The 226004-nt window shown below is 43.7% G+C and overlaps 3 protein-coding genes across 3 annotated transcripts; 1 reads left to right on the forward strand and 2 right to left on the reverse strand.

Annotated features, from left to right (window-relative positions):
- Positions 1-7338: 7338 nt before the first annotated feature.
- Positions 7339-53408, reverse strand: IFT43 (intraflagellar transport 43; the record flags this gene model as incomplete). Its single annotated transcript, XM_082000326.1, has 10 exons — positions 7339-7449; positions 8270-8332; positions 8683-8758; positions 9781-9853; positions 22414-22460; positions 22960-22992; positions 36660-36727; positions 46681-46710; positions 52720-52809; positions 53355-53408. The coding sequence occupies 10 exons, from the start codon at positions 53406-53408 to the stop codon at positions 7339-7341; spliced, it is 645 nt and encodes a 214-aa protein (XP_081856452.1).
- A 6313-nt stretch (positions 53409-59721) lies between these two features.
- TGFB3 (transforming growth factor beta 3) lies at positions 59722-73135 on the forward strand (the record flags this gene model as incomplete). The annotated part of the gene is made up of 7 exons (XM_082000875.1): positions 59722-60436; positions 65933-66096; positions 67653-67782; positions 69327-69434; positions 70247-70418; positions 70988-71141; positions 72977-73135. The coding sequence occupies 7 exons, from the start codon at positions 59722-59724 to the stop codon at positions 73133-73135; spliced, it is 1602 nt and encodes a 533-aa protein (XP_081857001.1).
- A 13133-nt stretch (positions 73136-86268) lies between these two features.
- Positions 86269-225279, reverse strand: TTLL5 (tubulin tyrosine ligase like 5; the record flags this gene model as incomplete). The annotated part of the gene is made up of 33 exons (XM_081999989.1): positions 225049-225279; positions 222351-222460; positions 220416-220498; positions 219496-219602; positions 218807-218937; positions 218166-218248; positions 216298-216367; positions 215916-216000; positions 199805-199906; positions 199586-199677; positions 197380-197487; positions 188057-188138; positions 186447-186508; positions 183474-183565; positions 180901-180942; positions 177713-177826; positions 177244-177335; positions 176569-176631; positions 175596-175634; positions 174476-174621; positions 173183-173468; positions 168600-168720; positions 166833-166979; positions 164476-164576; positions 161430-161563; positions 160695-160808; positions 159884-160294; positions 158094-158284; positions 140584-140738; positions 111107-111284; positions 103006-103226; positions 95840-95925; positions 86269-86309 (listed from the first exon to the last, which is right to left on the reverse strand). The coding sequence occupies exons 1-33, from the start codon at positions 225123-225125 to the stop codon at positions 86269-86271; spliced, it is 3966 nt and encodes a 1321-aa protein (XP_081856115.1). The 5' UTR covers positions 225126-225279.
- Between the last annotated feature and the right edge of the window lie 725 nt (positions 225280-226004).

Raw genomic sequence — 226004 nt, forward strand, 5'->3', positions numbered from 1 at the left:
CAGGATTTCAGAGCTACACTCTCGCTTGAGCATCAAGAAGTTCTGCCCTACACCCTTCCTGGGCCTGCAGCCTCTCTCTCAGGGGTGAAACAGCCCTACAAATCTGAGCCAGTTGCCATATTCTGTAGCAGAGGGTACATACGCATTCAGTCAACACTGCAACTTGTGCATCTGAAATGAACCGTTTGGGAACCAAAGAATATGCATTTTTAGTGCTAAGGTTGAATACTCCTGCTGCTTACGGCCAAGCTCCTGCTGCTGCACTTCAGAGCATTTTGCTTTGTTACGGACCCCTGATTAACACTTTCTAAGCATTTCAGCCCACACTCCAGTCACTTCACAGATTGCAATGAATGCAGATTTGAGTTTATGGGTTCATAAAAATGTGAATTAGCACAACAATTTTCCCCCAGCCTATTTGCACAGCCCTTCCCCGAGTGACCTGTCCCTTCAGACAACACAAATATTTCAGCTCAAGCGAACTGCCCGGCGAGGCAATTTTAGGAGACTAGAACGAGATCTGTGGCTCCAGGAAGCAATGCCTATGGGAGCACAAAGCAGGAGCATCACTGTAAAGCCCAGCACTTGCATCTTTTGGCAACGCTATAAAGTGCTGAGAGGCAAACCCCTCTAGCCCCTGTAGGAACTGCGGCGATCCCAGCAGCCCTGGCAGTACCACTCATACAGGCTCTGAGCCTGGCGTTGCTGTTGCCACCCACGCAAAGCAGAGAAGGGTGAGCAGACCTCTCCTGCCTGTCTTGCACTGGTGCCTCTCCCCTGCAGCACAGCCGCAGCCGCACAGCCCTGCAGCAATAGGCTGGGTCAGGCACAGAGACCCCAAGAGAAGCACCTCCCAGCGCCCCAGAGCGGAGCTGCTCCGCACACATGTGCCTTAATCTCTTCCAGCCTCTCCTCTGACATCCCATATCTTCGGGCTGTGGAAAACACTGTCACCCAGCAATCTGCCCCTTTTCCTGCTCTCTGCCTATCACTGGTGTGATCAGTCCTATCTCTGCATGGAGGAGGGACTGGCTGACCAAATTTCTTTAATTAAAAGAAAAAGGATCAGGTTTATTCCAGATAAGCAGGCAGAATTAAAATAGACGGAAAGAATAGACAAGGGGCAGCTGTCAGCGCTCCAGTCGATCCAGCATGATTATTAATAACGATAAGCAGGAGAAGAGGGCTAATAAAAGGGTAATGAAGTGGTCCTGAAAGTGACAGGAGATGGAGCCTGATAAGAGGGCCCGTGGCCTGGAGCTGCTCTGGCCCCAGTGAGGTCTGTGCAGAGCAGCCTGCTGAGGCAGACTGAGGTAGCGGGGCACTAGGAGGAAAGGTCTCATCTCCCCAGGGACCATGGCAGAGAGATTAATAGGCTCAGGAGCTCTGGAGATCCATGTGATGCAGAATCCATGACTGAATCAATCAGGATGCTTCCCAGGCTGTGGCCGCAAGAAGTGCAAGTCATACCCCCAGATAAAGCACGGCCCTGGGAGGACAGGTCTCACCAAGGCAGCCCATCGTGGATCCCTCGTGGTGCCCCACAGCTGGGACCCTGCCTTGGCTCTCATTCAGCACTACACAGTCCCAGCACAGCCCGGGACTGGGATGCCAGATTTTGAAAGGGAGAGCAAGCGGGAGAAGCTGCTGAGGTGTGGGGGCAGTTGCTGGGAGAGCACAGAAGCAGCATGGGGCATCTCTGCCCTGGCTGGGGATCATGCACTGCTCTGGTCTCTCCTGGCTCTGTCAGCTCTCCAGGCCGGAGAAGTGTCCCGTATCGCAGGCAGTTGTCCAAAAAGGTGGAAGTATATGGCTGAAGAAAGAGCAGCCAGTGGAGTATTGGCTCTGTTGAACTTTCCAAAGGGAAGTTCAGATGCACAGCATGAAGCACAGGCAAAGATCGCTGCAGCCTGCAAACAACACAGCGCACCCACCTGTACTGGCTGGATACAGCTCCTGGCTGTGGTGCACGTCGGTCAAGGGCAAATAAGGTGTGGAAAGTTATTTCCCAGGAGGCATTAAATAAACAATGAAATCTCACCTAACAGCAAATACAACTTCTGTCCTCTCTGTTGAGGAGAGGATCAGATCATCTGTAGAGATGCAGTGGGAAAGGAGGAAGAGGGAGACTGAGGAGTCAGAGCCTCACAGCAGGTGGCAGAACAAGTCAGGTGGCTGCAGAAGGGACGACTTGGTCAGGGAATGCCATGGGAGGAATTAAGGCTGTTTGGGACAAACTGAATTAGTTTCCATTCTAACTGGTCTCTTTTCTACCCAAACATTCCCTTATCCCCCCCAACTCTAGAGCATGTCTCCTTCTTCAGAGGGAGAAAGACTCTGGCCACGGGCTGCGACATCCAGCCAGGCCAGCAGGCAGGCAGGTGGGCGGCTGGGCGTGCGCTCAGCCGGAGCGGCCACGCTGTCCCCACACTCAGCCACGGGCAGGCAGCGAGCAAGGCCCGAGAGAGGAGCAGGGAATACGGGCTCTGGCTCGCGCTGCCTGGCGCTGCGCTCCCGCCACTCCGGGTCACCGCGGCAGATGCTGGGAGCATATGCCATGAATTAATTCCACTTTCCCTGAGACGCTCCGGCGAGAGGAACGGCAGTGCCTTTCCAACTTATTAACATAGGAGCTCCCCCCCACCTCCCATCACTTTGTCACACTTAATAAAACAGCCAGGCAGAGTCCCTTTAAGAGGCTCCCGGCTGGCAGGCAGGCAGACTCTTTAATGGAAAGTTGTTGGGTCTGGGGTTTTTTTCCCGCTTTTATTTTCTACATTTTTATTTTCTACATACAGTGCTGTGTATGCCATCTCTGCCCCAGTATCCCACCGCCACCACCACCAAACTGTACTCTAGTAAAACATCTCCACCAAGAAAGTCTGTAATCCACGCAGAAAGCTTGTAAATATTGTATCTATTATTATAAGCAAAACTACAGATTCCTAAAACTGGTAGCATCTAGAATTAATTTTTCCTTTGTGCACTTCTTTTACTTCATTTGTGATGAGGTTTACTATTTGCCTGGAGAAGCCTATTGAGCCCTGAGCCTGCAAGAGGCTACCTGCGGGTAGATATTTACACTCATCCAGAATCCCAGCAAGTCCCTGGGTCGACACCCCAGATGAGCTCACTGACAACACACACTTTGACGGGTTTGCAGGTCTCCCTCAGCAATGTATGAACGGAGCAGAACAAAGAGCAAGCAGGACACAAGACTGTCTACATCGAATTGCCATCAAATTGAAGATGGGAAACACTCACCAGGTATAGGAAAGCCATGTTTCTATCAGGCACTTGAGGTTCCTCGTTTCTAACCCTATGCTGGCACAGATTTGCTATGTGGCCCCAGGCACACCACCGCACCTTGCTTTACCCCAGGTCTGTGGAGATCGACAAGGGATTATTGCTCCATTCCTTGGCTAGGCACAGCCCGGAGGGCTGATCTGAGCTCCCAGGAGCCGCATGCAGTGTTCTGAGAACTGCTCTCACTTGTCACCTCACCTCAGGATCAGCCAGAGCTACACCTTTGCAGGCTACAGGAAAAAATTTACATCTGCCATTTCTTCCTTTCCATGGGACTTTTCAGAAATGTAGGTTCCTGAGGCAGCTTTGTCACAGCCAATACACACTGGTGCATCACCATGAGCTGGCTCGGGCATGCAAAAGCACCTCATAATTTCTTTTTAGTAAGGAGAGTAACAGGAGCAGGTTCTCCTCCAACAGCACCAGGACCTGAGAGAGAAGCAACAGGTCTCACTCACCTTCCCAGCACTGCAACCAAAACACAACTGTGGTAGGAAGATGGGTGTGAACAGCTTGCTGGAGGAAGGCCAGGAGCCAAACACTCATCTCCCCTCCTCCAGCTGGGGAAGGAATTGAAAAGACATGGAAACAAGTCTCAGTCTATTAAGTTTATTGAAGGAAATTAAAGAGATAGCTTGATCACAGTGCACATAAATACTGAAGCAAGAAGAAAATATCTGGCAGCATGGCTTATCTGGGAGGGTGAAAGCATCAGCAGGATCAGGGAACAGAAGATGAAACTTAAAAAACTGAGCCTAGAAATAAAGCAGATTTTGAATCATAAGAGCAATTATCTGTTAGAAAAACTAATAAGGGAGGACTTTCAAATGTACCATCTGCCTTTCTAAAAGACAGACAAAGATCAGCCACATCTTCCCAGCCTCTGCCATGGCCTGCATTATAGCAGGTCAGACTAAATGATCACAGGCACCTCTTCCTGCCTTGATGAGGCATGATTTTTTTCAGGCCTTACTCTCAAACTCTGCCTGGGCATTTGCTGGGCTCCCAAGGTCCCAGAGTGGACACAGGTCGGGCTCATACACACTTGTGTCTGACCCCCGAGCATCCCTGCCCAGGGTCCCAAGCCAGAGGAAGGTAGCCAACAGCACCCAGCCCCAAGCACACTCTTCTGGGAGATGTTATGCAGCTTTAGAGCAGCTCCTCCAACCATAACACGACCACAACTCATCAGCAAAGGCCTGATTCAACTCCCACTTATGCTTTTCTTGTGCTCTGCTCTCTCCTGGCTCTCCCCTGGCCTCACTCCCCTCCAAATTTTATGCGTACTCTGTTCCAAATCATTCAACCTCCTTGCTCCTCCTCTTGCCCCTACCCTCCCTCTCCCACAAACCCCGCTCTTGCTCCTGGCCCCCTCCTCCACATACATTGCCTCAAACAGCACCCACAAGCCCTCACCCATTCCTACCTCTCACTGTCTCCAGGAGGATCTCCAGGGCCCAGTGTCCCTCCTGCTCTTGTTTCAAGGGGTGCTTCCATCTTCCTCTTGACTCCTGAAGGGCCCCCGTGGCCTCTGAGGGGCTGAGCACCACTGCACAGCCCAGCTCCACTTCTCATTCCTCCCTGCTGGGAGAGCAGCCAGACAGGAGTGCTCTTCCCACCCAGGATGATTGGAGCAGCTCTTGGAGGCACAAGATGGCTCTGTGAGCCTTCCTGGAGACAGCCCAGGATTGCTGGTGCATGGCACAGCTGCTAGAGGAGCAATAGGCATGGCATGGCTCCTGCACAGAGCACTCAGTAGCTACAGTCCTCATTATTGCTTAGTTATCCACTTAATGCTCCATGTGGCCAGCAACGACAACTCCCCAAGTCCCTGAAGAAAATGCCGCACATAATATGCCACATACCACACACCATACCTCAGAGGCTGGGCAACCAGAAACATTGAATTCATAGTTCACCCACTCTTGTGCGTGAGGCCTGGGCATTTTCAGCTTTTGTGGTGATTGAAAACTGGTTGATTTGCACTGGGTGACTACACGGTTTTACACAGTGACCCAAAAACGCAAGGCCTCCTATGCTTTGCAACACTGACTGAAGGGAGAAAGGTGGGCTCATCTCTCAGCCTCCCTTCCTCTCTCTGCTCATGTTGTTTTCCTGCCCTTCTCAACAAACCAGAGGCAAGCACAGCATTGTAGTAGGAAGACAGTTACTTCACTCGTAGGGACATGGTACAGAGACCCAAGTTTCAGTGGGAGTACTGGTAGTCTGGTTTGGGCTGCTCCTGCAACCACCAAAGTTTGTCCTCTCATTCTCAGGACACAAGTTATGCTCACTTCATGCTTCAAAGAGGCTAAAGTCTCACTGGAAGCAGATACCACTGAATAAGGTGATACCAGGCAAGCAGCCTATAGGAGCAGTGTGGATTAGAACCTCAGATCAAGTAGATGGAAGAGAACCCACACTAGATGGTCCTACAGTTTGCAACTGAGAGAAAAGTGATTTTGCTTTCCCTGTGATCTTTGAGGGATGAAATGAGCAAATCCATGTCCCATCCCCTCCTCCCTTTACCATCCTCTTCCTCTCAGACTGGCTTGTTGGGTTTGTCTGTTTTACTAAACTGCTTTAGTTTGCTGAATTTTTTTTTTTTCCCCCTGGAATGTAGGAAGCACTCTAAATTCTCTTTGGCCAAGAAACATAGGTGTCACAGAAAAACAGATGCTAGCTCAGCTGGGAATTTTCTGTTCATACCAAAACAGGTTCCTCTGCTTAGAGACTTCAGGATTATCCTGCATAGACTGGCATCCCAAGCTTCTGTCTCACCTAGTTTTCTAGTTATAGGGCAGATTTCTTGGTTGTAAAAAGCTTAGTGTCTCCTTCAGACAGATGAGGCTCCCCTCATTTTGGTGGCCCCTGATTGGGACCCGATTGCTTCCCTCTTGTTGGAAGAATTGTTTGGCCTATCAACTCTGATCTGAAATTTTGCAGAGTACTGAATTCACAGTGAGTTATTTGTCCTGTCCTGCTGTGAGTACAAGAGTGGGAATGCAGTGCTCTACCAGACCAACCAACCAAGCTACGAAAAGCAGCACAGCAAGCCTCTCCCAGCACCTGCACTGCCCCCCAGAACTATCGAGCAACATTCTCCAGCGGGACAAGGCTTTGAAGGACATTGGCTTAGAAGTAATGTTACTGTTTCCTGCAAATAATGACCATGGTTCTACAGGGACAGGGCATTAACAGCTAAATGGATTTTTCCTTAGATGATAATAAGAGTGGGTTACTTGGTTCCAAGGAGACATCCACCAGGGAGTCACCTTGCTTCAGAGCAGCAGGCTCCATTCTTTCACATGCATGGAATAAACAGTATTTTCTTTGCAAACACCTCTTGCCTGAAGCTATCTCCACACTCAGGCTGTGATCTCATCTGATTGCAAAAGCTAAGCAGGGTTAGGCCTGGTCAGAACTTACCTAGGACACCTCAAGGGAAAAAAAGAGATGCTGTAAGAAGCGGTATTGGCAGTTTAATAGGTGATGTTGCTTCCAGTGAGTCAGTACAAAGGTAATGTTCCAGGAGAGAGGTTAAACTAGCACAGGAGATGGCTGGAGGCTGCTGGGTGAAATGTAAAACTGGTATCCTGACAACTTGTGGCATCTGTTGTAAGGAAGATGGTAATCTTGATGTCCTAGGCAAACAAATCCTATCAGCCTATGCTTCTCTGATAGCCATCAGTGAAAACCACACTCCATTGTAAGATGGTCCACCTGAGAGAGGCCACATTTCGGTAGAGGAAAAGTCGACTATTGAAGTTATCTGTAAAGTGCTAGTGAGGTGGAAGTGACTGTTCATAAGTAAGTATTTTATTGTGTTTAGAATTCTTAATCTCTTTTGAGAACAAAGATTTTTATTACAAAATACCCAAAACTTCTCCCAAGCCAGTTTTGCTATAAAGCAAGGTCCTATTTATTTTCATATCTGAAATAAATTCTCAAATACAAACAAGTGAATAGAAAACTAAAGTGCTAAACTATTTACAGGGGATGCATGTATGAGATGTCTGGTGTGCCAGCGCTCTATGGCAGATTGAGGTGATCCTCTCTCTCAGACTGTCCCAGGTCCCACTCAGTCACTAGTTCTGAGGACACCTCTGTGAAGAGCTGGTCCCAATCCCAGCTGACATCATCCTACCAAGAAGAAAAAGACAAACATGCTGAAATGTCACTGGTGACACACAAAGGTCTCTGAACGATGACAAATATTCAAGATGAACAGTAAAGAGAGGAACTAAATGGCAACTGCCCCCACCAGGGAAGTCCCAGATTCAGTTGGCTAGAACAGGAATCCTAACCAGAATGAAATGTGAATCCCTGCTACAGTTTAAAGATTTTGACAGAATTAGTCTTGTTCCAAAACTCCATAAAGGACAGATTTTCTGATACTTCTTCATCTTAGATACTCCCAGGCAGGGCATAAAGAGGAGCCATAAAACCCTTCTGCACTTCTGCAGAAGCATCTGCAATTCCAAGCTCCAGAAATCCTTTGTTGCAAATCCTGAACTCCTGCCCCCCCCCCCCCCCCCACGGTTGTATTGAGGTTGTTCTGTCCCGCTTTAACACATCCCTCTTGCTTTCTGCCTTTGTCCCTCTGTACCACCCTGCAGAACTACCTGGAGCTCATGCTGGCTACCAAAATAAAATACACAGAGCACTGTTTCTGCAGGGATCTGTGACAGTGAGAGGCCCTTCACATCTTCCTTACTAGCTCTTTCATACTGAAGGGAGACAATCGTAATGATGCCATCATCTCACACAGAGAAAGCCCTATATATCTTTAAAATAACGTGTTGGGGAAATCAGACCTCCATCCTCTTGGATGAACTCCTTTTCACAGACTCCTCCTCATCTCTGTCCCCCACCCCACGGACAAAAGCTTACTTTCCAAGTATAGTCTGAGACACATAAGAAGCTTTTGCATTATTGGCATTCCCACAAAAGACAGACTCACCTCTCGTAGTTCATGCTCTGGAGCCAAAACTTTGGTGAGAAGCTTCAGGTCAACCTCTCCATCCTATGAACACACACAGTCACAGTCATACAGAGTGAGAACGCAGACACCATCATTTCACCAGGTAGGTCTTGCTAGAGACAGGTATAGCATATGCCTCATAAGGGACACATATTTTGTCAAGGACAATAGCTGGAGCCTCATCTGAGCTGCAGATACCATACCCACACTATTCACAGACACAAACAAGCACGAAAGCCACATTGCAGAGAGGAACAGACTTGAAAGCAGACTGGAAGTTGTTTGGATGATAGGGCTGTGTATTTTCTGCAGCTGAGTATCACTGTGGAGGTTGATGGGAGCCTGGAATGAGAGGGTGTCACAGAGGTCACCCCATAGCAACATCCACTTACCAGAGTCTGAAAGGCAGCATACTTCATAAGATCTTTGTCCAGGTCATGGTAGGTCAGCACTCGGTTCACCTGCACACTGCAACCAGAAAGGGTCAAAGAACAAGCCTGGGTAGGTGTGGAAGCACATCTGAGGAGAAGGGTGGCATGAACAGGAATCTGGTGACACCCATCTCAAGTGGGTGTGAGATGGGTAGACCCAGACAAAAGCAAATCTCATTCAGAAAACGAACAGTCATTGACAAATTTAATTTCTATTTGTGTTTGTCCATGAAAATTACTTGTCACTTCTATTGCAGGGACACTATGGATACAGAAGGAACAGATGGGATTACAAAAAAAAAGAGAAAACAAAGACATGAACTCTGGTGAGAGACAAAGTAATTTTACATTTTCTGCTATAAAGTGTCATTTATTTTTGTTAACACCTGTTTAATTACAATACCTACTCCATACTTGTGAGAGAAGCATCTAGGAGTAAGATATCCCCACCCCTCAAAATAAGGGTCAATAGAAATCCCAGTCTGTGATCTTGGCAATAAGCCCAACAGGGGAGAGAAGACTTTACTGATACATTTAAGATAAAACCCCCAAAAACTTTCATTTTCTAAAAATTGCTGATCTCCCTTGAGCTAACCCCAAGACTATTCTGATAACACCTTCAAACAACAGGACTGTACTTGGCAAATCAACTAGGCACTTGAGTAAGAAGGATATCCTGTGGAGGGCAAAGCAGCCTACGACCGTGCATAATCAAAGTATGTGTGCATGTGTACTGTAGGCATTTGAGGTTATATGGGCAACCTTAAATCAAGCAATTGCTAACTTTTGAGAGTTTGATTCTGCAACATCAAACACGCTACTCTAATGTAATTTTTGTATATATAGAGAGAATATGCAGTAATTGCTTTCGCTGTGTAATAGGAAACAAGACGTTTGCACTGTTCAGCTTGGATCCCCACTCCGTTGAATTCAGCATCAAATTCTGCTGAATAGCACTGCCACTGATGTCCAGAGAGCACGAGATAAGATGGAGTTTAATTTCACCAGCCATTTCGCACTGCTGAGGAGGGCCTCAGGAACACCTGGCAGTGCTTTTACCTGGGGGGAGCTGCCACTTGCATGGCCAGATCTTCCTCCTGGACTTCCTCCAAGTCTGGGATCACGGGAATGTCTGCAACAAGAGAAAGCAGCAGCAGTAAGTGGGGAGTATTATGCTCTCCTCTCGCTAGAGACAAAGGTTTCCTTGCTTCACAGATATGAAAGAGCCTGTTTCTTATTAGAGGAAAACACAAGAGAGTGATTTAGCAATGATTAAAAATATATTGTTTAACATTAAAACAAGGCAATAAAGCTTTGAAGCTTAGGGTCAAAAGAAATCTTGCAAGAGGAGCATATTTGGGCTGGGTACGACTCTGTAGCCATGGACCATGCATTTGAAGACAACTTTGAAGCTGAAAGAAGATGGCTGTACTAAACCCCACTGCCTACTTGCCATCATCCTAAGACCAGCAAGAATTTGCTTCTTATGAGATGTGTTATGATTTGCTGAGCTCAGCCACCAGTCACCTAGACTGTTAGAAATGAAATGTGGGGCAGAAACTGAAAGAAGCCATGTAAAACTACATGCTGAAGGAGCTGCTGGCTGGGTCTCAGACTGTGCAGAGGCCTGTGACCTGACTGAGCTGAGGAAGGAACTTCTGGTGGTCTAGCAGATACAAAAACCTAGAGAAGATGCACCTAGTTGTAATGTCATAAACCTTTTTGTGATTTCCAGTGTGATCCTGGAACGGCTGATGTCTGGGTCACTGGGTATTCCCAGCACAAGGACTACGGCTACTCCTGCACCGCGTGCTGATGCTGGAGCAAGCTGGCTGCTCCCGGCTCTGTCGGCAGCGTGGCCATGCTACTGCAGGACGGCAGCAGGTGGCTGGGCCTGGCTTTACCCCATTTTGCAGCCCAGGCTGAGATGAATATTCAGGAGCTGGAGAGACGTTCCCACCTGTGGCGCTCAGGGCTCCGGGCAGGGTCTTCCTGAAAAGACCCTTGTCCAGCCGCCTGTCAGAGCTTCGCAGGCTCTCAGCCGCCCTCTCCTGCTGAACGTCCCCCGCGCATCCCCCCGGCTCGCCGGCCGGCGGGGCGGGAGGCAGCCCTCGCCCAGCTGCGGCAGGACACGGGTCAGCCCAGGCCTTGGCGCGGTGGCCGTTTGGAGCTGGCCACGCAGTAGGATTTCTCGCTAATTGGCTGCCTGGTGGAAGGCTGAGCAGGACGGGGGCTGCCGCGAGAGCCTGGCCACAGCGAAAGGCAGTGACAGCTTGGCCGGCCTCAGCAGAGCTGTGCCTTCTAGCTCCCCAGCCGCCCAAGGAGCAGGCGCCTGCGGAGCAGCTCTCCGACTACAGCAAACTTCCCACAGACATTTAAAGGGAAACTGCAGCAACAGGCCCCCAGGCTGTCCCTTAGAGGGAGGAGAAATGCATCACCAGTGGGTCGCTGGGCATTTGGGGCAGATCTGTCCCCCCTCTGCTTGTAGGGACAATACACAGAAGCTGCTGCTGTCCCACCAGCTCTTCCCTGCAGGGGCTCCCAGATCTTGATAAAACTTGTAGAAAAATGCAATTTCGGGACAAAAGCATCTCCATGGACAGACAGACCGACCTGTGGAGGCAGCTGGTAAAACCTGCTCAGCGGTAATGTGGGAGAAAGTCCCTGTACATGAGCAACAAATACCAAGGAGGGAACAGACTGGTGAGACTGGTCCAGGGGGACGAATGAAGCGCTGTGCAGAGGTGCCTTGTTAGGTCCAGGCAAATAAGCATGGGAATGAGAAACAGTCTAATCTCTCCTGAGCTAATTTATCCTTTTCAGCAGGAGACTGTGACTATTGCTCAGCAAACACAACTGAATGAAGAACTGTACTACCTGGGAACAGAGCTGCCTTTGCTCACAGAACAGCATTCCCTGTAGCAGGAGAAGGCCAGATCCTTATCCTCTTTTGACAGCAGAAATGTGGAAGGCGTTTGCAGCAAACTGGATTTCTTCACTTGGTGTTCCTTTTGGTAGCTGTTTCTGGGGTCTCCTCTTCCTGGTCCCTTTTTGCTTGTGTTGATCTCTTTTTGCACTAGAGAAAGCTGTAAACTTAGGGCCCAGATCAGTGATGCCCCTTCCATTTCGCAGGTTCCCGAAGAACCCTGGATTTACCAGTGCTGGTTTTATCTCATTGCCATTTAACTCCATGGAGACGTTCCCAAACCCCTCGCAGAGCCTACCTCTACTCTGTATTAGCAAAATCCAGTCAATCATATAGAAATTCTTTCCAAAAGATATTCAAGGCTCTGATATTGTATAGGCACTTAGAAAATATTTCGGTCAGAAGAGCTGGAAACACTCTGGGGGCTCCTGCCAGCCTCTCCAACAAAGGCCAGCACATGCTTGTTCTTACTGCAAACTGCAGATGATTTTGTCCATTTCTAGGCAGGAGCAATGCCCTTTAGGGGCATTAGACTGTTAGAGACTGACAGGAAACAGAACAAAAAATGTCACAAATTATAAGAAAATATCAGCTCCCCAGGCTAACTGCTATCGGTGGCAAATCAGCCCTGAAATATTTGGGTCTTTATTTCACTTGTTAGTCCTAATTTCCCCTTCCCTCCAATTCCCATGGTGCCACCTCTCTAGAATCCCTCTCCCTTCTCTCTGTACAGCTTGCAAAGTGTCTCAGTTCTCACCTCACCAAGGACCCCACCTTTCCCCTCACTCAGTCTCCCGCTCCCTAACTGTTTTGTGTTGCTCTTCTTAGGACTCACATTGGGGTTTTTTTCCAGTAAGCTCTGGTAACAGCTACGTCACGGCACTATGTCAACTGCAAGGGGAAGAAACAGGTGGCTGCAAGAGTGTAGGCATAAGCTTTACTTTTAACATCCCCATTAGCTACAGTGAGGTTACTTATATATGTACATGCAGAAAAGTTCACAGGACAATGTCCTCCCAGCCTCACACTGCAGCACTCATACAGCTTTTTCCAACAACAAGGTTACATTACAAACCCACACTCTGTATACTTTGTTCTATGACCCACTTTTTTTCCCCTCCTGTTCAGTGTGAGGGTTTCAGATCACTTCCCATCACACTCATAAGCCTGTGGTTTCAGCGCAGAATCTTGACACATGCTTTACTGTCCAGGCTCTAACGCCTGAATTTAGTGCCCAGGTGGGTAAACTTTAGAAATATACCTACATGCTAAGGAGCTGCCTGCGTGCAAAAGGAAACACCTTCACAGATACCAGGTCACTGCAATGAAGTGAACAAATGGCCTGTGCATTACACAAAGAAAATATTTTGCAGCTGAGAAGAAGGGGTAGCTTTAAAACCTGGAAACAAAAAATTATTATCTGCAGTCTAGCTCTAGGTTGGGGGTGGCAGGGGGAGGTTGCATTACTCAGCAGTTTCCATAGTCTTTAGTATTAACTGATTTTAATCAAAACTGTAGGCAAATCTCAGGCGCAACACGAAAATCTTACAGCTTCAGCTTTTCTTCTCCCATTTTCCTGCGGACTTTGAGATCAGAACAAACTGATACGATACTAATCATAAGAGACATTAAAATAAAAGTTGAGTTACTGATGAAAAACTTTTAAAAGTAGAACAAATTGAGTACAAACCTTCTTACCAACCTTGGCCTCCCAGCTGGCCTCTGAACACTATGCTGCAAGGTTACCTATGCCACCTGCCTCAACCAGCCTCCCCAAGATGGAACTCCTCTGAATCTCCATTTCATATGGCAGAGAACATTCCCAGAGTGTTCCTAAAAACAACACTCACTCTCCCCCTGAAAGCGAGTATCCTGCTTTCATTTTAGCTTAAAGGGAGGGGAGAATAGGTAGACAGACACGCCAGGTAGTGTTTTACAAGCAGAAGAAATGAGTGCATGCAACAGAAGGTGGAGGGGGGGGAAAATAAAATCTCAGTGCATGCAGTGACCTTAAAGAGGACTGGATGAGGTTTCTCTCTATGGCTCCAAACGACTGGGAACAGAGTAACACAAAGCCTTTCCCCGTGGATTCCTCAGCCCATAAAGAAATGAGATACTGGCTTTAGAAACTGCTCATGGTAGAGATGTGAAAAACTGAGTGAGTGCCAAATGCTAGATGACCATTGCAAACTCTGCTCCATCTCCCACATGCTGGTGAACAAGAGTGAACAAAGAATGAAACCAAAATCCTCGCAGAAGTTATGGTGGGGTAGAAGACACCAGTACCAAATATTGGCTAACAGGGGAGTTATAATATGCTGCACTAAACTGATTGTCTCAGAACATTTAAGAAGTCTCAGCATATAAGTAAGAATAGTAGTTTTATTACTACAGCTGGACTGAACTAGGTCTTAAAAAAGAGCTTCACGGCTAAGTTATGGCAAGACACCAACAGCATAAGGCAGAAGCGTGTGGATGGTAGGAGGAAAAAATGGAGTGGAAAGACTGAGGGTGACCCATGCTACATGAAGATAGACAAACAATAAGGAAGGAACAGCAGCTTTTTAAGTCATAAACAAAGGAAGGCTTTACGTGTTCATATTACGGTACATGTAGTCACCATCACCTTTTTTTACCTCTTAGCAAATAACTTACTGACAGGCAAGGAAGTCAACCACAGAAAGCAACAAGCAGGAGGTAGAAGAATCTGCACCACCTTAACACCCAGTTGCTCCCACAAGTTGGTGAGTTGCACTTACCCCTCCCAGGCAGAGCTCATTTTTGGTTTAGTAGCAACAACTGCAGGCTGGGTCCCTTCAAATCCTGTGAGCTCACAGTAGGATCTGGTCCTAGCCCCAAGGAACTAAGTTCTCTGTTAGATACATGACAGCACATAAGTGGAGACAGACAGAATCTGTTCAAGGTCAGGCAATAAATCAGTGGCAGAGCTGGATCTAGAAAATGTGTCCCAGGTTAGGCCTGCAGTTAGTCAGCAGTGTGGTTGCCACTTTCTCCCTGAGCTGTTTTAAGAGTCTCCTGAGACAACACCCTGACACCCAAAAAAATGACTCCATCTCACATAGTCTGATTTACTTCCCCAACTGGGTAAGCGTTTCAAAGGCCAGTTTAGAATGGATACTCTTGCAGTGAGGACCATGCTGCCCTCCCTGTCTACACACCACCAAATCCAGAGAATACAAAGGGGGTAGTGGCATCTGGAGCTGGCAATCCCCTGCCACTAAGCAGGCATAAGAATGAAACTAACTTTAGTTTAAGTTGCTTGCTCATAAAATGTAAAACTGAAATAATTACAATATCGCTGCTGCAAAACTTTGTTTTACTGAATGCTGTTACCTTCTGCATCACGTTTGGGGAATTTTAAACAGGCAAATGGAAGAAGGTCTGATTGAAGATGAAGTTAAGTGAAAGAAATTGGTCTCATTTAGCACATGACAGGATTCATCTGTGTTCCCAAGTCCACTGAGGTAGCATCATGGGCGTTTCATATTCATGAGCTGCTGCGACACTGTGTCCCCTCATTTACAAAGCACCGTGTTCAGCAAATTCTGTCCCTGTGGACACTCCGTGCATTTCATGGTCTTGTCAGAGAGACATCAAACACTTCAGTAACCAAATACCAGAAAATGGCTTTAATTAGCACATCTCAATGCAATAAATAATTTTTGTCTCTAAGTGGAAAAATGGAGAATTAAAAAAAAAAAAAGAAAAAAGTGGAAAGCAACAGGCAAAAAAAAATCTTCAAAAAAACATAAGGAACAAGGGACACAGACAGCTTCTGCTGAACACACAAACAAGCTTGAAGCCTCTTGGAAGCTTTCTCAGGAGAGCAGCAGGCAAATGGAGAGGATAAAGAATATTTCTTTGGATGCTTGGACATTAATTTCATAGGGATGCCTTTCCCTGACTGAAATTGCCCTACTAGTAGGCCAATACGGAACAGCGTACCTGCCTGATCAGCCAGTAGGGAGATGAAAACAGCAGAGTGAAAAGCAGGCAGTACCACAGTACCACCACAGCTACTAGGGCACAAAGCTGAGACAAGCAGAAGATCACCTGAGTGTCCCATGCCCCAAAGCACCTTTCTGAGAAGAGAAAGGTAACAGCACAACCTGGCCAAGCTGATGGGAAGTCACCCAGCGAGCAGGTGCCAGAGGATTCATAGGATCTAGGGGAGGTCATGCAGCAGATTCAGTACTGACACTCCAGCCTTGCCTTAAAAGATTATGCATGTGCCTTGCATCAGACAAAATAATTTTTTTCTTCAGCCACCAAGCTCTGATGATACTGTCAGCTAGACAGATGACTGGCTGGGAGGTCAAGTGGTCCATGAGACTTCCTTAGTGTTGTGCTTTCACAGACTGCTTGGCGTGGCATGGCTTCTTCCGCACCTGAGTGCTTGCTGGGGACAGGCATCAGGCACATTTGCTACTTCCCAAGGCTGCTACTGACACAAACCCTTTGCCCAGTTTCAACCCCTGCAAAGCATGAAGAGAGCCAGGGCACAGAACAGCCCCATCAGATGAATCGCTGGGCTCAGTGCAGGGCTTCAACAGGCAGTAATCCGTGGCTTGTATTGTGCAAGAAGTAAGAGCAAACACTGACGGCTTTAAAGATGAGGAATCTCTTAATGCATAGGTTTGTTCACCAGCAGCAGAAGACAGGAGAGACTAAAGGCCAGGTTCAGGACCTGAAGTCCACCATATTCCTAAGGTTATCGGCATTTAGAGTGGCAACACACCTCCTAGCCCTACCAGCAGCTCCCTGACACAGCACTGTGCCTGCCCTCCTTTTCAGTAACATCTGTTTTCCTCTTTTCAAAGGCTTTTCCCTTTTCCTTTGCAGTATTCCCGTGCTGAAACATACTCAGAAGGTAGTGGGGCAGCAGATGAGAAGGCATGAGGTGCCCAGGGCGTGTCTGGTGAACTCAGAAACACAAAACCCTCCTCAACAATGTTGGAGATGAGTGATTTTGCATTAGAGCATTACTGGGGCAGGGAAAGCAGCTTCTCAGGATGCTCCTGTGGAAGTATGTTTGGGAGCAGGCATGTCTGATTCTATTTCATCCTTTTCATGTTACGCTGGAAAAACAAGACAAACTACATTTCTTTTATGCTAAATCCTTAGGTTTTTTATTTTTTCTTATATATATTTATTAAAAAATGCCACTTTGATCGGCAGCACCCGTGACACTTCCACATCCAGCAACTCCTCAGAAGCCTCCCTCCCTCCACACAAGGCCACCGCTGCTGACAGCCAGACGGGTTTGATCAGAGCCACTCAGAATCAGATTTTCATAAGACAGATGAGGAATCTTACTGCTGCTCTCTCTCATATCAGATGAGAAACTGAGGGGGAGGGGGTACGGGTCCTGAGGGAACGACACTACAATCAAGGGCTACGCGGTTCTCTCTCTGTCCCTCCACTGCTGCAATTTTCAAAGGAGTTTGCCTCGGGCAGTTTTAAATGATGGTGTCTCAATTCTGTAATCATCTTTCAAGAGCTTTTTCTTAAAGGGTGTTTTAGGTAAACCTAGTCCGTCAACTACACTTATGGACTCAGCAATCACAAACCCAATATGACTGTGTATCTACCATATCACAGAATTTAGTGATGGAAGATGCTTACCCAGATGATCATTTTCAGACCCCAACAAGCTGTGTGTGCTCCCTTCCAATTAAGCTACCCACTGCCCTTTGGCCAGTGGTCTGCTGTTTCAAATAGAACTTCAGACATATCACTTGGGATGTATTCTCTGCTCCCCACTGCCCACTGTAGTTGTCAGGAGGGAGCTTTCCTTGAGCACCAGAGCCTGCCAGCAGTCACTGGAGGAGTTCAAACTGGCCTGGACCAACAGCTCAGTGGAAGCCATCAGGCTGAGCTGAGCCTGCCCTTCACTGACCTTGCGCACAGACGCGGGGTAGCATGTTAGGGGAGCAGCCAAGGGGAAGACTGCGGTGTGCTGACAGAGCCACACACGAAGTCAAAGTGCAAAACCCCAGAAACTCAGCAGTCACTGTCACTGTCTGCCCCAGGCCCCTCTCTTCAGCCCATTCACACCACTTCCAAAACACCATGTTTTTCATGCCATCTCCATTTCACTGATGCTCATAACTTTTCACCCACTTAGCCCAAACCACTCCACCACTGCCTCCTGAGCCTATGAAGTACCCATTGGCCATCTCCCTGACACTTCCTGCAAATTCCCCTCTCTTACCCTCATGCTCAGCCAATGCAGCTGTCCTTGCAGCTCAGGACATTCCATTCCTCAGCTGGAATCCACCAGCACTTGGTGTGTTCTGTAAAACCAGCAGCTCACCAGGGAAGAAACTGGCAAACTTTATCAGGAATGACAGAGTCGGCAATAATCCACACTGCGCTCCATTCTCAGCTCTGTTTGGAGCAATTTCATCATCAGTGCATATCTGCATGCAGCTCAAGAGGTGTTTGCTACTTTATGGCTGTGAATTCCAGGTACTGGATATCCTGTAAGGGCTGTCTCCCACCTGACAGACAGACATCACTCCCCAGAAGGATGAGGGGACCATGGCATACACCCATTTCCTCCTCTGTTGTGCGCAGAGCCTGGACTTCCATCCTGTTCAAATGCAAAGGAGCTGCTGGCACACACCAGAAGGGTAAGAAGTCCTTCTAGAGGTTTGACTTTGTATAGAGAGGTCTAATCATCAGCTCTGCTTCCTTGAGGAGGCTTCCCAGCAGGCAGGAAGGGGTTTTGCCTTGAGGGCAGAGATCTAGTGACTGTCTCCTGGCAGATTTCCTCACCTGCAGGTCAGGTTTGGGTTGTCTGTATAGCATAGTCTGGCTTTCATTTCAATCAGCTGCCTCATTCACACACACTATCTGCTTTAAAACAACAAGCCGTTGTTCCTGCAGACAGAGTCACACATCACATCCCAATCCTCCAAGACAAGCCCTGTTCTAGGAGGTATGCATCCCAAGGGTAACAGAGAGCAGGGGGGAAGGGACTTCTGAAGATGGGGCAATAGTCTATGGGGGAAAGATAGCCGGGAGAGAGATGACAACTTTAGCTAACAAGCCCCCATAGAGTGCTGAGGAGAAAAATCCAAGGGCAATGTAGTGAGGAGACAGGCATCTGGGGGAGTGCAACTCAGCAGCACAGAACTGGTGGACAAGAAAGGAACAACAGAGAAACTTTTAGCCAAAAGGACAAAGCAGTTTGCTGACAGAATGGGAGGGGGGAATACCAGCATTTCTCACCCCAAGAGGAAAAAGCCCTTTGTAACTGCATGCCAGAAAGATATACACAAGCAGAGTAAAGCCAAATGAAATACCCAAGCAAAGTCGAAGCAGAGACACTACTGCCCTGCTGGAGAAAGGAGCAAAGGGAGGGGAAAGCCCTTCAGCATGAACTTGGTTGTCCTGTCTTCCCTCCCACCTCATGACAAAGAATAGTCTGCACTTGGGAGAAGCTCTTGGCTGCTACAGAAAAGGAAGCAGCGCTCTGCACACAGCACTTTTTAAATTCCATGGAGAGTCTCACATCTCCCATCTCATGCAGTTTCCCTGCCGTACAGAGCTCAGTCACTGCTGCCCATTTCCCCTGTTGACATGGACAGAAAATTGAGCAATTACCCTTAAACTCCTCTCTCTCAGATTGCCCAGATTGCTACATACACAGCATTAAGCCCCCAATTGCCCCTGGCCAAAAGTGACTCAACTAGGCCTGTCCTTTAGGAATTAAACACTTTTGTGTTGCTTGTGAAGGTTTATTATTCCTCAAGTTGTGATACATTAAATCCTGCTAAAGCAGGTTTCCCACCATGCAGAGGAGCTGCCCCCCCACCATGACAAGGTTCAGCTGGACACACATCCACCTAGCAGAGGTGCGTTATCCATTTGCTCTGCCTGTGTGCTAGCACGTACCAGTGTGTGTTCAGGAGGATGGGCACTAAGCTCACAGCAGGTGCTGTAGGAAACCCCAATATCCATCAACTAGACACTCCAGAGCTATTTCTGGAGAGACGCAGCACTTTTTGAAAACAGTCCTTCCAGCCTGGAGTTTTACAGGAGCATATGGTGCTTTTAGTTGAACACAAGTCTTTGCTTTCCTATAACTCAAAACTGGCTCCTCTAAAGTGGTTCTCTTGTCCTGTACTAGCCTCTACGAAGAAAAAATATGGATTAGAGAAAATGAATTCTGAGCACGACCTGAGCCAGGGTACTTCACTGCTAGTATTTCAACAGTTTGTATTGCACGGTATGGATGACTTGCCCCTTCTGGGTCTCCCTGTGCCACTGCAAGGAATGTCTGAAATTGCAGATAGTTCCATGCATGTCCCTGTCTGGTCCACCCACTCACAATCTCCCATATTACTTCAGTCTTTCCACGCAGCCTGAGAAGCAACTGCTCTTCTCTCCCAAACTCCCATGGAGATGCGGAATCAGGTGCTATTTCATGCAGAGGGTGAACTGCCAGAGGCAGTGAGAGAATTGTACTTTTATTTCTGAAACTACAAGGCATATCAAGCCCAAAAGCCTCCCCTTGGCTGTAAAACCTTCCCTCCATTCTCCACAGGCCAAACTGGGCTCTCTTCAGGCCCTATGCTTTTTTAACACTTTCTCCAATGGACTCCAAATTCTGAGCCTCTGGGTGTTAGTGATGTATAAATGATCACAACTGAGCACGTTTCAAATACACAAGAATACCTTTTTAAGGGCATATAGTTTTGTCCTTCATTCTTCTAATGAAAAGGTTGGATGGGGGACAATGTTAATGGAATGGTACAGCTCAGCTTTCTAATAGGTTAAAGGAAGGCAATCCAAATGTGTTGGTTGACAGCAGCAATCATTACGCAACTGCGCCTGTTCATATTAAGGTGTACAAGCTAACACATTATGCAGCACAAAATAACCGTGACCCATCCTTGGGGATCCATACACCAATGTCTTGATTTTTGTATGTTTAGAATCTGACCTCTACTGTTACAGTTAAGGACTGAAGTCCAAGTGCAGTTCTGTGCAAAGGGGAGGCTGATACAGCTCAACTTACTGCACAGCCTCAGCATGCTATTCCCTGCCTTCCGCACTGGGCAGTTATTTGCATCTCTCTGCTTATTCAAAAAAGTAATTTTATTCATTGGAGGTTGTTTATATGTCACTTTTCTTCACTGTAATTGCTCAGCCCATATGGAAAACTATCCCAGAACAGCTTGCTTAATCTCCCTGTAGAAATAGGACCACAAGCATGCAATGCACTGATCCATTCAGAGATTTTTCCATATGCAAATTAGATCCACAACCCAGTGTATTTGACCGTGCCAGAAACTGCCTGGGTAGGAACCATAAGCAGATTAAGTGGGATCCTTCTTCTAAGACATAGATTTAATCCAAAGATGAACTCTGGTTTGCAAACAATCCAAATTCAACTGTTAACCATGGGTTAGGCACAGATAAATAAATGAAGTGTATTAGGACTCGCCATGTCTTCATACCACATTCTGCATCAATTCTATTCTGTATTTATTACCCAAGGTCTTGCAGCACTAAAAGTCACATGCAAATATGTGGCAAGCATTTTTATGCCTGGTTAGCAAAGACAGTTATTACACTTTGAATACATGACTAAAGTTCAACAAGAAGGACAGCGTGTATGCAAACAGTCAAAGAGCTGCTCAGAACAGACTATCAGCCTCAGTGACATACACTGAAATTTAAGAAGCCCAAGAAACTTCCCAAGGGGAGAATTAAGCCTATTCTGAAGATGCCAATGCTATAAAGGTGCCACTTCTGGCAGTCATATGTTGCAATGCTTAATCTGTCTGGAAGACCCAAATAAGTCTTCATTTAATCTCATTAAGCATACTGATGTCTGATCCTTTGTGACTCCTGGTAATTCTTCTCATGCTTGGTGATATTTTACAGATGAAATTTTTTATACACTGTATACAATTCTTAGCCCTTGAAAACTGAGGTAGCGCCTAGAGACTTTAATGAATTTCTATGCTCCCCACAGTTCTCTAGTACTTGTCTCAAAATTTATACTGTGGATTTTTCCTGAGATTTCTCTTGACTAATCCAGTCCTAGAAGAGCAGGTGATATACACTATAAAGAAAACTAGTGCTAAGTCAGGAGTCAAGTAGATTTCACAGCAGCCTGTACAGGGATGGGATGGGATTACCCACCAGTGCCTATGTTTAGCTTATGATTTATGATCTTAGGACAAGTTAGGACAAGAGGATTTTTTTAAATTAAGAATTCTCTCATGCCAGAGACCCCAGGAGAGTGGTGCAGACACTTGTCCTGATGGGAACAAAATAAGGATGTTACCATAAAACGTAAGAGAGGCTTTAAGTAGAGCATACTATCACCTAAACTAGGGGACAGCAGTGATTCCATTCTCTGCTCTTAACCTTTTATTGCTCTTTTAGCTCTCTTTTTGCCCCAGTCCGCTATTCTCCATGTGGAGGTAATCACAGAGAAAAGTGTGTCCTCAACACTTTCCTTCTTCCCAAAGGTGTTTTATCATGCTGTGTTAATGAAGACCCAGAGTTAGACTACAGGTTCACATCCTCATCCTCCTCTCCATCTCCTTTGCTCTCTCTCCCTCATTCATCAGCTGGGGAGTCGTAAGCAGCTCCCACATTTGTTTACCCCCAGGGTGGTTTGTTTCCTTGCAATTTCTTAGAAGATGCTTCTGCTCACTTTACTGGAGAACCCCCAGACATGCATGAAGGCACTTCTTGCAGTCAAGTAGGCGATATCTTACCTCCTCCATCATCTGATGCCTCCAGGCTCTGCTGTCTGAGACGATGGCTGCAGCAAAACACAAGGAAGAAAGAATTTCAATTGCAAGCCCAGAAAAGCATCTTGTTTTGTCCCCTTCCTCCCCACAAGCCTCCTGGCCTGTCAAGGGGAGAGCTGCCAGGTACGCTTAGCCTGCAGACTGACCTTCTTCCATACTCCTCATTGCTGGACTTAGCAGAAATGAGCTCAGAGTGCCTTGTATCTGAGACAAACCCCTAGGCTGCAGACAGCAGGACCTGGGCTGGGTCTGAAAGGAAAGCTGATGCTTTCTACTTTTCCTTCTTTCTGTCATATAGGAGTGACAGAGCCATCACCTAGTCCATACCCAGGGAATACAGAGTGACCAGCCCTGCCCCATCCCAGGACACATGACATGAATTCATGCCAGGCTCTGCACCATTCCCAAGTTCCAGATCTTGGTGTACTGGTGTTTAGAGTCACATGTCCCTTCTCCATGAGATCAGATGTAAAAGTTGTGGAAGAAGACTCAGCGACAATGGGAACTTACTCTTCTACTTCTTCTGCATGCTTTCTTCCTGACCTGCAAGGCAAGGAAAGGCTTATGCTTAGAAAAGGCTAGAGAAAATTTTAAAAATGCACCTTTCCCTATATCACTGTTATTGTGCAAAATAGATCCTACACGAGGTCCAATATAACACATCACACCTTTAAAGAGTTCTGGGTGACCATTAAATCAGTGTATCAAAAAGGCGCTGAGTGTATCAGATTGAAGGAGAACAGTCTGGGTCCAAAAAGACAGCCATGCCCAGATACAGCAAAAGCCATACTCCCTGCTTTTTTAGCTTCTCAGATACTTTCTCATCCCATCTGCCATCAGCTGCAGGTTAAGTTTGCTTTACCTGAGTAGAGAGGTCAGCACATTAAGGAGTGATGCTATGCTTTGTCTACCTGCCCCTGTGAGATCAACAAGTCCTTCCTCCCTCTGGTCGTGCATAAAGATTATCTGGTTGCCTTTGTAGGTTAGGAGCCCCACCTGAGCTGGACAAGTTCAGGTCAGACATGCTGTCACTGCAGTAAATCAGGGTTGATCTGGCTGAGTTAACAGGAGTTCATAACAATAACGTGGCAGGGAGGCACTGGCAAATGGCAGCTCCCTTGCTCTCCACCCCAGCAAGCCCAGAAGTAATTCAGTCCCGATTAGGGACGCTTGTTCAATATTCAAAATGTAAAACATGGAGGTTGCTGAACCAGCACTTTGAAAAGTTAATTAAATGCCAGGTTTCTTTTTAGCAGATACTCCATCACTCGCTGATTGCTTTGGCCATTTTGCAGAGTGAAGTTTCATCTCTATGCGTTGGGAATAAATATTCTCCCTTCCCTTGAAGTCAGGGTGCCATAACAAAGAATACATGGGGCTCTCCTCTACCACATGCACTGTCCCAGGACGCACCAAGATGTAAGAGAAATTGCTTCATTGCATTGCGCTGCTCTTTTCAAAGCACTTCCATGAGATAGGACAGGCATCTCCTTATCTGCTCTCTGTTCTAGCAGATTATGGTCCTCATCTAGCTCTCCTGTGAATAATTCATTCTTCTAAGAGGAAGGAGCAGAGCACAGGGGATGTCTAGCTATGAGGAGAAGAAAGCACCTTGTCTCCACTGCTCTCTCTGGAGCTTGCAGTGTGTAAGAAGCTAAAGATTACATTGACTCAGTGATCTGAGACCAGTAATATCCAGTGCTATAATCAGAAGTGCAGCTGTGTAGGTGACGTCTGCATCTGAGACTTCAGCTATGTCTGCACCCTTCTGTTCATAAGAAGAGGCAGAAGTGAAATGGAGCTGTAGGAAAGAGCTCTTGCAGCGAGGAGTAATTGTCCAGCTCCATCCTTCTCCCCAGTGGTAGTGCAAAGCATTTTTTGTGAACCCCCTGATACTATGGTGAAAGAAAAGAATCGCTTCAGAAAGCCCACCGCCAGCTCTCACTAAAGTTTATAATCTGAGAAGACAGAGGTAGAAAGATGATGCAAGATTTATCCAATTTTATCCCTCCCTTCTGCCTTCATAGAACTGCTTCCCACACCCTGCCTTCAGAGCCTGGCCCTCACTGAGCTGAAACATCCCAAATGATGGCTTTGCACAGCCTTGCACAGTGAGATGATTTCCTGGAGGTTCAATCAAAACTCTTCTTAGCATGATCCCGTTAGTCTTGATAATTGTCCAGCCCCAAATAGCACTCTATTCCTCAGTACTCACACTCCTAACATCTTTGCTCATCTCCTGTCCCCCGGCATGTTTATACTTCCCAGGAGAGGGTCACTCCTGCTATCCCTGTAAGCAATTTCTGTTTCTTTTTCCTTAGCTCCCTGTCATGACAGATATCCAGGTGGCCCACAGGGAAGGCAGTCATACGTTAGTCCTAGAGGCAGAGACTACTTCACTCACGTTCCGAGACTTAAAGCTTCCTCAACTTTTCCATGTTGTGTTAAGAAAGGACTTAATCAGGGCAATAAGCAAATAATTCATTATGAAATAGCTGCACTATATTGGAAAAAATAGTAATTTAGGGAACAAATTCATAAACTGGGAGGGGAGAATGGTACTGACCCCTTTAATCCCAGAGCATAGTTGTTAGAACACTCTCCTGTCAAACAAGACAGTTCCCTCCTCTCTCTAGGGCAAGCTAAAGCCTCACAGTCAGCCCTTTCAAGGAGAACACCCTAGTCCCTATGCCACATAGTCTGAAGGTGGCAGTGGGTGATGCCAGTGTCTCGCGCTGACAGTACTGTGGTTTATACAGAGCATTTAAATACCAACGGCACTAGAGCAGGAGCTAAAAATGACTGTTGTTCTGTTTAGGTGAGACATCTGCTTCCAGTCACCTGTTCTAGATATGTTTGTTAATATATGATTTGAAATAGCATTATTTGATGAAACTGGCATTTCAAACCAGCTGATAAGCTCATGGGTAGAGACCTATCCTGGAAACTTAGCATGAAACTTCTGGAGCACAGGAAGGAATTGCATGTTTTACACTCTCTGTGGCCTTAATGACTGAGCTATTAGGTAAAGAAGATACCAACCAGCCTGCTATTTCCTTTCTTTTTTAATAAGGCTTCCTTTCATTTTGTTTGATATCAAATTACTTTTTCACTTCTTCTTTCAGACTGGAAAAAAAAATTCACCAAATAATTTTAGTTTGTTCCTGACTAATCTTTCACTTTTTTGACCAAACTGCATTACCTAAATCTACCTAATGAAGTGACCCTGAGAGAAAAGACAAGCTTTGCCTTGTGTCCTAAGGTTAAAAACCTTCAAGGCAGTAAGGGAAGTCATTAACAGATCCTCAGAAGGTGCCCTACCTCTGACCCTGTCCATTCCATAAGCTTAGCTGAGAGCTCAGCTATACATGGAATTACTCTTCCTGCAGAACCAGTCACCTGCTTGTCTCTTTACCCTCCAGGTGCTATGCAAAGCCCCACAGGTATTCTTCATGAAGTTATCACACTGCTTTAAGCATCGTAGAGTACCCATTCCTGAGAACTGGCTCAGCTTATCAATGCCAATTGCAACACGTTGAGACCCACATTTCATCTTTCAGGAATATCAGGCCTGTGTACACAGCATCCTCTTCATTCACCCCATGGGCACAGCTTTCTAGTGGTGAGTGAAAGCAGACATTGAAGAAACCAGACTGTAAACTCAAGCCAGCACAGACAGATTTCCTACTCTTTTCATATGTTCTCAGCAACAAGAAGTGCCCTGCCCCCGTTTGTTTGCTCCAGCAGGAGGTACAGCCCAGGGAGGGCAGCAACAAGTGCCTACAAAATGAGCCATTGTGTATGAACTATAGATACACCCACTCAAGTAAGGGCAAACAAAACAATACAATCCAGGGAGCAGTGCCCAGAATTGCATTCAGCCTGCTGCATTATACACCAGCCACCCCCAGTTTTTGTGAGACAGTGATACCTTTGTTTCTGTCGTTTCTTCTGATGAGCTCATTGTATCTGGAGGGCCAAAGAACATGGGCCGACTCCATCACCTGGACAGCTCCGTTTAAATTCCCTTTCACTGCAAGGCTGTCTGCGCTCCCAGAGGTAACCAAAATCCCAGAATATTCCCTCTGGCTTTGGCCAGCTGCTGACCCCCTCTCTATTTCAGGGTTTTGAATAGCTGAGAAACTGGTCAGAAGACCCCGACAGACCCCATGTAACCCCGTGTTATGTAACTCCTTGTACCGAACACCTATTTCTCTCCTAGTTGTGTCCTGGGGCAGAGGACATCGATCTGATGTTGCACTCCAGTGTTGTCTTTGCTCAGTTCTGAACAATCCTCCCTCCACATTAATGAGAGGGGGGTAAACCTCAAAATCAGCAACCCCACCCCCCCACCCCTAATGTACAGCCCAGCTGCCTCAGAGCTGCTTGCAACTTCTGTGCTGAAGGGTGAAAGGCAGTTCTAATGTAGACATCATCTCTGTTAAGCTGTTTCTTTCTCATTTAATGGACTACCACGGAGATCTAAATGGAGATAAAGTAGCAGGGCTCAGAGAACAGCCAGGATGCTATCTTTATGCAGCATGACAATGTGCAGTGGTTAATTAGACACCGTTAACCTATTTTAGCAGGGGACATAACTGGGATGAATAGGGGCAAATGTCCTTGAAATCTTTTAATGTCCACAGCTCGGGAGAGCTCTAGACACCTGCATCCTGCACCCAGCCACAGCCAGGCGCCAGGAGGTCAGCGTGCAAGATCCGAGGCGCTCTTCTGCGCGCCCAGGGAGGTGTGAGGGAGGGCAACACAGCTATGGAAAAGGGAAGCAATTACGGAGGCTTGTTAAAACGAGCATTCGGGCGGCTGGACAGGAACGCCCGCTCTAGCGTGGCGAGGGCGGCAAGCGAGAGGGCTGGCAGCGCGGCGGCCCCCTCGCCCGGCCCGGCTGCCCTCTGCCCGGGCGGGCGGCCCTGCGCTGGGGGCCGCTCTGCCTTGCCCGGCCCCTTCGCCCCCTCGCCGGGGGCTCAGCGCGCCGAGCCGGCGCTGCCCCGGGCCGCGGGGCGGGCCCCGAGGCGGCCGCGCTCTCCTGGGCCTCCGGCCGGCGCTGCCTCATTGCCGGGCCGCGGCCGCCCTCTGCCGGGCCCCGACGGCGTGGCGCCCGGCCCGCGGCGGCGGCGGGTCCCCGGGCCGGGCCACTCCGCTCCGAACGAGGAGGGATGCGGGCGCTGGGACTGCGGTGCGCCCATCTGCAGGGGCTGCGGGCTATCCCCGGGAGGCGGGCGCGCACCGCAGGAGCAAGTCGAGGTCGAAGGGTATTTTCGGTATTTTACAGGGCCCTGGCAGCAGGGGGATAGAATTTCACCTGCCTGCATGTCGGTGTATTTCCTGGCATGTCTCAACCACTTCTCCCTACGAATCACATGGAACCAGAAAGCTGCTTCAAGCTGCCCGCTTGCTAAAAGAATGAAATGGGGAAAAAAAGGGAATGTCCTGGTGTTTAGAGATACATTTTGCTTTCAGACAGCAGGGTGATCAAAGGGAGAGCAGAGAGATGGGCTGTGCGTGGAGGAAGCACGTTGAAATTCGAAATTTCAATATTCGAAATTCGAAAGTTCAATATCTTTATTGATGATCTGGATGAGGGAATCGAGTGCTCCCTCAGTAAGTTTGCAGATGACACCAAGTTGGGTGGGAGTGTTGATCTGCTGGAGGGGAGGAAGGCTCTGCAGAGGGATCTGGACAGGCTGGATCGATGGGCAGAGGCCAACTGTATGAGGTTTAATAAGGCCAAGTGCAGGGTCCTGCACTTTGGCCACAACAACCCCATGCAACGCTCCAGGCTTGGGGAGGAGTGGCTATAGAGCAGCCCGGTGGAAAGGGACCTGGGGGTGCTGGTTGACAGCCGGCTGAACATGAGCCGGCAGTGTGCCCAGGTGGCCAAGAAGGCCAACAGCGTCCTGGCCTGTATCAGGAACAGTGTGGCCAGCAGGAGTAGGGAAGTGATTGTGCCCCTGTACTCAGCACTGGTGAGGCCGCACCTTGAATCCTGTGTTCAGTTTTGGGCCCCTCACTACAAGAAGGATGTTGAGGTGCTGGAGCATGTCCAGAGAAGGGCAACGAAGATGGTGAGGGGTCTGAAGCACAAGTCTTATGAGGAGCGGCTGAGGGAACTGGGGTTGTTTAGTCTGAAGAAGAGGAGGCTGAGAGGAGACCTTATTGCTCTCTACAACTACCTGAAAGGGGGTTGTGGCGACAAGGGTGTTGGTCTCTTCTCCCAACTAACTAGTGATAGGACAAGAGGAAATGGCCTCAAGTTGCGCCAGGGGAGGTTTAGATTGGATATTAGGAAAAATTTCTTCACCGAGAGAGTGGTCAGGCATTGGAACAGGCTGCCCAGGGAGGTGGTGGAGTCGCCATCTCTGGAAATGTTCAAAAAACGTGTGGATGTGGCGCTTCAGGACATGGTTTAGGGGACATGGTGGCACTGGATTAATGGTTGGACTTGATGATCTTGAAGGTCCTTTCCAACCTAGTGATTCTGTGATTCTGTGATTCTGTGAAGCGCCCACTTGGCCAGCGTTCTGCCTCTGCGCTTCCATCCAAAACCATACCCATCCCAACACCGAAGGCTTGGCTCAGCCCTGACAGAGACACGAAGCCTTTCGCCTCTAGGGCACAGGCTGTAATTCAGGTCTAGGCCTGAGGGAGGGGAGAAGGAAAGATAAAAAACACATTGTACTCTGTTGCTCAAGTATTTTTTTAGAGCCCATCACCATGAGTGGGCGGAGAGCTACAAGTTGCAAGCTTGTTCAATAGCCTAAGGCACAACTAAATTACAGATCCAAAATGACGCACGGGTGCTAACTGATCACTTCTCCCAGCTCTCCAAGTGTAGATCTTGGTCACTGCTTGTTTGCTGAGGCACAGGAAATGAATAACACTCATCAAAGCTGCACGTAAAGCAGAACTGTAGCCCCTGCTGGAATGCACTACCACTAGGTGTCTATCCCATTGCACCCTCCTTGGGGCTCTGATCAGTTGTTTAAGTTTCTGCCCCCTCTCCCTGGACTGTGGCGGCCTGGAAAAGGCAGCTTTGCCTTGATTAAATCAGGGAGTTCAATCTTCACATCTCCTAAAATCAAGGCGAGTTTTGCCATTGACTTCGGCAGAGCAAGGACTACCATGAGCCTTTACTTCCATCACTGGATGTCACCTCAGAGCCGTCCACTTCCAAGCCCTGGGGCACATGGCTATCTATCTCTCCACACATTTTTTTAAACTGTAATGGTCCCACCATCCACTTTCTGGTCCCTCACAGGCTCCCTGAGCTGCCTGGACCACATGTTGAACACACTGCCCTAGAGCATAGCACTGGAGGAAGAAGGACGCAGCGATGAGCAGGCATGGTCTGTGGGACGGGATCTGACAGGCACTGCAGCAAACTGGCTCCAGCTGAATCGGGCTTGGAGGCACTAATCAATCTCAAGCAGAAGTGGTGTTGTTTCTCCTCACATCCTAATACGTGGGCTTGCTTAACAGAAACAACAAAGGAGGAAAGCTCTGGCAAGTAGGACTTTAGGAACTGGCACGAAAGAACAAGCTGACAGAGAGAGTTCATGGGGGTCACTGAACTTCAGCCTACTCACTGCATCATCCCCATAACAGATGTTCCCAGGGTTCCCCCACTCTCTCACTGGTAGAGAGCTGACCGGCAGAGCTGTTCAGAGCTCCCACAGAGCAACAGAAAAAACAACAACACTCAATACAAATTCCTGCTGTGTGGGAAAACAGCGCTGCAGTTTCTAGAGGTATCCACCACACGTCTTCGGTCCCTGAGAACAGCGGCTCCTATCCAAGTGATCACGTCTTTGGCCTCCAGTAAGCACCAGGGCCAACTCTCACACTAAATGGCATTTGAGGTTACAAGAATATTTGAGTTTCCATTTAAAGGGAAAAGCACACTTCTGATCTGCATGGTTACATGGAAGAACTGATTGCTAAAGGAGACAGAACTAGAATGCAAAGAAAAAGTATCTAAGGTTGGTTGTTTTTTTCAAATCCCACAACAGAGAACAAACTCATGATTCTGAAGTAACTGGCCAAAGACTTTTTACTTGTGGTTGGCTTCATTGAAAACATTTAAATGAAAAACACTAGAAAGAACTAGGTGTTTATTACTGAGTGGCACCTTGTGCTGTCATCTGAGAGCAAAAGCTTCTGAAAGAAGCTATATTAAGAACTTGGATTAAGAACTTGAGAATAGTAGAGGGATTATATGGAGAGAGTGACTGAAGGAGGGGGAAAGAGGGCCAAGCAAATAGATCAGGTCATCTTAGGTCTCTTTCCACAGGTAAACTGCATTAAGCTAGATTTCACAGCCAATTTAGAGGTGACCTACAAAGGCCAGACAAGTTTTTAGCCTTGGCTTTGACAAATACAAAAAGGTTGCAAGTTGCAGGTGTTTTTCAAGAGGGTTTTGCTTTTTTAAACTTGAAATATTTGGAACAGCAAGAATAGTATCCCCTGAATCTGCTAGTAAATTCCTTGGAGATGCAAAGAACTAAGGAAGGAACATGCTTTGTCCTCAGTCAAAAAAATCAGAGACTTCACTCTGAGCACACTCTGCCACCTCAGCAGCTTACATGGACTGTTACCAAAAATGTCACACTCCTGTTTCGTTTTTGTCGTGCAGGCTTCACTTTCTAAGGGAGCAGGAGGCTACAATCCTGCTAATTCTTCCATTGCCCAGTGTCTTTCAGGAAAAAGAAGTCAAAGAAAACTTTACTAACAGAGAAAAAATAAACTGAAATCTAGCTTTAAAAAAAAAGAGAAAAAAGGAAAAAGAAAAAAAGGGGGGGGACACAAACTCTTTTTTCCAGACTCCTCTGGGCACTGCAAAGATTCAGGAATGGGCACAAGACTAGCATTTTCCCTTTGCAGGAAACCCTTGCAAGTCACACGAAGCAGGATTAAAAGGAAAAAAGTCCTCCACCACAGCCATGGTACTGAGGGATTCTCAGGTGACTCTTCTGTCTTTTAGGGACTTTCTTTTTTCTGCCAGTTATCTTTACTTAGAGTCTAAACAGAAACACCAAGGAGAGTTCACCCCAGCAATGACATGGAGGGACAAGAGGACAAGAGCCTGTTAGCATTCCTGGAACATCCATCCTATTAAAAGAAAAAAAAAAAGAAAAAAGAAAAAGAGGTGGGGGAAAGAGAGAGAGAGGGGAAAAAAAACCACCCTGGGCCTGCACATTGCAGCTTACCACCATCTTGATGTCCTTGATGCGTGCCGATGGTGTGGAGGCGGCTGGCACCAGATCAGCCCAAGAGAAGGAATGAGAGGCCAATGGAGATTTATGTGAGGAGAGTGAGATGGACAAGGTAAAATTGTCAGGAGGAGTTGTTAGAAAGTAAAATATATTGTGACAATTCCACTCCTGCCGTTCATCAATAAACTGACAGATCATTTAGTGTCAATTAGGAGTGATAGATGGACAAGTCCCCATGATCCTGGGCCAAAATTAATGGCTGGGAGGGAGAGGGTGATTGAAAATGACGGCTGACATTGAGAGGAAAGTCCTGAAGGTCCCCAAGGGGCCATTACTTGCCTCATTCCCTTGCAGATCAATGCAGGGACAAACCCAAAACCAGACACTTCAAGACCAAACTTAATCAGACTTCCTTTTCTTTCTTCCTCTTCTAAGTTGTGACCCCTCACCTGGCAGCCTTGATCCTTTGTGCCTATACTCTTCACATCATTGAGGACATCCATAGATGACTGTGAGATGCAGAGTGAGGCTGCCGTCTTCCCCACAGCCAGGAGCATGGCTCTGTTCTTAACATGGCAGTGTCACAGGGAAGCCCAGCCTGAGATTTACCCAACACTGCTGGGCTGGGAGTAGAGGACAGAAGCAATGACACAAGCTTCGCCCTACCATGTCAGATAGAGGAACTCATGGGCACTTTACTGCTCCCACGTGCAAGACAGGGATGGCTAGAGGTTCTATAAACCAGGCACTCTCAGGGGTCATTTCACATAGATACAACACAGGATAGTTTAAGCCCATATTTTTGAAACAGGAGGTTTTTAACTTTACTTACCTCTTGAGACCTTGAATCATAAACCCCCTTAATATCTTAAATAACTTTCCTCCAACTCCAGGGTGCAATCTCACCATTGCCCACCCTCCAGAGCCCTAAATGATATCTACACAGAGGTTGGATTACCCTGCTCTAAAGGTCACCTTGACTGCATCCCCTTCCTTCCTACAGGCCCTTAATATTTGCCTTCTCGTTAAATGCATTCCTGGACACTGTACCACCACTTCTGTTCCAAAATACTTCAGCATGGTCATTTTCCTAAACAAGCCTTGATTATTCCAACTCGGTATGATCTATCAGTCAGAAAGGAGAAATTTCAGTTGTAGCTGGGGTACCTGTTGCTAAACTGCCACGATCCCTGTATAAGAAAGGAGGTACATATGCAGGCGCTGGAAGGGACTTCTTACTGAAAGCACCACTTGCGTTTGCTTGCAGGGCCACCTGAAACGAGCTGTTTTTATTCCGCAACAACCCCAGTTGCTGCCTGCAGAACTGTATGAATTTTAAGGGGCTGACTGCCCTTAATCCAAAGGGATCAAGGACCAAAGTGAACTGGAAGTGCCCCGAGAAGCAAAGAAATAAAGATACTAATACAGAGAAAAATGGAAGAAATTCTACAAGGAAAGTCAGATAGATGAGATCAGCTGAATTAAATGGATCCTGGAAGCACCTATCCTTTTGTCAAATCCTCACCAGTATGCAAAACTGAGTTCCCTTTTCCTTTTCCCATTGGCAGGCATGTCGTGTTTCTAATGCATGAGATAACCTGACAATAAACCTCTGCTTTGCTTGTCACAAGTGTCAACACTGATGTCATTAAGGACATCAGCACAGCGTTCAGAATGGCACTTGGGCTCCATCCAGTGGTTAGAGAGCTGCTTCTGTAGCAAAACCAGCTGTAATTACTGTTATTTATGTAATCTCAGCAGGGTACTAGGCCCCAGGTGGCTGCCTAGGTTCTCGGCTGGTCCCCTTTCCTCTAATACTGGGGCTAGAATATTGCTGGGGCAGCAATGGGACTGCCTCTTCTCATAGAAAGTGATTCTTCTCTCTGAGTACAAATTCAAATAAATACAGCAGATTCAGGTGCAGAGGGCCCTGACAGCAAGGAAGAAAGATGCTTCTTTGCACTGTTCATTTGCTGATTGCAGAGGACAAGTCTGAGGGTTTGCTCAGACACTTAACCTGCAGTCCAGATTTACAAAAGGGGACTCCTAGCAATCATAGCTGTTCTACAGAGGCACTGGGAGTCCAAAGTAATCTTTCCATGCTTGACTTTTGAAAACTTACCAGTGAAAGACAGTATTTTGATAGTTGTCAGGAATTTAAATATCTGACACTTGTAAATGCTATGGGAACTCATGATAAAATATTTTATCCTACTTGCACACCATCTGTGCTAATTAATTTTGAAAGTAATTACAGGTTGGAAAACTTTAAGGGCGCTCCCTCTCTTCCTATCTTGCAACAGTCTGAAACAGCAGTAGTCTGATGGAAAGAATTGGCAAGATGGTGAGAATATTTGCAAATTTACCTATGTATGACAAGAGCTGGGCAGGTAAGGGACTAAGAAGGAGCAGCAAAGGTAGAAAAATGGAAAAACAGGTTGTAAATTAAATTCTACTCTAACGTGTGCCAAATGGAAACACAAAGAACAGTCTCAGGTGATCATTTCACATTGGTAAGACTCTGAACTAGAAATACAACAGAAAAGAGTTTAAGTATCCCTGCAGGAAAAGCAACAAGTATGCAGTTGCAACTGGCTGAATCTGTCAGAAACAGAACTAAAAGCTTAGACCTCAAGTGGGGAGAGAATAACACATAAACGTCTACAAGAGCATTTCACAAGTGGCTGCAGTATCCCATCTGATCCACAATATATTTACACAACACAGAAAATCTAACCGTAGGGCCTCTGCTCATCCTTCCTTTCTAAGTAAAAAAAATCACAGATTTTAACACTGTCAGTTCTGAAAACCAAATTACTTTAAGCAGCACAATTCCCAAGTATAGGCTTGGCTATACCAGCATAAAAGTGACTTATACCTACCTCAGATGTATCAATAGCAGCATGTTATTCTAACTACATTTACACTAGTGAAATTGGAGCAAGTTAACTTGATGGGCTTCCAAACTGAGTCAAATTGGTTGAAAAGCTGTGGGGAGATAGAGCCTGAGAAAACGGAAACAACAAAGCTACAGCAACATTGGTATGACATCAGCCGATGACTCAGACTTTTCACATGAAGGCCTTACTCTGGCATATGTCACAAAGACAGCATTACAGGCCAGCATCTCAGAGTTTTTTAAGGGAGAGAAGGAGAGAGATTAGCATGGAGAGAATACACAGCTGAAGGAAAGAAAAGACAGGGAACTAGTTGTACACAATCCTTGTGCCTCGTAGGACTAAAGAAAGTCAGAGCAAAGCTCCCCTTCATAAAATTTATTCAATAAAAGCTCTTAATACAAATGAAAAGAATACTGTCAGATATGACATGATATTGTACGCGTCACTGAGCAAGGGGCACATCTTCAGGCCATGTTCCACTGTGCAAGGTTGCATGGTAGAAAGATCTGCAGCTCTCCATCTCCTGTTCTGCTGCTTCAGCTAATTGAGCCATACCTCATAGGAGTATTTATGCCAGACACCTGCTCTATCTATAAAACATGCATTTGGGATGCTGGAGAAGCACCACTGATAGCTACTGCTCCAAATCTATCAGATGAGGCTAACGTCAAACAATAGAAAACATCTTAAAGAAGCACATGGCACAGTACTGTTACATTAGGAACCTGTACACTGTCCTTCAGGGCACATTAGGCACAGCCCTGAATAACGGTATTACCTCCAATCCAGTCCTTCACCTAGCCAACAATTATGTAATCTATTTTTTCTAAACAATACAATTCACCCTTGTTCTCTGCTATCACATTTCCATAAAGCTTCTGCTTGCTCCTACAAAGGTCCATTGGTGGCATTTCTTTATAACCCTGGATGCATCTTTGCAATGGCAACTTCTAGCTGCAGCCAGCCTTCAAAAAATAATACCATTATCAGAGTTAAAGGAAGAGGAACAGGAGTTCAAGCTGAGATCTTTATTCTTTTGCTTTACTCCAGTCTCCAGATTTTCATCAGATTTATTCTTTAGAGACAGAGTAATAATTTTCCCAGAAAAGTACTGTTTTCCAGAAAGGTTACCCCAGAATACAGACTAACTTTCTCACCTCCCAAGAAATACTGACTGTATAACAGGTTGCTGGATGTTCTCTCCCATTCTCAGCGTTCCAGGAAAGAAAATAGATAACTTTTCCGTAAATCAGAGTGTCTCCAAAGTATAGGTCCAGACATATACACTCTCATTATAGGCCTTAGTGTATACAAGCAATCTCACATCACTCCATGTCTGAGCCCTTCAGCTCTGTGAACAGGAAATATAACACCAGCATAATTTTACAGCTTGAAAAACTAAAAATAGCTTGAAACCAAGTCATCTCCTCCCAGTCTGAATGGTCTTTTAGTTTTCATACCCATTCTATTAACATGTCCAGATATTTCCTTTCCCTTAGGTGTCCTCCATAAGCATCAGGCTTCTCAACCTACACTCTACAATTTGTGTACTTTTTTCCTCCCATCTCTTCTCGCTGACCATCTCCATCCATCTCCATTATACCATAACCCCATACATACATAAACATTGACAAATTTCACCTTTACTGTCAAGGCTGATCACTAAATCCTGAACTGTTCATTGCATTGTTGTCAGTGGGGTACTGTCATGTGTCACTCTCCTGGAAAGGACGCAACCACTCAAATCCCCCCCTCCCAGCTCCTGCATTTAACATGCTTATTATGTTCTTGACTCCTTCCAGTTGCTGTAGAAAGTAAGGAATACACTGCCTCTGGCAGTCAGTGACATGTACACAGTTCTGAGCCCCACCAGGTCAATTTATAAAGAGCATTAGGCAGCGGAACCAAGCAAGAGCAACACTTCAAATGGTTTGAAGGAGTTACAATGTTATTGGAGGCACAAGCCATCTACAAGATCCAGAAAACCTGTTCTAATGCCTGTGACAGCAAAGCCCAACTAGTGATGTTCACTTGATCCATGCCTAAGGCCCTTTTAATAAGGAAAGAGGTGAGGACTCACTTGGTAGGTGCCAGTACAGGATCATCTGCCCAGCCTCCTTGCCGGCGTGGGGGTTTAGGTGGTGGACCCTTTAACAAAGAGAAGAGACATGTTACAGCCAGCTCCAGTCAAGGCAAAGTCAAGCCAATTGAGACACCAGGTCCACACATACTAATGTAACACTTTACCAAACAATAGATGGAGAGATAGCATTTAAAATGCTGTTTATTCATAAAATAAAAGGAAGACAAATATTGCAGGACAGGTGTCCTGGTTTGGGCTGGGATAGAGTTAATTTTCTTCCCAATAGCTGGTATAGTGCTCTTTTGGATTTAGTATGAGAATAATGTTGATAGCACACTGATGTTTTTAGTTGTTGCTAGGTAGTTGTAGTGCTTATACTAAGTCAAGGACTTTTCAGCTTCCCATGTTCTGCCAGCAGGGAGGTACACAAAGAGCTGGGAAGGGGCACAGCCAGGACAGCTGACCCAGATTGGCCAAAGGGATATTCCCTACCATGTAACATCATGCTCAGTATAGAAACTGGAGTTGGCCAGGGGCAGGAATCGCTGCTCGAGAACGGACTATTGCTCACCAGGTGGTGAGCAATTGTTGCATTGTGCATCACTTATTTATATTCCATTATTATTATCATCATCATCATCATCATTATCATTATCTCTTTCTCTGCTGTCCTATTAAACTGTTTTTATCTCAACCTGTGAATTTTTATTTTCCAATTCTCTCTCCCATCCCACCTGGCAGGGAGGGGGCAAGCAAGAGGCTGAGTTGCTTAGTTGCCAGCTGGGGCTAAACAACAACCATAGGTTTTTAAGTGTCTCTGTAAGCAAAAGACATATCACTCTCATTAGTATCTTCACAAGTTTCAGGTCTGTGTGCCTTTGACTTGCCATGGGCACACAGTACAATAGCAGACTGATCTGCAAGAGGATGCACTCTCCTGGCAAAATATGGTCACTGGGTACGTTACTGCTGCCCACATTTCAGTGGGAGGTATCACATGTTACATGTTTCCTGGGATACAAGTCAGCACACTTTAGACATCTTGTTTTAGATGAGGAATTGTTCCTAAAAAGTGTTTGCTTTTGTCCACTACCTAGAATAGGTTAGATGCCAAGTTCAAATACAGCCAGCCATACCAAAGACCTCTGAAGTTAGTTGAGATGAACCCCACCACTGAAATGCTAAAGGGGAAGTTCATCTGGAGCTTAAAGACCCTCCCTGCTATTTTCTTGCAGTCTTGTGTGGCACTCTGCTGCGCAGCAAGAGAAAACAGGAATTCAGCTTGGGGCTAACAATGGGAATTTTCGAAGAACAGGGCCATGAGTTCCCACCATGTGGGAGCTGCCCATTGCCTTTTGCAGTTTTGGGCTCGGTCCCCCCTGCCTGAAACACCTCTTACAGCAGTGCCTTCCGTGTTTTGCATGACTGGCAGTGGTGAAAGCAGAGTGGCAAGGTGAACCCAGTGGATGAATTTGAGTTTATATAGCTCCCAGTTGATGGTGCACAGTGAGGGAAGATGGGTTTCTGGGACCTGTGAAGGGACCATCATGAGAAAAGGATGACTGGGTAAAAGATGTCCCAAAACAGAGAAAAATGGTAACTGCAAAGGAGTCTAAGCTGGAGCAATGGTGGGGGGACAGGTGGCTTCCACAGTTTTTATTAAGAGTGACTCCTAAGGATTTTTGACTTGACAGAGGGGACTCTGCATGTGTAGTGGGGTCAACCCTGAGCCAAAGCCAAATTACCTCTTGCCACAGATGAGGAAAGGGTTGACCTAACCCCTGATGGTAGGGGTCTCCCATGTTTATTTCTTGAAGCAGAAGCATTGTTTTGTGAGTGTGGGAAATTAAGAGACCCTGCCAGGGGCAGCCACTGCCTGCTGCAGGGAGGGGGCATGACCCTGCATAGCTCCCTGATAGGAGCAAAAATAGTCATCCTCCAAAAATAAACAGAGAGCAGGAATGAGGCAGGAGCTGCAGTCCCAAAATACCAGCTTTCTTCAGCAAAGGGAGCACAGGAGGGCAGAGGGACAGGCAGGGAGCCTGAAACGCAGGAAACAGCCTCCTTATATGGGCTCATCCGCAGGGGACAGAGCTCAGTCGACTGGAATGACCATGTCACAGAATGTGAAGCCTTCAGGGGCCCAAGTGAATGGAGTTTTCTGATCTTTAAATGATTCCCTCAGATTCTTAAGATGCCAAACCAGAGAAGAGGCTACAGTGCCAAAAAAGGAGCATTTTGAATTCAGTTGATCTGGACACACCCAGAGCCCAGGAAAAGGGGGAAAAACACACCACATATGGGCGTGCATGCCCACATAAACATCCCAATTCCCATTACACACACCCCTACCTCAAAAACACACTCCCTCGCACATGGATCCTTCCCATGCAAACAATCCTCCTCCCTTCACTCCATCCCTCTGGTAGCCAGCAGGCCATGTTCCCAACACGCAGACTCACAACTCCTCGCAAAGGTGCACAGCATTACACAAATGCCACCAAAGAACCTGGGCCATAAGGCTGAGGGAAAATGCACCTTCTCCAGGGCATTCCAATGCACCTACCTGCAATTTAATTCCCTCATCATCAAAACTAGCCTCCAGATCACAGATCTCTCAAGTGGGGCCCTCCAGATCAGAGGGTGATGAGAATGAGTGCCCCAGTCTTTGCACAGGGCAACTCCATGGCATCTAGGGGTTTGATTCCTATGTCTTGCCAATGTTACAGCATCTTGCCATTGACCATACACACCAGGCAACCCTGAATGTCTGTCAGACCCTGACAAACACCTCACATATACCTACAGGTCTTTTATTCCTCTTGCAACAAATCCAGTAATTCTTTCTGAACTGCCTACAGAAGCACTAGCAACAGGAAAGGCAATGTTAACTGTCAGCTGAGGATAAATAGCTTTTCTTTGTTAGTTGCCTGGAAAGTGCTGTAATAAGGTCACATGTCACATACACTTTTGTCAAGTAAATAAATTTACCTTCATATACTTTCACATTTCCAAAACCACAACATAATTTACAATTCAGAATGCAATGTCATGCATTGCCATGATATGGTGACAGGTAGGGACATCACAACTGCAAGCAAGAGCTTGACACAGAAAGTGGGAAGAACCCCAGAGGGAGCAGAGCAGAAACACAGGACATTGTTCTTCTGTAATGGAGCAAATGTCCTCCTGAACACACCTTTTTGGTGAAAAAGACTGGGGGCTTTAAATGATCAGAACTTGTTGGCACCTATGTGTTATACCTTGGTCAAGATTTTTATATATGTTCCCAAATGCAAAGCTAAGCTATACACCCAAATGGTTTGGTGTTCAAAACACTGAGATTCTACCAGCTCCTGACAACAGAGTTCTCTCTCAGGTCTTGCTGCTCAGTCTCTTTCACAGCATTAACTAATGACTTGCTGTGGTTTGCTTTTCTACTTAAGTTTTGTCAGTTACTTATCTCCAGAAGATTTCCTCTACTTTAGTTTCTGCAGATCATCCACTTTTTCAAGGAACATTGCCATAGTGTGGGCTTTTTATTTTACTTCCTCTCAGAAAATCAGTTCACCATTTTTGTGAAGGCACTTTTCCAGTATTTCTCAGGCCACCTTCCTTACTGACACTTTCACACTACCACCATAATCAGTATTTTATCTCTCCCTTTGATAAATGACTGGCCTGAATTCCACTTCTCCTGCATTAAAGTAGAAACTCTACCTTTTTCTTTATCTGTAGTCAGGTCCTTTCTTATCAGACAGATGTAGAATTCTAAGTTGGCTTCCCCATTAAGGCATAAATTTCCAGTCTACTTGTCAGAACACGTCTGCAGTTTTGAAAGTGCTAGTTGGATGCTGCTTCCCTCATGGAAGCAACTACCCTGTGTGTTTCTGGATCCTAGTTTCTTTTAGGACCTACCACAACACAGGCAGATCACAGACATGTTGGGTCCCTCATATTCTCAGGCGAGTCTGGAAATATGGATTGATTTACCCTCATCAACATGACAACTCCTTCAAAACAGCGAGCACTCAGTGCAGGGAAGCAGGGACTCAAATGACATTGACAGCATGCAACAGACGGCATACAATTTTTGTGTCATGTAATACATCTCCTAAAATATGCGAGAACTATGTTCTGCCCAATATACAAACACTGTGAGATTTTATACAGTATGGAGGTGCCTTGTTTTTATCCAATATTGACCATGGAGTAGAAAGAAAGAAGTATGGCCAGTCTCGAGTTTCCTCTTCTCCAGCAAGTTGCCTCAGGCTCCCCTGACTGAGGAAAAGCAAATCTCCACAAACAGGCCTGATGAATTAGTTTTGACTGCTGCCAGTTAAGGAGCTGTAAGTCAAATAGCCCCACTGCTTCCAAGCAGCCACATAACACTTACAATCTATACTGATCTCAGAGCATATATGATATCAAAAAGGGCTCAATTCCCAGATCTATGCAAGCCTCAGCTTTTTGCAAAGAACAGCCCATCTCTGCTAGCCCTCTTTGTCATGTCCATAGGCAGTTCAACTAGTGCATCTGATTTTAATGAATCCTCTCCAAGGCCTTCTGCATGTCTTAAATGTCTAGCAGAAAATACTGGATTTCCATTTCATCCATAAACTATCCTTCATGGTCACTGACCTTCCTTTACTAGGGAAAGTGTTATCAAGAGAGAAAAAGTTCTTGGGGGGCTTCAAATATTCTCTGTCACCTATCACAGCAGGTAAAGGAGCAGCTCATATTGTTAAACAGCTATCAAGAATTTCTTTCCTAAAACAATAGTCAGCTCTCGAGTCAGCTTACATGTGCACCTGCTAGGAAAGCTGTCATATTGCAGCATTTGGCACCTTAACTTGTCTCAAAGCAGTGAAGCAGCACGCAACAATCCGATTCTCTGAGGAAGGGGTTACCAGGTAGAATCCTTTCACAACCCATAGTTACAGGGCAGTGCCCCTCCAGCCCTCCTAGGCATGAACATCTCTCAAATAGTTGGCTACTACCTTGTGCTACATACTGTCAGACACGTTCCCACCCTCCTACAGTTCTTTTGTTGCCTTCAGGTGGGTCCAGGAGCACTCAAAGCATTAAATAAATGTGTGGAAAAGGAAAAGCTTTTAATAACATTATTTTTCATGGGATTGTGCCTAATCCACATCAAGGTAGCCAAGCAGGGAGGATACTACTAGAAAGGCTGGGAAACATGGCTGATTAGAAATGCTGTTTCAGTAGATGTCATCAAAAGGCTAGCAGATAACCTCAGAAAGCTGAAAATAACTTCCATGCTGGCCAGTCACTCGGGGTGCACGGGAGAGAGGCAGCACAAGGCCTTGGGGAGCTCCAGGCCATGCAGTGCTGGGGCTCACACTGGGGAAGTTGGCCTAATTAGGGAACAAAAGTTCAGCTGCATTTTTGAGATTCCTCCTGGAGAATCTGGCCAACTTCCAGCTGAGCGGTCCCCAGGAACAGGCTGAGAGTCCAGCATTTCTACAAGCAACCAAAAGACCACTGAAAAAAAAGAAGCAATCCCTGTAAAATGGAAGCAGGTAAAAAAGCCAGTGCTTCCTTGGATGCTTGTTCTCTTTGATGGAGGGTGTTTATTAGCACAATGCAAGAATCCAAACAGATGACAGAAACTCTGGGAGATGGAGGGACAAATTCAGCTCAGCCCAGGACAAACACACAGATGGGAGGGCATTCACAATGTGCAACAGCTACAGGAAATTCGGCCTTAGAGAACCCTCCCAGGTTCTCAGAGATGCCAGTGGCTTCAAGAGCTATCTACTGCCAGCCCATCTCACTCCCAGTTGCATGCCTAATGCGGCAAAACCCTGGCAACATGCCATATACAAAATGCAGCTAGCCCCTGGTGAGGGCTCTTCTACAAATGGAAGATCACAGGGAAGAACAGGATGCTACAGAAAAACAAAGCACTCTGACTGTAAGGTCTTTGGGATAGGAACTTTCTGTCTCAGTTACCCACCAATGTTCTCCAGATCTTACTGCAATGCAAGTTGTAGATACAAAAAGGGCTATAAGGGACTGCATTACAGTTATACACAACTTCTTAGGTCATGAACTCTCTGAACTAGAGTGGCTGGACAGTGCCTAAACCACTGTGATTATTTTTACACAAATAAGATCCCCCAGTAAGCACCCAGCTGAGTGCAGCCAGTGATGGGCTTCTCAGTCGCATATTTCTAAGTTTCAGGGGATGTGGGGAAGAGCACTTGGGGGGTGGCTTCTGTGCAGATCCAGACCAGACCAGACAATGGAATGAGAGTTTGGAGCTGAGTGCCAACCACTGCACGAGGGTAAGAACTGGGTCAGGAAAATACCGCTCTGATTAAAAGCCCTGTTCATACCAGCCCCAGGCCATGTCTATACCACAGGTGCAGACACACCTGCGAGCAGGACCCATGTGAGTCAGCTCGAGTCTGGAAACAGTCTAGCTTTAGGTACTTCTGGTAACCAAGCTGGTACGTCCCCAGGTAGAGTGCAGGTTGCTTCTCGCTGGGGGATCTCTGCATCATTTGCACTGTATTTTAGGATGCAAATACACTCATTCAAACAACCCCACCCAACTGGGCCACTTTGTAATGCTAAGTCCACAACTGGCTTCACCTTTCAGTTACTTAAACTTTTTTGATAGCTGTTCGTCCAACAAATATTCATTGAAAACAACTGTTCCTGGCATGTTGTCTTAACCTAAGAAGCAACAGCCCATTTTTCCACCCAAATTGTTTTAAAACTGGGAACTAGAACTACAGGACTTGGTTGCACCTTCTGGAAAGGTCAGATCCTCAAATCCTTTTTCCAGTTGCTGCCTTAAAGCATGTCATCACTCAAACTTTGAGTGATATAAAGCCATAGAGGTCAGCATCCATTTAGTTAGAGTCAGAATCAGGTGCTCTCCCAACTTTAGTCCATGAAGGACCTTGAGACTACCTATGGCATGTCTACCAAAGCACAACTAGAGAATGAGGTCCCAGCTGGACTCATTAGGACTTCTCCCAAAATTCCTTCATCTTCCTGCTCAAATGTTGTTACCTTTAGTTAGAAAGTCCTTCTCTGAAGTCCAAAAATGCTTTTAGTTCCCTTTTGCAAAACAGCAGCTTCTGGAGAAAAGACTGAGAGCCTTCTCAGACACAGAGCAGCTCATACCTTAGTCATTACATACAATATTCTCTACAGAGGTGGGAAACATTACTTGTAGGAGGAGGAAGAGGAGAATAAAAACAGTGTCTTCCAGCTTGCAAATAAGAGGGTGGGTTTAATCTTTAAATTGATGTATAAGTGTGCAGCTTCAATGTCGAAATGAACACCTACAACCCTGGACGTCCCTGAAGGCAAGAAAAAGTCCTGGTCCACTGCTGAAGGCTACAAAACACAGGATGGGAGGATCAGGATCACTCACTGCTCATGCAGGGACATGTGCTCCCAGGGCTCTCAGAAAGGTGCTAGAGCTTCACAGAAGTACAGGGTTTCAGACAGTGCAGTCCCCAGACACTCTTTACCACCTTGATAGATCCACAGGCCCATCCTGAGATTGTCTACATACTACACAGGCACCTAATACAGGCTGTGGATTTTGCTTTGAGGGTAAGGCATCTAAATCCCCCCGTGGATCTGAGTTTAGGGAATCCCCACAGTTCTCCTGCATAAAGCTCTAGCCCTCCTTTCCAACAGAGACTAAAGCAAACTAGAGCAGGGACTTCTCCAAGGCCCCAGAGCAAATCTGTGGCAAAGCCAGGAAGAGAACCCAGCAAAATCTTGTCTCACAGCCATGTTCATACTCTTCCTCCTGCCTATTCTGCCTCTGCAAATTAACCAAGATATTAGGATACACCCTTTATTATACCATTGATCAGCCTTACAGCCTTTGGCTAAATGTCCCAGGCAGCCGTGGAAGGTGGAGCCAAATGAGTGATTCAACTGGCAAAAATTCAGATCCGAGATGAGTGATTTGCCAGGGGATGCAAAACAAGTCTCAGAGCAGGCAGATGGCTGGAGGGCAGGACTTCAGCAGGTATGTTCACATCGGCAGCCCGGATCGGGCTGCTTTAGCAAGCATTTAGCTATCAAGTATTCAGGCAGCCACAAAGTATCTTCAGCAGGACTGGAGGAAAGGGACCAAACCCAGGAAGAGTTCAGATTGTAACACTCAGCACAACCCAAAGGGAGTTCAGAGAAGGGTTACATGAGCCATCAGGGGGACGAAGGGGCCAACTTCGGACAAATGATTCAAGAAGCCAAGTATTTCAGCTTGGCCAGGCAATGACTAAGGGAGGGATATACTGCAACAAGTTTTGGATCACACTTTATAATATAAAGTTCCACTAATAATTGGTTTGGAAGAGACTTATGATATAATTAACAGAAGTTTGTAAGCACATGGTATTATAAGTTACAAGCAAGTTACTGATGAGATTTCTGAACTCTGTTAACCATTTTGTTACCCTTCACAGACATTTACAAATGTAAAAATACTATAAAGTGTGACTGTGATGCTTAAGAGCATAAGCACAAATAAAAGGTGTAGGAACTATCCCAACAAGATAGTTGAGGGTATCAACCAACAAGAGGGGTTTCAAAGCAGGGATCAGTTCATACTAAGGAAAATCTCCTTGCCAGGCACTGTTGCATAACATCTCTGAAGCAACAAGAATTGCTCATGTGGAAGAGTCATATCACTTTAGGTTTTTTAATGAAATTTAGCAGCCAGGAGCAAGAAGGCATCTGTGGCATGTGATCAGCCACCACTCAGTACAGCAGACCTTGGGAATCAATGATTTAGGGCACTGCATGAAGGTGGAATTAGTTCCAGTGAAATGACTGTAAGGACTGGTTCCAGTGCTGGGGGAAGGAGGTTAGATCAATTATCAGAAAAAATTTCTATTGGGTAACCAGTCCCCAAAACTATAGCCATCAGTGGGAGGTCTTTTTGCCTGATAAATGGAAAAGTGCTCTGGGCATAGTCCTGAACCATCCATCACTGACAAATAAACCCAGTGGATCTTTCCTACAATATAATCTCTAGCACTACCAAGAGAAAACTGAGCTAATCTGAATAGTCTTGACTCCTTGTGATGAGCATACCCTTCTGAGGCCAGAATTAATGAGATGGGTGATACGGGTTTCTCTTCTGGGCTTTAAATTTCACAAATGTATCTACTATGCTACCACTACTGGGCTGGTGCTTCAGCAGAGGGAATTAAGAGTACAGGCGAGGATGCTTTAATTGTCTAACATATACAGAGAGCAATTCTAGCCAGGAAAAATTGGGCAATACCAATTCCATGGTTCAGGAGAGTACAACACAGTTAGCCCAAACACTTTAGCAGAAACAGGTATTAGTTTTCAGGTTGTTCTGAACAGCACCACCCTGGCTTCTAATGCCAAATGAATGCTGAGAAGTATTTTAGCTTTGCTGCAGGATGAGAAAGGTATGTGTATTCCTTTTCTCTGAATAACAGGAGCCTGGTAAGAAGCACTGTGCCATCCTATGAACCACAGGTATTAGCATTCCAGTGCTGCTGCAATAAAAAGGAAAGACTCATAGAAAATACAGAGGCACACATTCTTGTTACTAGTGGCTGGCCTTCTCCTCTAGGGCACCAGCAAGACTCTGTAATCCCTAAGGACAAGTTTTCATGTTATGGGAGCAAGCTAACCATACTGGACAGCAAATCTAGGCTCAGGCAGGTTTTGTACTCTATTAGCTAATTGCTGCCCTGAGTTTTAAATTAAAATAGAGTATCTTTCCAATGGCCACATATATATCTGTGACCTCGGAACAAGAAGCAGCAGCTGATAAGAGCAGCTGTTACAAAGACAATAAAAAAACCTGTCAGCAATAGGAACAGAGGATGCAGGAAAGGCACTGCATCTGAGGCAAACTTTGTCTTATTCTCCAATACAAGAGTCCCCTCTTAAGGTAGTCTCCAGATACACGGATAGGTTAGTCCTTCTAGTCCTCTTCAGAGGAGCCAGCATCTACCTAGAAAGCCCCTAGTCTTACATGGTCAACCTTTTCCTCAGGGTCTTCATCCTAGAAGGATCAGGAGGGAAAAAGAGAGAAAGAAGTTAAAAGGAAGAACTATGGAAGCCTGCACAAAATAGCTTCAAAATCGACAGGAATGGCTGTCCCACAGCACATGCTTTGCAACCTTAGTCATGTGAACAAAGTACAAAGTTGATCCCATCATTGTGAGATTTTATATCCAGTCATTTATGCATATACCAACTACGATACTATAAAGCATGCCTGTTTGACTGCAATAGCAGAAAAGTCTGCTAGCAATCAGACCCTTGAAAGGCATACTAAAGAAAAAAACTATGAATGAGAACGAGAGAAGACTTAGTTCCTTCTCCCTATAGCATAAGAAAACCCAAATTCTTCAGGTGTATAGGACATTGGAAAGATTTGTATGGATAGGTTCTGCAACCATGCCAGAGACCTGAAATGATGCTGGACCAGTCATACAGGGCGTTATATACTGTAGCAGGCTGCAGCCCTTCTTTCAGGAGCTACTGTTTCTTAAGCCAAGGTCAGACCATCCACTGGGAGCAGGAGCTGTAGCAGTTAGCATTAAGATAGGCCTAGCTGACAACAGTGTTAGCTCTAGTAGATTAACTTTAGCTAACCCTATGGTATGAGGAAGTAGCTTAGTTATGGGATAGATGAGTAACTCAAGGAAAGCAGCCTGTTAATCACTGTGAAAATTGCAAAGTGGTTGAGAAACTTTCTGATGAGCAGACTGCCAGCACCAGGAATGGCGACAACCGGTTGTTAGGCACCAAATGCAAGGAGGAGGCAATTAAGAATCTGGTAATCTCTATGCAATCCTAGAAATGACGGTGTTCAGAATCACTCGGGGAGAGAATCTAGGGTACTTCATAACCCTGCACCGGGAGTTCACACTGTGTGGCTGGAACCACTACACTAATCCACCTGACTTGTCTTCTGCACTGCATCATCGCTCCTGTGGAACAGGGAAGCCATGTGATGAATAAATTGCATATATCTCTGATTAAAGTAGTTTGGCACCTGAGTCCACTTAGTGTCTGCACTGTCATATGATTTTACAGTTTTACCATGACAGGAGCAGAGAAAGGCTACATGCAGATTAGGGCAGCTGGGGTACAGAAGTGTCCACATCAGTGATCAGCAAAAATGAAATCAGATTCATCCAACTGGCAAAATCTTTTGGAAGTGTCTATCCATTAGCCAGGGACCCACTTGTTCCCACACCCGAGAGCAGAAATGCTTCTGCAGAGCCCAACATGACCTAAGTTTCTCTGGACATACAGAGCCCAAGTGGTACAGGACTCACAGTGACACAGAAGGAAATCCAGCTGGACAACACATGTTGGAAAAGCATTTAAATAACCACTTCTTTGAGCAATCTTCCATGTGGATTTCACCCTCAGCAATTGATTTGCAGTTGTTTATTCACTTGGGTTAGATAACCAGAGCCCTGTTTAAACAATGCCTGGATGTTAGCCTAAAGAATCACTGCCAGCAGTTTTTGTAAGCTGGGTGGTAGAAGTCCAAATAGCTGCTTTGCAAAATTCACCTGTGGGAACATCCTTCCAGTATGCAGTGAAGATAGACCAAGCTTTTGTCTGTCTATACAAACCTATTCTGCATAAGGTATTTTTTACAGCACAGAAATACTCACTTTTTAACTATCGCCCAAGGATCACAACTACATAGGCAAGCTTACAAATACCAGGTAGGACAAGAGAAGAATATACTCTCAGAATTGAAGTGACAAAGCCTTTCCACAGGCTTCGGTGAAACATGGGGAAGAGAATCAGCAGGGAACTTAGATGATTTTGGACAAACCCTGATATAAAGTGAAAGTGACCCTGTCCTACCAGTGTGGAGATATTCTCAACATAGCTTGGAAAACCCTCATTCTTTAGACTGACTTATCACCTATTAAAGCGGTCTCCACTCAAAGGATCTACAAAGTGCTGCCGGAGAGACACCAACAACATCATATTGAGAATGTAAGAGGTAGAAACCAGGGAAGTCTTGAACAAGGTCCCAAGGGAATGCCATCACTGTAGGATGAAGAGAAAACAGACTGTGGAAGCAGGATAACATTACAACATTTTTGCATACTGATTTCTCACAGAATAGCAAATAGTTTACTCTTGCTGAGAGGAGACACAGAAAAGGAAAAATTTTCTGATATATATTTTAAAATATATATTTTATGTATATTTTAAAAAGGCTTTTCCACTCAACTTTCCAAATCAATCTCCTCAAGAGCTCCAAACCTGGCCAAACAGCTTATTTTGGTGGACATCATCAAGCCAGCATTCAGGTTGTTGGATGCAGTGATGTTAGAGCCAGAAAAAAGGTTTGACTTTTATTCTATAAAAGTATCCAGAAGTCCTGGTAGGACAGGACAGTAAAGATCTTCAACAGATCTCATTATATGATCTGCCCCTCCCATTACACAAATAACATGACCAGCTTAAGTTTGTCCCATTTTGTCAGAAACTTGATAGAATCAAGATGAGTAAAAAGTTACACGTCAAGCCAGGGGATGGGAAAGGCCTCCCAATGGAAAAATGGACACATTACCCCTCTGAAAATGAATGTTTGAAATGCGCAGTTCTGGCACACAGCAAGCGAATTTATCTCTAGGAATTCCCATTTACAGCATATTCCCCTGGGTGCCCAAGAAGTGCCTGCTGATTTGCCAAGGAGCTCTAAAGGCCAGGAACACGCACAGCCATTGCTGCAACAGGATGCTGACTGAACTAATTACAGCAAATAATCATGTTCCTTCTTGCCTCGAGAAATAATACATAGCTGCAGTGTTGTTAGTACTTGTACTTCTGAAAAGGCAGGAATGCTCTGCATGTCAGATGGCAGACTGTGAGCTTTGTGACCCTTAGTGAGCCCCTTGAGAAGACAGAGGTCTACATTTGAAGGTAATGCAGATACTTCCACACAGGAATGGGAATTATCAGATAGATATTTGGGCAGCGGAATTACAGATACACCACTGTAGTTAAGGAACTTACTGTGGGAGATATATACACACAATAGGCACTGAAAAGATACTAAGAGATCATACTGTTTTCATAGAGCTTGGGAGAAGTATATTAGGCTACAAGGCAGAAGAGATTGCAGTCATGCCCTAGGGAAGGAGTTTTTAACAACACATTTGTGAGAGAAGACACACAGTTGAGATGTATCATTGCTTGGAGTCTCTTTCAGAAGACAGAGTCCAGGTCAAGGAGAGATCAGCAGTAGTCTGATAAGATCTATGCTCCAAGTCAGATGATTTGCCTATTGACTTCAAAACAAAGATCTTCTAAAATTATGTTAAATGAGTTGCTCACCCCTTGAAGTGAACTTTCTTGTAATAAGACCAAATGTTGAAATATAGATAGACAGGTACTTTTTGCTTCCTTCAAGCAAGCCGCTCTGACTGGAAAACACTTCCTGGACGGTTCTCAGTGCCATGAAAAGACCACAACAATAGCACAAGTAGTACGTTCATATCAGAAATTTGAGCTGGGTGGAAACTGGGTGTATTGACATGGAATTTAAAAAAAAAAAAAAGTCAAGGTGAATCATAAAACAGTTTTAAAACTCTAAGGAACTACTGAGGGCAGAATCACCATCCTCAATGTAAAACTGCACATGAAGGTGTAAATATAGCAAAGGTTTAAGACAAACCTCTTTGTCTTCAAAATCAGTAATAAGAATAAAGGCTCCTATGCTGAAATTAATTACATGGGGCCTCCTCCACTATTGCCAGTTCCAGAAAAAAAGTACTGTTTTGGTTTTTTTTTATTTTACATTTCTTTTGGGAAGGTTCCTTGAAAAGGTTTCAAGATGACCAGATGGCTAAATGAGACATCCATTGTAACAGCTGACCCCACCACTTGGAGGCAAGCCAAGACCAAGCTTCCAGAAAAGTAAAAGGTGATTGCCGATCTAGGGTGAAGGAAAAAACAGTATTAGTTCCATTAAATGCTCGCTTTAGTATCAAATATGACTGTGTATGAGAAGCCTCCAATTCTGGAGCAAAGGAAAAGGCTGAGGATTATTTATAGTGGATTTTGTCTCTTCTCCAGTAGCTCCAAAGTCTTCAGTTAACAGCAACATTTAGCAACAAAGAACTGTCTGAAGGGACACTATTGACACAAATGGTTCTTCCTGGTGTTTAAGATCCAGTAATAACATATTTGAATCCTGTAAGGCGTGGAAGGCCTCACCCTTCTGCTGCTGAAAAGCTCACTGCTTTCACACAGAAGACTAACTATTTCTTAGTCCTCTCCAGGGCTGCCCAAGGAGTGGCACCTTCATGATCTCCTCCCAGCTACTATAATGGCTACGATGCGAGACACACCAAGTACAACTGCAGTAAATTACACTCAGTCAGCTGTACCCCTACATCATGCCCTGGTCTCTTTCTAACCAGGGAATCAGTCCATGAACTAGGACAGCCAGTTCCAGTAAGAGAACAATCTGAGTGAGCCACCCTAACCTGGAGGCTAACCAACGATTACACCCACTTAAACCACCAGATGGTTTCTTTAAGGCTTTCTTTACCTATGAGGCCCATGGTTATTTCAATTTCTTAAATTACACCTTCTGCGAACTCCCTCATGGAATCCCTCCTGAACTCCTATACCATACCCAGGGAGGGGAGAATGCATAGGTAGGAGATGATTCTCCATTTTGCCTCTCAAGGGAAAAGAGCATACTTTCTCCAGAAAAAAAAGCCTTTGAGCTGTTATTTGGTGTTCTTTGAGGTGTTATTATAAGCTAAGCCATAACAGTGTATTTTCAACAGCATCACTGGGATTCCAAGGAAATACTGCCCCACAAAACCACTTCAGCACACGTGGCTGGGATGCAACTACTCCTATTGTAATAGGAGAGTTTTGTCATGGCACAGAGGATCAGGCACAGAGTAGCCACTCCCAAGACAGAAGGTCCCAGGGCTCTGAGCACCGCAGCTTGAAGCACAGTTGGTGCCAGGGTGACCAGCAGGGCAAAGTGGGTTTGCAATTTAAAGAAGCCAAGAATATGGTATGCTGCTGGAGACCACAACTGGCATTGCAAAAAGCTAAGTATCATCTCATTTAAACGAATACTACTGTCAATAAGGTGGAAGTGTGATGACCCTTTTGTCCATCTGAAGGTGTCAAGGAGCAAAATCTGTATGTCATTCCCTGACAGGTGCTCCTTCCAGCAGGAGATGACTGTGGAGAAGCCATGCTCACATCAGAGAGCAAACTTCCAAGCAGAGTTTGAGCATTCTGCAGCACTAAGCAAGAAAGGGAATCTAAAGGGTCTCATCTTTCTGGGTATTAGAAGATGTTGCCTCAGTCTCCTGTGAAAGAGGGGTTCCAGACCACTTTCTACTTTTTGAAGATTACTGACAGAACAGACTCTGAACAAAAGTTTTCCTCCAAAGCCATGTGGGAACTGGGTTTACATATTATTACCCACAAGGCAAAGTCTGATGCTGCAAAGCTGGCTCCTAGCACGACCTCTGTAGCCTGTGCATGGAGGAAAGGAAAAAGAGCACCACTACACAAACTTGATGCTGACCATCTCAGATACTGCACTCTGGCTCTAGCAAAAGCAAAGTGCAACAGTAAGGCATCTGCTTACTTGTATTGTCTTGCTACCATAGAAGGTGGCAAAACAGGTCACAAAATTATGTGCCTGCTCATATTTTAATTCCCCTGGAAGATATGCATGTACAGGAGGGAGAGGTCCCAAGTCCTGTTTGATGCTGCTTTCCATACCTCACACATGAGAAACTGTAGCCCCAGATATGACCCTGTGTGAAAACTACACATCATGCAGAGGGCAACACCAGCAAGGGGACAGGGCAGTCACCTGGGTCGCAAATCTAAGGACAAATTATAGAGAACAGAGTACACCGTGCAGGAAAGAATCTCAGAAGAAATGAAGTCCAGAAGAAATCAGAAAAAAAAAAAAGTCAGAAGAAATGTCTCCAGTGGAGACACCAGCAGGATTACAGACAGGTTCTCCTCACAGGACACCCACCTCTCCAAAAGAAGCTGATGGGGAATTCTTCCTGCTGAGATTTTCATCTGGAAAAAAGTCCTGTCGGGCTCGACGGCCCATCTTTAGTACCTGTGATACAGGGGGAAACGGAAAGGAGCAGAAGACACACAGTTACTGACAAAACCTGCTTCAGAGTCAGGGGGAAAAATGCAAGCAACAGCTCTGCACCCACGCTATGCCCTGCGATGAGACCCGTTCCCCTAAATAGCGGCCAAGCATTCCCAGCTGCAGGTGTTAAACCCGCAGCCGCCTCCCCGCCCGTCGCCGGTCGGCAACGCTCCTCGAGCTCACCCGCGGGCTGCTCGGCCCCTCCTGGCCGCACGGTGTCCCACGGGAGCCTAACCCCGCGGCAGTACCCTGGGCTGGGCCTCCCGGTGGACGGACGACACCATTTCCCCGTCTCTGCCACCCCCAAGCCCAGCCCCGCGGCACCCCCGGCCGGGCTCGCCCCGCTCGCCTGCGAGCGGGCCGCGGTTAAAGGTCCCGGAGCCGCTGCGCGGAGCGACTGCGGCTCGCCACGACCCCGGGCCCGGCCCCGAGGCGGCCGCGCGCGCTCCGCGACCGTTAACAGCCAGCTCGCGCCGCGAGCGGCAGAGCGGCCCGGGCCCGCTCACCCCGGCGGCACCCCCCCGCCGCGGCGCCTCCGCTCGCTCCGGCTCGGCCTCCATCCGCCGCCGCCGCCGCCGGTGCTTCCGGCAGACGGCCCGCCCCCGCGGCCCCGGCCGCCGCGCCGCTGACCCCGGGCGCCCCGCGGGCCTGGCCTGCGCCGAATCTGTCCCTCTCGTCACTGCGTCCGCCCCGGGCGCCGTCCCCGCGGAGCCCGGCCTGCCCCCGTGGGGGCCGCACGGCTCCTGGGCGCCCTACAGCTTCCCTGCCCGCTCCCTTCCCCTTCCAGCCCTGCTCGCCCCAGGCCCTCCGGGGCAGCCCCGCTCCCGGGAGCCTGGCCCTGCCGCCGGGGGCGGCCGGCAGGCCGCACACCTCACACCCGGCGGCCCAACGCAGGCTGGGTGCTCCTGCCAAACCGCCGGCAGTGAACTGCAGTGCTGGGTACTCCTGGCAGCCATATAAATATCCAGCTCTGTGAGCAACCTTAAAATCTTGGCCTGGCTAATGGTGACAGCGCTGCTGCAATTTCTCAGCACAATACGTCATGTAAGTACTCTTTTATTGGTTTTTAATTTTGCATGCAGTAGGGGCAGGTTAAAAGCAGCCTGCCACTCTGTCTTCTCCAGCTCGTTTCTGTCACCAAGGCAGATAATCCCAGCCTTTTAGATCTTTCTCCTCATGGAGGAGTTTTGCCAAGTCTTCTGATGCTCTTCTCAATTCTCTCTAGCTCTCTAACGCTGCTTTCCAGGCGGGGCAGCCAGTCCCCAGAGCGCTCAGTGGAAGCAGTCCCAGGGATCAAATATAAGCACAATGATTATTACACACGTGCCTCTCAAGTGTAAGTTGTGCAGAGATTTCCACCAAGCTGCATAAAACTGGTCCCTTTCTTGGCTGGACAGATGTATAGATTAATTGTAAGTAGAACTGGTTTTAGCTCCGTATGTTAAATAAACATACAGTTCTGCAGTGCTTTGTCCATTTGCCTGTATTTTTTCTGGTATCTCTGTCATTCCTCACAATCTTCACCCATCCTCATCAGCCTAAATGATTGTCATCCGCCTATTTTGCTGCTACAGTCAAGGACTGTACCACACCATGAACTACACTGTTAACACTTTGCCATGATGGAAATTGACTGTGTAACCCTACAGTTTTAAGCCTTCCAGGAATAGTTTTTACTAAAGGCACCACGTCTCACTCCATACCTGCTTAGCTTTAGTAGAAGCTCACGGTCTGGCTGAAGGACTTTAAGTAGTCTAAATAAATTGTGTCAAATAATTCTCCCTTTTTCCATTCCTTACTGATATCTTCAAGTAGTTGTGCTGTGACTGTGATGATCTAAGGATTAAGTGAAATAAGAGTTGTGGACAGAGGTAATAACTTTTTATTAGACCAACTGATATAGCTGGAAAAAAACATACAAGAAGTGTTTCTGTGCCTGAAAGCTTGTCTGTTTTTTCCAGCTATATCAATTGGTCTAATAAAAGATATTATCTCCCTTTACAAACCTTGACATGTTCAAGGAATTCAGTAAGTGAGATGTGATTTTCCTTTTTTGAAGCCAGGCTGGTTAGGCTCTATGCAATCATGATCTTCCAGATACTTTGTTCTTCTCTTTTAATTACAGATTCAAGTATTCATGAGGTAGAGAGGGCAGTTTTCACCTAGCCCCATGCTTCACCACCTGGGCCATGGGACTATGGCCCCACATTTCCCACTTCCCATCCACTCCTCCGAATTGCTGCCGCAACAGAGCAGCTATGCCAACGCCAGGAGTCAGAGGGGACCACAGCCCCCAGGTTGCAGTAGTTGCTGCAGGATGTCCGAGTACAAGTGTACACTTACAGCTGACCTTGATCAGAAAAAGAGCATCCTAAGAGGAGTGTGATAGCATCCAGAGCAACATCTGCTAAAGTAGGAGGGCATCCTCGTGCTGGGAGTCCCTGGGTAGGAGCACATTATCAGTTGTGGCCCCAAACAAGTAGCTGGCAGGATGTTGCTACCAGAGGCAGGGTAGGAACAGTACGGGGTGCCACTCTGGATGCGAGTCAGCAGGACCCACGGGTTCACTTGTCTTGAATTGACCCCCCCAAGCACCTCCTCACGATGCCCCCCAGTCCCCATCCCAGGCACGACCCCACTAGCACATCCCAGCCCCTCCCAAGACACGCTGTGCTGCTTCCTGCCCACCCCAATGACAGGAGTCTCAGGCCGGTTGGAGGAGAGTGGGGTCCACGTGCAGGAAATAAAACATTTAAGCACTTGGAGAATTGAGCCTTGCCTCAGAACTTTGGCTTCTGACTTCAGAGGTTCTCAATGAGAGAGAAGAGCAGACTTGCAGAAAGAATGAAACCTAAAATCTGTCCTGCCTTGAGTCCCTCTGGACTCCTCCACTCATTAGAATGGGGTTTGGCACCAACCCTGACACATTTTTGCCTGCTTGGGGAGGGCAACAGGGAAGAAAGAGTTTTCATCCATCATTTCATGTTGTGGCTAAAATGGATCTCGCTTGCCTTATACCTTGGGGTCACCATTTCTGAACAGCTTAATTCTCTGCCCTACTGGTAACACTGCAGGCAGCATTTGATCCTGGGCCTAGAGCAGCCTCACTCAACCAAGGAGACAGGACAAACGGCTGGTGCTGCTGTGGCTGTCTAAAGCCATTTTCTGTGCTTGTGTCCCATTCAGTTCAGGCCCATGGTGCCAGGGTTTCTAATTTCCCAGCGTATTCTCAGCTCTCAGTCTGCCTTACTTGTTCAGTTTTGTCCTCACTATAAATCACACTGCTGCCACCCCCTCTCATCTCAACAGCAAGTAAGAACTACGCAAGCATTCCTTTCACAGCCAAGTTCTCACACCTAAGCATGGACTCTCTCCATCTGGTTTCAACCCAAACCTGATCACGCAGAATAGGACTAACACAGTCTCCCACTAGCGCTGTTTGCTGTTGATTACTCCTTGACTGGACCTATGAATAGAGCTTGTGTCTGGTCCTCCTTCTACCCAAGAGAAAGCTGGGATAGTCTGGGAAAGCAATCACACTTGAGCGTTCCCACATGCTTCTGGTCTTAGACCACCTTTACAGTGAGGGCACACACACGTAGTTAAAGCTACAGCTATGGTGGAAAGCTCACATGGTAGCACTACTGTGGGAGAGAACAATGACCACCTTATTCAGGGCAGCCAAAGGTTTTGTTAGGCAGCTCTCTGGCAGCAGTAGGATTTATGGGATGCAGGGCAATTCCAGTAGCAACCAGTGACACAGCGCTGTGCCTTTCTTCCTCACCCAGTCCTCATGTCAGGCGGCCAGCCAGACTCCCGATTTCAACATGGGCCAATTCATTGAAAACATTAAGCTTCCATTGGGAAGCAAAGCGCTCAGCACAGACTGCTGCCATAGCCTGCTACACACTAGCAGCACACTGGCAGCTCCAAGCACCTCAGTTTGATTTGTCTGCAATTTTTTTCTCCATGCACCTCCAAGTATTTACCCCATCTCTAAGGCGTTTTGGAGGAGGGAAACAACTGCAAATATTCTGTTATTTGTGCGGGTTCCAGGACAAAATCTCTGTAAGGTGGAAGGGGCTTTGATAGGCAGAAAAGGCCCATGCATTTGACTGTCTCAATCTCCATGAGAACAGACGCTGTTCAGGTTACATCAGCCCCAGCTCAGACTGTCAAACTCCCATCGGGGTTGCCAAGCATCAAATATTTCCTACGATACTCACATGTTCAGTAGCCTCATTGGGCTCTCCCTCAGCCCAGCTGGATTCCAGTGTGTCCAAGATGTGCAACCTGTTAGCGACTGCTGCTTGCAGCCACCGGCGGTGGTTCCAGTGCACATCAGACCATGGAGCTTCCCTGCCTCTTCTCATCCCAGAGAGAGCAACGCACAGAGCAGAAAGTGAGTGGCCCAGTACTGGAACTGGCACCACACCTACATCCTCCTTCTCCGCTATTATTTCCAAGCGGCAAGTCCCAACTCTCAACTCGTAACAGAAAACTCTGCTCTCAGCCATTAACAAGCTTACATTTTGCATTATTGCATTTCATCCCATTCTACTATCTTAGCCATCAAAGTTGCCTATCCCCTCCTATAGGATATCCCAGTCCTCCCCTGCATTGACAATGCCTCCCAACTTTGGATAAGCAGCCAATTTCATTAGCACATCCATTTTGGTGTGCCAAGATCATTAATGAAAACTGAGCCTGGGACCAGCCACTGGGGAACTGCTCTAGTAACCTGTTAGAATTTCTGTACTTACCTCCACCTTAACCAATAACTCACCATGCAGCACTGTAGCAAATGGATTACTGAAGTCCAAAGCAATCAGTTCTACAGCATTTAGTGCGCCCTCCAACCTACCATGGGGTAGAGGCGGTCCCAGAGTGGAAAAGCATCCAGAATTCATTTCAGAAGTGCCTGGGGAGCTCTAGAAATATCCATCCCAATCTACATCAAAATATTCCCTGGATAGTTAACAGCAGCACTTAGACTTTGCCCCTTACTCCAAGTTGTGATTCGCCTGACATCATCTTAGAGCCACCAGATCTTGTTACATCTCTGTCTGCTCCATCAAGGAACTCAAATTCCTCTTCCCCAAGCAAAGCACACGTGAACTGTGAGCAGCTCACCTTTCGTTCTCCTCAGAGCTGCAGGGAATGGGCTCACCAGGCATCCAGCACCCCCAGCTGCCCCACAGATTTTCTCTGAACCTCTTCCACACTCTGTTGTTTTTGGTGAGCCGCTGGCCTCTGAAGCTGGCAGTGCTCTCCCAGACTCCCGAAGACGCAGGCAAGGGAAGGCTCTCTGCAGCCATGTGCAGTGTTTCCAGCCACGGATCTCCTGCACTGCTGCCAGACACCAACTCCTCCAGGCACCGGGGCCACACGCCCCTGGGACCCACCTCTCTCAGAGCATGAAGCCCCTGGGGCTTGCTTCCACAGAGTGCTCTGCCCAGCTGCCACCTTGCCTGCAGCCCGGCAGCAGCTGTCTCTGCTCCATCTTCCCAGCGCTACAGCCAAGTCCCTGGCTTCTTCGGCAGAGCAGCCAGTGCTGCCAGTGGCTGCAGTGGGTCAGGAAGGCATGAAGCCTCCATCCCGCCCCAGCACTCCGGGTGCCTTGCCAGCCAGGGTGTGCTTGGGTCCCCCTCTGTGTGCCCCCAGGAGAAGGGCTGGGTGGTGGGGAGTCCCTGGGCAGCCGGCGTGGGGTCCAGGTGAGGGCAGGAGAACGGCGCTCAAGCACAGGCCCAGCCCAGGCAGGGAGGAGAGAGGCTGGTGTGGCCGGTGGCCGTGGTCAGGGAATGCCCCAGGAGAGGAGCCCGCACAGGCCCAGGTTATGGATCCAAACCTCAACTGGGGCCAGTGTTTTGTCTCCTGCGTGTGACTCTGGCTCCCTTCGAGAGCAGTGGGTGCCTGAAGCAGCCCCTTCCCCTCAGCGAGGGCTGCCATGGCAGGGCAACTCCTCTGAGCAACGGCGGCCACCTGCAGTCAGGGCCGCAGGGCTTCACCCTGCCAGCCCGCTACCTTCGCTCGGCCTCCGGGGCCTGGCAGGGCCCGCCAGCCCCGCTGCCGGCCTGGGCCCCGCCGCGGCCGCCACAGCCCCTCGCCCGCAGCGCGGCGCCCGGCCCCCGCCGGCCGCCCGGCCCCTCCCTCCCTCGGAAAGAAACCGCATCAGGAAAGTATTCGGGGTATTTTTAGCCTCTTTTAATGCGATTTCACAGCTGGAAACGGGAGGGGCCTCCTCGCGCCGCCCGCCAGCGCGCGGCGGACCACCGCGAAGGGCCCTGCCGCCGCCGTCGCGCGCCCGCCGCTGCCCGGGCGGCGCCAGTAGGGGGCGCCCGCGCGCTGCCGCGGCGGCGGTGCGGCGGCCACGTCGGTGAGCGCGCGGGGCCGCCCCGCCGCGGAGGGGCCCGGCCCCGGGGCGCGAGGTGTCCGGCGCCGCCGGCCGCGCGGGGGGCGGCGGCGGGGCCCGGCGGGGGCGGGGGGGCGGCGGCGGTGGCGGAGAAGGAGGAGGAGGAAGGCGGGCGGGCGGCGGAGGCTGCGCGGCTGCTGAAGCCATTAGCGCGGTGCTGTGGGCGAAGGCCGGGCTTGGAGCTCCCTCCCCCGCCCGAGCCCCGTCCCGGGGACGTCATGGGAGGGAGGTATAAAATTTCAGCGGCGAGGCCGAGGGAGAGGCAGTGTGCGCGGGAGGGGCGGCGCGGCGCGGTGCGGTGCGGTGCGGTGCGCGGCCGGGGCACGGCGGCCAGCGGAGCCCGCGGGGGCAGCCGGCGGCTCGGCGGCGCTGCTCCCGGCTGGGCGGGGAGCGCCGCGGTGCCGCGCTCCCGGGGGTCGGGCAGCGGGCGATGTAGGGCGCGGGGCCCGGCGGGGGCATGAATGGTGCAGCGAGAGGGGCGGGCGCCGCGCTCCCCCCGCGGCGGCGGGGCGGCGCGGGCCGCTGACACGTGCGGCGGCGCGGCGCGGCGGGGCGCCCCCAGCTCCGCGGGACGCGGGGCGGCGCATGGGGCAGGAGCCCGGCGCGGCGAGGCACGGCGCCTGCCGCTTCTCCGTGCGGAGCGCTGCCAGCTCTTCCTGGAAGTCCTGAGTCGCGCACGGCGCAGTGAGTTCATGCACCGCCTCGCCAAGCCTCAGCCTGCGGGATCTGGGGAGGCTGCCGCCAGCGCACCGCCCTGTCCCCCGCGCCCGCTCGCCTCCTCCCGGGGGTCTCTCCCGGGGGCCCCCCCCGGCGCCCCCTCGCACATGAAGATGTACGTGCAAAGAGCTCTGGTGCTGCTCTCCCTGCTGAGCTTCGCCACCGTGAGCCTCTCGCTGTCCTCCTGCACCACCTTGGACCTGGACCACATCAAGAAGAAGAGGGTGGAAGCAATCCGGGGGCAGATCCTGAGCAAGCTGCGGCTCACCAGCCCTCCGGAGACCGTGGGGCCGGCCCATGTGCCCTACCAGATCCTGGCCCTCTATAACAGCACCCGGGAGCTGCTGGAGGAGATGGAGGAGGAGAAGGAGGAGAGCTGCTCTCAGGACAACACCGAGTCCGAATACTATGCCAAAGAGATCCATAAATTTGACATGATCCAGGGCCTCCCCGAGCACAGTAAGTGCTGGGCTCCCAGCCGCGCTGCCGCGCCTGCGAGGCAGGCTGCCCAGGACCCCCGGGCGCGGCGGAGGGGCGGCCGGCCGGGGCCGAGGGGCGCCGGGCCCCCGTCGGAGGGGCCGCTTTCCCGGCGGAGGCGGGAGCGCGGAGGGGGGAGGGGGCCGCCGCGCGACGTGGGCGGGGGGGGGGGGGGGCGCCCGCCGCTGTGCCGGGGCTGGGGCAGGGGGAGGCACGGGGCGGCAGAGCGCTCGCAGCAGCGGGAGGGCGGCGCGGGGCTTGGCGGAGCCCGGGAGCAGCGAGCCCAGCCCATGTCTGGAGCCCCGGCATCGGGGGACGGCGAGGAGGGGAGGACGCGAGGTGGAAGGGGAGGAGGCAGCCCGGGCCCCAGGGTGGCTGCTGCGCACCGGGCTAGGAGAAGGAGTGTTTGGGCGACGGGCAGGTAGCCGGGCAGGTAGCCGGACTCCTCCCCGCTGGAGCTGCGGCGCCTGCCGCAGAGATACAGGCGACCTCTTTGGTCTGTGCAGCACCTGCGCTGGCTGTGGAGAAGGTGGAGAGGCACTTGCTGAAGAGACTGCTGCCTGGAGGACACTGTCGAGGGTGTCACTGGAATAGTGTGAGGGATCAGAGAGCGAGTAGAAGATAACAGGGATGCCGAGCAGGTGCAAAGCAGACAGTGATGCGAAGGGGACCCCCAAGGGAACATAGGCGTTGAGGAAACGTGACAGATGTTGAGCAGGTGCGGAGCAGATGATGAACGGGCCCAGATGTGGACACTAAACAGATTCAGGTGCAGAAGCTGAGCAGATGCAGATGCAAAGACAGAGACTGAGCAGCCGTGAACCCCAAGCAGATCGCAGATGCTGAGCATATGTAGGCACAAGCAATCCTTTTGGTCTGTGCTTAGGATTGGAAGATGTTGGTGGGCATGCAGTCGTGCCACCATCCAGGGTGTCCTACTGGGAGGTAGTGCAGTCTTGGGGACACAATTTGAACACCAGCAGTTCTGGGGAGGAGCTGTTTCTTGGTGCAGGCAGCCTCAGAATGCAGTTACTCTGCCAGGTTTATGTTAATCTTGACATATGATGAGCTGGAATAAGAGCTACAATGTGGTAATGCAACAAATTTCACTTAATCTCTAGCAGACTGCACTCCATATGGTTATATGATTAGCTCTCAGCTCGGGAGACACCAAGACTCGAGGAACAGAAAGTGCACAGGCTATAGCAGCTTACCCATATTTCAACATTTTTGACCTACTGAAGTGTCATTTGTGAAATTCTAAAAATATATGGCAAAACCAAGTGTTCACAAAACGTTCACCAAAATAACACAGCCACACTATGAACTGGTGTGTTTTGGAGAAGGAAACTGGGAAGGCACAACAGCGGGGAATGAAGTCAGAGGAGTGGATTTGGATAAAGTAGAGGGGAAAGAGGAATGAAGACATGTGGTGCACAAGAAGGAGCAGTGAGGAGGGACTGTGGTTTGGGAAGAATTCCTATGGAAATGAATGAACCTGTCCCATGTCCCCGTAGGACACTCGGGCAAGGTGCTGAGCAGCAAGTTCAAAAGACCAAGTAGTGCTGAGATTGAATTCCTGGAAGTGGGCAGTGTAGATGCCACCATCCAGAGAAAGAGGGAACTTTGGAATTGGGTCACACTGGGAGAGACCGGCTCCAGACAGGCCGTGGTGTTGAGACGCGCTCCTTTTGAAACCTGGAGAGTTTCATCGCTTACACCATGGCTGAATTTGGCCCCCGTGTCTTCAGAAGTGGCTGATGTTCAACTTTCCCATGACTTTGTCACTGTGCCAGGTGGTGATCTCAGAGCATGCTCCGAGCCAAAGCCAGTCTTCTCCAGGGGGGAAGGGGCGGACTGCTCCATTGAGGGAACTGTGAGGATGATACAGACAAGACTGAAATGTGTGCACATGCACACTCACACACACACGAAACTGTTCTAGCTCCAAACTGTTAGGCAAGTGGCTTGCTCATTGGCTCAGAGAACTCATCCTTCTCAAAGACTTAAGGCTGGTCCTCAGTGAGGAGGCCTGAGGAGCAAAAACAGCAGCAGGCAGAGCTCCGTCATTCTAGGAAGGAAGGATATACAGGACCAGGTTCCCCATCCCTACTCTGAGCTGTTTGGTGACTCACAGAATGGTGTTTCTGCTGTGCCTCTCAGGCACATTGCCTGAATTATAAGGGACTTTCTTTTAGAGAATACCTTGATCTTCAACAGCCATTCACTTCAGGGATCCCCTAAAACTCATGGGGGGTTCAGACCCCCTTAAGTATTGACTTGTTTAGATTCAAGCTCAGAGAGTATCTGCAACGGTCCTGCAAATGGCTTTGCTTACCGTCCTGAGGAAAAACAGATGCCATTTTCCAAGCCAGCTTGAGAGACAAGGCAATTAAAGCCATGGGTTGCTGGGGCCAAGCATCTCTCCTCTCCACGCCTGCTGCCTGCAGAGTTCAGAAGGATCAAATTTTTCCCCAAAGTTACGCAGCTTTGGCATGAAACACCTTGAAGTACCAGTGGCATAGCATGGAGTGAGGCAATACCTGCTCTCAGGCAGCGTGCCCTTTCTTGACATCAAACTCTAACCGCACAGCCATCAGCCTTCTTGGGGCTTGCCAGAAACAGAAGCTGTGTAGGATTGGCAGCATGTGGACAATCTGCATCTCGCTGAGAGCAGTGGTAGGAAGAGGGAAGCTCCCAAAAGAACCTGCTCCCTGTATCACATTGTCCATGCTGAGAGGCTACTGGTCTTATCGTTGTGCAGTCACAGCTCTGGGCTGTCTGGGCTCCATAGTAATAGCAGGGCCAGATGATGAGGATACATCCTGTTGTGCCAGACACAGACTGGCATGGGTGCACAGGGCATCACAGATTCCCTGTCTCCAGGAGTTGTTACAGTCACTGAGTGTTGTGGACTGAAAGAGCTTGCAGGAGTATTGCCTCCAGGCTTTGTTCCATGCTTGGTAGGTGGACATGTCTGGATTACACACACCTGAGCTGGCACTGGACCAAGTTCCCTGAAAAATCACCTTGCCTCCTCTGCCTGTGACCTCTTGCTGAAAGTACTTTGCCCCAGAGCTGTCAGCTTCCTGGGAGTGAGACTTGAATCCTGGACACTCTGAGAAGGAGGCTCCAACCTCACAGTGTTCAGAGTGAAACACAGAATGCAGCTCCACCTCCCCATGACAGAGGGCTTGTTCCCAGGGTACGAAGGGAACATGAAACTTCTTAGGGAAGGGAAGGTAGCTACTGCTATTTCCACTAGGAACGTCTCCCAAGACACCAGCACCTTGCTGGTGAAGTAGGTAGAAGGCAATGTGAGGACAGCAGGTGAAATACAGTAGATGCAGTAATCTCTTACCAGCATAGCTGCCTAACTTAGCAAAAAATCTTAAGGACATGATCAACCATAAATTATTTTGTCTTTCACCTGCACTGTGCTGTAGGACCAGATCTGCAGTCCCTAGATAGATTGTCAGATAAAGCACTACTGTTGGAAACTGGGCTAGATTGACCACTGGTCTGATCTAGAAGGGCATTTCTGATGATTACCGGGACACCCCTCATGGACAGGCAGTCAGGCCTGAAATGGAAGGGCAGGCTGTTAACAGTACTATTAATAGGGCTAGGAGTGCAGAACAGCCTAAGGGGTTATTAAAACACAGTATCCGTCTAGGTCTAGAACACAGAACAGTTATCAGCGTTACACTTAAGTCAGGTAGATGCCTTTGGGCATTTAATGAGGTCAGAGCTTGGGTTTGCTGCTGTGCTTTTCTGTGGCATAAAACCTAGAACTGGTCACAGTGGTGGATTCCCCACAGTGGGTGTCCTTGTGTGGCTTGATGCACTCTTTGCACTGCAGGGTTGTTGGGCTGAGCATACCAGCTCATGGCTGCAATGGGGTCTGGTCTCCTGGGATTTACTGAACATCCATCTCTTCAATAGCCACCAGAGACTTTCCTGTATGGGAAAGCTGTTCCATTCAGTAGTAGAAATGACAAAAAACCCACCAATTAAAGCCCAGTGTGAGCATCTGGTCATTAGCTTATTGAGTAAAACTTCAGCACCCTAAGAACACATCCTTGTAAACTGGCACGCTCCTGCTTGCTGACTCTGGGTGTAGCACAAGAGGAAGACCTTCATCTTCATGGAGATGACTCTGGAAGTGCAGCAGTGTTGCTCAAAGCAGAATTTGGCATGGGAGGTGAACCTGTGTGCTCATGCTAGCCCATCTTCAGAAGTTGTTTCCCTGTGGAGATAGTTGTGGTGTTGTGAAGAGAGGGGCCGACCCCAGGAATCATAACTTGAAGGTTGCTTCAGCTAGGGCTTCTAGCCTATTTGTCACAGGCTGCAACTGTGGCTGGGAACAGGTGATCATTTTTCTGTTTCTTTTTTTGTTTAAAACCAACTTAAATATCAGCTGACATGAGAGCCCTGTGTTGAACTGGACAACAGTCAGAGGTCTCTGTAGAGCTGCAAACAAACCTGCATGTGGGTGTAGAGCAGGAGCTGCTGTGTCTTGTCTGCAGGAAGCCTTAATGATGCTAGAGCCTTAAACGCTAACAGAGGTCAATAGGAGAGGAACAACAGCGACTACAAAGACTTTTCCATGGGACCAAGGTGGTCCCAATGAAGAGAGGCTTGTTTTCTCTTGAGGACACTGGTTTGGACCTTATAGCTTTTACCTACTCTCATTTGAGGCATCTGTGAAATGAATTTTTCTGCTCAGCAGGCACACATCAAGGCAGAGAATGGCTGCGTTATTTCCTGCCCATGTGTCTGATCTCCACGGGCCTCTCAGCACTATTACTTTGTCCTTGAAGAACGCTGTATCTAGTACTATTCATGAATTCCTTCTCCAGGTCATGAGTGAGAACTGATCTTAAAACTCCATTCTTTCAGTACACACTGAATAGTCACTGCCTCAAAAAGTCTTCCACACCTCATGCTTTGTGGACACTTGGCTGGCTTTCATTCTAGGAGACAGTATCAAGGTTTGTAAAACTAAGATTCAACGGCAACGGGATTACCTCCTCATGCTTCATGTATCCAGCATGAGCAGAGTCACACCATCATCGATATTGGGAATGGGCCCCACTAGCTGCAAATGAGGTTGCCCCATTGCATTGGCTGGGGTTGACATTTTGGATGCAGCAGACTCATGAGCATTAGCAACATTTGATGAGCAGAGTTAGAAGAGATAATATTAAAAATACTGTGGTTGATCTCTACTGATTCTCTGGCTTGTAGCATTGAAATAATGGTTCCAGTAGTGGGAAGATTTTGCAAAATGTCACAATGTCGACCAAATTTGAGTGAATCCATCCTGTGTTATCTTAGCTAGACAGCCATGCTTCACAGGTGCATTATGTTTGAATGACAGGCCTCTGCTGGAAAGCTCTTTCTCAAACAGCATTTATTTGAGATCCTGTCTCTCTGACCTGTGGTTCTCAGTCCTTCCATCTTTCTTTCTCCTAGATGAGTTGGGCATTTGTCCAAAAGGTGTCACCTCCAACGTGTTCCGCTTTAATGTGTCCTCGGCAGAGAAGAACAGCACCAACTTGTTTCGGGCTGAGTTTCGGGTGCTGCGTGTGCCCAACCCGAGCTCCAAACGCAGTGAGCAGCGTATTGAGCTCTTCCAGGTGAGTATCCTTCTTACCTTCCCCTGTGCCTGAGCCCAGAATAGCTTGGCTCCTTAATGGTTGCCTCAATTGATATGTGCAGGGCCACAGAAGAGAGAGAGAAGAAATCCCATGCTATACTCCAGGCTTCTTCCAGCACATGCAGCAATACAGTTGCCTTTCTTTCCTTGTACAGTGTGGTGCTGTCCTTTCCTCACTCACATTGGCTGGCTGCTCTGGGCACCCTGGCATGTTGCCCACTGCAGCTCTTTGCTGCACTGAGAAGGGGGTTGGAAGGGGAGACCCTCACCAGTGGAGCAGCCCTGACCCTTCTGTCACATCTGCATGCCTAGGTCCCTTGACAGTTTTGTTCCTTTGACTGTCACAGTACAGTTGGTGCTAATCCAATGGGTGGAGCTCTCCGTCTTGTCACAGATGTACTGGAAAAATAATGCTTGCTTTCAACATTCCCTTCAGCAGCAGCTCCTCAGGGGCACAATTCATGGCACCATTAATTCAGGTACTTACCTGGAGTTTGGTTTGAAGCCATGGACTCTCCTGGCAGAATAAGGTCTGGTTCAGGTCTGGAATTGGTCTTAGGCTGGGCTGGACCACTCAGCTAGTGGTACAGTTTAGCATCCAGGGAGCACATTTCCACAGGGTCGTGTCTGTCCAGTTTGCAGTAAAAGTGCAGCTAAAATTGCCCTGTGGCTGGTAGCTCTTGAGGACTTCCTGGAGTTTAGCTTCAGAGGTCAGAGCAATTCTCTACCAGGTGACAGAACTGACAAGGAGGCAATCCTTGAGCTTCTCCGTAGGTTCAGTGCTCTGTGGAGTGAACCTGGGCTCCTGCAGGAAGGAACACCTTGTACAGGCTGTGGCTGTTTTTCTGGAAGTGGGAAAAGACGTCAGAGCAGGAGGAGAGGTCTCCCTTTGATGTCTTTGATAGAAGTTGAGGTGTAGTACATGAAAACACCACATTGTAGGACTCAATAGGCTCGCTCGGCAAGGAACCTGTGGAACAGGTTGCCCAGAGAGGTGGTAGATGCCCCATCCCTGGAAACATTCAAGGTCAGATTGGACGGGGCTCTGAGCACCCTGATTTAGTTGAAGATGTCCCTGCTCACTGCAGGGGGTTTGGACTAGATGGCCTTTAAAGGTCCCTTCCAACCCAAACTATACTATGATTCTGTGATTCTATAAGATGCTCTATTGCCCACTGCTGGTTTTACTCTCAAATCCAGACCCACATCCCACAGGTGCATACAGAAACAAAGCCACCCATTACATCAATTGCTTTGTGCTTCTGCCTCTGGATATGTACCCCAAAACAAGGATGAATTTAGAGAAGTGGGCTGCTTAGGACACAGAAATAAGCGTTGTATAGGTCTCTGGAGTTCAGGTTGCGAAGTATGTCCTTCTCGCTTGTTCCAGGGTATTCCTGGTGTCTCACTTGCCAGGACCAACCTTCTGAATTAGTTTTTAGCAAGCTGTGGAAGAAAAAAGACCCAAGGCTATCCCTTCCTTATGCGTGGCAGTGGCCAGTGGCTGATTCTCTCTACCACTCCTTTCTGATGCAGATCCTTCGGCCGGATGAGCACATAGCAAAGCAGCGCTACCTCAGTGGCAGGAATGTACAGACACGGGGCTCCCCTGAGTGGCTGTCCTTCGATGTCACCGAGACTGTGCGTGAGTGGCTTCTGCACAGAGGTAGGGGTCTTAGCTGGAGTGGGTGTCAAGGCACTCATAGAAATGTGGGTCAATGTTGACAGGAATATCTCTCTGTTCCCCTTGTTGCAGGAGCTTGGCTCACATAGAGGACAGCTTCTTTCAGTCTGAGAACAAGCCTTCCCCCAGAGAGCTACCTCAGTGCATGACATTTGCTAGATTCCTAACTCTGTCCTGGAGTCCCCACTGTGGGCTGAGTCAGAATGAGGATTCATCCTCCAGAGGAGGAAATTGTTTTCACTGGAAGATGCTGGAACTTCTTTTGGTTCTTTGATTCTAAGCCCAGAGGGGACCCCTCTGCTTATCTAAACTATAATTTGTAATACGTAGAAAATGAGGATTGCTCTGGTTTAATTTTCATGTGTACTAGAGCAAATCTAGTAGGGAAAAAACAGCAAGGATCCTGGTTTCTTTAGCTGATTACAGCTTGGCAGGTATAAAGGTGAGGAAATACCAGAGGCTGACACACCTAGACAGATGGAGGCTTTTGCACTGCAGAGAACATACCTCTGCCACCCCTGGGCAGCCCAACAGATACTTATGGGGCAGCTCCCAGCAAGAACACTGACCCCATTCACAGCTGGAGCATAGGCACCGTGACTCACAGCTGGATCAGCCTCACAGATAGAAGCTAGGTGCCACTGAAAACTGGAATGCAGGTACTGGCAAGCAGCCGCTCCCTGGAAGGGTAAGCTGTGAGCTTGTAGGCCCCTCCTTTTTCAAGCAATCTAAGTTGTGTCCTGATGGCTGGAGTTCAAGGCTGGAACTGCAGTGAGCTCTGGGCAGGCACACTAGCTGACAAGACATCACATATGTAGTGCTTAGGAAAAAAGGTGCTAGGCACCTTGTCAATGCCCCGGGGAGCCAGATGTTTTAATTCATGACACAACATAAAAAAGGAGCTTTCATAAGAGTCTCATGTTCCCTTAGTCAGGCCCACACAGCACGACTGGTCCAGGAAGTTATTATGAAAATAGACTTGCCTCTGGAAAGTCTGTGTGACTTAGCTAGCAGTTCAACAAAACAGGAGGTTGCAGCTGCCGAGAAGAATGCTTCCAGTGAAATTACATGTCCATATCCAACTCGCTCATTTTCAGATCTCTCCTTCAGACACAAACCAGAAGCCAGATAGTAGACAGGTACTAAGGATGGCAAAACTGATTTAACACAGACACCGCAAGCCAGCTTTTCAAAATACTTGTTTTCCAGTGGAGCTCCTTGAAGCTCACAAATGCTTTTGGATGCTGAATAGCCAAAAAAACATAACCAGGAGCACCTTTCTCACCTCCCCAGGGAGGTCCCTTTAGCAAAAGCAAGGCTTTTGGCACACATGAAGCCGCAAGATTCTGCTTCCCATTCTCCTTTCCAAGGCAACTTCTGTTCCCCAACTCTGATAGCATCCCTGACTTTGAGACCAACCCATAGTCTAGGACTTACCACTGTACAAATCTTCAGTGAAACTTCCTTGCACCAGCAGCTATCCCAGCTGAGGAAGCCTGTTTCTCACAGAGTCATTTTCTTTGCAGAGTCCAACCTTGGCCTGGAAATTAGCATACACTGTCCTTGCCATACTTTTCAGCCCAACGGGGATATCTTGGAGAATTTGCACGAGGTCTTGGAGATCAAGTTCAAAGGTGATAAAGAGCTGGGTTAGGGGAGGCTGTTGGGGAAGGGAAAGCCTGGAGTATCTTAAGGAAAAGTGACGTCTTACTCTTCATATTTGAGCATTTTACATTGCGTACCATTTGTCTTAAACATACACATCTGGGTTTGCATGTTGATTATATGGATATGTCCACTTTGTACAGATTAGAAATGGGAGAAAGGAAGTGCAGGCTGGGTGGATTTGCTTGCACAAGTGTCTGCAGAAAGGAATAATTTTGTATTTCAGTGTGTCTCCGGGAAGTTCAGCTTGATGCCTTCTCAGATTTCCACAGAGGCTCTGCTTTCCAGTTCGGGTGACTGAAACACAAGGAAGTCAGGCATCCCGTGTGAGGTGGCCCAGAGAGTCAGTGGCTTGGCTGGCCTAAGAACTAGGAACCTCCTGGCTTGCAGCCCTGGGCTGCAGCCACTGGCCCCCACAGGCTCCATTTCTGAGGCTGTTCTGCAGAGTGCCAGTGATCTGACATCTTCTTTAAACCATTCATCTTCCTGCCTGTCCTGGGACTGAAGCCAGGAGTGAGTGGGATGGATTAATGGCCCCACCAGCAGTTTGCAAATGGTAAAACAGGTGGCCCATAAGCCTCTATTTCAGGGCTGCAGCAGTCAGATTGACCAGGAGTAAAAGGGTCCCTGTGAGGGAAGAAGTCCCAGAGTAAGTAGACGTGGTGTCTGATTCACCCTGGTTCAAGGGCAGGCATGAGAATGTTAAATGCACTGAAAAGTCTTGTTGCATCCTCCACTTACACACTGATGACTTCTTTGTGGATCCTGTTTTTCTGTGAAGGCATTGACAGTGAGGATGACTATGGCCGTGGGGACTTGGGGCGCCTGAAGAAGCAGAAGGACTTGCATAATCCCCATCTCATCTTGATGATGTTACCTCCACATCGCCTGGAGAGCCCAGCATTGGGAGGCCAGAGAAAGAAACGGGCCCTGGATACCAACTACTGTTTTCGGTAAGCGAGAATCCTGCCCAGAGTGACCAAGTCCCACACCTGAGGTGAGCAAGCCTGGCAAGACTCCATGCCACCAGGAATGGCAGAGCCCTCCAAGGGGGTTGTGGGTCACCATGGTGCCACAAGGGCCACATGAGGAGCACAGCTCAGCCAGTTGCTCCTCGTGGTGTCCAAGAAGGGGACACTGGCCAGCTCAGCAGAGTCACTGTGTGCTTCTGGCTAAGCCGCTGGATAGAGGGAGACTTGCAGGCGGCTTCCTGTAGCACAGCCTGGGCAGGGACCCACAGCAGCCCCCCGCTAGCTCCAGTGCCAGACAGCAGCCGTGTGCTGCTGTGGGCGAGCAGGATGCTGCCTCCCTGGGCCAGTGGTTAAGCTGCCTGACAGCAGGCACGAATGATACCAGGCTGCTGAGCTGCCCGCCAGTGCTCGCCCCACCGCTCCTCTGCACTTGGCGCAGGCAAATGCCACATCCCTCTGGGTGCTGCTGGTACTCGTCCTTCTGCTCAGGAAGCTGCAATCGCATATAAGGCCCCTCTTTAGATTCACTATGTTTTGATACTGTGTTTCAGGAACCTTGAGGAGAACTGCTGTGTGCGTCCTCTGTACATTGACTTCCGACAGGACCTTGGATGGAAATGGGTCCACGAGCCTAAGGGCTACTTTGCTAACTTTTGTTCGGGCCCTTGTCCGTACCTCCGCAGCGCAGACACCACTCACAGCACGGTACATCCAGCATATTATCCTGTCAGGGCTTGTGGCTGTGACTCCCCCTTCCTCCCCACATCTGATCATATCCAGTCTTCAAAGCAGCAAAAGCAATTCAGATGGTCCAAGGAAACTGCAGAAAAGAGTCTAGGTGGTTCAGCAGGGAAAATGTGCTGCTTTGGAGTCAGTACTGAGTCCATGCTTCCAGCCAAACATTGAGGAGGAGGATGATGCTGCCTCTTGGATAAGCTGTGAAGCAGCAGGACTGATGGTTTTAGGGTACTTACTTGGTAATGGCCAGAATGGCAAGAAAAGCCAGAGGAAAATTCTGTGCTTCTGCCCAAAGAAGAAAAAAGGCGGCAATCCAAACAATGCAACAGCTTACTAGCAACTTATCTTAAGGTTTCACAAAAAAGTTAGTGGAAAAATCAGATTCATCTAAAGAATAGATAACTAGGTAAAGGTGATATTGCAGAAAAGATGCTAACATTTTCTTCACAGCTTGAGAGTCTGCACAGCAGCAAGGCTCACTGAAGCTCAAGGACTAATATCAGTGGGAACAACCGATCTGTGGGAATGAAGGAATGAAAAGGTGCTGAGCATTAAGCACAAGACAAGGCAAGGGAATGAAAAACTTTGAAAGGGTAACAGGCATGTAGCTTTACCATCTGGTTGTCCTGAGAAGCTCTCTAGTAGATAACTGGACTGAATCAGTGTGAGAGAAGGGATATTTTAGCATGGTTCCTAATGTTCTATTCTTGAGCAAGAAAGGAAACGATCAAGCACTACGGTCAGCTGAGTGATCCAAGAAACCTTTAGAACAATATAGGTGCTGACAGCTTGCCAGCACCACCTCAGAAAAACATGGTGAAAAGAAGATCTCTTATCAGTCTGTTTAACGTACTGTCTCTGTTGAATAGAGCGTGGTACAGCCAGGGGTACTTTGCTCAGTATCCCAGAGAGCTTCTGTCAGAATGACTGTGATTACATGGATCTGGATGATAGAACGGGATGTTTCCTTAGCACCTCTCATCCCCCCAGACCGTAAAGTAGTTAAAAGACAATGTGCCAGACCCTGTCGTTTATACCAGACAAGCACTAGTGAGACCACAGTAGTGCAGGTGAGATCATGTTTTGGCCCCACAACTCAAGAAGTTGCTTACCATTGAGAAGTGGCCACCTCTGGCAAAAAACATGGCAACTGTTCTGTAGTGGTTACATGGCTGAAGTGTACAGTCATCTGTGGGCTGGGGCCAGCTGAGAGGAGGAATCCAGCGGGGTCCCACAGGACACTCTCCTGGCTCTAGCATTATAGTGTAATGACTTGGGAGGATGGAGTAGAGGGAGAAAGCATCAGACAGTTCAAAGCTGGGAGGGAATTGCGGATGCTTGAGAGGATTGGCATCCATCCAGTGCTATCTAGAGATGTTGGTTGAAATAAGCAGCACTGATGTTCGTTCTTCTGGTTTCTTTAATGGAACTCAAGACAACATGACCCCAGGCTGGTTACACCCAGTCTTGTTAAAAGCAAAAATTGTGACACTATCCACCATACCAAATTAGAGATGAAAGGAGACAACTACTTGCACTCCTTCAACCCTTAGGCATCAGTCACAGAGCAAGGCTACTAAAAATAAATTTTAAAAAAGTCTTTAAAAGTCAGGGCAGGTGAGACCCTTTAGAAACAGGCCATGATCAGGGAGTGCCAGGGAGTATTACTCATCTCAAGGAAATACCCTCTGATGAGCATAGTCCAAACATCTAGAGACCTGTTGGCTTTGCAGTCCATTCCTGTCCTCAGCCAACTTAAAAGTACTCCTGACTCTGTCACCACGTTTACTTTGTTTCTGCAGGTGCTGGGCTTATACAACACGCTGAACCCTGAGGCATCTGCTTCGCCCTGCTGTGTCCCCCAGGACCTGGAGCCACTCACTATCTTGTACTATGTTGGGAGAACCCCAAAAGTGGAGCAGCTCTCCAACATGGTGGTGAAATCCTGCAAGTGCAGCTGAAAGGCACCCTGGCCCGCCCAAAGCCAAGAGAGAAACTGTCAGCACCCACTCTCCTGCTCCCAGGCTAACACAAAAGGAACTGGGGGTCAGAGACTATGCATGCTGAGGGCCGAGTGCCAGACCCTGTGGCTTGGTGTCTGGCAGCCCTTGGTGATCTCTTCTGGAACATTTCTTGGTGGTGTTGTCAGTGTCATGTTCCTTCTGGGAGTTAGTTTGGCAACACGAAGGCCAGACTCTCCAAAATGGCTGGACAGTTGGTGTAGAAGAGAAGGACAGGGTGGAGGAACTGTTGTGTATTTGAGTGCTGGGTGGTTAAGCTGGGAAAGAGAGGGAATGAGAAAGAGCAGGTGAAAGGGGGAATGGAAATGGGGCAACGTTTTCTATTCTAGCTTTAGCTATCTTAGGACCTCAGCCCTCTCCACTGGCCTGGAGAATTAAAGGTTTTCCCCTGTAGGAGGAAACCCTGAAATTTTCTTGAGAGAAAGAAAATGCACCAAGAAGAAAAGCTGCTGAGAAAAGAAATGCTGAGATACACTTAACACTTTTGTTCCTCAGAGCTGTGATCCAGGAGTCCTGCAACTGAAACTCTGCGTCTGCCAAACCTGTAAGTTCAGCTGGCAGATCCTGGTTATTGGTTTCTAAATGCAAGCTGCAAGGCTCCCAGCCAGCCTGCTGAGGGTGGGCAAATACAAGGAAAGAGGGTGCTGAGTCCATTTTCAGACGGACTGATGTCTCCGTTCAGCTCTTCTCCCTTCCTGGAGTTTGAGAGATGGTTTCTGGGTCAGGGCAGGAGCGATATCTGTGGGTACCTGAATATTGGGCCCATTCATTCGTGAGCTGATACACCCTGAGGACCTCTTGTCGTCGTTTGTGAGGTGCTTTCGGGTGTTCTGCACCTGATCTGCACGATGAACTGAACGTGGCCCAGACCTCACCTGCCAAGACTTAAAAAAATAGTAATCTCAAAAACATTGTAAAAAATAAATATTTGGGGGGGCAGATGCTCTTTTTTTCACAAGCAAGTTGTTTGTTGGAGGGTTAGATAGTTTGCTGGTTTTAAACTGCTACTGCTGTGGCATACTCAGTCACTCTAAAATCCTTCCGTTTTCCACAATGTCTCTTCAAAGGAACAGGCAGAATTTAGGTCAACCAGAGAGCCCCAGAATGAAAATTCCTTGGTACCCTCAAACTGTGCCTGGTATATATGTGCCCTGTCGTATCCTAGCACTTCAGATATGTACATCACCTCTGGCATCTGCTTTTGATAGATTCATATAAAGCTCCCCTCAAATATAAGATACTTCCAACAATACTGTTTAAATAACCAGGGCAGTGCAGTTGCCACAGCTGACGAATGTCCTACGTCCATTTCAATATATATGGACTGCCATTAGAAACTTGTACACACATGTAAATCACACACCCCTCCTCCCAATTTACCATGAACATTGCAGATGCTCATAAAAAGCTCACAGTTTTAAAAGTGTGGGCTTTTTCAGCCAGAGATACTCCCAAAGGTAAAAATCTCCAGTGCTTGCATCCCACATGAGACTCAGAGGCTGCCTCTCTCTCTCCAAACCACAACTACTTAAAGTCATGTTCTAGACACCACAGAGGTTCTTCCCTGTCCCCTCCCAATTCCTGGACCCCAGCAACCGAGGGTAAAATGACACCTGTCTGGTTAATAGCTTGTGGCCAGGGCTCTCCATGGTCAGCTCAGAATTCAGCTCTTCCATCAAGCCCTTCACAATAGCGGCTGCTTCCATATACCTCACACGAGGCTGCCATAACATGTAACCTCAAACATCTTAATAAACTGTAAACAACCCTTCCTGCACCATCACCAGCTGGCTAGAGGTTAGCAAGGGTGGGTCAGTGGCGGGAGCCTGCCAACCTGTGTGACATTTTGGTTGGGGCACACATGCTCTGATGGAGGCACTCCCCAACGCTTAGCTTCATCCTTTTCATCTCTCTGTGGCTCCTTGACCTGTCATCGCTGTGATGATGAAAGGTGCAGCTCTGAACAGTCCTGCAGCACTACTGTATTACTGTATGCCCTGTACAGCTCTCCATACCCATGCTTCCCCCTGCCTGCCCAAGGAGGGAGCAAATAAAGGCGTTACGACTATGCTACCATGCTGACAGGCTACAAATTTAGCAGCTGCCATGAGGGGCAGGGGGGAAAATCCAGATGCCAACTGGCATAGGAATTCTCTCTAATCTTTTAGCAGCAGCCCCTGGGGAGGTTTTGGTTTACAAGCTGCAGTCTGTTCTTTGGTCATTGTTCCTCCTGAGCCCTGGGCTGGCTCTGCTGCCCATCCAATTGAAGGGCTCCCTCGCTAGTAAAGGGCAGGAAAAAAAAAACAACACAAACCAACAAAAAAACAACCCAAGGAGGGGGAGCTGCAAAGAGCTGAGCTAGAACGCTTGCACAGCTCATAGTCCTACGTGGCACTTGGAGCATGTCAGAACCACCCACAGATTAACTCTGGCAAGCCCCTTGAGGTGGGTCTGTCTTACTAGCCCTTGTTCACCGCTGCTCCTCAATGGCAGGGAGGGGTGGCAGAAAGATCAAGCCATTTCTCTCCCTGGAAAGGAGGCAAAATGGCAATGAAAAATCAGAGGAGAAGAGTCTTGGGGTGTCCAATCAGTAAGGACACAGGTAACGTCATGGGTACAACAATCCTTGAAGTCAAACAGACACATTTCAGTTACTGAAATGTGTTACAGTTCATTTCTCTGTCCAGCCTTCTGTTTCCCTAGCAACATTTGAAAATTAGAGTTGTGAGACAGGTTCTGAATACATTTTCTTACAATTAAAATAGGTTTTCTAGGGGTGTTTTAGCTATAATTCATCAACAAACTATACTATCTACATGGAGTTAATAACAGATTGAACTCACTCCTGGGTGCAGGCTTACCAAAACGTTTCAAAACACGTGAGAAGGCAGAGGGCAGTTCTATACATGCTCTGTTACTAGCTGGCAAATTGAGAAAGACAATGGGAAAGAAGAAGTGGGATCTTCACTGCCAACACTGAATACAGCTCCCAACAGTTCCCTTTTGTTGTTCACAGGAACAAACAAAAGCTGATTAAAACAATCCCAGCACACTTTCTGTCTCTCTAACAAAGATCAATGGTTAGAAAGAGTGAAAAAACCCTATTCTGCACTGCCATAAGGCAGATCCTACACAAATGAGCAAATGACCATCTGTGTAGTCCCTGCTTCTCTGTGGCATACTTATTATAGCAAGCAAGATACCTAGATGTGAATTTGAACACCTTGTTTTTCAGGCTGTAGTGCACTGGAGAGCTCTGCAAGGACCACTGCTTCAGTAAGTATAGGAATAGTACACTGATATTTCAGCAAAGAATAGTGTTTGCAAACTAAATGAATCTTTGTTCCCTGGTCTTTGGGTTGGACAATCTCTAGCTATCTCACTGCACTTACAAAAAGCAGTAGCACATCCATGTTACCACTGTGTGAACTGGGATATGCTGCTTTGTGTTTCACCTTTCCATAACTAATAGACATCAATACACACAGTAAACAATATGGACCACGTCCAAAAGTAATAAAAGCTACAAAAGACAAACATACCTGTCCACTGCTCTGGCAAGATCATAGCTCTGTTCTGCTCTGTCCTATGATGTAGCACATCTCTGTTGTAGCTACCAAATTTCCATTCTCTCAGTTCACAGATCTTTATCTTTCTTTGCTGCTCTGAAGCTTTCCTTACCTATGGCTAGTGTCCTCACCAGAGCAGAAATACAGGAGGTCTCCAGGCTCAGACCAGTTTGTAAACGAAAGCGCTACAGCCATCCCATGACATGAGAGGATCCATTGCAATGTCTTCTGTCCGGGGTCCAATGCAGGGCAGGTTCAGTACTACAGGGTGAGCAAGATGCAGCTCTAAGGGCCAGCTCCATTGTGCAGAAAAGGTTTCTTACCCACTAGAAGTGTTTCTAGTGGCATGCAAAACATCAACTCTGTAGTACTGGGTTGTCTTCTCTTAACAGGCGATTGAAAGGCAATGAAATCAATCAAGAAAATAGAGTTTTCAATACATGTGGAGCCAACAGTGTCACATCTACACACTTGCAAAACTATACTGATTCGTGGTAGTAAAAAATAATAGATAGTTGTATGGGCTGCCTATACCCTACATTAACTGTGGTTTAGAGTAATGGCACCAATTTGGATACAGTGCAAGGAGGAAAACATGCCTTCTAATTCTTTAAAAATAACATCTATTAATTTTTTTTTACATTCAAAATCACCAGAATATATTGGTCAAAAGCTGTATAAAATTAATAACTAACATACACACTATGGTGTTTAGTAAATGAACACCTGGACTTTCAGGCCTCTGCTTTACAAATACTTTCTTTTGTATACAGGGAAGTCATTTAAGCCCTGGTTCATTTTTGATGCAGCTCCAGAAGAGACAGATGGAAGAAACTAAGCTCAGTGTCTTTTGTCCTCTCTTGGAGAGAGGCTTCAGATGCCCTGTACAAATGCAAGATCCTTTATCATGCAACAAGTCAACATAAAAGAGATGAGACAGTTTTACTCATTGGGAAACAGTTTGCCTTAGAAATTAATTCAGATACATTAACAAGAAATACAGCAAATGAAAATTGCTGATTAATGGTTGCCATTCTCTTACTTCTCTAAATGACAGTAATGCGTGTGAGATGCCACTTATGCCCATAATTTCAGAAAGAATATGGTACAGTACTTTGGATGTCACAGTGCGTTTCCACGAAAGACTAATTTCATAGATTACAGACCTCAGTTACTCAGCTGCTTTTAGAACATCCTTATCTAGGGCTCGGTTGCATAGGGAAGATGGCAGAGATGGTTTGAAGGCATTCAACCAAACAGCTGGGCCTTTTCCTGTACTGGGCTATGACTCAATGGAAAATACACTTAGGGATAAAGACCTTTATACCAAGTACAGAATAGAGGTTTCTTTACAGCTGTGGTTTGTGGCAAAAAACCCCCACACATTATCGGCTTCCCACATCCTGCTAACTTAGTGAACAGCTTTCAGCAGAAACTCTATCCCCTGTGGTATACACTGGCACTGTTGAATTATACCAAGGAATACCAATCTTCCAAGCGGTATCTTTTGAAGACAAAGATTTCTCCTCCTTTCAGGGGTGTAGTGGTCTTTGTGCAGGGTGGTATCCTTTGTCTCTCATTCCTCTTAGTTGGCTAGGCAAGATGATACCTCATTGCTGTCCACAGAGACCGATGCAAGAAATAATTATATGTAGGGGTTATGCACATTGTAGAAGGCAAAGGTGACCTCCCTTTCTGGTCTGCCAACACTCAGACATTTCTCACTAGCTGTTTACAGATTCTCATTCATCACATACAGAAATCATCATGAGGCATTATAACAATATATCATGGCCAGTACATGTACTTCACTTGATGAAAGAAACCAGCTGGGTCACATCAAATCAGAGATTTCCTGACATTCTTCAGGAAGGATTTCTTTCTTTTCCTGAAGTTATTATCCTCTTCAGGAAGCAGACAAAGCAAAGATTTGCTGTGCAGCCAGGGGCAAATCTTACAGGATTTGTGCAATGCACATAGTATAATGACTGGGGAATGTCTTGGTAACCATGTTCTGTTCCTCCTATGAAACAAAAATTTATGGTCTTTTGAAGAGCTGAAACCCTCTTGCAGGTAGACTAGATGCTTGGGAGATCTCCACTGTTTTCAAGGATTTGTAAGAAACTCCACTTGCAGGGGAAAGCAGTAGCAGACAGTCTGACATGCAACAAGAGTCTCTGGAAGACATCCAGCTTGCAACAAGCTGCCTTGCATGACACAATTTGACATCTGCCCCCTCAAAAGACACTTGCTATAGAAATCTCTAACTATAATTTAGGATCTGAAGATCTCATCTGGATACCAGCATGTTAAGTAAGTGCTCTGTTGTGCTAATCTGAAGGACTAGAAACAAACGAACAGAATAAACAAAGAGAAACAAATAAAGGAGATGGCAATAAAATCTCAGGGAAGTATGGTGTGGCAGCAGTTACAATGTGCTGATTACACATTTTAAATTGTCTTTCATGTTTATAAATTCCACCTGCCCTCAGCCAAACCAAAACTCAAAAGACTTAAGAAACTTGCAGAGCCGCAATTTGGCAGGAAGAGCCACCAATCTTTATTCTTACATATTTTTCATGAGAAATTTTCAGTAGACATATGGAAACATGAGTTTTGTATGTCTGTGGATAAGAAAAAAAAATCCTAGCTGATATCATAGACAAAATGTATTCCACATTGAATTTCTAGAATTAGAAATGGTAGAGAAAACACACTTTCAGGAGGGAGAACAACCTCAATTTGAATGGGGAAAGCATCATGCAATGGGAAGCCTAAGTACTGTAACTAGTGGCACTAACGGGATGCCTACAACTTCAGTTGCCCTCCCAGTAGATTCACTGCTGTCCATCTGCACACCTTGAAGAATGGCACAGACATCCTATATGTATTAAATATATCTGACACAGCATGACCTTTTCAGAAGGTCATATAAATAAGGCAAAACCACTTGAAAAACATGAGGTAAATCCTATACAGGAATTACTGGAAACAGTGGGGAAAAATCCCTTGTCATTTTTCTTCTCCATTCTCAGAAAAAACAAATGTTATAGTAGAATGAGGGAGTGACGACAGTCAAACATTTGGACTTGGCAGTAGAGGAACTTTTCAAGGATCCCTTCCTGACTTTTGACATGGTAGTACTCAAGGCATAGGGATTCGATCAATAATCCCAAAACATATTTTTGAGGAGATTTTATGACTTTTGAACATAACTACACTGTGTACAGTAACTTGTCTCCTCTTAGTCTCAGGGAAGGAGACTACACTTTAGCGGTGAAATGAGATTTTCTAAAATAATCCTGCAGGGACACCAAATTAATGTCCTGGGATTATCTTCTGTTGCACATTCATGCCTACACCAGTAGGCAAAAGGCCAAACACAATGCTGAAATTGCTTTTAGAGATAACAGCACCTCTTCCACCTGCCCCAAACAAATGATAAAAACTCTGGTAATAAAAGATACATTTTTAATAGCCCCCAAATTCTTAACAATTGCATCAAATTTGTTTTTTTAAGACCAATTCAATTTTCTTGTCTGACAGGTCAGATAAAGAAGCCACTCCTTTTCAAAGAATATAGGATTTCTCAAGCTCATTGTGTGCACTGTAGGCTTGGACTTGTAGAGAAGAGGCCTTGTTAAGTATACTCTTTTCCCTAGGGAACCACTATGATTCACTGAATACCACTGGCAAAGGCTTCACACCAGGGTCTCCACAGTGATCAGTGATTCTTTCCTTTAAATTGGAAACAGCAGTGAAAACTCTTTTTCAATGAGGGCCAGTAAAATCCTTTTTTGGTAAGGTAACAGATAGAGCAGACTCCTCAGGGCAGACTTGGTGCCTTGTTTGTCACCTTTAGTTAAGTGGAGTTTGTCCTCTGTGTTAAAACTGCATGGAGAGGCTGTTTCAAAAACTCAGAATCCAACAATTTTGGAGAAGATTGTGCATTTCCTAACTACTCGTCTCTAAGATAGCTGGGAAACTTAATCTCATTCTTTGGAAGAAGGACAGTAGGGTTCTAAAGTGGGAAGAAAGCAGTTACCAGGTACTGTAGTTCTTTAAAATGTGCTGTGGTTGTGCACGTTCACCCTGAAGGTGCTCTGCACTCAAGCTCTTTGAAAGACAAAGATGGCAAGAAATGAGATGTGTATGAATAAGATAACTTAAGAGCTTCAGCTAGTGGTAAGTAAGTATTTTCTTTTCCATATTTATGCGATTAACCATTTATAAACATCATATTATGGCTGACTTGCATACAGCAACCTACTTTCCTCCAAAATCACAACCATCTAGAGGTGGATCTTGGTGTCCTTTATGCTGTTGTAAAAGCTTCATCATTCTGAAAGCCTCTGCAATATATAGTGCCTACCCAGGTGAAGGTGTAGACAAGCTGCATATGACAACTTGGCAGATGTCAGCAATGGAGACTTTTCTTACAGAACCCACCACCACGGAGTGAATGCTGGTGGAACATGCCGCTATCATGGAAGGCAGCTTTGCCTTAGCTGTACTGCAACTGTCAAAATAAAATGTCCATATAAAGTCAACTACAAGACCATCTAGCCCACCTCTTGTCTCTAACCGTGGTCAACAGTACATACCCAATAGACAAGCTAAAAATTGGAAAAGCTCATTGTGATACTTCCCCAGAATAGTCACTTGAAAAGTCTTAGAAACTTCCTGCTTTTTTTTAGTTTTAATATTTAATATGCCCTAATAGATAACTTTTTTCATTGATTTGTCTACTTGTCTTTTCAAATCATATACACTTTTTTGTATGTACAACTTCTTATGACAAGGAGTTGCAGAGGTCATTAGCATTTAAAAAAAAAAATTGCACACACACCCCCTTTTTTTTTTTCCTTTGAATCTGGTATCTGTTAGTTTCATTTGATGCTCCTACTTCTAGTGGGCAGGACTGTGAACAACTACTCCCTTTTCACCTTCTCCCTTACACTCCTCCTTGCCCATCTCTTCCAATTCACCATTTTCTGCATGAAGAGAACTATGAATGTTAAGTTTTGTGCTCTTGATATAAGCAGTCTCAAGGACTGTTTGACTGACTTGATTCTGAAAAGATAAAATAAGGTCCTCCTGACGTTTGGCATAAACATATGATATCTTACCTCTAGAAACATGAGGTTCTAGAAAGAAGAAAAGGAGGTCAAGTCCCAGGTTTAAGTAAAGCTCAGAAGCTTCTTTTGTAAGAAACTCATGACAAATCCACAGGAATAATGTGTCCAGAAAGGAAATAGCATGAAGAGGATCAATCAGCCAGTTACTTACTACAACTGAAAAAATCTAACTATTTAAACACCAGCAAATAACCCATCCAGATTCAAACAGCAAGCCCAGGATTATCATGAGCAGGAAATGTAAGACTGACTGAGGAAAAAAGTCCTTGTCAGTTTGATCAAGTAAACCTTAAAAAAAATAAGTTGGGAGCCAGACTACTTCTGTTTCCAGCCAATAATCCAAAATGAGTGGAACTGTTGTATTAGTACAAGGTACAGGCCTGAAAGAATGCAAGCTGAGAATCCAGTCTGTTCTGTAAGCTCATCTGTAAGTCAGTGATCTCTTTCACAGGTAAAGAGGAAGACTGGTCCAGCACTGCCAGCCATTCAGCTCCATGCACACAGAGACTATCCATATTCCAGTATGAGGAAGAGGCACAGCATTGAGATTCCTATTAGTAAACAAAGGTCTTGACACCAAAACCTTCTGCCACAGTGCGGAACCAGTATCAGAAAGATGTATGTTGACCTTCCAGGTATCCTAATGAGGAGCATTTCCAACAAACCATGATTGTCCAAAAGCACATCTAGTCTTGAGAATGGAAATTTCAGTATGTGCCACTGGCATCCAAGACTAAGTGGCCTATCTAGTGTCACAGTGTGATCTCCCACTGATGGCACTCACGACTTGTGAGGATGCTTTAAAGGCCAAGATGAACCATGTAAAATTGAACTTAATACTTCAGGTACCAAGTACAAGTCAGCTGATTCTGGAGAGGAGAGAATCTAATATTCCTCCCTTAGTTTTTATGTTGTGGTATGCTCATCACCTAAACACAGCACAAGATGCTTGTATGAACTCTGCGTTACCTCAGCCTCCAGGACTCTGATGTGCACCTTACTCCTTTCAAGCCAAACAAGCCTGATCCTCTGTCGTTGGAACAGGCTCTTTAACTTAGAAGTGATGCAAACATCACAGAGTAGGACAGAAGAGGACCACCCCTTGTTTACATTATCCAGTCTCACTACTGAAGTAGATGCTGAATGATTGTTGGGGCTTTCTATTGGTAATTTTCTTTTCTTACAGTAAGCAAAAGCACTTTCAATGAAACTCATTGATGAATACAGGGAAGTAAATGTCATAAAAACAGAGACAAACTAATCCCCACTTGAGGAGCATGTATATAATTGTACTCCCCTAATGTACAACTATCATAAATCCAAAACGGTTTGCTGTTCTCCATTCCTCCCTTGTACTAGAAAACACTTCCTGTAAAATGCCTTTTCTCCAAGATGTGTGGGAAACAGTTCTATGCCTCCCCACCAAATCTCGTAACTGAAGCACTCAGAGAGGTTTTTGAAAAGAGGCAGTCATGGAGGTAACAGAGCTGCAATGAGACAAAATTTGTATGTTATCCTTCAGTACACAGTATCCACCATGCACAAAGACATACATGGACTCCAGGCTGAGGAGTACAGGGAGATGGAATATGTAAGAGGCTGGAATCACAGGATTTGTTCCTGATTCTCTATTGCACATGCTCCCAAGGTAACAGCATTTAGTGCTCAGAGCTGGAATCAGCAGATGCCCAAGGCAAGGGAATTTTTTTCCAAAAGGCAATTTCCTCTGATGCTCTGGCTGCCCTAACATATCCTGAGGCTGAACAGGAGTTCAAGGTCCGGCTGTTTGGCTTGAGGTAAAGGACCTGTCTTGATATCCCTGTTTTGTTTTTTTGTTTATTGGAAGCAGAAGAAAACTTTTCCAGGGACAAAGGATATAGACTTTACTGCTTCTGAAGCTGACAAAATTCATCCCTTCAAAACGAGGGTCTTAGACTGCAATGTGCATTTCTCTGAATATTTCAAAAATTTTAGAGATAAGATGTCTGATATCCTGCTACTAAGTCATTACAGTTACAGATGCAGTGTTGGCTACATCTAACATGGAATGCAAAGAAGTTCAGAAAATGTGCTGGCTATAACGGACTACAAATAATTATCGCAAAATGAGTGGGTGGGAAACTGGCAAAGCTGACAAAATAATTAACCTATGTTCATAGTAAGCCAGCACTAATTGGTAATTTGCCAGATATAAGAATGCTGTTTCTGCCAATGATCCTTTGAAGACAATCATCTTTCCTGGGCTAACTGTTCATTTAAATCTCTATTCTCCAAATCTCTCTATAGTTTTCAGTGGTGGCTGTGACAACCTGAACGAAGGAACTACAGAACAAAAATAGAGATGAGAGTTCCACAAGGATGTATATCCTATAACTATGCAATCCTGCACATGAAACCCAGTGGAATAAGGATAACTCAGATCTCCTGGGAAAAGGAAAGGAATGGAATCCATTATTTACTGAAGCTAAATCTTATAGGGAAATAGCGCCTCTGACAGTTCTGGAACAGAGCTGGAGGCTATAGCCCATACTGCATGTAGCAGAGTAGGCTATGAGCAGACGGACCTAAGGTCTTGAAACCCACAGCTGCTGAGGATGTGCAGAAGTTTGACATAACTTCTGCAACTAAATTTTCACTAATCATGAGCCAACAACTTGATGCATCAGTAGAAGCATCTATCTCAGAGATCTGTGGGTGGAATTCAATGATTACAGACAGAAGGGGCATGATCTGAAAGTAACTTCACAAGATTTTACAAATCTCTTGGTCACTGGTGATATATGATAGCGGCACAGGCAGCAGACAAATGCTGTGGAGATTCTTGAAGAACACAGCTGAAAAATGGAGAGAAAGTAAGCAGGATCATGACTGTCTAGGAGATGAAAGATAAGCCAATGAAGTAAGAAAGGGAACAGCTACATCAGAGAATTGCATTTTGGACAAATGACGTATTCTGTCTGTCATATGCATGGGTGGAACAGAAATAGAAAAATACATGTTCTGTCCTATGAATTCATGCCTGGAGCAAGCGATAGTGAAACTTATGGGGTATGAACATAATTATTTCATCTTCTTACAATTTATCCGGTCTTGAATGACAGAAAATATGCACAATCCAAGAGTGAACATGAACACCATCATTTCAAGAGAAAACAGTTTTCCCCTCTGACACTGTTTCTTCTGTCAGACATTTGGGTTGATCATTATCTACTTGCCAACACATGAGAATGATCTCTTAACACTGATTATACAGGCTAGAAATGACAGGGGAGCTGTGGAATAAGAAAACAGATCAAACAGGCTGTTAGAATCCAATCTCTGAGGGCTCTCATACAAACAACAGGAGATTTTGTACCCTTTGAGAATTACGATGAAAGTTACAAAGAGCGATTACACTTGCTCTTTGACAAGGCAGAAGTTGCAAAATGCTGAGTTTTCCTTTAACCTGGCACCAGCAAAGAGCCAGAGCTGAAGCTGCTTCCTGTTCATTTTAAGGATGGGTGGATCTTCTCTCCAATACATTTTCCAGCTGCTGGTGTTGTTTTCTAACACAAGCAAATTAATTTTCATAGCATTAGGCAAATTTTAACTGGAGTGCTTCAGCAAGCCACTGTTGCGACTGATAGGAGCCACCTGGGCCTTAGGGTTCAAGCTTGGGTCTGAAAACATCAGCCAATTTAAAAAGTTTATAAAGCCTAAACAAACAGAAATCAAAATATCAAAATAAGCCACACAGAACATAAGCATCCAACAGTGAAACATAAAGACAGATTTAAAATCCTGTCCAACATAATGACAGCAAATATTTTAGGGGTGTGAATCAATAATTAAAATTATAACCAAAACAAACAAATGAAATTACTTTATTCAAACCAAGCATTTCCATGGCTCTTTGCCAAAATTCTAGATGGCAACCAACATGGGTGTCTCCAATCATATGTTCTAGTATTTTTCTCTGCTGATGGTTGCCATGTGATGACAGCAGAGAATCTTGGCTGTTACCAGACTAGGACAGACTGAAATGACTGAGCAAATGAGACTTCATGTTCAAACTTGGACCTTAGGAAGAACAATACAGACAGCTGGAGGACCTCTGTCTTACAGAAAGATCTCATGGATAATGATCAGGAAGAGGTTGGAGGAAGGGACCCCAAGACTCAGTAGCAGAAGCTCTCAGAAGCAATCATTCACCTCAGCTTGCAGGTGTATCACTGGCTTCCACAAATGTGCAGGTACTCTCCTCTGTGGGTTGTCCTCTCACCAGGGCCTCCTCTTCACTCTTTGTTGGGTGCTATGGGAGTGTGGTGGTATGAAGTCACTGCTACTCTTTCCTTTGCCCCATACTTGAAGCAACACCCTGGATTCCTCACCTGGTGTTCAGTGGTAGTCCTTCTCTGTGAGCAGAGGCTGGAAAAAACACAAAGCAAAGATTTTGAGTAATCAAGGAGACTATTCTGTGGGGAAAAACTGCTGCACTGCTCTGCAAATCTCAGCCATCACCAGAAATCTGGATCTCCCTATTACACCACCTCTCTCAACAGTAACAGATGAGATCACAGATCAGTATGACAAAACCTGACTTACTAAGCTACTGTGTGAAAAAGTACTCGTTATTCCTCTGAAGCCCCAGGATACCTTCTTCACTCTTCACCTTAGACTCATCTCTTCACACACTCCTCCAGTAGCTCTAAATTCTTCTCCCATGTGCTTTGACTCTTTCTTTGTGCCTTTTACTCATTCACTTGAATGAGAGTCTACTTCCCCACTCCAAAAGATGCCGAAGACCTTGGTGCAGGAGAGGTGGGGATGTGAAAAGGTTGATCTTTAAAAGAAATGGAATAGGGATAAAGGAAAACATTTTTTCTTCCCATTATTATACAGGTAGATTTTAATTCTACATACTGCAACATTTTCCGACTTAGGCATGTTGTGGGAAAAAGTCAATGTCATCTTCACTTCTTTTACTTAAAAATCCTTAGACAGTCCTTTAAAAAGAAAGATCCAAAACACTTAGAAATGTACCAAGTTTATTTTGGACAGTTTACATTTTACCTGTAGTAGGTAAGGCTTATCCTGTGTATTTAGCACATTATCTTGCACCTAAATGTGAATGACATTTGTTGAGGGCTGTTTATTAAAAATATTACTATATTTTTAAAAGTGTGCTCTCCTTGAAAGCCCAGCATAGAGCCAAACATCACAGAGCACAGAGGATCTGGAAAGATGTTTAGAAAGCAGGATTGCCAGCTGTGTCACTGCACAGAAAGTTTGGAACTTGAATTAGGAACCAAACTGTCAACCATGTGTACTAAGATAGGATACCAGTCCAGAAACCTATCCCTTGGCAATATGCTGAAATTAAGGAAACAAAGGCACATGAGAGAGACAGCCAACTTCAACCTCATCTTCCTGTTTTGAAGAGACTTCTGAGCCTTCCTTTTCCTACAGAAATGCACAGTACAGTTTGACTTTTCTCGCAAACTGAATCAAAATCACTTTGTGTGAATTCCTCTTAAATGGCTGCCTTGAGGACTCAACACAGAGAGGGGCATTCCTATTCCTACCATAAGTATAGCTCATGGCCAATTCAATAATTTCATAAATATTGGTATGTTTAATTCTTTGAAGTTTTATCATTTCAAAGCTATTGGTGAGCATTCCACCTTCTTCTGGTTGAGTAGGTTGAGGTTCTGGTTGACGTAGAGGGGACAGAAAAAACCTCATTCCTGACAGCGGCCAACATTAAGGGTTGATTCTTCCTAGTGATAACAGTCATTGCAGTGAATCACCACATACAACAGAATGAATCTGCTTTCTTCTCCACCTGCCAGGAGGTGTTAAAGTATCTGCCCGTATGTCTGTCCACATGTTTACATACCATTATATCATCCATGACTGCACCTCAAAAACTTTAACACTTTTGTACTTAGAACAGTTACATAGGGAGAAGAAAAGGCTTACCTCCATTTTATGGGTATTATTCTGAGTCACAAGGAAATCATAGGAGTTGTGGAAAGTCATTTACGGGATACCTGCACACTAAAATTCAGTGCCATATAGACTTTCCCAGCACAGATGTACACAGTCTTAGTCAGACACCAGCACCGAATCTACTCTGCTTCCAAGCTGCTGGAATGAGACAGAGGCTAGATGACAGTACTGGGTCAGGGACCCATGCTAACATTTTTTTAGAGCTAGTTTGGGCTGTTTCATCATACCCACAGCAAGTCTGTGGCAGCACTGAGAAGCATGTTGAAGCCTCCGGAATATAGTTCCTGAAAACAGGAACATCCTTTCTCCCTGAAAAGCTCTGATAATTCTAGAAATTCAGATTTTTTTTTATCCCAGAACAGAAGGAATTTCTAATTCTAGAGTAATGCCCAGCATTCTCTTGATAATATATAGTGCAACTAAGAAAGGCAATAAATAGATGGGATTTATTTATATCTATGGGTGACTGACACTAGCAAGCCAGGACAGCTGACAACAGAAGGCCAGCCTTCCCTCCCCCATCTTTTGGGCACAATTTCAAGTTGGCTTGCTGGACCAGGCAGGCAAGAGAAAGCAGCAGTTCCAAGTCACAAAAATGTACTTGGGGGGTGTGTGTGACACAAACAGTACACACAACTGTATTGAGTGAAGTCTCCCTGCATGGAAAGAGCAGTGAGCAGCCTCATTAGCAAGTGGAGAAATAGCACTGGAAGCCAGCATGAGCATTCCTGCTCCCCATGTTACAGAGAAGACACTGGGTGTGCCCCTCACCCTGACTGCTAATGCCCTTCTGTACTTGACAGCATTCATTCTGATTTCTCTTATTCAGCTCCCTACTCCCTGGTTTGTTGTGGCTCTCTTCTCTGGCTCTTCCCCACATTTCATTTCATAACTTCAGACACTCCTTTTACCCTATTCACACACATTTGGGCTTCTATTTTTAGTTTCAATAAAATAATGCCAGATTAAAACAAAATCCAATTTGGATGGGCGAAGGCATCCTCTCTATAGATAGCTTAATGCCAAAGGGCCAGATGTGAGACAGAAGTAGCCAAGATATTATATAACTTCTCCCCAGTCTTTGCACACCTGATCTTGAATGACATTTCCAACACAGCAAGGAAATACAGGCAGTTCGCCATCGCCTAACTACTGAGAACAAGCAATGCTCAAGCCTCCAGTCAGGCAAAAATGCCAAATGCCTGAAGTCATTACTTATCCTGCTTCAGAGTTTTCTTTGAGTCTGTCAGAAGTGAAGGCTGCTAAAATTCAAGCTGGGTTCTAGTTCTTAAACAGGGAAGCCAATTTCTAGAGACTGTCCTTTCCTTTTTCTCCTGCTTTCCCAGTGGTCCTGAGACTTGGAATGTCCTTGCAGTGGCATGAGACCAGTAGCAACAGGAAAGAGCTCCTTCCTTCCATAAAAGAAAGGCAAAAGGTTGACTAATGGTGTGAGAAGCAGGCTGTTCTCACAAGTAAAGGTATAAATGTCATTTCCAATCATTAGAAGGGAACACTGACCCTCAGCTGTAGCTGAGAGGTGATGGCTGAGTTGGATATTATCTTCTTAACATCATCTGAGAAGGGCCTGGAATGCTGCTTTTGGCAGAGCTTTACACTCTGGTGGGATTTAATGAGACTTGCACACAGTTTTCTGATAACTGGATAAACTCGAACACAGTCATGTCCTGTTGATAATTTGTATCTATTTTGAAGGTACTGGTTAGACAAATCAATATTGGCTCATTGCTAATCATAAGGTCATGGTTCCCTGCTCCTTCAAAGAGTACCAAGAAATGAGGTAAGGAGAAGGTCTTTGTTTACCCTTCTCCTTTCCCTTCTGGTCTATCTGGTACTACATCTTGTCTGTCATTATCTGACCTGGGACAGCTATAGCAGGGAGAGAAATTATCTTTTCCTTCTTCCCATTTGCCCTCCTTATGAAACTGCGGAAGTCAGCAGGAGAGAGAGAGAGAAAATCCAGGATGTTTTCACGATGCGTGAAATAACAGTGGCTTTAGGAAGGTAATTCTAAGAACAAATGTGAAACCAAATATCCACCATTGTGAATGATTCTTGGCACAATAGTAGGATTCACCTCAAGCTCCACTGCCTTCCAAAATATGATAAAATGGACTGATTCCATTTCTCAGTAAGCCTTTCTCTGCACTGACACGGTGCTACAGAAAGAGATGCTGACAGAGTGTTGTTACTGCTGTTGACAAAGGCTGTATGCAGGGTGAGGGGCTGCACTGGAAAACTTTGGTGCAAGGTGCTGGATATCACACTGCTGTTCCCTTTCAGTGACCCACTGAGAGCTTCTCAGCCAGACAGGTGGTTCTGGACAGATTTATGTGGAAGAGCTCATCATTACTCCATTCGTGGACTAGGATAAGTAATGAGATGACATCAAAACTTGCTTTTTTGTGTCATAAGCTATCTTGTGCCTGAGTAGCCAAAGGAGCCTGAAGTAGAGGTTATTTGAGGTGCCCATTTGAAGGTCACCTTTCAAAGTCAAGACCACTTGTGCAGTCAGTCACAGCAACAAGAGAAAACCAGGAGGGTGGCAAATGAAGACTGGAATTAACAGGATTAGTGGGAGGGAGCAATGTGCTGTGCAGAAATCTGAGTGATTTCTTTTCCCAGCTGCTCCTGATGAAGGATTTGGACAGTGTGGTGAGACCAGCTGAAATCATAGCCAAGGTTCCTCTCGGGAATGTGGTAACAACATAAAAATAAATACATTGGTGTTCAACAATCTACTGCCTTCTGAGGCTGCCGGGGAGCCTGGCAGAAGCTGAGGAAGCCTGGACAAGACTGGGCAGCTGGGAATTCCACCCTACTCTAGCAAGTGGCTGGGGGTCTGACACAGACCATGCAGAGTGGCAACAGTACATATCCCATCTCATCCCCACCCTTTATGCTCCAAGAGAGACACTGGCTGATAAAAGAATCTCCAAATCCCAGGCATTTTCTTTGTTTAGATTTGGCAAACAATACAAAGTGATTTTATGTGTCTTGTTTAAATGCCTGTTGTGTCTACTTGCCCTTTTTTATTTTGCTGTTGCAGGATAATTTTGAAGCTTGTACTTTTGCATACCTGCTAAAAGAATATCTTCTTTTTTTCCTTAAGCTTATATAAAAGAGGCTGTGTTACAGCAGTAATGTTAATTCAATCAGTGGGTAGACAATAGCCAGTCACATCTTGGCACCTCCAACGTTAACTCTGATTTCCAGTCTCCAATAACAAGACATACATGACCTTCTTATGAAGGACCATACAATAATCTTAGATATAAAAAAACTTTAGAAATACACAGTCTACCTGTAGATTTCCTGTAAAATGAAAAAAAACCTGGAGTGTGCTAGATGCTAGTGCAAAAGTGCTCCTTACCATCACTAGTTTGCAAGCAGGCTCCATTCATTGCTGTATACTGGACCACACTGCTTGCACATTTGTCTTATTTGGATGGCGTTCAGACACTGCTCTCCACCTTAGCCTAAAGAAGGAAATCACTAGAAAACTAAGAACAGCAGTTTGCCTTCTACATGGAATAGATCCAAACCAGTTTATTAATCCCCATATTCTTCAACTAGTGTCTTGGCAGTTCAGGATCCAGTTTTAAGCCCTTACAGATGATGATACACTTTATTTCAAAGAATTGCATACCTTCAGGACTTGGCATTCATGCAGATCTGGGGGCCAGGTGAATGTCCAGAGTAAACAGACAACTGTGCGTCATCCTGCAACTAAACTCAGATACAGACCTGGGAATCACAGGGAATAAAATCTAGTCTATACCACCTAGCTCAAGAAGTTTCCTCCCTAGCTTCAGATTGAGTTTTGACATTCACCTTCTGTATGAAGTATTCTCAAGAGAACTACAAGACAAATAAATTAGTTTTGGACTCATGCTTGAAACCAGACTTAGGTAGAGACCCAAGACTTTGCATGAATTGGCGATCTTCACTGCTGTCAAAGTCAAACAGCATATTACTAGCTTTTACCTCCCCTAATCAGTAACTCTAATGCTTTTTTCTTCTCTCAGCACACATAGTGGAAAAGCCATGTGGACACTTACTAATATAAACACTGGCACAATAAAACTTCATCACTGTTAATCACTCTGAGTATGAAAAGGTGAAAGTCCTGTCAAGTCTGGAGCCAGGCATCAGTCTTGCCCAGTTTTAATCATGATTCATATTTGTTTGTAATTATATAGGTTATTAGCACATTATATTTTTGCCATAGCAAAACAGAACCCCAGAGGCATTCTGTCTTCTGAAGCTTTTAAAATAAAAATTTCAAACACTTTCAAGAAGCTGGCAGCAAATGAAAGAGAGGGGCACAAAGACAGATTTCACTCATAGCTACTGTTACCTTTACAAATCAAACCAAATGAAATCAGCTGTGGTCATCACCTTGTGCATCCACTCCACAACTGCACTGAGGGCTTAACTATACTTTCAGATTGTTCCTCTCTCCAGGCTCTTGCAGACAAAAGTCCAGCTCAGAAACAGAAAAGCTGCCTGGGACTGTGCTGTTATATTTTTGTAAAGTGCCCCTCGTGCTTTATTCTCCCTAAAACCTGCTTTGTGTTAGCATTTTCAAAAGGGAAGAATAATAAATATAATAAATTTCTAACTATGAGGTCTTCCATGTAGCTATAGAACTTCCTTGATGTTTCTTGCCAGTTGTTCAAAAGCTAAATTCTGGTGGAAAAGTGACACCTTTTTCACCTAGAACTTCACTTTCTTGAGAAAAAGAATTCATGTGCTATTCATCTAATGCCACTAGAGAGGAACAGAAAATAAAACAGCAAAGTATGGCAAAATGTCTCCATACACCTCACATTGTTAATACATCCAGTAAAAAAAATGACCAATTGATTTCTTGGTTCACAATCACTCTATTTCACTAACACTAATTGAACTGCTAAATTCCATGAAGCAGGAAAGAATCAGCATAATGCTGAGGGACCCTTGAAGTAACACAGAATAAAAAAAGCAGTGTGATAATGGCTATATTTTCAGAATGACTGACAACCCATTAGCAGCTGGGTGTTCAATTTCAGTGAAAAATCAGGTCAGAAGCATTTTGGATGTTCCCTAGAGGTAGTAATTCTTAGTATTTCTTTAATAGAATAAATCCTGTTAAACTTTCAGGAACTTTGATAGGAAACTGTCTCTTCAGAGACTACAAATAACCCCCAAATAATAACTTGCAGATTTAGCTTCGTGTCTGTAGATATTCATGAGGATCTCCGCCTTCTCCCTCATTACACCAGTGGCACACAGTTCACACACAATTCTGCCGCTCCATGAAATAAGGATGAGGCCGTAGGGATAAGAGGCTGCCACACTTTTATTGTAGTGGTGGCTTGTTTCAGAATCCTGAGCTGCTTTGCAGAAATGCTGAGTTTTATTCTCCCTTTTATTTCACCTCAAGTGATCTGTCCTCAAGAGCTTGAGCCCACAACAGTATCTACAACTGGTATTCTCCCACAGTTGCAGTACTAACTACCAGCAAACTGTTTTCTGGACCATCTGGTTAGAAGTTTCCATACTGCCTGACTCTCTCTTCCTTTGACCATCATCCTTACTTTTGGTTAGATCATTTGTGACACCTTTATGCTGCTTCTCTGCAGAGGCCCATAGCTATCCTCAGATAGACTGTTAGAGGAGAAGGCTTATTCAAGCTTCTCAGACATTTTTGAACATTGTGTGTGTTTATACAGAGGTTCTGTCTGGTTCCTTTTTTATCTCTGCAACTTTTCACAGCCTTCTATCTTTAAATGCTTGCAGTTTATTCCGTAATCTGCTTTATGAGTTGTCTCCAACCCCTCTAGCTGGTATCTAGGATACTAAATAGATGTGAAACAGTAACCCCAAATAAGCTGCTGATGAGGGAAATCAGGGCCCTAGTGTAAACAATCAATGGAGAGAGTGAAGAAGAAAAACAGCTGTTCCTGCATGAAGGACCAGAGTAATTTCTGAGACACACAGACTGGGCACAGCAGCCTCTGACGCATACCAGTGGCTTGGTGCAAAGCTGAAGAAAATATCATTCCCCAGTTTCCAAGAACAAACATTTTGCTCTAGTTAGTTCCATCACTGCAATATTTAGCACTGTTCTTGGAGCTATGTACCTCTTCTAGTGAGAAGGAAGCTTTAAATGACCCACCCACCATGGTTCTACTAGCCTACTCCTAGCCAAACTAGGGTTCCATCTAAGCCCTCACACTGTTAGCAAAATGGCAGGCTAAACCCTTTGTTTCAGCTTCAGAGAGGATAAGTTTAGTGCAAGTGCAGCTAGCCTAGTCCTACAGAAGGAAATATGAGCTGAAGTTCTCAGCTCTCACTGGATTACAAGTATTCGCAGAGAGCGTGACCACCCTGAACTTTGTAGTTGTTATCTAGCCTATGTTCTTCCTACAGCTCTGGCTGTTGCCTTCCATCATTAATATTCTCAACAACCCTCACGCATGCTTTGCATAAATATTCACAAAAACAGTGAAGGATAGAAAAATGCTACCTAGAGTTATCACAGACACATGTAACAGCAACAGCACCCAGAGGAGATGGAGAGTATCTCTTGCAGAGGTTAAAATTACAGGGTGGCAACTTTGAGAGGGGTCTTAAAACTGTGAAAAAAAAAGGCAGAATTCAGCACAAACACCTTCATGTAAGTCCACTCAGCATACCAGTTTGGTCAATATTTTGAGAATTCCGTTTTTCATTTACTTGTAAATTTATATGTAACCTTAGTTACATACTGTACATATGTATGTATACATAGTACATACTGTACTAAAAACTCAACTTGAACAATACAGTATACCAGAACTTTTGCCCATTATATTCCATTCCTACACTGTCATGTTCCACTGTGCTGTAGAGTCTTTTTTATTGACTATGGGTATTCACCGTATAAACTTTCTGGTAGGATAACTGGAGTTTTTGGCAGGTGGTGAAGTGTGGGAGGCAGTTTGGAACTGTACAATAAGTACATTAGCTGAATGTTTGTGTTAGAGGATCAGCAATAAAATCACTGACATTAATAATGGAAGTGTCATTTTAAGTTTCAGAGCTAAATATCCAGGAGATGAATTGGGTAGTTCACCCCTATGCAAACTTTTCTTTCAGCTTGTTAAAACACAGAGATCACTCCATTAGTGATACTCAAGTCATGTCTTCAGGGTTTTCACAGCAAAACATAAGGTCAGAAACATTTTTTTTAAAGCATTCTGACCATAATTTGTCCACATATTCCATTACAGCACCATCACAAATTTCTGTGGGCCATGGGTAATATGGGTTCATCAAGACTACACTACCTGCTCGTAGGTCCACATCAATGAAAAATGATTGGGTCTTCATTTACTGAAACCTTAACAGCAGATAAACCTGTTTGAATTAATTAGCCACTAGGGAATGATGACGATTTGATTCTATAAGTCTCAGTAACTTTCCTTCAGGAACTTTCACCTCTACTGATTGACTTCCCTATGCAGCTGATTCACAAGTCTCAACTATGTCTTTCTGAACTAAGGGGCTTTTCTGCAAGACTGAAGAAAAATGTAAAGAATGTCCTGGCCCGTTATTACAGGCCAAGCTTAAACAACAGAGCATCTTTGAGCCAAAGCCTAAAGCAAAGAGAAGCCATTTTAGCCAAGTTTTTCTTTCCCAGCCACATTTTTAGGGATCTTCCTCTTCCAGCTCTATGAAACTCAGCCTTTTCTCCCTTCTGTTTAGTCTTTTTAATCCCAGGAGGAATAAATTCCCTGCACAGCTGAACCCAGACTGTTACCTAGGAACTGCTACATGCAGGGTAGGCAGCTGTTTCTTCTTCTTGCTGAGAAAGCTTTTTCTCTGCCAGTTCTTGAAAAAGATGAAAGCATCCCAGCATGCCCACCCCCACTTTCCTGGTCTTCTGCACTGGCACTCACCTGTGGAATTTGTCCCTGGCTCACAGGATGCAGCACTGTGAAGGCTGTTCTGGAATCCGTTTAGTTGCCTTTCAGTGGATGTCACCCTAACAGGTAAAAGCATCAAATTAGAGATAAGAAGGGATATATCAAGGAAGAATAAAAGTCTCAAACAAAAAATTGAGAATTCTCCTAGTTTACATAATCTCACTTGGATTGTAGCTATGAAGCTGTGCCTGAACATGGTAAGAAAAAGGCACTGACAGCAACCAACTCCAAACAGGCAGAACAAGACAGATGGACACTCAAGCCACCAGCAAGACTTCGATGCACCTAAAACACTTAATTGTCCCGTGTGCCTTGAAAGCTGATTCTGGAGGACAAAGGAGATAGTAAATGGTATTGGACCACCAAAGCACAATTCAACTAGTAATGCTACGGTCACCTTACTCCAGTGATTTAAAGTAAAACGATTAAGCAGCCTTAGAACAGAAATATGCTTCATTCAAAAGTTAAGTCCTTGCATCTTGTCTCAGCAGAGACAGCTCATTTAGGCAAGATTTCTCACTTGTCTTGGAAACTGAGACCCACAGGATGCATTTAATTTCCAGTAGTCCAGCTCCAGTCCTCAAGCAGACACTTCATGCAAATCCTCCTGCATTTATCTCAGCATTTGAGTTACAGCAAAACTATACTCTGTGGAGTACAACTGCAATTCCTTAAACTGTTACAAAGATTCGTTACCAAACTGAGACCATGCCCTCCTATATAAAAAATGGGTCTATTCACAAGGTGAGGTCAAGCTATACAGCTGCAATGATCTATTCTGTCCTTAAAATTCTATACAATTGATCCACGTATTCCTATTGTCCTATTGTCCTCTCTTCCCTTATCCCTCCTTGCCTGCCTTCCTTCCTGCTCAACTTTATTCTGACGACTCCAGACTTCCGTACGTACACTCCTGTCTCTCTGCTAGAATCCTTCTTCACTCATTCAGCTCTGCAGTGTTACACCGTTACTGTGAGCTATTCCCCAGAGGAGCACTGTAATCTCCAATCCCCACCTGATGCCCTGATGACTAAGAGACCCAGGCACATGTGTCCAGTTTCTGTAGTTTTGTCTGAAATCTTTTGCTTTCAGATTTCAAAGTCAGAAAGTTGCCAGTAATCCAGGTGTTCCTGGCAGCTAAAAGGCCAGTGAGGGACTCCTGTATTTTCTCTCAGTTGGATTTTAGTAAGATAAATTGGAGTCCGTACAGGAAGGGAGAAGGATGCAGATATGACATTTGCAAAACACAACCCCTTACTTCAGTCAGCCATAATTTGAAATGCTATTCTCAAATGAGGTGCCTGTTTCTATGTTTATTGTCTCTTGGAGAGAATTTTGGATCTGTACTTATGGTTTCTTTTACTGCTGATACTGCATGGTCCTCCTGGGAGATAAGAATCCAGATGGATCTTTATGCTTCTTACATAGAGGTTCCATGATCATAATTAGCTTGTCCACTTATAACTCAGCACAACTGACAGCCAAATTCAGCTCAGTCTTCTGTAGGTAGACTGCAAGACTAGTGGTTGAAAATGTTGTCAAGAATGCCAGCAAGTACAACAACAAAAACAAAACAGGGAACAGTCACACTTCTACCTTAAAGCGTTGTTCATGTTTAGAGAATCTCTTTCGCTCTACAGACTTGCCCTTCTTTTCTGCCTACCCACAATGTACCTTGATTCTTGCAGTTTCAACTGTCACCTCCACACAGCTCATTCTCAGATCTATTTCTGGGTCACTGATCTCCCACCATGCTAAGCTCACCCCTCAAGTTCTCTCTGCTGTCCTGATGGCAGGTCCAGTACCAGAATACATTCACTGCTTAAACTGAGTTAATTCCTTTTCCATTTTCTTCCTCTGTGGGTTGGCTGAAACCCTACTGCCTTTCTCAGTTTCCTGTTTTCAACGTCTGTGTTGTTTTTGCTTCCACTTCTCCAATGCAATCTACTGTTGTGTTCCCCAATTCTTCTCTTCAATACCAACAAAAACACTGTCCCATCCACTTAAATACCTGTCATTGCCCTTTTCTATCTCTTACAGAGCTAATCCCTCCTTGAAACTGATACTGACTTCATTCAGGCACTAAATCAGCCCTAAGCTGCCCAGCCTTGGACTGCAAATTTGGAGGACGCTCTTGTTCCACAGGTGACAACAAAATAATTTCTTGACTAAATTTTGAACACCTTTAACAACCTATTCCTGGGATGCTATGAACGCATCTAATGGTCCAGGGGGGACGGAACTGACACTAACAAATTCATATCACAAAAAGCCCAGATTTGACAAGAGGACAGCAACAGATGTGAACACCCAGAGCCAGGGAGGCTTGTTCCTCTTTGTTGCTCTTGGACAGGGTATCTCTGCATGTGTATCTGTGTGTATGATCTGAGGCTAGCCAAGGGCTAAGAGCTACAGGCCTAGTGAGCCCAGCTGTGTCAGGGTGTTAAATAAAGGCATGTCTCTCAGATGCACTGCTTTTGCTGCCAAAAATGTCTAAGGGTCAGGCAGCCTGATTAACCCAGATGCTCAGGAGCTAAAAAACCAAGCGTGCTGCTGTACAGCAGTAGCAATAAAGTGAAAGGGGTTCCAGTTACAGTTACATGCTTGCTTTCCTGTTGCCTGTCCTCTTCTCAGTGGGCACTCAGTTTGTATATGTGATGTACTGGACTCACTTAAGACACTTCGTGCATGCCTATGCATAAGCACACATGGGCAAGACAGGATAAAAACCAGAACCACAGTGTTTTACGGGGCTTGCTCTGTGGCCATCATTTTACTTCTGGCACATTTGCCAGGCTTGGCCAGCCTGTCCTAGAACAGCTGGCTACTGTCGTATCCAATTGCAGTCAGGACTCCACCCTGCCGTGGGATGGATTTCCTGAACCCTGGAGAAATGCATCACCTCTACCCTATTTCTGTACTAGTTACAATAGAGCAAAACTTTGGCTATTCTGCTGCTGACACCGTGTAAAGCAAATATACAAAAGAAGAACAAGGTAGAAGGATTTTGTGCTGCAGTGTTGGGACTTGAAGGAAGTATTTGTTTCAAAAGGCATTCTGAAAAGAGTTGTTGGGAACGACATTTACAGAGAAGTTCAATACAAGAAGTTATGCCATGTTGATCAACATCCCCAACAGTTTGTGATGTGTACCAGTCTATTGCTGGTAAACTCAGTGATCTTCTTGGGCTCTCGCTCTCTCCCTGATAACACCTTGAACTATATGCTCCTTTCGTCTACTCGGCATTTCCTCTCTTTATATACAGTGGTCTAACATTGACAGATGAATTTCTCTGAGATTTTTTCTTTGACTAATAGTTCTGTTCACAGGCTGCTCAAGGCATTGCTCTGCTTGATGCTGTCATAGTTAGAGACCAGGTTTCTGAAAAGTTACTATAGGAATGATAGCGCAGAAATTTGTATTTATTGTGACTTAGTCATTCCTTAAAAGTGGAAAGATTTTCCATCTACCACCTGCACCGGTTCACTCTGGGTTCTGACAGTTGAGCTAATATATTTTGCTACTTTGCATGCTGTCATCTGTATCATGAAGATTCGATACACCAAATGCTGCTTCCAGGGACACCTGCTTCATTCCACAGCTTACAAATACTATATCTGTGATCTGTGTCTCAAAATGTTGCTCTCAGCTATCAGCAGGTCTCTTCAGGGTTCACAGACCTGCCAACAGTAGTGGCAACATGAGCAGTGGAAAGGACCCAGTCTGACTCTTAGAAAGAAAGAAGAGCTTGTTGTGTTAGCCGTTCAAAAACTATCTTTAAACTTGTGATACAAGCACATTTAATCAAAACTATGGAGCCCTATGAGACCATTTTATGGGACTACATTAATATGGGCCTCAGATTTCCACCCTGTTAGCTTAAGCAAGGAGTCTGCTTGGGACACAATCCATTTTAAAGTCAACCTACCACCTTTTACAAGTTGAGAGACTGAGAAAACAAGAGAGGCCAGGAACTGAAGAGACAAGTCTGAATTGTCTGGCTGTTCCATTACTTTTTGCCTTTATGTTTTAACCAGGGAAGTGTCCAAGTTACTAGTTAATTTCTGAATTAGTCAGTAATGTTCATCTTTAGCATCTCATTATGTTTTCTACTTCTTATTCTTTTCTTCCTCTCCTGGAAGCCATATGTACTGGCTCGGAGAGAATTGATAACACATGCAAGGAAGAGATAGGTCAGAGACAAAAGTGATTTTAGTTTGTCTTCACAGTCCAGTCTCTGGGGAAATTCTACAAACAACTTTAAAAAGGTGACCTTTATTAAGATGTTAAACAAAAGCCAGGCAGTACAAAAGCAGACAGAGAAATAAGGTCTGGCTTATCAAAATATATGAAAAAAAATAAGTGACACGAGAGCTTTAACAAGAGAATGGGATTAGTTTCAGTGAGTCTTGTGGAAATAATATATAGCACTCAGATCTTCTCTGAGGAAAGAGGTCAGGAAAACAGCCAACAAGTATTAGGGGGTGAGAGTGGGCAGCAAATCAAAAATGACCTGACAACGAAATGAAGCAGCCAAAAAGACAGAATTAGATTATATGTTATGGAGAGAGATACTTGCCATGTCCTAACCTAAGAATACGGTAGTCCCACACTGGAAAAGTACAATTCTGGGTGCCACAATGCAAGCACTCTCACAAACTGAAGAAAATACAGTAAATTCAAGACAATTAAGGACTTGGCAGGTGGAACTACTATCTGAGGTTAACAAAACCTCAACAAGTTTAAGCAACATCAGGAAACTCCAAGAAGTAGAAGGATGTTAAAAGACGGAAAGTATTTGCAAGGGAAAGTGTTTAGGGTGGTTCAGGAAAGAGGAACAAGGTACAACAGGATGAAACAAAGGAAAAAATCAGATTGCACATCAGGAGAAAATTTCTGATAATAGGGTTGTCTAGATTCTTAAATAGTCTTCTATAGCACATGGTGGGGGTTCTGCCACTGGAGTTTTTTGAAAGCAGACTACACACAGTGCCTGAGAATACTTTGTACAGAATAACCAGGGACTGTAAAGAACAGGCTGGAGCATGCAAGACATCTTTTTCTTCTCTAATCTAGATTCCTTTGACACAGAGGCTTCTCTCCATTCACTCTCCTCTGTTGAGATCCAAAGGATCTCTGGTCTTTTCCTGACAACAATGAATGGATTAAATTAGACTGAGACATAGCAGTTTTTAAATTATCAGCTCTCAGTATGCTGGGAATATAGCTGGACACTGCTGTCTTCCATGTAAGTGAAAAAATGTTACTGCAAGATCCCATGAATGGCAAGAATGGGTTTGGAGCCTCATGCTGGAGACTGAAAGGCAACTTGGAAAGTATTTCCGGAGTGGCTCCTTGCAGCCTTCAGTACTTGGATTACTTTTCTGAAATTCTGAAAGAATCTTTTGCTTTTTTTCCCCCTTCTGTGCATTTTTTGTGCTGAACTTTTTCCGGTTTTCCCACACTCCTGCCTGTCACAAAGCAGAAACCACAAAAATGCAGCAAAGTAAAGTCTGTCCAAGGATCTGCAATTCCATCTCACAAGGATAAACATTTCCTCTGCCAAGAAGTGAGCACAGCACACCGGCATCTTCAAATACACATCCCTGCTGCCCGGCAGAGAAACCCACTGACACAGCCTGTCACCTGTACTAACATGAGCTACCCAACATAAAAGAAATCAGATAGCAAACCTACCAGCATATACCTGCCAGACACGATGCTCACATCTGCATGTGCTGAGTTGACAAAGTCTACTAACATCTTGTTTTCTTTTTAAATAGTTTTGGGGGACTAATTCAGTGTGCTATCTCGTAAGATAGCAAGAGTACAGGCAGGAAATACACAAGCTTCCCCCAAAGCAGTTCTGTCCAAGCTCCTTAAATACGCCTTGCAGTTCCACATTTGATCCACACACACTGACAGTATCCTAGCATCTTCATAAGGTATGTCTCATCAGTAATCTTTTAGTAAAGCTTCTCTCTTTAAATGGGAAGGGAACACAGAATCAGGAAACCTCAGAGGAACCTGCTCTGAAAGCTTTACAACTCTTCTGGCTGTAGAGTAAGTATGAGGGAGGAAGTTACGAATGCAATTTTTGCCCTTCAGTATTCAGGAACGAAACAAGTCTGAGAATATATGAGGAAAAACCTGATGAAGAATTTAGTCTAAAGCAGTTCTGTCATTTAAGAGGAGATAAACAGAGACCTGAGGAAGCTACCATGAAAGGTAAAGGATAAAAAGAAAACCCAGAAGTCTTGCTCACATTCTCTCATAATGCACAAAGAGAAGACACACCAAGAAATGGAAAGAAACTTACAACCAGTAAGCAACATTTCACAGTGAATTTTTTTGTTTGTTTTTGAAGATAACACATGCCAAATCCATCTACCTTAGAATGGCAAGCATTATATAACTAAAAACTTAGTAAAAGTTAAAAGAAGGATTTCTACAGGTAATGAGGAAAGCTATATTAGGCACAATATAAACACTTGAAATTAAATAAACACTTGTGCTTGAAGGCAGAAGTCAGCCATTGTGTGTTAAATTGGTTCAAGGGCAGATTAGCTTGTTAAGGATATCAGGGTTGTTTTTTTTTTGGCAGCCTCTTCTGACCCACCAGATTCTAGCTCCCATCAAAGATTAAACATGGAGGGAGTGACTCAGGTGCCTAAACATAGATGTCTAGTACTATACTTGGTACTTTCAAGTTATTTGAGACATCTGCATGGGACTGGCAGATACAGCATAGGATCTACAGAATACTTATGCTCATCTGGAGCAGCAGCTGGAGATCAGGTGGAATAGCCCTGGGCATCTAAAATGTCACTAGCAACCTGTATTTAGGTAACTGAATCCCACCCTGGATCAGATACTTCTCTGATTCAATCTGGCAGTTCCTATATTCTTATGTTTGTATGATGTTACAGTCTTACCTACCTTACCATTGTGAAACATGAAACTGCAACATAGTGCACACCTATTTCAGTACACACAGCTCAGGTTATTCTGAGATTTATCTTGGACAGCATAGCTAAAAAGATCTATATCAGAGTCACATGTAGACAGGTTCTTCTCCAATATCCCTTAGAGGAACCACTGCCAACTCCCTGTTGTGGATGGGAAGAGAAAAAACTTACTTGGAAATCCTCTGGGCTGCAGCCTTTCTGACCACTGCCTGCCTGTGGCTTGCTGGAGGCTTTGGAACCAGCTGAGAAGGCGTACTCTGGGATGGCATCACTTTGTGCAAACTGGCTGCCTTCTGGATACTAGAAGTGGCACTTGATGTCTTGCGGGCATCAGAGCCAGCTGGCATAGATATATGGCTGGTGCTGGGTTGTGAGTAGTTGGCAAAAAGAGCCTGGTTAAAAAAATAAACAAACAAACAAACACAAAAACACCATAGTAATTGGTGATTACCTCTCTGAATATTGCTGAGAGAGCTGATGGAGGTGGGTGACATTTTTGTGAGGGATAACATCTGCCTGGTGAAGGCAACCCCAGGGCTCCAGGGACAGTCCCATGCACAAAAAGAAGAGTTAAGCGGTCAAGTCAGTGAAGTAGTTTTTAGAGCTGAATTTTATACCCTTGGAAGCTGGGACTAGCTTCTAGGAAGGCATACAAGCTCATTACTGCCACAGAATGACACTATTCTGGCTTAAAAAACAAGTGATCCTATCCTCAATCTAATCTTGCAGTGGGCTTCTATCCACAAAGAAGTAAAGCTTTTATTGCTTTGACTGGATCTCTGCATTTATCTTGCTAAATGATTCTTTGTGCAGGAGGTGGGATTGAGACACAATTCTAGGAAAGAAAAAGGTTATGAGGAAGATGTTACAATGCCAGTTCTTCAGTCCAACCCCGTAGGTGCTTGAAATAACAGAAAGGCTCTAGAGCACCTTCTCTGAAAAAAGGGACGTTAGGTCAGCAGCTGACGAAAAGGAAATCCCCAGCAATACCAGGGAACAGAAAATATTTCTATTTCTATAGCAGGTGGGAGAGTAAGTATGTTGGAGATTTGTCACAGGCAACAAAACAATCTGCATGTTATAAGACACTAGAGAACTGAGCAGACTGGCAAAAGCAGGAACTGGGGAATGGTTCCCTACAGGAGCTCTGCAAAATGCTCAGCTCCTTTCAGAAATGAGCAACCTGCTGGGAGTTCTGCCGTGTCTTTCCTCGAAGTCAGTCAGATTCCCAGGGCAAAGAGGCAATACCGTAACCATGTAGTTTGTCAGCTAGAGGTCAGTGACAGGAGATGAGGGGAATAGCTGAGCACTCGCCAGTCACCTCAGCATGACCCTGGGAGCAGTGCCCTTCACTGTGTTTGTCCTCAGTTTCTTCTCTGGTGAAAAACACACAAAGCCACAGCAAGTGGGTTCCAGGCTCCAGAGAAAACCACAGTCTGAGGGCTGGCTGAGTCTCAGCACACAGACAGGAAAAGCCCCTCTCCTCCGCAATTCTCTGGCAAATGGCGGGGCAGTGGTGTGTGGGAAGGCGTTTCTGACAGGCAGAGCTCTAGGGAGAAGAGGAAGTCCAGGAGCCAACGCAGGCCTGTTTCCTAACCAGAGCTCACTGACAAGATGCCCTTCAGCTCCCAATCCTTCTTAACCTCTCCCTTCCCTGAAGCTCTACCTTGATCACAGCTTGCAGATTTTGAATAAGTAGCTGGTACAAGTGCTGAAGTCTGGAAAATAGCAGTCACACCCCACCTCCCCCCTAAAAAAACAAACTAAAATGGAACTTGGTTTAGTCTCTTGCATTTTAAGACTCTGACACATCATGGGCTTGGGACAGAACCCTCAAGTCACTGCACCCTCTTCTTATTCAGGGGTGACATTTCATTGTGCTCTGTTTGATATTATGCATGTTTCCTGTGAGTTCTTTTTCTTGTTATTAAAACCAATAAGATCCTGGAGTCCACAAAGCATACACTCTTAACCCCTTCCCTGTGTTAACATGCACTGGCAAGGAGGTCCATGACTCTGAAGAAAGAGCAAGCATGGATGCTCTAACAAAGTCTGATCTGCAAAAGCTGGGCTGAGACCTGCCTAAAGAAAGGTCATGGATGTTTTTCTTGGGGATAACAGACTTCCAAAAACGCCTTTGTCTCCATGCTGTGCTGAGATTCTGGCTGCCTTCCAGGCAAGGATGGGGAGACTGGAAGCTGACACGGACCATGGCTTCTGGATTCAGCTACAAAGCATACTGCCCTGCTGTGAGCTCCATGGGGACAGGACAGGAAACCAGGAGAAGCTACTGTGCAAATAAAGAGGGCAGCTGGGGAGAGCAGAGCCTGACCACACAAAGGAAGGGTTGGGAAGAGATTTCAGCACATCCAAAAAGTAGGAGACAGACATCATCACTCATGATTCTGAAGGCTCAGTGTCTAGGGAGAGCAGAAGCCTAGACAAACCCTGACACAGGCAGCCCTTGAAGCAGGTAGCACCCTACAACTATTGCTGCTGCAAGTAAAAAAGTCTGAACTGCACTTCCCAGGCTGGCAGATTTAACTTGATGTTGAGGAGACATATGCTTCCCTGACAAGTTCTTAGGGCTACAAATCTGAAAAATACTTAGAACACTATGAGACTTTTTAGCTAAAAATCACATAAAGCATTAGTGAGTTAATTCTCTTGCATAATTCTCTGAGGAGGTAGGACAGCACTAACCCTGTCTTGTGCATGAAGAATGTTAGCACCTACAGAGAAAGTGATTTTCCCTAGGCCACAGACTGAAGGAATGTGAAAAGCTAGGTTGAGCGCTCAGAGAAGATCCTGACTCCCAATTGCATATTTGCCTCATTAGATCACACCTCTCCTTGCTTCCACATCTACACATGAACACCACACAAAGTGCTACCTGTACAAACATAGTAGTTTTTAATTAGAAAACTCTCAACATGTACAGCTTGTCAGTAAGAACGATGCACATCTAAGAGTATTAGCCAGTAGCAGCTGAGCTTTGGCTGCTCATGATTAAAAGCAGGGAGGTACTGTAGTACTTTGAAGAAAAGCAGATATATGAATGATCTTCAAAAACAGAAAGAATGTTCCTGGCACTTACCATCCCTGTATCTAACACCCATCCCTAGCACAGTAACGGAACAAATGTTGCAAGCAAAAACATGTTCATTCTGTGACCAGAGGAGGTAATGAAGCTCATTTCCTGTGAATCTGTCTTGGGGCTGACTCTTACAGTATCTAATATAAAGCATGCCCCAAATTATGCCTCCCTTCATGGGTTTGGGGCATTCTTGTATTAATTTTCTGCTGTCTAATTAGGAGTGGCCTCATGCTGCAGCCTTTGCCTTAATGGGAACAGTAGTTGAATCCCCCTTCCAGATACATAGCTCTTTATTTTCATGAAATTTATATAAAACATAGCTTTGAGATTTCTATCCCATAGTTATTCAGTTTAAATTGGATCAGCAAGTCTGAAAACAATGAGAGACTCAGCAGTGTATGAGAACTGACAGACAGATGCACACACACGTGTATTGCATAAAGATCTGTGCAGCTAGTTCCAAATCACTAGCGCTGGAAGCTGAGATGTTTATAAGCCATAAACAGTGACAGGGATTTAAGTTAAGAAAAGAAAAAAAAAAGCAAAAATACAGAGAATTAAAAGGCTTGGAAGACCTTTGGAGTCATATAAATTGTTTAGTGGAGATTCTTTTGAACATGTATTAGTACATTCAGTTAAATCAGTTCGGATGCAACAATCAATTGAGCTGAAAATTCACAAAGTGGTGGTAAAGAACAGTCTCAAAATATAGAAGCGCTGTAGTGTTAAATTGCAGTAAGAGGAGCATCTTGGGGTCATCAAGAAATTTAAAGAGCAGCAGCAAATTCATGGTATGCACAGGCTGTCCTGAAGCATGTCTTCCTTGGTAAATTCTTCAGAACGAGACTAAAATATACTAAAATAAGTTGACTTGATGCCTTCTCCTTTGTCTCTCTTTTGGTACTGGCAGCTCTCTGGGGCAAGGATTGGGCCACATCATTGTACTGGAAAGATACCTAATACATCTCGGTCCTACAATAATTCTAATAATAGTGACAGGATCAGAAACATGGGGACAAAATTTCAGCTGGTATAAATCAGCAGAGACTACTGCTTTCAGAACAGTTGTTCTGCTTTACTTAGACTGAGACTTTGACTCATCAGTATCACAAGACTCAAACAGGAAAAATGGCAGTTAGCACATTTAGTGGGAAAACAATCTGAAGAGGAAAGCTGCAAAACAAGAATGAACAAGAGACTGAAGGGGAAGAGAGACTGCAAATCCAACAGCAGTCCAACATATAATAGTTTAGAAAACAGTTCAATAATGTTTAAGGCTGCATTCAAAGAGGCCCTGTGTCCTGAGGCAGGAATAATGTAGTTCTAGGAATACTATTCTGAATACTCAATGTTCTCAGTCAGATCTAAATAAACTGTAGGGATTTCAGAAGACTCACATACATTACAAGAAAAAATTTTGCTGAACTTCATAAAATGAGGAATATTTCAGAGAAACACCATTTTTAAATGACTGAGAGGAAAATTATTTAAGATTAACGTAGCCCAATATTTTATAGCATAAAATCTACTTAAACTTCTGATTGCAAGTGTGATCATAACTGACCACACAACTCATCAACATGATTTATGCCTTGTTTAACATGAGCTTTTTTGATATAAGCAGGGCTGATGGAGATCATTCCACTGTATGACTGTACTTTTCTTGTTTTAATTTAGCTTTTTTCTCATGTGAAATGTTTGGCATACCCAGTAGATGCTAGTCTAAGCAGACAGAACATAGCCACACAGAGAAGGAGGAACCTCCCTAACAGCTAATGGCATCTTTCCAGTACAGGAAGCAATTAGAGAATAAACAATGATGGTATATTAACTCCCTTGCCAACTGCAGCAGTGATACTAACATCTAGGTCATAATGTGTCACATGAAGTCTCCTTTAAACATTAAAAATACTGCTATAAGCCTGTTTTTCTTGCCTTTTAGTTTGATTTTGTAATCCTTGTTCCTTGATTTTGTTGATATTAGATTTAAGCTTCTTGTCTCCACTTTCAAACTCTGCCCCTTTCTGTTTTTTTCTCTTTTCTCTGTTCTTGTATCATCTCTGTTCCTGGGCCCTATCACTGCATCCATTTGTTTGTTAAGTTCTCATCCAGTCACTTTGGTGTTTTTCTTTTTGTCCAGGGAATGAAGTGCCTATTCTGGCATCAAAGATCTATTTCCACCATACTACAACTGTGTGAACTAACTTACACATACAATGAGTGAAAATTGTTGGTTATTATTCTTCTTCCTCCACCTACACAGTATTTGCTATTCTGTGAATTGTTAGATGCCTGGAGGGGAAATCATCACTCTTAAGTGTGTGGAAAGTGCTCAAACAAAAGTGGGTGCTGCCACAAAGAAGTACGCAATAAGCCTTCATGATAAGATACATCCATTGCATGGCAGATGGGGGTACTATTACACAAATACCTGACTACGAACTTCCATGCTTTCCAACACATCCATCACATCTCCAACATATCGAACTGGTTAATGTACAGGCAGAAGCATTTACCTGTGTTATTAATCATGGTGCTTCTATTACTTGTTCACATGCTGTCTCTCTCTCTCTCTCTCTCTATGACTGGCCCATTTGTTACAGAGGGAAGGAAAGACTGGCATCTAGTCATGTTGTATGGTCATGCCATACTCAGGGTGCATTTTGAGATATATTAATAAAAATGCACTACTTCAGCTACCAACAAATGGTTAGCCTGCCTTCCAACTATAAAAAGAACTCGAACAATCAGATGAAACTGGCTTGGAGATATCCTGCATGCACTCCCCAAAGTAGAGAGATGACGACACTCAAAATTTGAAGTGATTGGCCTTTTGCTTTGGGGGATATATTTATTCTGTTAAGAGAAGGCTGAGGAACTTGAATGTAGCAGGCAAGACAACAAAGGATGGAGTAGATCTCAATATGTGGGAAGGAACAGAAAGGAAAGAGCAGGCAATGGGAGATAGGTAGCTTAGGTGACACTGACTAGGAAATGTAGTAAAGCCATACGTACTAGGATAAGCTGCATGAACTGTGGGGAAAAAGAGAAGCCAAATGATGGCCAGCAGGAAAAGGTGGGATGGAAATCAAAGCAGTGTGAGTGGAAAGAAGATGTAGGGCAGGGAGTGTGTAAGCAGCAGAAAAGAGAAGGCAGTTCTTGGAAGGCCAGGTCAAAGGACTGAAGTCTGAGTAACTAGCTAGAAACTAACTAGGAGGAAGAGGTCAGTGACAGGAAACTAGAGGGAGCAGAGGATAGACAGATGAAGATGAGGGTAGTGCAGAGACTGGGAGGGGCATCAGAGGATCGGTGCAACTATGACTGGAAGGGGAGGTCTGGCTGGCTCCGTACAATGTCTAGTGGGAAAGGAAGTGTCCAAGAGAATCATTTTATTAAGATGTGGTTTTCACTACAGAAAGTCTGAAAGCCCCCATGTCCAGCACATACCTTTCTTCATTAATGGCAACTTCAGTGCAGCCTGAGCCCTGCGGCATGGCAACGGCCTCAATACTGCAACTCCAAACTGCTTGGCTCAGAAGAAGGAGGGAGGGAGAGAAAGGAGGGGGATGTTGTGGGGGTGAGAGGAGGTTTAACAAAGAATCACTTTAACAGAAACTCCTGAGTAATGGCTGTGCCCCAGGCCAAGAATAACATCAGCTCAATGTCAGCAATTAGAAGAGGGCTCAGCCAGGCCCCATGGCCAGCTCCAGCCTCCTCACAGGCACAAGCCAGCTTACAACCCTTTCCTGAGCTCATGAGCAGCCACAGCTGCCCACCCAGAGCCCCCTGGACAGAGGTGAAAGGAAGACCTCCTGCTCAGAAGGGGAGCATGAAGACTGTAGGTGAGGGAATTTGGGGATGGAAACTGCATGGCTAAGTGAGGGCCTTGAAAGGAGTGCAAGGAGCAAAGGCAGAAGGGCCTCTCCTTCAAGATGCTCCCAGAAAAGGATGAGGGCAATTTACCTACAACCTATCCTCAAGAACGCTGACTAGTGACTCATCTGCTTCACAAGAGGGTGAGTGGGTGTTCAAACCTCCACATGTTAGTGCTGTTCATGGTTTTGTTGGAGTCCAGTCCTGCCAGACTGCCCAGAAAATAGCTCCTTTCTAATGGAGACCAATCTCTTTTGAGTGAAGGTTTGTTCACCCAAAGACTTCCTTCCCTTTAGCAAGGAAGCCTTTGGGACGTCACTCAGAAGAACGAACACAACTCTCTCTCCATAATAACAAAGAAAGGTAATGAGTGCATCAATGAACTCATTGTAACCTTGCAAGATTCCCCAGGCAGGGCGGAAATGCTGTTCCAGACAGTGGTCCACCCTTGGCATCTAGGTGTCATCCAGAACATCAATAATACTAACCTTTTTTCATATTTCCTCTAACTCTTGGACACTTAACCCACCTTTTCTCTTTGCAATTGTAACAAAGGAGTTATGTACCTGTCAGTTCCATGCAAAGTAGTGAAAGGAGATCTTAAATGTAGTAATGACAAAATGTGTGGATAAGATTTGCAGGGTTGCAGAGAAAACTTGCATCTGGCATCAGGGTCATTGGCCATGCCTCCTACATACTAAAGGCTCTTAGAAGAAATTTAATACATTTCTTCAAAAGAATGAAGATTCTCCTAAATAATTTTTGAGTCCCCTGCTCTTTTGATAACTACATCGTATGAGAAGACACACATGAGAAGAATTTAGTCAAGATGAAAGCCTTGATGGGGTCCTGTTTGCCCCAGAGAACACAGCTGCCCTATGTTTAGGAACACTGAAATACAACAGTGATCCAACTTGAAGTACTACCCAAAAAGAACTCAAGTCAAAGCAGGAACATATCATCAGTGACAAGATTAAGGGACAAAGAACTGTGAAGACTGTAGACAGTTCTAAAGTTGTCTGAGGCACTATAAGGGGATACCCTGAACTGGTGCAGAAAAGCAAGGAGCAGCATGCCAGTAGCCAAATGGAGGAGGATGCCAGTGCAGTGGAAGAAGCCATTTGGAACTACAGCATCAAAGTGCTATCAAAGTCACTGCAGGAATATTAGTTTTGTTGCACGCACTTGAAGAGCTACGTCTTTCACAAAAGCTGCGCTATGTGTACTGGCTCTGGATTGGTTCTGCACATCTAAGACTCAGTCAGCACTGCTACATCCCAGGCAGGATTTTTTCTTTGTTACCTGGTGCCGGGCTTGGCTTTGCTCCAACAGCTGTCGTGACTGAAGTTTTTGCTGCTGAAGTTGCTGCACAGCAAAATGGAGCCGATAGTTGGGATGTGCCAGCGGACTTCGTGTCACCTTGTTGTAGATACTGTTCTCCATGTCTCCTTCCCAGGCAAAACGATGATTCTCAGGAACCCTGAGAAAAGAAAAGTCGTCATGCTTTCACCACTCTGCCTATAAAGACTCCCGCTTACAAGGCACTGCTGCTTCCTAAAACCCCTTAGCCAGCTATGAATCGGTGTTAAGTGGCTCCAGCAAGCACAACACCTGCTTAGAGGTGCCATGTGCCAACTGTCATCTTGCTAAGGAGTTTCTTGAATTCCAAACTGGGACTATATTACTAGCCATAACACCATGCTTGAAGAGAACAAAGGAAAAGAGAAGAAAAACTCTAAACTGGAGCATGTCTGTGGCTGAAGAGAGGCAGAATTGCAGCAGGAAAAGAGTTAAGGATTCCCATCACTAATGAGATAATTGTTTATTTGGATTTGTAGGGATTGTGTTAATACACTAACACAAGGCTTACACCAAGCACACACATGCTGCAGTGAGAGTGGGATAGAAGACAGACATATTGTACAATATCCACAGAGAGGATCAAGAACCGGTAGGGTGGGGTTGCAACTACAGCACATATTGACTCCATACAGTTACAATCCAAAAGACCTGAGGGGACTGAAGATAGGCTCATTTCTTTCATCAAAGTCATGCAATCCTTTACCAGAGGAGAAAAGGTCTCCTGCAAAGAGGCAGGAGCTCTTACAACCCAGGCTTATACAGTGGGAGTTCAGCTGTGGCCTGCAACATGATAAGTACCAACAGGAGCTCACTGGCTTGCTTTGAAGTTTGTAAGCTTCAGCAAAAAGGCAGCACCAACACACTTCCACACAAGGCTGAAGGGCTTTGCAGAGAGCAGGTGGCAGACTGACAGGACCACAAATGTCCTAAAGAGGCTACAATGGCCCAGCAACTCACACATCCTGTGCTCATAAGACAGGATGCCATATGACCCACTGAATCCTGACACTCTGGCTAATAAAACCTTCAAGCCTCAGTGCCTGAGCTTCCCAAGTTTCTGCTGACCTCTGTCATGTTTCTCTCAGCCACTCTTTCAAAATACTTACTTTGGATTTCCACAGCAGACTTCCCTTGTATTTCCTATGCATGTCATAAGTAACTGGGATGTAAAAGATACTTGGTGTTTTTTACATTTCATGCCATGATTCGGAGTGTAGGTCACTGTTTTGGCAAGGGAGTTAACTGCAATCCCCTTGCTTCAGGATCCTATCAAAACTTACAACCTAGATTCTCTAAACATGTCACAGCTTCCCTTGAATGTGTTGCACCTTCCCCCACAAGCTTCATCATCACAGGAAACCCTTACAATATTCAGAAGGATGTTTCACAGAATCACAGAATCATTAGGGTTGGAAAAGACCTTTAAGATCAAGTCCAACCACCAGCCCAACACCACCATGCCCACTAAACCATATCCTGAAGTGCCATGTCTACACGTTTTTTGAATACTTCCAGTGATGGTGACTCCACCACCTCCCTGGGCAGCCTGTTCCAATGCGTGACCACTCAGTGAAGAAATTTTTCCTGATATCTAGTCTAAACCTCCCCTGGCGCAACTTGAGGCCATTTCCTCTTGTGCTATCACTAGTTACTTGGGAGAAGAGACCAACACCCACCTTGCCACAACCCCCTTTCAGGTAGTTGTAGAGAGTGATAAGGTCTCCCCTCAGCCTCCTCTTCTCCAGACTAAACAACCCCAGTTCCCTCAGCTGCTCCTCATAAGACTTGTGCTCCAGACCCCTCACCAGCTTCATTGCCCTTCTTTGGACACACTCGAGCACCTCAATGTCCTTCTTGTAGTGAGGAGCCCAAAACTGAACACAGAATTTGAGGTGTGGCCTCACCAGTGCTGAGTACAGGGGTACAATCACTTCCCTACTCCTGCTGGCCAGACTATTTCTGATACAGAAGACTAGAAGCAACTGCCAGCCCTATGTACTCTCCCTCAAAAACAACGTAATGCATCCCTTTCAAAGCAAATTGAGGACAAGGACTCTAAACACTAAAGGGTCACTCTCCATACTCAGCTCCTCAGCAACAGAGTAAGACAACCTAGTGGAAAAGGAGTTCAGCTGCCAGCATCTCGACCTTGCATCCTCTGGGCCTCCTCCTGCTTGGAGCACCACTACCACTTTTGCTCTTACGGGCCATGGGCTGGAGGTAGCCTCCTCTAGACTTCTCTGTTCAAGGAATCCCACCTATGCTTCTTCAGTCCTTTGCTTCCATTGTACCCCAGTGCAACACTGGATAAATGACTCTCATTTCCTGCCCCCTTTTGCTACAAGGTTCTCAGTCTTTCAGTTCTTTTCCTTTCACCAGTGCTTGGAAAAATCACAACTGTAATGTTGCTGACAGTACTCAGGCCTTGAAGCCCAGGTTGCATATCTGGCTTTGTGCTTAGCCTTGGAGGGCTGCTTTCCTCTCCTGAACCTGCCTTCCCCTTTCTGCCCCAGTAATGGGGTCACGATCCTCTACTACTGTGGTTTTACCTGCAGTTGCTCAGCTGTGGATCCATGGATGTGTGTGTGCTGCTGGCCTCCCAGCACTGTCCCCTCCTGAGCACAGGATGCCACAAAAAGCACAACTTAAAAGAAGGACATGACAAGGCATAGGGAATCTTTGAAACGATCCCCAGCTGTCTTCCCTCCAATCCCACCAGCTCACCACATGGGTTATCAGCAGGTTGCTGTCACCTGGACTCAACTCCCATCCCACAGGCAGTATTTGCTTATTCTACTGCATAGATATAGATTCCACCATCCATTCTGATGTTAAATCTCATTGGACTTTTCCCTTGTGTGAAGCAGCTGGAGTCTCTGTTACCCCCCAAAAAAACTCAGGTCATGCTGACAGCTGAAAAGCAGAAAGGACTGTGCTGGGACTCGGATGCACCCCTTGGGAGACAGCTGGGGGTTACTGCAGACCAGCCCTTGAAACAAACATCAACTGCACCAGATACAAAGCTGAAGAGCATTCAGGAGCTCCATCAAAGTTATGCTAGGGCTCAGTAAACAGCCTGATTAATTCCTCATCAGTACTACTAAAAGATTATGATCTTCAATGCCTCTGTTTTGAACTAAACAACAATTGTATTTGTTCTTTTGCCTAGAATAACTTTTTCACACCAGCAATTTCTAAGTTGAGAAAATGTGGTAAGTTCATTCAAAATGCTCCTAAATAAAATAAGCCAACGTAGGATAAAGAGGTTACCTCTCATGGATTTCATAACTAGTTAAAACACATGAAACCATAGCTAGAATAAATAGACAGTTTCCCCAGTGGAAGGAGATTACCGCTGGGGTCCCACAAGAATCTGTGCTACAGTCTCTGCTGTTCAAAACACTTGTAAGTAAGTGATCTGGGGGGAAAAAAAAAAGTGAAAAAAGTTTGCTGCTGAAAAACTGAAAGTCACTGAGAAATGGGAAAAAAACATTGCATTACTGAATGATCAGACATTAAATATGTAGATGACATTCAATTCAATAACTATGAAGTCATGTACCCAGGGAAACATAATCCTAGTTTTATGCAGTGATGGACTTTGAACTAGGTATTTCTGTTCAGGAAGGAGACCTTATAACTATAGCTATAATAGATTTTGAATGAAATCTATGAAAACATCACTAAAACACTTGCAAAAAGCAAACTCAGTGTTAGGAATTATTAGGAAATGCAAAGGGAACAAAACCAAGAACACTACTATGCTACCATATAGACCAAAATTGCATCCATCTCTTGCATACTGAGGATAGTTCTAACCCCTCTTCCCCCTCCCTTCTCAAAAAGCATACAGTAGAATTGGAAAAAGTACAAAGAAATGCTGTAGAGATGATCAAAGGTATGGAATAGCTTATATATTGAGGAATGACTAAATAAATAAGGAGTTTTCAGCTTGGAAAAAGGACAACTGAAAAATATGAAAAATACCTATAAAATCATGGGCTTCAGGGAGAAGAATAGGGAACAATTACCTCTTATGATACAAGACAAAGGAAAAACCAAATGAAGTCATCAGGTGGGCAGGTTAAAAAAAAAAAACAAAAGGAGGTAGTTTTTCTCATAACACATAATTAAACTGTGGATGCCTTCTTACTACAGGAAGCTAAGGATGCCAAAAATTCACAGGAGTTCAAAAATGATTACACAAACTCACAGAAGCAAGAGCCACTAACACTATATATAAAGATACCATCTCCTGGCCAGAAAATCACTGCTTACCGAGTCCCAGAGAGTACTGGGGAAGTATCACCATTCCGTAACACTCCTAATGCTCTTCCCACAGAATCTTCCATGGGCTACTGTAAGCAGGACATTGAAACAGATAGTTCATCCGGTCTGCAAAAATGCAACCAGTATTGTTTATGCATCGGGGGTCTGAAATTAAACCTGCCTCAGTCAGAAGTTAGAGAATTCAGTCAAGCACTCTAAGGTGTTCATTCAAGTTATATGATTAACTCTAGAAACTAATGCCTGTTCCAGCTTCTCATATCTATCTCCAGCTCAGAACCTGCAATGCATAAAATTTATCCTTTGATCCAAAAGAATGTTTGGGAAGCTAAAGATTGAGTGATTTGTTCTAAAACATAAAAGTCAAGATGAAATGGAGGAGATAAAACTGATGCAAATGAAAATTCCACTAAAGTTGGACCTGTTGATAGTCAAACTGGCTATATACCACAGAGATGATGTACAGTGACTGCAGTCTGTATTACTGTGAGGGCTACTAACTGAATGGCAAAACTTTAGTATCATTTTCTTGATCATAATTTCTTTTCTTTAGAGATATCTGGCAAAAGATTAAGCATTATGGAAATACAAATATTGAAGACTGATGGTCAAATTTTAAAAAATGCACTGTGATTGCTGCCTTGCTCTAACCTTTGTCCACTTCAGTGAACTCTCAAATGCTTTCATTTGGTTTCTAAATACTTTTTCTATTATTTTAACCAATACATGATCTATAGCCCAAAATAAATTCTTTAGGATATAGTATTGCCCAAATAAGCTTCATTTAAACTACCCAGGAAAACTCTGTTGAAGCTATGTTATTAAATCTTTATGAAGAACTAAATTACAAACAAAAACACACACACAAAAAAACTTTGGCTAACATTTTCTTGCAGCGTAAACAGTCTTCTACACAACTCCCTGCAGTTCCAATACCTTCTCTCCACACAAAGCAGCACAACAGCACTTACTTTTTTCTAGTTACTATATTGAAAACATTGTTCCTTGCCTGAATAGATTTTACTCTCATGGCCTGCAGAATCCTTCTGAACTGAATATGTTTCTGTTAGCTTCCATGGTTTTTACTTCTTTATACATGGAAATCAATATAAATTCATTATACCAAACTTCAATCTTTATATTATAATCATTAAATATTTGTCAACAGAAAGCCTGCGTATTTGCAGGCCTTAGGATTGCTTTCATAGAGAGACATTTCTTTTACAGTTTTGGCAAGTCCCTACCTATATACCATGTTATCAAGTTGATGATATTACATCTAAGGCAAAGCTTGCCCTAGTACAGGAGAACAAGGCTTAGGATCTGAGACTCAATATGCTGCTGCCAGAGACATGCTCCAACTCTCAGGCTATTTGCTCTGCTCAAAGGAATGCATCATGGTGCAGCTCCTATTCTCAGCCTCTGCCTCACAGATGATTTATAGAACTATGACAGCACCTTTGCATCCTTCCTGAAGTTAGCTCTTCTGCTAAAGGAATTCTACAACAGGCTTAGCACAGTAACGAAGGCTGGAAAAGAGCTGTAGAGGACCTCACACCTTAATAGATACTATAGAGTTCACATGGTAGAGAGACTCTATAAAAGCCTCAAACTGAAGGGAAAGCTTTTTCACAACTCACACTGTTTTAGGCAAAGCCAAAAATAACCAGAAAATCCCTGACACCTCCAATGGAAATGAGGATCGTAGAGTCAGTGTTCACAGACCTGCTTGTTTTCAATTCAGGATTATTGCTTGAACACTAACAATTGGCTGAATATTCATTTGCTCACATGTACAGATGACAGATACAGGCATAGCTCCACATACATGCAAATGGGAAATAGAAATTCCTGCCTGTGCCACCAGAAGAGATTGAGTTTCATTCTGTCAGCCAGGCTGGTTGTGAGCAATCTTCTCACAGCTTGCTCAAGATTATTTATGAGTTGCTTAGTTTAGAGACCTGGCCAGGATTCAGGCCTTTGCTATGTACAGGAAATCTCAGCCTTGGCATTATGGCCCATCCTTTGTAAGCAAGATTCTGTTCTTCCAGCAGCTCTTAGGGCTACTCAGTATTTTTGGCAAGAAACCCACTGTGTTCCTTCCTTTCAACTGTAGTTTTCATAAACCCTGGGCCAGAATTCCCTCTTCCTCTTCAGTGACAGCATAAGCCCTCTCTGCTTCAGCTTTTTGCATCACAAAAGATACAGGTTTGCTTCCAAGACCAGTTTCAACAGATCTCTCTGCTATTATGATCACAACCCAGCCTAGAAGTGCTAGAACGCCATGCACTCATCTCCAGATTTTCTGGTTCCAAATTCCCTTTCTGCTCTAGTTTCCAATTCATTAGCTCCTTTCAGATGTAAGCAACCCTTATGCAATCAACTGTAGATCAAGTATCTAATGCTAGTGTACTAAAATACTAAATACTAATAAAATATTAATACATATGTTCATTGACTACAGAAAAAAGTCTCAATGAAATCCAGCTTCTATACAGAAGGGATGTGGTTATCAGCTCTTACAAGAAAGGAGAGAACTGGCTTCTGTTCCCACTTCAAACAGATTTGAAAGGAATACCAAGGACTGAAGCTGTAGGCGAAACGATACCACAGAACACCACTCCACTGAGAATCTCATAGTTACAAAGAACTATCTGACATACAGCAAGTCCCTACTAAAAGAATGACATGGGTAACCACTAATGATAGCCCACACTTCTCCTAGCATCCACTAATCCCAAGTAACTAATTCAAACATCTGACAAAGCACAACCACTGCTGGAAGAGTAATATCAGACAATAAAAGACAACAGCAGAGGACAGAGCAAAGAAAAATCTTTACCAAAGTGAAACTACAAGGAAATAACCAGGCAAGGGGAAAGGAGGGCAATGCAGGAATAAAAGGGATTCAGAATATAATTTAATGCATGATTTGGATATAAATTGGGTTTAAAGCTTCCAGTGTTCCCAAAAAACATTTAAGGATTTTTAAGTATCATAAATATTACACATAGGGCTTTCATTTATGTTTCAACTGAAATCTTCTTCCAATGGCACGGCTGGGCACTTGTTTGATACCAGCTCCTGTGTGGCAGGCAACAAATACCAACTCATGAAGCATACTGGTGTTCCCCATGTATCACTTACTAAGCAGGCACTTTTGAAAAGTTTCAAACATCCCATTGAAAGGCAATGCAAACTAGGCTCAAATTACTTGTGAAAGTGAAGCTTCAGCATTCTTGAAGAATATTCCTCTATGTTTAGCCCTGCTTAGTTTGTGAGAACTGATAGGATCACAGCAGGAGTCAGTATAGCTGGAGGTCTAGCAAACTGAGAAAAGCATTATCCTCCTTTTAAATGAGGAAATAAGCTGACAATGAAAGTATTTTGCATCCTTTCCTGTAAAGGCTGCAGCTAAGGATGAACAAGGGCCTTTACTGGCAAAAAGGGAACCCAGTGCATTTATAAATCAGGGCTCCCACCTTGCCATGGAATGCAAGACAATCTTGGGCAGCAGTTTCTTTCCCACAGGGCATTCAGGTGGTATGACAAGTCCAGGAAGCTTTCGGTACAATGCCTTGGTGGGCACCAGCTGCTAGAAAGTAGTTGGCATAGTAACTAATGATTCTGTCTAGTGTGGCAGCTCCCAGCATCCTGCTGACTTATGTTCAGGCAGTCAGAAAAACACAGAACATTTTCTTTGGCACACTACATACTTCTTCCATCCCTAACAATAGGCCCTAGATTGGGGCTGGCTATGGAGCAATGATAAACATAGTGGGACAAAGCCCAGGACGCTGGGGGCCTGGCTGGGATGCAGTACTGTCGGGCCTCTCACAGCGCCGCTTGCCTCGAGGCCTTTCTTTGTCTTTTCTCCCTCTTTCCCTCCCCTGAGCTTCAAAAGCAATAAATTAAAAATTGAAAAACAGAGCAACAAGTCTTTGAGAATGGTTTGCTCCTGGCCTCTGCTGTTATCAGGAGTGTCTACGAAAGAGTGACTTTGGTCCAGTTTAGTCAGCAAGAGTCTGCATTTTAGCATGTTCTGTAGCTCTGATTGCTGGAACATGCAAGCACCTAAAACATGCAGCAGCGGCATGAAAGAAAGATAGCTTCCCAAAAAACCAGGGGCAAACAAAGCATTTTTGATATGCCTGAAAGAGCTCTGTCTGGGACTTGAGAGATCTTCCGAGGCACAGGGAGCTGTCCAGAACTCACCATGGTGAGGTACTGGGAGACAGGGAAGGGGCAGGAGGCAGCCGGCCTGTATAAAACAAGGATGCCATCACCTGGCCTGCAATCTGCTTTTGAGCTCTGCAAGAGAAGCCAAGGAAAAGCTTTTAAAGTTAATGAGCAGCCTTTCAAGGCTGCATTGGCACAATAAACCTGTGGAACTGCATTTTGGGTTCAAATCCAGTTCAAAGTGACAAAAACAATCTCCTGTGGTGAAGGTGTTGCAGAGATGTAGGAGAGTTTCTGTCCCAGACCATCAATCAAACTTTCCCTTCTTAGTGATGAGGCACAGATGCAGGCATCTTTTAATAGTTTCAGCCTTAGTTCTTCAGCTTCCCACTTTTCCAGCAGCTCAAGCTACTTTCACCTACACAAGAGGCTTTTACCATAAGTAAATTTGTGCCATAAGACAACAGAAGGTGTACAAGGTCCATGTGAAAAGCCTTGGAACTGAGTTGGTTTAGGCAAAGAACATGAAAAGTTCTGTGGATTTAACTACAATTTCCAGATCCATTCACAGGTTAACTGTAATAGCTACCAGAGGCAGAATTCAAGCATCCCAGGACATTTTAATGTGCATAATTACTAGCAAATGTCAGGAGTCTCCCTCTGCTATTCTCACAATTCCCCCTTTCAACGGAGAGAGTTGATGTTGTTACAAGAATTTTATTCAAAAACAAAGATGTGAGCAAAAGCATCCAACTCATCTCCTTGTGGTGCAGATTAGCACGTTTCAGTGGCTGAAGGATTCTATGTGTTACACTCTCGGCTGCACAACTCCACAGGCAGGTACACGTTCAGTGTCAGGAATTCTCCCCGAGATTTCCAATTAAACTTATATTTTCCCTGTTTCATTGCATGACCTTCCTCTTATTTCAGGTCTAAACCTTCACTACTAGAGCTATGCCTTCGAGCTTAGCTAGCCTTGGCACACTTAACTCCCTTCATCTTTTTCCTTAACTCAGTCCCTTCTGGCCTTTGATTGTATATTACTTTTCTCTGAACTTTTTCCACTTTATCAGTATTTGGGACTAGGCAAGTGGTCAAAACTGAGCACATTATTCCAGATGTGCATGCATGATAGCTATAGAGAGAAAGCCCACTGCCTTCTTGCTCCTTCACTTCATTCTGCAAGAACTATCAAAGTTCATAGGCTTCCTTCTTTCCTGGCATATGCTGCTGTATAATATAGTTCCTGCTTGCTAGCTTCTGAAAATTATTCCTGCTATTTCCCTGCCATTGAAAAACCTGGGTTTTGGAGCAAGAAGATTTTCTTATAACAAAAGCAATGTAGTGCCTACTCAGTTCTGCTGCAGATCAGGAATTAAGTGCATTTTAGGTCCTGGGTCTGCATATACAGGCAAGGACATGAGTGTAGTAGGTTAGAAATTCAAGTGCATCAAAACAGCCTTGTGACAGTCTAGCAGAGGAAGGGCAGGGTGAGATTATGGAGCACTGGAAAACCTCTGCAGGCAAGGCCTAATCTACCTCAGCCATTCCCAGATTTAGCTGGCATTATCAACCTCTTACTTTCAGGAGCACTAAACTTGCCAGTCTTAGCAAACAAAATGAAATATTTACCCTTTAGTGGAGACAATTTTTGTTGGGCCTCTAGTAGCATCCTTGGCTCCATGCCAGTTGCAAAATACTGTCAGTCTCTCTGATCTGGAGAATACTTGGCAGGTAAACACTACTACTTTCTTCTCTTTACACATAGCCTTTTTACTAGTGAATTTTAAAGCTGCTAAATCAAGAAGACAGTCAGCTAGCTGCAAAGTTCAATGCCTTCCTCCTATTGTGGCTCATCAGGTCACTGGAGAAGCAATGAAGGCAACTGAGCATATCTCCTCCATGTGATCTAGATTAATAAAATCACATAGCCTTTCTACCCTCAATTAATGCTAACACAGGAGTGAGCTTTAGTGAGTGGAAGGTGGTTCTGGCTTCATGTTTCCTGCACGTACTTCCACACCTGCAGACACAGTCACAACCTACAAAAATATTTTAACAGCAAGACATACATATAGTACTAACACAGAAACCTGCTATCATTTTGGTCTCATAAGGAAGTCTTGGGGAAGATTACCTGCTTAAATCTGACATGCAGTTGCCTGAACTGTGTCATGTCATGTGTGTGTCTGCCCCGAAGTTTCAAGTATTAAGTTCAGACAGAGCAGGTGGGCTCAGAGAAGTTACCTCACTGTACTGTCTAGCTATGCTTTGATTAAGATAAGTCATTCAGATTTAGACGTGTTAAGTGCCACCTTAAATTTGATCACTTGTCCTAGTCCAGGCAGAGTTTTTGGGGTGAATACACACCACAGAATTCAAAGTAACAGAAACTTAAATACAATACTGCACCACTTAGAGGTGGGAAAGATATTTCTCATGGCAGAGGTTCCACTGCAAAATCCTAGCATGGATCAACACAAAACATGACTTGTACTGACATTCTATTTTTCCTCTATCAATGCAAGGCAAGTCTATTAAAAACCAAACTGGAAAAGACTGATGGGCTCTATTCCTAGCCATATATATTTTTAGTGCTTTATCCAAGCAGATTTTGCATTTTTTTGGGTGGATAGCAGCAGTAGCACTTGACAACAAAAACAGTAAATGGGCATCACTATCTGTCTAAAATATGCTTATGACTGGGTCCGTAATTAAAGTCACTAACCTCTCCTGGAAAGCCATATTCCCTACCTCTCTCCAGAGAGGCAAGGGTTAAGTCAGGACCAGTAAGTTAGCCCTGCACCCTGTAATGCCTCCTTTGAAAAGCCGCTCACACAGTTTACAGGGAAAGAGTGAGAGTGCAGCTGCTGTCCCAGCCAACATTTGGTTCCTATTACAGTGAATAAATCTCCCCCTCCCCCTTTTCTTTTCTTCACCCCCCTTTTAATATAAAAAGTCCATCAAACACATTTTTTTCCTCCTTAATATTTTCCATTAAGTTTCCTCCTGCGTAGGCTTTCCCAGAGTGTGGTGCTCTTTGCTATATGTGCTCAAGCAACAGCTGCAAGATCCTACTGAATAAGAGAATCCAGGGAATGAAGAAAGCAGCTCAGGCCCCTTGTTTAAGTCTCAAGAGGCAAGTGAAAAGTTACAGTTGGGCTAAACTGGTGAAATCTAGAACACTTGAGAAGAATAAACAAACAAACAAAAAACAGGCTGTTGAGTTTTCTAGGGTTAGGATTCATGAGACAGGAGAAGAATACTCAAAGCACTCTGCCCCTGCCACCACCAGTCTCCCAAAAGACATAGCACAGGATGGCATTACACTACAGGGCCTTAAGGGTTCCTCCAGGGTTGTGCTGTCCAGGTCTCATACCACTTGAGGCCCAAATGACTTTTTTAGCTGTGCCGTGTGACCATGGAGTAGAGATGTCATATGCTCCTAACTTCAGGTGTTTTGTTGTTTAAATATTAATATCAAGTCCACAAAGAAACCTCTAAAAGAACATGACAAGCCTCTAGATTCCATAAAATTTGCACTGAAGTTCATGAAAGCAATCAACTTTGCTTGACATCCAGTACACCTATCATCTTGTTATGTGGTAGATGAAGACCCTCTGATGAGTGTTTCTTAGAGAAGACTTGATGAATCTGACAGCTTAGATGGTCTATGGGGACAAAGCATGTTGGAGTATACAGTTCCCTGACATCATGCCTACAAATTTCAAGGCCAAGAATTATAGCCAGAAAACAGAACTTCACAAAAGAAGCAACACTTCTACATTTTTAATTTATATACCTAAAGGGAAGGCCAGAATCTGTTCTGTATTTCCATAACAAAGATGTACAAATTCACCTAATCAGGGATTGTGGAAGGTGTCACCTGAAAGCTAGCTGGGCCACAGCCACATTGAGAGAAATACTACAGGTCGAAGAGGTAGAACAGCAGCATGGCACCAGCAAGATGCATCTGCTGCTATAATTCAGTAACACAACTAAGGCTGTATAATATCTAGCTGCTGAAATACAATAAAATAAGAAAAAAATTACAAACCCAGAACTAAAGGTCACTTCTCTGGGTCCTTGCTGTGAGGCTGTACGCTTGTGGTTAACAGTCTCTTGGTTTTGGATAATTCCCCAAGCACTGATACAAGGGCAGAGTAAAGGTCCTCAGAGAGACCTTTTTCCTTAACAACTGAAATTCATCAGCCTAGCTCCAAAGTAATGAAGCTCCAAGAGTTTCCCAATAAAAAAGATAAGACTTACACAGTTCCCTAAGCCTGATGGCACTTACATGCTGGACAAAGAAGCATCTATAGCATTCTTCCCCATGTTATAATATGTAGTTTCTGCTCTCCTTGTCCCTCAAGTGGATTTAGATAAGGTAACAAAGTATGACAAGAAACAAACTGGATTTGAGAGTGATCTCCCACCTGTTAAACAAAACATTTTTCCTCCTCAGGTTCCTTTTGCAGTTCTGTTAGGCTGGAGTTAAGGAAGAAATTTTTTTATCTTGACCTCCTGTAAAAAGATAACTCGCCTGATGTGGCTACATGAATATTTGCAATGGGTTAAAGAATAGGAAGAGGTGACTCTGTGTCAGCACACACTTTTCTAAAGTCTGTAACAAAGCGATTACATAAAATATTATCAGGGAATAGTGGTGGAATCACTCAGATCCACAAAGAGAGAATACTAGCATGAGCTATTACCCATCACAGAAGCTGACCCAGTAACTGTATATGCTGCATAGAGAAGACCATCCTATCATGCACACACTGCCGGGGGCGGCGGGGGGAAGAGAGAGAAAAAAAGGCTACTGATACAGAGACCACAGATAGATACTGCCCACAAACCATGACATACAGACTTTCAGCCATCCTAAGAGCAGCATGGCAACCTTGGCATCAAAGAAATCACAGGGTTGTTCTGCTACCTGTCTTACAACTAACTTTTCTGGAATTCCTGCAAGCCTCATGATGGCCACACAACACTGTATTTGTACTGTAAATGGTAAGTGCTATTTTTCCGTCACCCAACTTCCTTAGAGGTAATGGAAGATACTTTCTGGAAGTCCTTATTTCAACCAAGGCACCACAAATTCCTAGGAATGCTCTTCTCAAGCTAAAACTGATAGAAGTTTTCCAGGTCTGTAGTGTTCCTTCTAAGAATCCTCCAGAGATAACCTACTTGCAGAAAACTATTTTTCATAAAAAAATTCCACCCTAAAAATCCACAAGATATTTTTCAAACAAATTTGCTGTATTTTGTTGATAGCCAAAATACAGCCTAAAAAAAAAAAAACTTCAGAACAGAATGGCAGGTTCAATTTTTAATTACATGTTATCAATTTTTAATACAGAAAGAAAAAATATTTTTGAAAAAACGATAGTCAGCACTTGAACAAAAAACAGTGCATCTCCTTCCCAAAACTTCCTATGCATCTGTCCCCTTCTATTGCCTCCAGAAACTGGTGGTGACATACCAGGAATGGATTATAAAGAACTGTAAGAAAAGAGTGGAAAGACTTTTATTTTTATAACGCCTCACCTGGAAAAGCAAGCTCTTGAACTACTGCAGAGCAAGAATCTCCCCATGTTTTGGCACTTGGTCCTCTAAGGATTAATACCACAGAAGCATGTTGCCTTGCCAGAAGAGACTATTCCAGTTTACGACAATTTTGGCCTCCTTGCTGGTCTTTTGTTTTAAGCTATACAGAATACAGTCCCCATTCCACTCCTAATGCTGTTCCATAAATTCCCACCTCCTGTTGGGATCTATCTACTTCTTTGCCTGAAAATAGCTCAGCCTGCAGCATTTCCAGTAACCCGGTATTTCAACAAGAAAAATCACAGAGGGATTCACATTATCAGAAAGAAGTTCAATATTGAGTGGAATAAACTAAGTTACAGCCTCTTGTTTCTGGCAGAGAAGAGTTAAGTGAATAAAGGGGAAGCTCCCAGCTAACTGCCTCCAGCAGATGCAGCAGTGAGTGGTGTCCGTTCCTGCTTTAACAGAGGCTTTATATGAAGCCTTGGTTTAGCCACCACATTTCTCTGTCTCCCTTTCCGTATTGGAAAGATGATCTGGTTCTTCTAGTCTCAGCAGGGAGTTCTGGGGCATCATGGATGTAGCGCTCTCCCTATTCTATTTGGCTATTACAGAACAAAAGACTAAAATTACTAATTATTTTGGGAGGCGACATAAAGCAGAAGAGAGGTGAGGAAGCAGTAATTAGAAAGGCAAAGAAAACCAAAGTGAAATAAATTTATTACTTTCATAGGCCCGAGCAAGTGCAAAGTGCTTCACTGACACATGGTACAAGGCACTGTAATTCAAAGGGTAAAACATAATAAAGCAACACTATTTCTAATGCCCACACTCTTGGTTTAATTAATTTTCTTTTCTTTCCCTCTCTCCATCCTGGCACTGTAAAGAAGAATGCAACGTACGAAGGCTGGGGGCAGAAGTGCTGCACAGGGCTGAGGCAGCATACCTGGCAGCTGCTTAAACAGAACTTCAAAGTCTCAGCTCCCTTTGAAAACCCATCAGGCAAGAACCACTCCTCCCCTTCAGCTTCTTTAGGAGCTGGTACACTTAACCACTTCGGCATGTTTGGCAGTTCTACAGCCGCTTCCAAAGCAGGTGGTGGAGTGGAAAACTGTGGGAGAGCCCCAAATCACTTGGTTGTCTCCTTCTTTCCCCAGCAGGCAGGGACACACACGCTGACCAAGCAGGCCAGCTGACAGACCACAATTAAGCACAGAGGAGAGGAAATTTGTCATTACACCTCTGAAACTACAGAAAAGGCCCAGGCTTACCTCAGTAAACTGGGCCGGCAATGTCTTTCTCCAGGAAACTGCTAGATCTTATGACAGACAAAGTTTGTCATTGGAGGAAGATGAGTAAAAGGATGTTCAGATAATTATATTGTGTAGTACAAAGAACTGGCACACTCTAAAAGGCAGTTCCCAGACTTGTCTAGCATTTGTTGAAAGATTCCTCTCTGTCAAACGCTGTCTGCAAAAGATGCTCAGGTTGCACAAAACTTACTTGGATCACCTAGAGCTTGAAGTCTTTTACGTGAGATTTCTGCCTCTGCCTACAACTGCAGGCTAGGAGGCAGAGACTGTAAGCACTGGTTTTATTTGCAGCACCTTGAAAAAAGCTTTTAGATTCTGTCCATTTGAACAGGCACCCATATTTGTGATGTTTCCTCCTCCACTGTGGACAGAAGAGTCTATATGCAGTTGTGTCAGCTCTGCTGGTCATCCCAACTGCATACTGTATCCATCTTTTCTCCTTGGGGTCTGGACTGTATATGGGTGTCAAATATTTCTAATGACTCGGGAAACCAAAAGCAGGTATCCTCAGAGGAAGTGCAATAGCTTTCATAGGAATTAGTGGTTAAAGATGAAAAAAAGTTATGCAATCCTATATTGCAGTCCAACCCAATGCCTTTGTCTAGAGCCAAAATGGAATTGTTTCCTACAGCGTACAGAGAAAATTGTATAATTAGTCAGAAGCTCCCAGACTCAGGAACACAGATGGGAACCATGGAATCACTACCTCAGGAATTTCACCAAGTGATTGCATGTAATGCTAAGCATGAGCACATCAAAGATGCAGCTGCAGATACTAAACCCTTATAAGGGCAGACTAAAATATCCCAGACACTTAGTGCAATAAAGTTCTTTCAAGAGTCCCCTCCTAGCATAGATAAGGCACATCAAGAGAGGACAACAACAATAGTGTCCAGTTTCCAATCAAGAAATCTCCATTATATGCTGCTGCTTTATACTTGATGCCTTTCATGATGTTTCTGCAAATGTTGTAAATAGAGTACACTTTCCTCACAAAGGCCACAACCAGCACATTTCACAGAAAATGAGTCAGTAGTAGAGACAAATAAGAGTCCAAACATAGCCTTCAGATGGCTTAGGCTGAACATGGTAACATTTGCAAAGAGGTTAACCTCCCTGTTGTGTGCTGTGTTTATGGATCTCTAGAGACTAGTTGGAGTATAAGACAGTAAGCAAGCCCTCGCATAAAGGTGAGTAACAGGCATTTGTCTTTACTTTCCATTTTTTTTCTAGAGTAGTTGTTACCTAGTTTTTCTGCCTAACAATATAGACCATAAAAACTAGAGTGAGATTTTGACAAACAAGATGCAAACAACTACGCATTCTATAGCAACAAGCAGAACAATTAACAATCTATAAAGTTACATGATATCAGGAATTTAGATAATTTCAGAGTGAGACATGTGAACAACAAAATATCCAGCACCACAGTTCTCTTTCCTTTCACAGAAATGCTCCTCAGTAACACAGGCCTAAGTCTAGACTCACATACTCAGGTTCTGCAGTGCTTTAGAGGTCATAATATGTTAACAAATAATTTGTTCTGTTTACAAAAATACCAATAAAGAAAACCACTGCACTACATGAATCATATTCTGTCCCCTATGCTGCAAAACAACCTAGAAATTCGTGCATAACTTTCATTCTCTTTGCACAGATAGTAGAGGATACTTTCGTATTTAAATCATTTTGGTTAGCATCAGCAGCAAAAAAGTGGAATCTCAGAAACAAATGAAAACATGACTCTGACCTTGGAAAAAACCAAAATCAGTTGGTTTGTCACTTCCTCAACAGAAGGACAAAATATTTAAATGACTAAAAATGGATGGGATCCAAGTTTCTTGAAATATACCAGAATAATCCAATTATTAAAACTAGGCTTTCAAAATTATTTTACCAGTACCTATTAAGTTATTTTATTTAATACAGATACTTTAAATTTATTATATGCATTTATTTATATAAATTTAAAAAATAAAATATTTGTGACCTTTAATAGATAACAGAGAAAGTTATTGTTCCTATGGATTTTTAAATGAAATTAATTCCACATTAAAACACAGCTCCTTCTTGAGGGTTTTCAAATTTGAAGAAAGATTAGCAAGTTTTCAATATTCAAAACCAAATTCTATGAAAGCTGTTCCAAAAAATCTTAACAGGCAGCCTTTGTTGGAACTGTTCATAAGGGATAAGCTCTAAAACTTCCTTGATTTTTTTTTTTTTTAAGGAATTTTGAAAACTGAAAGCTAGGGGGATTGCTGTCAGTAGGAACCAAAATCCCACTCTCTTGGAGAATATTCTGGAGGTATTATATGCAGTTATTTATTGGAAAGAGATGTCTTTATTAATGCACCTCATCTTAAGAACAGCGAAGTCTGTGAAGAATCACTTTTGGGGCTCTCAGAGTTTCAAGAGCCTGTGCTTAGATCTTCCATATACACTGTTTTCCTTGTTGATTTCTTTACAATGGATGAAATTGTGTTCTCTTTGCCATGTTGACTGCCTGAGTTGGAAAGCCTTTAACTGCTTCAAATTATCATCCGTCAGAAGATATTTACAGAGAAGTAAAATCTTTGGCATCATGACACTGTCAAAGAATCTTACACCCAAGTGTCTTCTAGTGGAGCTGAGATAGAAACACATTGAACAGAACACTCTTTCTAACAAGTTATTTCAAGTTTTTTCTACCACAGTTAGAGATCTTTTAGGAAACAGCCATGGGAAGTAGAAGTCACTACACTCTAAGCAGTATGTTGTCTCTAATGAGTACTGGAAAGTTCTCGTTTGAAATTCAGAATTACTATTTATAAGTGATAGAAGCCTTAAATCCTAGATACTTATTCATCAGTACCATAAAAGGCCAACATAGGCATCAAACTTGACCTTCTGACTAATATAAAGAATATTATTCCATTTATGCTGTTCTGTGGCTAAAATCTCAGAAAAATCCCTGAAAATGTTATATTTGTTGTAAAGAGATATGGATCTGAAAGTTCAAACAATTTCTAAGAATGCCAAGCCTTTGTTAGTATGCCTGTTACCTCCTTGCAGATCTACACCCAACCACCAGCAGCAAGAAACAAAATTCTTAAACTTACTCAATTTTAAGTCTCAGCATCTGCAGCTTTTCAAAACGTTAAGTGAAGTTGACACCTCTTTACTCATCAGCATCTTTATCCCAATATCAAAAAAGAAACAGATGGTCCAAACCTGAGGTTTCCTCCTCCTCTTCAGATAGTGTACCAAACTGAAAGTTTTGAGACGAAGAAAACTCAACTTTCAACACTGAAGACATTCACAGCCCAACTTGGCTACATTCTTCACAGAGAAGATTGTAATAATTTTTTTTCAGCAACAAGCAAGTAAAGAACTCTTTATGCATACAAAAAGTTAAGACCACATAAGCCACAGCCCCTTTGCACCAAAGGGTGACTCTTATGCAGGCTGACCATCCCTGGCAGACAGTTGCCAAGTAGCATGTGCAGCACTGCCAGATAGCAATCTTCTTAGACTAACTTTTCAGTCAAGTCCCATGTGCCAGATAGCAGAAAGATAGAAAGGGCAGTGGAAGACATTTAACGAGCCAGATGCAATCTGAAATTCAAGCAAAGAAGCCATACAACATCATGCATGCTAGCAGCTGGAACACAAACAGTGTCTTTGATAAGGCGCTCTCTCTTTGAAATTCCTTTTAATGAAGGTTGTTGTCTCAGGGCCAGTTTTCAGTAGACTTGGATCAGCCAGGCTGCCTTGACTTCTCCCCCCCAGTGTGCTGTGGACAGTAACTGGTTGAGAAATGTTAATAAAAGTTCAGTGAGTGCAACAGGAGAGCGTCTGGAAACTGTGGCATCTTTAAGCACTACCTAGCTTTTTCCACTTTTTTTTTTTTTTTAAGAGGATATCCATCTTTCAACTATTGTTACAGAATGAAACCCTAGAAATAACTGCTCGTGATAAAAGATTCTGGATATATCGGTATTTCCATCCTGACACTGCAGAGACTACCTTTAACAGTGCACTTAAAAAAAAAAAAAAAAAAACAAAAAAAAACCAACTTTGTAACTGGCACTGGTTCTGGACAATCCAATAACCAGCTTTTCTAAGCCACCAAAATGCTTTCTTGCTCATTACCAAGTCCTCTTATCCAGAACATTTTGGTCAAACTACTTACTGACTGATAGTATCTAGTGTTGGGTAAAGACTAGGAAAGTACTGCTAACCACTAACTTTACTCATTGTTATAATTCACACTATTCCCTAAACAAAAAGCTGGTGTTCCACAGTGGAGTTCTGGTTGCCTCATCTTTTTCAGATTACAGAATATATGTACACTTCAAAAACCGATGGAGCTAGTGAACAGGATCACCAAGCAAAACTGCCACTATGCGCATAGGGAAGCTGAAATACTTCCTGACTTCTTTTATACTGCTTTCTTTTTTCCACCTCTCTCTTTTTCAAGAGAGAGTTTTGTTAAATGCCGGAGCCCTGCATAGCTCACAAATAGCTGCTGCTTGATACCTGCAGCCCAGAGAAGCCCTGGAGAATAACAGGCTGTCATGGAGCCAACAGCATACAATTCACAAACTCTTGTGTCAGCCACAGAACTCCCCCAGTCTGAAGGGTGGGGAAAATTAGGTGACAAAGCAGGATCTTCACAGGAAAGGCTGACTAACACTTTCAGGGATAGGAAAGGGGTTTCTTTGTGCTGTTGGCAGGGAATTCCTGTTTATATCACAGGATAAACCACCAAAAACAGCGCCATGCTCATCCTGAGCAAGCCAAACTAAAGCATGAGCTCAGGCTGGAAGGAAAATGTTAATTTGCATTGGTGGTGGAAACTTCACTGTACAATGGAAGGCAGCCCCAAAACAAAGCCTAGCAGGAAGGAAAATCCTTTGGCCCCTTTTGCTACCTCCTGCTCTGGCATTCATACTTGGTCACTGAAACCCTTAACTCATCTGAGCTTGACTCCAGGCCCTTTGGCTGCTGACTTCAGAGAGCTGTCCAGGGACTGCCCCACATGAGGGCTGCCTTCTGGAAAGGCTTTCCACATGGATCTCAGACCACACCCTGATCCCAGTATCTGACAGGTTTACTGAGATAGCAAGATAATCCTAATTCAGTTTCTCTTTCTCACCTGTACAACACCAATATCTTCAACATAGCTGTTCAGGACCTTTAGTCTCACCACTAATCAAACTTCTTTTCTAACACTACCCTCATCTTAGACACCTCCATTTTCTTGAAGTAAAAAGGTACAAGGCAGACCTGGAAATGTCCACAATATTCACAATGAGTGCAACTTCAGAACAGCCCTGGAGAGCATGAGGCAAATGAAGGAAAGGTTGCTAGCCTGTCTTGTCCTTCATAAGCCTGGCTTACAAAGGGGATTTCCATTTTTACAAAGCAACGTTATGTTATGTGTCTGGTAGGGAGGATACAGAACACGCAGCTCTGAGATTTCAAAGTGCCTCACTGTGACCCACAGGAATAGCACAGTTCAAAGATGGGCCCATTCAATCCCTCTGTTCTTAGGCCAGAAGGACCTGCCCTAAGATCAATGCCAGAAAGGACGCTCTTCTGGGAAACTTCCCAATGCCCTTCTCAGCTACACAACTGTGAACTAATTCCAACAGCTATGGCATGGTAGCATGACTTTCATTTCTACCTCACTACCTGCAAGACCAATCAATGGACAAAGCTTGAGGTCCCTGTGTGGGGAAGAGCCAGGGACGGATACAAATATTGCTAAAAAAGTTAGGAAAGGGGAGAAACCAGACATTCGTGGGATTCCCTGACAGCTCCGTGCAGAAGGAAGGGTTGGGCTGGAAAAAAACAGGGCCCCAGGTTCCTGCCAAGCTGTCTGAGGCCCGTCCTTTCCAAATAGCTCAAAGAAACAGCCAGTGCTCCCTTGTAACCCTTTCAGAACTCCTCTAGAAAGGCTGCTGTGGCCAGAGCTGCTCCTACAGAGCTCCACACTACAGGGAGCAGAGTGTGTAAGCAGCAGAGTCAACCTCCCCCATGACAGCTACTGAAGTGAGAGCTACGGCCACGTTAACCCTCTGAATACCACTCTGGAAAGCAACTATTTTAATGGTGATTGGGAGGTTTAAATAAATGCAGAGGAAAGGGAGATCTGCTGGTCACTTTACAACATGAAATATCTAGAACCTACACAGGACCTAAGAACCTGCGTAGATCTAAGATCAGGGATGGCTGGGGGGAGGCTACAAGTCAAGTACTGCAAGACGCAAAGATTCTAACTTTTTCTATATTGAATTAGAAGCTTATCAGCACAAAAACAGCATGTGACTTCCATCACAACCAACAAAATCCACCAGTGGCAGCTGAAAGCAGGAAGAGGAGAGCTCACTCGTGAAGAAAGGAAAAAAAAAGAAAAAAAAGAAAAAAACAATTGTATCGCCATGAACTGCCTATACCTCTTGCTCAATTTTACACTGACTGCAATAATCAAAGAAAAACAACTGCATATTAATAAAAAATTCAGTGTTTAGCATGGTCAGAAGCCAGCAAGATATTAGTATATGTAAGTTACGAGTTAGAAAATAAAGATACAATAGTGTTACTTATATAAAACTAATGTTTTACTCCTACTTGATGTACTGTTTTCATTTCTTGTCATCTCTATAAAGACAGCCAGACAGTTATTAGAGGGCTGGGAAGATTTCCATTTAGAACTTGAAAAGAATGGTACTGTTTAGTTTAGGAGAGACAAATAAGAAGGGAGATGATAGAAACATAGAGAATAAATAGTGCAGAAAATAAAACAAGCATTTCTGTTTGCCTTCATGTAATAAGGGTGCAGAGATTTTTGGCAAATTTGGGGGGAAAAATTAAAAAAAGGAAACTTTTGCATAATATGTAATTCACCTGTGGAACTCACTGTTACAGCACAATGAGATTACAGTTTTTCCAAAAAGTAAAAAAAATATGATTAACAACAACATCCACACCAGACTACGTAGAACAGAAAGTATCATGAGAACTATAATCCAGTTACTATAAGCCAGTTGTTAACAGGTGGAGTGTAAAAGCAAGCTTCCCCCCGAGACACGGAATTTCACTGCTGTCCATCAGAACATTCTCTGTGCTGAAGATGGCGGTGGTGGTTGCTCCAAAACACAGGATGGGAGAACTAGACAGATTAGCAGCCCAGTCCAGGGTGGCAAATCCTATGTTTACCTTAGGGTAAGGTCAGTTTTGCAGAGACAGATGAAATGAGAAAACCATTATGCAGTATTGGCTCGGGGGAAGGTATGAAACTCCCGTCTCGCTGCCCTCCACCTACCAACATGGGCTGCTTGCTGGGACTAATAGGAACAATCCTCATATCTTCTCTGAAAGTGTCATGCAGTCAAAGAGAAACCTGCCCCCCTCAAATTTTGAGAGCTACTTGCAAAAACTATAATTGCCCAAGGCCAGCAGACAAAGGTAATGCAGACGTTGTGCCCCCTGTGTGCACCTAGAGCCAGTCCAAGGGAGGCCCCAGGCTGCAGCTCCAGCAAATCCTCCCAGAAGTAGCTGAGCAGAGAGGCCACACTCAAACAAGTCCGCTGGTGCCCCGCTCTGCCCTGCTGCGAGGCCCCAGCTCTCGCCGCCGGCTCACAGCCCCAGCACTGGCTCCTACGGTCTCCCTGCACGCGGCCCAAACCCCCTTCGCCTCTGGAAAGGGTCCTGCAATTAATCTCACTTATTACCTCGGAAAAGTAACAGCGTGGCGGCTGCCAGCCAAGTCCGACTCAACAGCGTCTGGGGAGCCGAGGCTGCAGGGCCAGGCCTCAGACTGTCTGGGCAAGTCACGAGCTTTCCGCCTTTCCTCTCCCGGAGGCTCCAGACAGACAGAGCCAAGGCCTAGCTGTGGGAAGCAGGGATCCTTCAGGACTGTGCCAACCCATGGTGCTGAGGCCCAGGGCGATTTTTGAGCAGGATGGAGAGTAATTGGACCTGCCACCACAAGTTTCTTTAGTGTGACCAAAATATATATAGAAAAAAATACAAGGCAAGCCATGTATTTCTGAAGTTTAAGTCAGCCAATTCACTTCCACAGTTAACAAGTTGTCACTGGTGACCCTGGGAGATGTGTAAAAAAAAAAAAGTAAGAGGTTGCTGGGGTGAGGGAAGGCTGTTAAAAGCACAAATATGCACGGGTAGAGGAAGAGCATGCACAAACTACCGACAGGATGAGTTGCAAGAACGTACAGCTACCCAGGCAGTACTTCTATTTTTCACCGACCCTCCTCAAACCTCCGCTGAGCAGAAGGTAATAATAGACCAAAGCTCAAATTCAGGGCGCTCAGAAATGCTGCTTCAAGGACCGTAGGCAGAATCAGCATGACAGAGCTGACAAGGAGATGCAGACAGGGGATCAGTCACAGAAAAATCACTGTACCCACCCTCAATTACTCCTCCACCTCAAATAAAGAAAGTGAATTAATTTAGGCATTAAGATAAAGAGAAAAGCGAAGAGGAGAAGCGGTATGAGGAGCAAGGAACAGACACATGGCCATGCTAGCAGAGGGCTGGACTCAGTGCTGTTGGTCTGCTGCTGCTCTCGTGCTTCTGTGCTGCTTAGCTAGGGAGGTGTTAAGGTCAACGCAGTTTACTCAAACTGAACTGAAGGCCTATTGTGTAGCCCTCAGGGCCCGCTGCTTTCTCCCTTCATTTCCTCCAGAGGCATCAATGCAGCACAGTCTCCAAGTTAGCTTGCACCCTGGTGCTGTGCAAGCAAAGAGACTCTGGCCACTTGGCAAGTGCGGAACAGCACAGCAGTCGTGCAGCCTCTACCTTGCAAGAGACTGCTGGGAGCTTGAAACAAATGGTTTGAAAGATAATAAGGTCACTATCAACCCTTAATATGCGGAACTACAAGGTGACACATATGTAACAAAGAGAAATAGATTTATTCTTATAAAAACTTATTGTTAGCTGCCAAGATCCCTGGGAATTCTCTCCTTACTTCTAGCTGCAAGCCCATACATAGTTAGCTCTTTCCCACAGCTCCTACTGCAACATCCATGCTGCTTCTGTCATGCAAAGCCCACCGTGGCCTAGCTCACGAGTCTGCCAAAAAAGCGAGACTGTCCCATCAACTGCTTGCCCTTCTGTCATTGTGAGAATCACCTTGCACATTCACACATCTCTTGGCTATTTTAGTATCACTCTTCTCATAGCTCTTCAGAGCCTGCATAGTCAGGGTTTAAGCCTCATTCTTATTTTACATTCCACACCTCCAAAATTCAAAAGCAAAACTGAGGAAACAATGAAGACACATTCACTTTCCCTTTATGTCAAATGCAGCAAGCTGCCCCTTTAACACAAACGATCAAGAGCAGTGAACCACAATTAACCTGTGATAGTTGTCTGGAGTCTTTCTGACAAAATTCAAAGTTTCAATGGAAATAGAGAAGTCACTTACACCAGCACAGAACAAACAAAAGAGGTCAGAGATTCTTCCACATTCTCACAAGTCCAAAGGATACATACTTGGTGTGATCAGAGCAGAACATCTGCAACCTAGAACATGTGATACACGTACTCCCAGCAATAAATGAAAGCAGTCTGAAGCAGTAGTAGACAATGGGTGGGGAAGGTGGATACAAGGTATCCACTACCCAGCTAAGGCTAAGGCAGGCCAGCGATAAAAAGTAAGTCCTGATTTGGGAGACTGCAAAAGCAGTATAAGATTATCAGGGGGTATAGCACAGGGGTCTTAGTTTGCAAGCTGGGGCATGCAAGAGAGTGGAGTGTACAATTGGTTTTCTGTGTAGAATTTTTGGGATACAAATTAATACATATTTTCTATTAGAACAGGCATGGGAAGCTAATGTTTTAAGTGGTACTGGATTTCCTGCACCCATATTGTTAAATTGATTTGTACGTGAGCAGTAAATACATGCAATGTGACCCAGAAGCACCTATGGTGTGAATGCTCTAACTATGCTGTGAACGGGCATGAAGTCCGATTCTCCTTCAAAAAGCTGCATGCTTACTGCACATCAGATATTTCCAGAATTTCCAGACATAAGGCATACTGTTTGGGGTTCCTGAAAGCCTGAGATGCCAAATGTCTAGGCAGCATCTTCTAGCTTCCCACCTCATTTGATACTTCCAGGCAAGTAAAAATAAAAATGAAAATACATAAAGCAGAGCCGGTTTGGAAACCTGGACATATGGCAGGTATGTGCACACAGCCCGTGAACCCCTGAGCAGCTGCCGCTATTACTATCACTAAGAATGACACCGAACCAAACTAAACTTGGAAACCTTTAGATCAAAAAATTGAAAAAGTCCAGTTTTATACCATTTAACCCAGATTAGACAGCCTGCCAACAAAACATCATTTCTCGATGAACCTGAGCACCTTGGCTGAAATTATGAGCTAAGAAGTATTTTGGGCATGTCAAGCAGTAAGAAGAGGAGAATCCCTTGTTTCTGACTGCAGTAGTCCTCCCAGGATGTCTGGTATAATTTGGACTGCCATTCTACCATCTGAGTGATGACAGGGAAGCTTGGTTGCCTGCCTCCCCTAACCAAGTTAGATAAATCTGTCAGAAGATCAAAAAAAAAAAAAAAAAAAAAAAAAAGCTGAGTACTTTAGAAGAGCTAGGTTGGTCTTGTCTTTAGGTTTGAGAAAGATGTTAAAGAACAAGAAGCCAATGAAGCAGAGGTCTGAGAAAACACTGACCATTTCACTGCTGAATTTTTGCCAACTGAGTGCTCATATGAGTTCTGAAGGATGAATTTGAGCAAGGATGGCTGCTGTTGAATCCAAAGTGCCCACTGAAAACATAGAAATCTGTACCAGTTAGAAAGAAATCTTCCTCATTAGTTTTGGTCCAGGTCTTGGAGACTAAGTGACCTGCAGAGCCCAAGTTATTCTTCTGAGAAGAAATCCACTGTATTTTTCAAAAAAACAAGTGACAAAGCAGTTGCAGATTGCAGTGCCAGAAGCTTCTAGGAAAGTCTACCGTCTCCACCAGGAGGGATTATGCAACTATTTGCCAACAGGTACAGTAACAGGAAAGTTAGTTTGGGTTCTGAATCAACAAGCATCGTTCTCTTAAACACCTGATTTTTTACCTTTATTATGCAACTGAGAATGCTTTCAAGAGAATGCTTTTTTAAGAGTAAGGTCTTGGCTTCAGTGACTGGAAATTAATTTCACAGGATAATGAGGAATCACTTTCATATTTCTTGTCCTTAGATTACATTACTAAAATTCTGATTAAAATTATGTATGGGAATCTTAAATACTTCTGCTACAAAACATGTAACCACATTTAGTGCCTTTACAGCAGAATGTGAAAGGGTGACAATCCTGCCTAATGGATAGAGTGAGAAGCAGAGATAGAACTGGAATAGGGTACTGAGACAGGACTAGGGTTAAAGAGAGAAAGAGCCGATTTGGCATAGCCTCAATGAGCTACAGAGGACAACAAAGGCAAGGCCGCAGCAAACGTGGCAGAGGCTGGCAGCCATGTTACGGTAGTCAGAAGTAAGCCCATGTACATCTTGGAACATCTCACCTCTTGTGAGGCCCTGCAGGCTTCTGCGTCTGGTGCACAGTGAAAGCCTAAACCATCATTTCAGTGGGAATAGGGCCAATGCTTATAGAAAGGGACCAAAAAAAAAAAAAAAAATCTCAAAAGGCACAGCAATGCAGATTTATAAAATCACATTTTAACATATCCAGAACCGTTCTCTGTCTCTATATTACAAACTTGAGATCTCCTTTGCCTTTTGGCGAGCAGACTACTGATTTGGCACCTCATCTCATACAGTCAAAAGAATTCAACAAAAGAAGGGAGAGCTTATTTTGAGAAACGTTTAGATAAGTCAGTACTGGGAGAGTGGAAATTAAAGAGGAGGAAGATTTGTCAGTAAGAATAGCCCAAAACCTATAGATTGCAAGTATCAAACTAAAATTTTCAAACAAACCTCAACAGCACTAAAATGGCTTAGATTTACCACAGAGCCATACAAAAACTGTAAGGACTGAGTTTCAGAGGCAGATGTTTGAACTGAAGCCAAGTGCAAGCCAGATAAGAGACCCATTTACAAAACATTTCCATCCTTGCTGAATTCTACGACTGATAGACCAGAACCTTAATGGAACAAAACAGGAAACTTTTCTTCAAACAGTCATCCAGCACTGAGCACAGGCTGACACCCATCAGATGACCCTCTATGAACTGCTTGCTCCAATATAACAGATTAAGTAGCAAAAAAGGCATTTACAATACAAGATAGCCATCTCCATATATCATGGCCTTGATACTCCTTTTGGAATTCTCTCATTAAATAAAAGTTCACAGCCCAAGTAATCCAGCACTGCCTCAAGAATTCCTGTTTTTCATTTCCAGATTTACATAAAACTTTTAACTCTCTGTATTCTGGCCATTCAATACAAGCAGCCATGAAGATAAAGTAATTCAATAAAGAGTCTTAAGACACCTTTCTGTCTCTTGCTCTGAGGATAAAAATAGAGCAGCTAAAGTACTAAAAGACCAAATGGTTCATAAAAGGTTTGAAGATAGGATCTCATGTCAGCTGTGGCTGGACAGTTCTGAGGTACTTTTGGATTGCTGTACAAAATAAAAAAGAATTTCTAAAGGCACTGAACTATGCATACAATGCTAGATGAAGCACAACCCTGTAAGTCATTCAGAGTAGAGTTCTGGGCATTAAATGGTGGGTTCTCAGATCTACAGGTAACATATAACTGAAACTGTTTCAGAGCAACATGGTAATTACAGTAACTTCTGCAGAGTTCTGCAACAGAAGATTTTAACCCTGAGTAATCCTCTTCCAGCTATGTCTGTGAGTTCATGCAGAGGTGCAAGCAGAGTTGAGAAAGGAACAGAAGCTCTAGGACAGCCTGCACTCTGCTGCGCTCTCAAGCTATGTAGGAGGGGAAGGCAGTTGACACCTGTTGGATAAGTTCTTTATTTGGATTAGGTAATAGCTCACCTGGTTGGCCTCCAAGAATCACCACCACCTCTCTCAATAACTCTAAACCCCAGAGGCAAATATTATGCTGGAACAGAAACAGGTCAGGAATTCATTTCTTGCATTCCTCCTCTTTGGGCAGGATGAAAAGCAGTGACTGATGAAATAAGAACAATTTTACTTTCCAAATCCCATTCCAATCCTCCTATTGAAGCACCCATGTGGGAAAGGATGACCACTCAAGTCACATGCCTTTTGCACCATGTGCCTGCCTCTCTCACCTCCCTCCATTTTCCAGTAGTATTCAGGCACCAAAAATCAGTATTTTCATGTATACAGTGCTTTCCAGTCCTAAACTCATGTGTTAGAGAAGTTCTGCCTCATTATTTTATTTTAAAAGACAAAAATGAAGGCTTATGCAAAGGAATAAGTAGTATTTACTGAAGTGACAAAGGAAGAACTCAAATTTTCAGCAGTTCTAGGCCTATATTCAGCCCAGTCTATTGCAGCAAGCTCGCCTTGCTCCTAGCTTCCAAGATCCAGAATGCTCTTGCTGCTCTTTCAATCCCAGAAAGAACGGTTTTACTGCAGAATCAGTCCTCTGCCCTGAGTCCCATGAGTATATCAGCCATAAATATAAATTCCAATGTCCCAAATTAAGAAAGAGCATAAAGAAGCCATATGAAAAAGAAACTTTTATGAACACTGCAAGATGCTGCTCTTTCTTCGCACAATCTAAACTTGATATTCAAGGGAAAAGCATGATGATGAGGCCTTAGTGGAGTTTTCTGCAGTATCAGGTATAAGTTTGCATTCTGCATGTATGTTTCAACACCAGCAAACCTAAACTTACAGATGCAGACATGAGAAATGATCAAAGAGAAACAGACATTTCCCTCTCATTCTACATGTTCATCCATGCCTTTATTTCACCATGAACCTGCTAGCTCTGGGAACATAGCTCTGTTTTCATAGGTCAAGTTTCTAGGACAGTCCTGACAACCAGTACTAGGTCCTTAGATATCTTCTGAGCAAGAAACCAAACACAAATTACAAATGAGCTCCTGAGTGCATTGCATTCTTCTTCAAAAAGCTGGAGCAGCAATTTTAACTTACCTGACTGCTGAAGTGACAGATCTTTTGTCAGCTATTTGAGTGGCTGACCGAACAGCCCACAATGACCCTCTTTTGTTGAGTGGTGATTGGTAGCTCTGAGAGGCGGCTGCATTCCCCTTGCTTACAGATCCACTTGCCAAGTTCAGGTTTGTTAACTAAAGAGGAAAAAAAAAAAACCACAAAAGAAAAAGGAGACGTCAGAAACAGTTAAAAGCCAAGAAAAGAGCAAAAGGTGTCACTAAGTAAACTGAAGAGAGTATGCACTAAGAGAAATAAGACTGCTAGAGAGGGGAAATCTTCAGATGCAGAAAAACTGTGCTAGTTGCATAAAGCGACGGGAGAGATGACACTGACAGCCACCATGCTTAAGATGAATTCAAGTACCGGCATTAAAACTACAACCCTTCCATTCACAGAAGAACAAGAGAGAAAAAGGACAAAGAGGGGGCAAAAATCCTAAAGAAAGCAACATCACATTGCTGCCATCTGAAAAATTAACTCTACATGCACTAATCAAAAGCTAGAAGCTCCTATTACACTGAGCAGAGACCAGTGGCTGCTCAGTCATCATGAGCTGTGTCACTAAGCCAGCCATATGCCTGTGTCCTCTCTCTACCCCTCTCTATGCATACATACAGGCACAACCCAACAGCATATGTACCTTGGATATAAAATTCAAAACCAAACTCTACCACACATGGAAGAAACCTCTCACCCAACCACTTCCAAACTGTTCACACAAGTAAATGCACTAGTTAATGATAACCTAAAATCATGTTAGGCCTATTTTTGTTATATTAAGCTCTAGAGAAATTATCTGTGTGTTTTAAGCACATAAAAAGTATTCCATTGTTTCCTTCTCTGAGCATTCTTCTTGCCTTGCTTATCTTCTTGAAAGATCAAATTCTGCAAGCACGCACTATCTGTTGGTTTACTGACGAAAGCCTAAATACATAACATAATGCTATCTACTACAGCAGTGTAAGTATTATTTTACATTTAGGAAAAAAAAAATTGAAGGTTACAAAACACCACAAAGATTGCAAAACTAAGATTCCCAGTCAGGAATTGCCAGAATTAAGTTTATGACTGCCTTTAATTGCATGATCACATGTTGCTTTTTAGGAGCACAGAACACACCTGGTTCTGCACCAAGATTAAGGTCATTTGGCAAGCACGACTTACCTGTATTCGCCCTGCTCACTTCTGTGGCAACCGGAAGGCGTATAGCCAATGAAACACAGGACACAGACAGAAAGAAGAGTCTAACAAATAGCCCTGCATCTGCTCCAGATCGCAAAGGTGATACTTACTTAAGTGTGACTTAAGCACAGCTTGTGAATTCCCAGCTTTGAAACCTTAATAATGCTCTTTTACTAGAATTTGCGTACAATTACTCAAACAAGTACATACCAGCTTCATTGCAATACACTACACTCATATCTACAACAGACTTGTGCAGGACTGCAGACCTCATATCCTCTGACTGAACTCTGGAACATGAACTAACATTGCAACTGGCAAAACAGTAGGTTGCCACTCCTTTTGCAGTTTAGTAAAACAAGGCATCTAAGTATTTTGTAAGTTCAGAAATCTTAACTCCTACTTCAAGTTCTGGACATTAAATTATAGTGGCTATGCACGAGGCTTCTGCCTACTTCTCTAAAAGCAACTGTTTTCGTCTCATCTCTTCTCAGCTCTCTTCTTCCCCATTCTTGCTCCTTGTCTGTGTGTCATTATTCTCATCTAGTCAGTTCCAGTGTCCACATTTCACATGTCATTCTCCTTATTCCACTCAATCCAGTTTCGGTCTTACAGACTTCCAGCACTGGCTTCCCCACTACTTCTGGCCCCTGAGCCACACAATTTCATGTCTAGAACTTTCCATGGCAGTAATTTGATCTGTCTTCCCACACTTTTTGTTCTTAGTTCCTCTTCCAGTTGCTCACATGCCCTATATCTGAGGGGTTCTAGTTTTATTCCCTTCCCCAGTCTGTTCCTTTTGTCAACCTCTTCGTTCACTCAATCCCAGAATGTGGGCTTCTCATTGGACCACGTTTACCACACTGCCATTCCTTCCATTTCTGTTATTTTGCCTGAATGGTTCTCAGAGTCCTCTCCCAAATTATGTCCAGGTCCAAATTTCACAGTCTCCTTGCCCTAGCTGTTCTCCACACTTTGGCAGAATTCCCACTCATTCTGCATTCAACACAACATGGACCAGGTCACTGAGAACACAGGAGAATGTGGTCTCAAGCCTCAGTACTCTAGAGGTGCAAATACAGAGAAATTCAGCTTAGCACCCCCAGTGTGGAAGGAACCTCCAGGAAGCTGAGAAGCTCTAGCAGGTGCTGCTGAATATATTTCACCTGCAGCTTTTCAGATAGTTACTGTGCAATGTGGGACATATCAGGCAAGCTTAGTAATGGACAGTGCTACCCATCTTATATGGAAAATATTAGGTGTCATTTTGGTACCTCTACCTCACCTTTAAATGTTTTTCTCTTCTGTAGAATTTAATTAAAATTTAAAGCATTTTCATTGCAATAACTGAAAGCTTCAAATCAGGTTTAGTCCTGATTGTGCCAGGCACTATACAAATACCTAACAAAGAGTTTATTGTTTGAAAAGAAGCAAGAATGGCAAATGAGGCAAACACAGAGGCCAACATGGTAAATGAAATAGGTTATATACAATTCTTATCTTGCCAGCAACAGTGATCACAACTTTGCTAACATATCCAATGTGTGAAATGAAAATGACTTTATCCCATTTTCTCTCATCATCTTGATACCAAGGTCCATTTAGCCTGATGAATTACAACTTCACCCCTGCTCTATTAATGCGATACACTTCTCTCTAATACTGTATCATTGTTTATTTGAAAGCTGTCTTTCTAAGCAAAGCACGTGAGCAAATAGCTTAGCATAGGTAGTAGGGACATTTCACACATTCCAGATAGACAGGTGTTTAAACTACAGCAGGATTAAACACAGCCAAGGGATCCAGAATGAGGGAGAGAACACCAGCAGGAGTATACTGTTTAGCTGCAGCCAGCCCACCCAGACGGGTGTTACTGCTTGTTATGCCATGCACTGAGACATTTCAGCTGCTACAACTAATTTGCCAGGATGTTGCCTTGGTAGATTGCTGGGGCACCCCTAAATAATCTGTGCTCAGCAGAGTGGCTTCATTTTCTACTCATTAGTCCTCCTGTGCACCTGATGAAACTGGATTCTTCCCTTTATAGAGGCAAATACTTAGCAGCAAATCAATTGTTACTTTGGCTTAAAAGAAGATAATGTATAGCACCTGGGCCAAAGCAGATACCAAAATCTCCATAAAGAATAGTTTGCAGCTTCAGAAGTTGTAGTAGTCGAACACAAAAAACAAACAAACGGACAAAAGCAAACAAAACTAAAAGAAACAACAACAACAAAAAAACCCACAAAAAACAAGGCAGGCAGGCTACTGGGGCTCAACAGGGAAGGTGGCTATTGGTGTGGATCTACAAGAATAAAGTTAGTTTTCACATTGAGTTGTATCCAGATGGGTTCAAACTCTCCTGCTTGGTAAGATTCCTGTTTTTCACTAGCAGTCAGGGCCTTCAGAATATTTTTTCTGACACTGGCATTATAACAGGAGACCTGTGCGTGCTGCACTCCATGCTTCGAGCACCCCTATTTTCAAACATCTCTCCTCACATCAAGACGTTCTCTGTGGAGTCTGTAAAAGGCAGGATAAATACACAGCTAATATCTCTCATGGTAGAAGGATTCATAAAGTTTTGCCACAATTTTTAAACTGTTGGGGACAGCAAAAAGGTTACAAGCTGAAAGGAACATGCTGACTGAAGAACACAACGGGATAGTAAATCCCAAAAAGCTGTCAAGGAAGCAGAGCCCACTTGATGTACTTCTATTTATAATCTAACATCAAGAAATAAGGGAGGGAACAACATGCAAGGTGTCACAGCCATATTGATAAATAGAGCCTTGTGTTAGAAAACCTAACAGCAGATATATGTACTGTTATACTTAGTTTGATACAATGCTAATAAGCCAAAGGACAAATTATTACATAATGCCAAAACACTCCTTTTTTTCCATTTTTAAGTGTTAAAAGGTAAGTTTATGACTGCAATACGCTTGCCTTCTTGGCAGCGGAGACATATACACTGAAAAGAATTAGTCTCTATGGTCTTGCTTTACTCAGGGAAATCTTTTTCTGAATAAATTTAATATTGAAAGCAAGGCCACAACACAGAATGATACCCGAAAGCGCTGGATATAAGAGTTAAGGGTTCTGGTTTTGTTAATCTGCTTTATAATTTAAATAGGAAATATGAAATCTCCAAATACTAATAGGAAGAATGACAATTTCAGGATAGAATTTCTTTCCAATGAATAGCATCCTACAGACAAAGACCTATTGTATAGTACCTTTAAGAAATCATAAACAAATGTCAGAAAAGGAGCTTAATCTTTTACATTTCTGATCTACATTATACTATTCTTTCAATAGTTTCTCATTATCATATTCAAGAACCTTTTTTCTATAATAAAGTGAGTATTTTCATTTTGAGCTTGCCTAATGTTTCAAATAAGCTAAAGCAGCAGATGTTAACAATGGCCAAAAATTAAAAAAGTAAAAAAAGAAAAAAAATCAGTGCTGCAGATCAGCCTCCGAAGATTCAGGAAAAGCCTCCTAAAAGCCTGAGTGTTTCTCTTGCTAGTTTGCAGGAGTCAACCAGGGTGAACAGGGACACATCATCACTAGAAGTTGTTACTCTGCCCCTCTTGGCAGAGAGTGGTAAAGTGACTTAAATTTTCATTACCAACATTCTGAACAGTGGATCCTGAGTTTCACTGGTCAATGTGTTACAACACTGAGCAAGCAATGCTCTTCAGAAAATGCCTATTTCACACTCCCCAGCTGGCAGTTTTAGTATTTTTCTGCCAGAGGCCAGTCATATCCTGTTGCCTGTGAAGTGCTGGGGACTGGAGATCTACAAAGTCTGAAGACCATTTCTCTTACTTGGAGACACACTCTCTAGTTCACACATCTCACATTTCCATTTTGATTTTTCTGGATCACTTTTCCTCCTCACCAATTAGCGTTCAAGCCATATTTCAAAGATCCAGACTAAAAGATATGCCAAACGAATGCCAGTCATCACAGGCCTACTTTATTGTCTCTTACAAAAAAAATCTTCAATATCATAAGAAGTTCACAGTCTGAAACAGGAGGAGACCTAATGCCACGAAGTTTTCAGCACAACGTACCCTATCAACAAGTTTCAAAGGTATACATGAACATCAACAGTTCTCTGAGAAACCTTTTCCTTTATAGAAAGATTGGACAGGGATCATTGTGACACACGTAAGATCACTGCTCCTCTACCTTCTGACCAGACCAGAATCTTTAGGTTTTGATGCCTCAGACAGGACAAGATGACATTGTATCATAAGCTCAAAGAAGGAAGCATTCCACCAGAAAACTGAAAACACGCAGAATTTCTCATCATTTGTAATACCTTTGCCTTTTGATCTCTATTTTCCTGTGTGCTCAGTTTGACTCCTTTAGGACCCTTCAGTCAATCCCTAATTTTCCATTTTATTACTTACCGTTCATCCAGTAATGCCATCTTTATCCAATAGCTTGTAAAAGAAGTGTTTCTTTTCTTCCATTACCTGACTTCCATAGTCACTGTATTTTCACCTGCCAAGCCTTCCTCAGACATATATACCCCTGAGGCTTTTGACATCAGTGAAATATTTATATATTCCCAGGGAACAGAACGGAAGAGCTAACAACTTGCCATTAAAAAAAAAAACAAACGAAAAACAAACCAGCAAAAAACCCACTTTGCTGCATTCTTTCAGTTATATATTTCTTCTTTCAGCTTTTGGAGACGACTATGAATAGATGCTACAACAATATAAATATTCACTGTTACTCTGTCCTCTCTCCAGTCTGTGTGTGGCATTTTCTTGGCTTCACCACAGAGCTCCTACATACATCTGTGATCTAGCCCAGGCTGGCATGACTTGGTCTAAAAGAGCACCCAGGTCTTCCAGTAGTATTGAAAACAGTCCACTTGCCTTGCCTTCCTTAATGCATTGAGATATTGGAGGCCAACAGGCCATCCCAGTATGGGAAACATCATGGGATCTTAACCTGCCTCTTTTCTTACGAGGCAAAGGAAACCCCAAACCACAAATCTCTAACATGCACACTTTCACTGTCTGAATAGTGGCACAAAGTACACCTACTACAAATTCCTTGAAGAAACCATGTAAATACAAAAATATTTTCCTAGGGCTGCCTTTTTGTTACCCAGGCCAGCTTGCTGACCACACCCCATACTAAAAAAAACTCCATTTTATGTACAAATTTGAATTTGCAGGAGCAACCAGCCAAAAGGAGGGAAGGACTGGGGCTAACAGGCTGGGAAGTGTGAAATCTGTGTGTACCAAGGCTGATCTGGCCAAAGGCCTGTGACATTCCTTCTCTGCTTGGGGAGCTTACCAGCTTACAGGATATACATATTCATACAGAGTACAAGTGTTCCAGTCTCTAGAAAACGTTCCAGACAAAGACCTGCCAGAGACATTCCTGGGAAACCTGACAAACTTGCAAATTCCTTTGTAGTGTGTCCAGAGTATGCATCTATTTAACAATGAAAAAAAACCCAACCCCAAGTTAGTGCTGCTGTTGTGGATGGCTGAACTCCCCTCTCCCTTGTCCTGAAAAAGTCAGGCTTTCATTTAGACACTCTGCCTTAAAACTTCCCAGTGGGAGTAATTTTGATAAGGCTCAGTCCTGCCAAACGTTTCATGATCATGGTGTAATCTTTCCCATAACATGAGTTCTAGCTGCTCAGCTGGGCCCATTTGGTGACTCTCTGCAGATCTACAGATGTTGCTGCATCGTAACAAAAGCCTCTGCTCCTATTCCCCTTGGAGGCTCAGAGCAGAAGGGGTTCAATTCAAGCACTGCAGAAACTACATTGAGATTTTTGCTTCCTACAACCTCTGCTGAGACCAGCTGTATTACTGCTGATGCTACAAATCAGTACTATTAAAAGTAATTCCAGCTCCTGTGTGAACAGCCTGTGGATGAGGAGGAGATGGGGCCCTGCAGCAGTGCAGAGCTGTGTGAAAGAGGAAAGAAAAATATCCCTCAGACTTCATCTCCTGGCTTCTTGTTCCTCTTCCTAGTTAGAGTGAGATGCCTTTTTCCATTTCTCTTCCTCTCCATCAGTGGAAGGGTAAAAGCCAACCAAATGGCTACATACAGAAAGTAAATCTGATTAAGACTCAGATAAAGTGGCTTGAGTCAAAGCAAAGGACCAACACTGAAAAAAATCCTTTGGTGGAGAAAATACCCCCACCAAATTTCTGCAAATATATGCTGCAGCCTGAGCTTCATGGTCTTTGTGTAGGCACCATGTTGAACTGCTCAGGTCTAGAACTAAAAGAGCTGATGCCCACTGAGACCTGTACAGTGTGTTTTGGCACACCAGTAGTTTGCTTTGTGGCACTTCTCTGCTGAGCACAAGGCAGGCCAGGGTATCACACTGCACGATTGAGACAAGTAACTGAGGAGTGCTATGGGTTCAAATATTGTTGTAGCTGATGTTAAACCAAAGCTTGCTATTTTGGGATTCCTGTAGCACATTATTCCCACAAGGTCACTGTCAGGCAAAGCAAAGTGTCCATCCCAATTTTTCCTCACTTCCTCTCCCCTGTCCTAAGGTTTTGTAAACTCACCTGCTTCTTGCTAATTTCCACCTTTGCCCAAATGAAAAATGTAGAATGAGAAAAGTGCCCCATCCTGCTATGGATCTGTCAGCATGTTTGCAGGAATCCTGGTTGCTGGATCTTGGGCACTAACTGGCTGCATAGCAGAGGTGGAGACAGTTTGGTATAGCCCTTGCCTGGGTGGTCTGATGTTATCCCTGTGATTAAACTCCCTGGCTAGAAGAATTGGAGCTATTCCTAATGATAGCCGGGTCCTGAAATCTCACACTCTCCCTCACAGAAAAGGGCAGAGCTCCCACCAGGCTTCCCCTCCTCCTTCTCTTCCTCCTCCTCCTGGTGAAGCTGGCCAATTCAACACATTCTTCAGTTCACTAGCATTAGTAACTACAAAGTGTACAGCCTGGTAGATATCAGCTGCAGCCCCCCACATCAGCCAGTGATATGGACCTCACACAGATCCAGCATTGCAGAAGAAAACCTTTTTACCTTACATGCCATTCACAAACAAACAAAAAAAAAACCCCACAATACATATCCAGGATCCAAACACCTGGCTCTGGATCTACACACATGCTGTGCACTTTAATGTCCTCCCCGTAGAAAATCACGCAATATAAGCACATGGAAATATTTTATGCTAACCACACATGAAATAAAGACTTTAGGATTAATGCCTGGTAAGGGATACAGCAGAGGGAAAAGAAGTCTGGATTATTTTGGTCACAGCCTTCATCCATCTACCCATCAGGAAAGGCCAATAGCTAACAACTGATCCAGCTAAAATAAGCCTCTTAGTTCAGCTGTCCAGAAGTAACATAGTAGCCAGTAAGGTCCCTCTATCACAAATCAAGGCAAGAAAGGCAATTAAGTCCTTATACCATGAAAGGGGCTTACTGAACTCTATCCTCAGGCTTCATCCCCCAACTCACCACCAATGTATCCATCCACCTTAATATTACTATCTTAGGCTCAGGCTAGGCAAGGAGCAAACTGAACATTTCAGGACAACTGAAAAATTGAGTTGAAAATACTGCAGGTGAACCATTACGCTATACATAGTGACAAAGACATCATCACTCTGTAAAAATAATTAGTAATTATTTGCATGACATAACTAGGGAAATTGCCGATTTGAGATAGTGATTTCCTCACAAGTGTCTCAGTAACCCACTTATAAAGGAAATACTTTGCTTGAATACAGTAAAGCAATGCAGCAAAGAAAAAGTCATAAATATGGAAGCAGCAGCATAGCATATGTTCCTCAGTATTAAAAGACAAAAGGTCAGTTCAAAGCAATGGCCCAGCAACTCACTATCCTGCCTGACATATATTAGAAGATAGAAGAAATTTTAGTTTCCATGCATCTAGCTGAAACATCTTATTGATAAGGAAAATTAATTTGTTATTTCCGTACATTAAAACTTAGGGACCTATCATTTGCAAAATGCTCATCATTCTGTCTGAGGTAACTATGGCCTGTTAAGCTTTCTGCCTTAATGGTATCTTGTGGCAGGAAGTTACAGAAGGTAAACACATTCTGTGACAAAAACTATTCACTTTTATTATCAGTTTTTACTCCAATGTCTTCCTACTAAACTGAATATCCCCTTCTTATTATGAGAAGCATAACTAAAATCAACTTTATTTACCTTGTCATCCACTGCGCTCTATAATTCCTTCATACCAATCTCCTCCCGAAACAAACTTAGTATTTTCACTTCCTCCTTAAATGCATTTTGCGGTTAATTGTTGTAGTCACTCATCTGTAAATCCCAGTTATTTTTCCTGAATTCACTTTGAGAATGGCAACCAGAACTGAAAACAGTTTTTCAAGCGACGGCATGTAATTGATGCTTACATAAATACACACTATTTCCTATACTGTTCCTTAAACATGGTAATAATTTTTGTTACCTTTACTGCTTGACTTAGAACAGGTACCTCCACTGAGCTTTCCACAACAAAACTCAGTTTTCTTCCCTAAATGATTAATTTAAAGCTTATTACCGTAAGTGGTTAAACTTACTGCTTGTCATGCAATCAGTTATTTGTAAGTACTGAACTTCATCTGCCATTGTCTTGCCCAGCTAATATAGTTGTTAAGTTTCTCTTAGCTTTTCTCATAATAAACAACAAAAGAATACAGACGAATACAGACGAATACAGACATACTGACGAATTACCAAGAGGCAGGCTGAAGTTTAAGTTTACAACACACATGTAACTTCACAGTAATGGAACATCTGGACATCTGTAGCCCACATAATACTGAAGGTAACAAGAAGTTCCCTCATGTAGTAAACATGAGCTGCACAAGCATGTGTTCACATGGATGAACACTATAAAGTAATTTGCTGCAAATTCACAACCCCTATTACCTTACAGCAACTTGCTTTCCTATTCATTCTTTATGTAATAATATGCCAGTCATAAATCTCTCCCTTTCAGATATTTAGTTTTACGCTCCATTGTGTGCATTCTACATTCTGAGTCTTCAGTTATCCACTTGCTGTATAGCAAGCTGGCTAGTTATTCTTTCATTTGCTTTCTATCTGTTTTCAATCTATAACAAAACTTTACCTCTCACCCTACAGATACCTGGCTTGTTTAATAGCTCTTACTGAAAGCTTGTCAAAAACTTTTTTGAAAGTTTGAACAACAAGAACCAGTTCCACTAGATGCTATTTTTCTCAGTTCAAAGAATTCTAATAGATCAAGACATGGGTTGGGTGTTTTGGGGGTTTTTTTTTGGTCTGAATTATGCTTATCTGCATGAATTAAAATCCCATTTTTATCTCAATTTGATATATATCTGTTAGTGGAGCAAGACTCGCTGCTTTATTTACAGGAAATTTTAGGGTCCTTATTACACAGAAGCACATTTGTTACCTTTTTGTCCTCTATACCAGCTTTACCACTGACCACACCTTTCAGTAGAAATTTTGTCACTTCACTGTTGCGTTTCTGAACTCCTAAATGTATACCACCCAGCCATAGAAGTCTCACAAACCATTTTTTGCCTATCTTTTCTTCTAGGAGCTTAACTTTATTACCTGAAAAGAAAATGTATTTCCTCTTTATCTACTATAGTAAAAAAGAATGCAAAATAAATTATTTACTGTTTTCTAGTGCCCCTATCCACCAAAATTTTGTTTCTACAGACCTAGACCACATCCCCACTGAATTAAATATTCTATTGATAGATTAATTTATTAATGAAATCTGACTTCCTGTAGCATCCCCGCATGTCTCCATAGCCAATAACCACATCATTCACAAGCCTGCTACCTATACTCCCTGTGTCCCCCTAACTTACAAGCACGCAGCAGTACATGTTGCAGCTAGTTCCAGCTTAGAAGCCTGTTCACTGCTAATTAATATATGCAGTGACTGGCTAGGCAACAATCCAAACAGAACAGATATGTTGAACTCCACTTGATCTTAGCCCTAACTGAAATACTCTCATGGGCCTTGCACTTCTATGCACTTAACATTTTTCACGAAACAGGTAAGAACGTACTATCTTCAAGACTAATTTAGTTGTAACTTGGGGAATTTGAGCAGGGGCTTTCTCTTTCTTACATGTTTTCTTATGACCCTTTTGAGCTCAGATACTTCCTTATCCTACTCAGCCATGAACTTATCAGGTTAATGCTGGATCCTCCAAGGCAGATCTCCATAGAGATCTCTGTGTTGCTTGCTCCCAAACGTATTTGGTAGTTAACTAGAGGAACACCTTGTTATTTTTGGATACTGTGGAGTACTATAGTTAGATGGTGAGTACTGCAAAAATCCGGCAGTGTTTGAAAGATGTCTTATGGATAGAGATACATAACTCTCACTGTTTCTCATAAACTCAAAATTAGCTTTATTATTAGATTTTATGTAATCACAAAAACATTGTAAACCTGTGTTTTTAAGTAAATAAAATGGAATAAAATTCCTCAGAAGTAAAAACTAGCATTCATTCTTAACAGCTATATTTAACAATAAAGATTCTCCCTAGCAGCTTCACTGTATTTATTAATTTGTAATGATGACTATTTACCTTTCATAACCTAACTTGAGACTGTTATACTCCAGTGTGTCCCTAACACAACATCCTTCCTGCACTTACCATTAAAGACAGTTACAGAAGTTACACAAACAGCTGCTCCTTTTCTAGTCTAAGATAGAATATTGTTCCTATTTTTTTCCTCTATTCATCTCTCATTCCTGCAACTGGGCAGTAAGGCATCATACAGTGACGCAGGGGATTAAGTAATGATTCTTATGGGTTCTAGATCAATATTTCTATTGTATATCACTGTGAAGGGACCCTTGTTTTCTCCATGTTGCAAGCATGAAGATGCACTGATGAAATTTTATACAATATAATGAAAAATATTTTTCAAAAATACAAATTAATGAAAGGCAAAATGTTCTCACACACATTGTGAGACAGTCCATGAGGACTGAAAACTGTGTACAAGGGAATGAAACTATACACAAGTAAGGCTTTACCTTCCTACCATCCCTACCTCCCATATTATAGGAACTGTTCACTTCATTAGTATCACTGTGAAGTTCCCATCTGGTGTTTTAGAAATGAATGGAGAGGACTGACAAGACAAAAAGCTGATGTAATCACAAAAAATCTTGTTTTCTTAAGATGACAGATTTTAAATACCTCATTCAAAGCTCATCAGATACTTACACTTAAAATTTTCCCCTTTGAACATTGTCATTTCTGCAGCTAATTGGCTTAATAAGTTAAACTGATTTAATACAGAGGGCAGAATACAAGAGTATACAAGAGAAAACGTGAAACAGGTGCTTTGGGCATGGGTAGGAAACAGTGAAGAACACCAGGGATTGGAGAGAGGGACAGAGGTGGACTCCCAACCAGAATGGCAACATCTTTCCAAGCACAGCTGTTGAGGCTACATTCCTGGGAACCCTGGAGACCCATGCTAGTACACGGATACCAGAAGCAATTCTCACAAGAACAGGAATGGAAAACAAGCTTCCCAGCTGCTCTTGGAAGGAGGTAATGTATTCAGAGAACCCCCGCCCCCAAGACACAGCTGGGCACAACACAGGCAACCAAGGCACAAAGGCATTCAAATCTCACATAGAAGTTCTTGCCCTCAGAAAAGAAACAGTTCACAGCAATAGTAGTATTTTCAAAAGTCTCTCTTTCACACACACCCTCCAAATCAATAGTCCTAATCTTGCCATTAAACATAATTAAATCCAAATACCAAGTCCCTTTCATACCAGCCAGGTACTTTCCAACAAGGTAGACTTAAATCCAAATTTCTGGAGTAGCTTTAAACAATTGTACTATTTTTATTATTCGGGTAAGTGATGTTCTCTCCCAAGGGTTGTCTTCATGCCAATTTATTTTAGAAGGCTTTTACTTTAAAAAGACTATTATATTTCAAGTGGTTTAAACACAGGAATGAAAAGGGGGAAAATAACAATACAGAGTCTCCTGTCTAGAAATGCATAGGAAAGTAGTGCCCTGTTTAAATCGACCTCATACGAGCCCTATCTTTAACCTTCTTTCAGCTTTCAATCTCTTAATTCTCCTGTCCCAAAGCCACCAGGGTTTCATAACCCAGAGTCCCCAAACTCCCATCCCAAGTCTCTCCCCCTTTCAATCCATACCAATGGTCTGACTTCTCACTCCTCTCCAGCTGGTTACTAAATCCTCTCCCACATGTTCGCTCTATCTCTTCTGCCCCTACCTTCCCCCCTCCTGGTTCAGACCAAGTCCTTGTCTGCCCAAATCTATAACCACAGATCACTCCCAAATAGCTTCACCAATATCTACCCTTCTGCAAATCACTTTCCAAACCAAACCTAATGCCTGCACTTCACCTATTCATTCAATCCCCCTGCTTCAAATCCACATCCATACCTACTGGCTCAACGCCAGGTGTCCTGGTTCCAGGTCCCTCAACAATGAGCCCAACCCTTGCCTGACGCCTCCCATTTTGCCTGTACAGGCACTTGCTGCCATACTATTATGCTTTTATTGTATGCTGGTACCTCTTGTCACCCTTCATTGCCATGGCAGCCTTGTCTTCCCACAGAACTAAAACCTTTGGTCCTTCTTGCAAGACAGACTTTAAAAGCCAGGCTGGATCGAAAAAATAATCAAAATGACTCTTAGATGACAGAAGAGTAGAATGTGACAGGAAAAAAAAAAAAGAAAAAGAACAAGTAGCAGCCATATACTTTACCTATGTTCGTTTGGGTCTTGCAGTTACATCTGAACCTTCCAAAACATCACTATTTCAGGTATGATTAAAATAACAGTCTCAGCTTAGAAATTAATATGTGCCATAAATTCAGTACTGAAGAATCAGATTGCCTTAAAAGAAAAATTGTCCTCAAATAAACCATCCAGACTTTCATACTAAGCACAGTAGAGAGCAGATGTCTAGTACTGAATGGACACAGGCTCAGGAAGGAAATTCATTGTCAGATAGAGCTCCAGCTCTAAACTTTTCATTGACTTGTGAATCCCATTCTACATCCATTCTATGGATCTTTTTCATGATGACAGAAGACCACTAAGACACAACCCAACCTATGTTTCTATATTTCACTAGAGAAGCAAAGCTTGTACAAACACTGTGTAGCTGAATACAAAATAAGTCAAGGTCACTCAGAAAAATCTACACTGTCTGCTAGGAGCTGAGGTCTTTATTGTGTGTTTGTCACAAAGAAGGGAATTAGCACCTTCATTCTCCTCCTATACATATCCCACCTCTTCTGTTGGAAAGTATCTTGGGAGAACCCAGAAGCAAAAAGCAATGCAGACACATATCACAACCAATACATTTCCAGACCTACCACTACACTTCATAGCCACTTTCAGACTTGAGTATACCTACACTGATCGACTGACTGGTGGCTAAACACGTTTCAGCTTCCACCATCTACAGTTACCAGAGTATGCTCCTTTGTCACCCAACACAGCTGTGCTCAGGAAGCTACACAGCCCTTCTCACATAGATCTTTGTGAATTCCTCTCTGGATTCCCCTTTCTATACTTCCTAATTTAACTAGCAGTAACTAGCTATGGTAGGACTACAGAAGTTTAAAAATAATCTAATGGTTTGTATTGGAAGCTACTGGGTTTACATGGCAAGATTTTGGTAGTGGGGGCCTACAGGTGGCGCTTCTGTGAGAAGCTGCTAGAAGCTTCCCTTGTGTCCCATAGACCCAATGCCAGCCAGCTCCAAGATGGACCTGCCACTGGCCAAGGCTGAGCACATCAGCCATGGTGCCATCTCCTCTGGGATAACATATTCAAGAAGGGAAAAAAATCTGTGCAACTGCAGCTGGAGAGAGTGAGAATATGTGACAGAAACCTCTGCAGACACCAAGGTCAGTGAAGAAGGAGGGGGAGGATGCCAGATGCCAGAGCAGCCTGTGGTGAAGACCATGGTGAGGCAGGCTGTCCCCTTGCAGTACATAGAGCTCCACATTGGGAGGACCCCATGCCAGAGCTGGTGATGCACTCAAAGGAGGTTGTGACCCCATGGGAAGCCCACACTGCAGCAAGGTCATGGAATGACCTGTGGACCCGTGCGGGACACAGGCTGGAACAGTCTGTTCCTGAAGGACTGCACCTCGTGGCAGGGACCCAGGCTGCAGCAGTTTGTGAAGAACTGCAGCCTGTGGGAAAGACTCACGTTGGAGAAGCTTGTGGAGGACAGTCTCCCGTGGGAGGGACCCCACACTGGAGCAGGGGAAGAATGTGAGGAGTCCTCCCTCTGAGGAGGAAGGAGCAGCAGAGACAATGTGTGATGAACTGACCTCAACCCCCATTCCCCATCCCCCTGCACTGCTGTAGGGGGAAGAGGTAGAGAAAATTAGGAGTAAAGTTAAGCCCAGGAAGAAGGGAGGAATGGGAGGAAGGTGTTTTAAGATTTGGCTTTTTCTCTCATTACCCTACTCTGATTTGATTGGCAATAAATTAATTTCCCCAAGTTGAGTTTATTTTGCCTGTGACAGTAATTGGTGACTGATCTCTCCCTGTCCTTATCTCAACCCACAAGCCTCCTGTTGTATTTTCTCTCCCCTGTCCAGCTGAGGAGGGGAGTGACAGAGCAGCTTTGGTGGTCATCTGGCATCCAGCCAGGGTCAATCCCTGACATAGCTATATAAATGGCAGCAAGAGGACAACTTGGGTTCTCTAGACAGACCTAAGAAACCACAGCAGTGGGAAATGAGTGGTTTTAGGGAGAAAGTGTATGAAATTATTTTTAAAAGTTCTTTTCTGAAAAGACTGAAAGAGATGCATTTCGATTTTTTCACAAATATTCGCTCAGATACTAATTTTTACCCAAGGAGGTAGTTCCCATCATATATTTAGCTTTCAACTAATCAGCATTTCCTGAATGAAAATGTCTCACTAACAAATTTTTTGAACAGTTTTACTGACAAAGTTTAGCTTAAAAAAAAAGAATTCTGATCTCGTTACGTGATCCAGAGTGACAGCTCTGAATATTTCTGGACAAGCAAACAAGCTTCTCCTGATGTTCCCCATTCCAATTCAGGCTTTGAAAGATCAAATTCTCTAAGTGGGGTCTAGCCTGATACAAGATCAGCCTCAGCACTGGTATACTCAGTGCTCACATTCTCTGCTGACTCCAACAACAGGAAAGTGCTTTGTTTTTGTGACTTACCCTTTAAAGTTTAAGACCTATCTGCAAAGACCAGAGTGCCTGTCTTAGTTTTGGAACTGCCCAGACTGAATCAAAACCTTAAAGTTGATATAGAAGGGTCCAAAAATCTATTCAGCTTCCTAGAGTTATAAATGCACCCCACCTTTTGAAAAAGGCATATTGCCAATCATCTAACCAGTTATTCAAAATCCAAACATATCACAATAAAATTGAAAGCAGCAAAAAGAAGCAAATAGCAGCAGCTATTGCAACTATTAAACATGCCTTAGCAAAACATTGCTGTTAAAACAGTACTTCCAAAATCAAAGTATCGGAGGAAAGATATTTAAGCTGTTTGTCCCTAGCAAGTAAAGAGGGGAAAAAATTAATTTCCAAGGCAAAGTGCCTATCCTAGAGAGCCTCCAGTTGGCAGCTTAATTAACTGAGAAGTGTCCAACTTGAACACCTTTGATGAACACAACTATAGCATATGATAAAGAAAAAAATTACTATGTGTGTAGCTATTTAGGACATAACTCAAAAAGAAATATGAAACTAAGTGGAATTCTACCAGAAGCCAATGTAAATTGATCTATACCAGCATGTTTAGCCAAAGGATTATCATAACCCATGCTAGCAGGTACTTCATTTTATGTCTTTGCAATGTTATTGGAATATAGAATTTGCATAAGAACCCACTCTGCAAATTTCCATTCCCAGCACTGTGATGACAAACTAGAGGAATGAGGAAGCAAATTGCATGGAAGCACAAATCTGAGAAGACTTGGGTTTATTGTTTAATAAGACCAAGCATAGATTTGGTTTTTTTAATAACATATTTTCTAATCCTCTGTCCAGTCTCGCTTTCTTCTATAAAAGGACCTTAGCAATGCTCTTGTAATCTCACAGAAAATAAAAATACCGGTCACTGTAAACACAGTAAACAACAACATGACAGAAATCGATTTTCATGAGATTTACTCCTTCCAGCATGTCTGAGCCCAGCCCAGCACTGACATAGAAGCCTGTGACAGACTTTTCTGTTGTCACAGGGACTCTAGCTTTACTGCTTACATACCTGCTGTGTAAGAAGACTGATGTGGCTTGGTGGGGAATACTGACAGGCTGCTTGCTTTTCTGCCAGCTGCTGCAGTTCTGCTGTGACCATACTGGGGCTATAACATTTGCCCTGGGAAGAAGTATCTTCTGCATCTTTGTGCATCCTGGCTGAGCCTGCACGCTGCCCTCTTGGACTGTGATGGCACAAACCTACCAAACAAACATTTGGATATGCTTAGTGAGTGGTATGTCAGACTTTCTCAGCCTGCTGATAAGAGAGATATAAAAGCAGGTATGATACTTTCTGCAGATTCTAGGGAGAATACAGCCTTCTATTCTGCATGGGTATTGCCTATACGAGCTTTTGTCAATTCCAAACTTGTATTCAATTTATCATAATGTATCTAGTGGGACCCAATTCCAGAGAATATTGGTTGCTGTTACCCAAGTTAAATCTATAATGTTTTTCCTTAAAGAAACAAATGGATCCCTTTAAATAAGCTACTCATTTGGGAAGCCAGATTTATTTTAATGCTAGAATGGTTGTCAAGATATACACAGGAAGCCTAGTGAATGGGTGTGGACCCTGACATACAACCTAAAGCAAATGTAGACCATCTTTTAAAAAAAAAAAATTTTTTTTTTTTTTTTTTTTATCAGGACCACAGCTGTTAGCCTGTGTGTGATTCCCAAAACTTTCCTAATAGATTACATCCATAAATTCCTACAGTTTCTGCTACTCTTCAGATTCCTTACACTCTAAAATTGCATTGCTCAACTATGTTCTACCCCAGCATAGTAAATGAGAGGTCTCTAAATATGATTTTTAAGATACTCCTGGACATGGCAGTGCTGAAAGGTGCTAAAGAATGAGATATAGTAATGATTCATTCAGATCTTTCTTTTTTGGAGGTCTTGAAACACCTTTAAGTATTCAACAATTATGAGGTTTCATTAAAGGATTTATCTGTATGATAAAGAAACACAGAACTAAGAATAGAATCATAGAATCATTAAGGTTGGAAAAGATCTCTAAGATCATCAAGTCCAACCGTCAACCCAACACCACCATGCCTGCTAAACCAAGTCCCTAAGCACCACCTCTACTCGTCTTTTAAATAGCACATAGACTGAGACAGGACTTCTGCTATCCAAAACTTCATTAAAATCACTAAAGATAAACAAGAGTTCAGTAACACTATCAAGCAAAAATATACAATACTTCATTTCCCATCTCTTTACGAACAAGTTCAAAGGCTGACTTCAAGGCTGAGGGGAGACCCTATTGCTCTCTACAACTGCCTGAAAGGAGGTTGTAGTGAGGTGGGTGTCAGTCTCCCAGGTAACAAGTGATAGGACAAGAGGAAACAGCATCGAGTTGTGCCAAGGGAGTTTTAGATTGGATATTAGGAAAAATTTCTTCACCAAAAGGGTTGTCAAGCATTGGAACAGGCTGCCCAGGGAAGTGGTTGAGTCACCATCCCTGGAAGTATTTAAGAGATGTGTAAATGTGGCGCTTAGGGACATGGTTTAGTGGTAGACTTGGCAGTGCTAGGTTAACGGCTGGACTCAATAATCTTAAGGGTCTTTTCCAACCTGAATTATTCTATGATTCCCTGTTCATCTGCTCAGTAAAAAGGCATCTTTGGCAAACAAGGGCTGCTTCTTGCACTCCTTTCCATGAGAAATTTAGCACCATTCAACAGGACTTGTAATTCTGGAAATGTAGAATTTCTACCTACTCCAGAACAGAGATTACACAATCTATATACTGAAGTAGCAGGTTATTATGCATGCCAGAACACTCACCTACTTTTGCAGAGGATGGTCGGGACAATCTTTGGCTGTAGATCTGAGCAGCTCTCTGAAAAGATGAGAATGGACCAATGGTGTAGCTACCAGAATGACAACGATGTAACCCTGCAAGGCTAGAAGCCTCGCTGGACACTGGGTTTGTGAAGACAGAAGAGCTGTCAGGAGCTGTGTTCTGCGAGGAGGGTAGCAGGGATGGGGACTGAATCAGCCTGGGGCCAACTGGAGGAGCTGTCAATGAATGGTGACCAGGCACCTGTGAATCTTCAGAGGCTGCAGGCTGAGATGGTATCCAGGAACTGGCACTTCTTTGGAACGTGGCACCAGAAACAGAGGAAGAAGCACTAGGAGGGCCACACCGAGGTAATTTCACTTCAGCATTTAAGGAGAAGGTGGGTCCTTCTGGAACTACACAAAGAAAATGAGCACACTACATGAGAAAAAGCTGCTTTTCAGGTCCTTCAGATAGTATCAACACACCAGAGATGCCGCTACTCAGATATACTTGAAGCCAAAATGACCTCCTCTACCAACACAGACAAGATGCTCTACTTGATGAATATCCTCTTTCAAAGCTTGACATATCTAGATCTTCCCCCACAGAATAGCAGCTAACTCTTTCATATGGCTCACTCTACACTATCTTCTCTTGGGATTAAAAGAAAAACCTGCAGAATCTTCCCCAAAATTGGGCATTTGAATCCCTCAGTTTGAACACAAAGGTTCCAACCTTTGTTTAAAACAGTAATGAAAACAATATATGCATTCATTATTTTTTCTTGACAATGTTTGAAGCCAGTTCACTTACAGGTTGATTTAACTTCTTTGGGTTTACAGACTTTTAATGCTCCTTCTGCAGGCAGATCTGCAACTGAACTTTTGGGCCGATCACCTTTTCTTTCTTTCACCACCTCAGGATACTCTATAACAAAACCAAGGAGTTATGAAGTAGAAAATGCAAACTGTGATATCATTAGAACAGAACTGAAGAATTTAAACCTTGTTACAATGGACTTTCTTGCTAACATTTACTGTAGACCATGCAACTCTATTGATCGCAATTGTGCTGTCATGTACAGTAGCATGGACTACTGGATATGTATGGCTGGCACCACACTTCCTTCCATGGAACACCTAATTAGGCTCAAATATACAGACTCTGCCCTCCAACGGGTGCGCTCACTGTAGGCAGCACAATTTAACAGGCCTTGATTTTTCTCATACCCTGCTTTGATTTTGGGATTCTCTGTTCATTTCAAATCTTGGTGCCTTCAGTTTGCACTTTCTCATTTCAGTGATAGGCCACTATATCTAGTTCCTTATAAATGCTAGTCCAGATTCATCACATTTCACTTCAGGCAAAGGCAGCAGGAGTGGAGTTACTCTAGTCTTCACACAGAGTTAGTTAAAAAAATACATAAGCAACCTCAAGAAACCTGAATAACATTCTGGAGGGGTTGTTCTCTTTGTCCTCTTTCCACAGACTGATGTTAAACTGGATTTGTCTGGGCAACATCATCTCAGAACTGCCTGCAACACTTACCCCCTTGAGGCTGTTTCTCTAACTGGTTACTGGTGTTGCTGGGTTTTGTGCTTGTGGAGTTTGCTCCTAGGAAGACACTTGCTGACTTGTTTTTGTGTGTGTAAAATGTCAGTACTTCCTCCAGGTCACTTTCACTACAATAAGAAGAGAAGAATGGGTGTAAGTGAGGATTCCAAGCTTTTCTGCATTCATGTAACAATCAAAGACTAGAAACAATACAGAGACTGAAGAGGGGAAAGGGAAAAAAGGTGAGGCCAAACAAGCTCATGATTTGCTCAGTTCTGCAGGGTAAGAGCAGAAGGAAAGGAGCATGCCTTGGTTAAACCTGAGATTCCCACCGAAATGTCATTTTCTTATGCATAGAAAATTCAAGGCATTCAGGAGCCTTTCCAGAATAAAGAGCAAGTAAATACTCCACAAACATTTTTGGGGAGATCAGCTCAACAGGAGAGATTCAGTTCACAGCTAAATTTGTGAATCTTCCCCAGGTGCTCTCTAGAACAAGTAGCTATCTTGTTCATGAGAGAATTCAGCTCAGCCTCTGTTTTATAGTCATCATTAGTAGTTTCAACTCAGCAATGGGAAGAGAAGAGGAAAGAGGAGGGAACAGCTTGTTAATTAGCCAAAACTGCACAACAAAATAACAGAACAGTCAATGTTTTTGTGAGTCTCACAACACTTGCATACATTTCGCGTTTTCTTTACAAGAAGAGAGCTTAACTGCCCCAATGTCCTAAGCATCTATTGGTCCCAAACCAATACCAGTTACTTGGCCATTCATATTAGAGCTCGTGCAAGCTGTAATTCTAATTGTTTTGGTATTTAACATGCTTTCCTTTCGCCTCAGCATTAGTGAGTGGTATATGGCAAAGCAAACACCAAAAGCAAGTATAGTGTCAGTAACACTACAAGAAAACATAATACAGGAATATAAATTTGCACAGCAGCAGTCATAATCCTTCAAAATGTCCTCTGCATATCACACTGGTACTAGTCTTAGCTAGCCTCAGCTTTGGTAAAAGCAATGAGTAAAGCTGATCCCACTAGAGTTTAGACCTTTGGGGCATGCTACGAAGTTCACCTTTTCTCTCAAACCAGTGAAAATAGAGGTCAAGCGGAAATGTAAGAATGAAGAGTTGTTGGCAGTAAGGTGCTTTAAGCTTTTAAGTGAGTTTACCAGCCTAAGTATATACTTTTACATTGCACTGAGGATGTTTAGAAGCAATGGCTGTAGCATGTGTATAAGTAAACACAATGCCATCCATGTGATATCAAAGTTAAAGAGTCAATGAGACAATCCCAATTATTAAGTGGCAACATTTATTACCCACTTTCTCCAGTGTTGCATTCACTGTACTGCAGAACAAACACTCAAAGTGGAAATCTATCCCCTTTGCTTGGCTCCAAATGACTAGCTCACTGACTTAAGCTTCAAGCACAGCACAAAGTAGTGTCAGATAACAGAGTTTTCAAACATACCTGATACTTCATAAGAAGCAGAAAGATCATCACTAGAAATTGTCTGATCGTTGGCAAAGTGGCTTTTGCTGTTCTTTATCACTCAGGCAGATGATCCAGCAAAAATCTCCAACCCCAGCCTAGCTTGTGCATCAGGCCATGACGGCATGGTAGTCAATAACATGGAAACAGAAGACTATGCAGTTCTGCCCCAAACAGCCACCTCTTAGCATTTCTGACAAAAAGCAAAATGACTTGCCCTAGGAGGCAACAAGTCATTTTAGTGGCCAGAGATGTCAGAGAACCAAAAGCATGCCGTGGGCCCATGTAATCTGCATTTCTAGTGACAAGAGTAGATGCTATGGTATATGGTTGTCAGATGTCTTCAGTATCATTCTTTGACAGAATTTTGTCTGAAAAGCAGCGAGATTTTTCTTGGAGCCTGTAAATCTGTTGCAATAATCACTCCATCAATTATAGTAGCAAAATGTAAAATTCATTGTTTTCATGAGAATGTAGCATCAAAAGAGACTGTGAAGCCTCCTGAACTTAGTTAAGCCTCAGCTATCACCCACTTCTAATCAGTCACTAAGAGTGCTATCCAAACAGAGAAAAAGAACAGTTTCTTAACTGATCATGAAAAGGAAGCAGTGACTGTCAACCTTCCCAGAGAAAACAGAAAGGCATTAAAAAGGTAGGTGAACTCTACCTGTCCAGATATTGACAGGGTCCTTGCCCATAGAGACATGTCATATACAGGTCAAACGAGAGTCAAAAGTAATGGAGTTTTGTGCTCAAGAGTCAGAGACTTTGAGGACATAACTCTGGTTCACAGAATAATTTCAGACCTCTCCATAGTCAGATAGGTATAATATCATTGTTTTTCATACAATACTACAGGCCATAAAGAGTATTTACCTATTTTCAAAAATACATTTCCTACCGAACTCTTGTAAGTTTAAGGCAGATAAATTTCAGAGCATGCACAGTTATAAAATGCTGCTTTTTCATTGTGAAAGTAACTGCTTGCACCGAACTGCCTTAGCAAGCCAAATAAGAGGCTAAGATGAAGACAGAGAGTCTGACTCCCTCCCCTTCTAATCTCAGAAAGTCCAGACCCAGAGAGTTCCTGAAGAGAGGCAGCAAGCATGAGATTTGTTTCTGAGAGCCGAAACTTGAGAGCCAGAGCCACAACTGTTCAACCACAGCAGGTGTCGTTCTCCTTCCAAAGTACTGTCACATTTGCTCCAGCACCACAGGAAAGGAGACCATTAGCTAACCAGTATCAGTTTGAAATTTACACAGACCAGGGCAACCACTGCTGTCCTTCGGGAATCTACTTAATGGTCAAAACATCTATTGCATGTCCTTCTCTATGCACCAGATAGTGATGCTACAAGTGTTTGGTTGCTGGAAGGGAGAAATGACAAAAGACAAGTTCTCTGTTCCCCAACAAGAGCAGGAGCAGGTGCTACAGTCAATAAAAGGTATCTAGAGGCCTTTAGATCAATCAGATCATCTTTAGAACAATCCCATCACCTTCAGGGCTGGGAGATCCTTTAACAAATGGAATAAAATCCATTCCTACCTTGCTCTGGTAATAAAGTTCTGAAAACCTTCAGGATTCACTCCCTCCTCCTCCTCCTCCTGTTTCTGTTTTGATCGCTTCTGAACCATCTGCTCTGTTTCCTGTTAATAAACAGTATCAGTAAGCATCTCTATGTAGTTACTTTAGGTTCTATGGCATAGCTACAGCACAGAGAAGACAAAAAACAATTCCATGAGATCTAAAAAAAAAAAGTACGTCAACTCCAAAGAGCCAAATTATAAGTATTTCACTATGTGCAACAGAACCGATAAATACAGAAACAGCATGCTAAGCATACACTAAACTCCTCGTTCCTCCACCTGACCTAACTTATTAGAATTGATTTGCTGAGAAGAGATCAAGTCTTCACAAATACGTGCTTGCTCCATCAAATATACTCTTTGCTGGGACATGAAGAAGTATGGGGAGAAAAAAAATAAAATCATTCTTTACAGATATTAGGTCCCCTTTCTACTTTTGCTATTTCTGTCACAAATACAGAGCTCTTCAAAATTGCTTTTATTTGAGCATCTGTCCCAAAAGGAGATGTTCAGGAAGAGAAGAGGATGAAAATAAAAAATTATATTAAAGAAGTTCAATCAAGAAGGTCTGCTGAGGGCATCCACATTTCGTACTGTAAACTAGGAGTTCTCCTATTGAGTTAATTTCTCTTGTCATGCAGCAAATTGCTGAGGGCTTGTCTACATACCAAAAATATACTGCTTTAGCAAAAGCAAAGTAAAACAGTACAACTTGTGGCAAATATGCATTTATACACTAAAATATACTGGAATAAAAGATGGTAAGTCTTTGTGTGTGAGAATGGGAGCAAGCTCTCAGGTATAAATGATCCTTCTATTTTACACCAGTAGAACTTGTTGACACTAGAGGTTGTATTGATACAAACGTTTTTGTTAATTGGAAAAAAAAAAACCACAAAAACAAAAACCAAAAAAACACACACCCCTAGAGGCCTGTCAAATATCCATATTGCAGGCAAGCTCTATCTGACCAGACTTGACATCCACTTCATTGTTTCCTACCGGTACTCTGACCATTCCCCCAACAAAAGGGTCAGATACATCTTTTGAAAGATAATTCAAGAGGGGGAAGAAAAAGCCACTCTGGGACATGTCTCTACCCTTCACTACTTAAGTAAATGTCTGGACAATATGCTATCTGTTTTACTTAGTTTGCTAGAGGTAGGTTTTTTTTCTTCTGTGTCATACAGAAGATACATAATGGCTAGTAGAAGTCCCCTACTAAATCTAAAGTTACAAGTCAGTGAAGGAAGTCTGTACGTTAGAATCAGACATCAAAAAACCTCAGAGCCTAAGAGTCTCTCAGTGGCTTAAACATGTACATCCTAAAACCTCAAGTGATCTGTTCTCACTTGTTTTAACTGAGAAAATATGTTTATGCACTGATTTATTACCAGTTACACAGCTTTATTTTATGAATTTACTCAAGAGTTAGCAGAAAATCCCGATGTTTGAATACAATTTGAGTGGAAATTGTATCCAAAGCAGCTGTGTTCTTCACTTACCACAGAGCCACCCGAGTGTTTTGTGGTTACTCCTAACACAGTAATTCAGTGAGCATTAGGCATACAAGGCATTCCCTGGAACAGATTTGGTTCAATACCAACCTTGCTTTGACAGATCAAGTTACCAGATGTCAGTTCTGACAAGGTAACGTGAGTGAACATCCTCTGCTAACAAGTAGGAGCTTGGAGGCCTGTGTGCACAGCAGCCTCTGAAAGTAAAATTTAAACTACCCTTGTTCTAACACTAAAGAAATGCTAGGGGGCAAAGGAAAGGGGAAGCTGTTCTCATGAAACAAGGATTAGCATAGAAACCACTATGTTAAGAATGGCATCTTCTACATCTAAAGAGGTTAAAATTACTTAAATTAGGACCTACTTCTCCTTATCACTGAGCGTGCAGAGTCCCATACTACAGATAGGTAGCAGTCCCTCAGTATACCAAAGAAATGGTAAAATACTTATTTCATACTGTTCTGTATAAAAGAAGTTATCTCTAAAGAATCGAAGAGAAGCCAAAGAAAAAACAAACTGCCAGTTAAATTCCACTTCATTTCAACACTTCTTTTTACTTTTATGCACATGATTACTGGACTGCATATATAATGTAGTGATACTGTTGTCTATCTGACCATTTGAACAGACAAACTACCTTTGCTGGATGTGCAACTGCAAACAGACCACGTAAACTACAGAACAGAGCCTTTAAAACAGGCTGCTGCCTTGACTATGACAGCAGCCAGCAAGAGATACTTTAGAAAAGAACAGAAACCAAAAGAGCTACCAAAAGAAGAATCAAGAAAGAATCAGTCACCTTGTTATAACAGATTATGAACTCGCCCAGCTGGTGAGCCAGGATACGACGACGATCATTTAGTCCTAAACGACGGCTGGGGAGCAGCATCCTCAAGGACTGCTGAAGATTGCTGGCAGCTCGCTTCAGAAAGCGTACCACAAGCTCCTGAAAGCAAGAGAGATGGAGTTAACAATGGACCAGCTGCAAGAAGTGGGGAGAAGAGAACAGAGGTACTATTGCAGCTAATGACTGGCCAGAGCTAAACACGCTGTCCTGAGAAAAGGAACTGAAAACTGGGAGGCTAAAGCATTCTGCAATGTGCATTTTTAACATAGCCCTACAAATCCAAGGTGAGGAGAGAAGAACAATGGTGTGTCTTGCCTGAGGCGAGTTAGAATTGGCAACATTTGAGTAGTGTTTATCTGAAAAGCATGGCAGATGAACAAAAAACCAAGCAGCAAAAGGAGCAACAGCACAGAATAATCTGGAAAGTCCAATACCTTAGGAGAACATTTCCAAAAAAACAACCTGCAGTGTGTTAAAGGCCTGTGATGAACTGTACTGACATAAAACTCTCCTAGCACTATCACAGGGAAGGGGATCTTGGTCAGGTATCTCCACTACAGTGATGTAGCCCCATTTTGTCACTTTTCCTATATGTATACCATTGCCACAGCCTCTCCCCAGCAACAGATGACTACATCTACAACCATGTAATCCCAGTCCCCCACCATGTCTGTGTGACCTCTGGTGGGGGAAGCATACAGCAAGGCTAATCCTAAGGCAAGATGCAGCGGGTAGATGTTTTGAACCCTTTCTGTCTCCCCTCTGGATTTGCTTTTGGTTAGGAGCTCTGCTAATGCATAAATGAGCAGCCTCACAGCCAAACTATTGGATTTCACAGCTCGCCTCTCACTGCCATTACTCCAGGCTGGTTTGATCTGTTATTTTAAACATTATTTTTCACAGTACAGCAGACAAAGTGACTCTCAAAAAGCCAGTTTTAATTTCCACTTGGAAAGAGTAGGGGTAACATTTTCCACTGAGTCGGCTGATTACTCTTGACACACAATTTTATCTCTGAACTGCACTGGCTGTTTCCCTTGCAACATGCATTCAGCAAGAATACATTTGGATTTACAGAAAGCTCAGGAGCATACCATACAAAGCTCTTCTAGGAAGGTCTGTGAGGGGATCTTGGCTTGCTGCACTCTTTAAAATGTATATACATCAAATATGGGGCCTTAAAATACTGCCTAGGAAAAAATCATCACACTTCTTTTAAAAAAAAAAAAAACACCTATGCTAGAAAGTAACCTTCTCTCCTCAGCGGCTTTTACTTTTTTTCCTCTATGTAGAATGCAAGGAAGATTCCTAAGTGCAGACGCCTGCAAAGACTAAAACAATACATAGGGAAAAAAGCTTAACTGGGTACCTCTTCTATTTGAGTAGATGTATGCTTTGTTTAACACAGCAGAAACCAGATACTGCCAAGTAATCTTAAAGAATCTTAGAGAGAATTCAAAAGCAGGTAAGTTCAGAGATCGGTGTAGGAGAACCAGTGAAAGATCTGAGCACATTCTAGTCATTAAGAGCTGTCTATCACTGCTCAGATGTCTGTCAGCAGTCCTACCTTGTCTGTATATTAAAAATACAGCACTGGCAGCTGGACAAAGACAGACAACTATAATCTCAGTTGGACTTCAGCTCTTCCAAGGATGGGAACCAACCTCAAAACTCTCAAGGCAGGTTTGCTTCTCAGTCTGGCCAACATAAGCCTCTTACCATTCGCTCATCCTCTTTGGCAGCCCAGGCAGGGTTCTGGATCTGGTCACTAGCCTCCTTCATCAGTCGCAACTGAACATGCTGTAGATAGGCAGAGAAAGCTCTGCGAGCTTGCACTTTGCTGTAGACCAAAAGAATCAGTCAGCTATCTTCAGAGCAGTAATGGGAAGAGTTACAGCAGTCAGGCACAGCTTATGGACAAAAGTACAGTCAGCAAGGACCTCCTAGGTGCACAAATGTTGAAGCTCAAGGGAAGGAGGACCCTTTCACCCTGCCAATATTTTCAAGGAGACCTTCAGTTCCTCAAGATGGGGTAGGTATTGCAGGAGACACAAAAGACAGCAGACACTCTCTAAGTTCTCAGATCATCTCTAAAAAATGGAATGCTCTCCTTGCCTTTTCACAGCCTTAGCTACTCTCCTCCAAAAGCCAATAACATGAACATCCGTAAAACTGTGTATTTTTAAACCGAATTCAAGGCTCTCTTGGGCCTCTGTCTCCACAAGTATTTTGAACACCACAACAACAGACTATAAAATAAATAAAAGGCTTGGTACTGGTGCCAGAGTTATAACAAAGGCCCTGCAATTCCCATTGGAAATGAAAGAATTAAATCCGTGAAAGTGAGCTCTTCCCTGCTGGCCCAAGGACACAAGCCAAATTTCATTGAGCAAGGCACCACTGAAGAATGAAAGAACATCAGCAAAATCTGCTGTGCAGCTGGCTGAACACATTGGGAAGCTGTGAGCCTGCACTGAGGGAAGGACTGGGAGGGACACATTGCTTCTCATTCCCTCACAATGGTAGCCACTTCAGCATATGCATGTGTTGCTAGAGAAATTACTGAAAGCTTTGCCTAATTCTGTTCATTGTCAGCCTAAACCCTCTTCTCCAACATCCTGTTCTCCCAGTCTCCAGTCTTCCTCATAGTTTTCCCCGTAGTCGCTACAAGCTGTCCCTTTAATTGTGAAGCATGATTTCTCCTTTCCTTTTTATAAGGATGTAGAAGCAGATGGGCTTTAGTGTCAGTGACAGATTCCCCTTCTATCACAGGCAATGTCCTAATCTGTTCTATAAAATTATCAAGTATCATCTTAAAACAAACTAGAATTTTCAACCAATTACTTTCCTGGAATATTGTTCCAGAACCTTCTGTTCTAATAATTAGGAACCTTCTTTTACTACCCAGTCTAGCTTCATTCACGAGCAGTTTGTATTTGCTTTTTCTTTCTCCAGTCTTGTATCTTAAAATAATTTAATTCCTGATGGGCCTTCTACCTTGAATGTATTTGCTAACAGCAATTACACCACAGAATCATAGAATCTTTGGGCTGGAAGGGACCTTTAAAGGTCATCTGGTCCAACCCCCCTGCAATGAGCAGGGACACCATCAACTGGATCAGGTTGCTCAGAGCCGCATCCAACCTGACCTTGAATGTTGCCAGGGATGGATCATCCACCACCTCTCTGGGCAACCTGTGCCAGTGTTTCACCACCCTCATTGTGAAAAATGTCTTCCTTCTATCTAGCCAAAACCTGCCATCTTTTAGTTTAAAAACATTATCCCTTGTCCTATCACTTCAGGCCCTAAAACCGTTCATAGTTTTGATTTTATTAGTGTGAACTATCCACATTTTTCAGTGTCTTCTAACAAAGTACCCACACTGGTGACACAATGATACTAGCAGCTCATCTCCACCTGTTCCAGTCACAATTTACCTTCCATGAACATGGGTGATAGCAACTGTATACAATATTTCATATGAAGTCTCAGAAGTCTCCCAACTGATAAACCTTAGACTACATTTGGTGTTTTCATGCATGCATGAGCTAGAGCTTCACAAACCTCCTGTGATCAACAAGCATGCAAGACATTTTTCCTTATAATTAATTTCCAGTTGATAAACACCCATCTGATAGAATTTCTGCTGTAAATTATTAGTTCTTAAAAGCATGCCCTTGCACTTTGCGCTACTGAACTTTATCCTAGTTTTATTATTCCTATCCTCAAGGTCATCCAGTTCTTCCCATGTTTTATTCCACTACTTTTCTCTCATGGTAATAACTCCCATGGTAATAATTTGGGTAATAATATAGTAACAACTTTTCCATCAGCAAGTTTCATTAGCACATTTCTACATTTTGCGTCATTCTTGAATTGATTATTAAAATCAGCCTCAGACTGATTCCTGAGGAACTTCACCATTTTTTCTCTACTTGTCCTCTGTTTTCTTAGGAATATTCTCAGATACTTACATGGTCCTCATGACCCCATGTACATGAGTCCCTGATATTTCATTAAAAATTTAGTCCAGAAATTTAGTCTTTCTGTTTTAAGTCTGTAAATTTCATGAACACTTTGTTACAGTGTTACATTGAAATCATATAACATAGTAGCACTTAAAGAGATCAATGCATCAATTTAGATAAGAATTGAAGTTAAAATAAAATACATTAAAAGTATCCATGCATCTGCTTAATTGTTAGCTTTTAATGCTGCTGGAAGACCATGCCAGGCCCAAAGAGGGGCTAAGCAAATGATGAGTTCTCAAGAGTCTCAAACTAACATTCTCCATGGATAGCTGTACCAGTACCGCAGTAACTAAAACATGATAAAAATACCTGGTTACAATTTCTGTCTTCCAGTGATCTCCAGAATGCACAGCAGACATTATAACACCTCCAAGCTCTGTATGCTGCACACCTACCTTTCTCTTCCCACGTGTGGAACACCAGAACCCTCTGAACGCTGACTAAGAACTAATAGTCTATACATCAGTCCACCATAAATCAGAAAAGGCTCTCCCCTCAGGGCTCTCTAGGGCTGCCAGGTTTGTTTTAGGTGTAACTCAAACATCTCATGACCAGGAGTTCAGAATTTGTGCTGGTAGGAATTAAGGACCCCCTGTTATCAACATCAGCACAGTAATACATTTCTTTGCCTGCACCTGATGCTTCTGTGATTACAAAATGGGAAACTAAAGAAGGTCCCCATATAACACTGTCTCTCCTCCAGTGTGTAGAACACTGAAACCTGAGGCCTTAAATGAGGAACAAGTGAATCCCTTTTCCTTTTACTTCCCTGGGAATGGCACAGTTGGGGGAACACGTTTCATTTGACTGTCACCTCTTCACCAGTAACAGCCAATGTGTGGAAGGCAGAGAAATTGCCTCATCAGGCCGCCTAAAGAAGAGAGAAAAGTCCCAACACTTACAAAAACTGACTGGAACAGGCCTGGTTTCTTTTGGATGAAAATTTCATTACTTCAGCTCCTCTGCCTGTTGATCCCACAAGCAAAGCTTCCATCAATGACAGATCAGATGGGGCCAAGCCCAGCAGAATCCTGGAGCATGAGGTCACCACAAGCCTTACACACTTCTGTGGGGAATCCCAACAGTACTGGATGCTGAGCAAGATTCTGCCAGGAACACCAAACAGAGCTTACGTTCTTGGCAGGAGTCAGTTCTATGCATAGGTAGATGACAGCATTGCTATGTTCATCCTCAAAACAGGTTTCGGAATCTTCCCTGTCATGACAGCAAATGTCCTTGCCACAAGAAGACATCAGAACAGTCCCCAAATTAATCTGATAATTCAAAAATCCTCTAAGAAAGCGACAACAAGCAACATTTTCTCTACCTTTGGACAATTTTCACAGAAAACATAGTGCTGCTTCTTATCTAGAAGATGTAAAAATCCTCCTACACAGACGTATATGATCACTTTTTTTACCCTTCCTGTCTATCTGCAAATAGACAGTTTTACTACCCACATTTAAGGGAAGGACCATGCTTCTAAACATCTAGTAGGACCCTGGTTGGTTTTATTCTATACAGTCTCCTCCAGCACCTCTCTTTTTCAAGCAACAGAACCACGCATCAGAACATACTCTGAATCACATTGTCATACTCAACAGCAGGCAACGAGATGTCTCAGTAACCTGTCACTGTCAAACGACCTCTTACCTTGCTATACAAAAATAATGAAAAAAAAAAAAAGCACAAAAAAAAGCGCGAGATGTTTCAGTAACCTGACACTGTCAAACGACCTCTTATCTTGCTATATAAAAATAAATAAAGAAATAAAAATAAAAAGCACAAACATGAGAAAACTAATTTTATGAAGAGGCAGCACTGAAGTATTCCTACCCAACCTTTCTTGGATAGTTTAACATATGTTTACATGCACTTCTTTGCAAATGCAAAGAATGAAAAGACAAATTTTAGAATTCAATAGCAGGCACCCTGCATTAAGACAGAGAGGTATTTTAGAAGCCTTGAGTTGGCCAAAGAACAGCTTACATCACCAGATTAAAGAATAGCAATGGAAACTATGGCTTATGCTTTATGCTGATCCAACAGGTCATGCATTTAGGTAAACTGTCAGTCTTTGCAACTATCTCCTTTCTGCGCCAACTAGTCATTAAGGCAGCCCACAGTTAGACAAAAATTCCAGCCCCCTTCTCTAGGGTCCTCTTATCTCCTCACACTCATTCATAATGTACACTAAGTGTACATCCTCCATATTTTAACCAATATTAGCTACTAGTCAAAACTCAAGGCAATATGCAGAAATCTCTCACCTCAGGTTTCCACGGTTTTGAAGAATCTGCAGCAAGTTAAACTGAGATTCTGAGTCTGTTTTTTGAAGAAACGGCTGTCCTCCATCTCCAGTTTTCTTGTCAAGTTTTTTTGGTATCCTCTCCTTGCAAGTAGTTTTCACCAGGTCAGAGAGCTTTGGCTTGCTTTTCACCTGGGTGTCCGGAAGAGGGCCAACAGTTCTATCTAGCTCTTCATCTTCAGCCACCTCCTCTTCCTCCTCACCTTCTGTGTCTGACTTGAGGGACAGCTTTGTTGGTTCTGATGTCTCTGTAGTGGAGAAATCACCTATACTGGTTAAGAAAAAAAGTGGGGAAGACTGTCCTGCTATTTATACACTTTGGTTTACGTCTAAACTCTTTTCTGCTGGAAGGACAGAACACCACCATTTTAGAATAGCATCTTAAGTATTGCCGCCCTTTCTTAGTCTTTCTGTCTTTCTGCTTGTGAATCAAACAGTTGAGAAGTTCATTTCCCCAATATTCAAAGACGACAGATGAAGATTCTCACCTTAATTTTACAAATTTAAAAAAATAAATTCAAAGAAACAAAGGCATTTACCTGTATTTTATCACGATTCTTACATATATACTGACATATATATAGATATACTCATACTTGACGTATATACTAATTTTTTTTATTTTTGTGAGTCAGAAAAAACAAAGCTATGAAACTAAACTTCTACATGTGCCAGTAAAGATCATATACCTTAACATAGCACCAAAAATCATTTTATAACACACAATCTCTCCTATTGCAGTCAGTATCACATAGCTACTATAAGGAGTTTAGATAATGGCTTCAGGAACAGCCACTTGTGAGGATCATTCCCCCCTGGATCCTCTTAAGTTTTTCCCACATCAGCTTGGGTACGAAAGATTTCTCTTTCCAACAGCTTAGTCACTGCTGTGTAGGAGAACCAGCCTGGAAGGTCCCAAGTTTTCATCTTTCTCAGAAAAGCTAGAGGACTATAGAGGCACACATACTGTTGAATTCTTGTACCCAAAAATGCAACCACAAGCTCAACTTCAAGAAAATATTGATTACCTTTAGTCATATACATGGAGATGTGGAATGGTGGGAATGAAATTCTAGGCACCAGAAAGGCAGGAAGCTCAGAAGGAGAATGAAATGCAAACTATTAACTTCAACCTGTGAATCTCTTTAAGGACTACATAGGCCAGAATAACCCCTTTCACACACATTTCAAATTAAAAAGTCCTTGCTTGTTGGTTTTTGACTAGCTGTTCATCTAAGACTCTAGCCGTGCATACCTGATGATCTTGTCCGTGCTGCTCTAGCCTTGCCATGACATTGCCGGCGCTTCCGTAACTCCAGTGAAAGAAGCTTTCTCTCATAAAAAAGAGCATGAGAGTCTACAGCTTCCAGCCTCGTATCCAGCCTTCCATTAAGACCTGCTCTGGGAAGCATAATACAGAGAACCTCAATCTCCCTTTATACTTTTCTCCCTGATGATACAAGAGACTTAGCAGATTAAATTTCTTCAAGACACAGTTTTCCTGACACAGGGAAGAAATATTTATGATCAGTCTAACTTTGCTCTATTTAAAGCCTGCAAACGTTTGAAGGGAGTCTTGCACATATTTTAGAGAACATCAACTCTCAAAGCCCCAGAACACACTTATCTAGTGTCATGCTTTCATGACTGAGCAGCATCTGTCCATCATGCAGCAGCTCAAGGCACAATTAAACAGGAAAACTGAATTGCAATTCAACTCTTGCAATGCTTGCAAAAGTACAAATCAATGGACGCAAGTGGTGAGAGAGCACACGGATCTGAGTCCAGTCTTCTGAACCTTTTACGTAGACATCTTGTTCTTCACTGTTTGGCCAGAGATAAGAATTTTAACATAATTTAAGCAAAAAATTACAACCTTTCTACAGGTTCTTCCTAAACAAAGGGAGAAGGAGCCCTGCCAGATTCCTTAAGGGGGACAAACATACCAACTTTCTGCCAGTGCACAAAGATCCAGCAAAGTGCTCTTTATGATGTAAGTGGGAACATCCACAGAAAATTCCTGTTGCTCCATTTATCTTTTAGACCTAGGAATGTGAATATATGGGTATATGAAATCCAAAACCCTAATGCATTATGAGATCTTTTGAGGGAGGTCAATGATGAGGCTTATCAATATGGTTGGAATGCCAAAGTAGGAAGGCTAAGAGGAGGAATTTCAAGGTCCAATCCAACAAAACTTAAGCTCTCCACATGCTGGGATACTCTTTGCTCACTGTATTTACTTCCTAAAATTAGTTTGATGGATTTCAGGTAGAAAAGGCGTGGACCCAGGACTTGGGAAGATGAAGCTGTGGCAATCTAAATTTAGAATAAATCCTACAAAGTATAAATTATTTACTTAAGAAGCCATTTACCGGGATCTCCCAGCGATGAAGTCTCTTTTCATCTTGCCCCTACAAAGGGAAAAATGGCAAAAATTACCTTCCATTCTGGATCATTGACTGGATTAAAAAGCCTGAGTCTTTCATATGTACAATGAAAAGGCCAAATTTACATAATTCCTCATGAGTACTATCTTAAACAAGAGGGAAAAAAGGCTCCAAAAGAGGGTATCTGAGCAGCTGTTCTACAACTGATGCTTGCATCTGCCTGTCTTAAATTGGAGGTGGTGTAATTTGGAGATACTCTCTAGACACACCCCTGAAAGTACACAGAAAAAAAAAAATTGTACAATACTGATGCAGGAAGAGCTTCTGTAAATATTGTCTCCTCAGTCAGCAACCTTATCCTTACTCTGTAGTTACTTTATTGTGGATCTCAAATTTGGAAAAGAAAAACCATTGAGAAGGAAGGGTGTTAAACATACAGTGAAAGATACTGCATACGGCTCTCAATGGAAGTTCAGCTAGCAGCATGAACTGTCTTTTCCACCCAAGCACAACCCAGAGAAAGAGGCATCAAATCATGCTTGCACAGGCCAAGAGGTAGGGATACTAAACCTTCAGAGTAAACTTCGGTGCTTACTTTACACGAGGACAAGCTCTGACATGACTTTAAACTTGAAACAAAAGGTAAGCAAGGACCGCATATAATCCCTTCATAGAGAAACCTAGGTGCTTGAAGGTTTTTCATGTCTATAGTCATCTTTTTACTCCAGTGACTCCCATGCCTTTTGTGTATTGTCCTTTTTGTCCCTGGATTCAGAAGTGCAACATGTAAAAGCGTGAGAAACCTTCACAGTCACTGGCACACTAGAGAAGAGATGTGCAACTATTACCACCCCTATAAATCACAGACCAATGTTTATAACATTGGATGAGTGGGGAATCAACCCTGTTCAGGCTGTTTGTGCCCTTTTCCTCCCTCCCAAATAGAAAAGCTTTTTACCTGTCCTGAAACAGACGTGTAGCCAGCATGTAGTTCATTGATGTCTTGTGCTCTAAAAAGGATCTAGAAAAACAAAATACAGGATGTATCAAGATTGAGCTCAACAAAATGAAGGGCAGCACAATACAGAATTAAGTAAACTACAAAAAATATCCCAGAAGTGGATTGAGACAGTATGCTGTACCATAACAAAAAAGAGGAAAGGAAGAGAGCTATCACTTCTTGGCTGAAGTTCCTGGTGAAGCAAGAGACAGAGAGAAACATTATAGACTGGGGAAAAAAGTGAGAAAAGTGTAATACAGTATCACTCACAAGGTGAGTCCTATACTGTGGTTATGGCCTAATGACAGAGTACATAGTAGGTGCAGCTCTAGGATGCAAAAGCAGAGGGAAGGAATGGATTATCTGAAGTGAAGAAATTTTTATTCTGACAGAAAAGCAACATCAGAAACAATGTTTGACAGCCTTCCATGAGGTGAAGTTAGGCAACGCAGCAGCAGTTAAAAACAAGAGATAAGAAAAAAACATCAACACTAAAATAAATTCTACCAAAAGCCTCAATATGTGTCTTTCTGATTGCTAAACTGGTTGATCTACATATACCTAACACAGAATATCCCTCAACACATAGCATCAGTGTAACATTGAGACATCCTATTGCATTCTTATTCGTACCCATAAAGGTCCCATGTTAATGGCGTAGGGAATATCCTGATGAAGCCTCCTCTCCGTTCATTCTCCTCTCTCACTCGACGAAGAACTTTTATCTTGGAATAAAAAGAGACCAAAAAAAATAGCCAGCAAAATAGATACAATATAAAAAGAACCCTAGAAAAATCTCTGAGTTTCACAGGACAAGACTATTACTGCAGTACTGGGAATAAGCTGGGTACATATGATATCCTTAAGCAATTTTATCTTGCATTTAAATTCTGAAGGAATCTATCACTGCTTGGAGCACATATGTATGCCTGGCATGCCTGAAGGCAAGGGAAGTACCAGCAGTAAAACTCAGCAGTTCTGTTTCGAAAATTACACTTCTGTCATGTTTTTCATATACATGCACTTGCTCTTTGCTGAGCAAATACCCCACATATTGCATGAAAGCCAAGGTAAATAAAAAGATATTTAATAGTCTACTTACCTCCTCCATGGAGAGACCTAGCACAGAGCTGCCTTGCCTTCCTGTTGCTTTTTCTCTGCCTGAGGGCATCGTGTTTTTATTTTCAGCATCACTGGCAGACAGAGGACGGGTACGCTGTAGAGACAGTATGAACACACTTTTTTTTTTCCTTTTCCTCTCTCAACTTACTTTAAAAAAAAAAGTTACATTCAAATTCCAGGACACCATTCCCAGCAGAATCTACACTCCAGAGTACTACAGCCAGAATTCACAATTCCACACTCCAACTGTTGAAGAATCCACACCCCAGCAGGCACGAAGTGTGAGTATTCACATTTCTAGTTTTTAGCACAGCAGGACTCACAATTCAGGCATCAGTGCCAGTATTTACACCCCTGGCCTCTTCCAGAAAAACATGAGACATACCCAAAAGCACCAAAGCCAGGATTTTATACAGAAAAATCCTCACCCAAGGGGCACTAGATCCAGCATTCACATTCACAGGCCCCAAATACACTTGGATTCACAGCTCAATGGTACCAGAACCATGACTCTTTGTTCCAGTTCTGTTGCTACACTAGAAGAACAGAACTGTACTTCAGTGAGGAGATTAAGTTATAAGAAAAAAAGTGAAAAATTCAGTTCACCACCCATTATTCTTTAGTTACTGTACTGCTGGATTTCAACTTGCTACTTCTCACACTTAACAGACAGATCTTGTATATGTACAGAGATACATCATGCAAATGTGCATACATATGCAAATTTTTAAAAAAGAAAATAAATAATTTGCAGACAGTCTCTCCAAGTTCATTCTTAACCTGATGGGCAGTCCTGGACAATTCTAACATAGGACTGGAATTCAAAGTGTCTTCAAATTAGCAGGATTATAAAATCGCAGCAAGACTGAAATCTTTGAATATGTTCTCAAGTACATTTTAGCTGGTCTTGGGCCCAGTTCAGACAAACTACCTCTGTAAAAATAGCATTAAAAGAGTGTAGCTGAGAAGGTCTCATGCCTTTACACAAAATTCAAATTTTCTTTTAGCACTACACTGAGCAAAGAATGCACAGAGAGCCTTCTTAATCTAGAAAGAAGATAAAAACGTGACAGATACCTTAAGATGGATAAGCCCAGGGGAATATCCCATACTGCTCAGATAGAAATAAAACTCATGGCAAGATCAAGTCATATCTTTATTTGTAAGGACTACTGGAATTGAATTCCATTCTCTCTGTTTCATTAGAAATTGCAAATGGCTATTCAGAATCTGCAGATCAAGCAATTGCAAAAGCAACAGGCATTGCACTAGAATGGGTTACACTGCAGTAACTGGCACAGAAAGATCCAAAGAGAAAACAGACATAGCAGGTGCCAGCTGAAACATTTTGCTAAACCTAATGAAAACTGGTTAAATAAAACAAGAGAAAAACAAGACAATCTGGATGAGAAGGTAGGAGACAAGCATTTGCAGAACAAGTAAAAATATCAATAGTCAAACAGGTTTGCTTCATGCTGTAGAAGGCATTAAGTTGAAGGCTTTTAGTCTTTCTTCCTAAGCTCTCCTCCATTTCAAGAGCACAGCTCAACAACTTTGCTTAATAACTTCCTCTAACATCTCCTTCTAGGTAACCTCCTCTTAAAAAACATTTCCTGACACTAGCATAACAATCATCATGTGAGAACTGCTGCTCAGAGAATATTACAGGAAATTTTTCACCCTATCAGATAATCTTCTTTACTAAGGAAATACTTCAATGAAATCATTTCCATTGTCACGATACAATGGAGATGATTTCATTGATTACAAACAGAAAATGTATGCCTACATATTGACAGCTCTAGCTCCTACCTGAGAACAAACTGCACTATTGTCAAAACGCTAGAGAATAACTCTTAACTTTACTGAACTTCCTGCACAAACACTTTTTTTTTCCAGTGTTTTACTGCAGAATTCTCTCTGGCTGTAGCATAGAAATGTCTCCAACTTCACAAAGACCTTGTTTCCTCTTTGACCCAGCTTATCTTTAAAAGTATAGATAAATCCAACCACTTTGTTTTATCTCCAAATTCTGCAATCATCTCTGGTTCCCACATCATGATTCTAATTATACTAAGCACTGACAGCAGCTGGCAGAAAGATCCTTCCTATTCTCTATGAAACCTCATTATTCAATACGACTCTTTTTTCTTAGCCTCAGCTAAACTTACACAGAATGACATAAACGGCAACGCATAGAATGAATTAGGTTCTCAAGATGATTCCATCTGTCCTACTTTCCTTCCTGCTGGGAAACCTCAAAAAAAAATTAGAATCATGCTATTATATTCGTGCATGAAGCCCAGCAGCAAAATAATGCCTACCACGTCCCCACACAGCCACGTGCTTAGAATTGTAATCTAACATTGTTTTGTCCATATGGTTTACAAGGAGGGTGACAAACATGACATTTATAAAGGTAGATCAGTCTGACTTATGCTAACAATAGTTCTACATTCTTCCATTATCTTTAAGAAATCCTTCTACCTCTGTATCTATTTTGACCTAGTTCACTCTCAAATTTTCAGTTTCCTTCAGATGACTGTCTCACAGAAAATTATTCCTTCTCTTATGGGGCCACCTGAATTTTGTCAGTACAGATTCACCTGTGCTATGCCTTTTATTCAGACTTATTCCATCCCCTGTAAGATTAAAAGACAAAAATTCCTCCTTCCTCCCTCCTTTTGGAGTGACACTCCTACTCACTGCTGCTTCCATCAGCTCTTACATTTGTTTTGCACTTTCCTTTTCAATTACCTACCAAATCCAGAACACTGTGCTGCCACCGTCTTCATCATTTGATGACCAAAGTGACAACTTCATCTTCAAACATCTATATCCAATTTCTTTAAAATGCAGTTCAGAAATACCTGTAGGATTAAAAACTTAGAGGGATCTGACCGAGCTGACCTTGACTCTCAGCACATCACCTATGCTTTTTCTTAAGCTGCTAGAATTGATGTAAACGTTTTTCCAACCTTTGCTCTTGCCACACAGAAAAGTATGTCAGCACCTATTCACCTCTTCTTTTCTTCTTGTCTTTCCCACCCCACCCAGGCTACTCAGCTGCAAAATATATTTTGTGATGAAATGCGCCAAAAGTATTGTACAAGGTAACATTTGAAATTGCGTCCCTTATATTGGTGAAGGGAGCTGAAGGATACTTACCAATCTGCTGTTTGCTGTTTGCGACTGGGCAGACACAGGACGCTGCAAGAGACACATAAAGAGAATAAAAACCTTGTGTTCTTCAAGACACTATCATCCCTGCCTGAGTTGCAGAGGAGCAGTGAGTACCCTAAAGCAGAAGGGTATAACTGAAGTCCAGAGATATAGCTAAAAGCTTCTGTCATCTCAGTTTAGATCTTCCTCATAACAGCCTCCATGAATGTATTCCAAACACAGCACTAATCCTAACCTCAGATGTGCTCAACTGGGCAGAATGCATCTGGACACAAATATAATTTTCAAAAGCACACAGAAAAGAGCTCTGCAGAATGGATGAATGAACTCAACTCTCGTGACCAAAATCCATATTTTTGTAAAATAAGAGTTACCCAGAGGAAATATTTAATAGCTGTGTATTAAGGTGAAACAGATGCTGTCAAGTAGAATTGTTCATAGAACAGAGAGGGTAAAAAAAAAAAAAAAAAAAAAGTAAAAACCCTGAAATTCCAGAAGCCATTTCATTTAAATATCTCCACAATGTTCCAGTTCTTGTGAAGAAACAAAATGCTATTTAACATTCCAAAACAAGTGTAAAAACATCAGCAGAATGTCAAAAAGTACCCTCTATTACTTACCTGGCATCAGGCCTGCAAGCAAGACCAGTTTAATGTCAAGGGTGGGTTCAAAAGAAAACTATTATCAGAGGAGCTTGGATTTTTCTTACTTTTAGTGGTATTCAGGTTGCCTTCCTCCCCTCCAATGCCCAAGAGGAGCAAATGGTTTAAGAAAGGATTCTCAAGAGACCTACCTATCATTTCTAGCTGTACTACTGCCAAGTTCTGCTCTGCAGTTGGTCTATACAAAACAGGTTGAGGTCCCTTTATTGCTTACAGTTAATTGAAAGAGCTTCAACCCGAATCAACAACACTTTACATAGGAAGCAGCTAAATCTCCCTAGGGAGAGAAATGCTTAGAGGCTCAAACCAAAGTAATTGCACAAGGAACTTGCAGTCCAGGCTGGTGAAACTCAGAAAACAGAAGTTGCCGTAACTATCTCACGACCAAGACTGGTATCAGCATTTCTTTGCCAAGGAGCAACTTTTACAATAATTAAAGATGGCCTACATGAACAATCAAAACTTAAGACTTCATGAAGGATCTAAGAAATACAAAAGAGGTTCAAAGTACACTTTGCAATTGAGAATGGGAACAGAGGCATCAAAGATCCAACAATCAGAGATAAAATGCATTCAGCAAAGAGCAGGCCAAAACATTCTTGAACCATGGAAAGATCTATACACCTATTTAGCCATGGGGCTTCCATGTAGGTAAAGAAAAACATGCTATAAAATTTTATCACTGGATTAGAAGCCTGTTCCTGGTAAACACAGACAAGTGGGACAACCGTCCAAAATACAAGGTAATCCCATCTCATAACCACTGCTCTGTCATATGAATCTTTGCACATTTCAACTGGCCAGGCCTCACACCTATTTGTGTTTTTTCTAAGCAAAACAAATCTGTAAGTTTAAACCTCCTTAAAATTCAATGCTTGCTAACAGCTCAATTTTCTGAGACTATCTTGCATAATTTTTTTCAGATAAAAGATGTCAAATCATCAGGATCTGACTGCATTACTCTAAGTGAGAAGGTTACTTTTTCTGGAATGCTTCCTAATTTATCTGATGTACCTTTTGATGGCCACAAAAAGCACCTTTATGGTCAAAGACATCTGTATGAAATCCTATCTATTCAATTTGCCTTAGAAGCTTTGGACTCAGCCACACATCCTATAGATACTCAAATCTCACCTTATCAGCTATTCACCTGTCTCCCAAGACTCCAAATTTTACAAGAAGCAAAATGTTGCAATTTCTCTGAGTTTTCCGTATGCCAAAACAATCAGCGTATTGGTACTCTATCACTGAACAAAAACAGCTTTTCATTTCCTAACTGAACTTGAGCTACACAGCCATATTGCATGTCCCTCACAGGAACATATGCACCAGCTGCAGAGAGCATCAGGATACACCGTTTGCCTATTTACTTGAGAAGAAATGCATTTGAATGTCCAAATGATATAGGACATCTCCCTGCCTTTTGCGAGTGCTGCACTTCAACAGGTATTTACGGAACCCATCTTGTAGCCAAAAAGATAGAGAACAACCACCCGTCAGCATCACAGTGCTAAGAAAGCACTATCTCAGCAGAAAAGGTAACAGACAGTCACAGCAAGCCACACTGAGGCCCCAGTCCAAAGATCCATGGGAAAGGAAGTGAAAGATTCCAGGACTGAATGGGAAAGAAGTCTTAAATTTCAAACGCAAAAAGCTCTTTCTGCCTCGGAGGTCTTGGAGACATTCATAAAGCTCTAGGGTTCTGGCAGCTTGTTGGCCACAACAAAAGTGGCTGAACAGCCCATAGCTCAGGTGCATCTCCTGAGTCTCTTCTGTAGTTACACTAGAAATCCATATAACCTCACTCACTCACTGGCTCTCTCACCTGTGAGCCAAATGCAGTAAGAATGACTTTCCTGCAATCTTCCTCAGCTCTGGCTTGTTGAAGTCACTTACCTGCAGCTTCTGGTACGGATTTCTCCTGACAGATTCAGATGAATGATAAATGGTCCGACTTGACCGCTGGCATGGATCCTGGCACACGAAGCCTATGGGCATCAGGAGCCACATGAGAACTTTAAGACAGGCAAACCCTGAAATATAAACCTAGCATTCCTGTTAATGATCTCAGTCTATACATGACCTTCCTGTTCCTGCCCAAGGACCAAAAAGGATGCTTTTCTATACCTTGTTTTGTTTAATCCCAAACTGTACATTGCATTACATTTTTGGAATAAAACTAGAACTTGCTTCAAAAACAAGTACTTAAATCACTAAAATGGATTACTGAATAGCAGCATAGAGATAGGCTCTGTTTCTTAAACAGCCGAGCAGGCTACCTGAGGACATTTCTGCATCTTTTGGTATAGGGGTAAGTTGCGTCAAGTAACCGAACAAAGATGTACTAGGGATGCCTAAAAGGTGCTGTGCACTACAAAGTCATGCAGCTTTCATAATCACAGAATCACAGAAGAAGTTGGGTTGGAAAGGACCTTTAAAGTTCATCTAGTCCGACCCCCCTCCAGTGAGCAGGGGATATCTTCAGAGGAACAGGGACATGTTCAACTAGATCACGTTGCTCAGAGCCCCATCCAACCTGACTTTGAATGTTTCCAGGGATGGGGCATCTACCATTGCTCTGGGCAGTCTGTGTCAGTGTTTCATCATCCTCACAGGGAAAAATTTCTTCCTTATATCTAGTCTAAATCAACAAGGTCTCCCTAGAGTCTTCTCTCCTCCAGGCTGAACAAACTCAACTGTCTCAGCCTTTGTTCACAGGAGACATGCTCCAGCTGTCTAATCATTTTTGTGGCCCTCCTGTGGACCTGCTCCAATAGGTCCATGTCTTTCCTGTGCTGAGGGCTCCAGAGCTGGACGCAGTGCTCCAGGTAGGGTCTCGCCAGAGTGGAGTAGAGGGGCAGAATCACCTCTCTCAACCTGCTGGCCACACTTCTTTTGATGCAGCCCAGGATATGATTGGCCTTCTGGGCTGCAAACGCACATTGCCGGCTCATGTCCAGCTTTTCATCCACCAGTATCCCCAAGTGCTTCTCAGCAGGGCTGCTCTCAATCCCTTCAGCCCTCAGCCTGTATTGATACCAGGGGTTGCCCTAACCCAGGTGCAGGACCCTGCACTTGGCCTTGTTGAACCTCATGAGGTTCACACAGGCCCTTTCCTCAAGTTTCTCCAGGTCCCTCTGGATAGCATCCTGTCCCTCAGGCATGTCAGCTGCACCACTCAGCTTGGTGTCATCTGCAAACTTGCTGAGGGTACACTTGATCCCACTGTCTATGGCATTGATGAAGATATTAAACAGTACTGGTCCCAATACAGACCCTTGAGGGACACCATTCATCACCAATCTCTATCTGGACATTGAGCCATTGACTGCTAGTCTCTGGATGCAGCCATCCAACCAATTCCTCATCCATCGAACAGTCCACTCATCAAATCCATCTCTCTCCAATTTAGACAGAAGGATGTTGTGGGGGACCGTGTCAAAGGCCTTACAGAAGCCCAGAGAGGTGACATCAGTAGCTCTTCCCTTGTCTACTGATATAGTCATGCCATCATAGAAGGCCACTAGGTAGGTCAGGCAGTACTTGCCCTTGGTGAAGCCATGCTGGCTGTCTCGAATCACCTCCCTGCTCTCCATGTGCCTTAGCATAGCTTCCAGGATCCATGATCTTCCCAGGCACAGAGGTTAGGCTGACAGGTCAGTAGTTCCCAGGGTCCTCCTCCCTATCCTTTTCTAAAATGGATGTAATGTTTCCTGTTTCCAGTCACCAGGGACTTCATCTGACTGCCATCACTTTTCAAATATCATGGAGCATGGCTTGGCAACTACATGAGCCAGTTCTCTCAGGACTCTGGGATGCATTTTGTCAGGCCCCACAGACTTCTGTATGTTCAGGTTCTTCACGTGGTCATGAACCTGATCTTCTCGTACAGTGGGAGGGACTTTGCTCCCCCAGTCCCCGTCTTGCAGTCCATCCCCTCCAGAGGTGTGGGAAGAGAGGTTGCCAGTGAAAACTGTGGCAAAGAAGTTGAGTACTTCAGCCTTCCCCTTGTCCATTGTTATCAGTTTGCCAGTCTTGCTCATAAGGGGGAGTATGCTTTTTTTGACCTTCCTTTTCTGGCTGACATACCTGTAGAAGCCCTTATTATTATTCTTTGCATCCCCTGCCACGTTCAGCTCCAGACACACCTTGGACTTCCTGACCTCATCCCTACACAACTGGGCAGCATCCCTGTACTCTTCCCAGGACACCTGTCCCTGCTTCCACTGCCTGTGCATTTCCTTCTTACCCTTTAGTTTGACCCGCAGGTCTCAACTCATCCATGCTGGTCTCTTGCCTTCTTTGCTTGACTTCTTACACCTGGGGATTGAGAACTATTGTGCTCTATGGAAAGCATCCTTAAAGATCTGACAGCTCTGTTCTGCTCCCTTGTGCCTGACGGCAGTTTCCCAGCAGGGCCTATTGACCAATTCCTTGAACAGCTGTAATTTTGCTTTCTTAAAATTCAGGGTCCTGACTTGACTCTTTCCTTGACCCATAGCCCTCAGGACTATGAATCATGACTTCACTTCTAACATAGCCTAACGAGAACCTGGACATTCAACCTAAAAAAAAAAAAAAAAAAAAAAAAGCACAAATACTGATTCTAAGGGCTAAACAGAAGTCACCTGCTAAAGAGCAGTGTCTTCAAATACCAAACTAGGGACCCAATATGACCTAAGTGTCACAAACACTCAGATTATTCTGAAGCTGAAAAGTCCACATATAGCTTCCCAGTGCTAAATACAGTTGCTCTCCTTAAGTAAAGTTCTCCTCTATTATACTTATCTAATAACATCCAGCTTATAAACCTACTTTTTATTGGTTTTAAAAGAGGGAAAGATTGAAGGAGCTTTTTGTTACACTCACCTACAAGAGTAAACATATCTGAGAGCATGCTAGCTTTGATCTTCAGGTCCAAAGGAGCATCACTATCCCACATGCAACAGAGGACAAGAGGAATTATTTGTCTGGCATTAAATGAAAGGAATGCATCAATATCCAAAATATCTTCCAATACAGGTTATTTACATTTGTCCTTAACACAGACATAACCAACATGGAAGGAAACCTAGGTGATTTTCACACACGCAGGTAAACACAAAACAGCAGATTAATCTGTTTCTGCTTATTGTTTTTCAGAGCTCTAGTCTTCTAATACAGCAACGTACAGCCTTGTTTTAGCTCTGGTTGGCTAGAAACATTTTCTTTGAATGTGTCTATGCCACATTTCATGGAGTAGAAAGTCTGCTGTCGTAGAATTCTTAAAAGCCACAATTACCTATGCCTCTTCCATATAAAATCATAAAATCAGATGGGTTAGTTCTAAACAGATGGGAACAAATTATTAGGGAAGGTGATAGATATGAAGATATCAGACAATGGGGACAGATGGGAAGCATCCATCATATTATCCAGTGGAAGAAAAAAAAAAGAAAAAAAAATCAATTAATACAGTTCAGATCAAACAGGCAAAGTTTGATTCCTTGGCAGCAGAGAAATCAGCCATGTTCTACAGCACAATGATAGAGGCCAACAGTTTGGACAAAGAAAATGGCAATCATGACTAAGCAGAGCAAACGATGCAGATGTAAGTAGTAGAGTTTTAAGTAGTAACAGATGCAAATAATTCACTGTGTATGTATATGAGCACAAATCACTAAACTGGGAAGTTAAATGTTGTGGAAATATTCTAGTTGCACCTGAAAACAAAATGGGTATTTGTGGAACCTAGGGTTATGAACAGCGTGTGAAAAAACTTCTATGCAGGATAAAGAAGTGAGGGTGGAAATTAAGCAGAAGGTCAGATATGGCTATTCCAGGAACATATAGCTTGAAGCTTATTTATACTGTCATAACCGAAATATAACTCACGGTACTGCAAAAGTGTTTTGTGCATCTGTGTTCCTGTAAAGTTAAACAGTAGTCCAGAAAACACACATAGTTGGAGATCTACAAAAATTAATCCTCAAGTTTCATTAGAGTATGAGGGTCAGCATAAGGGCCAAGACAACATTCACGCTTTAGCTTTTAGCTAAAGAGAGTACTAGACCAAAAATTTGAGCCCAAACGTACATCTACGTACTCAAGTCAAGCATAATGGACTGAACTCTGCTTGGACTCCAAAATCTTAAAGCTTCTACTCAGCCAAGCAGATCGAAATCCCACACAATAGTCTGGAGAGTTTCAAAATTCATCTATGATGGGAGATTATGAAGTGTTAACAATGATGATGGACTGTGGAGGAGAAATAATTAAAAAGAAAATGGAATCCCAACCGGGTTCTTTCAAAACCTATTGCTGCAATAAGTTTGTTTATGCAAATGGAAAAGCAAAGGACTATTCTCTTTGTCAACTCTTAACAGCGGAACAAATACACTGCAGGCATCATGAAATCATGCCCTCCTAGGACCACAAGTTTCAAGGACAACGACCTCTAGCAACAGTCCCAGCCTCATATTAAACTCTGAGTCACTTACCAGGCCAATGATGGGGACAGGTTCACTTCCAACAGCCACGGTTTGAGAGTGTCATCAATAAGGACATCAAAACCGTACAGCTCTGAAAACAGAGTGGACACTATAAGTTTACCTTACTGTACCTTTAAACATTCAGGTAAGGTCCAGCATTAGTCTCTATCAGGTCATTTCTATCTATATCATTTATGTTAAATCCAGTGAACTCTGTAGGGATGAACAAATAACAACAACATTCCACAAGTGGAAAATTTCCTTCCTCAGAATAAAGATTAAACATATTCTGTTTGTGGGGCAAAGAGGGAAGCAGAATATGACTCTTAGGAAAGTGTTATATAGAAAAATAAACTCTTTGCTGTCCACAAGCTGCAGTTCATACAGAAGTTCACTACTCGTTTTCACATAGAATTGTCACTAGCACAGCAGGTCAAATCTACTTCTTCCATTGGATCCTGGAAACAACAGAACTTCACTCTCCTTTTCACTTTATCTTCGTATTCATTCTTCCAGTCAGCCATAGCAAATCTTGCTTCTTTCAAGCATCAACTTCTTTTCAATTATTCCTGTATGTTTTTCTGCAACATCCCCATGGGAGTACAAGAGTCTTCTCCTCAGCAGCTCCATCTATATGGACAAGCTCCCATAACTCTTTATCTTATTGACAGCTTGCCACTTTGCAGCAAACCACTATAGAAATATTTTTTCCTTGGTTTCTAAAACATTAATAAGATAGTACATCTGCTAGATGTGTTCTGCTCTACACAGGTCAGATTGAAGCCAGCTTGCCATTCCAAGACCGATTTTACTATTTCACTCTATACACATGTTCTCTCTAGTTTGGAAAGAGTTGCAAGAAGGATGCTACACGAAGATGACCGTAAATCAGAACTTAGTGTTAATGCAATTCCCTCTTCCAGCATTAAGAAATACAGTTAATGATCATCAGGGCAACTTATGCACATTTTTTCAAAACACTGCAGAACAGGGTATTGGCAGAGAAGAAGGTTTTCCATGGAATTAACCAGTTCCCTAGTGCCTGGAGTGAAAGCAGAAGAATTTCTTTGCCATGCTGCTTTCCTTGAATCCTGGCCCTAGCCTCTGTCGCCTCCCTGATGCTGGCTCCGGGGGGCTGGACTGCTTGACAAGATCTTCCTATGCAGACAGCTGTGCGAGAGCTCGTGTAGCTTAGGATGGGAAGTTAATGAGTTGGGAGGGCAGGGGGGGAGACTTGGAATGGGAGGAAATGGCAGCAAAGTGAGTATTGCTTGCTCACTTTTCTAGATTGTGTAGCCAGGCAGTGAGTAGGAAGCAAAACAGCAGAGAGTTAAGGAGTTGGTTCACTCCAAAGAAATGAGGTTGAATCTACATTTGGCTCTCTTGCTCCCCAGACGGGAAAGGCTGCACTAGGGGGAAAAGGAGGAGGTGGGGATTATAAGTGTAAACATTAGCAAAGCATTTTGATCAGGAGAAGCTTCTGATGATTTTAATACATTATTTCAAAATACAGCCTCAGGTTTGGTGAAGACTGTAACTCTTAATGGCATAGCAAACTCCACTGCACAGGCAGCTCGTGCCCGAGGCAGAGAAGCAATGAGTGGGCCTGTGGCAGCTGCTGGTCTGCGACCTCCCAACCCCAGTCAGGAAGCAGAGCAATTTGTTTTGACTAGCTGCTGCTTCTTTTGCTGCTGGCCATTCCCTCCCTCTGCCCCTCAAAGGACTTTTGCTGGTATTTTGGCTCCTCTGACTTTGTCCTCCTCTCCCACACTTTTCTCCCTTCCAAACCACTTGCTCTTTAAATCTCCCTCTCTCCCACCCAGTTACTCACTCACTCTGTCCACTTTTACAAACACATATGGGAAACCTCTTGACCTTAGCTAGCCCTGACCATACTGCTGGTGCTTTACACTCCTTTCCCTTGTGTCTGCCTTGTTTATTAGGACAGTAAGCTCTTCGGGGTATCCCTGTTGACTCTATTCCATTGTTAACCACAGACATCTAATGCCATCTGCAATGCCTTAGGGTCTCCTAGGAAGGCTCCACTGCTGCTACATAAGGCCCCAAGTCTCACGTATTCTAGGTCACACCTACAACCCCTAGACAGATGTCTCTGCTACCTCAAGGCTTCAGGAGTTATGCAAAATCCACGTTCTGGCAACAGAATCAAGCCTCACAGGTTCTCACATAGGACTTAGCACACAGGGGTTCTCAAGTCTGCCTGGGATACCAAGGCACAAACATAAAATAAATTACCTGTGGTTTCAACTGTCCTAGAAATAACTCCTTGGCCCTCTTCCACATCTGGAAAATGCACTATCTAGATTAAACACAGAAGTATCCTTGCTACTGTGAAACTCCACCATCATTTATAAAAATAAATGCATAGGCAGCACAAAGATGTAGAGTCACATGAACATAGCAAGATCAGAAGTATATCCTCTGCAATGACCAACTTCAGCAAGACTGCCATTTCCCTCTGTAGAGAGAGTCAAAAAAGCAGAATGACTGAAAGAGAAACATATACCTCAGGCTGTGGCAACAGTAGGTTTATGACAACCCACCTTCACCACTATTGTTATTAAGGGAAGAATAGAAGAAACTAAGATACCAAGTTTTCACTGTGCCTTCCCTTGCACCCCTCCTCTTGCTACCCCAATCCACAAAAACATGTTTCACTCTTGCAGTTTGCTAAAGAGACTGGAATTATATCAGGAGGTACCATCAGTTGCCAAGACCCAGCAGGAACAGCCTGCCTCTCCCCTCCAACCCCCATAGAGAAGTCATTGCTGACCGAGCTTCCCAATCCTCCCAAGAGGAGGGCTAGCTTCAGACTAAAGTCTAACAGCAACAGTTCAGCCAGAGATTTTTTTCCAATGTCATTACTGAAGACTAAGAGGAAGGCTAGAGACATGGTTTCAAGCTTTTTGGTTCTGGTAAACTACCATGTATTCCAAGTGTGGTTTATAATCCTGTTAAAGACTGCACTGGCACTCCCTTTTAGAAAACATCCCCAAAGAATGTGCTATTCTCTGTAAGTCTAGAAACTAAGTTGCAAGTGATAGCCTGGTAGCGCAAACAGTGTTTTCATGATTTTTGCATGGAATGAATAAGCTCAATTCCTAAAGGGTCACTGCAATTCTGGTCTTTGTTTTCAGCTTGTTCACTGAGGAAAAAGAAGCTTTACTGCAAAGTACATATCCTGCAACTGAATGGAGGCAGCTTGAGGTTATGAAGGGATATGTATACATTGAAAAAGGCTGCATAATATGTAACTCTACTGCTTCTGCAATAAAAACTGATCATCTCATTTTAAGTAGGAGCATACTTACAGACATTCCTAATACAAGGAACTACATCTGTGCCACTAAAATTCAAGTCTTCCCTTTTTCCTTCCTACTTTTTCTGTGCTTCATATAAAAGTATCCTGTAGACTATGCTTATAGAGAACATGTATCAAGGGGCTTCAGTTAGAAAAGTTAACAGTGCTACAACTTCAACCAAAGCAGCAACTAGTCAGGGCAAGGGAGAAAAACTTCTAAGAATATAGTGATGACACACCACTTTCTTGAACATAATGCCAAACTTGATGCTTCAGAGACTACATAGTATTTTGTAAATAAACTACATCACTTATCCACCAATGAACTCCACTTTATCTAGTGATAATACAGTACCTGCTTCAGCTCCGGTAGAGCACTTCTTAACAGCTATGGGGACATAAAAAAATTTACACCTTAGAGGCTATCACAGTCAGGTACCAAATCATTCCTGTTACCCTACAAAAGGCCAGCGTAACAGTTTAGGCTTTGATAAGCAAAAGGCCAAACTGTGTCATATCAAGTAACAGAACAGAAGTCTCTACTTTGGACACCAAAGGCTTTGGGGAAAGTACTGGTGCTGTAGTCTTGTGCCAGAATTTGCCTTGCACTCCAAATAATACAGCTTAACTCCCTTTCTTAAATAACTTTACTTTAACAGATAAAGGCTTTATCTCTCAGTGTTATTAGAGGAAAGGATCCAACAAGAGGGGACAGAATTATTCCACATGTTGATGTTGTTGCCTACTTCATGAGATGCAGCCTGCACCTGCCAGAGTTTGTCATACTAGTTTGGCCAAATGTGTAATTACCTCATTTAGAGGCACTTTCTCCACAATAGGTAACCGAAGAAATTCCATCACTTATAATATGATTCCTCAACCTTTTTTCCTTCTACTGAAGCCTGAGGAACACTTAGTCACATTCCCAATAAAAGTTCTTCAGAAGCAGATTAATTTCAGGGTGCCTACATAGAATCACAGAATATCTTGAGTTGGAAGGGACCCATAAAGATCAACTCACGTTGTTCAACTCCCTGCTCCTTGCAGGACTACCTAAAACTAAATCACAGGATTATGAGCATCATCCAGATGCCTCAAACTCTTGACAGGATTGGTGCTGTGACCACTTCCTTGAAGACCCTGTTCCAGTGACCAACCACCCTCTCAGTGAAGAACGTTTTCCTAATGTCCAATCTGAACTTCCCCTGACACAGCTTTATTCCATTTCCTCATGTCCTACCACTGGTCACCAGAGAGGAGATCAGAACCTTCCCCTCCACTGCCCCTCTTGAGGAAGTTGTAGACTGTGATGAGGTCACCCCTCAGCCTTCTCTTCTCCAAGCTGAACAAGCCAAGTGATCTCAGCTGCTCCTCCTAAATCTTGCCCTCAAGACCTTTCACCATCTTGACTACCCTCCTTCTACATAAACCACTACTTTGGTGAAGAAATTACAAGTTGAACTCATTGCCCATACCAAAATCAGACTCAGAATCATCCTTCTACTCTGAAGTCAGAAAAGTTAATACGGCTATCTTCAAGGCTAACATCAAAGAACAGGAGTCTTGCTGCAAATTGGGCTGCCTTTATGATCCTAATCTTACAGGGTAAATAAATTATCACCCATGAAGGAGAAAGTTCTTCAACTCAGAATGTAAGATCATAATGAGTGAAGAGGTTAACATCCCAATAACCACCTTTGGACATCACCTAACTTCCCTTACATCACTAAGGAACGGAAGAGTATATATGCTGCTACTTGTTCTTCAACAAACTTAGGTGGCCAAATTAAGAATATGTAGTAACAGGTACATCAAAATAAAAGCCAGCTGACTCCATAGATACCTGGGTACATGAGGTGAAGGAGAAAGAGAGCATGTTTCCTGACTTCATTAGCCCGAGTTCTTCTGATTACAAGCTCCTAAACTCCAACAACCCTAGCCCCAAGCAAACTAGGAGACAAGAATAACCTGGTGTTCCTCACTTCCAGGTTCTCATCTATCTGTTAAAGACCTTAACATCACTACAAGAACCAATGGCAGTAGAAGATGGAATGAGAAGCCACGTTGATTCAGACTTTGGTAACACAAGTCCACTGATGATATATTGACAATGCTGGTCATTTTTTTATGGCTGCTTTTTGGAAGAGTTAATTCTTCCTAGGTCTGCCCCATCACCCGAGAAAGAAAACTGGTGCTACCAAGCTGAGAACAGCTTCCTAAAGAAACCAGCAACAGGGATCCTGACTCCTTCAGCTGAGCTCTGGGTGCTAAATCATCAACAAACAGTTAGGTACCATTTAGAGCTATGAAGTGACAAGGAAAACAGCACAGGGATAGACTCCTACTTCTACAGGAGCTATCACTAGAAGACTTATCCCTTGAACTCATTTTTTTACCCTTCAGGCTCAGCTGACAGTTTTGTTAAATTCTGAAGATACAATTGTATTACAAAACCTGCCTTGGCACTTTGGATCACCAAAAGACTTGTACTGAAAAGTACAGAGCTCCTGAATCTGATGGTAGCCAGAGGTCTCCAAGGACAACCTTTTTCACATTCAAAATGGCATCTTTACATACTGACTTTAAAGCAAAGACTGACAGTAAGGCTATAAAAATAGAATGGATTAAGCTTTGCAAAAAAAGATAAGCGTAGGGAATACCTGTTCTTCTTTTCCTTGATATATCTATGAAACCAGGAAAAGATACAATATATGTGTATGATATATGTATGGCTGACCTAAGCCTCTAAGCAGGGACTCACCTATACTGATGTCAAGCAAGTCTGCACAGAAAATCCTTAAGAATCTCAAATTTTTTAGTGTCCTGCAAAATTCATTATGGAGCAGGCCAGCACTATGAAAGGCTACCATTCCCCCAAACAGGTCAACCACTTCTACTATGAAAATTAAATGCTCAAGAAGAACAGCAACATAGATGGTTGAAAACTGATGATTAGATAAAATGAAGACTTTTTTAAGTCTCCCTGATTGCAGAAGAGCTCAACAGTGTCACTGCTGGGTTGACTAGACCTGGGACTGAAACAGGGGACTTAAATCTATTGCTTCTTCAGGCTCATGTTTCAGTGAGTCCAGGAAACGGTGCTACACTGGATACTGGCAAAAAACACGTGCTACACACAGCTCCCTTCATTTCATCCTCTACTAAACCATCCTACAGAGAGATTTTTCAGACTCTCTAAAAAGAGGCCTCACTGCCTTTCCTAACCTACCCAGAAGTGCTTACTCCAGGAGGGAGAACAATGAAGTCTTTAATCTGCTTGGGCATATGTATCCCTATCATACTGCCTGCTCCCACACTGAAATGTCATGTCCCTCAAAGTCAGTGCAAAATCCAGTTTCTCTTAAAGAAGGCTCCAGAGACAACCAACAACTCAACTGGTGACCAGCTTCAGGACAATGCAGTGGTTCACAATCCTGCAGCATGCCCTCCTCTGGAGCTACTGGTTAAGACAATTTTTACTTGCAGCTTAATTTTACATGAGGAATTATTAGCTAATCATAAAGAACAGAATAGAAGCTTGAGATCACATTGTTAATAACAAAGCATGAACAAGGCTGCAACAAAATCATGTAGTACTTACACTACTTTCTGTTATGTGCTTCAGAGGAACAAAAGTACTGAGCATCCCAAGTTCTCTGAGAACCGATTATTACTAGAATGCAGTAAACAGCTCACGTGACAGGGCCAAAAGGGCACTCACTACAATCTTTCCACAAATTGTCAGCAGCACTCCACTTTGACATTAGAAAAAGAATCATCGTGACCTACTACTCACTTTCTAGGCAAGCATGGGTAGCTGGAACCACACAGACTGTCTCAACAGTCTTATTTTAGACATGAAGAAGCCATGAATGGAGTCTCTTCCCTTAAATCTAGAAAGCAAGTATATTACATTAAAAAAAACCACTTACTTGGGAAAGCCATAAAGGACCACAGCAGTGCTCAACTGTTAGAGAAATAAAGTGGGCGATCCAATCTAGACAAATAAGTACTTGTGATTTAATTTTTAGAAAGAAGGTGGCAATTGTGCTGGAGTCCTATTCCCTAGAACAGCATCACAAAGACTAAAGTAGAATACACATCAAGTTAGTCATATTTTTCTAGAAGCTTAAAATACAGAGGTAGGCCTTGTTTGTAAATCTCAGATACAGGTTTCTGAAGTCTGAGATACTTTTCAAATGATCAGTCTCTCAGGACACACATGCAGTTTTATTGTTCACAGCCCTGAATAAAAATAAAAAAAATTTTAAAAGGCTCTTGGGAGCCTCTGCATGCTGCCTTGAAATCTTCATTCCCAGTTTTCTCCCTCATGTGAACAGCTATGAACCATTCTGAACATTTCCAGATAGAAAAACTGCCCTTTTTACAACCGGGTTAAAAGTGGCACAACCAAAAAGTGTCAGCAACAAGACACACAGATGAAGAATTAGCCGTACAGCATGACAAGGGCAGTTTCAAATCCTTGGGACAAGGACCACCATTTAATTGTGGGGGAAGGTGGCAGAAAGTACTGAGCTCTGGAAATGCCTTAGGCTCCCTAGGGAAGCAGTATGGCTCCTACTTAAGCTCTCTTTCCTGGGAAGCTCTTAATTTATGTTTACACTGAAATAAATGGAACAAAACAGTTTATTTGTGGGGGAGCATTTGAGAGGGTGGTTAGTGCAGCCCTGGGGAGGCAGCAGGAAGTGGGATAACCTCAGAGCCAGGCCCAGCAGAAAGTACATGAGGAACATTAGTTTCCGCACACGCAGCTCAGAGGAATCTAGAGACACAACTGAGGCAGGAAAAGGGAGAAGCAAAAAAAAAGCAGCACTTAAAAGTGCTTGCTTTTTTTTAATCCAGTTGTTGATATTTCTGGAGTAGCTGATAAACTGCTACTTCACTAAAACTATTATCTAACTTACAAATCTCCATGTATGCCAAGGTTCTCCAACTCTGTTCAAAGGCATCAGAGTTAGTCAGGAGAAGCTAAGGACAGAGAGGTAGCTAGTTTGTTAGGTAACTAAACAAGATACCAGCCATGGCTCCTTCTTGATTCTTGACTGTCTCATCATCCTTGAATATTCAAAGATGACAGCATTTATGTTAGAGTGTCAAAAGCTGCAGAATTGTCAATACCCAAATGCAATGCAAGGACCACACAAATGGGTTTACCTGTCACAGCTAGTTAAAATGTAAGTCCCAAAACCTAAACACAGGACAGCTTAAGCCAAGCTTGGTCCTTGGTTTAAGCACTGACTGAGACTAATTCTAGACTCATTTCCTCTGCCCTGAGGCTCCATCTTCGTGCATGTATTCACATGAGCAAAGGCAGCTAAGAGCAGGAGGAGGCCTCTTTCGGGAAGGTTGGGAAGCAGCCACTGGAAAGCAGGAGAAGGCACACTGTGGTACCAGCCGCTGTTTTCTGGACCTCATCCCAGCATCTGCTGCCAGCAAGTTCTCAAATCCCTTTGCCAGCACATAGCTCTGCATCTAACTTCTACCAGAAATAGGCTTTGACGCCACCATGCGGTGCTCTCACACACGCACAAGCCCAGAAGCATTACCACTACCGTCATTCCAGACACTGCATTTCACATTCATCCCTAGTCCTCAGATGCATGTAGGACAATAATTCAGAACTACATTGGGCTAGATGGCTCAACAGAAAATATTAAATGCTCTAAAGGGAATGTTTAATCATCCACAGCCATCCTTTGCAGGGGCACTAGTGCGTCAGTAACTTCAACTTTCCAAGACTTCCCCAGTTCCCTTTCAAGTCCCTTTTCATCATCCCATTTTCTAGCATGATATTCTGATGAACAACACTGGCACAGAGGCAACTGTAATTCAATGTCCCCTGCCCTCACAGAGGCCTATACTGAGGGAAAAAAAAACAGTATCCAGCTTCCTTGCAATAGGAAAAGCACATTTTCCTGAAGCATCAGAAAGCTGGAAGTTTCAAACAATACTCAAAAGCCAATCAATAAAGATGCCCCCAGTGCCTTACCAAAGCAGCTGCCACGATGTGAAAGAAAAGTTTTACAAGCTGTGGCAATGGCCAGCTCAGCAGAAACTACAGTCTTGATAATCAGGTCTTCCACGTTGGCCATCAGTGCTGCAAGGAAGGGAGGAAGGGGTGGGGGGTGGGGGGAAAAAAAAAAGTAGATTGTGAAGTAGCACACATTATGTAGAAAAGCATGAGATTATGCATATGAACAGATACCTTTGTGAACCAAAGCATGTAAGAGCTATGGATGACAATGATGTTTGGAAATCCATGCAAGCATAAGTGTATAGATGCATGCATAAGTATCCTAGTGCAAAAATACTCACAAATGAGAATGATGAAAGTGAGTATGTGTGCAGTGCAAGTAAGCAGAAACATGTGGCAAGCACATCAGCACAAGTCAGCTGGAGTCTGATCACCACCCACTCAGAGTATTAGGAAGGATTAAAGAAGAGTGGGTTAGTGAGATAAACCCTTAAACTACAGAGAATAAACCATGGCCACTGAGACACAAAAACTTTTCTTGTGGACTTTTGTGAGATAACTGTTCTGTGATGTTGCACCTTCCTCTAAAGCAGCTGTTCCCATACCATGATTCACAAATCATTTCAAAATTATAGGACTGGTGACAGCTCCCAGTCCTTCTGGCCTATAGATACATATAGATAATCTGCAGTTTCAGTAAGGAAGCTCTCTACAGCTCCTGTATGAGCCTGTAAACAGGGCTCAGGAATAGGACTCTGAGCTGACAGAGGAGCAAAAAGCAAGGAAAGATGCACATTAGATGTAGACCTGGTTTCTACACTGGGCTTAGGACAAGTCATGCAACAGAAAGAACACCACACTTGGTTTCTGTTTTCAAGGACAAGCAATAGAGAAGTGAGAGGAGGAGGGAATGAACAAACACTGGAGTCTTAGTCTGAAAAGTTAGTAGGGATGATAAGACAACCTTCCCCACCCCTCAAAGGGAACACAAGCAAACACACAAGACCTCCAGCAAACCCACACAGACATTTGGTCCCGAAGAATGTCTAGTACAAACCACTTGACTAAAGTGTTCGATTTAGGCCTACAATTACTATTTCTCATGTTCAGATGACGACGTGCAGGGACCTGCATAACTACAGAAGGGCATGCAAGCAAATTTAGATGTGAACTTCTCTGCCAGAAGACGACTAAGTGGACGCAACACAGCATAGGACTGTCTAAGTGCACATAAACATCCCAGAACACAAAAATCTTGCCAGCCCAGACAAGGCCAGCACTTTCCAGCCAGCATGTTGCCTCCCTATGATCAGAACCAGATGCATCAGAGAAAGGTGCAAGAAGCCTTGTAATGGATAGTTAAGAGAAACCTGCTCGCATTGCTCAGCAGTTTACTTAATAATAAAGAGTGCATGTTTTATACTTTAGGTTGGGGTGGAGTGTGGAAATATGTCAATACAAATAACTACGTGTACACAGTTTACTGAAAACATACGGTGCAAGTGATCAGACAGCCATGCACACATATGATGGGGAAAAAGTCTACTTCCACCTGAAAGCCAGATTCAAACCCCTTCCTCCAGCATCTAGGCATTCCCTGGCAATACTTGAAATACGGGCATAGCCGCTATCAGTAGTGTTACTGATGCCTCAGTATTCCAGGTAATTCATCCCTTAAAGGATATACCTGGCTTCTGCTCTGCAGATGCATTTACTCCCAGCAGACCTGGCAAAGGTGTGAAAGAGGGAGCTATTTTATATGAAACACAGATTGAAATGAAAACACCCAGCAAAAACCTGAGCCATGGAAAGATGACACCACATCCAAGAGTCATTCAAACTGGCACAGTTCTCCAGAGGTTGGTCACTCATCAGACTGAACAGGTCATGGGAGCAGTAGAGGGAGGGAAGCTTTTAGAAGTAATGGAATGACCTTAAGAAACGGGAAATGTAGGTAAAAGTATTAAGAAACACACCCTGAGAAAGTCTCAGAATATTATTTGCAAAAGAGAAGGGGTAGGCCTCACTTCTGGGGACAGGACTCATATCTGGGGATAGAGAGTAAATGCACAGCTCTAGTGAGTAAGCTGTAAGGAACAATGTTTCCCTCCACCCTGCTCTGGTGCTAAATGTAAGTCACTGGGGCTCTTCCCTGACTTCTTAGGATTCACACTGACATGAAGATCTGACAAAGCAATAAAAGAACATGATCTATACTGACCTGCGGTGTCTCTCCCCTCTTGTTTTAAGTACCTCAACATTGCACTCATGCTCCACTTGTTTCCATAATCCTCTACTTCAGGATCATCACAGCTGAAAATAAATGAAAGAAGCAAGTTGACACCACTGGCCTACCTCTAAGGACTTGCACCAGCCTCAGACCAACTGCTGTAAATTGACCCATCCTCTAGAGATCAAGTTCCTTTTTCCAGCCAAGTACCTGACATAGTCTCCACTCTTCTTGTTGACACTGTAGTTGGTCAGATGCATGAACTGGTTTTTAATGTTCTTGGATGCCTGGTCATACCTCACTGTTGCAAACCTGTAAAGAGAGAGAAAGATTCACAGTATTTCTCAAACAAGTTACATGCTTGCTAAATATGACTATGCAGACCATTCAACAACAGCTAGGGAGAGAATGCATGCATTTGATGAAGTCTCATTAAACCTCTCCTCACAAAAAATCCAGTTATTCTCAAGGGCCACATACAGGTGCATTTAGTCTCTTTTTCAGTCTTAGAACAGGGAGCTCCATTAGTTCTCCTGGGAGCTTTTACAGCCTAACGGTGTATACATCATGCAAGGCACATTTTTCCTTGACTGCTTAGGTTTGTGGTCCTCAGGCATTTTGGCCAAACAGGCCACTTTGCATTAGACAGTCAGTGTCACAGTCCCTTCAATTTCACAACAGGACCTACTATGAATACCTAAGATCCACTGGTCCTGAGAAATGCACACATTCAGAGCAATCATACTACGTATGCATACTACAGTCATATTTCCTGAAGTCTCATACAAGCACAGCTCAGTTCTTGTGTACTCCAAGGATGCCTTAGGAAAGGCTGAGGGTGGAAACAGATTTCTACCACCAACAACTACATAGCCTACAACTGTCAATTCTCCTTCGCAAGAGGCATCCAGGAAACCAGGTACAACCTGCAGGGCAGACCAATTTGTCCAAAAAGGCAGCATCCACTCCAGGATGCTGTCATTCTCAAGGACTACACAGCCCTTCCATATCTCAAAGATATCACCTAACTGTGTACAAGGAAAGGGACTGTAGGGAAGATTGGAGTCAGAAGCAAAACACTGCTACAAACTTACTTAGTCTCCATATGAACCCTGTTACAGCCAACAATACCACAGTAAAATCAGCCTGTTTATTATGGAAACAGTGGTAACCTCCCGACTGAAAGGCATTACCTGTACTGTAACCAAGTACCACTTGGTTACATCACCACTCCCTTAGCCATACACTACCATTACAGATATTTGTGCTGAAATGAATCAAAGACTTGATCCAACTGAAAAATGGCCCAGGATTTTGGTTTGTAAGGTGATTGAGGGATTATTTTTTGACATTATATTTTTTGGTTTTGTGTTGAGGGGGAGGCAGAGGGAACAGGATGTGAGAGGGAGAAGGCTGTGAAAGGACCCAAGGCAGATCAGCTCCCCGATCCAGCTACAAAGTTATAACTTGATAAGCTTTTTATTTTCCCCCTCTCTAGTAGCCACACAAACTTGAGCTATCTATACTCTCTTTCTTCAGCTATCCACCTTTATTTTACCTGCATAGTACTGGCAAAAGAGTGTCTGTCCTGCACAGCAAGCCATCTAAAAAGAGCCTTTTTTTGCCAAATCAGATCAGTTCACTGCATGAGTACAGAACTGCTTGTGGTGACACAATAAACACCACAAGCCCCTGAATGAGCACAGGAATACAGCACAAAACGGCACTGAAGCAATTTAATCAGTAATCTTATCAACAGCACACCTCTTTAAGACAAGGTTGAATGAATGCTGAAACAATACAAGCTTCTAGGAGAAGGGAAGGAGCTTCCTGCAACCACCTGCTAGTAGTTGCCCATGCTACCCGTCCATTGCAGTTTGCACTGTGGAGCCAGAGGGGAACTAATCATATACCTGTGCCAGGAAAGGAAAGGGTCAACATGAGAATGGGAACAGCACCCAGGAAGAGTGCATGACTGTTTCTCTTGATAGACATGCCGATTTAAAATGTTTTAAATTACGTCTTGTGCAGAAGTTGTTTTATAAAGACGTAGTTGCATGATCAGCCTTTGTGAATCTAAGGATGCACTGCAGCTGAAAGCTTATCCCCTGCTCAGTTGCACACTCCAGCCACTCTACTTGATCTGCTCCACAAATTACATAGCCACAGGCAAGTCAGATCACTTCACAGATCTGACTAAACAGCCACTTGAGCAAATATAGAAAGATACCAATTAATTTCCAATCAGATGCAGATATGCTCTCTTTCAGGCATAACAGAGGAGAGTGCTAGGATGCAGAGCCAGGCCAGAAAGAGGGCAGTGCCTCCACGTCAGGAGCAGGCCACAAAACAACTTAAAAACAAACAAATGAAAAAAAAAAAAAAAAATCAAACATTAAGCAGAGGATAATACTATCCGTGGTGACATTTGCAGAATCTTACCTCCAGACAAGGACATGCCATCAAGTTAAATATAATGTAATAGAATAGTTCAAATTGGAAAAGACCTACAACGATCATCCATTGTCCTGACGGGCAAAAGGGTCCAGGAAGGCTGGACAGGCTTCAAGAAGGAAATCTGAAAGGCGCAGGAGCAGGCTGTCCCCATGTGCCGTAAGAAGAGCTGGCGGGGAAAACAACCGGCCTGGCTGAACAGGGAGCTTTTGCTGGGGCTCAGGAAAAAGAGTAGAGTTTATCACCTCTGGAAGATGGGGAAGGCAACTCACGAAGAGTACAAGGATCTCCTTAGGTCAAGCAGAGACAAAATTAGGAAGGCAAAAGCCCAGCTAGAACGCAATCTGGCCACGGTTGTAAAGAATAACAAAAAATGCATTTACAAATATATTAACAACAGAAAGAGAGGTGAGGAGAACCTCCATCCCTTACTGCATAAAGTGGGGAACATTGTCACCAAGGATGAGGACAAGGCTGAGGTACTTAATGCCTTTTTTGCCTCAGTCTTTTAATAGCCAGACCAGGTATCATCTGCAAGGTATTCAGCCCTCTGAGCTGGAAGACAGGGATGGAGAGCACAATAAACTCCTCATAATCCAGCAGGAAACAGTTAAGGACCTGCTAAGCTACCTGAACAGCCACAAGTCTATGGGGCCTGATGGGATCCACCTGAGAGTACTGAGGGAGCTGGCAGAGGAGCTTGCCAAGCCACTCTCCATCATTTATCAGCAGTCCTGGTTAACAGGGGAGGTCCCAGACGACTGGAGGCTTGCCAGTGTGACACCCATCTACAAGAAAGGCTGGAAGGAGGATCCCCGAGTACTACAGGCCTGTCAGCCTGACCTCTGTACCGGGGAAGATTATGGAGCTATTCATTTTGACGGTGCTCACAGGCCACGTGCAGGACAACCAAGGGATCAGGCCCAGCCAGCATGGGTTCATGAAAGGCAGGTCCTGCTTGACCAACCTGATCCCCTTCTATGACCAGGTGACCCACCTAGTGGATGAGGGAAAGGCTGTGGATGTTGTCTACCTGGACTTCGGCAAAGCTTTTGACAGCATCTCCCACAGCATTCTCCTGGAGAAACTGGTGGCTCATGGCTTAGACAGGTGTACTCTTTGCTGGGTAAAGAACTGGCTGGATGGCCAAGCCCAGAGAGTTGTGGTGAATGGCGTTAAATCTGGCTGATGGCCGGTCACAAGCAGTGTTCCCCAGGGCTTGGTTCTCAGGCCGGTCTTGTTCAATACCTTTATCGATGATCTGGATGAGGGGATCGAGTGCTCCCTCAGTAAGTCTGCAGATGACACCAAGCTGGGTGGGAGTTCTGATCTGCTGGAGGGTAGGAGGTCTCTGCAGAGGGGTCTGGACAGGCTGGATCAATGGGCTGAGGTCAACTGTATGAGGTTAAATAAGGCCAAGTGCCAGGTCCTGCACTTGGGTCACAACAACCCCATGCAACACTACAGGCTTGGGGAGGAATGGCTGGAGAGCTGCCTGGCAGAAAAGGACCTGGGGGTGCTGTTTGACAGCCGGCTGAATATGAGCCAGCAGTGTGCCCAGGTGGCCAAGGCAACCAACAGCATCCTGGCCTGTACCAGAAATAGTGTGGCCAGCAGGAGTAGGGAAGTGATTGTGCCCCTGTACTCGGCACTGGTGAGGCCACACCTTGAATACTGTGTTCAGTTTTGGGCCCCTTACTACAAGAAGGATGTTGAGGTGCTTGAGTGTGCCCAAATAAAGGCAACGAAGCTGGTGAGGGGTCTGGAGCACAAGTCTCATGAGGAGCGGCTGAGGGAACTGGCGTTGTTTATTCTGGAGAAGAGGAGGCTGAGGGGAGACCTTATCGCCCTCTACAACTACCTAAAAGGGGGTTGTGGCAAGGTGGGTGTTGGTCTCTTCTCCCAAGTAACTAGTGATAGGACGAGAGGAAGTGGCCTCAAGTTGCGCCAGGGGAGGTTTAGATTAGGTATTAGGAAAAATTTCTTCACCAAGAGAGTGGTCACACATTGGAACAGGTTGCCCAGGGAGGTGGGAGTCACCATCACTGGAAGTGTTCAAAAAACGTGTAATGTGGCACTTCGGGACACGGTTTAGGGGACATGGTGGTGTTGGGTTAATGGCTGGACTTGATGATCTTAGAGGTCTTTTCCAACCTTAATGAACCTGTGATTCTATGATCTAGTCCATCTGCAATCATTTTCTTATTGGGCAGATAAACAACTCCTGTTTCAACATACATTGTTATTTCTAGAGCCTCTATCAATAGTCTCTGGATGTTAGAATGGTGCAGATCACAAATGCAACACTGGCAACGGCCCACATCCCTCACACTGTTTCACACTCACTTGGAATGGAAGAGCATTACTACCATTGAAATACCAGTTATGATTACCTTCAGCACTCTATAGTTCTACAGCTTTTCACACTGTACTTCACTTTATCTTTCTTCCACACTAGTAACAAGGCTATTCATCCACCACACTTGTTCACTCCAGGAAAGACAAGAGACTTGCGTGCTACGGAATGTCTTGCTTCAAGAGAAATTTACAGGTTATTTTTAGAGACACTAAGGTCATAGAAACAGGCCTTACAATAAGAGTGGAAAGTAGAAAAATTTCAATGCTTGTAAAGTCTTCTAGGTGTTAACCTGAGATTTGAATAAACTCTTGAGAAATCTTATAATCTTTAGAGGATGGTATAATTTTGGGAGCCCCTCCCTTTTCCAGTTCCAGGCCTCTTCCAAGAATAGAATATTTGTCACCTAAAAGATAAGGGCCAAGATCCCAAAAGCATTTTAGGAACTATATGGTAAGGTGGCACAGAAAACAAAGGGTGAGCATGACATCTTCCCAGTAACAATTTACCACAAGCACATGCTGCAACATTCTGCACGAGCTATTTTCCTAAGTACTAAAGGCTTCATGCCCAGGTATCTCATATTGCTATAATCCAGCCAAAGAGTGATGAAGGCACAAATAGCTGAGGCCAGGTCATCATCTGCCAGGATAAGACTATTTCCTAGCCAAAGCATTACTCGTGGATGCTGCTATGTGGAATCCTGCAATCAACCAGGAATCCAAGAGTACTCCTAAACTGGAGACTGGACTGTCCACATGCAGAGGTGCATCTTCAGCCAAAAGGAGACTCTTATCAAGGGAAATTCTTCAAAATGCTATTTTCTGCTCACTAAAACCACCTCTGTTTTGCTCTGCTTCAAGCAACTCTTATTTCCCCCCACTGTGATCTGATCCTGTTCAAGTTCTGGACTACTCCACAGGCTTTGCAATGCAGAGACCCAACACACTTAACACTGCTGTGTATTGCTGGTAGTTAAGTTTGTGTGGTCTGAATGGTTCAACAATTGGACCGACATTGCTTTGAATTCTTACAAAGAATTTTCCTGTAGGACCTGTCAAGTGGAAAAAAAAAATACCTAGGAACAGGTGAAATTTTCCTCTATTAGCCAGACAGGAAGGTTTTCTGCCACTTCAGTGCATTCTTCTGACCCCACCTCATCTAAACCAGCAGTTCTCCTTGTCAACAATGTGAACTATTATAGAGGTAACCAAGAAAGGAATGGATATCTGTTCTATATCCACCATCAAAAGGATATCAACCCTGTTTTGGCCTGAATTTAGATTTGTTTTCTCTATAACACAGGTTCTAATCACAAGATTTCAAAGTTGGATTTCTCCTGTGTTGGCAGAACACTCTTTCACCTGCCAATAGACTTGGGGTAGGAGAACAGACAGAGGATGCAGGAAGAATGGTCTCCTATCACAAGATTAACCTGGGTCACCTCTGTGATATGTATTACACAGACTTAATATAGCTCACAGCAGCAAGGACATAGGAAGCACCTTCCCCTGTCCTGATGTTATGTACTGCTTGTATTCTCTATCTAAATTGAACAACAAGCAATATCAGAGACATTCACTTTCATTAACTTGTTTTCCTGGTCTTACTGCACTCCCGTTCTCTCAAAGATTGTCCCCTTCTTATGAATCTTGTCCTTTTGTAATCTGAGGAACGGGATAAATTAAGAAAATTAAGGACACCTCCTAACATGATATACAAGAGATTAGATTCCAAAAGACTCTGAACAAAAATATGGTGGGAAGCTTCTACCTCAAAACTACAGCTGGAGATAGGAAAGGTTAAACCAGGGTTAGCTGTGCACTGTTCAGTTTCCACACAAACTGCTGCCAGCAATACAGCCTCCCAGGCAGAAGTAGTAGCAATCATATTGTGAACAGTACAGGCAGCCTCCCTCCCTTTCACTGCAGCTTCTCTTTCTTCAGCAGGACAGAGGAGATGCCCTTCATTTCTGAATTCGAAACTTAGAAAAGAGAAGTCACATGTGTACATTCAATCATTCTGACACACCCGCCCATGTCTCAGCTGGTCACAGCCAAGTCACACAGGCACACACCACCTTGGATGAAGACAACAACCAGTTCCCTTTAGCAGCAACTACACTGAGCAGCAACTGCTACAGAGCTCACATTCAACAACAGCACATTTGCCTTCCCTCTGGCTGCACCTTCTCTTGGATTGAGGAGGTGGGAAGAGCAGTCAAAAACAAGCAGTAAGGTGGCAACAGTGGCAGCAGGTAGCCTGGGCAGCAGGAACAGAAAATCAAGGGAGAAATTCTTACTAATTCCTTCAGACTCCAGAGGTACTCTCAACCTCCAGACAAACAGTGTATCACCTAGAGGCATCCCAGCTCTCTGCTTCCCTGTCATGCTTCAGAGGCATCCCCTATTAAAAAATCACGTTTGGCATTCAGATACTGACAGATTACTGCCCTCCCTCCCCATAAGAGTTCACTATAAGCCTAATAAGCAAGCTTAAGCTCCACCTTCAGTGGGCCACCTACTCCACAAGCGACAGGCAGCACTTTTCCCTGTTGACCTAGCAATCTACAAAACATGTCACAGAGCCCACACTTATCTCTGGATATCTCCAAATCCACCACACCAAACTTTGATTGGCCCCTAACCCACAGCCCTACACTGCCTTAACCCAAAAAACCTACCCTTCTACTGTCATGCATTTAGGCAGGACACTACCCAAGGGGTTGCACACTGCTCTTTGCCTTATCCCCAGCATTACTTCAGGAAATTAATTGACCACAAGGTAAAGTTTGTCACATGCAAGCCATTTTGGAAATACATAAACTGGATCGTTAAATATTTACATAAGATGTTACATGGTTTTGCATGAAACTCGGTGGCTCTGGAATGCTTATTTAGCCAGGGCCTGGTAAAGGAGGAGAAAAGACCCTGGAGTGGGAAGAAGGAAAGAATAGTTAATCTCTTCTCTCAAGCAAGTGCTACAGAAAAAGCACACATTGTGATAGTCTTTTCCATGACTGCACACCGGGTTCCTGCCTAAATGTCCTGGAAATAAAGTGTAGTGTTTCTATAAGCACACTCCTCAGATTTTATGCTTGGAGTCACTTTCTCAGTCATCTTCCCTCCCCACCTCCATACATTAGACTTTGGCTTCCCTGTTAAGTCTATTAGCTGCCACTTTGTTTAGGGAACTAAGGCCACATAAAAAGTTGTTTGCACCATTCAATTCTATTTATAGTTCCCATGAACTGCTGTTAAAATCAGGATGAAAAGAAAAAAGACTCCCTAAGGGAATTGTTCAATAGACTAGAACGGGTGGAGGAGAATTACAGGTATTCCCATTGTTAACACTATCAAGGTCTGGACTCCAAAAGCCACCTGGGACCCAGTTCCCTTCCAGGACAGGAAACAGAAGACTAGAGACAATCACAATCCATCTATCTCCAACATGAATATTTTCCACAACATCCACCTGACACATCAGTTAGCAACTGAGTATGAATAGGAGCCAAAGCTTGTAAGTGAATTACTAAACATAAAAAGGAGTTTTGATGACATCGCTATGATGGCAGTTTCTCTAACCAAAGCTGGGCAAAACTATTCAAACAGCTCTGTGTTAAAGAACAAGACCCAGGAGCAGTTTTACCAGATATTTTCCTTTTTTATCTTTTCATAACAAATTTGCACTTTTTCATTTTATGCACTGCCATTAATAGGATTTTGAACCTATGGAGCATAAGGAAACACCATGAGGGTGACTGAGCACTGGCACAGGTTGCCCAAAGAAGTTGTAAAGCCTCCCTCCTTAGAGATATTCAAAAGCCATTCTGGACATAGTCCTGGGCAACAAGCTCTAGGTGGGCCTGCTTGAGCAGGGGGGTTGGACCAGATGACCTCCAGAGGTCCCTTCCAACCTCAGCCATCCTGTGATTCAGTGCACCTCTTCTGTTTCTCACATTCTCTAGTTTCTCATTGTGCAGACTGTCACCAACAGTTGCCCAGCCTCAATGATTCTTTAGTATACTGACCCTGTCTGTTAAGTGCAACCGTAGGGTCATACAGTTACACCCAGAGACCCACTATGCCTGGGTAGACCACCCTCTGCTACCCAAAGACAGACTCAAAGAGACTGGGAGGGAGGAGGGGAGAGAAGTTAATCTGAGGAACATGAAAGATGAGGTCTACAGAAGAGATCAAAAATTAATTTGCTAGTTAGTGTTTAGCTACCTTTCCTTCAGAATTTCCTAAAATATGCCATCAAGATGACAGGTTGCTGAAGCTAGAAAGACACGCTTCTTTTTACTGCAGAACAGTGATATGCTATGTCAATATTATAACTACATCACTGCAAGATATACAAATATTGCTCAAGGAGCCATTTTTCCACTCCTTTTTTTTTTCTTAAACAACTCTTTCCACCAAAAGAGCAGTTTTGATGAAGCTCAACAAGACTAGATTGTTCAAAATGAAACCCTTGTCCAAGCACCCTAAGGGCCACATCCTATACCACAGACAAGTGTCTAGCTGTGTGCCATGGGAACCAGATTTAACGCAGGGCATCACCAGGCCATGACTCAAAAAAAATACAGTAAAAATACATAGTAAAATATAGAGCAAAAATATAAAATATTTCTATTACATATATATAAATATATATAGTAGGCTTCCTTGCACCTCTCAAACAATAGCAGCCTGAGGCCCAACTACTCCATTTTACAGAAGAAAATTCAAGGTAAAAACACATAGTCTAAAATCAGGTAGCAGGTGTCTATATAAGCAGTATTCTATTAAAAGACATATATAGATAGACAGTCAGATAGATTTTTCCCCTCAGTGATTCAAACCCTGCTTAATTAAAAGCAAGGAAGCAGCAAAAAGTCTCACGGCTTGATGCACTATGCACTGGTCCAAGGCCAGTGGCAATGTCAAGTGAAAAAACACAGCTCCACGGCTTCTGTGTGAGGCAATGTCTACCGACGGAGTTGCAGTCTGATCCCCGGTATCCATGCAGAAGTGAGTTACACTCCCTAAGAAGCAGACACCTGCCAGGCAGGGGTTACTGCAAGGGGGACAGGCCCTGCTGCGACCAGCTCAACCAGCTCTGGCCTAAGCACAGCCTGTGAGGTAATGTGAATTCCTTGGCTCAAAGTGAGCACCTGAATTCTTTGGAAAGCACAAGAATCCAGCACAGAAAAGGTAAATAGCCCAGCAGAGCCAGTGCTAATTAGGAAGCCAAGCTACTGAAGCAAGGGGTGCTGCAAGGCTGAGGAGAGTGAGCTCAGGCAGCAGGATGGTAGCTGGTGGCAGCCACTGGGAAGCCCAGCTGTCTACTCCACCATTATGTGAACTCTCGTGTCCCTCTGGAAGTCTCCCTCAGCAGCTGCTACTTGGGCCCTTTGCAAGAACATTGGGTTTTCAGCTCAGTTTTGCCTTTTTTTTTTTTAATATATTTTTCAAATTCAGTGTAAATCTGGCTAAGAAGCTCCTGCTGGGCTAGGACCCTTCCAGCCATTCAGGCTCAGAAAAAAGGCTGCCTAAACCTGGTAGTTTAGGCAACAGACTAGGCTATAGAGAATTCTCCCCAAAACACGGAGCCATTTACTATGAATTCCCGACATCATGTGTCAAGTCCCCATTATGTCTGCAGGTACCAGGCAAGATAGGTCCACCAGGCTCCTTTCTGTCCCGTAAGGACATACGCAGAAGGAGGGCAAGTCAAACGGAGGAGAGACATTCCTAGTTGGCAAAATGGAGAAGGCTCACACACAACACAAGCTATTCCTGGCCCCATATCCTCTTCAGCTGTACTTCAGACACAGGTCAGGCTTATTCTTCTCTCCTTGCATGGATGCCCCTCCAAAAACCAGCATAATTCACCAATTCAACAGTTGGCTGTAAGAGCAGCCTTGGGACTCCCACATAACTGGGCTTGGTGAGTCACCTTCAAAAGCATGTCAAAGTTTGTAATTAAGACTGTAGTTTATTAGCAATGCACCTCTTATTCATAATAAGATATAAAAGGTATGTCAATCAATATATTCCATCACATATTTTGGAAGTCTCAGATAAATAAAACTACCTAAATTTTTAACGTATGATCAGGTGACTGGGTTACAGCCTCAGGCAAAACTGGACTGAGCTTGCCCAGACCATCTCGTTCTCCAAACCTATACCTCCAATGCAAATGTCCCAGCTACAGTTCTCCAGGCTGTGAATCACAGACGGCCAGTCTAGATAACTGCCCTTTCCAGCACCGTTAATAAATATCTGCCACTTTAACAGATGTATGGCAGCATGCTTTGTCTACCTTTTTTTACAATATGTACTAGAAACCATGTTCAAGACCATGTTTTTCAATCCAACAGCAAGGATCTTAAGTGACGCAGTACTGCTTTATGCCTTAAGCACAACTTCAGTCTTGTTTCAAGCCTCAAGAAAGAAAAAGAAACACCCACCCCACTCCCTCCAAACAGATCATTAAATATTCCCAAACAAATTGATTAGCAGCATTCCTTCTAGAGGTGGACCAGGCCCAAAACATGCAAGAGGAGGTTTGATAAAGTTTGAGGGAGGCAAGACCAGAAAAGTAGTATTGTAACAAAAGATGAAAACATAGAGCACATTCACTGATACTGTTCACAGTAACTCTCCAGAAGTCTGATACCTGACTCTGCTGACCACAGGCTCTGTCCCTACGACTCTGCCCCAACTAAATACAGCTTATCCCACAGGGAGTGGGGTGCAAATAGCTACAAAAGGAACCTACTGGACATCAGTACTTCCTAGGTTCTATTCAATATTCTTTTAGAAGACAAACCAAAAAAGCAGCTTTGAGGTCAGTATCTTCCTGAAAGATGCATGAAAAAAAAGAGAACTTCATCCAGGGCAAATCAAACTGGTACTCAGTACTTCCAGCACAAATCAAGCAACAATAGCTGAAGGTTTTGTTACACACCTCTGGGTACATACTCTTCACATCTCCTTCAAAGGAAACTTTTTCTTCACTCTTCCACATGGAAAATGAAACACAAGTTACAACACATGCTTGGATCCATAATCCCTTTCTCCTCCTCAGCACTGAAGCCTCAAATTCCACTCTAGATCATGTCATGACTAGTCTAGCTATGCCAAGAAAAACCAGGCCTAAGAAAGTATTTAGTCAAACATCACAAATGTATATTATACCAGTCTGTTTCTTTTAAAAAACTTTACTTCTTATGGTTTCCTGATAGCACTCCATGCCTGGCAGAGGTCACCAACTTTACTGAAACAGTCAGATTCCTCTTCTACTTGGAATATGCAAAGTATAACACTGGAAGGGAACATTACCTTTCAGACAGACTAAGAAAAAGGGAAAAAGAAAATTAAGAGAACAACCCAGAAGAGTCCACTCTGACCATACTTCAAAGACTACCTAGCTTCAGAGAGGAAACACAAAACATGGAAGTCACTATAGTGCACTACAGGCACTAGCAGAGGTCCTAAAAACAGATTCCTTTGCTCTGCTGGTGGGTTTCCCCTTAGATTGCTTCAATACCACCTTTGACTCCAGGTCCTGATCTTACCTCCCAGTTCTCTGCTACAAATTGCTTCCAGTCTTAAGCAGTGTGGGTTTTTTTTTCTTAAGAATAAAAAACTGCTTCCCCTCCCAAAGGTTAAAACATTCCCCCCTTCCACACACAGCTGAAGTTTTGTCTCAGCTTTAAACCAAAGCAGCATTACACTGTGTGAGACAGTAAAAGGGTGTCTCCTAGCACTTATCTCACACTGTTAAATGGAAGGCAAAAGCTAAATAGGAAGCCAGAATCCAGTAGCTCCAGGTTCCTTACCTCTCGCCAACTGAATTTGCAAGTCCGGCGTATGGGAAAAAGCCAAATCGTTAAAGCTAAAGCCTGCTAGTGCCATCTGGAGGCCATATAGAACAGTCCACCTAAAGTTTTCTGTCAACCTCTGCTCATGTCTGAGTATTGTACGCCAAAGAGAGCTTGCCAGCACTTTCTGCACAAACATACTAACTCTACAGCCATAAAAGAGGAAAGTTTAAGAGTAATTAAAAATATTGGTTGCAATAAATTTATACCTATCACGTGAAAACATTCAGCTACAAGACTTGCTACAAGCCTTTAGCCATGGCTGACACTACAGCTGAAATTGCTCAGTGGGCAGTTGAAGTTCAATAACAGAACTAGTTATCCTCCAGAGTCAGGACTGTCCTTAGACCAGAGATAACATCTCATTATTCCCTCTACACCAGTCCCAAGGTTGTACTGGTACAGCTGATGGTATCACAGAGCAGCATTAAGATACCTAGTGCCACAGTTAGTCTCCACATGCTACCTACCTCTCACAGAGAGCTGTAAGATGGGATACAATTTGAAGGAAAGGATAACTACCATTAGCAATACTGTGGTGTCCTGTACATATATGTTCTACTTGTCATCTATGTGGACACCATGTGCTCTAGATTTTACTAGAGCTTAAACAAATGGAATCTAAACATGGCTAAGACTGTTAAGGATTTTAGAACACTGAAAAGTGATTTGCAAGTATTACTGCCACATGGGATCTTACCAAGATGGAGAGTCCAGAATTGTTGAGACTGATGCTTCTGGATGGATACCCAGAAAGAAAACTTAAGTTATTTGCTCAGGGTTGACTACAACACTGTTTCAAGCCCTAGAGGCGAATATTCTGAATGTCAAAAGAGCAAAGTAACTCAGCCAGCCAGCATCCAGGTTATCAAGTAGGGACACTGTCTCACAAACTCAAGTAAATCAGATCATTGTTTCAAGAGACCTTTTACCTAGGATAGCCCAGGTGATCTACAGTCTTGCTACCAGTCGGAGCTCATGGACAATTATCTTCCAGGAAGGTATTTCCAGGCACATGAAGGATAAAACAATTATAAGGGAGCAACAAGCACAAGTTTTCTGAGAGCAAATCACATCTGACGCCTCTTGATTGCCTACTAGGATGAAATGAACGGTTCTGGGGACAAAGGGAGAGAAGTGGCTGGCATGGCTCAAGACCTGAGCAGTCAAATACCCTCTGTAAAGTTAGAGGAACGGGCTAATAGAATCATCATGAACTTTAGCAAAAGCAAATGCAAAAGTTTTGCACCTGGGAGGAATAACTGTTCAACAGTACAGGCTAGGTGGATATAAAGCAGCTCTGCAGAACACACGAGCAGTCCTGGTAGACAACAAGCTGAACATGAATTCACAGTTTGCCTTTGCAACAATGAAGGCTAACTAATGTTAGCCTTCTAATTAACTGGGCTGTATTAACAAGAGTGTAGCCAGTAGGTCAAGGGAAGTGATTAGTACCTCTTACTTGTGAGTGCTCAGCAAGCACTGGACACACACCTGCAACATCATGCCCAGTTATGAGGACCCCAGTACAAGTAGAAGTATTGACTAAGTGGTGCAAGTCTGGCAGAGAGCTATTAAAATGAGCTGAAAATATTATGTAGGAGGAGAAGGAAAAGCTGAGGGGAAAAGGATTATTTAGCCTGCAGATGAGAAGCCTAAGAATAGATCTATCTGCTGTGTTCAACTCCTTAATGCATGGCTATAATGACAGAGCCAGACTTCTCAAAGGTACACAGCAGAAAGACAAGAGACAACAGTCAAACTGCAACAAGGGAAATTCTGATTAGGTATTAAAAAACACACACACACATTCACAGTGAGAATGGTCAAATGCTGGAACAGGTTGTCAGGAAAAACTAAGGAATCTCCATTCTTGGAAGATATTCAAAACTTTATGGTATAAGGTTGTAGAGCATCTGCCCAAACTTTGAAGAAGGTCTTGTCTTGAGAAGGAGGTTGGACTAAAAAACTCCAGACTTCCCTTTCCACCTAAACAATTTGATGATTCTATCTTAAGGGATTCACTAGAACTGTCCAACCAGTGTATTTCAGTCAAAAGAATATACTTGTTTCCTTCCTCATTTCCTTCCCTAGACCTGTAGTATGACTAGAATTGTTAAAAATAAAAAAAAAAAAAAAGCATACACATCCCCACATACACTTGCCCCCCAAGTAAAACATGTTACTCTGCTCTCAGAAGCAAAAATGTTATCTATCACAGAACTGGCACACTTGTCCCCAAACAGAGAAGAACACTTGTCTCTTACATAGACGGGTTTTTCCACAAGTAAACTCCTTTGTTACAAGATCAGCAGAACTACCTTTAAGACATTAATGATGGTGCAAATTCTATTTTGTAGGCCTGCTATGCACCATCCGTTTTCAGAACATCCTAGCAATCTACTCATATATTCATAATCAATGATCTTGTTTCCCTCCACTTTCCAATAACATGCAATATTAGCAACGAACAATTTAATTGCTGATTCCCAAGAGAAAAGTCTTGCAATGTTAGGCATGTTTAGGGCTCCTTATCTAAAGTGAATATAGTTGTCAAGTTTTCCACTGACCAAGATGAGCTACCCCTTCCTGCCCCCCTTTTAGGGAAACAACCTGTTCACATTATCTTTGCAGGCAGAGGCACATACAACACAGCTGAAGGAGACCTGCTCATCAATTTAAAGGAGGATATTTCTCATGGGATCATTATTAATATATCCTTTTGGACTCACTACCTGCTTTGGATAAAGGTAAGTTGGATTCAGTATCTGATTACATCAGAGCCATACAGGCTTGAACCCTAGAGATATTCTTTCTGTGTATGTCAGATGTGATTATAAGACAGATTCAGCATTGCTTGAAACTGTTGCAAAGGACAGTCCTATGATGCTGTCTTCTCAAATATCATTACACTTAAGTTTCTGGTCTGTTGGAAATTCAGAGGGGTGATTATTTCAAATTTATTAGCTACTATACACAGGTACTTAGTTAACCTTCTGTGATAAAGAGAAACAGGTATTTTTGGTAGATAAGTGTTCCTCCCAGGAATCTTAAGTATCTTTCATGACTTACATGCAAGAGAAAATTGACATCTTGCAGGGTAAGAACAGTGGACTAGTCTAAACCCACTTACTCAACACTGTAGAAAATACAAATACCAACCTAAAATTTAGAAGAGCAGTTGAAAGTATTAAAACAAAGGCCAATACAGCCAACAACAGGTCTCCAACTGCTTTTGTCTTTAGAATTAAACAGATATTGAGAAAGTTTAGATGCCCCTTCACCCTGGAACATGGAGAAGGCGCACGAAGGCACCAAGAGTCCGAAGAGGTTTCAAGAAGAACCTGACCTTGAGAATGAACAAGCCATTGATGGTGTGTGTGGCCATTCAACCCTTAAGAGTTGAAAACTTGCTTTATTTATTACATATATAATAAATTCCCTCACTAAAGATCCTACGATCTATATAAAGAAAACTGATGGGACACAGCACGATGAAGTATCATATATTTAAACTCTGCAGAACTCCCTAACTGGCACTTCCCTCATTTGCTCTTGTGTCAAGAGTACAGAGGCAAGTCAAGACACCTCTGCACCACGAAGTGCAGGTACACTGAGAAAGAAGAAATCTCCCCTACCTGGCCAATCCTTCCTCGTAGAGATAGATGACAAGTGGATCATAGGACGTAACCAGAACATAGAGGCGCACATCGAATTTGAAGTCTGAAATACAGTTGTCAAGAGTCAGTGACTGCAAATATCTTTCAGACATCATATCCAGTTGAGGAATTTCAACAGACCCTGACAGTTATAAACAATTTTATCTGCTGCTGATATAGGTGCCTGAAGCTTTTCCCAGTTGAAAAGCTTCTAGATTTTAAGGAATTCTCTAGTTCCATTTTTCCAGTACTAGAGGAAGATAGACCATTCAATTATTTAACTAAATTCCTGCGAAGGTTGCAGAGATCCTCAGGTGTGGGGTTGGGGGAAGAGACAAAAGCAAGTCCTAAGCACACTCACCATCTATGAGCAGGGGGTTGCTGATGTAACGAGAAACCAGGATGTTGTCTTCCAGGACAATCTGGTTTGGCTACAGAACAGAGAATCCAAGAGTGAAAAAACAGGAAGCTTAAGGAATGAGAAGATGAGTAGACCAAACCCACCATTTTTTCCTGCCTTCCCCTCCTAAAGCTACTCTGTACCAACACCACCACTGTCAGTCACAACATACTTAAGGTAATTAGATCCTAACCAGAAGGCTGGGAACAATTACATTGCCAAAAAAAGCTGCCCATTGAATCTTCCAGTTAAGTGCTCCTTAGAGTAGGATACAAATTTAACAGCCACAATAGGCAGGAAAAAAAAAACCCACATCTCAGAAGTGACTGTCATTCTGTTTGCTTCTCAACTGTTTAACCAAACATGGGGAGGAGGTGTTTAGAAGACACTAGAAGGAATATATAACTACAGTTGGTGAGGAAGTCACAAGTGAAGAAAATGACTCCTCAACTTGTGATCTTTATAGCTAGATTCTGGGCTGGTATCCAGGTATTTTGTCTACATGAGTAAATACCTTCTACTGAGGTTCACTTCACAACAGGGGCTACTGTACAGCAAGACACTACCCTCATAGCTCAGAACAGAAAGCTCTATGACAAATATACATTGCAAAGTCATGGGCAGGAAGCCTAGGCGTACAGAGTGCACATATACAACATGAGGGAACAAGTTCAACTTCCCTCAGCACATCACACAAAAGTGACAGCCTGTTTTATTTTGGATCAGAGAAATTCAAAGGTTTGTTGTTTTGTTGGGGGGGGGGGCGGGGGGGTGTTGTTGTTGGTTTAAACACTTTTGTGATGAGATTCTAGAAGACACTCCCTTAATGGCATCACACTGGAGAAAACTGAAGTCTTTGGGCCAAACTAGCTGAAGCATTTCTGGAACAGATATACACAAAGGGAGACTGGTCCCAGAAGGGTCTTTTCCCCAGTTCATGGCCAACTGCCATATAAGCCTGAGCTCGTTTCACTTGTTCAAGCACAGAAAAAGCTGAGTGCAACTCTGGAAATACTTACTTCATACACTTGGCGAATTGCTCCCTTATTTTACGGGAAATGATCCAACTAGAGAACAGATGAGGCAGCATGACCCCTTCAGTGCAGGGAAGGCTAGAGGGGTTTGAGTGAGTGAAAACAAAATGACTCACCAGTCAGTTTTGCTGCTGAGTATATTTATTGGAATCCCCTCATGTGTTTGGCTCCTGCCCAGATGTATTTGTTACCTGTGACAACCTAATTCCCTGCAAAGCCCAAAAGGGGCAAGAGACACTATAACCAGCACATTGAATTCAAAGAACCATCCCCATTACGCCTCAGTAAAGGTATGCTGGTATTTAGATAACACAGTTGATTGATACACATCCTACTGTATCACATAAGGTTTCATTTTAACTGGTCTTTTCCAGGGGAAAGAGGGAGACAAGGGGACTGCTGGAGGACTGTTTAGGTCACACAGGGAAACAACTAAAGAGAGTTCTGGGAATCTTCCCAAGGCCAGCCTACTGTCAGCCACAAGGACAGCATGAAGCAGCACAGTTTCCCAAACTGTCCCTCGGAGCATGAACTTGCTTGCTCCTAATAAGCTAAGACTGAAAGCAGGTTGCAAAATAAGCAGAGCATACAGAGAAATAGATTGCTTTTGGTTATGCAGCATAGGCCCAGGCAGGCTTTGCCAGCTGCTCAGGACTGTTAACTGCTCACCAATGTATGGTTGAAATCCAGAGCAGGGCCAATGTCTGGTTAGGTGTTTCCATGCCCCTTGCCTGGAAGCTGGCATAGTTTTGCAGACAGTGTTACTGAAGAGCAGTCCTTTTGCTGAACACTTACATCATTTATCAGGTAGACACCTCGACCCCTGGAAGAGGCCACGGGCTTCACTATCCATGGGCCTCTGTCCTTAGAATAGGTATCTGGTTAAAAGAAAATAGCAGAAGTCTAAAACATCTTCCATTTTGCTTATTACAGATGAGCAAGAATCAAGAATGTTGCCTACAGTAAAAGCTCTAGAGAACTCCATGAGGATACCAAAGTCCACTTTTTTTATGTCCTATTTTAGCCCTTGGGTCTCACTGTAATTATTATGTCCCCTCCCTGAAGCCACTCCTGCTGCTCAGACAGATTCATTTCTCTGCCCTATGCCTCCTTTTAGCATTTCTCTTCAGTACTCCCAGGTATTAGTCAGGGATATTGTGAAGTTGATCATCAACAACACTGCGCACAAAAAAAAGCTCAATTCCGGAGCCTTAAGCCCCCATCAGCTACTTGAGGACTTATGCAGGCACGGAGTAACAGCAGAGTAGAAATTATATAAAGAAATCATGTGGGCCTTTTCCACTGTCTTTCCAGCTTCCTTTAATTTTGTTGCCTTAACCACTGGCATGATCAACAGGCTGGGATATTAAAAGTAATTCCTTTCCCCCACCCGGTTATTTTGCTTTAGGTCTGAGCACGATTAGCCATTCACTTACTGCAGAAGTCCTGGTACTCTGTTGGGAGGATAAACGTCTGAGGTAAGATATGGAATGTCTTGAATCCATGGGACAGCTGCATACGACTGACATTCTTGTATAATCTGTCCTTTCGTGTCAGTTCATACGACCTGAAGTCCCAAAAGAAGAGACTGTATCTATTTTTTCCCCACATAAAAAACCTCACACTACAGCAAAACTTCATCCTAGTTAATAAAGCATCTGTAGCCCTGTCAGATGTCTAAACCCTAATGTGCAACTACTCTTTAGCTTTACTGTCTCTGTCCTATGGCTGCATTAATATCCATCCTCATTTGTAGCACCTCTTGCAATTCCCAAGACAGACTGAAGCACAGCAAACTGTTGCAACGGTGTTTGTAAACTTTAGCAGATGACATATGACTTTCTGTAACTAAGAGTCCAAAGCCCAAAATATTTTACTTATACCATCAAATAAAGAAAAAAAAAAATTTAAATTCAGTATTTGGGCTACAGACAAGCACTTCAACTCACACACTATGTCCCCAAAACCCCAAAGACAGTTTAGAATGAAGACAGCATGTGGCACAGGCCCAATGCATTGGGACTTTAGAGTATCATGTATAGTGTATTTTTTTAGAGCTATCTCTGTTCAGATTTTTACAATCCATCACAAAGATGTTCAGCAAAACATGATATCAAGGCCTTACCTAGGGAAATGATTGACTTTCTGAATATCTGTAAGGGAACGCAGCAAGTAGGGCTTCAAGTGTGATCCTGTCCACATGAGATTATAATCACTGCTATTAGGGTGTACCTAAAAAGCAATATTAAAAATACCACACACATAAAAACACAGAACTAATAAAAAGCATCACCACTTGTCCTAGAGACTGTAACCTTACATCTGCAAGACCAAAGCAATTCTAGTTTATCTCTAGTATCAGGGAAACTCTAGCCAGACTTCTGTCATAAGCTATTGTACAGTGGTGCTGGGAAATAACTACGTTGTATTTTTCTAAACAAACCTGTGATTTTGTTCTTTTTATAGACTGTTTAAACCCAAGTTGTAAAGTGTTTTAGATTTCTTCAGGAAACTTGTGAGACCAATTCCTTAACCTGATGTTATTCAGAAGAAAATCCACCATACACACACATCTCTCTCAAACCATCATTAGCTGCATATAGGACAGTCTTTAGAGCAAGATAGGTGCTAGAAGAGAAACACGAAACTCTACACATCAATTCTTCTGTGAGTTTGCAAAGACTGAGACAGTAAATCCTTCAGATCTTCCCAAGGGTATGAGATGACACTTTAAAAGCAAGAGGAGAAAAAACACATCACCCAACCTTGTCATCCCTTTTTCCCTAATCTTGCAGGCATAAGGCTAAAGGGTACTCCTTTGAGAGAGCAAAATCATGACATACTCTGCCAGTCAGACAGGAAGTATGTGGAAAAAACATTCAAGGGGGACCACAGCAACTTCCTGGTTCTAACCCTGCAGAGTGAAAAAAAAAAAAACACACACAAAAAAACCCCACAAAACAAAACCCCAAAAAACCCAAAACCACAATAATCATCATCATCACCACTTCCCAGCCCAGCACATAACCAGATCGTTGCACGCACCTCATGGAACCCATGGGCAGTCAGAATGCTTCGAACCAGGCGGCTGTCTGTTCGCACAATCTTATAGGACAAGTGGTAGCGCTCTGTTAAGAGGGCAAGAGACATATTAGAGTCTGCACTTAGAAGAATAAACCAAAGTTACCTATGCTACCAAAGAAGAGAGAAGAGCACCATAAGACTCAGCACAATACAGCTGCACTTAATCTACAGTGGAGGATCCACACAGTAGCAGCTCATAACAGGCAAAAGGTGATAGGAAATGCCTGTCCATCTCTTGGGGCGATAACTCTGGTAATGGCATTGAACTGACTTAAATCAATATCGTTGCATCACTGAACCCTATTGTATTAAAATAAACCACAGGACATCCTAAGAAATGCCCAGATTTATTTTTCTTTTGAACAGCTCTTTATATAGACTGCTTTATAACATTCCTAACATGATTTCAGCTCTTCTCTATTCAAGATTAGTATTCCTAGCTAAAAGTAATCATGCCATATGCCCCTCATTGACGTGGCTAGCTTATAGGATCACTTTTTAGATCTTGAAAATCCAAAATAAAACACTGAATTTTTGTTCACATCTCTTTCACCCATACTAATCTTCCAATAAATAATTGCAAAAAATAGTAAGAAATAAAGTAAATAGGACAAGGAAGAAAAAGAGAAAAATCACTATCCAAGTAGAAAGTCATAAAAACAAAATCAGTAAGCAGCACTGGAGGTGTAAGATAAACAGAAACCAAATAGCAATATTAGAGGCCAGCTGTCATATGAAAGGATGTGGCATAAAAGAGTTCAAAGAAAGTAGAGGCAGAAATTGCAATGCTAGTATACAGAATCACTTGGAAAAGGCACTTTACAAGTTGGTTCAAACTGAGAATAGAAAGATGAAGATTAGATTAAGCCTCAGGAAATATGCTCTACCAATAAAAATAAGTGTAAAGAGAAAAGTAAGAAGTATCATAATCTGGGACTGGACAAAACTCAAGAAAATTTAACAAGTTGCACTATTCAGCAGTAGACTTGTAAACAATGAAAAGCCTCTACCTCCTGAGAAAAAGCAGAAGAGACCACACTCCAGTTGGGATACAAGTTACAATTACCATCAGCTTCTGCCACCATTCAATTATGGTTTTAACTCACATGAAAAGGATCAGGAGTTTCCACACACAAATCACCTCCTCCACCCCTTACCCCAATGAGCCAGAAGCATTTCTGCTTGGATAGGATATTAGAAATGAGGGCACCAATTACCTAAGAAAGGGAGAAGCAAGAAAAGAAAGAAGTGTCAGCATCTTCACAAAAAGAAGCTGAGTAGATTTTATTTTTTCTCCAACTCAGCACATCCAGAACGAGCTCCCAGCTGTACACACCCGCAAATACTAACTCTCACAATCCAGAGTGACTGTTTATAACAACTTTGCCTCATATTTAGAGGCTCTCCCTTATTTGACACTAAACGGGTTTGGTCTCCCAACTCAAGTGGACTTACTCACAGTTGTGAGGCTGTAGACACAGAGATTTGTTACTACAGCTTACTACTTTCTAACCACTGTGGCACTGGCTGCTTTATTTCCTAGTGAAACCCTCTCAAAACTCACTGCAATGATTGATTTTAACTGCTTAGCTACAGAGTAATGAATTTATACTCTGGTTCTAAGTTATAGCACGGCCCCCAAATTCAATTTGCAAGCAGAGAGCTCCTACTAAAAACACATCAGGACCCAATGGAGGGATATAGACGCTTGTCACAACCCAAAGACGTGACAAACATTCACCAACTGACCAAGCATTTCTGAACACTTCAGTGCTCAGAGACGAGAGGATTGTAGTTTCCTTCCTGTCATGTCCTCTTCCCCACCACAAAGAGAAGGGAAAATCAAGGTAAGAGACTCATGCCTTCAGGCCAAAACTGGCACATAGTTGCACCCACCTCCAATTAGGCGGAGGTAGCTGTCGTTGGTCAGAATGGCTTCAGCATGAAACACCAAGACAGGGATCCGCCTGCAGCTGCCACCAGTCCACTTGATACATGGATGATCCCTGAAATGGCAAGATAGTATAAGCAACTGCTGAGCCTCATACACACAGCAATTCTCCATATTTGCCCATGCTTGCCCGCCTAGCCTGTGGGCAGGACACAGGCAAACACACTGTGGGAAAATAACAGAAGACCGGCGAGTAACACGCTCAAGTAACTTCTGCTGGGGTGTAGAAAAATACATACATCATTCCAATTGTGGTCTATCCTTGTGTGTTTGACAAGTAGAACATCTGCATTCAGACAACATAGGCCTGTGATAGACTTAGAGGCACCCTATCGAACATGCTTGAGTTTCCTGCCGTGCTGTGGGAAACATCAAAGCATAGTGGTAAACCACACCTACATGAATCCCTGAAATACAAGCACAAACAGCAGATTTGGCGACCCTCTAGCAAGGCCTAAGCTCCACCATGCCTGCCTCCCTGCTTGTGTGCCTCTGCCCGGGTGCTTCTTCAGGGATCCCCTGGTTGGTGAGGTAATGAAAATAAATTTACTCATTGCATTTCAGACATGGTTTTGTGGTTGTTCCTGCACCCTGTCTGTGCTGACTCACACAAACACACTAGGCACCCTTGGTACTCAGCTATAAAGGGAATCTTCCATATCATCCTCTTTTTTGGTTGGTCTTGCTAGTCTAAGTTGGAGTTCTGTTTAATTTGTATTTATTTTCCTGAGTGTAATTTGGGAGAAACCCCATGAATATTGACAGCTACAGCTCTCTGGATTTATAGACTGAAAACAGGATCTATAATTCAGGATAAGCCATAATTGCTGGTATCCATACAACCAGACCTTACAATGCAGATTCCAGTCTCCAGTTTAAGAACTGCAAAATCAGTGCATCCTGCCTTGTTGTAATCCTGGATTCTGAAGCTCACAAAAAGGCACTCATGCAGAGCTTGAGAGAGTAGAACAGGCTTGACTCCACACAACGGATAGACTTGTGTGTTCTTCCTTTTTAATTTCTGCCAGATGCAGTAGAATGCAAGCCCAGAATTCAACAACGATGCCCCCAGCCAGACACTCAAGCTACAGGTTCCGAGATAAGATACAGTGATCAGCTTTGTCCAAAACAAGACTACATTGGGAACTACCACCTCCTCACAGGAATTAAGGACACAACACAAAAAATTAAGATCTATTATATAAAATCCTAAGAACACAAGAAGAAAACCTGTCAACCTCCCTAAGCAAATAAAACCCAAACTGATTATTACTGCACAAGGAAATGAAACCATGTAAAAAGTTAACAGAAAACAGAGACTGAGGAGTTGGAGAGACACATGTGCATCTACACAGACAAGAAGAAATATAAAGACTGGCAGAGATACATAGAAGCATTTGTCTATAGAATGTGCAAGATCATTATCTGCCAAAGGTTTGGAGAAATTACAGAAGACAAAACACTTCCTACACTTAAAACACAGTAACAGAGATAAAAGGGCGACTTCCTGATGCTAGGACAAGTAAATAGTCCTAAGTGTAACCTTGGTCCTCTTAACCAAGTTATTACCGTTACCACTCAGACAAATTAACTTCACAGCACTCTCATCTGCTCCATCACCTCTAAAGAAAAAAAAAAAAAAAAAAAAAAGAAAAAAAAAATCAGCTACTGCAGTGTAATTAGTTGGAAGGGACCCGAGAAGCTTCCAGGATTTACACTACAGGCCAGAGCCTTATATAAGTGGGAAATGAGCTGAGGCAACAGAAGGGGAGTTTATGTTAAGCCTGTCCTGAGGATTTGCAGTAAGGCTCAATCCTCGAGGTGACAGTCACTCATTCTTAGTATGACCCTTGCTCACTTGATGCAGACACACTGTTACAATTACATTCAAGGTGAAGGCAGTTCTGGACCTTTCCATCCGTAAGGATCTGGCAAGTCTGAGTCAACTGCTTGGTGTGAAGCAACATTCCTCTAAATGGCTTAAGTCACTGCAGTTTGCAACTGGGCACTCGGTTACAGTATGCGCCCAAAAGAAAACAAACAGGACATATTAAAGTACGTCCAGCTGAAACGGAAAAGGGATTCCACTCTGGGAAAGAATAAGGGAGCAACTCCTTCACAGGCAAAGATAAAAGAAGGTACTAAACAAAAATGGAAGAAACGCACACTAATAAGTAATAAAGAACTCTAGGAATTGAGTTCTCACAAGGCAGTTTTTAGAAAAAGAACATAAAACCTTGCCTATCAGTCTACTGTACAGTAGATTTCCATTCTTTGCAGCAAAGTAAAAACAAAAAAAACCCCAAAAAAACTCAACAAACAAAAAGGAGAGACATTCATTTCCTTCATTTTGTTAAACATTATCAAGAAAGTTCCCAGCTTAGGAACATGACAGTAAGACATCAATGATATCATGGCCTTTAGAGTAGCCAAGGAAGAGCTGCACCTCCAACCCTGATGAATACAGTGGTCTTTTAGGCTACAAATGTAGGTAGCCTCCCCACAGGCTTGAAGTCCAAACCAACCACCTTCCCCTTTATAGGTAGGAAGAGAGTAAGGAATGCAACTGTCTTTTCAGATTAGTACAAATCCTGCAGGAAGCACAGGGACATAGAAACAATTAAGAGGGTTTTTCCAACTTACTCCAGCCCATCTACATCTTCCTCCTCCTCTGAGGATGAGCCAGTTTCCTCCAGATCTCGAGCCATCCCAACTGGCATTTCCTCTGGGAGTTTTCATACAGCCCAGTCTCAGTAGTCTCGGAGAGTCCTTCCTGCAGATTCAAGGGATCTTGCAAGAGCAGTTACCTGCAATAAGGATTAAGAGCATGAATACAGAGCTGACCAGGACAGCAAGAGAAATGATGTAACTGAACTCCCACCTCCAGTCAATACATATTTCTCACAGGACTAATAACAAGCTTGTTACAGGCTCTAAATCACCTCCTAGCCAAGGGAGCACAGGAAGAAGCATCGCCTTCCAGCGGATTATTCCTCATCTGCCCGTGAGAGTCATTCAGGCGCTTCCCGCTGAAGCGCGTCCCTACCCTGTCTCCGGCCGCAGAACGGCGCCAAGGCTGGCCAGGCCGGGCACAGCGGGAAACGCCTGCTTCTTCCCAGCGCCGAGACTCCCCCACCGCCCGGGGTCAGGCGCACACTGTAACGCCTCCACCGGCCCGGGAACTGCCCTCCAGACCAGACGAGCGGCTGGGGCCCGGCCTACCCCACGGCGGCCGGGCCCGGCGGCCCCCGGAGAAGCAAGAGCGGCGGGGAGCGCCCGAAGGGCCGTGACTGCTGCCCCAGGGCCGCCGACCAACAGCCCCTCAACCCTGAGGCAGCGGCTCCCTCAGCCCTCCGCTCCCCATACCTGCCACCCACATCGCCCCGGCCAGCGGGGCAAGCAGGCGGACACGGCAGCCCGACAGCCGCGGCCCCTCCTGCCGCTTCCCCGTTACTACAACAACCAACTAGCAATGGCCCCGCCCCGTCCCCACTGCGCAGGCGCCCCCCGCCCGCCCAGTGCGCGGGCGCAACATTCCGGCCGCGCGCTCGGCCTTTTTTCCGCCCGCCGCCGCCGCTTCCACCGCCTCCTGCGTGGCG

Source organism: Phaethon aethereus (assembly GCF_964289735.1).
Source record: "Phaethon aethereus genome assembly, chromosome: 5".
NCBI lineage: Eukaryota > Metazoa > Chordata > Aves > Phaethontiformes > Phaethontidae > Phaethon > Phaethon aethereus.